At 37.1% G+C, this 288358-nt stretch overlaps 9 protein-coding genes, 1 long non-coding RNA gene and 2 pseudogenes across 13 annotated transcripts; 7 read left to right on the forward strand and 5 right to left on the reverse strand.

Annotated features, from left to right (window-relative positions):
• The first annotated feature begins 4610 nt into the window (after positions 1–4610).
• Positions 4611–6136, forward strand: LOC131425717 (pterin-4-alpha-carbinolamine dehydratase). 2 transcript variants are annotated; one of them, XM_058587815.1, is made up of 3 exons: positions 4611–4751; positions 4916–5276; positions 5759–6136. In XM_058587815.1, the coding sequence occupies exons 2-3, from the start codon at positions 4947–4949 to the stop codon at positions 6056–6058; spliced, it is 630 nt and encodes a 209-aa protein (XP_058443798.1). In that variant the 5' UTR covers positions 4611–4751; positions 4916–4946; the 3' UTR covers positions 6059–6136. The 2 variants fall into 2 exon arrangements, with proteins under 2 accessions (XP_058443798.1, XP_058443797.1); XM_058587814.1 differs by having other exon boundaries at positions 4611–4688.
• LOC131425718 (N-alpha-acetyltransferase 40) lies at positions 6074–7015 on the reverse strand. Its single transcript, XM_058587816.1, has 2 exons — positions 6267–7015; positions 6074–6206 (listed from the first exon to the last, which is right to left on the reverse strand). The coding sequence occupies exons 1-2, from the start codon at positions 6821–6823 to the stop codon at positions 6131–6133; spliced, it is 633 nt and encodes a 210-aa protein (XP_058443799.1). The 5' UTR covers positions 6824–7015; the 3' UTR covers positions 6074–6130.
• Positions 7016–11430: 4415 nt separating this feature from the next.
• On the forward strand, positions 11431–39707 carry LOC131425719 (ATP-binding cassette sub-family D member 3). Of its 2 annotated transcripts, XM_058587817.1 has the most exons (10): positions 11431–12086; positions 12420–12532; positions 30381–30571; positions 30638–30735; positions 30804–31054; positions 31124–31203; positions 38132–38264; positions 38329–38426; positions 38486–38971; positions 39042–39707. In XM_058587817.1, the coding sequence occupies exons 1-10, from the start codon at positions 11974–11976 to the stop codon at positions 39453–39455; spliced, it is 1977 nt and encodes a 658-aa protein (XP_058443800.1). In that variant the 5' UTR covers positions 11431–11973; the 3' UTR covers positions 39456–39707. The 2 variants fall into 2 exon arrangements, with proteins under 2 accessions (XP_058443800.1, XP_058443802.1); XM_058587819.1 differs by lacking the exons at positions 11431–12086; positions 12420–12532 and adding an exon at positions 29986–30126.
• On the reverse strand, positions 39617–40341 carry LOC131425720 (uncharacterized). Its single transcript, XR_009229023.1, has 2 exons — positions 40009–40341; positions 39617–39851 (listed from the first exon to the last, which is right to left on the reverse strand). It is a non-coding gene; the product is annotated as an uncharacterized LOC131425720 (long non-coding RNA).
• A 2096-nt stretch (positions 40342–42437) lies between these two features.
• Positions 42438–52438, forward strand: LOC131425721 (proteasome subunit beta type-7-like; annotated as a pseudogene).
• Positions 52439–82517: 30079 nt separating this feature from the next.
• Positions 82518–84152, forward strand: LOC131425722 (uncharacterized). The gene is made up of 3 exons (XM_058587820.1): positions 82518–82536; positions 82882–82953; positions 83007–84152. The coding sequence occupies exons 2-3, from the start codon at positions 82889–82891 to the stop codon at positions 83995–83997; spliced, it is 1056 nt and encodes a 351-aa protein (XP_058443803.1). The 5' UTR covers positions 82518–82536; positions 82882–82888; the 3' UTR covers positions 83998–84152.
• Positions 84134–85435, reverse strand: LOC131425724 (probable cytosolic iron-sulfur protein assembly protein Ciao1). The gene is made up of 2 exons (XM_058587821.1): positions 85036–85435; positions 84134–84972 (listed from the first exon to the last, which is right to left on the reverse strand). The coding sequence occupies exons 1-2, from the start codon at positions 85313–85315 to the stop codon at positions 84233–84235; spliced, it is 1020 nt and encodes a 339-aa protein (XP_058443804.1). The 5' UTR covers positions 85316–85435; the 3' UTR covers positions 84134–84232.
• Positions 85436–95902: 10467 nt separating this feature from the next.
• Positions 95903–218591, reverse strand: LOC131425725 (uncharacterized). 2 transcript variants are annotated; one of them, XM_058587823.1, is made up of 5 exons: positions 217660–218591; positions 142247–143251; positions 124055–124263; positions 123466–123991; positions 95903–97107 (listed from the first exon to the last, which is right to left on the reverse strand). In XM_058587823.1, the coding sequence occupies exons 2-5, from the start codon at positions 142704–142706 to the stop codon at positions 96032–96034; spliced, it is 2271 nt and encodes a 756-aa protein (XP_058443806.1). In that variant the 5' UTR covers positions 142707–143251; positions 217660–218591; the 3' UTR covers positions 95903–96031. The 2 variants fall into 2 exon arrangements, with proteins under 2 accessions (XP_058443806.1, XP_058443805.1); XM_058587822.1 differs by having other exon boundaries at positions 217494–218591.
• Positions 185060–185688, forward strand: LOC131425727 (uncharacterized). The gene is made up of 3 exons (XM_058587825.1): positions 185060–185280; positions 185342–185452; positions 185507–185688. Exons 1-3 carry the CDS (start codon positions 185128–185130, stop codon positions 185666–185668), a joined length of 426 nt encoding a protein of 141 aa, XP_058443808.1. The 5' UTR covers positions 185060–185127; the 3' UTR covers positions 185669–185688.
• On the forward strand, positions 185864–186709 carry LOC131425726 (uncharacterized; annotated as a pseudogene).
• Positions 188930–189772, reverse strand: LOC131428089 (uncharacterized). Its single transcript, XM_058591753.1, has one exon. It carries the CDS (start codon positions 189770–189772, stop codon positions 188930–188932), a length of 843 nt encoding a protein of 280 aa, XP_058447736.1.
• On the forward strand, positions 193069–194127 carry LOC131428098 (uncharacterized). Its single transcript, XM_058591764.1, has one exon. It carries the CDS (start codon positions 193069–193071, stop codon positions 193909–193911), a length of 843 nt encoding a protein of 280 aa, XP_058447747.1. The 3' UTR covers positions 193912–194127.
• Positions 218592–288358: the final 69767 nt, after the last annotated feature.

Raw genomic sequence — 288358 nt, forward strand, 5'->3', positions numbered from 1 at the left:
AAATTAATACATTACAGGTAATTCTGTATGAATGGCAACTCTGTTGGTAAATGAAAAAAATAAACACAGTCTAGATGACAGACAGCATGTTTTTGATAGGGTAACGTGGCGCCATCATGACACATGTGAGTACTGTCCCAAATAAAGGAATATTCGAAATGACCGTTAGAATGATTGAAGAATATAATTTGAGTTTCCTGTCTGTTAGTCTGTGAGCCAATTCCTATTGAATATTTAGGAGATTCGTTGGTTTGTGCAAAAGCACATATTCTTTTTCTTCGGCTCGTCAGTGCTAATTTTGCGGTTTAAATTGAACTACTATTACTATTACCACGGGACCAGGGACGGACAGAACGGAAGCACCAGGCTTGCGCATGTATTGGTATGACGGGGAAAAATTCGTACTCGACAATCTCGCGTCGTTGAAATTCGTACTCGACAATCTCGCGTCGTCCCACAGGCGCACTGAGAGAGAGTGCAATGAGTGTGAAGTATTGAAATGTTTGAATACTCTGAGAGTATGGCCTTTATGTGCCTGTATTGTTGATGGTTTTCGCTCATTTCACTTTCTTTCAGTGCACTTGTGGGACGAAGCGAGATTGTCGAGAACAAATTTCAACAACGGCCAGTCCACGTCATACCAATCCATGTACGAGCCTGGCGCTTCGTCAAATCCGAAGAAAAAAAAAAGTTCAATTGGGGACGGGTATAGCGGGATGGGTTAGTCGATGCCTTTCACGCAGCCCACCTGGGTTCGATTCCCAACCCTGAACATAGTCTTAGAAAGTTTTTCTGGCCCGAAGAGGCGAATTACCTTAAGGTTAAAGCCTCTGTAATTGAAACAAAAAACTTTCCGTCGTAATGGGAATTGACTTTAATCCGTTGCGATACTGTAAGTATCGAGACCAAAAGTATCGATACTAACAGTATCGCTCTGATGCTATATCGACACCAAAAATACCCGATTCTTGAAAAAAAGTATCGATACCTCAAAGTATCGACTGGGTATCGGACATCCCTATTGCACAGATCCTAAAGGCTGAAGAAAGTTCGTAGTTTCTGTATGCATCCTACTAAAGTAACTGTAACTAGTTCAAATATGATTTACTTATAACAATTACACGAATAAAATGCATCTGGGAATGAACTAACATCAAATTTTTTGATTCCAAATTTAATCTTTCCAAATTTGCCATGAACAAGCCTTAGAGACTAGTTTTTTCCTTAAATTTCAACGTGAACGGTTCGAGCTTGTTGAAAACCAACAAAAACCCGCTTGTGAGAAATCCTGGGAACCGTCAGAAGGCTGGCTGCTGTCAAAATTGCCCAGGTACGTGTCTTGTTTATTTCTCTCTTCCTTCTTTTCATATTTTTATTCGACTTCATTTGATATTCGTCAATCCCACAGGTACATACAAAATCGAATCTTGAGACGAGGTTATCGAGATTGAAATATGGGTATGTTTGATAGTGAGAAAGCAATGTTATTGGCAAGACCATTTTCCATAATTAGTACATATGAAGGGCAATAACTTATATGTACTCTTTAATGAAAAAATAAGACCAAGACGCTAAAAATGTAGAACCGATTCAAAACTGTTGTGCCAATCTTGTAGGGCAAGAATCCGACAGAAACAGAACCGATAACAATGTTGCAACAATGCAACAACCGTTTCCGACAGAGAATTTCGCCTAGAGGTTATAAACGGTTCTTCTTGCCATACAAAATTGGCAGAACCGTTTTGAATCGGTTCTACATTTTAAGTGTCTTAGTTTTATTTTTTCAATAAGAGATACATATGAAAGGCAATAAGTTATTGCCCGACATATATACTAATCATGGAAAATGTTATTGTCAATAACATTGCTTTCTCACTACCAAACATACCCATATTTCAATCTCATTTACCTCGTCTCAAGATTCGTTTTTTGTACGTACATGCGGGATTGACGAATATCAAATGAAGTCGAATAAAAAAAAAAGAAAAAGGAGGGAAATGAACAAGACACGGTGGAATAATGACGCAGTTTCGCCTGGACAATTTTGACAGCAGCCGGAATGCAGCCAGCCTTTTGACGGTTGCCAGAATTCCTCACAAGCGGGTGGGAAGGCTTACTTTGGTTGATATCAAAATGAATCCCGAACCAAATCCGAGTGAGCGAAAAAAATTCATTCAGAATTCTTAATATAATACGAACATAAGCTGGTGAAATATACTGGAATTTAAAAAAAAAAAGGCTTACCTTACTTAGCATCGTTCATTCCTCTAGCTGTAGCAAATTCCAGATCGCGAGCGATGGATCTCCTATTTTCCTATTATTCGTCATAAGTTTTATGTCCCAGAAAAGGTTAGAATGCAAGAAACGTCAAAGACTACCCAAAAATACATGATTTGGTAAGCACTTTGCTCATGTGGAAAGCGGAGTACTTCATTTGTAACAAACCAGGACGATATATAAGGGAATACCTCCAAAAGAGTCCACTTCCATTTCTGTTGTCACAAAATGGTCCGACGCCTTTGTTGCCGAATTTAGCCTCGTGCCATTAATAGAAAGATGTTTAGGAGTAACACAAGGCCAATTTGGTGAACCTTGTGCCGAAGGACCTCAATCCACCCCGAGAGCACCGGAACTATGGCCAATTGAGAAGTACAGAACGATCAAGAAGCAAACGAAATAGTACTGGGAAACGGAACGTCTCAACAGCATGATAGCCACCATTGCCGGCCGCCCATCTCCATCGTTCACAGGGAAGAAAAAGAAGCAGAGGAAATGTTGCTGCATAATCTACTTTCCAGAAGGACGACGATTCATCATTCTCTACCATAACAGATCGGCTGAAAAGTTCGTATCGTTTCTATGAGAGGGCGCCACTAGAATTAAATCCATACCATTTTCAGTTAGTACCAACCTTCAAAAGGTACTTGTATAAATTTGACAGCTGTCTGATTATTAGTTTGTGAGATATTGCATTTTGAGTGAAGCTACTTTTGTTATTGTGAAAAAATGGAAAAAAAGGAATTTCGTGTGTTGATGAAACACTACTTTTTGAAGGAAAAAAGTGCCGCCGATACCAAAAAATGGCTTGATGAGTGTTATCCATACTCTGCACCGGGCGAAGCAACAATTCGTAAGTGGTTTGAAAAATTTCGTACTGGTCATATGAGCACCGAAGACGATGAACGCAGTGGACGTCCAAAAGAGGCTGTTACCGATGAAAACGTGAAAAAAATCCACAAAATGATTTTCAATGACCGTAAAGTGAAGTTGATCGAGATAGCTGACACCCTAAAGATATCAAAGCAACGTGTTGGACATATTATTCACGAATATTTGGATATGAGAAAGCTTTGTGCAAAATGGGTGCCGCGTGAGCTCACAATCGATCAAAAACAACAACGAATTGATGATTCTGAGCAGTGTGAAATTGAACGAATTGGGCTTCGAATTGCTCCCTCATCCACCGTATTTTCCAGATTTGGCCCCCAGTGACTTTTTCCTGTTCTCAGACCTCAAGAGAATGCTCGCTGGTAAAAAATTTAGAAGCAATGAAGAGGTAATCGCTGAAACTGAGGCCTATTTTGAGGCAAAGGACAAATCGTACTACAAAAATGGTATCGAAAAGTTGGAAGTTGGAATGTCTATAATCGCTGTATCGCCTCTGATGGCAATTATGTTGAATAATAAAAACGAATTTGGCAAAAAAATGTGTGTTTCTATTAAACGATACGAACTTTTCAGCCGAACTGTTAAGTGTCACGGAGTAAGAGTTTTCGGTAGGCATGAGGTCTAGGATTCGCTCTACGCTAGCGAAACGACTATGGTATAAGATGAAAACAAGAATGTAAAGAATGAAAAATAAGCAATCTTACCGTTTAGTCCAGTCACATCGGGAGTCCAATTTCCATGATCACTAGTTCCATGTATTCACTTCATGAGTCAGTCTATACGAATCCAACATAGGTTTCGTAACTTTTCGTTCGAATCACGTGTCTCCACACGAAAAATACCACTTAGCATAAAATCACAATCAAAAAGACTTCATCGATCGTTTTCCATTTTTTTTAAATAATCGAAAAGTCTGCGTCCGTGGCCGAACATGATTTGCCGCCCATCGTTGGTTTATTGGTGATAAAAAAATGGTGGTTTGCCGCCGCTTAACACAAACGGTTTTGTGCCTGTCAAAACCGAAATGATAAACTGTACTCTTGTTTGTGTCACCTTTGCAGTTATTGTGCTTTAGAATGGGAACGAATGTGATCAAGTCTGTCAATTATGAGGAATAAGGGTCTGATTGGTGCCTGAGCGTAACTAACATGTGATTGACACACTGCTCTAAGCGTCGGACCATACATTAAGCCAGAATTATTAAGAACCATTTCTAATCGGCATTGAATCGACACGAATTCATTTTCGATCTCAACTGTTGTAGAATTCATACATTTGATAGCAGTAGAGATCGAAACTGGATTGATCTTAACATAATTTCAATATTAAATGAAAATTCCATTTTTAATTTATTTTTCGCAAAGAGTAATAATAAACTCCTATTTCAGTATAATAGAGTGTGAGTGTAACGATTTGTCTATAGTTTATAGTCAACTGTGGCATCTAACTGACAATTCATGAGTTGATATTTGAGTAATTATTATGATTGCCGAAAAGTGTCTGAAAATTACTTTTCTTAGGTGTGTTATATTTTGCAGTTCTAATAGAAAATTTACTATATAAAAATGTTAAAAAACAGCCCAGTAAGAAGTTCAACAGAAATGTTCAATGTTGTTCCTGCACAGGTCCCTCGGATGGTTCAGTCCATTAATCCCCCAAACACGGGTCCTGTATGGAACCAACATTGAACGATTTTTATACACGTCTTGTGCTTGAACGTCTTACTGGAAAGCAAGAACTTTTCTAGTCAACTATGGCAAACCGGTTCAAAGAGGGTGATGGGGGAAAGGTTACAACTTCAACGATCGGAGCTTTTGCCATCGATGGGGCAACGGTGGAGTAGTTGGAGACAAAAGAAAAACACAAAACTCACACTACCGTACCGGGCACAACTAAAAGGGACTACCACAGCCAATACAAACAATCATTATCTGTTACTGCTCTCGGTTGGTTGCAACTCATTTGCTAAAAATTTGAGTTTATCACCTTCACTGGGAAGATCGTTTCCGATCGAGACACGTCGTCAGTACAGTAGCAGCAATAGTGGCATTGGGTCACCAGAAGTAACTGTTTCCAAAAACTCACAAACACGCCAGAAGCGAAAAATGGTAAGCAACAAGTGGTTCGAGTTATTGATTTTTAATTGAGCTGTTTCTGCTTTTGATACGATGAAGTAAATGGCGATTTTAAATGCTGTTTCGTTATGCGACCTTGAAAAATTTCTTAAAAACAAGATTTCTGCTATCAATTGCAAAGCGTTATTCGTGTTTCATAACTTTAAAATAAGAGCGAAATCTATGCCGTTTTTTATATGTTTTTTTTTGCTGAAACAGACTATTCGACCGAAACAACCGTACTTTTGACAGGTGTTGGATCTCAAACTGGGTTAATTTTCCGCGATGAGTATATAGGATTTTTGTTGCATTCATTTGCAATAAGTATAAATCGGTCGTTTTCGCTTTTGTATTTCGCCGGTATAAAAAAACTTGATTTATTTTCGTTCTTATTTTAAATAGTCATGTTATCTATTTATTTTGTATAAAGTGCAAGATTCAGGTTTTCATTGAATGTTATCTGTATGTCTGTTTAGGTTGTAAAATTGACAGAGGACCAACGAAAAGAGTTGCTGCAGCCGTTGTTGAATGACGGATGGACTATGGTAGAAGGACGCGACGCCATTTACAAAGAGTTTTTGTTCAAGGACTTCAATGAAGCGTTCGGTTTTATGACTCGCGTGGCGTTGAAAGCCGATAAGATGGATCATCATCCGGAATGGTTTAATGTGTACAACAAAGTGCAGGTCACCCTGGCCACACACGATTGTAGTGGTCTGAGCGAACGGGATGTGCAATTGGCCAAATTCATGGAGAAAGCTGTTAAAAACATTTGAAAAATACTCGTTTTACCTGTATAATATTCAGTCAAGCTTAAAATTGAATAAAATTCACAACTTTGGTTAAATTTATAACATGGATTTACTCAATATCTCATAAGCAGCATTGTCTGATTTATCAGGTGAAGTTTCATCAACATCATAGCTAAAACGAAGAAAAATCACAAATGTATCATTTCGCATATACATTCTATAAAATGCTTACCCTAACTTCTGATAAAACCTAACACCGTCGTCGTTGTTTTTCAGTACTGTCAGAACTAACCGTTCCATTCCGTAGTGCTGGGCCATCTTTTCCAGTGCTCGCATCATGAAACCTCCGAGCCCCTTTCTCTGGTACTCTGATTCAACCTGCATTTCGTAGCAATATAAAACACACCGCCCGTAGTCCAAATCAAATCGAAACATCGAATAGGCCGCTGGTTTTCTGGTCTTCCGATCAACAGCGACCAGGTATCGAGCCCAGGCTTTATTTAGATCCGATTGTTTCACTTTCGGCTGCCATCCAAGGCTGCAGCTTTTGTACTGAGGACCGACATTCTTCTCTGCCAGTTTAAAAGCCCATTTGAGCGTTTTGGGCTCCATGTCGGCTTTGCGACGGCAGTATAAATCGAACTCACATCCGGTCACATCGTACTTACAGAACTCCGAGTGTTCGGCCATCGGATTAAGCTGCCGATTAGCTTTTTCGATAGCCTTCTGCTGAGCGGTAGCAGACATTCCGGAATCATTACAGTTGGTGATTTCCTCCAAAGCAGACATTTCGATACTATTTGTTTCCTGCTAATTGTTTACTTATTTTACTAATTATAATTTTGTGATCCTGTGTGACGCTTTGACGTGAAAATGATCCTGGCGCGAAATGATTACTATGTATGTGTATACGATATGTACACATTAAAAGATTGTTTAGGTTTGTTATGCTCATGCAGATGTCGTTCTATGCTAAAAGTACAGGCTGAACATCAAGCATAACTTCAGAACGTAGAGAGCAAGATAATGTAATGGGCGGGTGACGGGGGATTTTTTCAATTATGCCGAGAAATTAACCGTCCGAATTTTTATTCACATTTTAAAATTTCATTCCATGTTATGTCACTGCAACGTGTAATTCTTTTGTTCGAAAATGCCCTATCGATTAACTATTTTTTCCGATGCAAATGTTAGAAATTGGGTTTTACATCTTTGACTCTTTGACTTCTTGACTCTTTGACTTTGATTTCAAAAAAAAAAAAAAGATGAAAAATGAACAACCACACGCAAGATGAAAATCATATACAAGCTCTGATTGAGATTAGTTTTGCGTATATGTAATGTTGAATTTTTGCATGCTAAATGTTAATGTTCTTATATCTGTTCATTTCATATAATTGTTTTTCGAAAAATAAAGAAAACATCACACACTGACTTAGAGATTTATGAGGCGGTCAAAATTATGTAGACTCAGCAAAAAATATATTTTTAAAGCAAGGTTCTCAACCCGGCTTATAATTTTTTACCTTGCGGAGACCAACATTTGCCCCTTCTCCTTCCTCAAGAGTTTTTTCACCGTTTCGGGATATATTGTGTCCAATCCAATTGTAACAGCCATTTGGAATTTTTTTGATAAGTTGCACAATTATTATAGTTACGTTTCCATTTACATGACGATGGGAAATGTTTTGCAGAAGTTATATAACTGCTAGTGCAATGTAAGAAAGTTGGTGATGTGTTGCACAATTGTTTTAGATGTGCTCAAAGTTGTTCTACAGTGATTTTTTAAAGAGTTCTGTGAAACTTAACAGTGATAAGTTGCACCACATATTTTACTACGTTTAAAATCTTTCTAAACATATCCAACAGAAATAACAGTTCTAAAACAACTATGGAACATCTTGAAATATGTTATGCTATGAATACAAATAAAACTGAGATGCTTCTTTCACACTTCCGAATATAGATAATCGTTCGTATTAGTCGATTGACTGTGGGTATATTGCAATTTTTACTATCTCGCTCCCAGAATTGTAATGGTGCAATGTGTAGAGTTCAGATTTGAATAATAATATCAAGTTATGTAACAAAAGCAAAAATAATATTAAATAAAATACCATTGAACAAAAATATAGGCACACGCGTTCCTTACTGAAAAAGAAAAGAAACCTTTCTTTTTCGTCTCCAGCGGCAGTACTGCCCTATATAGTAAACAAAGTAGTATTACCCAACGTCGCTATAAAAGTCTTGAACGCTCAGGCTATTAGTTCATTCGATATTCGGACGTGGTGGTGAGTAGTTCTCTCCCAGCAACAGCAGCGAGCTTTCTATCGCTCTATATCTATTAATCGATTCGATATTCGGACGTGGTGTTGAGCAGTTCCCTCTCTCAGCAACAGCACTAAGCGTTCTACGTGATTATAAAGTCTCAAACGCTCAGGCTGTTATTCCATTTCGATATTCGGACGTTGCGATTAAATCAGTACCATGGAGTCTCTTGGAGCGACATCGCGTGAAAATCATGACACAATGGTCATTCAGTTCCAATATCTAGTTCCAGAATCGGAGATCTGAGTTTAGTTCCAGCATGATTTTGGGAATAAAATTATGGAATTTGATTTAAGACATTGAGTTTAGTACACAAATCCTAGTTCAGCTGTCAGATTCAAAATTCAGGTTTAAAGTACAACTCTACATTACAAGCAAGCAAGATGAGTTCTCCTCATTGTTTCTAATAATTTGAGAAAAATTAATTTCTATAACAAAACAACAACAGATATACAGGCTCGTGTACGAGGGATGTTACCCAAGTAACCACGACGCACTATAACTTTACATTAATTCAGCTTCAAAAATTCGCGTAAAATTTGATTAAATGCAGCGGAGTTACACATGTTTTTACAATGCTATTATGAAGCTGAAAAGGGCAATTATTAGACTCTTATAGGATTATTACTCTTATAGTTATTATTAAAGTTTCGCTGCTTCAAAATATAGCATTGAATGTCGATATATAGCACGGCGGTAGGTTGTTAATTTAATGCACATTGCTTTAAAGTATGTAGGATTAGTGTAATTATACATTAACAATGTATAAATAGAGCTGTAAATGGGCAATGATATAATTCATATGGTTACTTGTATAATATGCTCGGAAATACAAAATAGGAAACAATATATCACATGAAGAAAATACTGTTAAATACATACACCGCGGAATGGATGCACTTACATGTCATTTATAGTAGGAACACAATTCGATTTTTCGCATAAAATCATATTTTGCCTACAACGAAAGTAATGGCTCAATAAAACATTGAATATTTTAAGAAATATATCACGCGATTTTTGGTAACGGCCAAAAAGCCACTTTTTAACTTACACTTTCGAAAAAATTGCAGGTGAGAAATTTAACACCAGACGAAAGAAAAAACTTTTCTCTACCGTTTACTATTATAACTTACTCTCAGCGAGTGCCGAGTCATTCGAAATTACTTTTCAAAGTAAATGTTATAATGGCTTATTCGCCGTTAGAAAAAAAAACGCGGGATATCATACCGGAATCCAATTAATTTCGTACAGTAGATGAATTTGATGAATAACCGAATTTCGGTTGTTTCCAAGCTGTTTACCAAGATTCCAGTTAGTCGATGTCATTTATTTGCTGATTCTGGCAAAATGACCAACTGCTGGTAAACACGGTAATTTACAAAACCGAATATCAGTATAACATTTTGAATTGAGCTTGAGCTTGAGCGGGCCACCCCTGGTTGCTACTCCGTTACTACAAAAACTTCCTTATTTTTTCTAAAAGGAATGACCTACTACAAAATAAACGAATGAATAAGATCCAGACAAAATAGTCGATTCACTGTAGTGACATATTCTAAAAATTAGATCGAATCATCTTAAATCACCAAACAAAGGTCTACAGATTTCACGCGCGTCTTGATTGTTTATTATTTTAATTATTTATTAAATTTAATAACAGGGATTGGCAACCGGCTGTTATTAACCGTGTAATATTAAAGGATTTGCGCAATAGTTGATTTTTATGATTCAATTAAAAGGAAAACTAAAAACTCCTGCAATTGTCGGCTTTTACGACATGGAAGCAGAAACCCAGTGGATCTATTCTTGGTTTATTTTTTCAGCCGGATTCCACACGGCATCTAGGCTGGTTCTGTCCGGAGAAAGCTAATAGGTACTATCAATCTCCTAGTGGATCCCAGCCCCCAAATATCAGTATAACATTTTGAATTGCCGAGAAATCGGAAATACTAAACCGAGAGTTTTAGACAAATCTATCTTAGCCGAATTTTTAGTAAAATATGGCTTTGCCGTTCGTTTTTTGCATCTTTTATAGCCGAGATCAAAATGAAATTTTATATTGTTGGCGAAATGTAGAAAGAATTATGTCGATGCGTTAAATACAACCCCAGATATTCACGATTAAGTTCTTCCCATTCTTCCATATGGTGAATTCTTGAAAAGCGTCCCTTAGTGAAGTAAGACATTTTCACTTCAAAAAGAAGTCAAATTTAATAAATGAAGAAATGACGTTGAAGAGTGGAATAATCTTCGAAACTCGACATGATGTACTTTATTTCGATTACATCCGAAATATGGCCAAAATACCTCCGTTGCTACTCTAGATCCCACATTATCGAAATGACGGAATGCGTAATGAATTCTTACTCGATTGCATGATTTTTCAGTGCTCGATCGGTTCAGTGCTAGAATTTTCGCTTGAGTTGGCTGCTCGATCAACTCGATTGACAGTGACATTATGAATGTCATTGAATATTCGCTCATTTTATGTTAGTGTTAGTGTGAGATTTAGGCACCTTAAGCCTTTTCACTACACTCCAGCTAGAGGAATGGATGATGCTGACTAAGGTAGGCCGTTTTGTTAATTTCCAGCAAATTTCAACAGTTTATATTGGAATTTTAAGAAGAACTGGCTATTTATTAGTTCTGTATATCCGAAAAACATGAAGATTTTAATTTGTATATTCAGTTTTGTAATGTTTTCATTTAAAATTAACTGAAAATCAGCACGAAAACGTGCAAAATCGGAAAAGAAGAAGAAGAAGACGAATTGACAATTCAGTCCGCATCTTCTCACTCAATTCCGATAGATTTCCGAATCAACCGGTTATAGGCGAAATTCATTCGGAATCGGTTGTTGCACTGGAGTTGGAATTGATTCGGAATTCCACATCATTTCCACATGGAATTTCGAATGAAAATTTCTCGCCGATTCGGAATCCATTCGGATTTGATAATGCAAATTATTCTGTTTGCTAAAAAAATATCAGCAACACTGTTTTATGCTGCAGACGCCAGTGTTTTCAAATATTACTGTCATTGGTACGTCAACAAGATCGATTCAGTGTGTGGTTGTGGGTCGTATCGGTCGTATCGTGTGGCGATTGATTTGTGCGTCGTGGTCCTCGTCGATTCGAGTATATAGTGGCCATTAAACTGAGGAAGTTTTTTTTCTTCAACCTATGAACCATTCCCGTACGGTGTTAATGGATAGTGAAAACCATCGATACTGACAAGTATATCTTCAGAACGGTATGCGTTAAGTCAGTTTTTGCAATTTTAATTACCACGGATCACTTAATAACTTGCTGCAGCTCGGGTGACCAAAGGTTGAAATATTCTGTGATTTTTCTGTTGGTCTCAGCGAATAGATTGATACCAACTAATCACCTGCTAAGCTGAGCAAGCAATAAAGTGCGATCGGCGTGGAGAAGAAAACGGAGAAGCATACCGAAGTTCGATTATACAAGTGCTGTGTCACCCTTCCGGTAGGGAACTGTGGCGGATACGGTTTGTTCAATTTTTTTGTCCGTAATAAATTTGAATTTGAGCCGTAGAAGGCTAAGGATTTGAAGGTTCAACAGTTGCATTAGAAGTGGTAGCAAAAGATGGCACCAAGTCTGAGCAAGATTGCTTCTAATCAGAACTTGGCAATAGCAATAGCAGGTTGTTCCGCCGCTACGTGGATTATCTTGTACGGCAAACAAATTCACAAGGCACGGTAAGTTTCCAGTTTTATCTGCTTTCGTTTGTCTATCGCAAGATGGGTGTGTATTGTGCAATTCTTAGACAGCTGCTGCTGCTGCTACGCGGAAAGAAGGCTGGGTGGGAAAAATCCAAGTGCTTAACATGTGTTGGCTAGTTTGTAGTCCATTCCATAGTCAATCTTATCTTCTGTTGGTATCGTTAAAAAGTCGAATTGACCGATCCATCTGGGAGAGGCACCTGCCAACAGTAACCGTGGCCCTTCATAGCTTGCTGCCATTAATACGACTAGTGATTCGTTTGCTCTTTATAATCATTTCGATTGTTTCGTTTTTTCCTTGTTTCACAGCAAGCAGCGACCCGAGGATGAAATTCAGTACTTTATCAGTGACAAGAAGGAAAAGCGAACAACCAAAGCGCACGTGAACTCACTGTTTTTTAAGCAGTTGCGCGCACTACTAAGTAAGTATATCATTATTATTATTATTATTTTATTTCGATTCTTTCTCTGGTTCAAAAGGTGATGTAGAATCGTTTAAGCTAGTTGCGTAGTAGCTGCGATTCGAGTTGTTTTGAGGTATATTTTGCATAGATATTAGTTTCAGGTTGGTAGTTTTTGGTTGACATTCATTTCTCACAATCTTTACCTGTTAGCTGCGCTGCGGTCTTGTATTCGCCATCGTTAATCGAACGGCTTGAATTTTCCACTAGTTGATTCGCAGTTTGTACGACGTTATCCTACATTCAGGTTCCCTGATTTTGTATTGCATCCTTCAGAACTTTTTAATATTTTTGTGATATTGCCATGCTGTCATCTGGAAAGTTGTCTTATGGCGTTTTCGTTTTTGATTTGCACTACACCGGTGCAGTGCTACACTGAGGCATGAATAAACGAACAAAAATGACGAAAACATAAACAGTAACCATTGACTACAATGAACGATTCCATTGCACAGAGCTACACCAAACTTTTGATGAGTGCTACACCAGTGGTATCGGGGCAGAAAAAGTGTAGCACTGGTGTAGTGCAATTGGCAAAAACGGACGGTTTCAGTGCAGCTTTCGCTACACCGGTGTAGTGCAATTTAAAAACGAAAACGACATTACTTTCACGGCTAATTTTGAAGCGCCGTAATGATTCGTTTTGTTTACTTGGTTTTTGCAACTAACACCCATATAATCAGCTGTTTGCAGTAGTCTTTTGAACAACATGAATATAATAAAAATGATAATGGACGGTGCATCAACGACCGCGTATTGCAACGTATATCAGCCGGTGCTCAAGGGCATTATAATTCAATCTTGTATTCCTCTTCAAACTAGCCCTGCACTTAGCAGCTGCTTTGAAGAAAAAAAAGTCATCGCTCACTGTAGCAGGTTCCGACAGCAATACAGGCGGAATGGAATCGCGAAATCGAGAAAAGATTGCATCAGAGAAAAGTTCCGGTTCGTTAGAAAAGTATGGTCACTCTAGCGCGAATACGACACCAACTGGTTTTGTGCAATAAGCGCTCATTAGTACCTATTTATTGACTTCCCTGTATGGAAAATTTGACGATGTAAAAATTGCGTGTGCATCAGAGTTGCTGATTTTTTGCAGTAATCCTATATCGATTTTTATTAATATATTTTTTTAAATAACTATTTATTGGAATATGAGTTAAAATTTAATTATTAAGTACTTAAGTTTACGTTTCGTCTTCGACTCATCAGTGCGTCAGAAGATTATGTTGAACTTTTGACGCAAACCCCCGAATCAACATAATCCGCTGAGCAAGCCACTTTTTTGTACACAAGAATTGTAACGTCTAAACTGACGGTACTGGCCGTACAGATTGTGGTAATTTGAAATGGAAAACAGTTTGCCTTTACCCATAAATTTAAATTGGGTGTTCAGCCACAAGTGGTGACTTTTCAGCCCTATTATAAAGGGTGATTTTTTAAGAGCTTGAGAACTTTTTTAAACAATAAAACGCATAAAATTTGCAAAATCTCATCGGTTCTTTATTTTAAACGTTAGATTGGTACATGACATTTACTTTTTGAAGATAATTTCATTTAAATGTTGACCGCGGCTGCGTCTTAGGTGGTCCATTCGGAAAGTCCAATTTTGGGCAACTTTGTCGAGCATTTCGGCCGGAATAGCCCGAATTTCTTCGGAAATGTTGTCTTCCAAAGCTGGAATAGTTACTGGCTTATTTCTGTAGACTTTAGACTTGACGTAGCCCCACAAAAAATAGTCTAAAGGCGTCAAATCGCATGATCTTGGTGGCCAACTTACCGGTCCATTTCTTGAGATGAATTGTTCTCCGAAGTTTTCCCTCAAAATGGCCATAGAATCGCGAGCTGTGTGGCATGTAGCGCCATCTTGTTGAAACCACATGTCTACCAAGTTCAGTTCTTCCATTTTTGGCAACAAAAAGTTTGTTAGCATCGAACGATAGCGATCGCCATTCACTGTAACGTTGCGTCCAACAGCATCTTTGAAAAAATACGGTCCAATGATTCCACCAGTGTACAAACCACACCAAACAGTGCAGTTTTCGGGATGCATGGGCAGTTCTTGAACGGCTTCTGGTTGCTCTTCACTCCAAATGCGGCAATTTTGCTTATTTACGTAGCCATTCAACCAGAAATGAGCCTCATCGCTGAACAAAATTTGTCGATAAAAAAGCGGATTTTCCGAATGGACCACCTAAAACGCAGCCGCGGTCAACATTTAAATGAAATTATCTTCAAAAAGTAAATGTCATGTACCAATCTAACGTTTAAAATAAAGAACCGATGAGATTTTGCAAATTTTATGCGTTTTATTGTTTAAAAAAGTTCTCAAGCTCTTAAAAAATCACCCTGTAAATATGATTTGGCTATTATCATGAGGACATCATTTGCTTCCGCAATTCTGAGATTTTTGTGTAGGGAAAATACTAAACCTACTTGTATTGTGTAATGGGGAAAAGGAACTTATATACTAACTTACTAACTAATACAGAGAACGAATCGATTCAATTGAAGATTGCATCGATTTTTGTCGGAATTTGCTTATAATATAATGTGACATTACATCTAATGGTTCCATATTTGTGAGTCTGTGTAACTCATTTGTACTAAACCAGGGAGGACGCTTCAAAATCATTTTCAGAATATTATTCTGAATCCTTTGAAGCGTTTTCTTCCTGGTGGAACAACAACTTGACCAAATTGGTACTGCATAAAGCATTGCTGATCTGAAATTTTTTTTTATAAATTAACAATTTGTTTTTTAGACAGAGCTTAGAATTTCTGTATATAAGAGGATATAAACATTTAATATATTTATTACACTTTGCCTGGATTCCTTCAATGTGATCCTTGAAAGTGAGTTTTTTGTCATACGTTAAACCTAAGTATTTAGCTTGGTCAGACCATGTCAATTCCAAACCATTCAATTTGAGAGTGTGATTATTGTTTGGTTTAAGAAAAGAAGCTCTTGGCTTGTGAGGAAAGATAATTAATTGCGTTTTTACTGCATTTGGTTTAATTTTCCATTTTGACAGATAATCACTAACAATATTTAAACTTCTTAGTAGGCGACTGCAGATCACTCTTCAATTTCTACCTGTGGCTAACAGACTTGTGTCGTCACAGAATAGCGATTTCTGACAACCAACGGGTAGATTTGGAAGATCAGAAGTGAAAATATTACACAAGATTGGAGCTACGCTCGAACCCTGCGGAACACCGGCTCGTGCGGGTTCAAGATTTAGATTTACATTTCTGATAGCTAACCTGAAGAGTACGATCAATTAAATAATTTTGAATCATTTTGATCAAATAAATAGGAAACTGGACATTTTTGCTATTAAACCTTTGTGCCAAACAATGTCGAATGCTTTTTCTATGTCTAGAAGAGCAACTCCAGTGGATAACCCAGAAGATTTATTTGCTCGTTTCTCTGACAAGTTGATGAGTAGTTGAATGTTCATGACGAAATCCAAACTGCTCTGGTAAAAAAATTGAATTCTCATTTATATGAGACATCATTCTCAACAAGATATTTTTCATTCCTTTCGTGACCGTCGTATCGATCGGATGGTAGTTTGCATTAGAGCAGCTGTGCGTTAATCCATTCTAATCCGTTTCAAGGTCATTTAATATCAGATCTTTTGTTCGTGAGCTTGTGCAGTAGATCAATACAGTATAAACAATAAATACCGTTAGACAGTGCCGGGTGCTATTGTGTTAAAACAATAAGAACAGTGAACCGACGTTTAGTGTGGTGCCGTGAACCGGTGCTGTGTGCATATTTATTCTCGGAGGTCGTTGTAACTAACGCTTGGCCTCAGCGGCCGAGTTGCTACGGATCATTAGCTAAGTATAATATTTTTTCCCTTCGTGTCCCTTTATCGTCTTATATTTTGACTCCCCCTATAATTTGCGCGGAACCTCAACCGCGCTATGGCAAGTCCATTAAATTCTCCCCTGCCCCCCGAAGATAAAATGGAAACAGATTTTAAATCTGCCCCAAATAGTAAGACTCACCGGGTTAAACAGTATCCCGAAGAGCCTTCACCCTCGGCCGGCCTTTATGTGGTTTATTTTCGGACCAAAGAGAAGAATAAACCGCTTAATATTTTGAAAATATCTAAAGACTTGGAGTCGAAATATACAACATTGAAATTTATTTCAAAAATTCGTCCCGATAAGCTCAGGGTCTCGTTGACCAGTCTGAAACATGCTAATGAGATCGCTCGAAACGATCACTTTACGCGGGACTACCGCGTTTATATACCAGCTCGCGAAGTCGAGATAGACGGAGTGATCACGGATCCAAGTCTGACATGCGAGGACATTCTCAAACATGGGGTCGGATGTTTTAAAGATCCCTTGCTTAAGAATGTCAAGATACTGGACTGCAAACGTTTGCATTCAGTATCGATCGCCGCGGATGGGACAAAGTCTTATCCCCACTCGGACTCGTATCGGGTGACCTTCTCCGGCTCGGCTTTGCCGAAATTCGTTCTCCTGGCCAGGGTTCGTCTACTTGTACGACTTTTCGTACCACGGGTAATGAATTGCACTAGTTGTCAACAACTAGGACACACAGCTTCCCATTGTGGAAATCGGCCCCGCTGCTCGAAGTGTGGAGAGAGTCATGCGGATGGCGTTTGCGACAGAGACATTGAAAAGTGTCTTTACTGTGGGGCGGCCCCGCATGACCTCACAGCATGTTCTGCGTATAAATTGCGTGGAGATCATTTGAAACGATCTCTCAAGCAACGATCAAACCGCTCGTTCGCAGAAATGCTGAAAATCGCCACACCACCTGAACAGAACCCCTACACCTGTTTGTCTGCGGACGATTGCGACTCTGACGATCCTCAAGAAGGTACATCTTCAACTGTCCCTCGTAGTTTTAGGAAGAGGAAAAATATATCATCTCCTAAACTCCCTAGAAAGGGTTCGAAGATATCTCTTGAAGGCCCTCCAAAAGTAACAGCAGAAGGAAGTGTTGGTAAAAAAAACGAAAAGAAGAAGCCAAAAGCTCCTAGTTCCGGAGACTTGAAATCGGAGAAAGAATATCCAACACTTCCGGGGACACCCAAAACCCCGAAAGTCCCCAAGGAACCAGAAAACACATCAAGTGCTGGACTTGTAAAATTCAGTGACATTGTGAACTTTATATTTTCCGTCTTCAACATTTCTGACCCCCTAAAAGGTATTTTGATGACTTTCCTGCCAAAAGTTAAAATGTTTTTGATGCAGCTGACTGCAAAATGGCCCCTCCTCTCAGCAATCGTTTCCTTCGATGGCTAATTTTTCGAACGAGGTCAAGGATTCGATCACTGTTTTACAGTGGAACTGTAGAAGTATCATTCCGAAAATAGATCCTTTTAAATACTTAGTAAATAATCTGAAATGTGACGCATTTGCATTGTGCGAAACTTGGTTAACTTCTGATGTATCACTAAACTTCCACGATTTTAACATTATTCGCCTGGATCGACATAATCCCTACGGAGGAGTACTTTTGGGGATCAAAAAGTGCTATTCCTTCTTTCGAATTAACCTCCCCTCGATATCAGGTATTGAAGTTGTCGCATGTCATGTCACAATTAAAGGCAAGGACCTTTGTATTGCTTCCATCTATATTCCCCCTAGAGCCTCAGTTGGGTACCACTGGCTCAGCAGTATCATGCAACTTCTTCCCGCACCGACGTTAGTTTTAGGAGACTTTAACTCTCACGGTGCGGGATGGGGTTGTCTTCATGATGATAACAGATCAGCTATGATCCATGATATTTGCGACAACTTCAATATGACAATCTTGAATACGGGAGAAATGACACGAATTCCCGCACCACCAGCAAGACCAAGTGCGCTGGACTTATCCCTCTGCTCGACATCGCTACGGTTGGATTGCACGTGGAAGGTAATCCCTGATCCCCACGGTAGCGATCATCTGCCTATCGTAATTTCAATCGCCAGCGGATTAAGACCATCGGAAACAATCAATGTTTTGTATGACCTCACACGAAATATTGATTGGAAATACTACGCAATATCGATATCTGAGAAACTAGAAACAACACAAGAACTTCCTCCGGAGGAAGAGTATACGTTTATGGCTGGCTTGATTCTCGACACTGCGATTCAAGCTCAGACGAAACGTATACCCGGCGCGAATACTAACATTCGTCCTCCCAACCCGTGGTGGGACAAAGAGTGCTCATCACTGAACGCGGAAAGATCTTTAGCATTCAAAAAGTTCAGAAAATATGGAACACCTGATAATTATAGAAATTACGCAGCGCTAGATAAGCAAATGAAGAACTTAGTTAAAGCAAAGAAACTAGGTTACTGGCGACGGTTTGTTGACGGATTAACAAAAGAAACATCGATGAGCACTCTTTGGAACACAGCCCGACGAATGCGCAACCAAAACACAACGAACGAAAGCGAGGAATATTCTAACCGCTGGATATTCGATTTCGCTAAAAAAGTATGTCCTGATTCTGTTCCGGAACAGAAGATATCCCGCGCCGCGACTTCGAATACAAACGAAACACCGTTTTCGATGGTAGAGTTCTCACTTGCGCTCTTGTCGTGTAACAATAAGGCCCCGGGGTTAGACAGAATTAAATTCAACTTGTTGAAAAAGCTTCCTGACTCTGCCAAAAGGCGCTTGCTGAATTTGTTTAACAAGTTCCTCGAGGGTAATATTGTTCCACACGACTGGAGACAAGTGAGAGTTATCGCCATTCAAAAACCTGGGAAACCAGCCTCCGATCACAATTCGTATCGGCCGATTGCTATGCTTTCCTGTATCCGGAAGTTGTTCGAAAAAATGATTCTCTTCCGTCTAGACAATTGGGTCGAGACTAATGGTTTACTTTCAGATACACAATTCGGCTTCCGCAGGGGTAAAGGAACGAACGATTGTCTTGCGTTGCTCTCAACCGAAATTCAAATGGCATTTGCTCGTAAAGAACAAATGGCATCAGTATTTCTAGATATCAAGGGGGCTTTTGATTCAGTTTCTATAAATATCCTATCTAAGAAGCTGCACCAGCATGGTCTTTCGCCGGTTTTGAATACCTTTTTACATAATCTATTGTCCGAGAAACACATGTATTTTGCACATGGTGATTTGTCGACAATACGATTCAGTTACATGGGTCTTCCTCAGGGCTCATGCTTAAGCCCCCTTTTATACAACTTTTACGTAAACAACATTGATGAATGTATCAACACATCTTGCACGCTAAGACAACTTGCCGACGACAGAGTTGTGTCCATTATAGGACCCAAAGCTGCCGATCTCCAAGGACCATTACAAGATACCCTCGACAACTTGTCGACATGGGCTCTTCAAATGGGTATCGAGTTCTCTACGGAAAAAACTGAGCTGGTCGTATTTTCAAGAAAGCGAGAACCAGCACAACTACAGCTTCAACTAGGGGGTGGAACCATAGCTCAGGTCTTCACATTTAAATATCTCGGGGTCTGGTTCGACTCCAAAGGCACCTGGGGATGTCACATTAGATATCTGAAACAAAAATGCCAGCAGAGAATCAATTTTCTTCGCACAATAACCGGAACTTGGTGGGGTGCAAACCCAGGAGACCTGATCAGGCTGTACCAAACAACGATATTGTCCGTAATGGAATATGGATGCTTCTGCTTCCGATCTGCCGCGAACACCCATTTCATTAAACTGGAAAGAATTCAGTATCGTTGTTTGCGTATTGCCTTAGGTTGCATGCAGTCGACTCATACGATGAGTCTCGAAGTGCTCGCGGGCGTCTTACCGTTGAAAAACCGATTCTGGGATCTCTCATATCGATTGCTAATCCGATGCGATATCTTAAATCCGATGGTGATTGAAAACTTCGAAAGGCTTGTCGAGCTCAATTCTCAGACCCGTTTTATGTCCTTGTATTTTGATTACATGGCTCAGAATATTAATCCTTCTTCGTTTGTTTCCAACCGTGCTCATTTCTTGGATACTACTAATTCTACTGTGTTTTTCGACACATCCATGAGAGAAGAAATTCGTGGAATTCCGGACCACGTGCGCCCTCAAGTGGCCCCAAATATTTTTTATAATAAATTTAGAACAGTCAACTGTGAAAAGATGTTTTACACTGACGGATCAAACATCAACAGGTCCACAGGCTTCGGAATCTTCAATCAGAACATCACCGCTTCGTACAAACTCAGTGATCCGGCTTCAGTCTACGTCGCAGAATTAGCTGCTATTCAGTACACCCTCGAGATCATTGAAACCTTGCCCAAAGACCATTACTTCATTGTCACGGACAGTCTAAGCTCAATAGAAGCTCTCCGGGCAATGAAGTCAGGAAAGTATCCCCCATATTTCCTGGGGAAAATACGGGAACATTTGAGAACTTTATCTGAACGGTCTTATTTAATATCGTTAGTCTGGGTCCCTTCGCATTGTTCCATTCCGGGCAATGAAAAGGCAGACTCATTGGCTAAGGTGGGCGCATTAGAAGGTGATATTTATGAAAGACCAATCTGCTTCAATGAATTTTTCAGTATCTCTCGTCAGAAAACTCTCGAAAGTTGGCAAACTTCATGGAGCAATGGCGAACTGGGACGATGGCTGCATTCCATTATCCCTAGGGTATCGACGAAACCTTGGTTCAGGGGGATGAACGTGAGTCGTGACTTCATTCGTGTGATGTCTCGGCTCATGTCAAACCATTACACCTTCAACGCGCACCTCCGGCGTATTGGAATCGTGGAGAGCGGTCTCTGCGCTTGTGGTGACGGTTATCAGGACATCGAGCATGTCGTATGGACGTGTACGGAGTATCGTGACGCCAGGTCTTTATTAAAGGACTCCCTAAGGGCCCGAGGTAGACCACCTGAAGTTCCGGTCCGAGATGTGTTGGCTAGTCGGGATATCTCTTATATGCTTCTTATATACCAGTACCTCAAACACATTAATATCCAAGTGTAATCTGTTATACCTCGCTCAGAAAGTATAATCTCCACCTACAGGTTCGACACTAACATCCGCTCGATTCTCTCGATCACCGTCCCTGTCCACCATCTTCATTGGAACTAACAAGATCTTTTTTTGTCACTAACTTTTCGTTCCCCCCTTCCATGTCTCTTCACCATCTCGATGGCAACTAATTAGATCTCTGTAGTTTTCAGACATTTTGTTTCCATACCCCCTATTTACCTCGGTTTTCACAATATTTACTTTTTTTATTTTCTCATCTCTTCGTAACATCACCATCACCGCCTACGGTCCTACGCTCCAGACGATGACCAGCATGCGGGCCACCCGCCGGGCCTTCGTAGCCTGGGGGTGTTTCCCGCGGACCCACACGAACCGAAAGGAAGCGGCCATATATAGCACCATTTGGAATTCATGCAATATTCAATTCACCGACACCTGCCGAATACCAGCTAAAAGCTTTTTTCAAAAATTCTAGACGACATAATCTAATAATACTATTCTAGTTTTAAGTTATTCGTTAATTAAGATTAGGAAATACCCTTGGCATCTTAGAGCTTAAGCAGTGTGCCTGAAAATATATATTATACTATTGAAAAAAAAAAACAAGATATTTTTTTCAAATAGTTTACTGATAGAAGAAAGTAAGCTAATTGGTCGATAACTTAATGTTTCTGCTGGGTTTTTATCAGGTTTGAGGATAGGAATTACTTTAGCGTTTTTCCATCTTTTTGGGAAGTAAGCTAATGAAAAACACTTGTTGAAAATTTTAACCAGAAGTCTCAAGGCAACATCGGGAAGATTTTTAATAAGAATATTAAAAATTCCATCATTACCAGGAGCCTTCATGTTTTTGAGTTTCCTAATAATTGTTTTAATTTCATCAAAATTCGTCTCAATAATGTCATCGTGTGATAACACTTGGGTTGAAATATGATCATATTTCAGTGAGACTTCATTTTCAATAGGACTCACAACGTTCAAATTAAAATTGTGTGCACTCTCGAACTGCTGAGCAAGTTTTTGAGCTTTTTCGCCATTCGTAAGAAGTATTTGATTTCCTTCCTTGAGAGCAGGAATTGGATTCTGAGGTTTCTTAAGAACCTTAGAAAGTTTCCAGAAAGGTTTAGAATATGGTTTAATTTGTTCTACTTCTATAGCGAAATTTTCATTTCGCAAAAGAGTAAATCTATGTTTAATTTCTTTTTGTAAATCCTTAACTATGTTTTTCATAGCAGGATCACGAGAACGTTGATATTGTCGTCGACGAACATTCTTCAACCGAATGAGCAGTTGAAGATTGTCATCGATGATAGGAGAATTTATTTTAGTTTGAGCTTTGGGAACTGAAAGATTTCTAGCTTCGATAATGAAATGATTCAAATTATCAATTGCTGTGTCGATGTCCGCAGAATTTTCTAAAATAGTTTCATGATCCACATGATTTTCAATGTGAGATCTGTAATCCAACCAATTAGCTCTATGATAGTTGAATATAGAACTAATAGGATTGATTATAGCTTCGTTGAAAAGTCTGAATGCTACAGGAAGATGATCTGAGTCAAAGTCAGCATGTGTAATCGGTTCACTACAAATGTGACTTTGATCTGTTAGAACCAGATCAATTGTAGACGGGTTTTTCACGGAAGCCAGCTGAGAGTTGATTATGAAGTATTTTACCATTACTGTTATTTTGCCTACAATTCCACTGGACATGCTTAGCATTTAAGTCCCCTATTACGAAAAATTTCGGTCGATATCTTGTGAGTTTGGAGAAGGAGAAGGTATCAAGTTCGAGCTCCGTATCAGGGGTTATTTCATAACTTTTCAAATGATATGTCGATTACTCATTTAAATCCATCTTGTCCGTTAGGGAAAGCCCGTATAGCGTCTCAGATTGAAAGCAGACAAAATAAGGCACTGCTCAGTATCAATTAACATTTAATGGTACCATAATTGAAGATACTTGTTATTCTTTTAAATTGATGGGTAGAAATGTTTCCAAACATATCAGTTGCAACAAAATTACCAACCGACACAAACTCCACTGAACTGTAAGTGTTCAAAACCTTATCACTTTGGCATATGAGTCATTCCAGCAATTGCCGACACCCCGATCGCAAATTGGATGCAAACATTTTATGATATACATATTCCTATGTACAAAAATTTCAGCCTTTCGATTAAAACATTTTAAAATTTAAATAAATTATAAGGTGCGAAAAACAACATTTTTTGCCTTTCTCACATAGAAAGGCTATGCAATCACCGACTTTTAAATGGAGGGCCGAGTGCCATATACCATTCGACTCAGTTCGTCGAGATCACAAAATGTCTGTGTGTGCATAAGACGAATGTCACTCGATTTTCTCAAATATGGCTGAACCGAGTTTCACAAACTTTATTCTACCTGATCGTCACAGTGCGTAATAATGGTCTTCGAATATGCCTATGAATTAGATTCTGTGTGATTTGTAACTAAACCTGTATCCCAGGAGCGAATATCAATCCAGCAAAAAATAAAGAATATTCATAGCAAGGGGCGAAAATCATCGACTGTGGAGAAGCCGGAGAAGCGGACCAACTGATCAAAGTCAACTCCGGCTATCTGAGTTGCTACCAGTAACCGGGGCCGAATGGTTACGAATAAAATCATGACATGCTGTTTTTTATTCGGAACACTTCTTTCTTATCAAAAATTACAATTCGCAGCGGAGAGTCATTGCACCGACGGTTACCTCCGCCAGTTGATGATGAGTCAGCATTTATTTGTCGAATTCGTGTTGATTTGCGATCGTCTATTTTGCTTGTGGTCTAAAGATCAGGCCGGCTTTGGTTCGAAATTTGCACTTTTACTTAGCGAAATTGAACGGGAACGGTTGCTTTCCAAAAAAAAAAAATACTGGCGAAAACTAATGGATGGATCGATGACGTGTGCTTCATTTTTACCTATACAGCGTCGTGCACTGGGTAATTGGGGTAAATATAATAATTGATAAGAGAACTTGCGATGGCATGCTTCGATGGAGTGGGTGTCGACAGATAGCAAAAAAAAAAATTAAATAAATGAAGAGCCATTTGATTGATACATGCAAGAGTACACGGTATTTCTACCACACTGGCTAATTTGTTGTACAGTCATGTTAGAGGGATATTGAATGTAAACTTGTTTGAGTAGTTTGGTTTGTTTGCCTGCATGGAATGGGGGGGATAAAAAATGTAGTTTTTTTGCTGATACCGAATTGACGTCACAGTTGACTTTGCCGTCACAGTAGCTGACCGGAGTGAGATTTTTACGCACTAACCGTTTTAATTCATTTATATCATGAATAATACTGTATTATACAATATACTTCGACTAACAGAACCTACCAACTAAAATCGTTTTCAGTCAAAATTAGGTTTTTTTAAAGTCATCTCTGATAATACTAAGGCTGTGAACCAATTCGCGGTTAATTTTAACTTTTGGTTAAAATCTGACTCTGGAGTGGTTAATTTGATGTTGTCAAAAATAACCCTGCTCGAGAGCATGGTTATTTTTTGACAGATCGATAGTTATTTTCCAACACTGAAAAAAAATTCGCAATGAAAATTCTAATACTAATTCTTTAGTTGAAATCATTTCCAGTGGAAAATAAACCCAAATAACTTTCCGTCCGTCAAATTTTGAAATGGGCCACAGTTTTAGTCAAATTCAACTACTCGACACCAAATAACCACTCAAGTGTCAGATTTTAACCAAAAGTTAAAATTAACCGTGAAATGGTTCACAGTCTAAGTGAGTTCCGTTCAGGAATTTTTGACATCAAATTTCGGTACTTCGGGCTTCAGAATCTGTGGCCGTTATAACCGGTATAACACGACCTACAAATTGGAAATTTTTTCATTTCGATTTTTCATTCTCATAACGAATTGGTAACTACTCGGTATGCAGTGCGTAAGTTTGACGGATGGGAAGTTATTTGGGTTTATTTTGCACTGGAAATTATTTTAACTAAAGAATTGATATTAGAATTATCTTTGCATGATTTTTTTCAGTGTCGGAAAATAAGCATCGATCTGTCAAAAATAATCATGCTTTCGAGCAGGGTTATTTTTGACAATATCAAAATAACCGCTCGAGTGTCAGAGTTCAACCAAAAGTTAAATTCACGCTTTTTTTTGAGAACGGCCAATAAGCCATCCATCAACATTCACTTTGAAGAGTAATTTCGAAAGACTCAGCACTCGCTGAGAGTAAATCATAATAGTAAACGGCAGAGAAAAGTGTTCTCTTTCGTCTGGTGTTAAATTTAATACTCTATCTTTCATAGCTAGCTTGCAATAACTTTTGAAAGTGGAAGTTGACAGGTGGTTTATTGGCCGTTCTCAAAAAAAAAAACGCGTAAATTTAACCGCGAAATGGTTCACAGCCTAAGAATCCTTCCAGGTTGGTTGGTTCGAACATAAGGCAAGTGACTCGTAAGACCAGAGCCCCACTGCGTTAGCGATTTTGATCAATTTCGGTTCACCGGTGAACGTCCGGGTTGCTTACAATGTTGTACTAACAGAGTTGTTTTGATCACCATGCCTGAACGCTTGTAACTCGACGATTTGTGGATGAATTCATATTTATTTTTAACACGGAGAGGCCGAAATCAACACTGTTACATAAAAATTATTTGATTTTCTGAGATGTAGTAAGTTATTTTGTCGTGAATACGACTTACTTTACTATGGGGCGCCTTTTCAAAATTAGCCGTATGAAAAGATTGGGCAGAACTTAATCGTGAATATCTCGACTTGTATTAATGGCAGCAACATAATTCTTTCACTATTTCATCAAAAATGTGATCAGGAATTTAGGCTAATATTTTGAACAGTGTGAGATAACCACAAAGAACACAAAAATTAAGATTTCTCAAAATTTGAAAACAACGCGGAAAACTCTTTACTTTCGCTTGGTTTTTTTTTGTGCAAGGATGACGATTTTTAAGTAGTCAGGCACATATCTTCAACTAAACGTTATAAAAGGGGAACCGCGGTCGAAAATCGATCATTTCTTTTTGTGCGTTGGATGGAAGCAGACGTCGGAATGAGAACACGACCTTCTGCGTGGTTAAAAACCTCAAACGCTCAGGTCGTAGTTCTCATTTGCCTTCCGGTCGTCAAGCCGAGAAGACGCAGAAATGCATCGAAAAAAATTTTCGATACCGAATGTTTTAGAATCCCATGATTTTTTTTCAAGTTTGCATCAGATCTCGACGTTTTATTCAATTCTTAAACATTTTGCATCAAACCATTTTTTTGATTTTCAGGAATCGTAAAATTTGCCGGAGTCAATGCCATATTGAATACTAATGAATTAACCATTGTGACAAATCTGGTAGCACTGGTTTCATTCCGCTATATGTCAACATAACGCTGTTAAGTGTGTGTGCTTCATCGGCTGTGCACAAAGATGCCAAATATTATCATAGAAAATATGTATCTGCTCCATCTGTTTTCACTAATAAAATGAATTCGTTCAAATTGGTTTGAAATTTTAATATAAATGTTTATTAGTGTTTATCATCAAATATTTGCACAAAAGATGTCCATGGGATTTGTCCAGTGATTAATAAACTTTTAAAGAGAAAAAAGTCTAACTTTTTACTTCTCACTTTTTATGAACATTTACAAATCTGTATAAAATTTAGAAAATCTGTATAAAATTTACAATCTGATTTAAATCAGTATGCGAACGCAAAAATCTATACAATTCTGATAAATCTGTATAAATGGCAGCTCTGGTTCTGTATTTTGTTTTTAGAAGGGCTAATGTCTAAATAGTAAAAATTCTTTTTTTTTGCTTTTTTTTAAGTTCTCCAAATTAACTGCGCAGTAAAATTTTAAATTTAAAACGAAAGGTAAGAAAAACGATCCAACAAATTTTAAACGTCGAAATGATTCCAAACTGTTTCCAAAAATATCATGTGTTGTCTCATAGTTGACATTAGGCCCTTTTTAAGAAGAATTCTGACATTTTGAACCTGAGAGAGTAGTAGTGCAATGTTTTGGTTTTAATTCATGGGGTGAGTAAAGGACCAACGAGAGGATGAACAAAAAACCTTTGAGATGAAATTAAGTGGACAGTAGTGAACATATCAGAAGTGTTTTTAGCTGATTTTTGACCTGATTCAGATTTTTTTTCAATTCCAGAAGCCAGAATTCTAAAATTCAGTTCTTCGTCCAGATTCCAAGGCCAGAATCGAATACTAAAATTCTGGAACAGAAACTGAATTTCAGAACTTAATTTTAAGCCGGAATTTCGGAACCGAATTCTGGATCTGAGATTAAGATATTGATTCGAGATCTGAACATTGGATCTGAATTTTGAAACTGAATTCTGAAACGGAAATAGAGGTTGAGACCAGAATTCAGTTCCGAAAATCCTGTCCGGAATTCAGATTTAGAATACAATTTCTGAATTCAGACCGAAATCCAGGAACTAAACTCAGATCCAAAACTAAGTTGTTTTTCATTCATTCAGTTCTAAACTGCATTCCAGAGTTCAGGTTCAGAGTTCTAGACCAGAATGCAAGTCTAGAATTCAGTTTCAAAATTTAGTTCTACAATTTAGAAACTAGATTCGAAACTGTTACTAAACTTCAGCTGCGGGTCAGAATCCAAGTCCAGAGTTCAGTGCTTGGATTCAGGCTCTGAATTCAGAGCCGAACAAGAATCCTGGTCTCAAAATTCAATTCCACAACACAGGTTCAGTGATCAGTTTAACAATCCAGAACTTAACAATTCAGAATTCAATTCTCGAATCTAGCATCAAAATACAGTTTCAGAATTCAGTTATAGCATTCGTCTCAAACATTCGGTTCCAGAATTTCTGTTTCGGAATTCAGATTCTTTATCATCAAAGAACTGAACGATCCAGTTATATCTCTGACATTACTCTGACATTCTCAAATATAAAAGTTTTCGGTTGTTCTTGTTCGTTCCTTGAAAGTATTTAACACTTTTTTCCAGCTAACGTTTAGTACCTGTTAATAAGTCTTAATAATTTTCAACCCGGAGCATGTCCACGTAAAATTTCGGATACTGAAATAATAAAAACCACAAAAATTTACGCCTAAACAATTGGTTGTTTATTTTAGAACTGAAGAGTTATGTCTACGTTAGAAGCAGTTGATGCAGATGTCAAACTTTTGAACTTTCTAGTGTAAATCTCGTGCGCTATCCGTCAAAAAACGCCCGGCGGTGACGATTCTCCGTCATCTCTTGGGCTCATCGTTACCATTTGCTGTTTTCTTAGTTTCTAAAAATTTCCCAGTCAATTACTTCTCTATTGGGCGAAGTTCTGGGCAGTTTTTGTGGATTGACTGTCTATAACTACAAATAGCCTGCCGAATCAAATACTTCTTTGGGAACTTGGACACTTTCTTTATTCGGAAAATACTTGGCAACGACGTTTCTTCGCATCGTAGCTCGGGAGCTGTGCAAAGTCTTACTGCGTAAAAATCAATCTAAATCCGATTTTGTTTTAATACTCTCAAGCACGACCAATTTTCATCTTTCACTAGTGCGCTAACTGGATGTTCCGCCTCATTTAAATCGATCCTACCCTTATTACGACATAAATCGCACCAACAGACCGTCGTGGGACCAGTTTTTCTTTTTAGTTCTTCGTTCACTAATGAAACAGCCATTACGCACCACAGAGATCGCTTGCCCTTGGTGGTGATCGTTGTTGCTGATCATCGAGGAAACCGACAAATAAATCGTGCACTTTTTTCGTTATCGAATTTTGATTTCTGACAGCTTATGAACAATCACAAATGAAAAATGTGTTCAAAAGCTCGAGTTGTTTTCATCACGAAATTTTCATTGAAAAACACTGGTGGCATGGATTGCTCTGGTTTTGTACTCTCGAACAGAAATGACAACAAAACACATTCAAAAAATTGCATTTCTGCTCGAAAGTGCAAAACCGGAGCAGTCCATGTCACCAGTGCTTTTCAATGAAAAATGGAATTAGTCAAGTCTAAAAAGTGTTGTTTTGATTGCGAAAAACTCGGTACTCTTCTTTTACCAATGGTTAGATCTACCACCGGTCATCGTCCGTTAGTCTATGGCTTGTTTTGCGATTCGAGTATCTGCCAGAGCTGCCAAATCAAAATCTGTGTCTCCAGATGAAAAATCTGTTTACCATCTATGATCCATAAAGTACATGAAAATATGTAAAAATCTTATGAAAAAATCTTTCAGTTTTACGAAAAAATAATGAAAATCTGTAAAAATCTGTGAATTTTTCTAAAATGTGAAAAAATCTGTGATCTGTGACACTGAAACTGTGTAGCAAATAGGATGAAAAATCTGTGAATATGGTAACCCTGGTATCTGCTTCAGTCAAAATTAAAAAAAAAAAAAAGATAGCAGATCTCTTCGGCTGGCTGAAAAAAATGCACTCTAAAGTTGTCATTTTTCTTTAGTGGTCAACGACCTATTATGAGTTAGCTGTATTTATTTATCAGCGGAATAATTAAGCGTGACCTCCATCGTGACGGTTGGAACATCGCCGAAACGAAACACACATACATTCATAACCACGGTAAGTGGTCGCCGTCGAAAGTTACTGCGGAACGAATCCCATAACACGAAGCGGTGGTAAACCAGTTTTGAAACTGTTGCATTGGATCAAGGTCATTGCGCAACGATCGACGATCTGCTGCACTGATACTGGCGGGATACCTGTTTCGGTTGGAATATTGCATTGCATGTTCGTCTCGATATTTGCTAGATTTATAAATAGATAAAATAAATGCATTGAAAGTAGACTAAGGAAGCTTCATCCTTTTGTTTCAGAAATCGTTATTCCTAAAAAATGGAGCGCAGAAAATGGACTGCTGTTGGTGATTGCCGCCGCTCTCATTGCACGATCAGTCAGCGATATTTGGATGATCCAGAATGCGACGGCTATCGAAAGTACCATCATTACGATGAACAAAGCACAATTCCGTTCCTCACTGGTCAAGTACCTGTCCGCTTTGCCGGCTGTAAGTGATCGCAAGCATAGAGTTTAGCTTTTTGTCAAGTAGCTAATTTTTTTCGTCCCGTTTCAGATCGCAGTGGTTAACAACGTACTGAAGTGGAGTATTGGTGAACTAAAACTTAGATTTAGAACGAATCTATCACAATATTTATACTCAGAGTACCTGAAGTAAGTATTTCGGGGCCCGGTTAAGCGCATCGTAACTCACGGATTCTTATACTTTTTTTTCCCTACAGAGGGTTCACCTATTACAAAATGTCCAACCTGGACAACCGAATAGCTAACGCTGACCAGCTGCTGACGACCGACATCGACAAGTTCTGCGATAGCGTTACCGATTTGTACTCCAACATTTGCAAACCACTGCTGGACATTGTGATATACGTGTACAGATTGACGGCCAACCTGGGCGGAACGACGCCCGGTATCTTACTTTTGTATCTATTTTTCTCCGGGGTGTTCCTGACCAATTTGCGCAAACCGACTGGTATAGTAGAACCGTTTTCCCCCGCTCGCAAACAAAGCCGTTGAATTGGGGTTCACGTTTTTCTTTCAGGTCGGTTGACGGTAATGGAACAGAAACTGGAGGGAGAATTCCGGTTCGTTAACAGTAGGCTTATTACCAACTCCGAAGAAGTGAGTATTCAATACTGAAATCAACTTCTATTAAAAATAATCAATTTTACTTTCCAAGCGGGCTAGATTCTAAGTCGGGGTGCTTCTGGAGCCGAAATAAGTCTGTTAGAAACAAAATATCTCGAGAATTGTTCTTGTTCTGCTAAGTGAAACTTCCAAACTTGTGGGATCTGAATATCCCAAATACACTTTTCCTGGATCCCTATAGAGGTTGGGGAGCCAATCTATTTGGCGTCTTCTAGTTGTATAAGTGCCGAATATGAATATATCTGCAGCAAGAAAAAGCTTCTACAGCTATGGTTCAAGATCCATAGCTTCTTTTCCCCCGGCCGGCGAAGGACCTTATAGATTATAACCGGGCTTAAAAAAAGGCGGGTGGGTAATGTCAGAGACATAACTGGAGGACGTGATACGGCCAAAACTGGCATGCTTTTTTCACACCTCCGAATATCAATAATCTTTCGTATCAGTTGATTGATTGTGTGAATTGTACAGTTTTCCATGCTGCTTCGCTTCTAGAATTGTAACGGAGTATCTATATCAGTGATTCCCAAACTGGTCCCTAGTTCATTTTCAGTGGGTAATAAACTCAAAATTGTTAACAGGTGGGCTTTATACTTTAAAAAGTACGGGTGTGTAATGTCAGACATAACTGGATGTCGTGAATACGAATATAACTGAAACATTTTCCCCTTCTCCACTACTGAAATTTGAAACGATACACCTAAACTGAGTCGGTGCTATGCATTTTAGCAGAAAGTTTCTACAACTCGCATAGTTCTTTGGGAATATGTTATTTGTTCTAAAAAGAACTGATTCGTAGAATTCTGAAATAACTGGACTGGACCTGAGTTCAAGAACTAAATTCACTTGCACTAGAAGAAATGGACGATTTTCAATCAAAGTTTATCTTTCATACTCGTCCTGTAGATAATCGGAACTGACATGTGCCTGACTACCTCAAAACCGTCGTTCGGGTGCAAAAAGGCAAGCAAGCGTGATGAGCTTTCCTTATTATTTCCAAAAGTTTTAGAAAACTCTGTTTTTCAGTTATTTATGGTTCTCTTTCATTATTGAAAATTTAATCACAAATTCCTGAACATATTTTCCCCTAGGCTTTGAATGATGAGCTACAGGGCGCGTACTTCCCTTTGGTGGATGGGGGTGGGAGTCAATTTATACTTCGTATTGACAAAGTCGGACCATACCGAGATCGATCGATCGTTCGCTTACAAAAGTAAAAAGATGAAAATTGTTATGTTATCTGGATCGATCTCGGAGTGGACAGGACTAATACTGCTTGAAATTGACAATAGGTCATTAGGTGGTTTCGAGCATTCTTATGCCTGGAATTGGTCACCAATTTGAATTATCTTGAACTAGTTGGGATGAATATTAATATATAATAATCGTCCTGGACTGGTGAATTTAATTCAAAAAGGAGGACTATTGTTATCAGGAATAGGAGTAAATTGATATCTTATGAACCGTTGAGGAACTTTCAAGCCTTTCCGATCCGGTTCGGTGTCGGTAATGTTCACAAGTTACAATGACAGCGAGGCTGATTGATCGGGTGTAAATACACTCTCAAATCGAGAAAGGTTTGAATGTTCTTAGATTTCTCCAACTTGGACACAGATGTCACCTTCTAACTAAGAGTGTGAGATGTGTGTTTCTGGAAGAGAACGGTTGACGTGGACCATTTCATCCAATCACACCTAGTATTTCTTCACGAAATACATGTAGTTCTTGTTTCCTGGATGCGTGCTCAACACTAAAAGGCCCAAAACTTAGTTTAGACCTAAATTGTTCTAAAGAAGTCAAAATGATTGGAAGAGAGAAAGTCAATAATAAAACCTGTGACAGAATAAATAAAAGCTAGAGCAGTGTGCCTTAGTGCATATATCGTTAAATAAAGAATTAAAAAAGTTCATAGAATTTTAAGCAATCCTTCCACTGTTTACATATTGTGACTCCTGGGCAATCTAGTGTTAAATGCACATCCTTACGTCATATAATTTAACAAGCTTACTAACACCTGATTTTATTTGATTTTATGTTCTTAACGAAAACCGAGTCTGCTGAAACAAAGGATTATCATCGAAGATTTAAGACCAAGAAACAGACCCTGGAATGTTCTCAAGAAAATGAAGAATAATAGGTATTTTATAAAATTACCTAGCTTTTGGTAAGTAAAATGCCTTACGATTTTTACTATCACTTTTATTATTATTAATATTATTATTATTATTGTAATTATTATTATTATCAATCTTATTATTATTCCTTTATTCTTGATAATCTACTAGCTTGTGATATTAACAGGTGTAAGCGGTATAGTAAAAAGCAATGCAATGGGGCAAAAGGAAACGTAACGTAACATCGACAAAGATAGAAACAATTAGAATAGATTAGATTGGATAGTGGAAGTAGACCAAACATATCTACATTGTTTAGGGAACTTTAAAGTAATAATCGTAAGTACCGCTTCAGACATAAAAGACTATATAGGAAAGCAGGGCCAAGACCGAAGCGGATACAATGCGAAATTTTCTAAAGTTTCATCGGCGAGGACATTTAAGACACAGAAGCAGCTGGTAGGATGACAAAATACCAATACGATACAGACGCACGACTCAATGATTGACTGGTTACAGGGTGAAGCACACACTTCCTGCCCAAGTGACAAACTCTCTGGTGAACTTGCAATAGAAGATATTCGTATCTTTAGTTGCAAATTGATAACCGTAAAGGAATATGTCGCTTGGGTTACATGCTGGAGGGTTTCCTCCTTCGTTACTAGTGTTCATTTGGGCACCATAGCCTAGTTCGTCTGGTATGGAAAGTGCGGATCGTTGTAACCACCCCCCTCGGCCAGAGCAGCCCATAAAGGAAAAAAAATCCTGATCATATTTTCGATAGCTTGTAAAATGAATTGTGTTGTTGGATTAATTAAGTTTTGCAGGAACTTGACATAACCTCACAAAAATGAACAGAATTAACTTTTTTTGACAGTCGACGTGTACTTGTTTACAGTTTAAAAGTTCATCAGAAGTTCATCGTTTGAATGTAAAAATTGCAAGTCGCCTCACACTCAACAGATTCATACATATATCGCTCCTTGATGGTGGAAACACATACATGGCAATCTTTTTAGTTATTTTCACTGTGGAATACGTTTTTAACAGGCACTTTTTCGTCATTTTTTCGATTTTCAACTTGCAGTCGCAAAACAAAACAAGTACACGGCAACTGTCAAAGATGAACTTGATTCATCGGCAGTTCATTTGTGTCGTCATCGTGCAAAACCTAATTACATCAAGAGATATTCCTGATAAAATTCAGCCCATTCTTGTACAGGGTAAATTTTGACAAGGCGCCCTCATTCTGTCGGAAATTCTGACCCAGACTCTAGGCCTGGGATCAGTACTCATGTCCAAACCACCGGAAACCTATATATTCCTGCCAGGAATTCAGGTGTATAACCCAGGTCAAGATTCAGCCCCGCCCTGGAACGATTCATAGTGTCAGTAGGATCGTAGTACTAGCCATGCAATGATTCTTTACGCTAAGAATTGTCAGGAGCTTATCCGGAGTCAGAATTCTGACCCAGAACTAAAGTTCAAGTGCAGGTTGAAAATTAAATTCCAGAATCCAGATGCAGAATTCAGGTCCAGGTAAAAAATCTCTGTCAATAATTTTGGTCTAGAATTTGAGTTCAATTTCAGGTTTCAGAATTCAGATACAGACTAAGAATGCCGGTTCAAAATCGAAGTCCCAATTTAAGGTTCAGAATTCAGATTCTGCACTCAGATCACAAATTCATGTTCAGAGGTTAGGTCAAGTTACTCAATTCAGGTCCAGGTTCTGAGTTCCAATTATAGTACGGAATCCTGGTTTGAAAATCAGATCTTGGCCTAGAATCCATGTACAGAATCCAGGTCCAGATTCAGAATCCAAATAAAGAAATCTTTATCAGGGTCAGAATACAAAACCAGGATCCAGGGTCAGAATGCAGGTCCCGAACTTAGATACAGATACCAGATCATGCTTCAATATTTTGACCCAGAATCCAAGTCCAGAGTTATGTTTCGGAATCCAGCTTCAGGTTCAGAATCTAAAATCAGGATCAAGCTCCACGTTCACGATTCTGGTACATTTTCAGTATCTCTATCAATTTTTTTGAGTAAAAATCTTGTTTGGAATCCTGAATCCAGCTCCAGATTTAGACCCGGAACCTTCATCGAGAGTTCAAGCCAAGAAATCAGGCCTAGGTCTCTGTCAGGAGTTCAAATTCACAATCTAACTTCAGGTCTAGAATCCAGATCCATGTTCCGAATATAAGTGCTGAATTCTGCTTTAAACTCAGAATCCACATTCGGATAAAGAATCTCTTTCAAGAATCCAGGCTCGGATTCAGTATTCTGATACAGAAACTTTGTTCGATAGTTCAATATTCTAATCCTGTGATCAGGATCAGAATCCATCGCTTAGTTATTACTCGGTGAGAGGATTTGGGTGTTTTTCTAACAATCATCATTAAAAATAATCATAGTGTTGTCCACAAGAACACACACCTAATGCAGAACTTTTTTCTGTTACCCAACGAAAAGATGGTCTGAAATTGTGACTGATAAATTATTTTTTGTATCATTTATATCTATTTCATATCTGAATCTCAAGTTTACTGCAAAAATGTTGATTATCGCAGAATTTTAATAATTTTTTTTTCTACTTAGTGGACAGTAGAACGAATAATACATTTAAAATGGGCATTCGACCAAGAAAGTTTGGGAACCACTGATCTATATTGAAATACGACTGACTCCGAATTCAGTTGCAAAATTCAGTTTCGGAATCCAGATCAATGATTCAGCTCATTAAGTTATTTTTAGAATTCAGGATACGAATTTCATTCTAAAACAGAATACTGGACTTGAATTCCGAACCTGATTCCGAACACTGAATTCAGTTCCAGAACCAAAGTTCCGAATTCAAATTCAGCATGCTTAATCTGAATTATGGAAATGAATCCGTAAACTGAAAAGGAATTAAAATCGGGGTCAGAAGTCAGTGTCAAAATTCTGCTCGAAAATTTTATTCCAAAATCCAGATCTAGAATTCATATCTTGAGATTTGTTTGGAATTCAGAATATTTGTTCCAGAATGAGAATTTAATATACGAATGCCGAACTCAAGACACTAATTTCAGTTCCAAAATCTAATCAAGAAACCAGTTCCAAGAATCTAGCTCCAGAATCTAGAAATAATCAAGTTTCTGAGTTCAAGAATCCAAGTTCAAAATTCAACTCCATAATTCTGTTTCAGAATTTAGTTCCGGAATCTAAATATAAATCCAGAATTTAGTGCCAGAACTCAGGTTCGGAATTCGTACCAGAATTCAGACTTCAATTCCAGAACTCAGTTCCGGAATCCTCGTTTAGAATTAAGTTCCGGAATCCTCAACTAATAACTTAATTTCGGAATATCATTCAAGGTCCAGAATTTTGATTCCGATTCCAAATACAGAATACAGTTTCAGAATTCTGATCCAGAATTCAGATTCAAAATTAGGTCCAGAATTCAGATTCAGAATCCAGCTTTATAAGTCAGTTCCAGAATTCAGTTCAGGATCTCGATCCAGAACTCAGTTTCAGGTTCCAGGTTAAAAATTTAACTCCCAAAGCCCAGGTTCAGAATTTAGTTCCAGAATCCAGGTTCAGAATTCATTTGCAGGATACAGTATGAGACTTCAGTTTTTAGAATTCAACTCTAGAATCCAAGTCTAGAATTCAGTTTCGAAATCAGAGTTTAGAATCCAATGTCCAAAATCCAAGTTCAAAATTCTGTTTTAGAATTCAGTTCCGGAATCCAAATCCCATATTCAGAATTTAGTGCCACAATCTAGGTTTTGGGTTCGGGCCCAGAATTCAGACTTCAATTCCAGAATTCAGTTCCAGAATCTAAATCTTGACTCAGAACTTTGTTTCGGAATACCATTCAAGGTGCAGCATTTCGATCCCGATTCCAAATACAAAATACACAGTTTCAAAACTCTGATCCAGAATCCAGGTTCAGAATTTAGCTTCAGAATTCAGCTCCAGAATGCAACTCAAGTTTCTGAATTCAGTTCAAGACTCCAAGCTCAGGATCTTGATCTAGAACGCATTTTCAAGTTCCAGGTTTAAAATTTAATTCGAAATTCCAGGTTCAGAACTCATTTTCAAAATATAGTATGAGATTTCAGTTTCATAATTCAACTCCAGAATTAAGTTCCGAAATCAGGATTCAGAATCCAGGTCCAGAGCCCAAGTTCAAAATTTAACTCCATAGTTCTGTTTCAAAATTAAGTTTCGGAATCCAAATTCAGATTCAGAATTTAGTACCAAAATTCAGGTTCGGAATTCGGACCAGAATTCAGACTTCAATTCCAGAACTTAGTTCCGGAATCCTTGACCAGAATTCAATTTCAGAATCTAAACTTCAGGTCTAGAATCCTAATCTCGACTCCAAATATAGAATCTAGATCTACAATTCACTTGCAGAATCCTGTTTGTTTCCAGAATCCAGCTCCCGGATTCAGGTTTAGAATTTAACTCAAGAATTTAAGAGACCAAGTTCAAAATCTTGTTTCAGAATTCAGTTTTACGATCCTGATTCCAAATTCAGTTTCAGGATACAATTTCCGAATGCAATTCCAGAAACTATGTTCAGAATTCAGTGCTAGAAATTTGCACTAGATTTCGTTCTGGCGATCTGAAACAGTGTTAATCTTCGAAGAACTTGATCAATCGTTTTGTTATTTGTATTCACGACATCCAGTTATGTCTCTGACATTACCCACCAGTTTTTTTCTCACTACAGGGCATTGTAATTCACAATAAATAATCGTGATATAATTAATGTTTTCCAATCTCACTCATTCCAGATCGCTTTCTACAAGGGAAACAATCGAGAAAAACTCACGATTCTGGCTAGTTTCAACAAACTGATGGCCCATTTGAGAAAATTCCTGGAGTTCCGCGTCGGCATGGGAATTGTCGATAATTTGGTTGCCAAGTGTAAGTAGGATGTAAGAGCGAGGAAGGATTATGATTTATCTTGTTAACGCGACATTAATTGCAGATATTGCAACGGTAGTCGGATTCTATGCCGTCTCGTTGCCGTTCTTCGAACCCAATCACCCGCTGCTGACTGGTCCCAACGCTGGGGACCGTTTAAGCGTAAGATAGTGCTTTATTTTTTAACTAATGAAATGCATTGAAAAAATAAATCTTTATAGAAATACTACACATTCGGAAGAATGTTGGTCAAACTGGCGGAAGCCATTGGGCGATTGGTTTTGGCTGGTCGTGAAATGTCCCGACTGGCTGGTTTCACGGCCCGCATGACCGAACTGACGGTGGTACTGAAGGATTTAAATGCCGGTCGTTACGAACGAACTATGGTAACTAATTCTAGCGTGGCGGATGCCGAAATCGGTGTAGGCAAGGGGTTGCTCAAGTTCCAGGATAACATTATCAAGTTTGAGCACGTACCACTGGTGACACCGAACGGTGATGTGCTGGTGAAGGATTTGAACTTTGAGGTGAAATCTGGCATGAATGTGCTGGTCTGTGGACCGAACGGGTGTGGCAAAAGCAGTTTATTCCGTATTCTCGGCGAGCTGTGGCCAACGTGGGGTGGAAAAGTGACAAAACCACCGGCTGGAAAACTTTTCTACATACCGCAAAGACCGTATATGACGTTAGGAACGTTGAGGGATCAGGTAGGAAGCTGTTTTCTTTTTTGTTAAAATACCGAAGCCCGAGTTTTTTACACTGCCAAAAACCTTTTAGATAATCTACCCCCACACGCATCAGGAAATGAAACGACGAAGCAAGACAGATGCCGATCTGCTGGATTACCTGGAGCTGGTGCAGCTGACCTACCTGCAGGTGCGCGAGAAAGGTTTAGACGCCATTGAGGATTGGATCGATGTTCTCTCCGGTGGCGAAAAACAGCGCATAGCGATGGCCCGTCTTTTCTATCACAATCCACAATTCGCCATTTTGGACGAATGTACCTCAGCCGTTTCGATGGACGTCGAAGGAAGCATGTACGAGTACTGTCGGAAGGTTGGCATCACTCTGTTCACCGTGTCGCATAGGAAGTCATTGTGGAAACACCACGATTACTATCTGCAATTCGATGGCCACGGTGCGTACGATTTTGCCAAGATAGACGGTACCGAGCAGCAGTTCGGCTCGTAATCGCACAACCGGCCGACAAGAGTGAACCAGTTCAGGAGAGGGTGGAATGTACAGTTAGGGAGATACAAGAAAGAGGTGCCGGAAACCAACTTGGGTGTATTAAAATGGAAGAACGAAAGTTTAGGCTATTTCATGGTGTTTCTTTCCAATATGTAAAAGAATTTTGCAGCAAAATGACTTGTTTTTATTTTGTATAGTGGAAACTGACTATGTTTATAATAAAATGATTACCATAACGGAAGAATACAAAATTTATTATCCGAATCTGCTGACACACAAATTATTGACGTATTGTATTTATGGTTTACTCGTTTATCTCCACTGGATCTTAAAATAGTAATACAAAAAATAGGCTTCCTCAATAGTTTGATTCGTCATGGCGTAGCTTCATTTTGTCTGAAAATATAGCATGCAAATTATTAGAACCAGGATACAGGACGCATCATCCACATTTAATTGGAATACAGAATCAGGGTGAACAATACTCAAAATGCGTTGTCGAATTACTTTTCCAACAATGGCGCCTGTCAAACTTACAACAGAATGAACTTACCTGCATTGCAAAGCCGAACGAGATTCACCCTGCGCCTTAATCGTACAGCAAATTGTTTTCGAAACGTGATATTGCCTCTGCGAAATTTTCCTCTAACTATCCGTTAGCCAACGGCATCGTTTGGAAATTCGCTAGGCAAATCACGTTTGGAAGCAGCCATATTTTTTTTAACAAGACTTCTATCGTAATCGATCACAAAATAGGCCCCAACCGAACACTGCAGAACACAGAACGAAAATGAATAATTTTCGGGCGATTGACTAATTTATGTGTTTCTCTTTTACTTTCATATGCTCTAGGTACGATAGAACGAGACGAAAGATAACGGTTATGTCATCCCACCTTTGGTTTATCAATCGTACACGGTACCGTAAAAGTACTCAAATTTGGATGTTTCCAGCAGGGCTGCCATACTTATTTGCGGCGGCAATCACCCAGAGATGCCAGGTAAAAATTTCAAATATCTGCAGACAGGGTCTGTAAATCTGAAAAAAATCTGCAGTCAGCAAGGATGTCTTGCTCGCAGCAATTTCTCTATAAAGTGTGACACGCAAAACTGACTTGGCGAGCAAAAAAAAAAAAGGTCGCGGAAATTTCAAAAGTATGTAAATATAGAAGAAAGTCTGCGAGAATTTCAAAAGTCTGCAAAAGTCTGCACAACAAAAAATGTCTGCAGCACTATACCCCAAATCTGCAGATTTACAGACAAATCTGCAGACCTGGCATCTCTGCAATCACCCTCATTTGCACGATTGGCAAACGTTGCAAAACTCAACTGTAGAGGCACTGCTTGTTAAGAGATGATACTTAGAGATGATACTTTCAGCTGTCAAATCGGTAGAAAAATTTCTAACTACTCCACCTTTTCAACGATTTCTTATGAAAACGGGCAAATTCATTTGTAACATCATAGTAGAAGTTGAAGAAAAAGTTTTTACTCTGAAGTGGTAATGTTGATCTTAGTTCATTGTGTCAAATCTACCGTTTATTTAGAATAGAGCATTAAACTTGGTTTGATACCATTTTTCAAATGCGTGGAAATAACAAATAAAGTATCCAAAAATAATAGTACTCGATCGCTATACATTCTAGTACTCGAGAAATTAACATTACACTGGTTTCTGTTTAAAAAAAATGTTGATCCGAAAAAATCTAACCTTACCCAATTTCACACATTTCTGAAGATTTTCCTTTTTTAATCGTAATTTACACTAAAAAAGTAGTAGTAATCACTTTGAAATCGATTTTCTTCTACTCCGAGTGTATTTTTATTGCTGATATCTATTTGTACTCTTGAATAAACGATAAAAATGTTGCACATCACTACTGCCGATATAAAATTTCCGAAAGACTCCTCCTTTTCTTGGTTCCATTTTTCATTGGCAGGTGTCGCTACCAGTAAATCAGCTTTTCGACAATGTGCCAATCGATTCATACGTAAATAGCACTTCAATTAAATATGCTTTTTTATTTCAATACATAACCAAAGTCATTTGTTTTAAGATTGCATGTGCAAATTCACTAAGATGCAAGATTAGATTATTTTTCACTTGGCTTTGATGTGTTTTTCCTCTACTTTTTACTCTATCAACTACATATTTTAAACACATCATTTTCTAATGGCTCAATAAAACATTGAATATTCAAGTAAATATATCATACCGGATTCCAATCAATTTCACGCAGTAGATGAGCGTTGCGATGATCTGTATACCGTAAGAATGCTTTGGGGGATTTCTTGTCACGAATAATCGTCGAACATTGAACAATTTTTTTCTTAATATCACGAAACATATCCCTATGTTCGGATTCAGTTTTTAGTTGCAACTGATTTCACATATGAACACATGCACTTATTTACATCGCTTAGTTTTGCACTGAAGAAAAAAGGTTACTTTGAAGAATCACCGAATTTCGGTTGTCTCAAAGCTGTTTGCTGAGATTCCGGTAAATTGATATCATTAATTGGCTGGTTTCGATAAAACGACCAAATGCTGGTAAACACGGTAGTTTACAAAACCGAATATCAGTATAACATTTTGATTTTCCGAGAAATCGGAACTAAAAACAAATACAAATTATAATACGGAATACTTCGACAAATTTTCAAGGACACATTTTGCATCGTGCGGTACACTGTCATGATACACTGTCAGAGTGACGGTGTACCTTATTGAATTTTATATAAAACTGGCAACTCTGATGACTGGAAAATGATTCACCATAGTGACTGTTTATTATGCTCATAAACAAGAAAGAATTTGAATGTAATTGAAGCTGCTTTTTGTGATTACCATTGTTTGACTCAGAACTGATATGACTATCGACATCTGGAAGCACCCGGATTCAGTTTTGAAAACTGTCGCAGGTTAGTGTCGTCAGAGGAAACGCAAGACTTGAATTTCTAACCTTGATGTTTTATAGAAATGCTCAACAATGCACCAACGATTTGTTCCGCCGAAAGCTATTAAAACTCGTGCTACTGAGAGACCAATCGTGGAGGATAAAAAGGCGGGTGGGTAATGTCAGAGACATAACTGGATGTCGTGAATACGAAAACAACTGACATGTTCCTTAACACTTCCGAATATCAATTGTATGAATTATGTACGCATTCCCCTTTTTCACATTTTTCGCAAAAACAAAGAACGCTTCACTTGATCTCGATTACTGTGAATTTCACACAGCGAAAAGTGCACAAATCTAAGCAAACTGTTCTTGATTTGCAGTAAACTGAGGATATTTCCCTACGATTTGCAAACAACAAATCCTAATAGTTCTTTAGAAAACTTTTAGAGCCATTAGAACAGCTGATATTGTGCAATGCTCTCCACCGTTGTTTTTTCCCAATGCTAATGACTGGCAGCTGTGACGTAATCGCTCTTGTCGAAAGCGTGCAGACGACACAAAACACATCTGCTCGCAGTGGCGATTGAATCCAAACTGATTGAATTTTTGTTAAGAGATTTCCTTTTATGTGATTTCGTTTGTAGCTTTTTCACTAATGGGCGGTCCTAACGGCTATAAAAATAGCCGCATATAGAATTTCAATGTCGATTATTTCATTTCGGATTTGCATAATTTATTGAAAGAGACTATCAATATGCTGTAGGGATTCGTTTCTAGCATTCAGAAGGACCAAATTGAGGAACTCACTACGATATTTACCACTTTTCGGAACATTTTTCTTGAACGATTTGTTGTACAGCAGCAGATATTTTGTTCTCTTCCTTAGAACGCGTTCTGATTGGCTGGTGTTGACATGGAGCAAATGAGACAGGTTTTTCAATAGTGTACTATTGAAATACTTCATTGCTTTTGCTATACACGTTTAAATTGAAAAATTTCGATTCTATTGGTAGTCAGATTATATAAATCCTTTCACAGATCACTGAGCTATGAGCTTTAAAAATACGAGAAAGGCAAACGCGCCTTATGAATTATCCTCTTTGATACTCGTTTATACCAAACATTTCAGAAAAGTTTAATTTTGAATTATTTGAGACTATGTCTCAAAACTGAAAATTTTATCATAAAATTGTGATCATATTTCCATGTCGGCATGTCGCAAGTATTATGTTGATTCATTAGATACAACGATAGATATTCACGATCAGAAACATATCACTCTCTCAGAGGGTAAATTTTGAAAAGGTACCCCATAGTAAAGTAAGTCGTATTCACGACAAAAATGGGTTGTATAGAGGTACAGTAAAGTAAATTCCGCATAATTCTTTAGGAGTATTATTATGGTTTTAAGAAGAACCGAATAGAAGTCTGGAATAGAGAACTGGACCCTGAGTTCAAGACCTGAATTTAGATCCAATAACAGACTCAGAATCCAGTTTCAGTCGCTGCTGGTTCTCGCCTTGATGGCGAGCAAGCGAATGAGAGATGCGACCTGAGCGTTTGAGGTTTTTAACCACGCAGAAGGTGCATTCTCCGTCGCTGCTGGTTAACTCTCGCTGCTGCTGCTGGCTGGTCCTCGCGCCTCGATGGTCAGCAAGCGAATGAGAGATGCGACCTGAGCGTTTGAGGTTTTTAACCACGCAGAAGGTGCATTCTCTCTCGCTGCTGGTGGAAAGTTTAACTCCCGCTGCTGCTGCTGGCTGGTCCTCGCGCCTCGATGGCCAGCAAGCGAATGAGAGATGCGACCTGAGCGTTTGAGGTTTTTATTAACCACGCAGAAGGTGCATTCTCTCTCGCTGCTGGTGGAAAGTTTAACTCCCGCTGCTGCTGGTGGCTGGTCCTCTCGCCTCGATGGCCAGCAAGCGAATGAGAGATGCGACCTGAGCGTTTGAGGTTTTTATTAACCACGCAGAAGGTGCATTCTCTCTCGCTGCTGGTGGAAAGTTTAACTCCCGCTGCTGCTGCTGGCTGGTCCTCTCGCCTCGATGGCCAGCAAGCGAATGAGAGATGCGACCTGAGCGTTTGAGGTTTTTATTAACCACGCAGAAGGTGCATTCTCTCTCGCTGCTGGTGGAAAGTTTAACTCCCGCTGCGGTTGCTGGCTGGTCCTCGCGCCTCGATGGCCAGCAAGCGAATGAGAGATGCAACCTGAGCGTTTGAGGTTTTTTGTCGTGAATACGACTTACTTTACTATGGGGTGCCTTTTCAAAATTTACCCTCTGAGAGAGTGATAAGTTTTTGATCGTGAATATCTCTTGTTGTATCTAACGAATCAACATAATTTTTGCTACATGCCATCGGAAATATGATCACAATTTTATGATAAAATTTTCAGTTGTGTGACATAATCTCAAATAGTTCAAAATTAAACTTTTCTGAAATGTTTGGTATAAACGAGTATCAAAGAGGATAATTCATATGGCGCGTTTGCCTTTCTCGTATTTTGAAAGCTCATAGCTCAGTGATCTGTGGAAGGATTTATATAATCTAACTACCAATAGAATCGAAATTTTTCAACTTAAACGTGTATAGCAAGAGCATTGAAGTATTTCAATAGTACACTATTGAAAAACCTATCTCATTTGACCCATGTCAACACCAGCCAATCAGAACGCGTTCTGAGGAAGAGAAGAAAATAGCTGCTGCTGTACAACAAATCGTTCAAGAAAAATGTTTCCAAAAGTGGTGAATATCGTAGTGAGTTCCTCAATTTGGTCCTTCTGAATGCTAGAAACGAATCCCTACAGCATATTGATAGTCTCTTTCAATAAATTATGCAAATCCGAAATGAAATAATCGACATTGAAATTCTATATGCGGCTATTTTTATAGCCGTTAGGACCGCCCATTAGTGAAAAAGCTACAAACGAAATCACATAAAAGGAAATCTCTTAACAAAAATTGAATCAGTTTGGATTCTATCGCCACTGCGAGCAGATGTGTTTTGTGTCGTCTGCACAGCTAGTTTCGCTTTCGACAAGAGCGATTACGTCACAGCTGCCAGTCATTTCGATGGATGAAAAAGCAACGTTGGAGAGCATTATAAAAAATCAGCCGTTCTAATGGCTCTAAAATTTTTCTAAAGAACTATTAGGATTTGTTTTTCGCAAATCGCAGGTAATTATCCTCAGTTTAGTGCAAATCAAGAACAATTTGGTTAGATTTGTGCACTTTTCGCTGTGTGAAATTCACAGTAATCGAGATCAAGTGAAGCTTTTTTTTGCGAAAAATGTTCCGAGTTTAATATCGTAGAGAATTACGCAATTTGACCCTTCTGAATGCTGGAAATGAATCCCTACAGCATATTGATAGTTTTTTTTCAATAAATTATGCAAATCCGAAATGAAATAATCGACATAAAAATTCTGTATGCGGCTATTTTTATAGCCGTTAGGACCGCCCATTAGTGAAAAAGCTACAAACGAAATCACATAAAGGAAACTCTTAACAAAAATTGAATCAGTTTGGATTCTATCGCCACTGCGAGCAGATGTGTTTTGTGTCGTCTGCACAGCTAGTTTCGCTTTCGACAAGAGCGATTACGTCACAGCTGCCAGTCATTTCGATGGATGAAAAAGCAACGTTGGAGAGCATTATAAAAAATCAGCCGTTCTAATGGCTCTAAAATTTTTCTAAAGAACTATTAGGATTTGTTTTTCGCAAACCGCAGGTAATTATCCTCAGTTTAGTGCAAATCAAGAACAATTTGGTTAGATTTGTGCACTTTTCGCTGTGTGAAATTCACAGTAATCGAGATCAAGTGAAGCTTTTTTTTGCGAAAAATGTTCCGAGTTTAATATCGTAGAGAATTACGCAATTTGTCCCTTCTGAATGCTGGAAATGAATCCCTACAGCATATTGATAGTTTTTTTTTTTCAATAAATTTGCAAATGCGAAATAAAATAATCGACATTAATATTCTGTATGCGACTATTTTTATAGCCGTTAGGACCGCCCATTAGTGAAAATGCTACAAACGAAATCACGTAAAAGAAAGCTCCTAACAAAAATCTAATCAGTTTGGATTCTATCGCCAATGCGAGCAGATGTATTTTGTGCCGTTTGCAAAGCTAGTTTCGCTTCCGATAAGAGTGATTACGTCACAGCTGCCAGTCATTTCGATGGATGAATAAGCATCGTTGGAAAGCATTATAAAAAATCAGCCGTTCTAATGGCTCTAAAAGTTTTCTGAAGAACTATTAGGATGTGTTGTTCGCAAATCGAAAGAAAATATCCTCAGTTTAGTGCAAATGTAGAACAGTTTGGTTAGATTCTTGCACTTTTCGCTGTGTGAAATTCACAGTAATCGAGATCAAGTGAAGCCTTCTTTGTTTTTGCGAAAAATGTGGAAAAGGGGAATGCTTGCATAATTCATACAATTGATCAACTATTTGATATTCGGAAGTGTTAAGGAACATGTCATTTGTTTTCGTATTCACGACATCCAGTTATGTCTCTGACATTACCCACCCGCCTTTTTATTAACCACGCAGAAGGTGCATTCTCTCTCGCTGCTGGTGGAAAGTTTAACTCCCGCTGCTGCTGCTGGCTGGTCCTCTCGCCTCGATGGCCAGCAAGCGAATGAGAGATGCGACCTGAGCGTTTGAGGTTTTTATTAACCACGCAGAAGGTGCATTCTCTCTCGCTGCTGGTGGAAAGTTTAACTCCCGCTGCGGTTGCTGGCTGGTCCTCGCGCCTCGATGGCCAGCAAGCGAATGAGAGATGCAACCTGAGCGTTTGAGGTTTTTATTAACCACGCAGAAGGTGCATTCTCTGTCGCTGCTGGTTGATGATTCCACTCCCACGACGTCTGCTTCCATCGAACGCACAAGAAGAAATGATCGATTTTCATATTTTTTTTTTGCATAAATATCTGTTTATTAATCTTATTTTTGTGTATTACATCAACATTTTACAGTACAAGTGTTTTGACCCTTTGGCCTTTCATCTTTGTTGTTCATACGATTCGTTATTAATATTAGGTGTTTTAGTTACTCTTGTTTTACATACTGATGTTTAATCATAATATTTATTTTAATTATTTATAAAATGTCTACCTACTTATAACTATCCCTAACCTAATACGTACAAATTTTGAATTATTTGTATTTCAGAGATTGAGCACCTCTCTTCAAATTTCGTGCAGTATTGTTCGAATTTTTGTTCTAGTATATCCAGTGAGGCCATCTCATGTACTTCACTAGTTCTTGTCCAAGGGGGTAGATTTAGAATCATCTTTAGGATCTTACTTTGAATGCGTTGAAGCCTAAGTTTGTGTGTTCGTGCACAACCCCGCCAAACAGGGACTGCGTATTCAATTGCGGGGTAGATGATTTGTTTATAGACAGCCATCTGATTCTTCAGGCATAGTTTAGATGTTCTACAAATCAGCGGATACAGAGACCTGATGAGTATGCTACATTTTTGAACGATTTTGTCAACATGTGACCTGAATATCAGATGTCTGTCAAAGGTGAGTCCTAGATAGATAACTTCATCGGACCATTGAATGACCTCATCACCGAATCGTATTCTGCATTCGTCTGATGGAACAAGTTTTGGAGATCTTGAATGTGGAAACAAGATGACCTGAGTTTTTGCTGCATTGATCACAATTTTCCAGCTTGTAAAATATTCCGTTAAAGCGTCCAGACTTGTCTGTAGTTTATTTTTCAGAGCATTAATGACACGACCTTTGTAAAGAATGGCAGTATCATCAGCAAATTGTGACAGAATACCACCACCTGGAAGAGGTGGGATGTCTGATGTAAAAATGTTGTATAGAATGGGACCTAGGATACTTCCCTGGGGTACACCAGCAGGAATAGTAAATCTTTCTGAAAGTGCATTATTCAGAGAAACCTGGAATGCTCTATCTGCAAGATAATTTTTGATAATTTTAATAAGATACATGGGAAAATTATACCGATGCAGTTTGAACACCAGTCCATCGTGCCACACATTATCGAATGCCTTTTCAATATCCAATATTGCCATGGCAGTCGTTTTGGACACTGATTTGTTTTGCTGGATGACGTTGTTAACCCTTGTGAGCTGGTGGATGGTGGATCTTCCTTTCCGGAACCCAAACTGTTCTTCCAGAATTATATCCTGTTCATCTGCAAAAGCAAGAATTCGCCTTTGTATTGACTTTTCAAACAGCTTGGATAGGGCAGAGAGTAAGCTGATGGGCCGATAGCTCTTGGAAAAGGAAGGATCTTTCCCCGGTTTCAAAACTGGGATAACTTTAGCTAACTTCCACATTGAAGGGAAGTAACCAAGCTCCCAGCACCTGTTAAAAAGTTTAGCTAAGAAGACAAATGAGCGAATACTCAAATGTTTCAGCTCAATGTTGAATGTGTTGTCGAAACCGGGGGCCTTCATATTTTTGGATTTTTTCACAAAAGCCATCAGCTCATTCGCAGTGACTCTACTTTCCTCAGGAACCAAGCTGTCTGATTGGTCAACCTCAGCTACGCTATCAGCAACGGCTCTTTCATATGGACTAACAATGTTGAGTCCTAAATTGTGAGAACACACAAACTGCTGGCCTAGCGCATTTGCCTTCTCTACTGGTGTGATTAAAGGTATTCCTTCAGCTGCGTCCTGGGGTGACATCAGAGGAGGAATAGGCTTCGGTTTTTTCTTAAGCACCTTCGTTAAGGACCAGAAGGGCTTTGAATGTGGGAGAATTTCTCGAAGCTTTTGATGGAAGTTCCTGTTGCGAAGCTCAGATATCCTTTCCTGGATTATCCTAGTTAAGTTGTTATAAGTAGTCTTCCTATCTAGAATGCCAGCTCGTTGATACTGCCTCCGGTAGATATTCCGAAGTCGGATGAGTTTCTTGGTGACACTGTCGATTTGAAGAGAGGAACTCGGCATATGTTGTACTGGAACCGTCCTATCACGAGCGACTGTGATTGAATGCTGGAAGGAAGATAGGGCTGCATCGATTTCCATCGGGGAATCAAGTGGTAAATCGATATTAATAAGTTGGTCGGCGATATGTTGAAATTGGACCCAATCGGTGCGATAATAGTTCCTCCGTGGTTGAATAGGCACTGTTTCTGGTGAAGATCCCAACGTCAATATTACTGGAAAGTGGTCAGAAGAGAGCTCGTAGAAGACAACCGGAGAGCTGTCTATGGCGATGTTGCTGATGAATATATCCAAAATGGAATGAACTCCCGATCTGGAAAGTCGCGTTGGTTGATCCGGAGCGAAGATGTTGTATTGTCCAGCTTCGTAATCTTCGGCAAGTACGAATCCGTTTCGATTCTGTCTTCTGTTTCCCCACAGCTCATGCCGTGCGTTCAGGTCCCCAGCAATGATGAATTTGTTTTGTCGTCGAGTGAGCATAGCCAGATCTCGCTTCAATGATGCACACGTACCATCTCGAAGATTGGTTTGTTTGGGGCAGTACGCTGCAATGATGATGATGGGTCCCATCGTCGTTGTAATCTCAATTCCGATGGCTTCTATGAGTTGCAATTTAAAGGCTGACAGAAGCCTGTGCTGAATGGATCGTTTAATGGCAATGGCAACTCCCCCTCCTCTGGTAGTTGCCCTGTCGAGTCTGTGAATCCTGTAATTGGAAATAAAAATAGAAATTTCAGGTTTAAGATGAGTTTCAGTTAAAATAGCAATATCGGCATTCTTCTCTTGAAGAAAGTCGTACAATTCAGCAGTTTTGCTCCTGAGTGAGCAAGCATTCCAATTTACTATAACCAACTCATTATATTGCATATTCGATGATGAATTTGCCTAAGGCGTTGATTTGATCTAACCGCGTTCTGCAGTTTCGTAGTTTTGTTGTCATTGTTTCAAAAATGACGATCAGTTGTTCAGCAGAAAATAAATCACCAGAGTCATCCTTTGCTTGTGGTTGATTATTGCCCCATCCAGGAGGGATTTTTGAGGAAGATTCTTTTTGTGATCCAGCGGCTGAATCTTTTGGATTGCTGCGAGGAAGTGGCGGCAAATTCGGAATATCCCTCTTCGGTGGGAGCCGTGGGAAATTAACTTCATCCTTCTGTGGAACATTCTTGCGCGTTGATTGTTTGCGGGACGCCTGTTGTCGAATTTTTGTGAACTCAGCACGTTTGGGACACGATTTGCTAGTAGATGGATGGTCGCCATCACAGTTCACACATTTTACAGCGATGTCATCTAGTAGGCAATCGTTGGTATTGTGTGGTTCGGCACATTTCCCGCACCGACTTTTCATGTGGCAATTCCTCGCTCCATGGCCGTAGTTCAAACAGTTCGTGCACTGTGTGACATCCCGATGTACCGGTTTATACTTTTGCCATTCGATGATTATGTGAAATAACGATTTAATCGTTTTCAGTTGACTCATGGTGATGGAACCCTTCTCCAGATGAATCAGGTACAGTTGATCTCTAAACTTTTTGTCCGTATTATGGCGCTTCATTTTAAATACCATCAAAGGCTTTAGTCCAGCCTCCGACAGTGCCTGCTTTAGTTCGGCTTCCATCATGTCGGGTAGTCCTCGAAGTACAACCTTCATAGGTTTGTTGGCGGCAATATCGTGTGTGAAGTATTCCGCTTTTGTCTGCTTCAGGTAGCATTCCACTCCTTTGTAGTGGTTCAAAGCCGGAACAGTTATTTTGTAGCCTTCAGTACATAAACGGATTGTTGCCTGTAGTCCTTTGCTGATCAGTGTGTTGAAATCCGAGCGTAGAGTTGGTGGGAAGCCCTTCAGGTAGAAAGGCGGCATTTTTTCCTTCTTCTGCAGTTCCTCTTCGACATCTACTGGCAGATCAGCATATTGGTTTTTACTCAGCAAACGGTCGTTTACCTGTACATCACTTGGCTTCAGACGCTTAGCATCCTTTGGATCCTTCTCGGATCTATGGCGGTTTTTACCCATAGCTTGGGTAGGTAGACAACTGCGAATAAAAAATAAAACAAAATCGAAATTAGTCGTAGTAGGTTATTCGTCTATCCACATCGAGTGTTAGATGACGAATGAGATCGATTTTCGACCACGGTTCCCCTTTTATACGCATTCAGTTGAAGATATGTGCCTGACTATCTCAAAATCGTCGTCCTTGCGCGAAAAACCCAAGCGAAAGTAAAAAGTTTTCCGCGTTGTTTTCAAATTTTAAGAAAACTTAATTTTTGAGTTGTTTGTGGTTATCGCACACTGTTCAAAATATTATCCTGAATTCCTGATCATATTTTTGATGAAATGGTGAAAGAATTATGTTGCTACCATTAATACAAGTCGAGATATTCGCGATTAAGTTCTGCCCATTCTTCCATATGGCTAATTTTGAAAAGGCGCCCCATAGTAAAGTAAGTCGTATTCACGACAAAACTGCGAAAATATTCACTACTTGACTAAAAACATGAACTACTGTGGTGCCGGAACAGCTGCTGACACGGAAATAACCACTCATATGATATCGTCAAATTTAGAATTACACCGGTTAAATACTGGATGAACAGTCCCGGTAGTTATTGCTAATACGATGTTGAAACAGTTTTTGTTTCGCTATCAAGGTCATATTAGCGCTGCTTTGATTTTAGGGGGTGTAGATCATACGGGATCGTATATTTATTGTATTTATCCTCACGGATCGACAAATACGCTGCCTTATGCTGCAATGGGATCGGGCAGACTTGCAGCTATGTCCGTGTTCGAGTCTCGCTGGAAACCAGATATGGATGAAGAGGAGAGCAAAAAGTTGGTTCGTGAGGCAATTACTGCCGGAGTTTTCAACGATTTAGAATCCGGTTCTAACATTGATCTATGTGTGATTCGAAAGAATGATGCACAATATTTGAGGACGTTCGAGGAAGCTACTAAAAAAGGTAGCCGTTCCTTCGCATATGACTACAACAACGGCAGTTCAACAGAGCAAGTGTTTCAACATTGATATTACCGAGGAATGCGAGCGCACTCTGATCTCTGATTCAATCGTTTATTATTTAACATATTAAAACGTCAATAAATACACAATTCCAGATATGCTACAACAACTTGTTGGATATTTGTCGATCACTTGTGGTCCAGAAGAAGAAACACTGGCGTCAGTTATGAATATGGTTCTTCCATAAAAAAAACAATATGAAACTTGGTAATGGAATAAATAAAATACCTCAAATCACCGAAGTTTTCGTTTTGAAATATAAGTCATTTCATTCATAAATGTTTTCATCCGCTATTCGATAGCGACGCATTGTTTTCATGATAATTACGAGCATGCTTTGATGTCGTAGTGTTGCCAGAGATTTTCTTTTTCAACTTTTCTAAGCTGTCATGACGAAAAAATAAAACATGCTAGGCTAAATTGATCATTCTGTGAACCAAACATTAGCGCTCCGAATGTATGGGACTTAGGGGTATTATTATTTGTATTTGATGATACTTTCAGCAAGAGCTGTCAAATCGGTAGGAAAATTTCTATTTACTCCACCTTTTCAACGATTTCTTATGAAAACGGGCAAATTCATTTGTAAAATCATAGTAGAAGTTGAAGAAAAAGTTTTTACTCTGAGGTGGTAATGTTGATCTCAGTTCATTGTGTCAAATCTACCGTTTATTCAGAATAGAGCATTAAACTTGGTTTGATACCATTTTTCAAATGCGTGGAAATGACAAATAAAGTATCCAAAACTAACAGTACTCGATCGCTATTCATTCTAGTACTCGAGAAATTAACATTACACTGGTTTCTTTTAAATGTTGATCCGAAAAAAAGGCGGGTGGGTAATGTCAGAGACATAACTGGATGTCGTGAATACGAAAACAAATGACATGTTCCTTAACACTTCCGAATATCAAATAGTTGATCAATTGTATGAATTATGCAAGCATTCCCCTTTTCCACATTTTTCGCAAAAACAAAGAAGGCTTCACTTGATCTCGATTACTGTGAATTTCACACAGCGAAAAGTGCAAGAATCTAACCAAACTGTTCTACATTTGCACTAAACTGAGGATATTTTCTTTCGATTTGCGAACAACACATCCTAATAGTTCTTCAGAAAACTTTTAGAGCCATTAGAACGGCTGATTTTTTATAATGCTTTCCAACGATGCTTATTCATCCATCGAAATGACTGGCAGCTGTGACGTAATCACTCTTATCGGAAGCGAAACTAGCTTTGCAAACGGCACAAAATACATCTGCTCGCATTGGCGATAGAATCCAAACTGATTAGATTTTTGTTAGGAGCTTTCTTTTACGTGATTTCGTTTGTAGCATTTTCACTAATGGGCGGTCCTAACGGCTATAAAAATAGTCGCATACAGAATATTAATGTCGATTATTTTATTTCGCATTTGCAAATTTATTGAAAAAAAACTATCAATATGCTGTAGCGATTCATTTCCAGCATTCAGAAGGGACAAATTGCGTAATTCTCTACGATATTAAACTCGGAACATTTTTCGCAAAAAAAAGCTTCACTTGATCTCGATTACTGTGAATTTCACACAGCGAAAAGTGCACAAATCTAACCAAATTGTTCTTGATTTGCACTAAACTGAGGATAATTACCTGCGGTTTGCGAAAAACAAATCCTAATAGTTCTTTAGAAAATTTTTAGAGCCATTAGAACGGCTGATTTTTTATAATGCTCTCCAACGTTGCTTTTTCATCCATCGAAATGACTGGCAGCTGTGACGTAATCGCTCTTGTCGAAAGCGAAACTAGCTGTGCAGACGACACAAAACACATCTGCTCGCAGTGGCGATAGAATCCAAACTGATTCAATTTTTGTTAAGAGTTTCCTTTATGTGATTTCGTTTGTAGCTTTTTCACTAATGGGCGGTCCTAACGGCTATAAAAATAGCCGCATACAGAATTTTTATGTCGATTATTTCATTTCGGATTTGCAAAATTTTTTGAAAAAAACTATCAATATGCTGTAGGGATTAATTTCCAGCATTCAGAAGGGTCAAATTGCGGAATTCTCTACGATATTAAACTCGGAACATTTTTCTCAAAAAAAGGCTTCACTTGATCTCGATTACTGTGAATTTCACACAGCGAAAAGTGCACAAATCTAACCAAATTGTTCTTGATTTGCACTAAACTGAGGATAATTACCTGCGATTTGCGAAAAACAAATCCTAATAGTTCTTTAGAAAAATTTTAGAGCCATTAGAACGGCTGATTTTTTATAATGCTCTCCAACGTTGCTTTTTCATCCATCGAAATGACTGGCAGCTGTGACGTAATCGCTCTTGTCGAAAGCGAAACTAGCTGTGCAGACGACACAAAACACATCTGCTCGCAGTGGCGATAGAATCCAAACTGATTCAATTTTTGTTAAGAGATTTCCTTTTATTTGATTTCGTTTGTAGCTTTTCCACTAATGGGCTTTTTTTTTTTTGACTAAATTGTATGTTTATTGATCATGAATTTGCGTTTTACATCAATGGTTTACATTACAAGTGTTTCGGTTCATAGTCCTTTCATCTTTGTTTCCCTATCTTAAGTTTTTAATGTTGTTATTCAGTTTATCTTGGATTGGTTTACATTTCAAAATTTTGATTTTGTTTGTTTGAATTATTAAAATACTCCTACCTACTTAATCTATCTTAACCTAAAACATTCAAATTTTGAATTATTGCTATTTCTGAGGCAGAGCACCTCTCTCCAAATTTTATATTTTGTTGTTCGAATCGTTGTTCTAGGGTATCAAGGAAAGCTAGCTCATGCACTTCACTGGTTCTCGTCCAAGGGGGCAGATTCAGGATCATTTTAAGGATTTTGTTTTGAACTCTCTGGAGCCGCAGTCTGTGTGTCCGTGCACAACCCCGCCAAACGGGGACTGCATATTCGATTGCGGGGTAGATGATTTGTTTGTAGACAGCCATCTGGTTCTTCAGGCACAGTTTAGATGTTCTACATATCAACGGGTACAGAGACCTGATGAGTATGTTACATTTGGTGATTATTTTTTCAACATGTGACCTGAAGATCAGATGTCTGTCATACGTTAGTCCTAGATAGACCACTTCGTCGGACCACTGCACGTCAGCGCCACCGAACCGAATTCTGCATTCGTCAGACGGAACAAGTCTAGTCGATCTCGAATGCGGAAACAGGATGACCTGAGTTTTCGCCGCATTGATTACAATTTTCCAGTTGGTGAAATATTCATTTAGAGCATCCAGACCCCTCTGCAATTTGTTCTTCAGAATACTGACTACTCGTCCATCATAAAGGATGGCCGTATCGTCAGCAAACTGTGACAAGACACCACCCCCCGGAAGAGGTGGGATGTCTGATGTGAAAATGTTATACAGGATGGGACCCAGGATACTTCCTTGGGGCACACCTGCAGGGATGGAAAATTTGTTCGATTGAACATTTTGCAGAGAAACCTGAAATGCTCTATTTGAGAGATAACTTTTGATGATCTTAATCAGATACATCGGAAAATTGTATCGATGAAGCTTGAACAACAGGCCATCGTGCCACACATTGTCGAACGCTTTCTCGATATCCAAAATCGCCATTGCTGTCGATTTGGATACTGACTTGTTCCGTCGAATGATGTTGGTAACTCTTGTGAGTTGATGAATGGTAGATCTTCCTTTCCTGAACCCAAACTGTTCCTCCAGGAAGACACCATGTTGATCGGCGAATGCGAGAATTCGGCTTTGGATGGATTTTTCGAACAGCTTAGACAGGGCAGAGAGTAAGCTGATGGGTCGATAGCTCTTGGAAAAAGAAGGATCTTTTCCCGGTTTCAGTACTGGGATAACTTTAGCTAACTTCCACATTGAAGGGAAGTAGCCAAGCTCCCAGCACCGGTTAAATATTTTAGCTAGAAAAGCAAATGAGCGAGTGCTCAGATGCTTCAGCTCGATGTTAAAGGTATTGTCGAAACCGGGGGCCTTCATATTTTTTGATTTCTTCATAAAAGCTATCAGCTCATCGGCAGTAACTCTCATATCCTCAGGTACTAAACTGTCCGATCCATCAATTTCGGCTACGCTGTCGGCTACGGCCCGTTCATGTGGACTAACTATGTTAAGTCCCAAATTGTGGGAACACACGAACTGCCGCCCCAGTTCATTCACTTTCTCTAAAGGTGTTATAAGTATCCCTTCATCTGCGCCCTCAGGCGGAACCAGTGGAGGGATAGGTCGTTTTTTATTCTTAAGCACCTTCGTCATTGACCAGAAGGGCTTAGAATGAGGCGGAATTTGCCTTAGCTTTTGCTGGAATACTTTATTCCGTAAATCAGTCAATCTTTCCTTGATAACCCTAGTCAGATTTTGGTAAGCTATTTTCTTGGCACGATCGCCAGTTCGTTGAAATTGTCTCCGGAAGATATTCCGGAGACGGATGATATATTTGGTATTATTATCTATTTGGAGAGAGGTACTCACCTGATGATGTTCCGCCGAAACCGTCCTGTCCCGAGCGACCACGATAGCTTGATGGATGTTTGATAGTGCTGCGTCGATTTCCACCGGGGTACCAAGTGGAAGATCGACGTCGATGAGTTGGTCGGTGATTTGTTGATATCGTGGCCAGTCGACACGATGGTAGTTCCGGCGATGTTGTATCGGCACTGTCGATGCTGGAGAGTCCAGAGTCAGTACCACCGGATAGTGGTCGGATGAGAGGTCATTGATGGTGACCGGAGGGCTGTCGATGACGATGTTACTGAGGAATATGTCCAAAACGGAATGGACTCCCGATTTGGACAATCTCGTTGGGCAGTCCGGGGCAAGGATGTTGTACTGCCCAGCTTCTTGATGGTCAGCGAGGACGAGCCCGTTCCGGTTCCGCCTTCCATTTCCCCATCTTTCGTGCCTAGCGTTGAAATCTCCGCCGATGATAAATTTGCCATTCCGTCGGGTGACCAATGACAAATCGTTTTTCAGCATTGCAGCCGTACCATTCCGTGAGCTGGATTGCATCGGACAGTAGACTGCAATGATGACAATGGGTCCTCTCGTTGTTTCCATTTCGATCCCGATGGTTTCCAGCAAACGTAGTTTGAAAGCAGGCAGTAGCTTGTACCGAATTCCTCTTTTGATGAGTATGGCCACACCCCCTCCCCCAGAAGAGGTGCGATCCATACGTACGATGACATGATCCGGAAGACTAAAGCTGGTGTTTGGCTTCAGGTGTGTTTCGGTGACTACTGCAACATCGATGTTTTCGGTATTGAGGAATTCGGCGAATTCCAGTTTCTTGGGACCCAACGATTGGGCGTTCCAATTAAGGAGTCTTATTGACGAGCTGCCCGTGACGGTAATAAAAAAGCATCATTACTGATACTTGTTCCTGCGCAGTACGACAGGCACGAGTTTGCTTGTCCAACTCCGTAAATAGGAAGGCGAGCTGTTCCATTGAGTAGAGCTGATTACCAGTGGGGGGCTGGTTTACTGCATCAGCATAGCTACGGAATCCTGGAGGAACCTGTTGTTGTCCACCTAGGGGAGGCGGTGGAGGAGTGGAAAGAGGTGGTATCGGGTTCAACGGTGGGAAGAACATATCCAGTACTTTCGGTGGCATCTGTTTCTGCTTCTGCTTTGGTTGCTTTTTCTCCATCGCTGCTTTTCTGACTTTGATGAATTCAGCTCGCTGTGGACACGCTTTGTTGGTCGCGTGATGTTCGCCTCCGCAGTTGGCACATTTGATGGCCGGTTCTCCCATCGGCTCGCATTCCTCAGTTCGATGTTTTCCGGCACAGGTTGAGCAACGGCTTTGGATGTGGCAGTTTCGTGCGCCGTGACCATATTTAAGGCAATTGGTGCACTGTGTTACCTCACGGTGGACGGGTTTGTATCGTTCCCACTCTACCATGATGTGGAATAGAGCTTTGATGTTCTTCAAATCGCTAATCGTTGTAGAACCTCGTTCAAAATGTACCAGGTAGAGCTGATCCCGGTATTTGACATTTTGGTTATGCCGTTTGATTTTATATACTGCCACTGGCTTCAGTTTGTTATCTGCCAGTTCCTTCTGGAGCTCTTCCAATAACATATCTGGTAGACCACGAAGAACTACCTTGAAAGGTTTACTGGAAGCGATGTCGTGGGTGAAATACTCCAGCTTCATCATCTTCACGTAGTTCTCTACTGAGTTGTAATGTAGTCGAGATGGCACGATGATTTTGTATCCGTTTGAACACATACGGATTGTTGCTTGTAAACCGTGGCTGATCAAACTGTTGAGATCCGTACGAAGGGTAGCAGGAAATCCCTGTATGTAGAAAGGTGGTAGTTTCTCCTTCTTTTCAATTTCCTGAACTTCAAGTCCAGCGAACTTATTTTTGCCTAACAGGCGTTTGGTTGCAGCCGCCTCGTCTCCGCCGACATCTGGATCATGCTGACGTTTGCCAGCACCTGAGCTGGATTGCCCTTTACTAGAGCCCGCTTTTCCCATTACTTGGGATACTGACGAACTAGCGAACAACGCGTGAAAACTTTCAAATACTTAACACTTTCAAAAATGCGTCTTTACTCGGAGAGAGCTAAACACAGAATGATCCACTAATGGGCGGTCCTAACGGCTATAAAAATAGCCGCATACAGAATTTTTATGTCGATTATTTCATTTCGGATTTGCAAAATTTTTTGAAAAAAACTATCAATATGCTGTAGGGATTAATTTCCAGCATTCAGAAGGGTCAAATTGCGGAATTCTCTACGATATTAAACTCGGAACATTTTTCTCAAAAAAAGGCTTCACTTGATCTCGATTACTGTGAATTTCACACAGCGAAAAGTGCACAAATCTAACCAAATTGTTCTTGATTTGCACTAAACTGAGGATAATTACCTGCGATTTGCGAAAAACAAATCCTAATAGTTCTTTAGAAAAATTTTAGATCCATTAGAACGGCTGATTTTTTATAATGCTCTCCAACGTTGCTTTTTCATCCATCGAAATGACTGGCAGCTGTGACGTAATCGCTCTTGTCGAAAGCGAAACTAGCTGTGCAGACGACACAAAACACATCTGCTCGCAGTGGCGATAGAATCCAAACTGATTCAATTTTTGTTAAGAGATTTCCTTTTATTTGATTTCGTTTGTAGCTTTTCCACTAATGGGCGGTCCTAACGGCTATAAAAATAGCCGCATACAGAATTTTTATGTCGATTATTTCATTTCGGATTTGCAAAATTTTTTGAAAAAAACTATCAATATGCTGTAGGGATTAATTTCCAGCATTCAGAAGGGTCAAATTGCGGAATTCTCTACGATATTAAACTCGGAACATTTTTCTCAAAAAAAGGCTTCACTTGATCTCGATTACTGTGAATTTCACACAGCGAAAAGTGCACAAATCTAACCAAATTGTTCTTGATTTGCACTAAACTGAGGATAATTACCTGCGATTTGCGAAAAACAAATCCTAATAGTTCTTTAGAAAAATTTTAGAGCCATTAGAACGGCTGATTTTTTATAATGCTCTCCAACGTTGCTTTTTCATCCATCGAAATGACTGGCAGCTGTGACGTAATCGCTCTTGTCGAAAGCGAAACTAGCTGTGCAGACGACACAAAACACATCTGCTCGCAGTGGCGATAGAATCCAAACTGATTCAATTTTTGTTAAGAGATTTCCTTTTGTGTGATTTCGTTTGTAGCTTTTTCACTAATGGGCGGTCCTAACGGCTATAAAAATAGCCGCATATAGAATTTCAATGTCGATTATTTCATTTCGGATTTGCATAATTTATTGAAAAAAAACTATCAATATGCTGTAGGGATTCATTTCCAACATTCAGAAGGGTCAAATTGCGTAATTCTCTACGATATTAAACTCGGAACATTTTTCGCAAAAAAAGGCTTCACTTGATCTCGATTACTGTGAATTTCACACAGCGAAAAGTGCACAAATCTAACCAAATTGTTCTTGATTTGCACTAAACTGAGGATAATTACCTGCGATTTGCGAAAAACAAATCCTAATAGTTCTTTAGAAAAATTTTAGAGCCATTAGAACGGCTGATTTTTTATAATGCTCTCCAACGTTGCTTTTTCATCCATCGAAATGACTGGCAGCTGTGACGTAATCGCTCTTGTCGAAAGCGAAACTAGCTGTGCAGACGACACAAAACACATCTGCTCGCAGTGGCGATAGAATCCAAACTGATTCAATTTTTGTTAAGAGATTTCCTTTTATGTGATTTCGTTTGTAGCTTTTTCACTAATGGGCGGTCCTAACGGCTATAAAAATAGCCGCATATAGAATTTCAATGTCGATTATTTCATTTCGGATTTGCATAATTTATTGAAAGAGACTATCAATATGCTGTAGGGATTCGTTTCTAGCATTCAGAAGGACCAAATTGAGGAACTCACTACGATATTCACCACTTTTGGAAACATTTTTCTTGAACGATTTGTTGTACAGCAGCAGCTATTTTCTTCTCTTCCTCAGAACGCGTTCTGATTGGCTGGTGTTGACATGGGTCAAATGAGATAGGTTTTTCAATAGTGTACTATTGAAATACTTCAATGCTCTTGCTATACACGTTTAAGTTGAAAAATTTCGATTCTATTGGTAGTTAGATTATATAAATCCTTCCACAGATCACTGAGCTATGAGCTTTCAAAATACGAGAAAGGCAAACGCGCCATATGAATTATCCTCTTTGATACTCGTTTATACCAAACATTTCAGAAAAGTTTAATTTTGAACTATTTGAGATTATGTCACACAACTGAAAATTTTATCATAAAATTGTGATCATATTTCCGATGGCATGTAGCAAAAATTATGTTGATTCGTTAGATACAACAAGAGATATTCACGATCAAAAACTTATCACTCTCTCAGAGGGTAAATTTTGAAAAGGCACCCCATAGTAAAGTAAGTCGTATTCACGACAAAACAAAGAAGGCTTCACTTGATCTCGATTACTGTGAATTTCACACAGCGAAAAGTGCAAGAATCTAACCAAACTGTTCTACATTTGCACTAAACTGAGGATATTTTCTTTCGATTTGCGAACAACACATCCTAATAGTTCTTCAGAAAACTTTTAGAGCCATTAGAACGGCTGATTTTTTATAATGCTTTCCAACGATGCTTATTCATCCATCGAAATGACTGGCAGCTGTGACGTAATCACTCTTATCGGAAGCGAAACTAGCTTTGCAAACGGCACAAAATACATCTGCTCGCATTGGCGATAGAATCCAAACTGATTAGATTTTTGTTAGGAGCTTTCTTTTACGTGATTTCGTTTGTAGCATTTTCACTAATGGGCGGTCCTAACGGCTATAAAAATAGTCGCATACAGAATATTAATGTCGATTATTTTATTTCGCATTTGCAAATTTATTGAAAAAAAACTATCAATATGCTGTAGCGATTCATTTCCAGCATTCAGAAGGGACAAATTGCGTAATTCTCTACGATATTAAACTCGGAACATTTTTCGCAAAAAAAAGCTTCACTTGATCTCGATTACTGTGAATTTCACACAGCGAAAAGTGCACAAATCTAACCAAATTGTTCTTGATTTGCACTAAACTGAGGATAATTACCTGCGGTTTGCGAAAAACAAATCCTAATAGTTCTTTAGAAAATTTTTAGAGCCATTAGAACGGCTGATTTTTTATAATGCTCTCCAACGTTGCTTTTTCATCCATCGAAATGACTGGCAGCTGTGACGTAATCGCTCTTGTCGAAAGCGAAACTAGCTGTGCAGACGACACAAAACACATCTGCTCGCAGTGGCGATAGAATCCAAACTGATTCAATTTTTGTTAAGAGATTTCCTTTTATTTGATTTCGTTTGTAGCTTTTCCACTAATGGGCGGTCCTAACGGCTATAAAAATAGCCGCATACAGAATTTTTATGTCGATTATTTCATTTCGGATTTGCAAAATTTTTTGAAAAAAACTATCAATATGCTGTAGGGATTAATTTCCAGCATTCAGAAGGGTCAAATTGCGGAATTCTCTACGATATTAAACTCGGAACATTTTTCTCAAAAAAAGGCTTCACTTGATCTCGATTACTGTGAATTTCACACAGCGAAAAGTGCACAAATCTAACCAAATTGTTCTTGATTTGCACTAAACTGAGGATAATTACCTGCGATTTGCGAAAAACAAATCCTAATAGTTCTTTAGAAAAATTTTAGAGCCATTAGAACGGCTGATTTTTTATAATGCTCTCCAACGTTGCTTTTTCATCCATCGAAATGACTGGCAGCTGTGACGTAATCGCTCTTGTCGAAAGCGAAACTAGCTGTGCAGACGACACAAAACACATCTGCTCGCAGTGGCGATAGAATCCAAACTGATTCAATTTTTGTTAAGAGATTTCCTTTTGTGTGATTTCGTTTGTAGCTTTTTCACTAATGGGCGGTCCTAACGGCTATAAAAATAGCCGCATATAGAATTTCAATGTCGATTATTTCATTTCGGATTTGCATAATTTATTGAAAAAAAACTATCAATATGCTGTAGGGATTCATTTCCAACATTCAGAAGGGTCAAATTGCGTAATTCTCTACGATATTAAACTCGGAACATTTTTCGCAAAAAAAGGCTTCACTTGATCTCGATTACTGTGAATTTCACACAGCGAAAAGTGCACAAATCTAACCAAATTGTTCTTGATTTGCACTAAACTGAGGATAATTACCTGCGATTTGCGAAAAACAAATCCTAATAGTTCTTTAGAAAAATTTTAGAGCCATTAGAACGGCTGATTTTTTATAATGCTCTCCAACGTTGCTTTTTCATCCATCGAAATGACTGGCAGCTGTGACGTAATCGCTCTTGTCGAAAGCGAAACTAGCTGTGCAGACGACACAAAACACATCTGCTCGCAGTGGCGATAGAATCCAAACTGATTCAATTTTTGTTAAGAGATTTCCTTTTATGTGATTTCGTTTGTAGCTTTTTCACTAATGGGCGGTCCTAACGGCTATAAAAATAGCCGCATATAGAATTTCAATGTCGATTATTTCATTTCGGATTTGCATAATTTATTGAAAGAGACTATCAATATGCTGTAGGGATTCGTTTCTAGCATTCAGAAGGACCAAATTGAGGAACTCACTACGATATTCACCACTTTTGGAAACATTTTTCTTGAACGATTTGTTGTACAGCAGCAGCTATTTTCTTCTCTTCCTCAGAACGCGTTCTGATTGGCTGGTGTTGACATGGGTCAAATGAGATAGGTTTTTCAATAGTGTACTATTGAAATACTTCAATGCTCTTGCTATACACGTTTAAGTTGAAAAATTTCGATTCTATTGGTAGTTAGATTATATAAATCCTTCCACAGATCACTGAGCTATGAGCTTTCAAAATACGAGAAAGGCAAACGCGCCATATGAATTATCCTCTTTGATACTCGTTTATACCAAACATTTCAGAAAAGTTTAATTTTGAACTATTTGAGATTATGTCACACAACTGAAAATTTTATCATAAAATTGTGATCATATTTCCGATGGCATGTAGCAAAAATTATGTTGATTCGTTAGATACAACAAGAGATATTCACGATCAAAAACTTATCACTCTCTCAGAGGGTAAATTTTGAAAAGGCACCCCATAGTAAAGTAAGTCGTATTCACGACAAAACAAAGAAGGCTTCACTTGATCTCGATTACTGTGAATTTCACACAGCGAAAAGTGCAAGAATCTAACCAAACTGTTCTACATTTGCACTAAACTGAGGATATTTTCTTTCGATTTGCGAACAACACATCCTAATAGTTCTTCAGAAAACTTTTAGAGCCATTAGAACGGCTGATTTTTTATAATGCTTTCCAACGATGCTTATTCATCCATCGAAATGACTGGCAGCTGTGACGTAATCACTCTTATCGGAAGCGAAACTAGCTTTGCAAACGGCACAAAATACATCTGCTCGCATTGGCGATAGAATCCAAACTGATTAGATTTTTGTTAGGAGCTTTCTTTTACGTGATTTCGTTTGTAGCATTTTCACTAATGGGCGGTCCTAACGGCTATAAAAATAGTCGCATACAGAATATTAATGTCGATTATTTTATTTCGCATTTGCAAATTTATTGAAAAAAAACTATCAATATGCTGTAGCGATTCATTTCCAGCATTCAGAAGGGACAAATTGCGTAATTCTCTACGATATTAAACTCGGAACATTTTTCGCAAAAAAAAGCTTCACTTGATCTCGATTACTGTGAATTTCACACAGCGAAAAGTGCACAAATCTAACCAAATTGTTCTTGATTTGCACTAAACTGAGGATAATTACCTGCGGTTTGCGAAAAACAAATCCTAATAGTTCTTTAGAAAATTTTTAGAGCCATTAGAACGGCTGATTTTTTATAATGCTCTCCAACGTTGCTTTTTCATCCATCGAAATGACTGGCAGCTGTGACGTAATCGCTCTTGTCGAAAGCGAAACTAGCTGTGCAGACGACACAAAACACATCTGCTCGCAGTGGCGATAGAATCCAAACTGATTCAATTTTTGTTAAGAGATTTCCTTTTATTTGATTTCGTTTGTAGCTTTTCCACTAATGGGCGGTCCTAACGGCTATAAAAATAGCCGCATACAGAATTTTTATGTCGATTATTTCATTTCGGATTTGCAAAATTTTTTGAAAAAAACTATCAATATGCTGTAGGGATTAATTTCCAGCATTCAGAAGGGTCAAATTGCGGAATTCTCTACGATATTAAACTCGGAACATTTTTCTCAAAAAAAGGCTTCACTTGATCTCGATTACTGTGAATTTCACACAGCGAAAAGTGCACAAATCTAACCAAATTGTTCTTGATTTGCACTAAACTGAGGATAATTACCTGCGATTTGCGAAAAACAAATCCTAATAGTTCTTTAGAAAAATTTTAGAGCCATTAGAACGGCTGATTTTTTATAATGCTCTCCAACGTTGCTTTTTCATCCATCGAAATGACTGGCAGCTGTGACGTAATCGCTCTTGTCGAAAGCGAAACTAGCTGTGCAGACGACACAAAACACATCTGCTCGCAGTGGCGATAGAATCCAAACTGATTCAATTTTTGTTAAGAGTTTCCTTTATGTGATTTCGTTTGTAGCTTTTTCACTAATGGGCGGTCCTAACGGCTATAAAAATAGCCGCATACAGAATTTTTATGTCGATTATTTCATTTCGGATTTGCATAATTTATTGAAAAAAAACTATCAATATGCTGTAGGGATTCATTTCCAGCATTCAGAAGGGTCAAATTGCGTAATTCTCTACGATATTAAACTCGGAACATTTTTCGCAAAAAAAGGCTTCACTTGATCTCGATTACTGTGAATTTCACACAGCGAAAAGTGCACAAATCTAACCAAATTGTTCTTGATTTGCACTAAACTGAGGATAATTACCTGCGATTTGCGAAAAACAAATCCTAATAGTTCTTTAGAAAAATTTTAGAGCCATTAGAACGGCTGATTTTTTATAATGCTCTCCAACGTTGCTTTTTCATCCATCGAAATGACTGGCAGCTGTGACGTAATCGCTCTTGTCGAAAGCGAAACTAGCTGTGCAGACGACACAAAACACATCTGCTCGCAGTGGCGATAGAATCCAAACTGATTCAATTTTTGTTAAGAGATTTCCTTTTATTTGATTTCGTTTGTAGCTTTTCCACTAATGGGCGGTCCTAACGGCTATAAAAATAGCCGCATACAGAATTTTTATGTCGATTATTTCATTTCGGATTTGCAAAATTTTTTGAAAAAAACTATCAATATGCTGTAGGGATTAATTTCCAGCATTCAGAAGGGTCAAATTGCGGAATTCTCTACGATATTAAACTCGGAACATTTTTCTCAAAAAAAGGCTTCACTTGATCTCGATTACTGTGAATTTCACACAGCGAAAAGTGCACAAATCTAACCAAATTGTTCTTGATTTGCACTAAACTGAGGATAATTACCTGCGATTTGCGAAAAACAAATCCTAATAGTTCTTTAGAAAAATTTTAGATCCATTAGAACGGCTGATTTTTTATAATGCTCTCCAACGTTGCTTTTTCATCCATCCAAATGACTGGCAGCTGTGACGTAATCGCTCTTGTCGAAAGCGAAACTAGCTGTGCAGACGACACAAAACACATCTGCTCGCAGTGGCGATAGAATCCAAACTGATTCAATTTTTGTTAAGAGATTTCCTTTTGTGTGATTTCGTTTGTAGCTTTTTCACTAATGGGCGGTCCTAACGGCTATAAAAATAGCCGCATATAGAATTTCAATGTCGATTATTTCATTTCGGATTTGCATAATTTATTGAAAGAGACTATCAATATGCTGTAGGGATTCGTTTCTAGCATTCAGAAGGACCAAATTGAGGAACTCACTACGATATTCACCACTTTTGGAAACATTTTTCTTGAACGATTTGTTGTACAGCAGCAGCTATTTTCTTCTCTTCCTCAGAACGCGTTCTGATTGGCTGGTGTTGACATGGGTCAAATGAGATAGGTTTTTCAATAGTGTACTATTGAAATACTTCAATGCTCTTGCTATACACGTTTAAGTTGAAAAATTTCGATTCTATTGGTAGTTAGATTATATAAATCCTTCCACAGATCACTGAGCTATGAGCTTTCAAAATACGAGAAAGGCAAACGCGCCATATGAATTATCCTCTTTGATACTCGTTTATACCAAACATTTCAGAAAAGTTTAATTTTGAACTATTTGAGATTATGTCACACAACTGAAAATTTTATCATAAAATTGTGATCATATTTCCGATGGCATGTAGCAAAAATTATGTTGATTCGTTAGATACAACAAGAGATATTCACGATCAAAAACTTATCACTCTCTCAGAGGGTAAATTTTGAAAAGGCACCCCATAGTAAAGTAAGTCGTATTCACGACAAAACAAAGAAGGCTTCACTTGATCTCGATTACTGTGAATTTCACACAGCGAAAAGTGCAAGAATCTAACCAAACTGTTCTACATTTGCACTAAACTGAGGATATTTTCTTTCGATTTGCGAACAACACATCCTAATAGTTCTTCAGAAAACTTTTAGAGCCATTAGAACGGCTGATTTTTTATAATGCTTTCCAACGATGCTTATTCATCCATCGAAATGACTGGCAGCTGTGACGTAATCACTCTTATCGGAAGCGAAACTAGCTTTGCAAACGGCACAAAATACATCTGCTCGCATTGGCGATAGAATCCAAACTGATTAGATTTTTGTTAGGAGCTTTCTTTTACGTGATTTCGTTTGTAGCATTTTCACTAATGGGCGGTCCTAACGGCTATAAAAATAGTCGCATACAGAATATTAATGTCGATTATTTTATTTCGCATTTGCAAATTTATTGAAAAAAAACTATCAATATGCTGTAGCGATTCATTTCCAGCATTCAGAAGGGACAAATTGCGTAATTCTCTACGATATTAAACTCGGAACATTTTTCGCAAAAAAAAGCTTCACTTGATCTCGATTACTGTGAATTTCACACAGCGAAAAGTGCACAAATCTAACCAAATTGTTCTTGATTTGCACTAAACTGAGGATAATTACCTGCGGTTTGCGAAAAACAAATCCTAATAGTTCTTTAGAAAATTTTTAGAGCCATTAGAACGGCTGATTTTTTATAATGCTCTCCAACGTTGCTTTTTCATCCATCGAAATGACTGGCAGCTGTGACGTAATCGCTCTTGTCGAAAGCGAAACTAGCTGTGCAGACGACACAAAACACATCTGCTCGCAGTGGCGATAGAATCCAAACTGATTCAATTTTTGTTAAGAGATTTCCTTTTATTTGATTTCGTTTGTAGCTTTTCCACTAATGGGCGGTCCTAACGGCTATAAAAATAGCCGCATACAGAATTTTTATGTCGATTATTTCATTTCGGATTTGCAAAATTTTTTGAAAAAAACTATCAATATGCTGTAGGGATTAATTTCCAGCATTCAGAAGGGTCAAATTGCGGAATTCTCTACGATATTAAACTCGGAACATTTTTCTCAAAAAAAGGCTTCACTTGATCTCGATTACTGTGAATTTCACACAGCGAAAAGTGCACAAATCTAACCAAATTGTTCTTGATTTGCACTAAACTGAGGATAATTACCTGCGATTTGCGAAAAACAAATCCTAATAGTTCTTTAGAAAAATTTTAGAGCCATTAGAACGGCTGATTTTTTATAATGCTCTCCAACGTTGCTTTTTCATCCATCGAAATGACTGGCAGCTGTGACGTAATCGCTCTTGTCGAAAGCGAAACTAGCTGTGCAGACGACACAAAACACATCTGCTCGCAGTGGCGATAGAATCCAAACTGATTCAATTTTTGTTAAGAGTTTCCTTTATGTGATTTCGTTTGTAGCTTTTTCACTAATGGGCGGTCCTAACGGCTATAAAAATAGCCGCATACAGAATTTTTATGTCGATTATTTCATTTCGGATTTGCATAATTTATTGAAAAAAAACTATCAATATGCTGTAGGGATTCATTTCCAGCATTCAGAAGGGTCAAATTGCGTAATTCTCTACGATATTAAACTCGGAACATTTTTCGCAAAAAAAGGCTTCACTTGATCTCGATTACTGTGAATTTCACACAGCGAAAAGTGCACAAATCTAACCAAATTGTTCTTGATTTGCACTAAACTGAGGATAATTACCTGCGATTTGCGAAAAACAAATCCTAATAGTTCTTTAGAAAAATTTTAGAGCCATTAGAACGGCTGATTTTTTATAATGCTCTCCAACGTTGCTTTTTCATCCATCGAAATGACTGGCAGCTGTGACGTAATCGCTCTTGTCGAAAGCGAAACTAGCTGTGCAGACGACACAAAACACATCTGCTCGCAGTGGCGATAGAATCCAAACTGATTCAATTTTTGTTAAGAGATTTCCTTTTATTTGATTTCGTTTGTAGCTTTTCCACTAATGGGCGGTCCTAACGGCTATAAAAATAGCCGCATACAGAATTTTTATGTCGATTATTTCATTTCGGATTTGCAAAATTTTTTGAAAAAAACTATCAATATGCTGTAGGGATTAATTTCCAGCATTCAGAAGGGTCAAATTGCGGAATTCTCTACGATATTAAACTCGGAACATTTTTCTCAAAAAAAGGCTTCACTTGATCTCGATTACTGTGAATTTCACACAGCGAAAAGTGCACAAATCTAACCAAATTGTTCTTGATTTGCACTAAACTGAGGATAATTACCTGCGATTTGCGAAAAACAAATCCTAATAGTTCTTTAGAAAAATTTTAGATCCATTAGAACGGCTGATTTTTTATAATGCTCTCCAACGTTGCTTTTTCATCCATCGAAATGACTGGCAGCTGTGACGTAATCGCTCTTGTCGAAAGCGAAACTAGCTGTGCAGACGACACAAAACACATCTGCTCGCAGTGGCGATAGAATCCAAACTGATTCAATTTTTGTTAAGAGATTTCCTTTTATTTGATTTCGTTTGTAGCTTTTCCACTAATGGGCGGTCCTAACGGCTATAAAAATAGCCGCATACAGAATTTTTATGTCGATTATTTCATTTCGGATTTGCAAAATTTTTTGAAAAAAACTATCAATATGCTGTTGGGATTAATTTCCAGCATTCAGAAGGGTCAAATTGCGGAATTCTCTACGATATTAAACTCGGAACATTTTTCTCAAAAAAAGGCTTCACTTGATCTCGATTACTGTGAATTTCACACAGCGAAAAGTGCACAAATCTAACCAAATTGTTCTTGATTTGCACTAAACTGAGGATAATTACCTGCGATTTGCGAAAAACAAATCCTAATAGTTCTTTAGAAAAATTTTAGAGCCATTAGAACGGCTGATTTTTTATAATGCTCTCCAACGTTGCTTTTTCATCCATCGAAATGACTGGCAGCTGTGACGTAATCGCTCTTGTCGAAAGCGAAACTAGCTGTGCAGACGACACAAAACACATCTGCTCGCAGTGGCGATAGAATCCAAACTGATTCAATTTTTGTTAAGAGATTTCCTTTTGTGTGATTTCGTTTGTAGCTTTTTCACTAATGGGCGGTCCTAACGGCTATAAAAATAGCCGCATATAGAATTTCAATGTCGATTATTTCATTTCGGATTTGCATAATTTATTGAAAGAGACTATCAATATGCTGTAGGGATTCGTTTCTAGCATTCAGAAGGACCAAATTGAGGAACTCACTACGATATTCACCACTTTTGGAAACATTTTTCTTGAACGATTTGTTGTACAGCAGCAGCTATTTTCTTCTCTTCCTCAGAACGCGTTCTGATTGGCTGGTGTTGACATGGGTCAAATGAGATAGGTTTTTCAATAGTGTACTATTGAAATACTTCAATGCTCTTGCTATACACGTTTAAGTTGAAAAATTTCGATTCTATTGGTAGTTAGATTATATAAATCCTTCCACAGATCACTGAGCTATGAGCTTTCAAAATACGAGAAAGGCAAACGCGCCATATGAATTATCCTCTTTGATACTCGTTTATACCAAACATTTCAGAAAAGTTTAATTTTGAACTATTTGAGATTATGTCACACAACTGAAAATTTTATCATAAAATTGTGATCATATTTCCGATGGCATGTAGCAAAAATTATGTTGATTCGTTAGATACAACAAGAGATATTCACGATCAAAAACTTATCACTCTCTCAGAGGGTAAATTTTGAAAAGGCACCCCATAGTAAAGTAAGTCGTATTCACGACAAAAAAAGGCTTCACTTGATCTCGATTACTGTGAATTTCACACAGCGAAAAGTGCACAAATCTAACCAAATTGTTCTTGATTTGCACTAAACTGAGGATAATTACCTGCGATTTGCGAAAAACAAATCCTAATAGTTCTTTAGAAAAATTTTAGAGCCATTAGAACGGCTGATTTTTTATAATGCTCTCCAACGTTGCTTTTTCATCCATCGAAATGACTGGCAGCTGTGACGTAATCGCTCTTGTCGAAAGCGAAACTAGCTGTGCAGACGACACAAAACACATCTGCTCGCAGTGGCGATAGAATCCAAACTGATTCAATTTTTGTTAAGAGTTTCCTTTATGTGATTTCGTTTGTAGCTTTTTCACTAATGGGCGGTCCTAACGGCTATAAAAATAGCCGCATACAGAATTTTTATGTCGATTATTTAATTTCGGATTTGCATAATTTATTGAAAAAAAACTATCAATATGCTGTAGGGATTCATTTCCAGCATTCAGAAGGGTCAAATTGCGTAATTCTCTACGATATTAAACTCGGAACATTTTTCGCAAAAAAAGGCTTCACTTGATCTCGATTACTGTGAATTTCACACAGCGAAAAGTGCACAAATCTAACCAAATTGTTCTTGATTTGCACTAAACTGAGGATAATTACCTGCGATTTGCGAAAAACAAATCCTAATAGTTCTTTAGAAAAATTTTAGAGCCATTAGAACGGCTGATTTTTTATAATGCTCTCCAACGTTGCTTTTTCATCCATCGAAATGACTGGCAGCTGTGACGTAATCGCTCTTGTCGAAAGCGAAACTAGCTGTGCAGACGACACAAAACACATCTGCTCGCAGTGGCGATAGAATCCAAACTGATTCAATTTTTGTTAAGAGATTTCCTTTTATTTGATTTCGTTTGTAGCTTTTCCACTAATGGGCGGTCCTAACGGCTATAAAAATAGCCGCATACAGAATTTTTATGTCGATTATTTCATTTCGGATTTGCAAAATTTTTTGAAAAAAACTATCAATATGCTGTAGGGATTAATTTCCAGCATTCAGAAGGGTCAAATTGCGGAATTCTCTACGATATTAAACTCGGAACATTTTTCTCAAAAAAAGGCTTCACTTGATCTCGATTACTGTGAATTTCACACAGCGAAAAGTGCACAAATCTAACCAAATTGTTCTTGATTTGCACTAAACTGAGGATAATTACCTGCGATTTGCGAAAAACAAATCCTAATAGTTCTTTAGAAAAATTTTAGAGCCATTAGAACGGCTGATTTTTTATAATGCTCTCCAACGTTGCTTTTTCATCCATCGAAATGACTGGCAGCTGTGACGTAATCGCTCTTGTCGAAAGCGAAACTAGCTGTGCAGACGACACAAAACACATCTGCTCGCAGTGGCGATAGAATCCAAACTGATTCAATTTTTGTTAAGAGATTTCCTTTTGTGTGATTTCGTTTGTAGCTTTTTCACTAATGGGCGGTCCTAACGGCTATAAAAATAGCCGCATATAGAATTTCAATGTCGATTATTTCATTTCGGATTTGCATAATTTATTGAAAAAAAACTATCAATATGCTGTAGGGATTCATTTCCAACATTCAGAAGGGTCAAATTGCGTAATTCTCTACGATATTAAACTCGGAACATTTTTCGCAAAAAAAGGCTTCACTTGATCTCGATTACTGTGAATTTCACACAGCGAAAAGTGCACAAATCTAACCAAATTGTTCTTGATTTGCACTAAACTGAGGATAATTACCTGCGATTTGCGAAAAACAAATCCTAATAGTTCTTTAGAAAAATTTTAGAGCCATTAGAACGGCTGATTTTTTATAATGCTCTCCAACGTTGCTTTTTCATCCATCGAAATGACTGGCAGCTGTGACGTAATCGCTCTTGTCGAAAGCGAAACTAGCTGTGCAGACGACACAAAACACATCTGCTCGCAGTGGCGATAGAATCCAAACTGATTCAATTTTTGTTAAGAGATTTCCTTTTATGTGATTTCGTTTGTAGCTTTTTCACTAATGGGCGGTCCTAACGGCTATAAAAATAGCCGCATATAGAATTTCAATGTCGATTATTTCATTTCGGATTTGCATAATTTATTGAAAGAGACTATCAATATGCTGTAGGGATTCGTTTCTAGCATTCAGAAGGACCAAATTGAGGAACTCACTACGATATTCACCACTTTTGGAAACATTTTTCTTGAACGATTTGTTGTACAGCAGCAGCTATTTTCTTCTCTTCCTCAGAACGCGTTCTGATTGGCTGGTGTTGACATGGGTCAAATGAGATAGGTTTTTCAATAGTGTACTATTGAAATACTTCAATGCTCTTGCTATACACGTTTAAGTTGAAAAATTTCGATTCTATTGGTAGTTAGATTATATAAATCCTTCCACAGATCACTGAGCTATGAGCTTTCAAAATACGAGAAAGGCAAACGCGCCATATGAATTATCCTCTTTGATACTCGTTTATACCAAACATTTCAGAAAAGTTTAATTTTGAACTATTTGAGATTATGTCACACAACTGAAAATTTTATCATAAAATTGTGATCATATTTCCGATGGCATGTAGCAAAAATTATGTTGATTCGTTAGATACAACAAGAGATATTCACGATCAAAAACTTATCACTCTCTCAGAGGGTAAATTTTGAAAAGGCACCCCATAGTAAAGTAAGTCGTATTCACGACAAAAAACTAACCTTACCGAATTTCACACATTTCTGAAGATTTTCCATGTTTAATCGTAATTTACACTAAAAAAGTAGTAGTAATCACTTTGGAATCGATTTTCTTCTACTCCGAGTGTACTTTAATTGCAGATATCTATTTGTACTATCGAATTAACGATAAAAATGTTGCAAATCACTACTGCCGATATAAAATTTCCGAAAGAATCCTCCTTTTCTTGGTTTCATTTTTCATTGGCAGGTATCGCAACCGATAAATCAGCTTTGCGACAATGTGCCAATCGATTCATACATAAATAGCACTATGCTTTTTCATTTCAATACATAACCAAAGCTATTTGTTTTAAGATTTCATGTGCAAATTCACTAAGATGCAAGATTAGATTATTTTTCACTAGGCTTTGATGTGTTTTTCCTCTACTTTTCACTCTATCAACTACATATTTTAAACACATCATTTTCTAATGGCTCAATAAAACATTGAATATTCAAGTGAATATATCATACCGGATTCCAATCAATTTCACGCAGTAGATTAGCGTTGCGATGATCTGTATACCGTAAGAATGCTTTGGGGGATTTCTTGTCACGAATAATCGTCGAACATTGAACAATTTTTTTCTTAATATCACGAAACATATCCCTATGTTCGGATTCAGTTTTTAGTTGCAACTGATTTCACATATGAACACATGCACTTATTTACATCGCTTAGTTTTGCACTGAAGAAAAAAGGTTACTTTGAAGAATCACCGAATTTCGGTTGTCTCAAAGCTGTTTGCTGAGATTCCGGTAAATTGATATCATTAATTGGCTGATTTCGGTAAAACGACCAAATGCTGGTAAACACGGTAGTTTACAAAACCGAATATCAGTATAACAATTTGATTTTCCGAGAAATCGGAACTAATATACCGCAAATTTGGGAAAAATCTATCTTAGCCGAAATTTCAGTAAAATATCGCTACGCCGTTCGTGTTTGGCATCTTTTATCGCCGAGATAAAAATTAACTTTTAAGAGTGTAGGAATGGCGAATAGTGATTGTGAGATCTTTGTTTCGCTCACTAAAATCACCTCAGGTTACCGTTTTGCCTTTCTCATATAGAAAGGTTATGCAATCACTGTAAAAACCGACTTTTGAACCGAGGCCCGGAGGGCCGAGTGTCATATACCATTCGACTCAGTTCGTCGAGTACGCAAAATGTCTGTGTGTGTATGTGTGTGTGTGTGTATGTGTGTGTGTGTGTATGTGTGTGTGTATGTGCGTATGTGTGTATGTAACGTTTTTTTGCACTAACTTTTCTCGGAGATGGCTGAACCGATTTTCACAAACTTAGATTCAAATGAAAGGTCTTGTGGTCCCATACAAAATTCCTGAATATTATTTGGATCCGACTTCCGGTTCCGGAAATATGGGGTAAAATGTGCAAAAAATAGTGGAAATAAGTGCACTAACTTTTCTCAGAGATGACTGAACCGATTTTCACAAACTTAGGTTCAAATGAAAGGTCTTGAAGTCCCATATAAAATTCCTGAATATTATTTGGATCCGATTTCCGGTTCGGGAGTTATGGGGTAAAATGTTCAAAAAAAAGAAAATATGTGTTCTAACTTTTCTCATAGATGGCTGAACCGATTTTTACAAACTTAGATTCAAATGAAAGGTCTTGTGGTCCCATACCAAATTCCTGAATATTATTTGGATCCGACTTCCGGTTCCGGAATGATGGGGTAAAATGTGCAAAAAATAGTGAAAATAAGTGCACTAACTTTTCTCAGAGATGGCTGATGAAACCGATTTTCACAAACTTAGGTTCAAATGAAAGGTCTTGAAGTCCCATACAAAATTCCTGAATATTATTTGGATTCGACTTCCGGTTCGGGAGTTATGGGGTAAAATGTGCAAAAAAAAGAAAATATGTGCACTAACTTTTCTCAGAGATGGCTGAACCGATTTTCACAAACTTAGGTTCAAATGAAAGGTCTTGAAGTCCCATATAAAATTCCTGAATATTATTTGGATCCGATTTCCGGTTCGGGAGTTATGGGGTAAAATGTTCAAAAAAAAGAAAATATGTGTTCTAACTTTTCTCATAGATGGCTGAACCGATTTTTACAAACTTAGATTCAAATGAAAGGTCTTGTGGTCCCATACCAAATTCCTGAATATTATTTGGATCCGACTTCCGGTTCCGGAATGATGGGGTAAAATGTGCAAAAAATAGTGAAAATAAGTGCACTAACTTTTCTCAGAGATGGCTGATGAAACCGATTTTCACAAACTTAGGTTCAAATGAAAGGTCTTGAAGTCCCATACAAAATTCCTGAATATTATTTGGATTCGACTTCCGGTTCGGGAGTTATGGGGTAAAATGTGCAAAAAAAAGAAAATATGTGCACTAACTTTTCTCAGAGATGGCTGAACCGATTTTCACAAACTTAGGTTCAAATGAAAGGTCTTGAAGTCCCATACAAAACTCCTGAATATTATTTGGATCCTGTAGGTAATGAACGGGTAAGCAAACAAATAAAAGCATTCTAATGAAAAAAAGTATTTTGAGTATAATTAAAAGAATCCGCCTTCTAGAGGAAAACTTGTTTCTTTCTCATCTGTAATTGCATGTCGACACTAGTGAGTATTCTACTCTTGTGTGTCTAATTTTGAATCTTTTGATATAATTCGAATGTTCTTACTTCAATGTGTTTGCAAAAATCTGTCATTTAGTAACAATAGCAACAACAAAAGCTTTATTAGTACTAATGTCGATGCAAACGGATCGTCAGTTCCAAGAGCCGCGAAAACGATAACAGCAGCTGGATATAAACAGTAGTGGTGCTCCAGCCGGAACGAAGATTCCTGGTTCTAACGTTGAAGCGAACGGATCTCCTACTCAACAGCAGCAGCAGCAGCAGCAGCAACAACAACAACAACAACAACTGGTTGCCCTACTATAAATAGCAGTGGTACTCCAGCCGGGGCTTCATTCCTGGTTCAGACGTTGAAGCGATAGGTTCTTCTACTCAACAGCAGCAGAAGCAACTACAACAACGGATAAACGAACAAGAACTATTTAGAAATACTTCGATATTTTCTGCTTTTTGCTCAAAGAGTTAAAATTTCTATACATCCGGTTGTTTTCTCATCATGGCAAATCACAGATTTGTTAGAGTGTCTGTAGAAACACCCGAAAATCACGACAGATCCGACTTCAGGTTCGGGAGTTATGGGGTAAAATGTGCAAAAAAAAAAGAAAATATGTGTTCTAACTTTTCTCATAGATGGCGCGACCGATTTTCACAAACTTAGATTCAAATGAACGGTCTTGTGGTCCCATATAAAATTCCTGAATATTATTTGGATCCGATTTCCGGTTCCGGAATTATGGGGTAAAATGTGCAAAAAATAGTGGAAATAAGTGCACTAACTTTTCTCAGAGATGGCTGATGAAACCGATTTTCACAAACTTAGATTCAAATGAAAGGTCCTGTGGTCCCATACGTAATTACTGAATTTCATGCGGATCCGACTTCCGGAAGTGGGTTAAAAATTGTATACCATCACTGAAAATGGGGAAAAACCTTAAAAAATTCTCTAAATCGACCTCAAATCTTTTCCAATTGATAGTTTTTATCAGTAGACGGTCAATCAAACCGATTTCGGTTATTCTTTCAAGAATCGCAGTATTATATATGATAGTATGATTGATATGAGAAAGGCATCATTACACCACTAGGTGGATTAAAACAGGTTTTTTTTAAACAAATGTTGTATAGATTCAAACACAGATGGGATAGGCAGCCCTTAAGCGGCCCATACACCTTCAGTTTTCCGGACAGTCCATATGAACCATGGAAGGAATAAAAAACTGAACGATTTACTGAACTGAGCGTGTGTGGTGACCTTTCAATTTTTTCGTTTTGCCTTCATGTCAGTTTCATTAGGCACATTATCCTTTTCAGTTAATCCACAGACTAACAGACAGGACACTCAAATTAGAGTCTTCAATCATTTTCACGGTCATTACGAAAATTTCTTTAGTTGGGACAGTACTCGCATATGCCATGATGGCGCCACGTTTCCCTATCGAAAACATCCTGTCTGTCATCTAATCTGTGTTTATTTTTTTCATTTACCAACAGAGTTGCCAGTCATATAGAATTACCTGTAATGTATTGATTTGTATACGTCCATGCGAATTTCATGCAGGATACAGATTTAATACATATTGCCAAAACTATATACATAATTGTGCCTACTTTTCATTCTCCAACGCAATACAAAATCGAACCCGTTTTGTTACAATATTTACTTGCTTCTGGTCTGCCGCCACTTAATTTCTGGTGAAAATTACCAACACAATAAAAAATAGTCTAAAATAATGGTGGCTCTGAAAAGAACTTTTTATGAAAGCGTTCGTGATGGAGAGTGACGATTTGAGTTAGTTCAGCACGCAGGCTCTGAATTCTAAACCTATATTGCGGAACTAAAATCTGAACTTGAACCAAATACAAACAATAATACCCCTAGGTCCCATACATTCGCAGCCTCAATGTTTGGTTCACAGAATGATCAATTTAGCCTAGCCTGTTTTACTGTTTCGTCATGACAGCTTAGAAAAGTTGAAAAAGAAAATCTCTGGCAACGCTGCGACATCGAAGCATGCTAGTAATTATTATGAAAACAATGCGTCGCTATCGAATAGCGGATAAAAATATTTATGTATGAAATGATTTGTATTTCAAAACGAAAACTTCCGTGATTTGAGGTATTTTATTTCTTTTATTACTAATTTTCATATTGTTTTTTTTTCATGGAAGAACCATATTCATACCTAACGCCTGTGTGACATTCTTGTGGACCACAAGTGATCGACAAATATTATACAAGTCGGTTTAGTATATCTGCAAATGTGTATTTATTGACATTTCAATATGTTAAATAAAAAACGATTGAATTCTAAGCGATATCCATGCTGTCCACCCGCCAAAAGGGATCAGAGTGCACACGCATTGCTCGGTAATATCAATGTTTAAACACTTGCTATGTAGAACTGCCGTTGTTTCTGGTTTGTAGTCATATGCGAGGGGACGGGTACCTTTTTTATTAGCTTCCTCGAACGTCCTCAAATATTGTGCATCATTCTTTCGAATCGAACATAGATCAATATTAGAGCCGGATCCTAAATCGATCCTAATTCGTTCCGACACCACAGCAGTACATGTATTAGCCAAGTAGTGAATTTTTTCGCAATTTTGCATCCGCCACGATTGGTCCTTCAGTAGCACGAGTATTGGCTCCCAAAATGACACCATCTTTGCAAATAATCCCAACAATTGTACCAGTTTTAATAGTTTCCGGTGGAACAAATCCTTGCTTCAATAGTTGAGCATTTCTAAAGAGCATCATGGTTAGAAATTCAAGTCTTGCGTTTTATCTGACGACACTAACCTGCGACAGTTTTCAAAACTGAATCCGGGTACTTCCAAATCGCGAGCGATGTCGGTAGTCATATAGGTTCTGAGTCGAATAATCATAATCACAAAAAATAGCTTCAATTACAATCAAATTCTTTCGGATATTCCACGATCTCGAAAAATTAAAAATCTTTGTTTATGAGCATAATAAACAGTCTCTATGGTGAATCATTTTTCAGTCATCAGAGTTGCTAGTTTTATAGAAAACTCGTTAAAGTACATTGTCACTCTGACAGTGTATCATGACAGTGTACCGCACGATGCAAAATGTGTCCTTGAAAATTTGTCGAAGTATTCCGTATCATAATTTGTATTTGCTTGAACTTCCCCGTTACGACTACCGAAAAGCAAATAAGTGTTGCGACCTGAGCGTTTGAGGTTTCAACCACGCAGAAGGTGCTCTCTCCGTCGCTGCTGGTTGAAGGTTTAACTCCCACGACGTCTGCTTCCATCGAACGCACGAAAAGAAATGATCGATTTTCATGCATTTTTTTTTTTGCATAAATATCTGTTTATTAATCTTATTTTTGTGTATTACATCAACATTTTACAGTACAAGTGTTTTGACTCTTTGGCCTTTCATCTTTGTTGTTCATACGATTCGTTATTAATATTAGGTGTTTTAGTTACTCTTGTTTTACATACTAATGTTTAATCATAATATTTATATGATCGATTTTCACCACGGTTCCCCTTTTATACGCATTCAGTTGAAGATATGTGCCTGACTACCTCAAAATCGTCGTCCTTGCGCGAAAAACCCAAGCGAAAGTAAAGAGTTTTCCGCATTGTTTTCAAATTTTGAGAAAACCTAATTTTTGAGTTGTTTGTGGTTATCTCACACTGTTTAAAATATTATCCTAAATTCCTGATCATATTTTTGATGAAATGGTGAAAGAGATTTGCTGCTACCATTAATACAAGTCGAGATATTCGCGATTAAGTTCTGCCCATTCTTCCATATGGCTAATTTTGAAAAGGAACCCCATAGTAAAGTAAGTCGTATTCACGACAAAACTTTTACATAACACAAGGGTTAGTTCGCGCAGTACTATATAGGTGTAACTAATGCATCACGAAAAATTGTTTTATAAGAATTTACTCATACTGTCATGTCTGTTAGTCTGGAGTATAGAGATGGTCGGGTCTCGGGTATTTTACCCGAAACCCGACCCGTACCCGTCGGGTTTTTAGTCGGGTACGGGTAAATATTTTTATTTTCAATCGGTTACGGGTAAAAAATTTTACTGCTCACTCGGGTACGGGTTATTTTTTTCTGATCGATTACCCGATCATCTGTACTTCACATAAATATGTTTACACGTTGACGAGAATTTTTTATTGCAAAACAGTTCTTCCGAAAAATAAACAATTTGATTCAAGGGGTTTCGACATTCGTGCCTAGGACCAGACCTGACAACTGGCATCTTTTTCCAGAAAAAAACCTTTCTTTTCTTCATAAAAAAAACTATCACATTAAAGTTATGTGAATATTGTCCACCCTACTTTTTTGTAATATATTTAATAAGACACACTGCCTTAGCCTACCCAAAATTGAATACAACGGGTATTACGACATTTTCGGTGAATATGCTTCTCGAAAAATTTGAGTAGATATTACTTCCTTTTGTTGACATTTGTAAATGAGTATAAAGTACCAAAAACATTGGAAATCTATTCATGCTTCACAGTGTATTTATATGTTTAAATGTAAACAAGCATTTTAATGTATTTTACTTACCAACTAGAGCCTGATACGGCTCGCTATCTAAAACACTTCATTTTTTCCATCCTGAATTTTGGTAAAATTTTTACTACTCATTCGGGTCGGGTACGGGTACAGGTAATTTTTAACCGGGTACGAGTAAATTTTTTTATTGTTTATCGGGTACGGGTCGGGTACGGGTAATTTTTTAAAATTTTAATCGGGTACGGGTAAATTTTTTTGCTGATCACTCGGGTACGGGTCGGGTTCGGGTATAAGAATTTCTATTGGCAAATTGTCGCAAAGCTGATTTACCGGTAGCGACACCTGCCAATGAAAAATGGAACCAAGAAAAGGAGGATTCTTTCGGAAATTTTCATATCGGCAGTAGTGATTTGCAACATTTTTATCGTTTATTCAAGAGTACAAATAGATATTAAGAATAAAAGTACACTCGGAGTAGAAGAAAATCGATTTCAAAGTGATTACTACTACTTTTTTTTAGTGTAAACTACGATTAAACATGGAAAATCTGCAGAAATGTGTGAAATTGGGTAAGGTTAGGTTTTTTCGGATCAACATTTTTTTAAAAGAGAAACCAGTGTAGCGTTGATTTCTCGAGTACTAGATCGTAAAGCGATCGAGTTCTATTTATATCGGATACTTTATTTTTTATTTCCAGACATTTGAAAAATGTTATCAAACCAAGTTTAATGCTCTATTCTGAATAAACGGTAGATTTCGCATAATGAATTAAGATCAACATTACCGCCTCAGAGTAAAAACTTTTTCTTCAACTTCTACTATGATTTTACAAATGAATTTGCCCGTTTTCATAAGAAATCGTTGAAAAGGTGGAGTAATTAGAAATTTTCCTACCGATTTGACAGCTCTTACCGAAAGTATCATCTCTAAACAAGCAGCGCCTCTACATTTCAGTTTTGCGACAATATGCCAATACCCGACCATCTCTAGTCTGGAGGGATGCCAGGTTCACAGATTAATCTGTGTTTCACAGATTTTTAAAATGGCACAGATTTTCACAGATTTCAGATAATGATCACAGATTTCCACAGATTCTGGAATAAATCACAGATTTTTGAAATCGAGCACAGTTTAGCACCAAAAAGTACAGAGTGGTTGAGGAAAAAGGTACAGAGCGTGTTGGTAGTGAGACCTTTTTTTTGCCCACCAAATTGACTTCGATCTGCTATTATGGTACGGGTAACGGGCACAGATTTTCACAGACTGGTTTTTGGCTTAATCACAGATTTTTGAAAAAATGACCTGGCATCCCTGAGTCTGTGGTTAATCGTTCAGTTCACGAGAAACCGTGTTTGATGAAACTACCCTGTGTCAGTTTCAGTTTTCTCAAGCGAAAACGACATTAGTTTGCTTTGGGTAGGTTTTTACCCAAAACCAGGCAGCGGCTGGTAAGAGTGTCGATATGGAATAATCAAATCAATAATGAAATGAGTCCGTAAAAAAAAAACAAATAGAATTTTGCTGCTGATTGGTTTTGTAACTTACAACAAGCACTTCCGGTGAAACTCTCAACGGGTGAGCACGTTGCATCGTGTTAGTCCGGGGAAAATTCGAGTATTTCGCAAGAAAGAAAGGATTTTCAGCCGTACTTTGACGATTCGACGCAGCCACACAGCGAGATTTTCGCTTGTAGTCAAGTGAAAAGAAAGTCCACTGGACTATAAACGAAAATTAACTGGCAATATAGCCTTAGTTGCTGTGCCATCAATTCGGCGTCATCTCAAGTGAGGTGACGCCAACCAGAAAGGAAGAAGAAGAAGAAGAACTTACAACAAGCACTGACTCACCGACATATTCATATTCGATTGAAGTGAGTCAGTGGCGATAAGATAATACATTAATAATTGTTTGATATTTTAGCATCATAATGAATATCCTAAAAATAGTGATTCTGTGCCTTGGATGTTTTGGCAGTTTGGATTTTGCTAACAGGTATGTATGACAACTAAACTTTAGGATTTATTTGAACTTTTGGTTTTTTTCAGTAAGGTTATCATAGAATGTAACAATATAACAAGGTTTGTAAGAGAGTACACGGAATTTCTTAAAATAATTCCACAGAAGATGCTTCCGGTTGCAAGGTTCTGCTCGAATAACACTTCTATTGACTATTACATGGAAGCAACGAAGGCCTTTGAAAAGGCCGTGCACGACAGAACATGTCATTTCCACATCAACCGTTTGAATATTATTCAAAAATTGTATGATCAAATGAACTCAATTTGGCAAGAGGCGCATTGTCAGAATTGTGTCGATAACCTGAATCGGACGAATGAGTTTCACTTTTTAACAGACCAGTTGAATGCTTGTATTGCCACTTACCCGTTGAACCCGTGCGATCCTTGTGCATCCAATTATAGTTCGGTACAAAATCTTTACGCAGGGTTAAAAAAATACAGCGGAGACCAGCTCTGTTTTGATATCGAAGACCAAATGAATCTAACTCGCCATGACTGGAGTGCCAAATACAACTGTTGCAAGGACAAGAAACACTCGCAGCAATACTTCATCGTGTTTGCTTCCGTATTTTCCTGTTTACCGGTTCTGTTTTATGTGGCAATGTACTGGATCACGCTGCGCAAGGAAGCGCGCGAAGAAGTTGCCAGGGTGCCGTTGCTTGACGATAGTCTTGGCAGTAACGTAACTGCAAATGCGACAATGCGAAATTCTACCAACATCGACGAACTAATCGTCGACAACGGCGAAATCTGCCACGAACGTGCGGGTCCTAGTTCGAAGCATTCGACACACTCGGAAGATAGTGAATTCCATGACAAATGCGAAACGAAATTGAACAATTTGGATTCAACGAAATTGCGCGAGGGGAATCTGATTGATGTTGATAGTAAAGAAGGTGGTCTAGAATCAAGCTTTGAGTATAACATTGACAAAAAACGATCATCGCCTGCTTTGGATGATGATGTGAGTTTATTAGGGGCATCCAGTGATAATAAAATAGGGGATTTGTTGAACTAAAAACATTTGATATTTGCTTTAGAATTAAATCGAATTGCCATGAAAAGGTATAGTTGTTGTCAAGGACAGTAAATACAAATCAGAACTGAATGTAAACTGAAAGTACGGAGCGTTAACAAAAACGAAATAATAAAAATAATTTTACTCAAAACCAATATATTTATAACGGAATCTGTTCTTTAGCTAAATACATATTTTCTGTGCATCTTTCGCAAAAACAGTGCACCAGCGTCTTCTACTCGTCTGCCTCAAATTTCCACAGCTTAACATCACCATCGTCGCTGGTTGTAACCAACAATCCGGGGACCAGCGGGTTCCATTCAACCGTGTTGACATCTTGCGTATGTGCATGTTTGGAAGCCACCAGCTCAAAGTTGGGTTCATTTGGGTTGGCATCGGTGACCTCTTTGAATACACGTATCATATCATCTCCGCAGGCGGTCACTAGCAAACCAGTCTGTTTGCACCAGCTGATGTCGTACACAGTTCGGTTGTGAAATCCGGACAGGGTGCAAACACATTTCCACACCGGTGCATTGTCCGGGCAGGTTATCCCAAATTCGTTTCCTGGTTTATACTCGTGCCAAATTTTCACTGTTTGATCGTCACTGCAGCTAGCCAATCGCTTTCCGGTTGCATTGAAGGACACACTCCAGACGGTGGATTCGTGCGAGTCGAGTGTATCGAAACAACTCCAGTCACTGTCCGCCAAATCGTCCTTGTACAGTTGGATCGTGTTGTCATAGCTAGCCGAAGCCAGAATGTCTTCGTGTGGATGCCATTCTACTTTCTTCACATCCTGGGTGTGCGAATTTAGCACCGCAGCACATTCGTATTCATCTTCTTGAGCGACTTCCCAAATCCAAACGGATTTGTCTCGACTACAGGTTGCCAACAATGCACCGGATTTGGACCACGCTACGCTCTTTACTTCGTTTTCGTGACCTTCCAAAGTTGCATTACATTCAAATTCTCCTGTCAAAAAGTAAAAAGGGCAATGATGATGATGCCGCAAATCTTTGATTTACTCGCGCTTACCCGATTTTTTATCCCAAATAGCTACCGTAGCATCGAAACTAGCCGATGCAAGATACTGTCCGCATGGAGACCAGGCAACGTTGCGAATCGTTCTGTTGTGACCATCGGCAAGCACTGCCTTAGCAGCCCACCGTTGGTTTTCATCGTCACCCTCTGCCCATATCCGAATCGTTTTGTCTTCACCGCATGTGGCCAGTATGTTCCCTTTCGGATGCCATCCCGCACCCCAAACGCGTCCTTTGTGACCGGTCAAACACTGCAGCAAGACCAGTTTGCCCATGTTACTAGGAAATGTTGAATGAATCAGTAAAGTTACAGAAAAATGCTTGAACGAAAAAACTTGCACATAAAGATCACCAAAGACTAGCTCGATTATTTGTTTTTATGTTATGTCAATGTCACTTGATGGTTGTTAAACGTGAAGGGGGTCTCACAATTCCCGACCATTACGTTTCCTGCAGACCGGTGGCAAGAAAAAGGCGCCGACGACACGACCTGCCACTCGCTTTTAAACTGTATCGTAAAGATCGAATATAAACTCAATTGATACTATCGAATATAAACTCAAATATCAATAAAAACTCATACAGGGAAAATATGACGAAAAATTTAAACGATTAAGACGACTTAGACCCGTATTCAAACACTTATGAAGAAACAATTAAATGGTAACTTCGTCAAATTTTCGAATATATTGATAGTGAAGTTCGCAGTCGAAGTTCATGTAGAGCTCCACAGCGAAATCTGGTATATACACAGCTAGATTTCGTATATTTTCTGGAGATTCATATTTGAAAGCTCACTAAATTAAAAAGCTTGTAGGCTCTTCCAAAACACCACCATCTGGTCAAACTGAAATTATAAATCTGTTATAAGACATATTTTAAATAATCTTCAAAACTTCCCAGAAGCAATCTTGCGATATTCGAATTCAGACGAACTTTCTAAATTTATTTGTTTATTTTTATTTCTAGGGTACCTTGGTAACTATGTTGTAGCAACCAGAACAGTGTTGCTTGAGAATTTCATTTTTATCATTAACAAGGGGTCACTATATTTGCGGTAACTGGCGGTAAATCGCTCACGAACACATTTTATTCCGATTTTCCTTCGGAGTGCCTGGTCGTGTCCAGGTAAAAATTTCAAATATCTTCTTGAAAAGTTGAAAAAGTCTGTAAACTCAAAAAAGTCTGTGAACTCGAGTTTTTTTTTATAAAGATTGAGTACGAGCATAAAAACAATCCGCGAAATTCTAAAAGTCTGTGAATTTTGACGAATATATACAAAAATCGCGACTTTCAAAAGTCTATATTCTTTCAAAGCGTGTTAAGTAATAACTCACCACATTTGTCAGAATCATACTTGAATAGTCTACCGTTCTATAATGTGAATCTACCCGCTGCTGTTTTCACCCAAGACGAGGTGCATAATAATCTACGATTAGTTGATGGATCAAAGGGACCGGGCTCGGACGGCCTTCCGCCATCTTTTGTAAAGCAATGCTCATCTGCTTTGGCCTTGCCGGCATCTCTTATTTTTAATCGTTCTCTCGCTGAAGGCTATTTTCCTGCGAAATGGAAAGAAGCTGTAATAGTACCAGTTCACAAATCCGGAAACGTACATGACGTCACGAACTGCAGAGACATTTCTATCCTTAGTTGTCTCCCAAAAGTTTTCGAGCGTATGCTTTTGGATATTATTTACCCGTCAGTAAAGCATATCCTCACAACCGATCAGCACGGCTTTGTCAAAAAACGATCAACTACTACGAATCTAATGAGCTACGTTTCTACTCTGATTGACAAGCTTGAAAAACGACAACAAGTTGATGCGGTGTATTTCGATTTTTCTAAAGCTTTCGATTGTGTTCCTCATGAACTCGCTGTTGAAAAATTGAGACGAAATGGATTTCCTGACTGGATTCTTTCGTACCTTACAGATCGTAGTGCTTCAGTTCGAGTTGGAACTGTACATTCTGATTCTTTTGATATTACATCAGGTGTTCCACAAGGAAGTCATCTCGGACCACTTCTGTTTGTGAATGATTTTTGCAATGTACTGTCGTCGTTTAAAGTAATGTATGCCGATGATTAAAAAATTTACCGAATCTTCACAAGCCTTGTAGATTGTTGTGCGCTACAAATGGACATTGCATGTGTCATAGATTGGTGTAATAGAAACGGCATGAGTGTTAATGTTAATAAATGTAATACCATAACGTTTTCACGAGTTCAGTCTCCAATTTTATTTGAATACTCAATGATGGCGAATCCAGTCAAAAGAGTTTCTTCTGTAAAAGATTTAGGCGTAGTTCTCGACCGTAAGTTACGCTTCACCGAACAGCTTTCGATGGTTATTGCTAAAGCTTTTGCCGTCCTGGGACTTATCAAACGCAACACTAAAGACTTTAACGACGTTTATTGTCTCAAGGCTGTTTACATTGCTCTAGTGCGCAGTATTCTAGAATACGGAGTTGTAATCTGGACTCCATACCACAACGTTCACATCGACCGGATCGAACGAGTGCAGAAATGTTTTGTCCGATTCGCGCTTCGAAGACTTCCTTGGCTTAATCGGCTTCAGCTACCACGTTACGAAGATCGCTGTGTTCTCATCAACTTACCCACGCTGCAAAACCGGCGGATATTTCATCAACGACTTTTCGTTTTTGATTTGCTTAATAATAACACACTTCTGGCAAGGATTCATATCAATGTTCCGGGAAGATCTTTGCGAAGAATGGACTTCATACGACGATCAGCTCATCGCACACAGTATGGACAAAATAATCCAATGGATGTTTGCTGTAATCAATTCAATAGAGTTTATCATCTGTTTGATTTTACTATGAACAAAGACACATTTAAATCGAAAATATTGTTAAGTTAATGTTTTTAGACTAGATAGGTAATAATAAGTCTGTGCAATAGTTTTTACTCTAATCGAAGACAAAATAAATAATAATAATATATTAAAAACTTGTCTGCAGTTTGTTTCAGAAATTTGAAGATATGAAGACAAATCTGCCTACCTCCCGCATACGCATGGCTGCTAGACGGCTGACAAAACGCTACCAGCGGTCAAAATATGGCTGGCAGCCATTCTGGTAACCGACTCCCTCGCCGCTGACAGACGTACACCTATAACATTTTCAGCGAAGGTGAATAAATGAAAACGCTCGACTAACTAAGATACAGGCGACCATGTTTTGCCAAATTGGATTTGACAGCCGTCACTGAATCAATTTTGGTAGCCGTCTGGTGACCATGGCTGCTCAGGTAGCCAAAAGGCCGTGCGGGCTGGAGTCTATGGCGCTCTACACTGATAAAAATCCACACTTTTTGCATTTCTCTATAGAAAGGTATTAAGAATTGCTGGAAAATCAGACTTTTGAACGAAGCCTCGGAGACCCATACCATTCGATTCTGTTCGACGAGATCGGAAAATGTCTGTGTGTGTCTGTGTCTGTGTGTGTCTGTGTCTGTGTGCACTTTTCGAAGATATTTATACGGGCTCAATTTTCTCAGAGATGGTTGAACCGATTTTAACAAACTTAGACTCGTTTGAAAGCTATTATCGGACCATTGATCAAGTACAAAGACCAAATGGCTGTGCATTTTGGTTCCGGAGATATAATGGTATAAGTGACGTAACCGACAAAACACGTTGTGTTTTACCGCTCTAATGTATGTAAGGGCACAGACTAACAGACAGGACACTCAAATTAGATTCTTCAATCATTTTAACGGTCATTTCGAATATTCCTTTATTTGGGACAGTACTCACATGTGTCATGATGGCGCCACGTTAACCTATCAAAAACATCCTGTCTGTCATCTAGACTGTGTTTATTTTTTTCATTTACCAACAGAGTTGCCATTCATGCAGAATTACCTGTAATGTATTGATTTGTATACGTCCATGCGAATTTCATGCAGGATACAGATTTAATACATATTCACTTGCTTCTGGTCTGCCGCCACTTAATTTCGGGTGAAAACTACCAACACAATAAAAAATAGTCTAGATGAACAACGTTGAGTCAAATAAATGGTTACCTTCCAACATCGCGAAAAAGTTAAATATATTATCAACGTAATCCAATAATTTATTGTGACGATTCATTTTCAAAAATTTTGATGAAATCAGGCATCCCTGCAAGCAGCTCATCGGTGCTGACAAACGAGGGGAAACCAACTAGTAAAAAAACTTTTACGTAACACAAGGGGTGTACCGATAGTAAATAGTTCGCGCAGTACAATATAGGTGGAACTAGTGCATCACGAAAAATTATTTTTATAAGAATTTACTCATACTGTCATGTCTGTTAGTCTGTGGTAAGGGTGCCAATATTTTGGAATCACCTCTAATTTTGTAAAGCGCTATTGTTCAGAAGTTTAAGCATCTCGAAAAAAGTCCTCATGCAATATTTGAGCTAAATCGGACATGGGAAGGGGTGCTGCCCATCAGTTTTAGTTCGAAAATTTTCGATCTTGAAAAAGCACCATAGGGGAAAGTACATGAAATTTCCGAAATCGAAATTTTTTTTCAATGCAAAAAATCTTAAAATTGCATGAAACGTCGAGATTTAGTGTTACATAAAAAATTTTTTTTTTGAATAAAATCGACTTTCTGGGACTTTCATATTTTGATTTTTTACTAACTCCCAGAAAGTCGATATTTTCAAAAAAAAAATTTTTTTCGAGGTGACACTAAATCTCGACGTTTTATGCAATTCTAAGATTTTTGGCATCAACATTTTTTTTTCGATTTCGAAAATTTCATGTACACTCCCCCCTATGGGGGCTATGGTGATTTTTCAAGATATATGAAAATTCCAAGGGTTTTTTTAGATTAGCATCACTCTTCTCATACAAATAGGCAACGCAAATGTCAAGCACTATGATGCTGACTGTGCGACATAAACACTGAAGCATGCTTTTGTGAACTACTCGAATCAATTTGAATCAATCGGTGTCAAAATTTGTATCTGAATTTATTTAATGAAAGTATGAAATATATTTTCATGAGACTGTTATGAAAGAAGAGAAAGGCATTATCACACCACTAGGTGGATTAAGAAGGGTTTTTATAAAGTGTTTCGCTTTGAACATAAGACAAAAGTGTGTTACTTTATGACATAAATTGATGTCAATATTCGACTAGAAAAATTATTAAATTAATCTTGACGTCGACCGAAGCCGATTGATCGACTGAATCGAGTTCAATGCAGGCTTGTTCTGATGAAAACAAATCAATCTCATTTCTTTTTGCATTTGTGGTTATTACCACGAAATAAATGATAAATATTTGTGATTGCATTATAACAGACGCAAAGGGGAATAAACTTGCTTCCTAATGAAGTTCTTGTTATTTGTTGGTATTTTTCAGGTAAAGGAAATGTGGATCGTCATACAACATTATTCATTTCATGTATGATAAGCATGACACAAACGAAAAATGATATACTTACATTAAATGTACGAAATATATATCTTATAGAATAAAACATAATTGCTTAATATATAAATGATGACATTGCAATTACATTTGTGATAAAAATCGCATTCTTGAAGAAAAATTTACACGATAGGCTTACGAAGCGAAGTTGGAGAAGAAAAGAAACGAAGAAGAAATAGTTAAAACGTTCATCTAGTGCTGGATCCGACGGAATTCCATCTGTGGTGATAAGAAATTTTTCTAATAGTTTGTTAGTTCCACTATCCAACAATTACCATTCTTTGGGCTCTGGATTTTTTTTGGACGAAATCTTATGTGAACATAATATAGGCAAAGATAAACTCAAGATAGAGTAGTTTGCGATTTCTTATGTATCATTTGAATAGGACCCCTCGATGAGGTCGGTTCACTGTCAGTTTCGGTCTTCTGAAGCAAAACAACAAGCGTTTGATTGGCACATTGTCGTAAAACTGAAATGTAGAGGCGCTGCTTTTTTAGAGATGATACTTTCTGCAAGAGCTGTCAAATCGGTAGGAAAATTTTTAATTACTCCACCTTTTCAACGATTTCTCATAAAAACGGATAAATTCATTGAAAAAATTATAGTATATGTTAAAGAAAAAGTTTTTACTCTGCGGTGGTAATGTTGATCCTAATTCATTGTGCGAAATCTACCGTTTATTCAGAAAACAGCATTAAACTTGGTTTGATACCATTTTTCAAATGCCTGGAAATAAGTATCCAAAATAAATAGTACTTGATCGCTATACATTCTAGTACTCGAGAAATCAACATAACACTGGTTTCTGTTTAAAAAAATGTTGATCCGAAAAAACCTAACCTTACCCAATTTCACACAATTCTGAAGATTTTCCTTGTTTAATCGTAGCTTACACTAAAAAAAGTAGTAGTAATCACTTCAAAATCGAGTGTACTTTTATTGCTGATATCCTTTTGTACTATTGAATGAACGATAAAAATGTTGCAAATCACTACTTCCGATATGAAAATTTTCGAAAGAATCCTCCTTTTCTTGGTTCCATTTTCCATTGGCAGGTGTCGCTGCCGGTAAATGCGTCGTAACCATGACAATGATTGTTTATGTTTGAAAAAATATCAAGTTACAGTATGAACGATATTAAGCAATTTTGCTTCATATCCTGTGATTCTTACAATAAGAAAGTAAAAACTAATTAAAACCATTGCCTAGAATTTATTTAGTTTGTTATTTCCTCATCCCATAAGCATTAAAATCAGTTGAGGCAAGAAATCATTATGGGCTGAATATAAACATATGTTTGCTTCTTTCCTAACTTGTACTGTTTCCGTACGAAGGGTCAATAAAATTATATTATTACTGAACCAACTGGTTCACGATTACTGACCCAACATTTTTCAATGTATCGTATGGGACATTGTAATATTGAGTTTATCTTTGGTTTGACTTTAAAATATTCCATATAATTCAGTCTTCAGCTTTCTCAGAGTTCCTACAAGAACAGTTCGGTAAGTTAACTAATGGGTGCAACATCAACAAAATGGTTTTAAATGCCACTAAATGCTTCGTTATCTTTTTTAGTCGCTCAAAGTCTGTTTTCAAGTTCGACTATAATATTTCACAAATTGTTCTCGAACGCGCATCGTCTGTTAAGGACCTGGGTGTTCTTCTGGATTCCAAGTTAAATTTTAAGGAGCACATAGAGTTTACTATCTCCAAATTATCTATTGGGATTTATAACAACAAGAGAAGGCTCTGTCTCAGAAAACAAAAGCTAATCAGAAGGCGGTAAATAATTGAAACTGAAATTAAAAAGAGTAAATCACCTACCTTAATATTCTTCTTACCGAGGCTTGTTGTTGAATGTTGAAGCAAAAAAAAAGGCGGATGGGTAATGTCAGAGACATAACTGGATGTCGTGAATACGAAAACAACCGACATGTTCCTTAACACTTCCGAATATCAATTAGTTGATCAATTGTATGAATTAAGCAAGCATTCCCCTTTTCCACATTTTTCGCAAAAACAAAGAAGGCTTCACTTGATCTCGATTACTGTGAATTTCACACAGCGAAAAGAGCAAAAATCTAACCAAACTGTTCTAGATTTGCACTAAACTGAGGATATTTACCTTCGATTTGCGAACAACAAATCCTAATAGTTCTTTAGAAATTTTTTAGAGCCATTAGAACGGCTGATTTTGTGTGATGCTCCCCACCGTTGTCCTCTTTTCGTTGTTTTTTCACCACTGCAAACGACTAGCAGCTGTGACGTAATCGCTCTTGTCGGAAGCGAAACTAGCTTTTTATACGACACACGATACATCTGCTCGCAGTGACGATAGAATCCAAACTGATCCAATTTTTGTTAAGAGGTTTCTTTTTACGTGATTGCGTTTGTAGCTTTTTCACTAATGGGCGGTCCTAACGGCTATAAAAATAGCAGCATGTAGAATTTTATTGTCGATTATTTCATTTTGGATTTGTATTTCATTGAAAGAAACTCTCAGGATGCTGTAGGGAATTCATTCCTGCCTTTCATAAGTACCAAATTGTGGAACTTACTAAGATATTAAGAACTGTTCGGAACATTTTACTCGATCGATTTGTTGTACAGCAGCAGATATTTTGTTATCTTCCTCAGAACACGTTCTAATTGGCTGGTGTTGACATGGGTCAAATGAGACAGGTTTTTCAATAGTGTGCTATTGAAATACTTCAATTCTGTTGCTTATACACGTTTAAGTTGAAAAATTTCTATTCTATTGGTAGTTAGATTATATAAATCCTTTTACAGATCACTGAGCTATGAGGTTTCAAAATTCGGGAAAGGCAAACGCGCCTTATGAATTATCTTCTTTGATACTCGTTTATACCAAACATTTCAGAACAGTTTAATTTAGAATTATTTGAGATTATGTCACACAACTGATAATTTTATCATAAAATTGTGATCATATTTCCGATGACGTGTAGCAAAAATTATGTTGATTCGTTAGATACAACAACAGATATTCACGATCAAAAACTTATCACTCTCTCAGAGGGAAAATTTTGAAAAAGCGCCCCAAAGTAAAGTAAGTCGTATTCACGACAAAAATGGTCTTGGCTGAATCTGTATAAATTCTTTTAAAATCACAATTGTAAGCAATTTTATTTTGACTTTAACATTTTCCGTACGTCAGAGAGTATAAATTTACTAAGAACATCGAAAAAGATGGGGAATAAAAATGAAATCGTTTTCAAGGGGTTTCTCAAAGTGACATGTGTGATTCGGCAGATATCCACTTATCTTCAACACACCCGTTTGCGGCCTTTCACTACAGTGTTCACCCGTCCTCCAGCAGCTCTGACAACTCACTGCACGCTAACCCAATCATACTTAAACTATTTGTGGATATCACCATAATTGTGGTGTGAGGTGCAGAACAGGCTAAAAAATGTTTACCCAACAAATAAGGAAAACCTCAAAACGGCAATTCAAAATATTTGGGAAAACATTCCACTAACCGTGACCAAAAACCTGGTGGAATCGATGCCGCATCGCTTACAAGCCGTGATACATGCCAAAGGAGGACACACCAAATACTGAATAAAGTGACAAGCGACTTTCAAACTTGTTTTTATTAACTGTGCACTCAATTTTGCAAGATCGAAGGTTTTGCTTTTGTATAACGAATTTCCAATAAATTCAATTGCTTTTGTATAACGAATTTTCAATAAATTCAATCTTGTTTTGATCGCCATTCATATGAAAAAGAAATAGTCCCTTTAAAAATGAAAATTACTAAATGAACTATATGCGTGCACTCAATTTTGCGACTGACTGTAGAAAGCCTGTGGTATCACAGTGAAAATCCCGAGACCCGGAGGGCTGACCAAAGCAAAATCTTGACATTACATTCCTTTTGTGGAATTTAGTCTTTCGGTTTCAACAGACTTCGTAGCCGATTCATAGCGTACAGAATCATTTCATGAAGAGTACTAGCAAATACAAATTATAATACGGAATACTTTGACAAATTTTCAAGGACACATTTTGCGTCGTGCGGTACACTGTCATGATATTGTCGCTGCAGCACTAATCTGCAATTCTCTGGACAGTCCAGCGCAGCGACGTTGCCGAGCGACGTCAGTTGAACTGCCGTTTCCTATACATCAACTGATAGAATCATGTTACTTTATACATATTTTGTTGTCTTGTTTATGAACCACGTGCTGCAACATAAATGAATACATTGTCTTGCCTCCACTATCGAAGCACATAACGATGGAATATTACTTTCTGAATGCGCTTAAAGTTGATAATGTATGTTTGGGAATCAATGGGTTTGAAACTGAACGTTACAAGGGAGTGGTTTTTCGAATAATTATGAATGATTAATATATCGCATGACAGTCTACATACCATTGGTGCACAGTGAACTTCGCTGGAGCAACATAATCAGGCGAGAGAGACGTCGCTTCCGATTTTCATCTGCATGCACAATACACTGTCAGAGTGACAATGTACTTTAACGAGTTTTCTATAAAACTAGCAACACTGAAGGGTAAGAACAAGTTCACCATAGTAACTGTTTATTATAGTGAAAAATAAATAAACAAACAGTTTTTATCTGATAATCAAGATCACAAGCGAAATGTAACTTAAACAATAATCTAGAATGGTTAAGCCACCATGAATATACTACTAGATGTATTGATATTTGTAGATTCGTGGGTGTTTGTGTTCATTTTTCATCTTTTGTGCTAGTGCCGGTGATATTTAGACTGATTGTTCTTCTTCTTCTTCCTTTCTGGTTGGCGTCACCTCACTTGAGATGACGCCGAATTGATGGCACAGCAACTAAGGCTATATTGCCAGTTAATTTTCGTTTATAGTCCAGTGGACTTTCTTTTCACTTGACTACAAGCGAAAATCTCGCTGTGTGGCTGCGTCGAATCGTCAAAGTACGGCTGAAAATCCTTTCTTTCTTGCGAAATACTCGAATTTTCCCCGGACTAACACGATGCAACGTGCTCACCCGTTGAGAGTTTCACCGGAAGTGAGACTGATTGTTGCAGTTTAATACAGCAACGATAAACATAAACAAACAAGTTTGTTTTGCACCGTAGCAACTAGCATAAAGCGTTGCCAGAAACGATCTCCTTCCACATTTTCAAACTATCGCAATGAAAGGGAGTAATTTGCTAGGCTTACTTGTTCAGGCTGTGAACCAAACATTGGCGGTTCGTTTGTATGGGACTTAGGGGTATTATTATTTGTATTTGGTACTAGTACTGGCGATCTTACTGACACTAAGAATCCTTCCAGGTCGGGGCTCAAAGGAAACATTCTAAATTTGGTTCAAAATTGTTTCAATTTGTAGGTTGTGTTTATTCCGACTACTCTGTGGACATGTAATAAAGTAATAAGACACATGATGCTTCGTCGTCAAAAGGAATGCCTAATACTTTATTTACTATATGATAAATATACCTAAAGAATCTCCATTAATTCGAAGTAGTACGAACAACAACAGGCCATTACATTTGCCATTCACTTATCATTCGACAACGATCGTTTGTTATACTTAAAGCTATGCACTCGCTGTTTCATCCCGCTGCCGGAACTGTACAGCGTAAAAAGGCTGGAATGTGACGTTTCGACACTGTCCATGGTCGCCGAGGGACAGCTTGGCGACAAGGACGTGTGGTTCGGACTCTGATTCTGGTGCGTAGTACTGTTGAACAGCGAGAACGATTTACTAATGGGCCGAACCCTATCGGTCTCACGGGACGAAGGAAAATTTGGACTAGAAGCATGCTTGCCACAGTTGTCACTGTCATTGTCATTGTCATTGTTGCTGTTGTTGTTATTGTTATAATTATCGACTAGGTTGAGACTACTGGCACACTCGTCGTCGTAGATGGCACCGTTGTTGTTGGTTCCGGCCAGCGACACATGGTTGGCGAGTATTCGATGCGGTGAATTGTTTTCTATCAGAAATACGGAATCTGTCGGCGGTGGAATGGCGTCCCGTTCCTGTAGGATACAACATGTACTTTGGCTTCGTCTCTGCGAGAGGACTATACTGTAGAGTGAACTATGGTTACGGTCTTCTTCGGTAATATTTAAATTAAATGCTGGTATCTCATTGAGATTGTCTTCAAACCCTGCCGTCCGCGAGTCTTTCTCGATGTCCTCACGACCCACCTCCGGCGAGGGTCTATCCGAACGACGTTCCTCGTTTTGTCTTGTATGCCCGTCCGTGTCCGTGTAAACCAGAATGTAACCATTTCGATCGTCCTCCTCGATTGACTTCCGATGGCCGCTGTCCTCGTTGGCACTGGACACCTCGGCAATGCCCCACATTTCATAGTTGGGCCGTTCGAACAGTTCCGGTTCGTATCGTTGCGGTGAGGAACAGTTGGAATCGGCCGGGCTGGCACTGATGGCGGATGTGCTGATCATTACGTTGGCAGAACCGGGATCGGAACGGGTGCTGGTGATAAGTCGTTTTTTGTTAATACTGTAGAACGAGCCAACTGTGCTCGAACGGTCCAGGGAACGTTGCTGCAGCAGAAACGACTGCTGCTGGCGTTGTTGCTGGGCTCGCAGGTAAACGGGAGAATCTACGGAAAACACAGATACGCTTTAGAGTGGGTTCGAAAGTGTGAGGAAAAGTTTTAGTTTTGGGTGCTTTGGGTTATTTGCAAAAAAATATAGCAATAAATGTTTAACATGGAATATAAAATTTTAAGAAATTTAAAATGAGTCAAATCAAAGACAAAGATTCTTAAATTTTAACTAAATGTACTCGATCAACTCCAAGAAGTGTTTTGCTGAGTTCATGTTTATTTTAAAAACCATTATATTATGCGTAACAAATGAAATATAAAGAAATATAACAGAATTTTGTTGTTGATTTCTTCGAAAATATTTTTATGGTTCTAAAAATAATCGATTTGTGAAATTTATACGCGTTTACTACTGTACGTAAGCTCATCATTTATTTATCCACACGAGAACATGACTTCTGAGCAAGGATTTAGAAATTGAAAATTAATTCAAGAACTACATTCGGAACCTGGAACATGCTCAGGGTTCAGTTGCAAAATTCGGGTTAGGAATTCAGATCAAGAATGCACTTAATGAATTTATTTCTAGATTGCTGGAACTGAACTCATTTTCCTAATCCGAGTTCCGAATATTGTTCTAGAACGAAATTCTGAGCATGAATTCAGAACCTGAATTAAGGAACTGAATACAGTTCTGAAATCTAGTTCGAGAATTCAAGTTCCGAATTTTGTTCCAACATGCTGGCTCTAAGTTCTGAATTCTGAACTCAGAAAGTAATTACTAAACAGAATTCAGAAATTAATTTCTGGCTCAGATGTTAGTTCCAAAATTCAGGTTCGGAGTTTAGATCTAAAATTTAGTTCCAGGATTCAGATCTTAAAGTCATAACATGAATCTTATTCCAGAACGCTGAAATTGAATTTCTGAATCTGAATTCTGGATTCGAATTACAAACATAAAGAAACCAAATTTAGTTGGTAATTTGAAGGGGAAAAAGTTTGCTTTTACCCCCAAATTTATGCTAGGTGCACGTAACAATTTTTACTTAAGTTTAAGTTTCGTCTTCGACTCATCAGTGCGTCAGCAGATTATGTTGAACTGCTGACGCAAACCCCCGGATCAACATAATTCGCTGAGCAGACGTAAAGTTAATGCTATTTGCAAGACACTTTTTTATTACAGTAACGTTTAAGTGTAACGTCTAAACTGACGTCTCGAACGAAACAAGTTTCGGCTTACTGGCCGTACAGATTGTGGTAATTTGATGAGGAAAAAGGGGAAATTTAGTTCCCAAATCTAGTCAAGAAACCAAAGAATTAGTTCCAGAGATTATCTTTTTAATTCTGAACTGGTATTTTGAAACTATATTCTGAAATTGAATTCTTAAGCTAATTTCTAAATCTGAAATTAAGTTCAGAATTCAAGTTTAAAATTTAGTTCCAGAGACCAATCCAAAACTCAGTGCCACATCAAATACATTATATATCAATATGGATAACTCTTGCGATTTGCGAGGGGCATCACAGTAACACTGTGGTGGCAAAAAAGGCTACTAATATACTACAATTTTTTTTATAAATTTATGACAACTTTTCCAATCAGTACACTGAATCGAACAACCCCAAAAAAATAAAACATTGCTGCATATGCACTGTGCGTAAAAAATATACTGCGAATACTTTGAGCTGTATCTTTTAACACATGGATCAATAAGTCCCGAGAATAAAGCAGAGATGGCGCTCGTAGTAAACCAGTAACCACGTCTTTCTAGAGTACTAACTTTTGCTTGAAACGGGTCAAAATTTTAAGTCGATCCGACCAGAAACAGCTGAGTTATCGAGGTTGGAGTAAAGCCGTTTTGTAGTTTGTTTAAAGAATGGAAAAAAAAACCGAGTTTCGTGTTTTGATAAAACATTGTTTTTTAATGGGTAAAAACACCGTGCAAGCGAAACAATGGATTGAAAAATGTTATCCGGACTCTTGTCCATCAAAAGCAACGATTTGTCGGTGGTTCGCCGAGTTTAAACATGGTCGTACCGACACAAATGACGCGGAACGCTCGGGTAGACCTGTGGAAGCCGTTACACCGGAAAATGTGAGTGAAGTGACAAAAATTATAATGAAAGATCGTAAAGTGAAGCTCCGTGAGATTGCTGAGATGACACACAGATATCATATGGAAGTGTATTTACTATCCTTCATGAAAAATTGAGCATGAAAAAGGATTTTTCCAAGTGGGTGCCGCGATTGCTTTCGATGGAACAAAAACAGCAACGAGTCGATGATTCAGAAAGCAGTTTATCGCTATTTACTCGCAACAAAAAAGATTTCTTGCGTCGTTACGTAACCATGGACGAAACATGGATACATCACTACACTCTAGAGTCGAAGCGGCGGTCATCTGAGTGGCGCACAGATGGCGAAAGCCGTCCGAAGCATCCGAAAACACAGCAGTCAGCTGGCAAAGTCATGGCGTCAGTTTTTTGGGATACGCATGGCGTGATTTTCATTAACTACCTCGAAAAAGGTAAATCGATCAACAGTGATTATTATATTGACTTACTGGTGCGTTTGAAGGAGGAAATCGCAAAAAAAACGACCGCACATGCAGAGAAAAACATCCTTTTTTATCAAGACAATGCACCCTGCCACAAGTCGATGAAAACAATGGCGAAATTGAACGAATTGGGCTTTGATCTGCTTCCCCTCATCCCATACTCGCCAGATTTAGCCCCCAGTGACTACTGGCTCTTTGCTGATCTTAAAAAAATGCTCCAGGGAAAAAGATTTGGCTCAAATGAGGAGGTCATTGCTGAAACTGAAGCTTATTTTGAAGCGGTAGATAAATTTTGTTATAAACATGGTATTGAAAAAATGGAAAAGCGTTGGAACCATTGTATCACCCTAAAAGGTGATTATGTTGATGAAAAAAAATTTTTCAAAAAAAATGTTGTTCCATTGTTAGTCTCGGGACTTATTGATCCATGTGTTACTAATTCGTAAGAGAATACGATATAATTGTATGTAAAGCTTATTTTCATTCTTTGTAAAACGCTAAATGTAAACACAAAAAGAAACGAATTCATCTTAATGCTAATTCTAGATTTTCGCCAAGATTTCCGAACTAGGTATTACAATATTTTGATTTTACGAATCAATCCAGTTGTATTCAGGTTTACTACGATAATGATATCCGATTCCAATGGTATACTTGAACACCACTTTATAACTGTTGCAAGTGAAGACGAAAAGTTTAATTCTAACTCTGCACATAACTCTAAACGGTTTGTTATTTTCAGTGTCGTATTGTTTACTGACAATATTTTTTTCATCAGAAAAGCAACACTTCAAATATAGGAAAGTTCCCACCTCAAACTGGACATCATGTTCGATTAATTTTGACATTTTAGATTCAGGTGCCTGCTAAACGCAAACTATTAAACAACATTGAATTAGTAACCTTTTCCGTCACGAGATGATGTAACTGTGATCCTTTTTGTCGTGAATATGACTTACTTTACTATGGGGAAGCAGATCAAAGCCCAATTCGTTCAATTTCGCCATTGTTTTCATCGACTTGTGGCAGGGTGCATTGTCTTGATGAAAAATGATGTTTTTCTCTGCATGTGCGGTCGTTTTTATTGCCTTTTCAAAATTTACCCTCTTGTTGTATCTAACGAATTGACATAATTTTTGCTACATGCATCGAAAATATGATCACAATTTTATGATAAAATATTCAGTTGTGTGAAATAATCTCAAATAATTCAAAATTAAACTTTTCCGAAATGTTTGGTATAAACGAGTATCAAAGAGAATAATTCATAAGGCGCGTTTGCCTTTCTCGTATTTTTAAAGCTCATAGCTCAGTGATCTGTGAAAGGATTTATATAATCTAACTACCAATAGAATCGAAATTTTTCAACTTAAGCGTGTATAGAAAAAGCATTGAAGTATTTCAATAGTACACTATTGAAAAACCTGTCTCATTTGACCCATGTCAACACCAGCGAATCAGAACGCGTTCTGAGGAAGAGAACAAAATATCTGCTGCTGTACAACAAATCGTTCGAAATAAATGTTCCGAACAGTGTTTAATATCGTAGTGAGTTCCACAATTTGGTCCTTCTGAAAGGCAGGCATGAATCCCGTACAGCATCCGGATAGTTTCTTTCAATGAAATGCAAATCCGAAATGAAATAATCGAAATTAAAAATCTATATGCTGCTATTTTTATAGCCGTTAGTGAAACAGCTACAAACGAAATCAGGTAAAACAAACCTCTCAATAAAAAATGGATCAGTTTGGATTCTATCGCTCTTGCGAGCAGATGTATTGTGTGTCGTATAAAAAGCTAGTTTCGCTTCCGACAAGAGCGATTACGTCACAGCTGCTAGTCGTTTGCAGTGGTGAAAAAACAACGAAAAGAGGACAACGGTGAGGAGCATCACACAAAATCAGCCGTTCTAATGGCTCTAAAAAATTTCTAAAGAACTATTAGGATTTGTTGTTCGCAAATCGAAGGTAAATATCCTCAGTTTAGTGCAAATCTAGAACAGTTTGGTTAGATTTTTGCTCTTTTCGCTGTGTGAAATTCACAGTAATCGAGATCAAGTGAAGCCTTCTTTGTTTTTGCGAAAAATGTGGAAAAGGGGAATGCTTGCTTAATTCATACAATTGATCAACTAATTGATATTCGGAAGTGTTAAGGAACATGTCAGTTGATTCCGTATTCACGACATCCAGTTATGTCTCTGACATTACCCACCCGCCTTTTTGTTCAATTTGTATTGGATTCCATGAAGTGATCAATATTGATATATACAGGGTCCGCCATGTAACCTTTTTTTTAAACATGCAATAAAACACGAACGGTTCATCCAAAATTTATTTTTTCATATTAAGGTACAATCATTCCGGTCAATTGTGGAATATAATTTCATTCGAAACGTGAAAGGTCTATTTTTGCAGCTGTTGGTGGATGAACCTCGATACGACATCCAGTTCCATCTATTGCACAAGAAAAAATGACATTTTCGACCTAAATGAAGGTAAAACACCTTTTATACTTGTCCAGTTGAACATCGGGACTGATATCGTGTCTTAATACCTAAGAACCATCGTCGCAAGTTAGAGAAAAGCGAGTGTGCGAGAATAGTTTTCCTCATTGTTTCCAAAAGTTTGAGAAACTTAATTTTTGAGTTTATTAAGGATATCTCACACTAATGGAAATTCAATCATAAATTGTTGATTATATTTCTGATGACATTCACGGTTAAGTTCTACCCATTCTTCCATAGGGCGAATTTCGATAAGGCGCCCCTTAGTAAAATGAGACGTATTCACGTCAAAAGTTTTCGACTGTGACCTTATTCACTGTTCGCAGTGAGTATTTGATTTCCTTCTTTGAGTTCTGAAACTGGTGTCTGAATATTTGTGAAGAACCCGAGAAAGGTTTAGAATATGGTTTGATTCGTACAGGGAATCTATGTTTAATTTTAAATTGACATTGATCTGTTAGAATCAGATCAATTCGATAGTCCCACGACAATAGGGTATGAATTGTGCAAGGTTCATTCTAACATATTAATTAATGAGACAGGACAAAAGAGAGTAAAAAAAAATGCTTACCGCAGAAGTACACAAAGCAAAGTCTTGGCATTACATTCCTTCCGTGGAATTTGGCCTTTCTGTTTCAACAGACTTCGCAGCCGATTCTTAGCGTACAGAATCATTGCATGGCTAGTACTATGGATCCTACTGATACTAAGAATCCTTCCAGGTCGGGGCTCGAACATACACACTTAAATTTTTTAGCTGAGTCTCGGCAAAAAAATGCCGAGATTCGCACAGCCGAGTAATCAGCAATTATCTCGGCAAAAATAAAATAACTGAGCGCCCTCAAATTTGACAAACGTCAAATATTGCCGAAATCGCCAGCATAAGATTTACTGTTTGCTCAGTGAAACGTTCGCTGAATATTCGGCAATCCAATAAAACGAAAAAATGAAAAAAAAAACAAATTACCGAATCGAAAATTTAGTCAATTAATTTTGTTTGTAATTTCTAAACATTATAAACACACCATTCAGGATCAAAAATTCATTTTATTAACACTTAAAGGAGGCTTACAAATTTGTTGCCAGTAGTGCTTAAAGCCTCTACCTTAAAACGTGTAGCATAATAAAAAGCGGCGTTTCCGGATGCGGCCACCTTGAGTCGAGCTGGAAATATGAAAATAAAAATAAATATACAAAAATTTTCAATATTTAATGATGCATATACGGTATTGTTCAAAAAATAAACTTACTTTGATCTATTGAATTTGTCTCCCAAAGTTTTGTCTCGAGGACTTTTTGAGCCCCGTGTTGGGTGTTTTTCCCTTATAATGTGATCTGATAAAGTCGCTTTTTATAAAGCGAAACATGTCACTATATTTATTCAATACTTTTACTTGCAAGTGGTTCCACGTTTCTTCGAAGATTATCCATTTTTTCACTCGAGAATTTCATCAGAAAATAATCGCGCAATGCGAAGCGAAAATGTAACGCAGCAATAAATGACAGCTGTCGTGCTGAATCTCGGCAACAGCTAGCGCATATTCCGAAATCTCGGCAAACGTCTCTGCTGATGTCGGCATATCTGTTGTTTACTGATAAATTCAGCAAGCAATTATGCCAAATTTAGGCAAAGTGAAGCATTTTACCGAAATATCAGTGAATGCATTTAACGAAGTTCAGAAACATGCGTATTGATTACTGAGCAATCAGCAAATTTAGGTGTTGCTGATCAGTTTCGGCATTTTATTATGCCGAGCTCAAGAAATGGTTTTAAGTGTGTACGACAGCTGGCTTGTAAGACCAGCGTCCTATGCATTGAACCGTCAACCCGGGACGCTGAAGTACACACGGTACGAATTACAATAATTGTAATGATAGAAAACATCAAAAAGTTTTTTAATCATTAATTCACTGATACTTCAAATACCAGTAGGTAAAGCAAGAATGCAATGTCACTCATTGCATTAAAACCGTCGTCCGAGCACGAGAAAGACAAGCAAAAGTCATGAGTTTTTTCTCTTTGATACCAAACCTTTTAGAAAACTATAATTTTAAGTTATTCGTGTTTATTCTGTAAAGCTAAAAATCTTATTGAAAATTGCTGATCATATTTCCAGCAGCATGGAGAAAAAATTATATTGTTGGGATATTCACGATTAAGTTCTACCTATCCTCCCAAAGAGTAAATTTTGAAAAGACGCCCCATAGTAAAGTAAGTCGTATTCAAAACAAAATAGATCGTAATTTTGTTTATTTTTGCAAATCGCATTCGAAGAGATTTATTTGCTCATCAGCCGCAGCAGCACATTTTAAAATTGAGATCATATTATGGATGCACCTGACGTTTGTCAATTAACAGGTAGAATATTAGAAAATATCGATAACCTAGAAGAGCCTAAGGATTTTTGATTGGATTTGATTCGATGACAATCGAAAATGTTTGGTCTGGCAGAACATTGTTTATGGTAGGATTGATTGTGGAATACAAACTATATTGGTTTAGTTGTTTTATTCGAGAAAAAAAAGTGTAACATGATGGTAACAATCAAGTGCAACGCAATCATTCCAGTGTCGCTCTAACATTTCAATACCACTTTTATAGAACGATTTATTTTTTGTCTCAAAATAGGCCTCAGTTTCAGCGATAACCTCTTCATTCGTGTGAAATTTCTTACCGGCGAGTCACTGGGAGGCAAATCTGGCGAATACGGTGGATATGGGAAGAGTTCGAAGTTCAGTTCATATAGTTCTGTCATTGTTTTGATAGACTTATGACACGGTGCGTTGTCTTGATAAAACTAAATTTCAGCCTTCAAACGTTCCAATAACGCTATATAATATTTACTGTTAATGGTATTCTTTTTCTCAAGGTAGTCGATAAATATTACACCACGCACATCCCAAAATATCGAGGCCTTAACCTTTCCAGCCGATTGTTTTGCTTTCAGTCGCTTTGGACGAGGTTGACCAACTGCTGTTGTTCACTCAGATGATGATCGTTCTGACTCCGGAGTGAAGTGATGAATCCATGGTTCATCCATTGTGATATGTGACAAAAAGACGTAAAAAATTTCGGTTTGTTACGATTAAACATGGCCAAACACTGCTCAGAATCATCAACACGTTCTCGTTTTTGGTCAACAGTGAGCAAACGCTTTGGACAGAGCCTTCTCGTAGTCAAATGCTCATACAATATAAAGCCAATACATTCACTTTTCGATCATTCAAAACGATTTTGTGGATTTTGTCGTGAATACGACTTACTTTACTATGGGGCGCCTTTTCAAAATTTACCCTCTGAGAGAGTGATAAGTTTTTGATCGTGAATATCTCCTGTTGTATCTAATGAATCAACATAATTCTTGCAACATGCCATCGGAAATATGATCACAATTTTATGATAAAATTTTCAGTTGTGTGACATAATCTCAAATAGTTCAAAATTAAACTTTTCTGAAATGTTTGGTATAAACGAGTATCAAAGAGGATAATTCATAAGGCGCGTTTGCCTTTCTCGTATTTTGGAAGCTCATAGCTCACTGATCTGTAGAAGGATTTATATAATCTAACTACCAATAGAATCGAAAATTTTCAACTTGAACGTGTATTGCAACAACATTGAAGTTTTTTAATAGTACACTATTGAAAAACCTGTTTGATTTAACCCATGACAGCACCAGCCAATCAGAACGCGAGATGTCTGCATCTATACAAGAGCATCCATATAAAAGTTGAGTGCTTCATTTTTCCTACCAATATTCGTCATCTAACACTCGATGTGGATAGACGAATAACCTACTACGACTAATTTCGATTTTGTTTTATTTTCTATTCGCAGTTGTCTACCTACCCAAGCCATGGGTAAAAACCACCATAGATCCGAGAAGGATCCAAAGGATGCTAAGCGTCTGAAGCCAAGTGATGTACAGGTAAACGACCGTTTGCTGAGTAAAAACCAATATGCTGATCTGCCAGTTGATGTCGAAGAGGAACTGCAGAAGCAGGAAAAAATGCCGCCTTTCTACCTGAAGGGCTTCCCACCAACTCTACGCTCGGATTTCAACACACTGATCAGCAAAGGACTACAGGCAACAATCCGTTTATGTACTGAAGGCTACAAAATAACTGTTCCGGCTTTGAACCACTACAAAGGAGTGGAATGTTATCTGAAGCAGACAAAAGCGGAATACTTCACACACGATATTGCCGCCAACAAACCTATGAAGGTTGTACTTCGAGGACTACCCGACATGATGGAAGCCGAACTAAAGCAGGCACTGTCGGAGGCTGGACTAAAGCCTATGATGGTGTTTAAAATGAAACGACATAATACGGACAAAAAGTTTAGAGATCAACTGTACCTGATTCATCTGGAGAAGGGCTCCATCACCATGAGTCAACTGAAAACGATTAAATCGTTATTTCACATAATCATCGAATGGCAAAAGTATAAACCGGTACATCGGGATGTCACACAGTGCACGAACTGTTTGAACTACGGCCATGGAGCGAGGAATTGCCACATGAAAAGTCGGTGCGGGAAATGTGCCGAACCACACAATACCAACGATTGCCTACTAGATGACATCGCTGTAAAATGTGTGAACTGTGATGGCGACCATCCATCTACTAGCAAATCGTGTCCCAAACGTGCTGAGTTCACAAAAATTCGACAACAGGCGTCCCGCAAACAATCAACGCGCAAGAATGTTCCACAGAAGGATGAAGTTAATTTCCCACGGCTCCCACCGAAGAGGGATATTCCGAATTTGCCGCCACTTCCTCGCAGCAATCCAAAGACTTCAGCCGCTGGATCTCAAAAAGAATCTTCCTCAAGAATCCCTCCTGGATGGGGCAATAATCAACCACAAGCAAAGGATGACTCTGGTGATTTATTCTCTGCTGAACAACTGATCGTCATTTTTGAAACAATGACAACAAAACTACGAAACTGCAGAACGCGGTTAGAGCAAATCAACGCCTTAGGCAAATTCATCATCGAATATGCAATATAATGAGTTGGTTATAGTAAATTGGAATGCTTGCTCACTCAGGAGCAAAACTGCTGAATTGTCCGACTTTCTTCAAGAGAAGAATGCCGATATTGCTATTTTAACTGAAACTCATCTTAAACCTGAAATTTCTATTTTTATTTCCAATTACAGGATTCACAGGCTCGACAGGACAACTACCAGAGGAGGAGGAGTTGCCATTGCCGTTAAACGATCCATTCAGCACAGGCTTCTGTCAGCCTTTAAATTGCAACTCATAGAAGCCATCGGAATTGAGATTACAACGACGATGGGACCCATCATCATCATTGCAGCGTACTGCCCCAAACAAACCAATCTTCGAGATGGTACGTGTGCATCATTGAAGCGAGATCTGGCTATGCTCACTCGACGACAGAACAAATTCATCATTGCTGGGGACCTGAACGCACGGCATGAGCTGTGGGGAAACAGAAGACAGAATCGAAACGGATTCGTACTTGCCGAAGATTACGAAGCTGGACAATACAACATCTTCGCTCCGGATCAACCAACGCGACTTTCCAGATCGGGAGTTCATTCCATTTTGGATATATTCATCAGCAACATCGCCATAGACAGCTCTCCGGTTGTCTTCTACGAGCTCTCTTCTGACCACTTTCCAGTAATATTGACGTTGGGATCTTCACCAGAAACAGTGCCTATTCAACCTCGGAGGAACTATTATCGCACCGATTGGGTCCAATTTCAACATATCGCCGACCAACTTATTAATATCGATTTACCACTTGATTCCCCGATGGAAATCGATGCAGCCCTATCTTCCTTCCAGCATTCAATCACAGTCGCTCGTGATAGGACGGTTCCAGTACAACATATGCCGAGTTCCTCTCTTCAAATCGACAGTGTCACCAAGAAACTCATCCGACTTCGGAATATCTACCGGAGGCAGTATCAACGAGCTGGCATTCTAGATAGGAAGACTACTTATAACAACTTAACTAGGATAATCCAGGAAAGGATATCTGAGCTTCGCAACAGGAACTTCCAGCAAAAGCTTCGAGAAATTCTCCCACATTCAAAGCCCTTCTGGTCCTTAACGAAGGTGCTTAAGAAAAAACCGAAGCCTATTCCTCCTCTGATGTCACCCCAGGACGCAGCTGAAGGAATACCTTTAATCACACCAGTAGAGAAGGCAAATGCGCTAGGCCAGCAGTTTGTGTGTTCTCACAATTTAGGACTTAACATTGTTAGTCCATATGAAAGAGCCGTTGCTGATAGCGTAGCTGAGGTTGACCAATCAGACAGCTTGGTTCCTGAGGAAAGTAGAGTCACTGCGAATGAGCTGATGGCTTTTGTGAAAAAATCCAAAAATATGAAGGCCCCCGGTTTCGACAACACATTCAACATTGAGCTGAAACATTTGAGTATTCGCTCATTTGTCTTCTTAGCTAAACTTTTTAACAGGTGCTGGGAGCTTGGTTACTTCCCTTCAATGTGGAAGTTAGCTAAAGTTATCCCAGTTTTGAAACCGGGGAAAGATCCTTCCTTTTCCAAGAGCTATCGGCCCATCAGCTTACTCTCTGCCCTATCCAAGCTGTTTGAAAAGTCAATACAAAGGCGAATTCTTGCTTTCGCAGATGAACAGGACATATTTCTGGAAGAACAGTTTGGGTTCCGGAAAGGAAGATCCACCATCCATCAACTCACAAGGGTTAACAACGTCATCCAGCAAAACAAATCAGTGTCCAAAACGACTGCCATGGCAATATTGGATATTGAAAAGGCATTCGATAATGTGTGGCACGATGGACTGGTGTTCAAACTGCATCGGTATAATTTTCCCATGTATCTTATTAAAATTATCAAAAATTATCTTGCAGATAGAGCATTCCAGGTTTCTCTGAATAATGCACTTTCAGAAAGATTTACTATTCCTGCTGGTGTACCCCAGGGAAGTATCCTAGGTCCCATTCTATACAACATTTTTACATCAGACATCCCACCTCTTCCAGGTGGTGGTATTCTGTCACAATTTGCTGATGATACTGCCATTCTTTACAAAGGTCGTGTCATTAATGCTCTGAAAAATAAACTACAGACAGGTCTGGACGCTTTAACGGAATATTTTACAAGCTGGAAAATTGTGATCAATGCAGCAAAAACTCAGGTCATCTTGTTTCCACACTCAAGATCTCCAAAACTTGTTCCATCAGACGAATGCAGAATACGATTCGGTGATGAGGTCATTCAATGGTCCGATGAAGTTATCTATCTAGGACTCACCTTTGACAGACATCTGATATTCAGGTCACATGTTGACAAAATCGTTCAAAAATGTAGCATACTCATCAGGTCTCTGTATCCGCTGATTTGTGTAACATCTAAACTATGCCTGAAGAATCAGATGGCTGTCTATAAACAAATCATCTACCCCGCAATTGAATACGCAGTCCCTGTTTGGCGGGGTTGTGCACGAACACACAAACTTAGGCTTCAACGCATTCAAAGTAAGATCTTAAAGATGATTCTAAATCTACCCCCTTGGACAAGGACTAGTGAAGTACATGAGATGGCCTCCCTGGATATACTAGAACAAAAATTCGAACAATTCTGCACGAAATTTGAAGAGAGGTGCTCAATCTCTGAAATACAAATAATTCAAAATTTGTACGTATTAGGTTAGGGATAGTTATAAGTAGGTAGACATTTTATAAATAATTAAAATAAATATTATGATTAAACATTAGTATGTAAAACAAGAGTAACTAAAACACCTAATATTAATAACGAATCGTATGAACAACAAAGATGAAAGGCCAAAGGGTCAAAACACTTGTACTGTAAAATGTTGATGAAATACACAAAAATAAGATTAATAAACAGATATTTATGCAAATGCATTTTTCCTACCATTTGCTGAGCATCTGTTCCCGAAACAAGACACACGAGAGCAACATCGTGGACCTGTCGTCTCACTGTTTCCCGTTCTGCGTACAGGAAAGGAATTCTAACAAAGGTGATGTGAAAAATAGCATTTATGTTAAAGCAGCTACTCTGAACGTACGAGACGCCGCCAGCACGCTGAAAGCGAAAACCCGTAGAAAGGCAGCCAAGAAATCCAGCAAGCAGGCCCATTCAAATAGCACTTTTCAGTGCTAAAAATAATCATAAAGAACTAGGGTAAGGGCTCCCTATTTCATCTCATTTGTAAGGACGTCGCCTTCAAACCCCGATTTAGCCACTAAAATCACTGTAACTATTTCATATTACTACTTCATTCGCCTTGCTCCACATTGAAAATTGATTCACATTTCTTGAAAATTCAACTAATATTTATAAAACAGCTAAAAACACTAATGATGTTTTCACTACTCTGCTCCTAATTTCATCTCAATGGATTTTTATCCATCCTATCGTTGATCTTTTATTCATCCTATAAATTTGCAATGGCGACAGCAATCAAAACAAAATATTCCACTATTACACTCTCACCCGCATTCGCATGGCTGCCAGATGGCTGACTAAACGCTGCCAGCTGGAAAAATATGGCTTGCAGACATTCTGGTGACCGACTGCCTTACCGCTGCCAGATATACAACTCAAACGATACAACCGTACCCACCAGGATTTTTCCACATTATTATTATTGGTAAAAAATTTACTAGTAGAATTATCTAATTAATGGGGCAATGGCTTACGGAGATCTAAAGAACTATCTTTTAACATCATTTTATTAGTGAAAACAGATAGAACAGATATAGACTTTCTATGCAAAGTAATACATATTTTCTATGAAAATACCTGGCATCTCTGTGCACAGCCGCAGAAACACACGCACACTTCACAGCGTTATGTTGGCGTATAGAGGAATGAAACCAGTGCTACTAGATTTGCCACAATGGTTATTTCATTAGTATTTAACACGTTCTTTCTAGTAATATTCGAAGCAGAAACAGTTTTATTGAAATATTAATATCAATAATATAATTAAACTAATGTCACGGATACCAAAAACATACTTTTTGATGATAATTTGAAGAAGATAAACAATTTTTGTTTTGTAACATTATGAAATAACTTGGCAACTTTGCAAAACCAAATGAGATGAAAACAAAGCGCAATCAAGTGAACGAAGTGAAAAACTTTCATCTCATATTTTTGAGGACTTTTATTGCTTGTCGGGTAAATTTTGAAGTTTTTAATCGTTAACTAAACAAGTGGCAAGTGAACATAACTAATTATGAAGTCATCCAGCATTCAATGGTAGTGTAATTGTGCTAAATAGTGATCATGTTCTGAGACGAATCGATTAGTAGATATTCAGAAACATGACGAACTGTAAATCTTGAGACGAAAATGTGTCCTAAATTGAAAAGTGAGTTTATTTTATATGAAAAAAAAAACGATCACCGAAGAATTTAAAACCATTTCTTTCAATAGGAAAGTGTGACAATAGCTTTTCAAATCATTTTAAAACATTTCACAGTTTGCTTCCGGTAGGTTGTAAAATATTATTCATGTTCAAAGTTATGAGGTGAAGGGATGAGATGGATATAGGAGCTCAGATGAAATAGGGAGCCGTTGCCCTAGTTGAATTTTGTCGCTTTCCTACCATTTTCCGAGCAACTGTTGCCGAAACAAGGCACACACGAGAAGTTAGATTAATTTGCACCGTCACTAACACATTCAATTACGAACGGCAATGCGAAAGTAGAAGTGATGATGTTGAATACATCTTTATACTAGTATACAAATATGCCGTGGGAAAGAGTTGCCACGTACAGATCAATATGTATTTTTTTTGTCGTGAATTCTTTAGTTTGGGGCGCTTTTTGATCGTGATATCTAACACATTCAATTACGATAGTAACGCTGTCTCGCAATACGAAAAAGAAAATTTTGATTTAGAAACATCTTTATACTAGTATACTTTATACAAATTATTAGAACAAATGTTTCCACTTGATTTGCGCACTCTACTTTCCAGGCGTATCAGAACTGGCTAAATTTAAAGCAATCCTAAATATTTCTTTATCAGTGATGTGGTCGTCCTGAAAAGGACGCGGTTTTCAACTCCTCGACGTTACGGATGGCCAGCTGCAGATGGCGAGGGATGATTTTCGTTTTCTTGTTGTCACGGGCAGCGTTACCGGCAAATTCCAACACTTCCGCAGCCAAGAACTCCATCACTGCCGCCAGATAGACCGATGCACCGGTACCGACACGTTCGGCGTAGTTCCCCTTCCGAGGCAAACGATGGATTCTGCCGCCAACTGGGAACTGCAGACCAGCACGGTTTGAGCTTTGCCTTGCCCTTAACCGTTCCTCCTGTATGCGTGTTTCTGCGTCGAAATCCCACAAGATGCTGTTAAGAGTAGAGATGGGCAATTCGCTCCTGAGCTGTTCCAGTGAATCGAATCTTTAAAGTGAGCTGACAGCTCACAACTCTTTTTAAAAGAACCGCAGCTCACCAGTTCACCGCACTGGTAAGGTGGAAACAAGCTATGAGCTGAACGGATCTTCGGCTCTTGAATAGCGAGTTCTAAATGAGAAGAAATGTGTGCTTTCATTTGTTCTACCAAATGTGCATCTATCCTTTAACAGATTGAATGTGCCATTGTCAATAAGAAATCTTACCTCTCACTCAGTAGGCTAAGGTACATTTAGGGATGCCAACAAATGTGACATAATAATGATTCGCACACAAATTAGTTCGCATAGCATTGTTCTTTGTGCATTGATGATTTCGATCATGCATATGAAAGAAAAACGGAGTAAGAGAAACGGCACAAGAAAAACGGTGCGCTCAAAACGAACCTTCAGTTTAATCTAAATGAGCTGATGAGCTGATGCATTGAATCGATTCACTTTAGTGAGCTGATCGGATCGGAGCTGCTCACCGGTATGAGCGCTCTTTTTTTTTTTGACTAAATTGTATGTTTATTTATTATGAATTTGCGTTTTACATCAATGGTTTACATTACAAGTGTTTCGGTTCATAGTCCTTTCATCTTTGTTTCTCTATCTTAAGTTTTGTCGTGAATACGACTTACTTTACTATGGGGTGCCTTTTCAAAATTTACCCTCTGAGAGAGTGATAAGTTTTTGATCGTGAATATCTCTTGTTGTATCTAACGAATCAACATAATTTTTGCTACATGCCATCGGAAATATGATCACAATTTTATGATAAAATTTTCAGTTGTGTGACATAATCTCAAATAGTTCAAAATTAAACTTTTCTGAAATGTTTGGTATAAACGAGTATCAAAGAGGATAATTCATATGGCGCGTTTGCCTTTCTCGTATTTTGAAAGCTCATAGCTCAGTGATCTGTGGAAGGATTTATATAATCTAACTACCAATAGAATCGAAATTTTTCAACTTAAACGTGTATAGCAAGAGCATTGAAGTATTTCAATAGTACACTATTGAAAAACCTATCTCATTTGACCCATGTCAACACCAGCCAATCAGAACGCGTTCTGAGGAAGAGAAGAAAATAGCTGCTGCTGTACAACAAATCGTTCAAGAAAAATGTTTCCAAAAGTGGTGAATATCGTAGTGAGTTCCTCAATTTGGTCCTTCTGAATGCTAGAAACGAATCCCTACAGCATATTGATAGTCTCTTTCAATAAATTATGCAAATCCGAAATGAAATAATCGACATTGAAATTCTATATGCGGCTATTTTTATAGCCGTTAGGACCGCCCATTAGTGAAAAAGCTACAAACGAAATCACATAAAAGGAAATCTCTTAACAAAAATTGAATCAGTTTGGATTCTATCGCCACTGCGAGCAGATGTGTTTTGTGTCGTCTGCACAGCTAGTTTCGCTTTCGACAAGAGCGATTACGTCACAGCTGCCAGTCATTTCGATGGATGAAAAAGCAACGTTGGAGAGCATTATAAAAAATCAGCCGTTCTAATGGCTCTAAAATTTTTCTAAAGAACTATTAGGATTTGTTTTTCGCAAATCGCAGGTAATTATCCTCAGTTTAGTGCAAATCAAGAACAATTTGGTTAGATTTGTGCACTTTTCGCTGTGTGAAATTCACAGTAATCGAGATCAAGTGAAGCCTTTTTTTGAGAAAAATGTTCCGAGTTTAATATCGTAGAGAATTCCGCAATTTGACCCTTCTGAATGCTGGAAATTAATCCCTACAGCATATTGATAGTTTTTTTCAAAAAATTTTGCAAATCCGAAATGAAATAATCAACATTAAAATTCTGAATGCGGCTATTTTTATAGCCGTTAGGACCGCCCATTAGTGAAAAAGCTACAAACGAAATCAGGTAGAAACAAGACTCTCAACAAAACTTGAATCAGTTTGGATTGTATCGCCACTGCGAGCAGATGTGTTTTGTGTCGTCTGCACGCTTTCGACAAGAGCGATTACGTCACAGCTGCCAGTCATTAGCATTGGGAAAAAAACAACGATGGAGAGCATTGCACAGTATCAGCCGTTCTAATGGCTCTAAAAGTTTTCTAAAGAACTATTAGGATTTGTTGTTCGCAAATCGTAGGGAAATATCCTCAGTTTACGGCAAATCAAGAACAGTTTGCTTAGATTTGTGCACTTTTCGCTGTGTGAAATTCACAGTAATCGAGATCAAGTGAAGCTTTTTTTTGCGAAAAATGTTCCGAGTTTAATATCGTAGAGAATTACGCAATTTGTCCCTTCTGAATGCTGGAAATGAATCCCTACAGCATATTGATAGTTTTTTTTTTCAATAAATTTGCAAATGCGAAATAAAATAATCGACATTAATATTCTGTATGCGACTATTTTTATAGCCGTTAGGACCGCCCATTAGTGAAAATGCTACAAACGAAATCACGTAAAAGAAAGCTCCTAACAAAAATCTAATCAGTTTGGATTCTATCGCCAATGCGAGCAGATGTATTTTGTGCCGTTTGCAAAGCTAGTTTCGCTTCCGATAAGAGTGATTACGTCACAGCTGCCAGTCATTTCGATGGATGAATAAGCATCGTTGGAAAGCATTATAAAAAATCAGCCGTTCTAATGGCTCTAAATGTTTTCTGAAGAACTATTAGGATGTGTTGTTCGCAAATCGAAAGAAAATATCCTCAGTTTAGTGCAAATGTAGAACAGTTTGGTTAGATTCTTGCACTTTTCGCTGTGTGAAATTCACAGTAATCGAGATCAAGTGAAGCCTTCTTTGTTTTTGCGAAAAATGTGGAAAAGGGGAATGCTTGCATAATTCATACAATTGATCAACTATTTGATATTCGGAAGTGTTAAGGAACATGTCATTTGTTTTCGTATTCACGACATCCAGTTATGTCTCTGACATTACCCACCCGCCTTTTTTAATGTTGTTATTCAGTTTATCTTGGATTAGTTTACATTTCAAAATTTTGATTTTGTTTGTTTGAATTATTAAAATACTCCTACCTACTTAATCTATCTTAACCTAAAACATTCAAATTTTGAATTATTGCTATTGCCGAGGCTGAGCACCTCTCTCCAAATTTTATATTTTGTTGTTCGAATCGTTGTTCTAGGGTATCAAGGAAAGCTAGCTCATGCACTTCACTGGTTCTCGTCCAAGGGGGCAGATTCAGGATCATTTTAAGGATTTTGTTTTGAACTCTCTGGAGCCTCAGTCTGTGTGTCCGTGCACAACCCCGCCAAACGGGGACTGCATATTCGATTGCGGGGTAGATGATTTGTTTGTAGACAGCCATCCGATTCTTCAGGCACAGTTTTGATGTTCTACATATCAACGGGTACAGAGACCTGATGAGTATGTTACATTTGGTGATTATTTTTTCAACATGTGACCTGAAGATCAGATGTCTGTCATACGTTAATCCTAGATAGACCACTTCATCGGACCACCGCACGTCAGCGCCACCGAACCGAATTCTGCATTCGTCAGACGGAACAAGTCTAGTCGATCTCGAATGCGGAAACAGGATGACCTGAGTTTTCGCCGCATTGATTACAATTTTCCAGTTCGTGACATATTCATTTAGAGCATCCAGACCCCTCTGCAATTTGTTCTTCAGAATACTGACGACTCGTCCATCATAAAGGATGGCCGTATCGTCAGCAAACTGTGACAAGACACCACCCCCCGGAAGAGGTGGGATGTCTGATGTGAAAATGTTATACAGGATGGGACCCAGGATACTTCCTTGGGGCACACCTGCAGGGATGGAAAATTTGTTCGATTGAACATTTTGCAGAGAAACCTGAAATGCTCTATTTGAGAGATAACTTTTGATGATCTTAATCAGATACATCGGAAAATTGTATCGATGAAGCTTGAACAACAGGCCATCGTGCCACACATTGTCGAACGCTTTCTCGATATCCAAAATCGCCATTGCTGTCGATTTGGATACTGACTTGTTCCGTCGAATGATGTTGGTAACTCTTGTGAGTTGATGAATGGTAGATCTTCCTTTCCGGAACCCAAACTGTTCCTCCAGGAAGACACCATGTTGATCGGCGAATGCGAGAATTCGGCTTTGGATGGATTTTTCGAACAGCTTAGACAGGGCAGAGAGTAAGCTGATGGGTCGATAGCTCTTGGAAAAAGAAGGATCTTTTCCCGGTTTCAGTACTGGGATAACTTTAGCTAACTTCCACATTGAAGGGAAGAAGCCAAGCTCCCAGCACCGGTTAAATATTTTAGCTAGAAAAGCAAATGAGCGAGTGCTCAAATGCTTTAGCTCGATGTTAAAAGTATTGTCGAAACCGGCGGCCTTCATGTTTTTTGATTTTTTCATAAAAGCTATCAGCTCATCGGCAGTAACTCTCATATCCTCAGGTACTAAACTGTCCGATCCATCAATTTCGGCTACGCTGTCGGCTACGGCCCGTTGATGTGGACTAACTATGTTAAGTCCCAAATTGTGGGAACACACAAACTGCCGCCCCAGTTCATTCACTTTCTCTAAAGGTGTTATAAGTATCCCTTCATCTGCGCCCTCAGGCGAAACCAGTGGAGGGATAGGTAGTTTTTTATTTTTAAGCACCTTCGTCATTGACCAGAAGGGCTTAGAATGAGGCGGAATTTGCCTTAGCTTTTGCTGGAATACTTTATTCCGCAAATCAGATAATCTTTCCTTGATAACCCTAGTCAGATTTTGGTAAGCTATTTTCTTGGCACGATCGCCAGTTCGTTGAAATTGTCTCCGGAAGATATTCCGGAGACGGATGATATATTTGGTGGTATTATCTATTTGGAGAGAGGTACTCACCTGATGATGTTCCGCCGAAACCGTCCTGTCCCGAGCGACCACGATAGCTTGATGGATGTTTGATAGTGCTGCGTCGATTTCCACCGGGGTACCAAGTGGCAGATCGACGTCGATGAGTTGGTCGGTGATTTGTTGATATCGTGGCCAGTCGACACGATGGTAGTTCCGGCGATGTTGTATCGGCACTGTCGATGCTGGAGAGTCCAGAGTCAGTACCACCGGATAGTGGTCGGATGAGAGGTCATTGATGGTGACCGGAGGGCTGTCGATGACGATGTTACTGAGGAATATGTCCAAAACGGAATGGACTCCCGATTTGGACAATCTCGTTGGGCAGTCCGGGGCAAGGATGTTGTACTGCCCAGCTTCTTGATGGTCAGCGAGGACGAGCCCGTTCCGGTTCCGCCTTCCATTTCCCCATCTTTCGTGCCTAGCGTTGAAATCTCCGCCGATGATAAATTTGCCATTCCGTCGGGTGACCAATGACAAGTCGTTTTTCAGCATTGCAGCCGTACCATTCCGTGTGCTGGATTGCTTCGAACAGTAGGCTGCAATGATGACAATGGGCCCTCTCGTTGTTTCCATTTCGATCCCGATGGTTTCCAGCAAGCGAAGTTTGAAGGCAGGCAGTATCTTGTACCGAATGCCTCTTTTGATGAGTATGGCCACACCACCTCCCCCAGAAGAGGTGCGATCCATACGTACGATGACATGATCCGGAAGACTAAAGCTGATGTTTGGCTTCAGGTGTGTTTCGGTGACTACTGCAACATCGATGTTTTCGGTATTAAGGAATTCGGCGAATTCCAGTTTCTTGGGACCCAAAGATTGGGCGTTCCAATTAAGGAGCCTTATTGACGAGCTGCCCGTGACGGTAATAAAAAAGCATCATTACTGATACCTGTTCCTGCGCAGTACGACAGGCACGAGTTTGCTTGTCCAATTCCGTAAATAGGAAGGCGAGCTGTTCCATAGAGTAAAGCTGATTACCAGTGGGGGGCTGGTTAACTACTTCAGCATAACTACGGAATCCTGGAGGAACCTGTTGTTGTCCACCAAGGGGAGGAGGTGGAGGAGTGGAAAGAGGTGGTATCGGGTTCAACGGTGGGAAGAACATATCCAGTACTTTCGGTGGCATCTGTTTCTGCTTCTGCTTTGGTTGCTTTTTCTCCATCGCTGCTTTTCTGACTTTTAAGAATTCAGCTCGCTGTGGACACGCTTTGTTGGTCGCGTGATGTTCGCCTCCGCAGTTGGCACATTTGATGGCCGGTTCTCCCATCGGCTCGCATTCCTCGGTTCGGTGTTTTCCGGCACAGGTAGAGCAACGGCTTTGGATGTGGCAGTTTCGTGCGCCGTGACCATATTTAAGGCAATTGGTGCACTGTGTTACCTCACGGTGGACGGGTTTGTATCGTTCCCACTCTACCATGATGTGGAATAGAGCTTTGATGTTCTTCAAATCGCTAATCGTTGTAGAACCTCGTTCAAAATGTACCAGGTAGAGCTGATCCCGGTATTTGACATTTTGGTTATGCCGTTTGATTTTATATACTGCCACTGGCTTCAGTTTGTTATCTGCCAGTTCCTTCTGGAGCTCTTCCAATAACATATCCGGTAGACCACGAAGAACTACCTTGAAAGGTTTACTGGAAGCGATGTCGTGGGTGAAATACTCCAGCTTCATCATCTTCACGTAGTTCTCTACTGAGTTGTAATGCAGTCGAGATGGCACGATGATTTTGTATCCGTTTGAACACATACGGATTGTTGCTTGTAAACCGTTGCTGATCAAACTGTTGAGATCCGTACGAAGGGTAGCAGGAAATCCCTGTATGTAGAAAGGTGGTAGTTTCTCCTTCTTTTCAATTTCCTGAACTTCAAGTCCAGCGAACTTATTTTTGCCTAACAGGCGTTTGGTTGCAGCCGCCTCGTCTCCGCCGGCATCTGGATCATGCTGACGTTTGCCAGCACCTGAGCTGGATTGCCCTTTACTAGAGCCCGCTTTTCCCATTACTTGGGATACCGACGAACTAGCGAACAACGCGTGAAAACTTTCCAAATACTTAACACTTTCAAAAAATGCGTCTTTACTCGGAGAGAGCTAAACACAGAATCGGTATGAGCGCTCTGCTAACTCTCTCTTTTATATCGTCTCACTGTTTCCCGTTCTGCGTAAAGGAAAGGAATTCTTACATATGGGTGGTCCTTACACCATTACCAATAGCAGGTATAAAATAAAATGTGATGTGAGAAATAGCATCATTTAAGTTAAAGCAGCTACTCTGAACGTACGAGACGCCGCCAGCACGCTGAAAGCGAAAACCCGTAGAAAGGCAGCCAAGAAATCCAGCAAGCAGGCCCATTCAAATAGCACTTTTCAGTGCTAAAAATAATCATAAAGAACTAGTTGAATTTTGTCGCTTTCCTACCATTTTCCGAGCAACTGTTGCCGAAACAAGGCACACACGAGAAGTTAGATTAATTTGCACCGTCACTAACACATTCAATTACGAACGGCAATGCGAAAGTAGAAGTGATGATGTTGAATACATCTTTATACTAGTATACAAATATGCCGTGCGAAAGAGTTGCCACGTACAGATCAATATGTATTTTTTGTCGTGAATTCTTTAGGATGGGGCGCTTTTTGGTCGTGATATCTAACACATTCAATTACGACAGTAACGCTGTTTCGCAATACGAAAAAGAAAATTTTGTGTTAGAAACATCTTTATACAAGTATAGTCCAATCAACGTGCGAATGTGTTGGTGTGGCTATTCTCAGCAGTTGAAAGGTTAATGCTAGTGTGAGTATGTCGAAATAACCCAGTGAATTTTGTCGAGCCGCATCGTGTCAATTATTGAAGACATATATGCAATAAAAAACACTGCAATGCCAAGAGAACAGTTGAGAAAGACATAAAATCGTTCATGAAACTGTATATCATGTAATGAAACTGTCTTCTACTTGGTTCATTAGTTCATAGCTTACAAAATTCTATATGCATTTTTCGCAGTGTATGATTATGAGTCTAAAATGTTTTACCTCAGTGTAAAATTGAACCCACAACAAACTTTGACTTCGGTTCGCACACATTCATAATTTCGTATATGAATAGATCTGCGCACTCTGCAGTGGTGTGAGTAACTGAGACGTCAAATTGCTCAATGGGTGTCTCGAAATATGCCGTGCGAAATAAGGTTGCCACATATACAGATTAATCTGTATTTTACTTCTCCTGAACAATACAGACTTAAATGTTGCGAAAAGAAAGTAAATCTTAACACCGTACTCTCTAAGAGAGAAAGAAAGATAAGTTTTTAACTTGAGTAATTAATACATAGTGCTGAACTCCAGCGTTGCCAGGTTGCCAGATTTATCTGGCAAATGCCAGATTTTTCTCGCTTCGCCACACACTCAAACTCACCAGATCTTTTACCAGATTTTCCAAATTTTCCCAGATTTTCCAAATTTTCCTAGATTTTTTCCTAGAGCTCGTAGCTCAGTGGTCTGTGAAAGGATTTATATAATCTAACTACCAATAGAATCGAATTTTTTCAACTTAAACGTGTATAGCAAAATCATTGAAGTATTTCAATAGTACACTATTGAAAAACCTGTCTTATTTGACCCATGTCAACACCAGCCAATCAGAACGCGTTCTGGTTCTGACGAGAAGAACAAAATATCTGCTTTGTTCGACAAAAATGTTCCGAAAAGTGTTGAATATCGCAGTGAGTTCCTCAATTTGGTCCTTCTGAATGCTAGAAACAAATCCCTACAGTATATTAATAGTTTCTTTCAATAAATTATGCAAATCCGAAATGAAATAATCGACATTAAATACAAAATTAAATCAACAAAAATTGGATCAGTTTGGATTCTATCGCCACTGCGAGCAGATGTATTTTGTGTCGTTTGCAAAGCTAGTTTCGCTTCCGACAAGAGCGATTACGTCACAGCTGCGTCATTTGCATTGGTGAAAAAGCATCGGTGGAGAGCATTTCACAAAATCAGCCGTTCTAATGGCTCTAAAAGTTTTCTAAAGAACTAGTAGGATTTCTTGCTCGCAAATCGAAGGGAAATATCCTCAGTTTAGTGCAAATATAGAACTGTTTGATTTGATTTGTGCACTTTTCGCTGTGTGAAATTCACAGTAATCGAGATCAAGTGAAGCCTTCTTTGTTTTTGAGAAAAATGTGGAAAAGAGGAATGCTTGCATAATTCATACAAATGATCAACTAATTGATGTTGGGAAGTGTTTAGGCACATGGCAGTTGTTTTCGTATTCACGACATCCAGTTATGTCTCTGACATTACCCACCCGCCTTTTTTTAAATGTTTTCTGGTGTTGCCGCCTCATCTGGACGTACACTGCGTTCTGTATCATCGGTGTCTCTACGACCACGTTTGAAGTCAGCAAACCAACGTTTTATTGTTGTTTTTGATGGATCGGAGTTTTCCTAACACTTTTCAAGCTATTGCTTCGTTTGAACGGTATTTTTTCCCATCAAGAGTAAGCAGTGTAAAATTAAAACACGAAATTGTTTTTGATCCATTATTCTGAAAATAACAAAAGTAGTGTCACTTTTAGCCCAATAACTCACAAAACTAATGAATAGAATGTCATGAAATTTTAACAGTTGTCTTTTGAAGACGCTAGCGCCATCTATGTGTTAGACCCGGGACTTTTCAGCCCATGTGTTAATTGACACTCTTTTTCTTTGCTGGTTTATGATATGCAGAATTTCGTTGTGTCTTTATCACTTCTCTATTTATTTTTTCAACCTAATGTTGAGATCTTGTATAACAGGGAATAAATCTATTCTCATTCTTTTACATTTGAATGGCTGAAACTTAGTTCGGAAACTCCGTTTAAGTATTTTTGAATGCAAAAAAAGGAGAAAAAAAATATTGATTCGTTTAGAAAAATCTTATTTTTTGCAAAAAAAACGGACAAAAACTCAATCGCTTCTTCCGAAACAAAAGTTTTTATCCGGGTTTGGCATCAAAGTTTTTACCGGCTGCCGACAGATGTTTCCAAACGATTCTTGGCATTCGAAATCGAATTAAGGGTTTTGCTTTCAATGTTTTCATCCGGTTTTTCCCTACAAAAATACTTAAACGGTTTTTCCAAATTAAGTTACACTTATTTCGATCGAATGTGAAATATACATCTTGCATTTTGACCGACTGGAGTTTTTGTATGGAATACTTTGAATATACGAGTTTCACAGAGAATCGAAAGCGACTGTAAGAGAAAATGAAAGCAAGAACATAATTTTGAAACGTCTATTCCGCTTTTGTCGTTGACTGGACTTCAATCTCATTCTCAAAATTTGCAAACAGCGCTGAGAGTGTCATTTATTTTTCGTCATTTTCATATATTTTGAGTCAATGAAACTGACTTTTATTAGCTTTGCAGCAAACTATCGAATAAGGATAACTGAACTCGAAAATGATGATATTTTATCAATTCAAATGGGATTTAGAAGTAATACTACCGATTTCGAAATTCAAAAAAAAAAATTCAATTGTTTTTAAACAATGAAACGATAAGTTGTCTATCAAACCAACAAAATAGTTTTTTTCAAATCGATCATCCAATTACATTATTGTTGTTTCAAACAAATGTTGCTTGTCCGTAAAATTCCGCAGCTTGCAGAAACGCACAAAACTCGTGCCATACAAGTCGTTGATGCTTGATGTGATTGAATCCTGTCTGACGAATGGAACATCCATCTCGGATATCCATATGGAAATAAGAACAAATATTTTTATAACAAAATATTCAAGACGAAAAATCTTCCCCTGTAAATAATAACAAAAACATCCTCTTGTTAAGAGAGGAGAAACATCCCATCACCTCAGTTGTTAGTAACCGTGCAGGTTTTTCAGTAAGGTACGTAACACAGTTGTTACCTTCCACGTGTTTTGTTCCACATCAAATGATAAGTGTTTCAGTTTTCGTATCGTCTGAACGAAAGATGAAAATACCGAAATATGGAAATGAATCATTAAAACATACAAACAATTGACTCAGATTGACAGTCGTAACAGCATGGATCCATCGGCTGTTACGTCTGCTTCCCTGTGCTACACATTTACAATATCTCACCGATATAAATTTTTGGCTGCGGGGACAGTCTTCTATCTACTATGGAATGTCTTTGTGCGAACTGTTGCTGACTGGCGAGAGAGGCCCGGTAGTTGAGTTCCTGGTTGGGCACATCGTGCCCGAGTATGCTGAGGATGAGATTTCGCATTGCCGCCCGGAAATCCTTGAGATGGTAGGCGTACAGTAGCGGGTTGACGGCCGAGTTCAGATGGGACAGGATGATACAGAACAGCATCAGGGTCGGAGGGATTTTGCAATCACGGCAGAACGCCACGATGCAGTTGATGGTGTACAGAGGAATCCAGCAGATCATGAAAAACAGTACGATGATGGACAGGTTCTGGGTGGCTTTGACTTCACGTTTCTGGGCTGCACCCAGCACGCGAAGCATCGTTCCACCGTGGCCGTGACCTGATTTACACCGGTGCGACTTCATGGTTGATATCCGGATGCGACTACTTTCCGACGATCGTCGACTTTCGGAAGAGAACATTCCCGTTGGATTCATCGTAACGATTTGGCGTAACTGAAAGCAGACAAAAGAAAGCTTTGAATTGGACCGACAAAAAACGGCATCACAGATACTTACCTGCTTCACAATGACCCGGTAGATGTGTGCGTAGAAGGCCAACATGATCAGTGCCGGAGTGATGATCGTTGCAAAGTACAAAAACACCAGATAGTCGTAATCCATGACTTTGAGGAAGAGGCAGGTGTCGACTTGGGGCGTTTCGTGCCAGCCAAACAGCGGCAGAAATCCGATGATGGATCCTGCCAACCAGCATAGACTGATAATGACTGTGGAGAAATAGGAAAAGGAGAACCATGAGAATGTAGTTTCTGATATTGTTTATTTCTTCTTGTTCGGAGACAAAATTCTCAACTGTCCAACCGATGAAAGTAATTTATTTAATCTAGTAGGTTAGACACAATTGTACAAAGGCCGTTCCAGAGTACCTAGATTTATGGTACCCGTAAAATCTAGGGCAACGGCTCCCTATTTCATCTGAGCTCCTATTTCCATCTCATCCCTTCACCTCATAACTTTGAATATGAATAATATTTTACAACCAACCGGAAGCAAACTGTGAAAGGTTTTAAAATGATTTGAAAAGCTATTGTCACACTTTCCTATTGAAAGAAATGGTTTTAAATTCTTCGGTGATCGCTTTTTTCATATAAAATAAACTCACTTTTCAATTTAGGACACATTTTCGTCTCAAGATTTACAGTTCGTCATGTTTCTGAATATCTACTAATCGATTCGTCTCAAAACATGATCACTATTTCGCACAATTACACTACCATTGAACGCTGGATGACTTCATAATAAGTTATGTTCACTTGCCACTTGTTTAGTTAACGATTAAAAACTTCAAAAATTACCCGACAAGCAATAAAAGTCCTCAAAAATATGAGATGAAAGTTTTTCACTTCGTTCACTTGATTGCGCTTTGTTTTCATCTCATTTGGTTTTGCAAAGTTGCCAAGTTATTTCATAATGTTACAAAACAAAAATTGTTTATCTTCTTCAAATTATCATCAAAAAGTATGTTTTTGGTATCCGTGACATTAGTTTAATTATATTATTGATATTAATATTTCAATAAAACTGATTCAGCTTCGAATATTACCAGAAAGAGCGTGTTAAATACTAATGAAATAACCATTGTGGCAAATCTAGTAGCACTGGTGTTATTCCGCTATACGCCAACATAACGCTGTGTGTTTCATCGGCTGTGCACAGAAATGCCAGATATTTTCATAGAAAATATGTATTACTTTGCATAGAAAGTCTATATCTGTTCTATCTGTTTTCACTAATAAAATGATGTTAAAAGATAGTTCTTTAGATCTCCGTAAGCCATTGCCCCATTAATTAGATAATTCTACTAGTAAATTTTTTACCAATAATAATAATGTGGAAAAATCCTGGTGGGTACGGTTGTATCGTTTGAGTTGTATATCTGGCAGCGGTGAGGCAGTCGGTCACCAGAATGTCTGCCAGCCATATTTTTCCAGCTGGCAGCGTTTAGTCAGCCATCTGGCAGCCATGCGTATGTGATTGAGAATGTAATAGTGGAATATTTTGTTTTGATTGCTGTCGCCATTGCTAATTTATAGGATGAATAAAAGATCAACGATAGGATGGATAAAAATCCATTGAGATGAAATTAGGAGCAGAGTAGTGAAAACATCATTAGTGTTTTTAGCTGTTTTATAAATATCAGTTCAATTTTCAAGAAATGTGAATCAATTTTCAACGTGGATCAAGGCGAATGAAGCAGTAATATGAAATAGTTACAGTGATTTTAGTGGCTAATTCGGGGTTTGAAGGCGACGTCCTTACAAATGAGAAGAAATAGGGAGCCCTTACCCTACGTGAAACTGAACTGAAAGACAGCACTAGACCGATTAACTTGACATCGGAAATGATTTGGGGTAAAACAGCATAATATGAGTCGTGCGGTCATTGATTCTATTTATAATCTGTTTTTTAACGATTTCTACGTTATATGAATCGATCCAGGATTTTGTTCCGGGAGGGCCCCACAGAGAGGAAGTGGATCTTCCTCCAACTTTGTCAGCGCTCATTCATGATTCAATTATAGACCAAATTGAACAAGTTTGAAAATGATACAAGGCACGATTCACGCGTGATCTGTCAAAAACAGTGTTGCCAAAAAGATAACAGCAAAAAAGTTACCCTTCAGTTTGGAAATTTGGTTGATTATTCGTCGAACAAATGAACAAAATGTAGAACCCAAAGATTTCGAACGAAATTCCTTTACGTTTTCGATCGAATCGTTCGTCGTCAAAGGTTTAGGAGCAAAATTATCCGATAGCGCCCAATCATCAACAAGAAAAATGGGTTAAATTCGGCATGAAAAGCCCAATCCGCAAAGCCCCTCTATTTTAGTAACAATCCGAAACTAGTTTTGATACGACTAAGTTCAAACTACGTTACAACAACAGCACGGACATGTTTTGTATGTTACACTGGTTGAAACAAAGTGACAACAATGTTTCTTTATAACACAATCAGTTTTCAAATGATTATTAAAGTTTCCAAGAACAACATCGTCATTTTAAATACATATTTGATCATAGATATGCATTTATCCAACAAACTAAAAGTTTGGATAAAAAGGACTGATTTGGCATAAGCAGCTTACGTAGTTTACAAATAAAAGCAGTCCGTTTTGCCTTTCTCTATAGAAAGGTATTAGAATTTCTGAATAAACTGACTTTCGGACGGAGCCTCGAAGATCCATAGTGTTATAAGGAGTGTATCGAAAATAAGCTATCCACATACATTTGGGTTGTACGCATGTATTTGTGATGGTTTTTCATGCTCAGATCACAGCATGCTGTGCACTTGGCTGTCATCTTACTTTTGTTTACTTGTTTGTGCGGTTGAAATTCTGCGTTTTCAAAATGTCGCGTATTGAAAAGAAAGTGGAAATTAAAGTACTGGACACATGGCTAAGTGAGAAGGGTATTACTGTGCGAAAATTGGCGAAGCGGTTTGGAATTCATCATGCCAGTGTAAAAACCATCATTAATAAGTTTGGGGAACACTATTCTTTGAATGAGCTACCAGGAAGAGGCAGAAAACCCGGTTCTTCCAACCCGAAACTGGACCAGAAAGTGGTATCTCTAATCATGAAGAACAAATCAGGGTCAATACGTGATTTGGCAAAAGAAGCAGGAACGAGTGTTGGAATGATCTAGCATATAAAGAGGCGAAATCACCTGAAAACCTACAAGTAGCAGACAACCACGAAACAAAGTGTAGAACAGAAGAAGCGAGCAGCATCAAGGGCCCGGGAATTATATTCGCGTTTTTTGCAGTGTCCGGATGCATGCGTTTTGATGGACGATGAGACTTATGTAAAGGAGGACTCAAAAACCCTTCCAGGTCCACAATACTTTACTGTCGTCGTTGAGGAGGATGTGAGCGATGCGGACAGGTAGATTCAAGTGGAGAAATTCGGTCGAAAGGTACTGGTATGGTAAGCAATATGTTCCTGTGGTTTGAAGTCAACCATTTTTTTACACTACCGGAACTATAAATGCACAAATCTATCGATCTGAGTGTCTCCAGAAGAGATTGCTGCCTTTATATAAGAAGCATAGTACACCTCCACTGTTTTGGCCGGATTTAGCATCGGCTAATTGTGCTAAAACCACTCTCAATTGGCTTGTGGAACAGGGTATAAATTTCGTTGAGAAAACTGTCAATCCACCAAATTGCTCTCAGCTTCGACCCATCGAACGTTACTGGGAAATCGTGAAGAGGGTCTTCAAGGCAGCTGGGAACATGCAGGAGTAGAAAAAAATTTGGGCTCGAGTGTCCAAAAAATGCGATGCAACACTTGATCCGGAACTTGATGAAGAGCGTTCCATCAAAAGTTCAAAAATTCGTGAAGGAATAATTTAAATTTCATCCGGTTTTCATTATGCTCAAGTTTATCCTCGTACAATAAAGGATCAATTTTTAGTTTGATCAAAATATCGTTTTTTATCATAATTTGAAAGAAAAATTTGTGGATAGCTTATTTTCGATGCACTCCTTATACTATTTGAATTAGCTCGACGAGATCGGAAAATGTCTGTGTGTGCACTTTTCAGGGTTTTTTTTATCGTTCAATTTTCTCGGAGATGCCTGAGCCGATTTCAACAAGCTTAGCTTTTGTTTGAAAGCCACTATTATACTATTGATCAAGTTCGAAAATCACATGGCTGGCACTTTCGGTTGCGGATAGATAATGGTATAAGTGACATAAGCGACAAAACGAGTTGTTTTTTGTCTTCCTCAATTTTCTTAGAGATGACTTAGCCGATTTTTAATAGTCTATGCTCATTTGGAAGCTACTATTCAATTATGGTCCGAGTTTGACGATCAAATGCTGTCACTTTTGGTTCCGGAAATATATACATAATTGTATGTATAATGGTATAAGTGACGTAAACGACTAACTGCTCATTTTTCATCGGCTGAATTTTCTCGAAGATGACTCAACCAATTGCGATAAACTTATGATTATTTGAAAGTTAACAATGTCGATCAAATTTGGAAGGGATATGGCGAACATTTCCGTTTCAAAAGATGTAATGTTATATGTGACGTAACCGGCAAATCACAGTGTTTTTCAATGCAACATAATTTTTTGGATTCACAACCGAACGAACTTCTAGGCTGCTTCTAGAATACATTGTTTAGCTTCTATACAGCGAGAAAGTTTACGAGGAACCTGTTCTGTATTTTCAAGTTCTCAAAAGTTCCGTATTAAACTTATTTCTTAGTACAGATATTTCATAGTAGTTTATGTTACCAAATATAACAAGTTTGTGAAAAGTTTCCGATGCTTAATTCAAACGTATATTCGATGACAGCTATGTTTTTCACTACTAGTTAAAAAAGGGTTTATTTTACGTTGCGATACCATTATGAACACGTAGGTTTATGTGCAAATCGTTACTGTGAATTGAGGTTGCGGTAACATGAATATAACTAATTGTAACATACAATTTAAGTGCTAATTCAGATGGCTATTGATTGCTTATCGCAACGTGAAGATGACGAAATTGAATTACAAGGTAATAAGTGCAAATTTACGAGAAAATGCGAGCCCGATTTTCTCGAAAATGTTTTAACCGATTTTCACAAACTAAGATGCAAATGAAAGGTCTTGAAATTATTCAAAGAGACCCTGAAAAAATGATCCAGATCTGACTTCCGGTTCCGGTATTACAGCACCATAATTGACAATTTTTCTATTTCAAAAGTATTTTTTCAAAAGTGATGGCAAAACGAGGCGAAAATTTTCATGAAACTTGCTGGTAAATTCATCTAGTTAGTAGATCTTATCAGTTGGTGAATATGAAAACCTACTTTTGGACTACTAGTCCACGGTTTCCGGTTTCGAAAGCAGCGATATTAGTGAAGAAAAATTATACAAAGCGGAAATCACTTTGATTTTTCAGCAGCAGGTTGAACCGACTTTTACAAAACTTCCATTGTCTTAAAAAATGGTGAGAAATTTGATCCAGATCCTACATCTGGTTCCGATATTACGACGATGTAGAACCGGTACCTGCAGATACGGAAAAAAGAAAATACCACCGTGTTTTGCTCGATTTTTACGCGAGAACAAAAAGAGAGCGCAAGCTTACAACGTTTTCAAAACACAACCAAACTCATCGGCTGTGATTACATTGATAATAATAACAAAAATAAAAATCCAATTACAATGCATGTTTCATTATACTGCTTGAAAAGTATTATTAGAGGCAACAGGAGCACAGCTTTTCGTTTGGTTTCATTTTCGTTTAAATGACTCAATACATGTTGGTAAAAATTACGAAACAGATAAGTACGAAATTTTCACAGCAGATTTCACCCTAATTATGAATAACAACGTAGGTAAGCTTAATAACGCTACCAAAATCAAAGGTAGTTATTTAGAATGAGGATGTTTTCAACTATTTGAACTTGTAAGCCTAGTTATTTGATGACCGCAGCAACTTTTGACAACTGGGACGATCTCCAAGGTTCGGCTCTGGAAATAGATTGTCAAAAACCTTATCGGAACTTGCATCGGTTTCTAATGGAACGTTAACGAGAAAGGCATCATTACACCACTAGGTGGAATAAAATAGGTTTTATTTAATTGTTGATGGAGAGAAGTTGTAGCAACTGGCTTAAAGGTCACTCATTCCAGTATGTTCTAGCAACGAAACCACAACTAGGTTTTAGCTTATTTTTAACTTATTTACAATATGTCACTAATAACTTGTCACACATTTTTCTATTGTTGCCAACTGATCACAAATAAGCTACCGTAACAAAAATTGTTTTTCAACCCCATCGAGAATCTGTGGGACACATTGGTTTTTTAGCTTTAATTAATCTTTGGTCGATTCTGTCAAATAAATGTAGAAAAAGCCAAAAATTAGTTGACACTTTCAAACAATTTTTTCGATTAGTAGAAAATTTCTATTTTGAAAACGTGAAAAGGTCGTTCTAGTTTACTGATACTACAATAACTTAAGTTTTTTGATACTTGAATTATCGTTTGCTACAATGTGATGAATCCATTTTAGACGACTGATTGTAATAACTTTCTATACATTGAAGCAACATGTCCGTGTATAATCGGTTTAACTTTGAAGACAGACTTATTTTACGAGCGCATCATTGCTAGCTGCTTCATCGTACTCGACGTGATTTGTAATCTATTACTCTCTAGTTAAGCTTGTTACGACTTCCAATTGACACTTGGTAATTGGTTTCATCAACTGTAATCACTTATTTGCATTGCTTTTTGGCAGATTTTATAATCGTTCAATCAATACTTCCTGTTTAAACTCGTTGCGAAGAAACGTTTCCGAACAAAAAAAAATCTGTTAATTGATCCGACTGCATATCGTGTAAAAACTGTTTGCTCATTCACGTACCGAATGGGTCTGTCTCTCAGGCAGATAAACAAATCCTCCAGTTGGACAAATCGATTAATTATACCTGGCCCGAGGCAGCCGTTTTCCATGCTTGATTCAGTGCCATATGATGTGATGTGATGCGATGCGATGAGTGTAAGCAATAAAATAGCGCGACGCTTACGGAACGTGTTGACGGTAATGATTTGGTTTTATGAATGAATCAGTCGGGTTTATTTAGGTTTGCTGCGGTATTAAGTTGGTCGTAAAATTTATGGTATACTTTATCGGGCAATCGGGTTGGAACGATAAGCTACGGTGTGCGGCAATCCATTGCCACTTCATTTTCATGCCGTAAGTACTGGAGTACTTCAGATTGTAGGTGTTTATTTTTATTCAAATGCAAATATGTTTCAAATTCAATTGGGAATCAATAGGTTTTATTCAAACAGTAAATATACAAAAGAATATAATTCTAATTAAGATAACAGTTGATAACTAGAAATCTGTTATAATTAAACTAGCCATTCACATATTACTCAAATTAATTTGTAAACAATAGAGCAAAAATTAGAAGATTCACACTATCTTCACTCTTCAATATCGATTTGAAAGTTTAAGTCCTCATCATCTTGTAATTATGGAACCGAAAATCGGATCCGTACAAAATTCACGAGTTTTTTATATGACCATATTACCTTTCATTTGAATCTAAGTGAAAAATGAAAATCGCATCAGCAATGTATGAGAAATCTTAGTGAGATTCGTTTGAGAATTTTGGACTTACTTACTTCCTTACTTCCAATTCCAGTTGATAGTAAGTTCGAGTGACCATAAAATATCGAGTTCCACACACTGGAATAGGCTTTAGTACTGTCCCGAAGACTTTTCCATTATTTGCATCGTCACTTTCAATCACGGTATGAAATCTCTTACATTCACCATGATAAGATAAGGAGATACGATTGAAGATGAGATTGTGAAAATCGGCCATTTTCAAAAGTTTCAAAAGATGAGGATGACTCATGTACGAAATTGTCGAGTAGTGGTGGTTTCTGGATGGAACTTTAAACAAGAAATACATCGAAGTAATGAAGAAACAGAATAAAGGATAAAAAAGGAGAAAAAAAAAACAAAAAAAAACTATTCTAAATCCCCCTAGTGATTATACCTTTCTCTTGTCATTCAAACAGTTTCATTGGAATATTTTTTTTTCATTAAAATTGGAGAAATAACGAAAAAGAACAATAACAAATGAAAATGAGAATACGAAAGAAAAACTAAAGAGTAAAAAATAAGGAAATAATAAAAAAGGAAGAAAAACGGTAAATTAAAACGAAAATGAAGGATGAAAGATAGGGGAAAAAGAATACCTAGGCGAGAAATTTAAATCTTCTTCACTTAAATTTCTCGCCTAGTTATTCTTTCTTCCCTGTCTTTCATCTTTCATTTTCGTTTTAGTTAAGAGAATAAGAGAACGAATGAACATGAAAGAAAGAACAAAATTTAAACAAAAACCTGTTTTCATCCATCTAGTGGTGTAATGATGCTTTTCTCATATCAATCATTCTATCATACATAATACTGTGGTAATCTTCAAAATAATTTTCATCGATTCTTGAAGAAATAACCGGAATCGCGGATTATGACTACCGATTTAAGCAGTTTTGATGTCGATTTAGATTTTTTTAAGTCATTTGTTTCGCCCCGTTTAAGTGATGGTATAAAACTTTTAACTCACTTTACCTTATAATTTCGAAACCGAAAGTCGGATCCAGATAAAATTCAGTAAAATTTTGAAAATCGGTCACGCCATCTTCGAGAAAAATTAGTACGCTTATTTCCATTGTTGGAACATTTTAGCCCATAGGTCTGGAACCTGAAGTTCAATCCAAACAAAATTCAGGAATTTTTTATGGGATCACAATACCGAAGCGTCAAGGCGAGAAGACTCATTAAACCTGTTTCGCATCATTTGGCACTGCGAACGGAGGGGTCGATTTAGTCGCAAAGCTAGTATCATTTCAAGCAAGAACGATCAGCTGCTGATGGTTTGCATTGGAGAGAAAGAAAACAAGAAACGAAAAGTGAACAACATTATATAAAATCGTTCTTGTTAACTAAATAACTATTAAGATTACTTTTTTGCAAATCGAAGGTAGAAATCATCAGTTTAGTGAAAATCCAAAATAATTTGATTTGCTTCGTGCACTTTTCGCACCCGGGTTGGTGGTTCAATGCATACGGCACTGGTCTTACAAGCCAGTTGGCGTATGTTCGAGTCCCGGCCTGAAAGGATTCATAGTGTGAGTAGGATCGTAGTACTAGCCATGCATTGATTCTGTACGCCAAATTTCACAAAAGGCATGTAATGCCAAGACTTTGCTTTACTTTTCGCTATGCAAAAATCGTTCGAGGTAATTGTTTCGAACTGTGCTAAATATCGTAGAGAATTCCACAATTTGGTCCTTCGAAAAGGCAGAAATGAATCCTGTACAGCATCTTGATAGTTTCTATCAATGAAATATGCAAATCCGAAATGAGATAATCTACGTCAAAAATCATTTAAAATTTTAGTAGTGAAAAGGGGGAAAGTTTCGCAATTCACACAATCGATCAACTATCAATTCGAATTCGAAAGTGTGAAGAAATCGTGTCAGATTTATTAGTATTCACGACATCCAGTTATGTCTCTGACATTACACACCCGTACTTTTTGAATACAAGACCTTTCATTTGAACTTACGCTAGTGCAAATTGAATGAGTGGTCTCTGAACAAATCTATGAAACGTTTTTAGTTCACATTTTATTATGTAACTTCTCAGCCGGAATGAAATTCCAGATGAAATTCAATAGCAACCTATGAGACCATAAGACCTTTAATTTGAATCTTTGTTGAAGAGAATCGGTTGAGCGGTCTCTGAGGAACTCGAGTGCACTTTTTATTGTGAAACACATTTTTGTTTTCTATATAGGGGTGCAAATTAGAAACTCTAGAAAAATACACGTAGAAATGTGGTCAGGTTTTGAACAATTACAGCTCAGTCAATTTTGTATCAATTATTAATATTATGTCACCATTTGATTGGAAATATTTCTACGTATTAGTTTGAATGTTCATAGCGATGTATTTTTAATTGTATATAATTGATATGTTGATTAATAGCTAGCAGTGTCCTATTTTATCTGCAAAAAATCTCCGCGTACCGGATTTCCCTGCTATAGTTGACGGTTTTGAAGGAGTAAGCGATATTTCAAAGGGAAGCTGTTGAAAGCACGCGAAGCTATAAATATAAGCAAAATTATAGCTAACGTTTCAATCCTACGAGTAGCATGCTAGGGGTAGGTTGTTTTTTTATTCAATATTATAATATAATTTTAAGGCACACTGCTTAAGCTCTAAGATGCCAAGGATATTTACTAATCTTAATTACGACTATATTAAAACTAGAATAGTATCATTATGTAATGCCGGTGAATTGGATATTGCATGAGGGTCTTCCATATAGGGGTAGGTTGTTGTTAGACATCAAGACAAAAAGTGCCATAAAACGAATTGAAGCTTTAATTTGTATGCTCTGATCTTGCGTCAAGCAAGATCGAATGAAATTCCATGTTATGTCGTTTTGCCTGTGAAATTGACAACCCCAGAGGAAATTCTGAGTGCATAAGATTTATTTCTAATTTATATAAGATGAGCTCGATTGATAATGAGAAAAAGTTTATCGCTTCAACCGAAATCGCAGAATGGTAGTAATGGTAGAGAAACGCTATAGAAATAATTGCTTGCATACAAAACTTGAAAACAAGCTTGGCGAAGAAAAGCATCCGATATCCGAATCGCAAGCATGTACAAACATATAATTGCATACATTTGGGCTATTGATGTAATTTCGTCGGCAAACCAATTCAAATCACGACAAATAGTCTATATTCTGTGTTCGCGTATTCGGTGTTGGTTCCTGATAAAGATTAATCTAAGCAGATTCTCGTGCATTTGCGGATTCAAAAGTGTGACTACTAATTGAAAATGTCGATCATTAGAAATTTTGGTTGCCTTGTTCGACATCAATGGCTCGAATAACCCCATGGGGCTGATCCTAGTAGTTTTCTTCATTTTACCCTGTTATTTCCGAACATTTTACCCTGTTATTCCCGAACAGGAAGTCCGGTCCGGGTAAAACTCAATAGCACCCTATGGGACCACGAGACCTTTCATTTGAGTCTAAGTTTGTGAAAATCGGTCCAGCCATCTCCGAAAAAATTGAGTGCACATTTCTGTTATAAAAACACACATACATAAATTTGCTCAGTTTGTCGAGCTAAGTCGAGTGGTCGTGGTCGTGGTTAAAACCTCAAACGCTCAGGTTGCAACTCTCATGTGCTTTTCGGTAGTCGTAACGAGGTTTAGAATTCAGAGCCTGTTCTAGTTCTTGAACTCAGGATCCAGTTCTTTATTCCAGACTTCTTCTATTCGGTTCATTTTAAAACCATAATAATACTCCTAAAGAATTATGCGGAAATTTACTTTACTGTACTCTATACAATCCATTCTGGTAGTCATGGCGAAAAATCGTCTTCAAGTTTCAGAGCTTAGTGGTGGAATATGGGTTTAGAATTCAGAGTATGCGTGCTGAACTAACTCAAATCGTCACTCTTCATCACGAACGCTTTAATAAAAATTTCTTTTCAGAGCCATAATTTTTTTATTTTAAAGAACTATACTGCTTATTTCATAATATTTAATTGCGTTTCAGAATGTTTAATGTAACTAATTTGTAATTTAGTCTAGGCGCATCGTTTAAATTTCTAGTAATGAAAGAGGGGAAAGTTGCTCAATTCAAACAATCGATCAACTACCAATTCGAATTCGGAAGCATAAATAAAGCGTGTCATATTCGTATTCACGACTTCCAATTATGTCTCTGACATTACACACCCGTACTTTTTCGGTACTTCCGTAGCCAGATTCCAAAGACCGATATATCCGAAGAAGGTTCGTATGGTCAGCAACATACATGACCTACAAAGTTTTTTTTTCAGAAATTCGGTAAGTCGCTATCTTTGATTTCAGAACCACCTCAAACATCGTTTTCCGACATCTACTACTACAAATACCGAAATTGTAGGGGATTTCAAGGACTATCAGTAAACCGAAAGTCGCCATTTTGGATTTTGAAACGACCGTTTTCTTGCACCTACTTTTCACATCCGTTCCGAAAGTAGTCATATGCAATGTTGCGAAAATATCAAATTATCAAATATCACCGCTGAAAAAAATCATGTCCGATTCTAGGCATCGATTGGCACTATCCGCAAAATCAACGATGATTATCATCACTCGAAGAGAGAACTTACACGCGATAGTGAAATGATAATCATTCGAAATCATTTTCATGATTATCAGCTCTACTGCGACTAGAAATGGTGATGAGTTCCAAAAATAGTAACACTATTTACTTGAATTTTATATAGAGAAGTAACAGGAGCGCAGGAGCGAACGCAAACAAGTGTTCAAACCAGCCCGGTGGATGGGCGCTCTACCAAGCGCTATCGTTGCCAACATAGCTTCACAGCAGAGGGCTGATTTAAACGCTGCATAAAACCCTGCAATCATGTTACTTCTTTAACTCATGCTAAATAGCGTTCAAGTGGGTTTTATCTAAATAGACCATGACAATAAATCAATTTTGAAATTAAAACAAAGTCTTTTGTCTCTATAATCAATATTCAGAATGAATTTTTGTCGCTGTACTTGCATTGAACATTGCTTAATGCTAGTGAAAAATTGCTGCATTGCTGATAATCGTGAGAGTAATCATTCATAATCATATGTGAACTTAAGGTATATGACTGTAGTGATATTGATAGGAATGAAATTATACTCAGTTGGCGATATTTGACTAGGTGATTATTGTGCGACACTGATCAGAACAGATAATGCTACCCCAACATCAATCTCACTCATGATCGATGATGATTTTGTAAACGATAATCACCGACGTTTTTTGAGAATGATAATGCCAGCACCCTTCTAAAATCCTTTCTCGATGTTAAAAGAAAGAAAATTGAAATGTTGATTAAGATAGATGGTAAACCCTCCGAAACGGGTAATGGTGGTTTTTGGATTGACTAGTTCGTGTTCAGAATCGTGCACACATCTACCTGAGTTATCTGACAATAAATCTCTTAATTATTTGACACGATTTGTGTATATTTTTCTTTTCATTTTAACCGAGCTAAATCCAACTTTTTGAATATTACTAGAAATTAAAATTAGAAACATACTGAGCCTGCTGATTTGCAAGTAACGAACAAACAAATAAAATCTCACGCACAAAAAATCATGGGTCGACTCTGGCACAAAACCTACACATCGGAAGAGGGCAAAAAAACATCATATATAAACTGTTTTCTCACCCGCCATACCCCACAGACTTGGCCCTTTCCGACTATCATTTGTTTTCATCGATGGCTCACATACTTTTAGATAAAAAAGGGGTAAAATGTTTTCACTACTGGATAACATCAAAAGATGAACAGTTCTTTCGACGTGGTATTCGTGAAATGGTCGAAAGATAGATCGAATGCATGTTTCCATTTAAAGACCGCATTATTTACTCGAACAGCAGGCAAAAGGCAAAAAAAAATTAATTGAAATGATGATTATGATAGATCATATTTTATATGCAAAAATAGTCAAATGTTCTCAACATAGCTATCTGTTTTTTTCTGAGAATAAATATCGAAGTTACTTGACACGATTTGTGTATATTTTTCTTTCAGTTTCAAGCGGTTCTTGAAAACCAAAACCGGTCGGATGATGGCCAGGATGTAGACCATGTTCGATGTACGTTCTACTGTGTCTGACTGGCGTTTTAGAGTGACTAAAACAAGATTCAGAGTGGCGAAATGGTAGCGCGTATGCACGGAATGCATAAGAACGCAGGTTCGAGTCCTGTCTCTGAGCGTATCTTTTTCCAATAAATCAACTTTTCTGTTAGTTTTTCATTCATTTGGCTTAGTTATGGCGGCTTTAAGTCAAACCAACTAAAAATTAATAAATCGGCAAATTTTTTTTTGCTATTTTCCCGTTTCAAATAAGATTTTCTTGGAAACGGTGCAGAATATAGAAAATCCCACCTGACAATGTATTCGAAATTTAGTTGAGAATATTCTGTGAAATTTTCAGAATGATTCATTGAGTTTAGCGGTCGTGTTGTATTTTTTTCTGACTGAAGAACTGCTGAAAATTTAAACGCTCGGAAATGCATACCTCTACATGTTCATCGAATATTTCGGCTTTGAAGGCTTGTATCATAAATCTACCGTGACAAAGTCTAGATAAGTTAGTTTAGATGCGCTTAACAGATCGGCTGAAAAGTTCGTATCGTTTCTATGAGAGGGCGCCAATAGAATTAAATCCATACCATTTTCAGTTAGTACCAACCTTCAAAAGATACGTGTATAAATTTGACAGCTGTCTGATTATTAGTTTGTGAGATATTGCATTTTGAGTGAAGCTACTTTTGTTATTGTGAAAAAAATGGAAAAAAAGGAATTTCGTGTGTTGATGAAACACTACTTTTTGATGAAAAAAAGTGCCGCCGATACCAAAAAATGGCTTGATGAGTGTTATCCAGACTCTGCACCGGGCGAAGCAACAATTCGTAAGTGGTTTGCAAAATTTCGTACTGGTCATATGAGCACCGAAGACGATGAACGCAGTGGACGTCCAAAAGAGGCTGTTATCGATGAAAACGTGAAAAAAATCCACAAAATGATTTTCAATGACCGTAAAATGAAGTTGATCGAGATAGCTGACACCCTAAAGATATCAAAGGAACGTGTTGGACATATTATTCACGAATATTTGGATATGAGAAAGCTTTGTGCAAAATGGGGGTCGTCAAATGGTTAGATAACTAAGTCCTCACAAGTCCCTATCTCATGCCTCCCCGAGCGTCTATGATGACATTTGGTCAATAGAACGGCGTCGACTGGGTGCTATCGCCTTCTGCGTTAGTAGCAGAATGAGAGGGTGCGAAATGGCTTGTAGGTTGAAGCCCATCATAAAGTGCAGTGTTTATCATAGTATATTACAACATATAATTCTGTTGTTTATCACATCATGTATTATTATTATTATTATTATTATTATTATTATTATTATTACTATTATTATTATTATTATTACTATTATTACTATTATTGTTATTATTATTATTATTATTATTATTATTATTATTATTATTATTATTATTATTATTATTATAATTATATTATTATTAGAGCGTAACTTACACTGCGACATTAACTGTTATATTGTATCATAGCATATTATTTCACATATTATCGTCTTACACTATTTTATGTTATTATATACTATGTTGTATGGTATTATACTGCATTGCATTATATCATATTATATTGTATTATATTATATTATATTATATTTTATTATATTATATTGTATTCTATTATATTATGTTATATTGTATTCATTATGTTGTATTATATTACATTATAGGCTTTATTATGAGTAGTACTACGTACCTCTGCGCATAATATAAATTTGTTTTCCTTATAAGTTATCATTTTTAAAGTAAATTTTAACTAAATATCAAGGTCGTCACAAGGTGAGCTTGGTCCTCACTGGTTCTTGTTTCATGCCTACACGTGTGTCTGTGGTGACAATTGGTCGATGGAATGCGTTGATGGCAGAATGAGAGGATGAGAAATGACATATAAATTGAAGTAATATAATATCATAGCATATCGCAACATATCATTTTATTCATTCTATTATTCATTATATAATTCATTGTACTATATTATGTTGTTTATTATTATTATTTCCATTATTATATTTATTGTTATTATTATTAATTCGTCATCAATAATAATAACATATATTTTTTTATAGATGTGGATATTATTATTGTTATTAGAAGAGAATATTCTACTTCCTGCAGTATTGCGAAGATAGAAGAGCATAACTGACACTCTACATTAACTGTTTTTTTATATATTGATTCATAATATATTATATTGTATGAGATTGTATTATATTATATTAAATTAAAATAAATTATACTATATTATGTTATATTATATAATTTTGTAGTATTTAAGTATTAATATTATTATTATTATTATTATTAGTATTTCTATTAGTATTATTTTTATGATTAATATTATTATTATTATTACTATCGTTACCGTTATTATAATCTTTATCATTATCAGCTACATTTTCATTTCCATACTACACATTTCACTTTACACATATATTATTAAATTGTATCATATTATATTACGTCATATTTTGTGGTATTATATTATATTACATTGTACTATATTATGCTATATTATGGTACAATGTTTGGTATTGTTTTATATAGTATTGTAATGCAAATTTTAAAATACACAATTATAAGTGTATTATATTGCATTGTGATGTATTACAATTTTATATTTTATGCATAATAATATTTTATTATATTCAGTGTCGTATAGTGACCAAACTATATTATAATATATTATGGTATATTTTACTATATTATGTCACATAACATTATGATACTATTATATTCATCATAAAATATTATAGTAGACTATAATACACTGTACCATACGATTTTGCATCGTTTTAAACTATATTATGTTTTATTGTATTATACTGCCGGAAATTATATTAAAGTGTATTATGTTACATTATATAATACTATGCTCAAGTACATTGTAAGGAAAGAGGGATGGGAGTGCATCAGGGTATCTTACAAGTGAATGACTGGATGAAGGAGTGAAATGTCAACCCGATTCACAGGGGAAAGCTGTGTGTTTTCCCCAGAAGGTCTGAAATGAGTAAGACGCACCCTTCTAACAAACAAACCATCAGGCAGGTTTAAACTGGTACAGCGAATTCTTTTGTTATGGCCGGATGTTATTGCTGGAAGGCGCCGGGTCCTCAAAGCCCATTTTGGGCTTCTTAACAGCAGTAATATGAAAGTTATCTGATAATCAAATTCGGATCTACTGTAAGTCTACCTGCATCCACTGGTAATGCCTTGAACTGATGGTGGCTTCACACATACATACATACATACATACATGAGAGAGCTGAGCAGTGTTTGGAGCTGTTATATCGAAATAAAACTGATTTTTTTCGTCGATATATAACAATGGACGAAACATGGCTCCATCACTTCACTCCGGAGTCCAATCGACAGTCAGCTGAGTGGACTGCACGCGATGAACCGAACCCAAAGCGTGGAAAGACTCAACTATCGGTCGGTAAGCTTATGGCGTCTGTATTTTGGGATTCGCATGGTATAATTTTCATCGACTACCTTGAAAAGGGAAAAACCATCAACAGTGACTATTATATAGCGTTATTAGAGTGTTTGAAAGACGAAATTTAAAAAAAACGGCCTCATTTGAAGAAGAAAAAAGTTTTGTTTTATCAAGCCAATGCACCGTGTCACAAGTCGATGAAAACCATGCTGAAATTGAACGAATTGGGCTTCGAATTGCTCCCTCATCCACCGTATTCTCCAGATTTGGGCCCGAGTGACTTTTTCCTGTTCTCAGACCTCAAGAGAATGCTCGCTGGTAAAAAATTTAGAAGCAATGAAGAGGTAATCGCTGAAACTGAGGCCTATTTTGAGGCAAAAGACAAATCGTACTACAAAAATGGTATCGAAAAGTTGGAAGATCGCTATAATCGCTGTATCGCCTCTGATGGCAATTATGTTGAATAATAAAAACGAATTTTGGCAAAAAAATGTGTGTTTCTATTAAACGATACGAACTTTTCAGACGAACTGTTAGTACATAGAAAAATATATGTTATCGCGATAAAAATAAAGTCTTGTATTTTCTGTGAAACAAAGTCAGTTTCAATGCATCCACCATTTTTTTCGCTTTGGTTTCCTGATAACATTCTGAAAAAGGAGAGAGAAATAAAATTGGCTCGACAAGGCTGCCAAACACACAGACATTCAATCATTGTGAAAGTTGAATATTTTTTCATTGTTCATTGGAATCATGTAATGTCCAACCCATACGATAGATTAATGTGATAAAACTTCTCATCAAAATAATAAAATGTATGCTGGCAACCCGGTACAGTTTGCTCATATACGAGAGAGTACAAGAGAAATACGATGCGCAAAGGGAATTGAGCGAGCCAAGTGGTCGATTTAAAACTCAACACGTGACCCTCTGTCCTCAGACCTTAAAAGAACGATCGGTTTACATAACAAAATTAAGGGGTGACAAACTCGAGAACGGATTTTGACGAGATAAATTATAAACCATCGCTCATCGACTTACCTATCGCGGTTTTGGTCCGCACATTACGCGAATACGCCATTGGATGCAGGATGGCCCAGTACCGGTCGACGGAGACGGCCACCAAACAGAAAATCGAGATCGTGCACAGAACTATCAACAGCGAGATGGTGAACAGGCAGGCGTACAGATTCCGTGGCAATCCAACCGACGAAAGGACGGCGAACGGTACCCCGAGAAGTCCGACCAGAAAATCGGCCGTCGCCAACGATACTATGTAGAAGTTAGTCCGTCTCCGAAGGCGCCGTTCCCGTTTGAACACCACAATCACCATGGCGTTGCCAATGACGGCCATCAGCGCGACGAGGCCCTCGAATACCGCATATGTCACGTCCAGTTCGGCATCCTCGGGGATGAAGCGAGTCGTCCCGTTCCAACCGACCACATCCGTGTCGTTATATTGATAATATCCAATAATTCCGGGGGGATCGATTTCGGTCATTGAACTTCTTCAGTTTCTCAGCCAAGCGGCTTGGTTTTTCTTCCTCTTGATCGCAAGCACTTATTTTTCGGAGCGACAAAACAAAAAAAAAAAAACAACGCACACACGATATTTTATTTCAATTCAACAGCACAAAACTCGCCGGTCGCCGAATTAATTATCCTGCATTGATAATGTTATTTATAGACCGTTCGGTTTGGTTTTTTTCTCCGGTCTTCTTCTTTTTCGTCCGACCCCGAACCCCTCACCGCGTCAGTTAGTTTGCTGTTGCTGCTGTTGCTGCACTCAGTAATGGCTGTATGTTTGTTGTTTTCGAGTTTTTCCGCCTTTCCCGGAGCACGCGTGCCACTGCCGATGCCGCAGGGGAATATCTGGAGTGCAGTAAACTGGAAAATTTCATTGGTTCGGATCTCAACCGGAGTGTCCGGTAATGACCCATCCGGGGGCTGCGGGGAAAGTGAATCCTCCCGAAATGGATGATGATGTTTTTTGTTTTGTTTTGTTTTGGATTGACTAGTTCAGGCGTTCAGCAGGACCGTGGGCAGCTGCAAATGGGAACGGGAGAAGAAAAAAAAAGGAAAATATTAGATTATTAGTTTTGAGATACTTCAGGACATCCGGTGGGGTGCGCGTGTGTGTGTGAATGTCCTGCTGCGGAACGATTTTTCTTAATTTGCTATGGACCATGACTTCGACTGAAACTTGGTCGTTTTCCGAACGTAACTTTCCAGTGTGGAAGAATATTTGTAACTTACATAATACATTGATAAGTGGAATAAACCCGTTTCCTACAGGGTTGCATGCTTCGGCACGGGTTCTTTGGACCCGCTGCGATTACGCACTGGACACTGATATATTCGATGCGGCTCGAGCGGAACGGGATTGGCGAGAAAGATTAATGAAATGCTCGGACGATAAAATCCGCCGAATGAATCGGAGGAATCCGGCCCAGTTCCCGGCGCATTAAGCTGCCATGTGTGCATGGATCGAAAGTGATGTTGATTAATGGCACACCCACGAAATGGTGTCATATTTCACATTCGGGTTATTGAAAAATTGGGGAGATGTTTGCTTTATGATGTGATGGTGATGAAGATTTGCAGTTTTTTTTTGTTATTTGAACGAAGTAATTCGCGTAATGAAAATAACTCTCGCAATGTTCCACATGCTCAACAAATGAGCAGCGGTTTTACGAGTTTGCATAATCACTAACACAATGATTCAAAATGGCAGCAACTGCGCTCCAAAATTTACCTTCTCAGAGACTGATAAGTTTTTGATCGTAAATTTTTCTAATCTATCTACATATTTTATGCTCCATGCCATCGAAAATATGATCATCAATTCTTGATAACATTTTTAGTTGCATGACATAATCACAAATAATTAAAAATTAAAGTTTTGCTGGAATGTTTGGTCGAAGTTATCAGTTGCTTCATGGGAGCGCTGTGTTTCAAAACACCGCTGCTCAGTTAAGTTGTCCGGAGTTTGAGTCGGAATTCATTGTAGTCACCTACTGATTCCGCCTGGAATCGATCGTTTCATCTTATGCGGATTCCAATGACTTCCGAGTCAATTTCCGGACGTGATTTCCCGAGAGTACACGCCAAGAGCCATCTCAGCTCTGCCTAAATGCAGATCCCATAGGTCATGGCAATTCAAGGCGCTTCTGAGTCCCACAGATCACCATAAAGAATTATACGAATTTACTTCAAGTTGAGAAATGTTTGCGCCGCCACTAACACATCCAATTACGACGGGCAACGTCCACACGCAATGCGAAAATGAAAGTATTAATGTGGACCACATCTTCATAGAGCAATTCCACAGCAAATGACAGATTTTTTTTGAAATTTTATTTTTGAATTTTTTGGTTTGGCTCAAATTTTGCATCATCAATTTTCCCTTTTCACTATAGCCTTACTTTTGAGAAGGGACTAAACAAAAACCCAATGAAAATTTTCAATAATATATGTTTCAGAAACGTTCGATCGATTTAGTGTCTTCTGCAATGTTTTAGGTAACTATAAGAACTATGTAAAAAATTTAGTACTTCTGAAAAAATAATATATTTTATTATCGATTTTTTAAAATTTTTTTCGATATGTTGTAGCTGATAGTAAAATACTGTCAAATTTTTGAATGGAGAAACAGTTTTTTATAAAATTTTCTGAAAGAACGCTCCTATGAAAAAGATTTTAATCAAAATTTCGCTCTATGCCACGGTTTATTTGTTAATTTGTTTATTTGGAGCAGGAAAAAGCCCGGTGGAGATAGTTTCTGTCAAACTTGCTCTCCAACAGGCATAAAACCTCTTCTTCTAGTGCATCGTTATACCCATAATTAGTTCTAGCATAGGGGATCCTAAGAAAAGAATAGTTTCGAAGATTACGGCGAGATATCTATCTATATTTCTAAAAGCTGTAAGAGCTCGGAGCAGTCTATTCTTGATTGAAGGAGATCAGCCACAAAAGTAGCCTTGCTGACATCGCGACGGACAGATAACAAATCGAGATCAACCAGTTTTGCATTTGGCATGGTAACTTGGAAGGTTCCAAGGGTTTCTCCAAGGAAGCCGACGCAGAGCGAATCGAGCAAATTTTCGTCGGATTGCCGGTGACCAGACAACTGAGGCGTATTCGAGCGTAGAGTGAACTAAGGTACAATATAATGCTTTCAAGCAATGTACATCATCAAATTCTTTAGTAACGCGGAAAATGAAACCTAGCAGCTTGGAGGCTTTGGAGATAGTAAACTCAATGTGCTCTTGGAAATTTAACTTAGAGTCCAGGAGGACATCAAGGTCCTCCACAGACGATGTACGTTCTAGAACAATTTGTGAAATAGTCGCAACTGACTACAGACTGTTTGCAACTAAAAGAAATCCAATTGGAGAACGAAGAGGGACATTATTCGCGGCAAGAGACATTCCTTGATCAGTTAGATGTTCATCAGAGAAAACACTACTAAAATAATGGCGAAACAAATCGCAAATTTCAAGCGTGGTAGATGCTTCAATGCCATCGAGTCTCATTGAGGTCGGTAATCCTGATTCTTACCTCTGTTCATTCACGTAGTTCCAAAAGTGTTTAGGGTTGACTTTTAGATTTTTTTTGGATGTGATCTAGGAAGTAAAGAAGGTCGTTTAGCGAATTTTTTTAGCGCTGATCGTTTGGCAGAGTTTGGCGGTTCTCGAGATACAGCGGTTTAAAACAAAAAACGGACATTTTTTTGTAACGATTTTGGATGATCTTTGAATCTTCCCGCATGTAGAAGTATCATCATAACAACCTAATCAATGTATCATTAAAACTATACTCTTTAAAGTTTGACGATATCTGGTATAGTTGGTTTATGGGCGATTTCAGTATGAGCATGACATCCGGTTCGCTGGCGGCTCGACGACCCAGGGCTGGTCTACGTCACGAAATACTCGGCTAATCCCCGACGTTGGATCAAACCTACATCGACGGAAAAGTTCCCCGACGATGGAAGTTTCCCCGGAACCAACGCTTCCGAAATCCGTAATCGGTTCGAACGGTAGGGTCGCTGCAGTGATTCCGGTTGGAGGATGACTTCCGGTTCCCTGGCGCCCCGACGATCCATACCGGAGCAACGTCGCAATCTACTCGTCTAATCCCCGGCGAAGAATCTAGACTGTTTCGCCACACGATTCCGGTTTGAGTGTGACTTCCGATTCACTGGCGCCCCGATGGGTTCACTGGCGCCCCTACCGGGGCTACGTCGCAATCTACGCGTCTTATTCCCGGCGAAGGATTTAGACTACACCGACTGAGAGTTTCCCGACAACAGAAAAACTCCCGAACCGACGCTTGTTCGCTGATCCCTCTTCTAATTCCACAACAAGATGCCCGCGATCTGGGAGGTCGCGGTTGACCCTGCGTTCCAGTTCTCCTCACTGTGGCAGCTCCTTTGGACTAGGTTCTCTGGTGTAGTTTCTCTGCCACATACATCCAGTAGTCTTTTGTGTCGCAAAGCGAGGGCAAGCAAACAGGACTTGTTCTGCCGTCTCAAGCTCATTTCTGCAGCCAGGATAAGCAGGAGATGCCGCGTGGCCGGACCTGTGTACCACCTGAAACAACCGTGGCCTGTGAGGAACTGCGTCAGACCAAAGTATACTTCGCCGTGGGATCTGTGGATCCATCCGAAGACTCTTAGATTGAGCCGATGTATTCACCTGCCCTTGGATGAGCTGTCCCATTTCCTTTGCCAGTCGCATAGGGAGGCTGCATTGGCGTAGCACTCCGCGTCCTCCAGACTGCGTTTCCAGATACCGTACGGTACGCACTGATCACGCGAAGACACATCAGTCTGTGCGTGCTCACCAGCAATTGTGCGTTGTGTTTCACACGGAATGCAGACGCCCATACCGGGCTGCCGAACCTGAGAATCGACACTGCCATTCCTGCCAGTAAACTGCGTTTACTGGAATGCACCAGCTAGCTGTACTTGTACTTGTCAAGACTGAGCTTGTCGTCAAGCATCACAGCCAATTGCTTCAATGATTTCTTGGAGGGGATCATGCAATCACCAGCATGTGCCGACGCCTCTTGCTCTAATTTTCTGTTGTTTACCCCCATCATCTCTGTTTTATGATGCGTTAGTTGCAGTTTCCTGCAACTGATGAAGTGTGATGCGCTCAGTTCGACCTCTTGGATGGATTCTCCGTTAACTGCTAGCGTGATGTCGTCCGCGAACCTGACTATCTTGACTATCGGGGGTAGCCTCCACCTTAGTACTCCATCGTACATTATACTCCACAGGAGCGGCCCCAGGATGGATCCCTGTGGTACTCCGGCCGTGATAGGAGTACTGCATAAGCCTTCTTCTCGTGGTCTCGTAGAGCAATACCCGGTTCTGAAAGTAGCTTCCCAGAATCTTGTCTAGCCCTTCTGGTACTATTGGACGCGTTTTTGACGTCATGCGTGACTACCGCGCAGTAACGAATTCCACACCGCTTGGGTTGAATAGCGACCTCTGCGGTGGCTACCACAGATTTTGTGGCACTCGCCTCCTCTATGAACGGGGCTAGCCTGTTCAGGATGATACTCTCCAGGAGCTTCCCTGTGGTGTCGATCAGGTCTATATGCCGACGGGTCCCCAGGAGGTTTCCCAGATTTCAGTAACAGTACCAATCTCTGCCTTTTCCAAATGTTCGGGTGCGTGCGCTCGTCCAGACATCTCTGCATGAACTCCCTGAACATGCCCGGTTTGGAGGTTATAGCTACCTTTAGAGCCGCGTTCGGGATACCATCTGGCCCGGGGGCTTCCTGAGTGTCGAGCGATCTCGCCGCTGACTCTTCTTTCGTCATTCTGCCAACATCGTTTGTTGGTAGCGGTGCTGACGGCCACGGGGACATGCCTTGGTGAGGGAAGAGGGCTCTTATGATCTCCTTCAGCTTCGCCGGACTACGTTCAGGGGGTGCTAGTGCCCTTCTCGTTTTGGCCATAATAATCATGTAGGCATCACCCCATGGGTTGAAGTTGGCATACTGACACAGGTTATCGAAGCAGGCTTTTTTGCTTACGCTTTGAACGCTTCGTTCTTTACTGCTCTTGTCTCCGGTGAACTAGCTTTTTGCATCCTTCTCCTGGCCCTTAAGCAGGTCGCTCGAAGGTTTGCAATTTGCTCGTTCCACCAGTAGACCGGTCGTCTGTTGTTCCACGGTCGCGTCTTCCTCGGCATTGTCGCGTCGCACGCCCATGTCTGGACGGCTACCAACTCTTCCCCATCTAAGTTTGCTGAGTGGTTCTCCAGTGCGAGAGCTGCACTAAACGTTTCACGGTTGAAGTTTGCAACCTTCCACGCTCGGGTTCCGGGGACATTTCCCCTAGTGCTGTACCTCGCTAGGCTACCTATCGTATGGCTAGGTGGTCGCTATGGGTATAGCCATCTTCCACTCGCCAGTTTAAGTCCCCGGCCAGGCCAGGACTGCAAAAAGTTACGTCGATAAACGACATTATCAATATCGTTTTGATTAGAAATTTGGCGTTCTTTCGAAAAAAATTGTTTAAAAATAAATAAAATTTAATTTTTCATTAATATGTAGCTTGATCAAATATTATTTTTTCCATTCTAGAAATTTAACAGTATTTTACTTTGGACTTCAGCTACAATATAAGGAGTGTATCGAAAATAAGCTATCCACATACATTTGTGTTGTACGCATGTATTTGTGATGTTTTTTTATGCTCAGATCACAGCATGCTGTGCGTTTGGCTGTCAGCTTCGTTTGTTTACTTGTTGATGCGGTTGAAATTCTGTGTTTTTAAAATGGCGCGTATTGAAAAGGAAGTGAAAATGAAGGTTTTGGACACATGGCTAAGGGAGAAGGGTATTACTGTGCGAAAATTGGCGAAGCGGTTTGGAATTCATCATGCCAGTGTTAAAACCATCATTAATAAGATTGGGGAACACTATTCTTTAGATGAGCTACCAGGAAGAGACAGAAAACCCGGTTATTTCAACCCGAAACTGGACCAGAAAGTGGTATCTCCTCCAAGCATGAAGAACAAATCAATGTCAATTCAAGAGATTTTCGAAAGTCCCTTTTGTTAAGTAAGGCTAGAGTAAAAATGGTAAACTTATGATGCAAATTGTCTCTTTTGATCATAAAGAATGCTTACTACGGCTCTGCAGTTCATATACCAGATATGCAATGTTAAATTGAAGTAATGATTGGTAGATTGAAAACCAGTAAAATCTACATATTGCATTTGATGTTTCAATTCATATCGGAACTTTTTTTCCCTCAATTTTCAATTAAGTGCAGTTCAATGAACATCCTGAATATAATAATTATACACACCTACATGGTTTACAGTATGGGGTCCGGTTTTCATTAACTTTACTCGTACGGTTTGCATTGTGTTTGGTACAAACAAAAGAAGCAAATGAGCTCCAATATTACAGTCAACCGTAATTGAGTTGAGACCTTGTTTCGTGAGGCTTGGATGGTGGACAATCAGCAAACAAACGAATTTGATGAACTCTGAATCTGTGTGATTGTCGATATTGTCAGTGCCTGACATTCACCGTGCAATCATCGGTGAACTGTCAACAGGTCAATTTCATGAATGGCTTTTGAATCGATTGCATGGAATTTTAATCTCAGTCGGCTTTGCTTTGGTTTACTCTTTTCATTAGAAGAAGTGCTAGTAAGTTAATGAAAATGTTCAACAAGTTTTTGTATTCTGTTTTTTTTTCTCAAACTTCAACCCAGTGAGGAATATGCCGCATGTCGGCTGCAACTGGGCCACACTTTAGACAGTCGGATGTAGTGAGGACTGATATGAAATAATTAATGGCCGTCAGCGGAGGAGTTAAGTATGCAGTAAATCTGTCTGAGGAAGCAACTAATCATGGTTTCCATAATTTAAAACAATTTCATCTGTTGATGGTCTCAATAACAAAAAAATGCGAAATGTCGCTACGGTATCCGATATTCGCACCATTTATTCCGGTGGTTTTTCGGGATGGATGCGATTAATAGCGGATTATGAAACCGAATCGACGCTGTTCAATGAAAGGGTTTGCTGAAAGACTGTTTTTTTCGAGTGAGAGAGATGAGTGAAAATTTATAGCCGAAAATGATTTATCAACATTAAGCGTACGAGTAGGGAAAAGTCTATACTAGCATCGTACATCATTTTTTCTCAGCACAGTAATTTCGCGAAGTGTGATGAAATGACATGATTTAATCCACCTATTGGTGTAATGAAGCCTTGCTCATATATTTGTTAAATTATCACGCTAAAAGTTTATATTCATTCATTTTTCAACTCGATGAACAAATGGAAAGCTAAACTCAGTTAACCAGTCGACTAGACATAACCTACGGTAGTGCAATAAATTTTACCGCAGGGACAAATATTGTGTGAGATGCGTCCTCTAGCGACACAAGTCGAGTCGCGACGCCATCTTGATGAGATCAAAATCGGAACTTCAAATTCCGCTGGTTGCAATGTAAATAAACAGTCAGTAGTGCAGTCGTTTTACGGTTTTCCTTGATTATTGTGTTTTGGGACATCAAGTGGAAGTAATTTTCAGAAGTTGAGAGCCACAATGAGTATCAAAATATCGCAGTGTTTGGGACTCAAAACGCGAGGGTCAGTCTGTTACAGAAGAGCGAGGTCACTGTTGTGAGAAAATGAAAAGATTCAACATGAAAATACTTTTGAATATTGTTTTTCTAGATCAAAAAGGCGGGTGGGTAATGTCAGAGACATAACTGGATGTCGTGAATACGAAAACAACTGACATGTTCCGAATATCAATTATTAGATTACTGTGAATTTCACACAGCGAAAAGTGCAAAAATCAAATCAAACAGTTCTAGATTTGCACTAAACTGAGGATATTTTGCTTCGATTTGCGAGCAAGAAATCCTAATAGTTGTTTAGAAAACTTTTAGAGCCATTAGAACGGCTGATTTTGTGTAATGCTCTCCACCGTTGCTTTTTCACCAATGCAAATGACTGGCAGCTGTGACGTAATCGCTCTTGTCGGAAGTGAAACTAGCTTTGCAAGCGACACAAAATACATCTGCTCGCAGCGGCGATAGAATCCAAATTGATCCATTTTTTGTTAGGAGCTTTCTTTTTACGTGATTTCGTTTGTAGCTTTTTCACTAATGGGCGGTCCTAACGGCTATAAAAATAGCCGCATACAGAATTTTAATGTCGATTATTTCATTTCGGATTTGCATTTCATTGAAAGAAACTATCCGGATGCTGTACGGAATTCATTCCTGCCTTTCAGAAGGACCAAATTGTGGAATTCACTACAATATTAAACATTGTTCGGAACATTTTCTCGAACGATTTGTTGTACAGCAGCAGATATTTTGTTCTCTTCCTCAGAACGCATTCTGATTGGCATGGGTCAAATGAGGCAGGTTTTTCAATAGTGTACTATTGAAATACTTCAATGCTTTTTCTTTACACGCTTAAGTTGAAAAAGGTCACAGATCACTGAGCTATGAGCTTTAAAAAAACGAGAAAGGCAAACGCGCCTTATGAATTATCCTCTTTGATACTCGTTTATACCAAACATTTCAGAAAAGTTCAATTTTGAAATATTTGAGATTATTACACACAACTGAATATTTTATCATAAAATTGTGATTATATTTCCGATGGCATGTAGCAAAAATTATGTTGATTCGTTAGATACATCAAGAGATATTCACGATCAAAAACTTATCACTCTCTCAGAGGGTAAATTTTGAAAAGGCACCCCATAGTAAAGTAAGTCGTATTCACGACAAAACTTACATGCAAATACATGAATAGCAAGTCCAATCTCCTTCAGCGTTAATAATGGCTTGGCACCTTCGAGGCATACTTTGAGCGAGATTTTGCGAGTATTCTTCTGAAAACGACCACCAAATTTTGTTAGTTCGACGAACAAGCTGCTTCAAACTGTGTGGTCGTTTCTTCCCAAGCTTCATCTTCATTTGAGCCCAAACGTTCCCAACTGGATTGACATCGAGCTACTGAGCGACGTTTTTGCACATGTTTTTCACTCAACATCGGTTTTCGCAAAGTACTTCGAAACTTCAAATTGCTGGCGATCAAATGTCGGCGAACAATTCCGTACGATATATTTAAACCGGTTTTGGTCAATGTTGAAGCATCTTTGCGCAAAGTTGATGTCGGATTATTCAAAAATACATCACAAATCACATTTTCGTCTTTTTTCGACAATACACCGACAGAACCGCGATTTGCAAAGGCGTCGACATTTTTCACCTCTTTAAAACTATTCACCTACTTACTCACAAACTGTTTCGACTTTTGCATGTATTTCGCCGCGGTAGCTGGGGTTATTTTGGGACCTTTTGGACTGGCGCGAAACGTACGCGGTACTCATTTTGGTAAAATGCTGAGATCGAATTCTAAACAATAGTCAGCTGATTTATTCTCGCATTGCATGAAGGACACTACTGCCCTCTGTGTTAAAAAAATAATCACACCATTTCACTTTACCGATTGAATCATGACCACGCTCTTAAGTAACAGACTGTAAATGGCTGGTGCTAACAAACTGGTGTCAGTACCAGAATTATTTTTGCCTTCCTCTAAAGAAAGGTCATAAAGGGTGATTCTTAGAGAGGTATATGGGTTTGATTTTCAAAAATAACACAAATTTTTTTAGAAAATTGATGAAATCGTTATTGGAATCGATAGAACGATCAACATAATTCAATGTTTGAAGATGATTCCATACAAAAGTTGGCCGCAACTCCGCTTTAGATGGCCCATGCGCAAGGTCCACACTCTCTCCAACATATCGGTCGGTATTTAACGAATAAATGCTTCAGTATTGGGTTCCAGTGCGTCAATCGTTGCTGGTTTTTCCTTGTAGACATGAGCCTCAACATAGCCGAACAAGAAAAAGTCCAAAGGCGTTAAATCACACGATCTAGGCGACCAATTGAAGGGCCCAAAACGTGAGATAAACTGTACGCGGAAGGCAGCTCTCAATTTGGTAATTGTTTCGCGTGCCATGTGTCCCGGGTTGGCGGTTCAATGCATAGGACGCTGGTCTTACAAGCCAGCTGTCGTATGTTCGAGCCTCGACCTGGAAGGATTCTTAGTGTCAGTAGGATCCATAGTACTAGCCATGCAATGATTCTGTACGCTAAGAATAGGCTGCGAAGTCTGTTGAAACGGAAAGGCCAAATTCCACGAAAGGAATGTAATGTAATGCCAAGACTTTGCGTGCCATGTGGGATGTGGCACCGTCCATTTTGGGCAAAAAAGTCGTTAATCACACGGAAATGTTCCGCCCATCGTCGCCTTTGAGGAAATGCGGCTCGATGATGCCACCGACCCATAATCCACACCAACCAGTGACTTTTTTGGGATGCATTTGTAGCTCTTGCAATGCTTCTGGCTGGTCTTCTCTTCAGATGCGGAAATTTTGCTTGTTGACATTCATTCCATTCAACCAGAAATGAATTTCGTCGCTGAACACAATTTTTCGATGAAAAAGTGGATCTTCCTCCAACTCGACGATCCGTGATTAAATTATGGACCAAACTGAACAAGTTTGAAAATGATACAAGACACGATTCATGCATGATCTGTCAAAAACAGTGTTGCCAAAAAGATACCAGCAAAAAATCACCCTTTAGAAATTCCGAAAAAAAAACCGACGCTCGACAAGATCGGAAAATGTCTGTGTGAGTGCAACTTTTAAAGATTTTCTTTAACGTTCAATGTTCCTCGAAGATGGCTGATCCGATTTCAACAAGCTTTGGCTTGTTTGAAAGCTACTATTCGAAGATCATATGGCTGTCACTTCCGGTTCCGAAGATATAATCGTATAAGTGACGTAACTGACAAAACGCACTTTATTTCTTAACGCTCGATTTTCTCGGAGATGCTTGAACCGATTGCAACATATCTAGGTTTGTTTTAATGTTACTATTGATAAACATCGAAGATCAAATGACTGTTACTCTTGGTTCCGGAGATAAGATGGAATAAGTGACGTAAGCAACAAAACGCGCTGATTTTTTACAGTTCAATTTTTGTCAGCTGAGCCAATTTTAACAAGTCTAGGTTCGTTTAAAAGCTACTATTAAACTATGGATCAAGATCGAAAATCACATGGCAGTCTCTTTCGGTTCCGGAGATAGTATAAGTATAAGTGACGTAAACGACTAACCATAGATGACACATCTTTTCAATTTAGGGTTTATTTGAAAGCTAACAATGTCAATCAAATATGGAAGGGTTATGGCGAACATTTCCGGTTCGAGATATGTAATGTTGGATAAATTCCAGTGTTTTTCAATGGAACGAAATTTCTCGGAAATGAAAGAACCGATTTGGAAATATTGAGACTCGTTTGGAAGTTACTATTAGATTATTTATCAACGTGTTTTGTCACTTACGTCACTTATTCCGTCTTATTTCCGGAACCAACAGTAACAGTTATTTGATCTTCAAACTTGATCAATGACCTAATGGCAACTTTAAAACGAACCTAGATAGAATCGGTATCAAGTATCTCTGAGAAAATAGAGCGTTAGGAAATAAAGCACGTTTTGTCGGTTACGTCACTTCGACCATTATGTCTCCGGAAGTGAAAGTAACAGCCATTTGATCTTCGAACTTTTTGTATGGCCCAACAGTAGCTTTCAAACAAGCCTAAGCTTGTTGAAATCGGTTCAGCCATCTTCGATTTGAGCATGAAAAAAATCTTTAAAGGTTGCACAAACACACACACACACGCACACAATTCTATTAGTTTATAGAAAAAGGCAAAAACAATCTGGTATTGAATGCTGGACCGGAATTATGATTCTGAATACTGAATTCCGGACTAAGATTTTGGTTTAAACATAAATTTTAGTCTCGATTTCTTCGCGTTTCGCTTTCGGCTCATCAGTGCTTAAGGCAGTTCATATTGAACCGCCACCTCCGCCTAACAGTTCAATTTGAACCGCTAAGCAGACGCAAAGTTCACACAATTTATGTGACTGCTTTAAGCACTGATGAGCCGAAGGCGAAATCTGTCATCACTAAGTGCCATATCCTATCTGACGTCTCGGACGAAAACGAGTGACGACCGACTACTGGCCGCCGTAGAATTTGAACATTTAGGGATTTTTGGTTTGTACAAAAAGTACATATTGAGTTTCGATTTCTTCGCGTTTCGCCTTCGGCTCATCAGTGCTTAAAGCAGTCACATAAATTGTGTGAACTTTGCGTCTGCTTAGCGGTTCAAATCCAGTACCCAAGACCAACACTCAGTTCCATAATTTCGTTGCAGAATCCAAACCCGGAACTCAGTAGGGCTTAGTACCTTATGATAAAAAAAGAACCGGAATTTTATTAAAAAACGCAAAATTTCAATTTTTAATAAATTTCTTTATTATCGCCTTCAAAGTACTCTCCTCCTGCGGCAATACATGCATGCCAACGCTTGATCCAATTTTCCATACAAGTTTTATAGGTCGTCGAAGGTATGGCCCTTAGTTCACGCAGCGAATTCTCTTTTATGGTCTCTATGGTCTCAAAACGCATTCCTCGCAATGGCAATTTGAGTCTGGGGAAGAGGAAAAAGTCACACGGGGCCATATCTGGAGAGTACGGTGCTTGATTGATGACGCTGTTTTTGAATGAAATTCAGCTTTTTTGGCACCAGTCGAGAAGCGACGCGTTTCAAACCCAAAACATCAGTTAAAATGTGTTCGGCTGATCCATAAGAGATGCCCAGCAACACAGCAAACTCTCTAAACGGTACAGAACGATTTTGCAATACGATTTGCTTCGCCGATTCAATGTTTCCTTCAGTAACAGATGTTGTTGGGCGGCCAGGGATCTCTGCTTGTACCTTTGAAGCGTTTATACCACTCGTATGCCTGTGTTTTTCCTAGACACGATTTACCAAAGGCCTTTTCTAACATATTCAACGTTTCGGAGCACATAAATCCATTTGCAACACAAAATTTGATGGACGCACGTTGTTCTAAATTTTCATCCATTATAAAAATCGCCACACGAAAACTATTCAACTTCTTTGTATAGACGTCAAACAAAAACTAATCGTACGATATGCGTCAAAATTTGACAGAATGTGTATAAAAGTGTTGCGTTGAGAGAATAAAAGTTTACCGATTGGACAAGCGCGGGAATTTTAAAATGAAAGTTCCGAATCTTTTTTGATCATAAGGTATTGTGACCTATTCTCGAGTGGTCGAGTTATCCCAGGTCTTTTATACCGAATGAACCCAACTGATTTATTTTGAACAAACTTCAAATGAAAAACTACCAGAACATGATTAAAGCCACGAATCCGTCATTTTTCATTACATGCTGCGTTTCCGCTCAATTATGCCTCACCCGCCATATACCTCAGACTTAGTGTCATCCGACTACTTCGTAATCCGATCAATGCGTAATGGTTTCCTGCGGTAGTATTTATCGCACTACTTAAATGTTTGCTTTTAGCTTTTCAGCTTCTTAAAACAAACTTGCCATTTAACTTGTTAAGGCCAAGTTTCTCCAAACGATTTTCAAAAAATCGAAATTTTTTATGTAAATTGTTAGAAAATACCCTTAGAAATGATATAGAATTAGCCCTGAGGGTTTTAAGGAGACTATTTAAATGGAAAGAGAAAGGCATGATCAAACCACTAGGTGGATTAAAAAGGGGTTTTATAACTCGTAATCCAAGTCCGGAATTCTTCAACTGAAATCGAACTTCTGAATATGATTCCGAGCCCGGATTTTTTAACTGTATTTTCGAACTGAGTTCTGGATCTGAAATTCAAACGTGAATTCTGCACCCGAAATTCAGGTTCAGATCCAGAATTCAGTTCCCAAATTCCGGTACATTCAGACTTAGAATTCAGTTCTAGAATACTTCCAGATCCAGTATTTAGGTTCACAATTCTGTTCCAGTTGCGAAACTCAGGAGTCTAGGTCCAGAATGATTTGACTAACCCTGAAATCGGGAGCTAAATCTGAAACTAAAATTTAGTTCTTAGGTGCAGAGTTCAGGTGCAACATTTAGGTTCAAAATTCAATTTCCGAATGTACTTTCAAAATTTTGTTCTAAAATTTAGTTCATGAATTCAGGTCCAGAATTCAGTTTCAGAATCCAGGCCTAGAACGCAGACTCGGAGTTCAGAATCTACTATCAGACAAAAGAACTCTATCATTTTCCATTTCTTGCACAAAATCTAACAAAGATCGAAGAGAACATAAAGATCGATAGATAACACTATTATGTGAAGAAAACAGGGTAATAGTTTTTAAAGCTGTGTCAAGCATTCCATACAAATTAATAAAGAAAGTAAAAATATGAACGGGTCAAAACTGGCACGGTTTTCACCCGGAAGTTGGCACTGAAAACCATTGCACAGTGGTCCAAAACGGGAAATTAGCGTGACAAAAATATTTTCACTATTAAATAATTATATTTTGTTGTTGATGTCTTCACAAAAGTTGTTTGTAATTAAATGGCGCTCTTTTTGATGAAAAAAGTTACTAGGGTGGTCCTTATTTAGATTGACATCTGAAATCTAACTTTCTTAATTGAATTCAAAAATAATTTTGTTGTGCAATAAAGGTGTAGGAAATTTTATTTTGAGCAACTTTGCTGAAAAAGCACCTCTCTAGCTCTTCATTTCGATCATCAATTTTCCCGAGTAAAAGTAGGGTGGCTCCTGAAAAATCACTTTTTTTATTCTAACTTTTTTGTGAAACGTTCTACGGAAAAGTTGTCTTCAAAAGAATTGTTTAACTAATCATTGCGCAAAAGTATGTTGATACATTAAGGCGTTTAATAGTTAAGCAATATTTTTGAGATTTTTAAAGGCACTTTTAAGACTAATTTAAATAAGTTAAAAAATAACACATTTCCAGTTTTCTCTTAAATTTTTACTTATATTATGACCTTTCAGGAACCGCATAGGATACATTTTTATCGATCTGGCATCTAATAAATATTGATATTTGAAGCTTGACTAGTTTTTGATGAAAAAACAATCATAACTTTTTACTGGTAGCTCATATGAAACAGCTTGGTGGAGCAAAATTGTGCGCAATGATTAGTTCAACAACTCTTCTGAAGTTAACTTTTCCGTAGAACGTTTCACAAAAAAGTTAGAGCAAAAAAAGTGATTTTTTAGGAGCCACTCTACTTTTACTCGGGAAAATTAATGTAACTCGATCGAATGAAGAGCTAGAGAGGTGCTTTTCTCAACAAAGTTGCTCAAAATAATATTTCCTGCAACTTTATTGTACAACAAAATCATTTTTGAGTTCAATCAAGAAAGTTAGATTTCAAATTTCAATTTAAATGAGAACCACCCTAGTAAATTTTTCCACCAAAAGGAGCGCCATTTAATTACAAACAATTTTTGTGAAGACATCAACTACAAAATATAATTATTTAATAGTGAACATATTTTTGTCACGTTAATTTCCCGTTTCGGACCATCGTGCATTGGTAGCAATTTTTTACACGTGACAAATCTCAATTCGAGTTTTGAACTTGAAGGTTTTATCCGACTTTTGCACCGAAAAAAAATTTACCGGCTTTCCAAAAGAAGATACTTTTCGATTTGCACATTCAACAGTTCTTTTTTGTGAAAGCTTGATTACTGTACCTTAAAATTGAGCAACTTTATTCAACGAAGGACAATTCGTTCATTGACACACTTGAAGCAAGTTTTTTTGGTAGCTCATAATGGGGATCTGCAGAACGCAATTGCTATTTTCATCGCGTACGAAACATTTGTTTCGATCTTTGCTGGGACTATAGCAATTTGTCCTACATGTTTCGCAACCTTTCGGATCTTTCGGTAAGAAAGGTGTGTGCGTGTATTATTTTCCGTAAATACGTGCTCACGGCGTTCGAATGGTAGTCAGCCCTATCAAAACTCGGAATCCCCGTGACAGTGGAAATTATGATTTATATGAAGAATGTTGATACGAATAAAATTTGTTCGTTTTGTTTCTTGCACGTTTGCCAAGTTGTACCGGTGCTCGCGTGACCGGACTTCATGCCGAAAAAAAAGGACGATTTCGATTAGAAAAGCACCGCATATGCGGCTATGCAGGATTCAGTCGTTCGTTGAGAAGAAAACAAAAAAAAAACAAGGTGCGGGCGGACTCGAATGAGGTCAAACCATGCGCGGAACTCACTCAAGGTCAATTGTTATCACTTTCTGCGATGCTGGTGAAAATGACACAATTTGACATAATCATCCTGCAATTACTCAATTAGTAGACCTGGGCCGGTGGTTCAAGCGGTGAAAGTGCTATGTTTTTTCACACCGCGCGGTTATCAAGACCGTTAATTGAGTATAATCAAGCAGAGAGCTCGCTTTGTACAGTACGGATCATCGGTTTAAAGCGAAATTTGGTCTACTTTCAACACACATACAAAAACTCTTAAAATTAATCAACTCACAAACGTATGAAAAATGTTGTTGTCAGGCAAAGTTTGACGAAGAGCATTCCAACCGACTGAGCCTAATTATGTCAGTTTGAATTTCTGTTCTAGTGGAGCTTTTTTTTCTGCCCCACACTGTAGATCCGTTTCAATGACATGAAAGCGTACGGATGGAAAATTTCATAATTGTTTAATAAGGTTCAAGTGTCTCTTTTTTCCCTCAAACTCCGCGGTAGAATGATATCGAAATGACGTTCTGTTTACTTTCCTATATTCCGGTAGAGCAAGGATCTGAGATCTAATTAGCTTCGTTTAACATTGTTCTTTCCTCCTTCCTCCTGGCTGCTTTGGTGAGACTTTTCTTAAATGAGCATAATGGAACGCATTGTTGTCTGCTTTTAACCAACATTGTTCCTTTTAAATGTGAGCGCTCTTGAAGTGTCGAGTAATTTGATTACTGGAGTGAATCGACCTTTTCTGTGTGCTTTGATTAAGGGTTTGTTTCGGGCTTTTAGGCATTCGTTGAGCATTTATTTTGGTTCTTTTTAGAATAAGTAACCCATTGAAGAAATATTTTAATTCTTTATAAATTGTGATACCTGGCTAACTTCGATTTTGAAGACTTTTTGGTTAATTTTACGGCGCATTGTGAGGCTGCAATCGATTTCAGAAATCGGTGAAAATCTGTTTCATTTATTTAATCTGTGCAGCATATTGAAAATCTGTGAAACACAGATTAATCTGTAAATCTGGCATCTCAGATTCAATGTATTGTTATAACATCGCATTGACATTGACAGGGTTGCTTTGATCAAATGCAAGTAGCTCGCACGCGGCGCGTCTTGATGGTTCGCATAGCACTTGACAGCAAACTTATATAGAGTCAGAGAATTTTCTGCCCACTTAGAAAAAAACGTTCAACGGTGGTCCTTCATTGGTCCAATACGTTGAATCATTGGTCCAATGAAAGTCCAATCAATCGTTCAACGGGAGGCCAACACGAGTCCTTCGTTTGCCGATTTTGAAACAGACCGTTGAACCGAATGCCATTTTTTTCGTTCAACAAACCCGGCAGACAGAGGTCCATTGTTGAGCCATTTTTAGCATGAGGAGTTGGAGCCCCGTTGGACTAGTTTTACTGCAGAATTTCTGAAGTTTTCTCCACTTATTTGTTTAAACTAACAATACATACCTGCACAATACTTCTACTTCACGTAGAATAACAACAAATTTTCTTTCTATGTAAAGGTAACACTTAATTTTCACACTATTTTTGCAAGAGAAAAAACAACAACAAACCGTTCCAACAAATTGAACGAATATTTCGTGCAATATGTCGTTCAACAAGCGCTCAAAAATCAACAAAATTGAACGGCCTGCTGAGAGGGTGATCAGAGAGACGAAAGATCAGTAGGTTGAAACCTCTCTTCAAAATATTAAAAAATTAAAAAAACTTAATAGATGAAAGTGTTATAAAGCATCCCTTCTGGTCAAAACGCCCCCTTAGTATTCAAGACTTTTCTACACAAAAGTTTTAGCACTAGATAGTGTTAGTGCGTTTAGAACGTTTCGTGAGATCTTTCTGCTATACAAGTTTGGCAGTTGTCGTTTGCTGGAAAATATAAAAAAACTGAAAATATCATTAGGCAGCTTTTTGATGTAAGGTTTTGCTTCGACTAAATTAGCATTTTTACCGTATAAAACGTCTAATGGTCAGTTGCTACTTAGTAATTAACTTTTAGCAGTGCTAATGCTTCTACAGTATAAAAATCCAGGGAAACAAAGCCATTTCTTTGATATACCAATTTTCTCATAACAGTCACCCTACGGACATAATGTCCCACCTTCGAATCAACAGTATGCTTCAAGTTAAAATATTGTTTTAAAGATTTATAACGATTATTAAAACAAAATGTAGCGTTGGGTGCATCAAATATGTTGGTTTACAATTGCTATTAAACGATTATGCAATTGATTTCTAATGCAACGAATATCTTCTTTATCGGCTTTTCTTCTATATCGACATTTCAAGGGGCATATTGAATCATTGTTGTGGGGCATACCACTGATTTGTTGTGAGGCATATTATACGGTTGCTGGGGCATAATGCCTACGGCAAGCGAAAAAACTGAGAATGTGATCGTTTTGGAAAATGTGTCTGTATCTATCAATTCTCATCACTTCTACCGAAATCGTTGAAAATTATGTTCCTCAGGCGTATTGCGAAGAAATACCTACATTCTCGAAGAAAATATATCAGTACACTTAGAAATATCTCAATGTTTTCTTAAGGGGGGCATATTATAACACTTTACCCTACATGGGATGAGAAGTTCCGGGCCTAACAAAGAAAAAGTCCATTTTTTACCGTGAAAACTTTTATTCTTCACTTGACCCATCGGTCCTCCAAAATTTTGATGCCCTTTGAAAAAAAAAAAAAAGATTTGTCAAGGCCTTTAATATAGGCTTCCGTTTTTGCAATGATCTGAGCATTCGACGAAAATCTCGTTCACTGGAGGTTTGGAAAATGGATAATAGTCGCTGGGGGCCAGGTCTGGAGAATACGGGGGATGGTGAACCAATCCGTACCGCAAATCATTCAATTTATTACTACTTGAATACGAAACTTGTCTTCTTCCATAGCTTGATGAAAATTAGAACTCATCTGACACGATCAGCTGTTATTCAAACACTAGTGAATAGATTGTCATGAAATTTGGTATTGGGCTGAAGGCTTGTTCTCAACAAAAATATACACGGTTCTAAACCATTCACGTCTTTTTTGTGAGAGGCCTCGAACTTTTCATTCCATATAGTAACTGAAAGATGTGAATTCGATTAAAATTGACACGCTTCGATCACACTTCCAAATATCGAGTTTAGTTCTATTAGTTAGTTGATTGTTGAATAGTTGAATTGTGCAAACTTTAACTTTTTTGTTTCAAATGAGACATTTTGTTTCAAATGAGTTTTTATGACGAGAAAGTTACTTTGAATATCTTATCTATCCAAAATTGATCTGGACAGTCATTTGAAATAGGGTAATAGTAAAGGGTAAATTTATTCAAATTGATATCATCGAAAAATGACAAATTCTATAAAAAAAAGTTGCATCAGTGAATTTCACAAAATAAGTCAAATTTTCGAATAAAAATATTGTTAAAAAATCTAAACTTAGTTCTACATCGAACATAAAAATCATTCAAAAAATTTTAAGTCTGTGAATGACTGATATTGTTTTGACTCTTTAATATATTTTGACATTTTGAAGCAGGGAAATTCAATTTTACGATATTGTTTAAATATTTGTTTAACTGCCCAGTTATGTAGATCTGGTGGGGTTGTTATAGCATTTCCATAATTGCGACCAAGACTAGATCTCTTTGCCGTTCGATTGAAAGTTGCACCAACAGCTAACATTTGGAAGTTCATTGTCTGTCTTAATTAGTAAACTGCGATTGAACATCAGAGTTTTTCTAATAATATCCTGGAAAAGCGATTCGAATAAAAAATGAGTCATTTTCGTCTAACTGGGAGACGTGCAAAGCGTGAAGAGTAAGACCATCGTCTTACTCGCAAGCCTTCCTTGGTTCATTGATTCGATTTGAATCAATAATGACGCTAGCTGAGAGAAAAAGTGCTTTAAATATTCTCGTCAACACACGTTTTAAGTCCGCGAGGCGGGGATAACGAGAACATAAAAAAAACAAACCAAATTTCTTCATTGAATATTGATCCCCTATTTAAAGGAAATAAAATACTTAGAAATAGCGTTTTGGGATGTACTTTTGGTTTCTAAATGAACCTCCTTCATAATAAACTAAGTCGACTGATTTTTCATAAAACTGAAGCTTAATGAAAGCTGTTGCTGAATACTGTTGAACCAGTTGTCGTATGTTCGAGCCCCGACCCGGATGGATTCGTAGTGTCAGTAGAATCGTAGCACCAGTCATGCACTGGTTCTGGTTGAAACAGAAGGTCAAATTCCACTACAGGAATGTAATACCAAGGCTTTGCTTTGAATACTGTTGAAAGTAACTGCCACTTTTGTGGGGCTTTTGAATTTTCCTTTTCCGGATAGTTTTCTATTTCTTGAGAAACCATTCAGTTTTTCGATCGCCGTACCATCTTTTTATAGACACTATTTTTCGTACAATCCCAATAGTTTCCGAAACAAAGATAGAACAGAACAGAAAAAAACATAATAATCGGCGTAAACAGAATACTCAGAATAAATAGAATAAAGAGAATAAATAGAACAAATAGAAAAAATGGAATAAATAGAATAAATAGAATAAATAGAATAAATAGAATAAATAGAATAAATAGAATAAATAGAATAAACAGAATAAATAGAATAAATAGAATAAATAGAATAAATAGAATAAATAGAATAAATAGAATAAATAGAATAAATAGAATAAATAGAATAAATAGAATAAACAGAATAAATAGAATATATAGAATAAATAGAATAAATAGAATAAATGGAATAAATAGAATAAATAGAATAAATAGAATAAATTGAATAAATTGAATAAATTGAATAAATTGAATAAATTGAATAAATTGAATAAATTGAATAAATAGAATAAATAGAATTAACAGAATTAATAGAATCAATAGAATTAATAGAATAAATAGAATAAATATAATAAATAGAATAAATAGAATAAATAGCATAAATAGCATAAATAGAATAAATAAAATGAATAGAATAAGTAGAATAAATAGAATAAATAGAATAAATAGAATAAACATAGTAAACAGTCTGAACAGAATAAACATAGTAAACAGTCTGAACGGAATAAACATAGTAAACAGTCTGAACGGAATAAGCAGAGTAAACAAAGTAAACAAAGTAAACAAAGTAAACAAAGTAAACAAAGTAAACAAAGTAAACAAAGTAAACAAAGTAAACAAAGTAAACAGAGTAAACAGAGTAAACAGAGTAAACAGAGTAAACAGAGTAAACAGAGTAAACAGAGTAAACAGAGTAAACAGAGTAAACAGAGTAAACAGAGTAAACAGAGTAAACAGAGTAAACAGAGTAAACAGAGTAAACAGAGTAAACAGAGTAAACAGAGTAAACAGAGTAAACAGAGTAAACAGAGTAAACAGAGTAAACAGAGTAAACAGAGTAAACAGAGTAAACAGAGTAAACAGAGTAAACAGAGTAAACAGAGTAAACAGAGTAAACAGAGTAAACAGAGTAAACAGAGTAAACAGAGTAAACAGAGTAAACAGAGTAAACAGAGTAAACAGAGTAAACAGAGTAAACAGAGTAAACAGAGTAAACAGAGTAAACAGAGTAAACAGAGTAAACAGAGTAAACAGAGTAAACAGAGTAAACAGAGTAAACAGAGTAAACAGAGTAAACAGAGTAAACAGAGTAAACAGAGTAAACAGAGTAAACAGAGTAAACAGAGTAAACAGAGTAAACAGAGTAAACAGAGTAAACAGAGTAAACAGAGTAAACAGAGTAAACAGAGTAAACAGAGTAAACAGAGTAAACAGAGTAAACAGAGTAAACAGAGTAAACAGAGTAAACAGAGTAAACAGAGTAAACAGAGTAAACAGAGTAAACAGAGTAAACAGAGTAAACAGAGTAAACAGAGTAAACAGAGTAAACAGAGTAAACAGAGTAAACAGAGTAAACAGAGTAAACAGAGTAAACAGAGTAAACAGAGTAAACAGAGTAAACAGAGTAAACAGAGTAAACAGAGTAAACAGAGTAAACAGAGTAAACAGAGTAAACAGAGTAAACAGAGTAAACAGAGTAAACAGAGTAAACAGAGTAAACAGAGTAAACAGAGTAAACAGAGTAAACAGAGTAAACAGAGTAAACAGAGTAAACAGAGTAAACAGAGTAAACAGAGTAAACAGAGTAAACAGAGTAAACAGAGTAAACAGAGTAAACAGAGTAAACAGAGTAAACAGAGTAAACAGAGTAAACAGAGTAAACAGAGTAAACAGAGTAAACAGAGTAAACTGAGTAAACTGAGTAAACAGAGTAAACAGAGTAAACAGAGTAAACAGAGTAAACAGAGTAAACAGAGTAAACAGAGTAAACAGAATAAACAGAATAAACAGAATAAACAGAATAAACAGAATAAGCAGAATAAACAGAATAAGCAGAATAAACAGAATATACAGAATAACCAGAATACACAGAATAAACAAAATATGCAAAATCAACATAATAAATTAACAGGACAGAAATTTAGAAGTTCCTTCTCAGTGTTTCGTTCATATCCGGTGAATTGAGTAGTTGTGTAATTTGTTGCAGCCAAGATGGAAGTGAGTCAAGTAGAGGCGCGTTCATTAACATTGACGTTAATTGAGAGAAATGCTGCAAATTGTCATTTCAACAATTTTAACATTGCACTGAGGTCTTATTTTACGCGGATTTCCGAAATTAAGGGTTTTTTATGCAAATTTCCGAAGTTACGCGGTTTTCTAAGCGAATTTTCAAAGAGTCAAAGCTTTTGTCTTGTCTTAGAAATGCGTGAAACTTCGAGATCTGATGTTATCCCGAAAAATATTTTTAGGTCGCTTAAAAAATTTTCGATTTCATTGAAATTTTTTTTAGAGTGCACCAGATCTCAACGTTTCATGCATTTCTAAGACATTCGGCATTAAAAAAAATTTCAACTTCGGAAATCTCAAAGTCAACCAAATTTGGGTAGGATTTAGCTTTAAGCCACTTTTCTAAAAGTACGCTTAAATGACTTTATTCGGTAAATTATAAATTCACCGGAAATACGAAATACGTTCAGTTGAAAGTTTTTAGGTCGCTGGTGGAAACACAGAAAGACCAAGAAGAATGTTAAGGATGCAATTAAAATATTTAGGAAGAGAAAAAAAGAATGATAAAAATGTACCGGATAGGACCGCAAAAACTCTTGATGGCGTGACGTGAAAGTATCCGGACTTTTAACAAACAATTTCCAATGATTGATCCGATGTAGGCAAATTGAGCTTAATACACGTATAAAATTGCCTTAAAATTTTAGTTTGAACCGATAAATACATGAGAAAACGACAATCACTGTACCAAATTTTACATTTTACTGTTCGTTTAATTAAAAATGGGGCGGCTTGCTGAAGGCGGTTTCATTTCTATAAGTTCATCTTCCCTAAAACTCCAGAGAAAATTTAAAAATCTGAAACGAATTTAACTGAACTGAACTGAACGTTCGTGAAGTTCACGAACGCTTCGATTCCATCAAAGTCTCGTGTTAAAATCTGCCAACTCACGTTCAATTGTGTGACATCGACCATCCATCAACAGTTCCAACGAAAACAAAGCAGGACTGACCGGGGAAACAAATTAACCATTGGTGTAGTTCAAATATTGATTGTCCGTCAAATTTCGAACGTTAATTTGATGTAATTGCTGCTGATATGACAGAACATTTTTTTCCGCTTCGAACCAGAATTTCTGGGAAAAAGTGCCGGTGCTGCCCTGGAAGACGCCATCGGTAGGATGGTGAAAATTGAAGAAATGAAGTCCATTCCACTTCCCAACCTTCCCCTTGTTCGTGGTGGACGGAGTAGACTGCGATGAGTAATAAATCTTCGCGCTAGTTTGGAAAATATATCATTTTCGGACAGGATCAACAGCCGCCGAAGCCATATGGAACGATTACTAGAAGCGATTGTTTGGAATCGGTTTAATTAATTTTATATGCGATGTCGGTGGTAATAAAGTGGATTTTTTGTTTCAAAATAAATAATTACGTTGCACTTCAGCAGCAAGTCCGGTAATTATGGCACAGGAGGGGATGCGAAATCGACAGCCGTGTGATTTTCATTGTTGTTTGACGTTTGATGGCGCAATAGGGGGCGTTCGGGAACGAAATGGTAGAAATTCATCGTTGAACTCGAATTAAAATGCATTTAAGGCCGGCAGAATCAACCAAATTAATTAACTACAAATTTGATTCATTATCCTGATGGCATGGTTCTGTCAGCGATTCACACCTTCATTAATTCGATTTGCATTATTCTACCACGTATTCGTTCTTATCTGTCGGAAATACACCGAAATGAATCGCATCCTCGGTTCGGCTTTCGGTGGATTCGGATTTCCCGGAATGCGGAATGAGCTGGAAAATATATTCATCATTTTCGCTAACCACACTAAAGTGTCGACGTGTTTTTTTCAGCTTTCGGTGAGATGCAACAAATGTTTTTAAACAACTTTATTTTCGTTTTCAGAGCGGTGCGGTTTCGGAAGCATAGACGGAGTAATTGCAAATTAAGCTGTTTATTGTGCTTCAGTAAAAGTTTGCTTTTCAACTTTAACAGCGAGGATAATTAAGCTAAATAAGACAATAGTGCTAACTATATGGCTTCAATTCAGCCACTTTTGACGGTAAGTTGCCTATGGCAAACTTGTTGAAGTTGGTTGGATACAAATGAGATGGGATGAATTTCCAATGAATACGGTTGCTGTGATAAATACACCCTAAACCTTTGGTAAGATCTGGTTTCTACAATTACTAGAAGCTGAAGAAGAAGAAGTGTATTGAATTGTATTTACATTACACAGAAACAATTTATCAATTAAAAAAAAACTTTGATTCATTGGCTTCTAAATTGTATCAGAAAACCTCGCAAGAAAAGGGGCATGCAACGCCCCGTGCTTTTATTACCAGATTATGATTTATTTTATATCGAAAGACGAAACTTCCTTCGTGAGATCCTCTTCATTAGGCGAAGAGTAAAGTGAAGATGGAGGGTAGAACTGCACACGTTTGTTCAGCAATACACAGAAAGAAATTATGCATTTCTATAAACGATACAATTCCTAAATACTTAACTTATCAAATGATACAATATTCTATTCTTACCAAATTTTACAGGCTCCTAGTGTAATTTGCACTTGGCTACCAAGTGCCGCTGTTTGGATTTATATGTACCATTATACATTTAACAGATATGTGTTTCTGTGGTTCAGTCGATCAACTGAAGTGCTTAGCGATTTAATATTTATCGGTTCAAGTCACGCTGTTGCTATCGATCTTGTGGTTTTTCTCATTCGATTTCAAACCATGTAATTTTCAAATCACACAATTTTACCTGTTCTTGAATATACATTTGTGTGAAATATGACGTTCCACTCATATGCATCTTATAATATGTTAAATCCCAAGAATTTTTCGAACTGTGTACTATTTAAATTACTAGTTACTAGGTTAGTTTTAATGCTCTGAATTCATTACTGGTTTTCAAATAAATTTCGCAGTGTTCAATTTTTAACTAAGGCTTGTTCGTGACAATGTACGGACAGATTTAGTTTGGAGTAAAACAAATTTTCTGTTAGTTCAATCCACGATGCAATTTTTATTCATTTAATTGTGCATTATTAGTCGTCACCTTGAAACTAATCATAGTTACTTCATTAGGCTCCGTGAAGAAACTACGAACTTTTGAGTTCACTCCAGCCGTTAGAGTCCACGCAAACTTCGCTGTAACCGATTTAGCCGCTTTTGCAAGAAATTTTCAATATTTTTGTATTCCTGTAGCTTGTTGTTTATATTGAACGCGGTGGATTCACCTCTTTCGGTACAACGTGAACTCCATGCACTTTATATCATCCCAAACCATCTTCGGCGTAGTGACAAGATGCCAAATCAGACCAGAAATGCGAGGCAGCGTCATGGCTGCGTAGGAATGGTAATGAATGAGATTTCGAAGATCGATTTTTTTATGCCAAATGTCCTAAGAATGCATGAAACATCGAGATCTGGTGCAATCTCAACATTTTGTGTCAAAGTGTCAAGGAGTTCACTCAAAACAATTTCGGGATAGCACCAGATCTCGACGTTTCATGAATTTCTAGTACAAAACAAGAAAACCGCGTAACTTCGGAAAGAAAAAGAAACAATAAAAAAAAACCTACAAAAAAGACCTAATTGTATTTTTTTGTTTACCGTTCCGGTAGTGATGAAACTTTGCCTTGCACGATGCATATTGCTTGCCAAACCAAATATTTTTTGTGTTATTTTCTTCGTCCTGAAATGCTCTTCTACGCCGTTTTGATGCATGATAGCATGAAAAGGCATTCCGGGAAGCGGCTTAAATTCTTCCAGCACATAAGCCTCATCGTCATTTCTCATAATCACGCAGAAAAACTTCGTCAAATAATTGCGATACAACTTGTGAGCAGAGTTGCCATTCTAAAATCTGTGTTTCAACTTGAAAAATCTGTGTACCATCTGTGTTGCATATTTTCGATCAAAATCTGTAAAAAACATTTTGAAAATCTGCAATTTTTAGGAAATATTTTTAAAAATCTGTGAATTTTGATAAAATCTATGTTCAGAATCAGTGTGGCCAAATAGGCAGAAAAATCTGTGAATATGGTAACTCTGCTTGTGAGCCCGGGTTTTAGCCGTCACATTCAGTTTATCATTATGTTTAGGGACAGTTTGCGCATTTATTTCTTACCACAGTACCTACCGAAAGATGTGGTCTCTTCTGAAATATTTGCTTCACCTTCGCGTCCTTCTGGTGGTTCCTGGAATCCGTTTTTGTCCCGCTTCCAGTCTTTCTGGCTGTTTTCAAACGTGCATTGAACGAGTTTAGACTGGTGAGGACAGTGTTTGCAGGAAAACCAAGCTGTTTTGTAAGTTTTCTTACTGACAGATCCGGATTTTCATTGCGACCGAACTCAATTGCTTTTCGCATTCGTTCTTCTTTCGACGCCATCTTCGATCTCGAAGTTTTTAGTATTACCAAAAATTGATTTTACATAATATTTCACGCTTTGATGAAGTATTTCCAGAGATGTGCGTATTTAGGGCTTGTTTACGACAAAATCTGGATGGAAACAACTTAATGCCTTTCCAAAAGATAGACTACTACCGAAAAATTTTTCAGTCGCGGTTTTTTTTTTCCATAAATACGTTTATTTCTTAAGGCAGTTTACATAAGTTTTTCTTCGCCGTAGCATCACTTTTACATAAAATTCTTATCCTAATTTAATTCTAACATAGTCACAACGATTTGAATTTATTAAAACATATTCCTCTTATTACTTAAACATCATCTTAGGTAACTCGTCATTAATTATGAAATCTGCTCGGAAATATTATTTGAACCAAACGATTAACTTCTATAAATTATAAAATAAGCTGATATTTTCAGACATTTTGTTGATAATTTCATAAACTGTTTCGAGTTTGTTTGTATCATTACATAATTTTTATTCTAATTTAGCTATTGGTTGAACTCATGGACACAGCTGGAATCAGAACTAAGTCTTAAAAGGGGCCTTTATTAAATTGAAACTCCAATTTTCTTTATGAAATGATAAATAAGTTTCATGTATGAAAGGTCACGACAAGCAAGAATGTCTCGAACTGGGACATTGGATAGTCTACCTTGGGTACGCAAAGAATTTATTAGTTGAGATCTGACATCACGATACTCCACGCATGTCCAAACGACATGATCAATATCCCGATAACCTTCTCCGCAAGCACAATGATTAGTCTCGGAGAGCCCAATTCGAAGGAGATGTGCATCTAACGTGTAGTGATTGGACATGAGTCTGGACATCACACGAATGAAATCCCTACTCACATCCAGTCCCCTGAACCATGCCTTTGTCGATATTTTCGGAATAATTGAGTGCATCCACCGACCCAGATCATCTTTATCCCAAGAAGCTTGCCAGCTGGCAAGTGTTCTTTGGCGAGCCGAGCTATAGAATTCGTTAAAAGCAATCGGTCTCTTATAAATTTCACCCTCAATAGCACCACGTTTGGCTAAAATATCGGCTCTTTCATTGCCAGGAATGGAGCAATGAACCGGGACCCAGACTATAGTGATTAGATAATTATTGTTCAATATGTCGTTCAGGCACTGTTTTATTTTGCCCAGGAAAAACGGTTCAGTCTTGCCAGTCATGTTTGAGCGAATTGCTTCAATTGCACTCAGACTATCTGTGAAGAGGAAATAATATTTTGGAGATAATGTGACGATTACACTCAAACTATAATGAACTGCTGCTAGCTCTGCTATATAAACAGATGCAGGTTCTTGAAGCCTAAATGAGGCCGAAACATTATTGTTGAACATACCAAACCCTGTCGCTTCTTCAATTCGCGATCCGTCCGTGTAAAACATTTTCTCAGAGTCAATATGCCTGAACTTACTTGAAAATATTTTTGGGATTTCCGCCGAGCGTAGATGATCCGGGATTCCACGCACTTCGCGCTGCATGGATGTATCGAAAAATAAAGTTGAGTCAGGGGCACTTAGGATGCTGACACGGATAGGAATATATCTTGATGGGTTGATTTCCTGTGACATATGGTTAAAATATACTGTCATGAATTTTGTTTGAGATCGAAGCTCGACTAGTCGTTCGAAATTATTAATTACCATGGGATTCAGCACCTCACATCTTATTAGCAGGCGTGATGAAAGCTCCCAAAATCGATCTTTTAATGGAAGAACTCCCGCCAGAACTTCAAGACTCATTGTATGTGTCGAATGCATGCACCCTAAAGCAATTCGCAAACAACGATACTGAATTCGTTCCAGTTTGATAATATGAGAGTTTGCAGCGGAACGAAAACAAACGCATCCATATTCCATCACTGAAAGTATCGTTGTTTGATACGATTTTATTAGATCTTGCGGATGAGCACCCCACCAAGATCCTGTTATTGTTCGAAGAAAATTTACTCTTTGTTGGCATTTCGTTATCAGATACCTAATGTGTCCTCCCCACTTGCATTTGGAATCGAACCACACCCCGAGGTATTTAAAAGTTAAAACCTGTTGGATCATTCTTCCCATCATATGGAGCTGAAGCTGCGCGGGATCATGCTTTCTTGAAAAGACGACTAACTCTGTTTTCTCCGCAGAGAATTCGATACCAAGATGAACAGCCCAATCGGACAAGTTATCTAAGGTATCTTGCAATGGTTTATGCAGATCAATAGCTTTGGGTCCAGTAACTGAAACCACGCCATCATCTGCCAATTGTCTTAGTGTACATGGGGTTACTAGACAGCTGTCAATGTCATTTACGTAAAAATTATAGAGGAGCGGACTGAGGCATGAGCCTTGCGGGAGACCCATGTAGCTAATTCTGAATGTTGTCAAATCGCCATATGAAAAATGCATGCGTTTCTCTGACAAAAGGTTGTGCAAATAATTATTTATAACCGCTGGGAGTCCATGTTGGTGGAGCTTGTCTGAAAGAACATCAATGGAAACTGAATCAAATGCTCCTTTAATGTCTAAAAATACAGATGCCATTTGTTGCTTTTGAGCGAAGGCAATTTGGATGTCAGACGAAAGTAATGCAAGGCAATCATTCGTCCCTTTATTTCTACGGAAGCCAAACTGAGTATCTGGCAACAAACCGTTCGTCTCGACCCAAGTGTCGAGACGTCGCAGAATAATTTTTTCGAACAATTTTCTGATGCAGGACAACATCGCAATGGGTCTATATGAGTTGTGATTGGAAGCTGGTTTCCCCGGCTTTTGAATGGCGATAACTTTCACTTGTCTCCAGTCAGGTGGAACAATATTTTGCTCAAGAAACTTGTTGAACAATTCCAACAAACGTCTTTTTGCGAGGTCTGGCAGATTCTTCACCAAGTTGAATTTAATTCTGTCCAACCCAGGAGCGTTATTGTTACAAGACAAGAGTGCTATAGAAAATTCCATAATTGAAAATGGGTTATTAATAAAACCATTATTTGGAGGAGATTCCCGTATAATGCTCTGCGTAGGAACAGAATCTGGGCAAACTCTCCTAGCAAAGTCAAATATCCATCGGTTCGAGTATTCATCACTCTTTAATTGCCCACGTTACGATTCCTCATTCGTCTGGCCGTGTTCCAAAGAGTGCTCATTGAGGTTTCTCTTGACAAACCTTCGACAAAATGTCTCCAATAGCTACATTTTTTGGCTCGAAGTATGCTCTTGTACTTGGTTTCTAACACCATAAGTTTTTCAAAATTCTGAGGAGTTCCTCCTCCCCGTTTTAGAAACGTCTTGCAAGCATTTTGTTTTGCGAGTTTAGCATCTGAGCACTCTTTGTCCCATCAGGGGTTGGGAGGCCTTCTGTTAGTCGTTGGCCCAGGAAAGTGTTTAGTTTGGGATTGTTCTGCGGCCTCCAGAATCGAACAAACGAGGAAGTTATATTCTTCAAGTGGAGGGAGCTCTTCCATTGAATTCAAAATACTAGAGATACTACTTTGGTATTTAATCCAGTGGATATTTTTTGTCAAATCATATGGAATACTAGCTGAATTAGCAATGCAATTGCTACTGCTAATTGAGATGATGATTGGTAAATGATCGCTACCGTGTAAATCAGGCAATATTTTCCAGGTACAATCTAGTCGAATTGATGTTGAGCAAAGAGATAGATCTAATGCACTTGGGCGTGCAGGAGGTCTTGGGATCCGTGTCATGCTACCCATATTTAATACCGTCATGTTAAAATTGTCACAAATGTTTTGTATTAAAGATGATCTGCTATCATTGTAAACGGAACCCCACATAATACCGTGCGAATTTAAATCCCCCAGAATCAATCGTGGAGCAGGAAGGGCTTCAACCATTTCATTAAGCTGTCGCTGTCCAACTTGTGCTTTTGGAGGAATATAAACTGAAACTATGCAAATATCTTTGCCTTTAATGTTTATTTGGCAAGCAACAACTTCTATACTAGAAGTTGAAGGGATGTTCAATTTATAAAAGGAATAGCATTTCTTAATTCCCAAAAGCACTCCACCATACGGAGAGTCTCTATCGAGACGTATAATGTTAAAGTCATTAAAATTTAAGGCTATGTTTGATGTAAGCCATGTTTCACACAAAGCAAATACATCACATTTTTGACTATGCAACAAAACCTTAAATGAATCAAGTTTTGGCATGATGCTTCGACAATTCCACTGCAGGACAGTGATTGTATCATTTGTGGCGGGTGATAAATTATCCATCAAAAGATACAAAACCTGAGACAATTGGCCATTGAGCTGATAACTGCTTCAAAAAGGTTCTAGCTATTGGAAGGAATGCCATTATGAGGGTCTTTAAGGGTTCAGATATATTGAATGCTGAGAAAATCCATTCAACAATTTCCGAAAACTTCAGTAATCCTGTTGGTGGCTGTGAAATGGAGCCCACTGGATTATTATCTTTTTCTGTGCTAGATCCTGGATTGGTTTGTGAATTTGACAAACCAGGAGGCACAGTCTTTGGTTTTGACTTTTTTTGTTTAACACGGGGATCTTTTTTTGAAGATGAAATTTTAGGTGTCTTTTTTGGTAATTTGGAGGAAGACTTCTTTCTCTTAACTGACCCTTGGGTAGTGATAAACGAATTACCTTCACTATTTTCGTCAGAGTCAGAGTCCTCTGGTTCCTCTAGATTTGAAAACCCGTTTTCGGTTTCCAAAGGAGGGACATCAATGACTGTTTTAAGCATTTCTGCATATGTGCGCTTAGACCGTGCTTTTAAAGAAAGCTTAATTTTGTCTTTGTGCACTTTAAATGCAGTACATACTGAAATATCATCATGAGGGCTATCCCAACAATAAATACATTTTTCAATTTCCTTGTTGCAATCATTATCTTTATGAGGCCCTTCACACTTAATACATTTTGGTTTATTACTACAGTAAGTAGCTGTGTGGCCGAATTTTTTGCAGTTCGTACAATTCATTACATTTGGAACAAAAAGCCGAACAGGGAGGCGAATTTTATCGACATAGACATGGGACGGCAACGCAGACCCGGCAAATGTCACTCGAAACGAGTCTGATGGGCGATAAACTTTTTTTTCCTCTTCATGAACTACTGAGTACAGTTGTTTGCACTCCAGTATTTTCACACCCTCAAGCATAGAGTTCTTGAAACGACCAACACCATGCTTGAGTAAATCATCTAACGAAAGACTCGCTTCGGTAACAACACCGTCAATTTCGACATTTTTGGAGGGTATGTAAACTTTATACTCTTTAATGAAATGTTCCGAAGAGACAATATCATTCGCGTGCTTCAAATTATTTACCACAACACGAATTTTATCGTTATTCACTTTTATGATCTCTTTGATTGAGGAGAATCGTGATGTCAAATCTTTAGAAATTTGTAAAATGTTTAGTGGCTTTGATATACGTCTAAAAAAGACTATCCAAGGCCCAGAAGAGCTCTCCTGATATTTTTTCGTTCGTGGGGGTATCGGATTCATGCTAGGATTTACGTCCATGGATTCATCCATCACATTAAAATTTTTAATCAAACTTTAATATAAAAAATGAAACCAAAACTACACAGTACTCAATCAAAATGAAAAAAATAAACTTCTACCTTGAAATTGTTGTCTATCTCTGTTGCACTGCCGTGTAGATTCTCGTTGCTCTAGATGTTCTTGTTGGATGCTGATTGTTGGATGTGATGCTACTGCTACCTGACATCAAGCACCACTCGATTTCCAATTTACTTTTGTCTTCGCCAGCTGTAACCAGTGCAGGTCACCGGTGTATACCTGCGTGTTGTATGGCAGTGGAAAGACCGAGTTGTCTTGTCTCCTTCTTCCTTGTGCTCCCCACCGATATGCTTCTGCACCGATATGCTTCTGCACCGAAGTGCCTTCGCACCGGTGTGCCTTTGCACTCTCCTGCTTCTATGTGCCTTTGCACTCTCCTTCTTCGATGTGCCTTTGCACTCTCTTGCTCAGCACTTGTGGCTGTGTATTGTGGCCTGAGTAGAGCTTGGGAAACGCCCTTTGTTGTTTCCTTCACCAGCTTGGCCCAGCACTAGGGCTCTCTTATGCAGCACGACTATACGTTTTAACGGCTGCTGCCAACAGGTCTCTACCTGTAGTTCAACCGTTGTCGTATTTAACGCGTGTAAACCAACAAGCGTTTTTAAACTGTACGCTTCTATACACAACCTTCTCGGTTGAACGGCTATTACTGAATGATTTCAGTCGCGGTTGTCTTGTCTATATTGGCAGGTATAAATACGATGTTGTATTGGACAAAAAGCAATAAGCGAAACATAAACTTCTTTTTGACATTTTTTCTTCTAAATCGCTGTTTTCTTCATTCAACTTCGCGAAATCAACTCTCTCACTGAAAACTTTGAGCACTCAAAAAACAAAAACCGAATTCAAGAGTACACCGGACGGCGTTGCTCGGAAGGTTGGAAGATACAAAAAACATCATTTGACATGTACAATTAGAGTGCAACATTCGAAACTCACTTCACTGTTCCGCGTAAAAACATTATTACGCACAATCGCTTCAAATGCGCACAAATTCTGAATAAATACACTTTCCACTAAGAGTTTACGTCATTTTTAGATATCGGTTTAGAAATTTATATATGGATATATCGTAAAACATGTGAATAACATCAAAACAATTTGCAAGCAGTTTCAACAAGGCTGTCCTTTTTAGCTTTTTAATGGATTGTTTTGCTTTGACACTTCTCATGAGTTTTTGTTAATAAAACCAATTTCATTTTTGTTTTCTTTGTATTGCCCTTCAGCAATGATGGTGATAGATAAATAGAAACAAATTTTCTGATTTTAATAACAAAATGAGTTGCCAATGAGAATTTCGTGCTTGATTGAAATATTACTGGTTTGTGTCCAGGATATTCGCCAACTAAACACATTCTCTGGAAATAAGTGTTTTTTTCAGCAAAGTAAATTCTCAATTTTAACTTATTTCATAGTTATTTTGTGAATTTTGTTGTTAAAATGAACTAATTCGAAAACAGCAATACGATTTAGGCGCAGAGCTGATTTCGGTCGTTCCGTGGATGAACAACTTCAAACATCGCTATTTGACTCTTTTGGTTCGTATTAATTTTTAACGAACCCATTTTGCATAGATTTTGAAGAATTTCGATGAGTCAAAAGCTGCCATCTTCTGTAACTTGTGTCTTATTTAGTTTTCGGTACTTTGGTTAGCTTTCTAACGCTAAATTGATTGAATTGATCAAAGGGGTCTCCGAAAAAAGTCAGCAATGTTATATGCTTTCTAGAGAAAGACAAAGCAGAGACGACGAAAGAAATGTTGCGATCAGTGAACCAATTGTCCCCTGTCTTCGGTGTGTGGAGCCATGTAACATGGAGATAGCAGCATGTGGCAGATTTTTGATTAGCATATTGTTTATTTAAAATTTCACCTTTTTCCGTGAATTTGAATAAAATATAATTAAAAAGAAATTTTAAATTTTCAAACATCCGCAAACTTTTTTCTCCATCTTGACCTGGAGCCAATAAACTTCTTCTACTAGTAGCTACAATATATAAAACGTTTTTTTCCTTCAAATGTCGAATGTTCACAATTTTCACCTATTCTACAGTCTAAATCCTTCAAAATTTCTTTCCATTATGTTGTGGCCTTCCAGGGTAACGTTGGAGTCTTTCATACGAGAAGAAGTGCGAACCCTAATCATAAGCGTTATAAGGGCATGTTCAGGAGTATTCCAGTTCTAGACGCATAATTTATGTCAGTTTTAAAATTTAAAACTGGAAATTATAACAAGAAAAACTTGCAGCCCAGGTAGCGTGTAACTCTTGTTTCAAAAATACAAAAAAATAGAACGGCAGCGTATACCAATTTTTAAATTTGACCGTAGAACTGTTCGAATAAATAAAACTAAAACGGTTTGCTGGTGATACGTTTGTTCCAGTTTTAGTTCTATTATAGATCGCCCATATAAAACTTCCAGTTGCTGAATTTGCTCTAACAGACATGTTTTCGTTTCAACCGGAAGTGCGTACCGAATCAATTGAAACCAAGCGATCAAAGTCACCCACGAGTTATCTGTTGCCGTACCTTCGGTATTCAAAGCTACATTAGAACCGCAAGAAAACAACAACAACATAGTTACCGTGTGCCAAATTTCTCATCGTCAGTTTTGACGTTTAAACAAACCCACCGAAGATGGATTGTTGTTGACACGGAAATTATTAATCGCCAATGTTTGGGCCAGTAATAATGGCTTCGCAAATGCTGATCCCTTATCGGCAGCTAATTCGATGGCTGGGCCTTATTTTTCAACCAATCATACTCACCGGCAGACGTCTCGAAAAGCTTTTGCAATAATTACATGCACTAGCAACATCATCAATAACAACTGCCCCTTTCGCGATAACAGATCAAGCAGAATCGCACCGATGATGTCGCGTAAACAATGTTCTTCTACATCGGCCCATTTTCATCAATGACTCAACAGGTAAATTATCTGCGGTAATATCGTTGTATCATGTGACAGGCGGATGTCCAAAGTCAGGTTTCAGGGTTAGGCTCCATAAGTGTTGGTTGTGCTGAATAATGTCGTTTTCGTTTTTAAATTGCGCTACACCGGTGTAAATAAGGTTGCACTGAAACCGTTCGTTTTTACCAATTGCTACACTTTTTCTGCACCGATACCACTGGTGTAGCACTCATCAAAAGTTTGGTGTAGCTCTGTGCAATGGAATCGTTTATGGTAGTCAATGGTTACTGTTTATGTTTTCGTCATTTTTGTTCGTTTATTCATGCATCAGTGTATTACTGCACCGGTGTAGTGCAAATTTAAAACGAAAACGCCATAAGATGCACTAATGACAATTTTGATACTTTTAAAATTGATATTTTAAAAGAGGCGGGTGGTAACGGATTGACGTGATTTGAAGAAAAAATCGCGGCTTTTACCTACATCTTAACAGATAGCGGCCCTTACACGAGCATTAAAAATGTCATTTTAAATGATGACTAAGTAATGATGTATTTCAAATTTGTTAGAAATCTCGTCATTACTGCACCATTACACGTTCATTAAAATGATATTATTTTTTAGTAATGACATTTTTAATGACTCGTGTAAGGGCCGCTGATGAATTTTCTAAACTTATTTGTTTTTCAGAAAATAAGATTTTTAAATTCTAGGACATTTGGGATCATACAGCAACCATTCAAATCAAAACGTATAAATATTTCTAATCAGTTGGTGAAATAATATTACAAATCAAAATAAAACTGACTGAGTTGTAAGTGTTCAAAACCTGACCGCTTTTCTGTACGTTTACTTCCTTGAGGCTCTAACTTGCACCCCTATATTGAAAACAAAAATGTTTTACACATCAAATTCCGACCCAAACAGTCACTGCTACACTCGAAAAAAATCAAGCCACACTGAAACAAAAGATCACATCACAGTTACGTGACAAGTTATGTGAATATTTTCTACCCTACTTTTTACGTAGGTTTTAATGGACTGGCATTCAGAAGATGTTTAATGCATAATCCAGCGAAAGTAACGTGATTCGTAAATAAAATGTAGTGTAGTACTCATATCAAATTTAGTTATCAGAGAACTGTCATACTGTCATACTGGTTGAAGTTACTTGGAGATGTTTTCAAATTTTCATATAAATCATTAGAACATTGCATAGCAGTTTAATGGCTGTGAAAACCACCAGCAGTCGATAACATTGTGAGTGTTGGCTGACAAAACGGGCCTAGTTGACAGATTAATTTAAATCAAAATCACAATTCATTTTGCTTTGTAGTAAAACATTGTAAACAAAAAAAATTTGTCTGTTTCACTTATTATATTGCTCCCATCTTTTATTGTATCAGTCATTTGTTTATGGATTATTATAATTTAACTTCCAATCGAGTCGGAAACATTTAACTTCAAAATGTGCTGCAACGTCGTTTAAGTATTTTCATAGTTCAGCCAATCACAGCTGGCCATAATGATGTCATCCTCCTGATTCCTCTAACACGGCCTACGGTTTTGATCGTTGCTCACACCACCGTTCGGCACAGTATTAACTTTCGCACAAAACAGAATCTATAAATATGTGCTGTGTCAAATGTTTTCCCACTCTGTCAACGTCTGTCTTCATAAAGAGCGGATGGGCGAAATATTCGCTTTGTCATTCGTTCAATGAATAGTCAACTGTTTGGTTTACAGTGTGGCAGCGATATCGAATTTACCGAAATCAGATCTACGGAAGAATGAAGAAAGAATTTTTTTCTCGTTCAGGAATTTTAGGAACTGTTTTTTCGGATTTTAGGACCGATTTTTCAAATCACAGTAAACTGAGGACTCTCAAGAATCCGAGGAGTATGAATTATGTTGAAACGTTTGGATTTTTTCAGAATTAAATTGAACCTAACCGATACATTTTATACGTGAATTTTCTTTTACTTTCAATAATGCAAACTTTATAAACTTTCGGCATTTCGAAAACATTAAACTAAAATTCGTGGTATTTTTTCAAGAATTTTAAGAATTTTAACACATGGATCAATAAGTCCCGAGACTAACAATGGAAACAACATTTTTTATGCAAATTTTTTTTTATTCATCAACATAATAACCTTTTAGGGTGATACAATGGTTCCAACGTTTTTCCAATTGTTCAATACCATGTTTAAAAAAAAAATCTTTCGCTTCAAAATAAGCTTCAGTTTCAGCGATGACCTCCTCATTTGAGCCAAATCATTTTTTAAGATCAGCAAAGAGCCAGTAGTCCCTGGGGGCTAAATCTGGCGAGTATGGGGGTGGGGAAGCAGATCAAAGCCCAATTCGTTCAATTTCGCTATTGTTTTCATCGACTTGTGGCAGAGTGCATTGTCTTGATGAAAAAGGATTTTTTTTCTCTGCATGCCCGATCAGATGCACATAACATAATCATAACACAGGTATATCAACAGTTGATATGTATAACAATATGTGTTATTTTGAGATAATTAATAAATGAGAAGAGTTGAAAGTTAAAACTTATGATACCAATATAATAACAAAATCAGTTATAATGTTTTATTTTTATTTGCAAGTATCATAATAATGTTCATTAATTGAAAAAAAAATGAATTCTTCCGTTGCTTTATATCGAGATATAGTGCTCAAAATTTCAAAAAACTATAAGAAGAAACCAAAGCACTAAACAAATTATTCATTTATTAGAAAAAAATCATTCAACAATTTTTGGTTAAAACAATGCTAAAAGGTGGCTGTGACATAGTTTTCTAAAACCTATTTCTAATTTATACATTAATTAACAATATCAATCATAGCAATGACATTATTCGGGACTATTCGGTTTTGATTTTTCAAGATATTCAGTTGCCCTTGGCATCTTGGAGCTTACGCTTACTGCCTTAATAAATATATTGTTGAAAAGATATTCAGTCGACTTGTGTTCTAGGTTTACAAATTGAAATAAAGTTTTTTGTCAGGGAAATTTGATCTTTCAATTTCTTTATAACACTTTATAACACTGACACCAAATATTCTTTGAAACCCGAAAAAGTACCATCCTTTCAGAATATGCGTAGCTGAACATATTACTGTATATTGTTGTAGTATTCAGTATCTGTCCCAAAATATATATATATATATATATATATATATATATATATATATATATATATATATATATATATATATATATATATATATATATATATATATATATATATATATATATATATATATATATATATATATATATATATATATATTATTTTCATGAATAATCAGAATTCGTATAATGCGAATAAAATTGTTATTAATATTCATAAATGAGTCATCATATGCATATTTTGTGCATTTTAATTTCGTGCATATTTTAATTCCTTTGAAATAATATTTCTCTACGTCGTTGAATTCTATTCCACTTAAGTCTTCTAAGAACTCAGCATCATTCGGGAGAATGCTCCTGCACTCACTTTTATATTTAGGATTCCCTCATTGTGTACTTTTTAATATAAGTATTAGTTGTGATATTCGTTTGATGGCAAATTCGATAAAAATTAATTTGGAAGCAACTTGTATAACTGGATGATTTTTCGATGTATGGAAATCAATCAACATGCCATTTCCGTTTTCATATGGAAAGAGAGAGGAGTTCCAAAGAGCTCCTAAGTTCCTTACTGATTCGACCAAATGCGTCGGGAGATGAATATTGTAAACAACAAAAGAGTTCGCATGCTCGGCTGGAAAGTGCGAGCTTACAGATTCCAATAAACCAGGTAAGAGATGTGAATTAACCTCTACAGATATTTCTCTCGCTGTTAGATTATCATTTTCATTTGTTGTGTCTGAATCAATTCCTCCTCTTCGAGTGGCATCAGCAAAAGTAAAATGTTTTGGCTGTGTAGGAAAGAAATAATCATTAGAAATAAGCAGCATAGCTGTTTTCGTATAATTTACCTTTCTAATATATTTACAGTTATACCACGGTTTTAATAAATGGTAATGTCGCGGCCTACGACTCATTATTACTTAAAATAATACGCGAAATAAGCTGCGAGAAAAAAATTACGAAAATCAGAAAATACGTAGACAGCAGAGTTGCCAGTTGTGTTTGAAACATAAAAAACATCAAATTGTTGGCCGATTATTAATAGAACTAACAGTAAATGACAGTTTATTTGTATCTACTTTCATCTGCCAAAAAACGCAGTGTTTTGCTAATCGAAATTTCAATTCAAAGTCCTTGAATATCGCATGGATGTTTTTGAACAGGGAAGTGAAAAAAATCACGAATGTATCGATAGATCTGGCATTTCTGTTAATTGAACATTCCTTCAATCATTCCAGAATGAAGTAGTGAAATATGTCAGATACAACAAACGCAGACCCGGGTTGGTGGTTCAATGCATAGGGCGCTGGTCTTACAAGCCAGTTGTCGTATGTTCGAGCCCCGACCTGGAAGGATTCTTAGTGTCAGTAGGATCCATAGTACTCGCCATGCAATGATTCTGTACACTATGAATCGGCTGCGAAGTCTGTTGAAACAGAAAGGCCAAATTCCACAAAAGGAATGTAATGCCAGGACTTTTTTTTACAACAAACGAGAAAAGAAAGCAAAAATTTTCGTTTCAGAATGACTGTAAAAATACTAACACGCTACTGAAGAAAACACAATTTTACATCAAGGTCATAAACTAAAGGTGATCGTTCGTTCAGCATACGGCTTGTAAGCGACTAGTTCTTTAATATGGTTTCTTTTATTCCATACAAGTTACTTGGTTGAACTTTATGCTTCAAATACAACATGGTATAAGGTTCAGCATTTCCATCGGAAATCATATAGTTTCCATTAGATTTTTTATCGCGACATCACAAATGATCAAAGATTCATGGTTAACAGTTCAGCGGTACTGTTTACAAACAAGCTTAAACAAAAATCGAAGCACACATGTTAAACAATCATTTTTACACTTTGCAACTAGTTACTTTTATTTAATAAATCTCAATAACAATTCGTATCCAATCGTGAATAAATGTTTTAAAACTCTATTTAGACGATATGAACTTTAAATGGTCTCAACCAATTTGACAACAGACAAACAAAAAAAAATCTCCGTTTACAAACAGTACTACTGAACTATCCAAATGTGTTCATCCGATTGAGGTTAGCAGTGACGGTAAATAACCTAATTGCATTGTGAGCGAAAAATTTCACCGCTCACAAAGAGGACGCCTTGCCAGCCAAAAAGAACCACAAAAACAAAACGCTAGTGGAACCAGTTTAATTTTTTTCATTGAATTTTCATTGCGTATTGCTATGGTTTGTTAAGAGCTGTGAAAAACACATGTCCTCATTACATCAATTATTCTAATAAACCGCTAGCGGTAGCAATGCACACAACATAAATTCTATATAAACAAATGTGAAGCGCGTTCGAACCCGAAAAAATATTCGACAGATAAAAGCCAGTCATTAGTATATTAGTGAAAATTGAATATTTGAAGACGAACACGAGAAAAGGTCCTAAGTGCAAATGAGTTTCTCTTTGCTTACTTTCTCTTTCGATTATTACGGTCCGATGGGCCATCCCTCTCTCTAACTCTTAACATAACATAACGACTGAACTCATCGACTTTCGACTAGTTAAGAAATTGTTGGAAAATAAAGGAATATGTCGTAATAATTAAAAGAGTAAGTAAACAAAGAGAAACTGTCACTTGCACTTGGGACCTTTTCTAATGTTCATCGAGATTTATCTATGAATTATGAGGTTAGACATTCTCTCTTACCGAGAGAATTAGAAACAGTAGTGGGAGTGAATATTGTTCGCTCTCTTTTTTTTGTGCATGGACAACCATTCCAATAAAACAACAAGGCTCACGCTTCCTCAAAAGCGACATGGTTCATTAAGCAGGTATATTCATGAATATCATACTCCGTGAAGCATGTATACTCATCTTCATCACAGTTTCATTACCAAAAAGCACAAACGTCTTTTTATTCATACAAATTCTTGGTAAATTTTTCCAAATGCAGTTTTAGTAAGACACAGCTGTTTACATTCATTGCCATAATTCAGTTTTAGTACTGATAGCTTACTTTTTGACACATTCAGTATATCTTTAGTTAACAGTTATACAATAATATCCTCACTATTTTCTATTACCTTGAACAAAAACGCGTGCACTAGAAATTTACAGTGTAGCTGGATGAGGAAATATGTGCCACGTTTTTTTCAACAAACAACGCAAACGAAGTGCAAAATTTGTGCGACTTTATAAAATGGTTAGAAAATATACTTCTTCGGCAACAAAAAAGCTGCGAGCGGCAGCAAATAAGAAAAATTTGAAATTTCTAAATAATATTGATCGGGTAAGTGCATAATGAATTGATTAACATTGATGTTCTAATCGATGCATTCTTCCCTTTTCAGGAGAAAGAAAATAAAAACGTGGATGTTATCGCAAAGACCAGCACGGACACGAGTCGTTGTCCTCGTCAGTCCACCAGGAACAGTATTCCTGTTGCTGTCCGTTCTAAACCGGTAATATGCACGAATATAAAATATAACCTCACTTTTACAAAACTTCATTTTTAGGTTGTAAATCATACCGGAAGTAAGGAATCTAGCAGAAAAATATCAGAATGTACCAGGAAGCAGTTGGAGTCTACCAGGAAGCGATCAGTGGATACTCGCTGGTCTAAAAACACGAACGGGTCATATTTTTCGGTTTCCGATGAGGTAAGTAAACTATGTTGAAAACAAATATAAAAGAACAAAACTTGTTTAGTTTTACTGAATTTGTTTTTAGAGCACCATCTAATTAAACTCTTACTGGTTTTTAGACTGCTGAAAACCGAATAGAAATAAAAACTGCTTTGAGAAAAAAAATGCGAAAAAAATTGAGCTAGAAGAATCAGAAGAGGAGGCTGACTCTGACACAGACAAGGATGATTCAGGAAAGGATGATTCAGAAACGAATGATTCCGGAAAGAATGTTCCAGGAAAGGATTACTATTCAGATTCAGAGGAAGGTATCAATAGTAAGTACGAACTATATGAAATGCAAATTATATATATGTGTATATATATTCCAGAATGTCTTTGTGGTCAACAGAAAATAATTGACAAATTAATGTTGGAGAACGCTTCGATGAAACGACAGATAACACGATTGAAGAAAACCAGTCGTGAAGCGACAAATCGTTGTTTAAAGCTAACTGACACTTTAAATGAGAAGATTTTTGGAGACCCGCAGAAGGCTGTTTTACCGAAATTGACGGTTACCCTAACCGGGAACAACTCATATGCTTTTCGGATAGAGCAATAAATAGCGACTACACTTTTGTCCGACTGCTAATGAAGGAATTGTGGCCTTATGGATTTGTGAACCGATCGGTAAGCGGCAGATCATCTAATAACCCATTCGGAAGACCTCGAAAATCGGGACATCACGATGCACCACGTCAGTTGCCTGTTATTGCAGTGGAAAAAGTTCCGCTTGAACCAGAAAAGGTTCAATTCGTACGAGGTGATTACCTTCTTTATTGAATTTTAATTGATTATTTATTCAACTTGTTTTTACAGACCGTATGCTTGAACACAGAATATATAGAGGGGATTCTCCGGCTGCTGCCAGAACATGGGCCAACGAAACAAATAGAATCATGAAACGTGTTTTGGCCTACTACGGCAAAAACGATCCTGCAAGTTAAACAGAATTGATCTGGCACCTAAGCATATAATTTTGATTTTGTTTGTTGGATTTTTATTGCACTGATTAGCCTGCGTGAACTCAATTTAAACTATAAAGGCTTTCGATACTTTAAGTAAATGAAGAGAAATTGAAAATGCAAATGAATTTTTTTTTATGTTTTAGTACTTCAAAAGAAAGAAATTATATATATATATATATATATATATATATATATATATATATATATATATATCTAATTTTTTACAACTATTGTTATAAATTTCTGCTTTCGGACTTTTGTATTTCTATCAAATTCAAAAATAATTGTGATACAAACGTTTCAAAATCTGTTTCAATTTTGTTACAGCTAAAGTCTTTTTTGTTATGATTTTTGTTATTTTAACAGCTTACCAGCCAAAAATATTTCAAAATTTGTTACAAAACATTTTTGAAATAAATTACTCCAGTTGTTATAATTCTGTTATTACCATCTGATCGGGTTTCTTTCACGATTTACCGGATTGATTTTATATTAGACGCCTTACTCTTCGCAAAACTTTCAAGTTAAAACTACAAGCTTTCGATTTACATAGGAAACTTTCAAGAAGTTCCAGTAACGGCACCGTAATAATCAAAAAAGAAAGTAAACAAAGAGAGGCTCTCATTTGCAGTTAGGTCCTTTTGTCGTGGGACTATCAAATAGAGAACAATCATTTTGAGTTAGGTGTTGAATACTAAAACAAACCCGTTTTTCGCAGCGCGAATCGGTTTCGGTTACCTCTGCCATCAGCTGTTTCAGCTCGCGACAAAGCTTCAACGTTGCGACGGTGTGAAATCATCGAAATTGATACCGCACAATGTTTGATTGCTAAATAAATTTGCAACGTATGCGATAACACAAAACACAGAAGATAGTAATATTGACATTGGCCGATGTCAATATTTGGATCCGTGGTGTGTTTATCTAGTTCTTGGTTTTTGGTCGTTGGCTCCGCGGAAAGAGTATTTTGCTGTCGAGATTTGGCATTCATTGAACTGTAGCACCTGAAATCGGAAATATTTCCCAAACAAAGATTGAAGCATGGCGAATATCTCTAGGTCGGGTGGCAGATGGGAGTGGATATCAATTTTGTTCCAGATCAATTGCAAATTTGTTTTTAGCTTGGAGACTCTTGAAATAGACAACTGAAGAACTGATTAAGTTCGTTCGAAAAGGAGTCCTATGAGTTGTAAAGCAATTTTCAAACTTTTCGGAGCTATCCCAAGTTCATCAATCTCAGTCCGAATCTGCGTTTGTAGTTTACTGTATATGTGTATAGATTTGAAGGTAATTCATCTCAAGGATGAGGTAGTAGTTCAAGAGTTCAAGAGCACACGTTCACTTTGAAACCCGTGCGAGTATAGACCAGTGGTGCAGATCTCAAGAATGTATTGGGAGTACAAATTAATTCGGTTCTTTTTTGCATATATTCCAAAATAGAAAGAATTTAAAGATTAATCAAAGCATCGTCCATCGCTAGTTACTACTTTTTCCCATCTCTCGACAAAATGATTCATCTTTTGAGCTGATCCAAGTTTAAAGCCAATTTTCGATTTCTGCGAAAGAAGTAAACCGTGCTGCATCCGTCGGAACAACCAGTAATCAGAAAGAGCAATGTCAGGCGAATACGACGAGTGCGGCAAAATGTCCCACTTGAGTATTTCCAAATATTTTTTTGCGACATGAAACCGAACGTTGTCATGCAAACGAATAACTTTGTCATATCAGCCATAATTTGAGGTTATACTTGATTTCGACTGGGGTGATAATCGTGGAAACTGTGAAACGGCTGTCTCAGTCTTATAATACAAACGAATGTTGTTTACTGTCCGACGTTTCGGCCTTTGATGTAGGCCTTTTTCAAGGAAAACTGGAAAATTTATTGTGTTACATTGACAAAAACATAGAGCGTTGAACAAATAATACAATGTAAAAACTTACTAAAGTCTATCGTTTATAGTCAAAATTTGTCGATGTCTGACGCTACGTTGTCTGGTCAATTTTAGAACATGCTTTAAAATACTACGAGAAAATGGTCATTTACTTAAAAACTGAATCAAAAGTTATTTAAAAACAATTCTTACTATTGACTGCATAACAAATATTTTGCTTGCATAAATCACGTACAGTGTCACAACTACTTAGTTTAACGACTATTCTGAAGCTTTCATCATGGTGATCAAAAACAATGAGCTTATCAACGTTATTAGGTAACGTTGTCGTTGAAAAAGCTCAGCAAAGTGCTGTGTAGAGTACGGTAGTATTGGTGTTTATCGGAGAGTTTTCATTTCTTATCGTATTTGATGAATTTGATAGAATGTAGAATACCAGCGTAAGTGGTGTTGAGGCCTTGTACATCGGTGCGATGATTAACTGTTTTGGTAGTATTGGAAATATGACACATTTCCAACAGAGGTAAAGCTGTAGATCGCAATGATCGATCTATAATCTTTGTTTTCTCCAATGCAAAATTGTGTCCTTCATTGATGGTGTGATGAATGAGTGCTGTTTTTTCTTTTAGCCTTGATATTTCTACATCTGCGTGTGGTGGTGGATTTTCAGTTAATTTTAAAAATTGATTAATGTTGGATCGATGACCACTGAGTCTGGTTTTCAGTTGATTGGTTGTCATTCCAATGTATGCATTTTCACAGTCATTACAGGGAATGCTATAGATGACGTTTGATTGTTTAAATGGATCAACAGGATCTTTAATCGGTCGGAGTAGAGATCGTGTTGTTTTAATCGGTCTATGGCTCAGTTTTGTTGTTGGGAAGTCCGGCTTTAGTGCTTTTATAATTTGTTTGCTGAGAATGGGTATGAATGGTATGGATCTATAGTGAATTTGTTGTTGCATATCGTTGGTTTGCAAAGCGGGTTTATCGGTGATTTCAGTTTCTGTCTCCTGGGTTATATCGGTCTGTGCTATAGCAACTAAATTTGATGGTTGTGTGTTATTGTGAGGCTGCTTTGTGTGAAAATGGTTGATAAGCCTGTTTATGAGTGATGATGGATAATCATTTTGCTTCAGATGTTGGTATATGATATGTTTTTGTTGATCTGCTGATTTGTTCGTAGTTAAAGCGGTAACTCGTTTTATGAGATTTAGGGCTACATTAATTTTCATTGTCATTGGATGAAACGAGTGATAGTTCAACAATCTTCCAGATGCAATAGGTTTTGAATACCACTGTGTGCTTATGGTTTGATCTTCATATCGTATTAGTAAAGTGTCCAGAAAGGGTAGTTTTTTTTCTGATTCTACTTCTACGGTAAATTGGATGTGTTCATTATAGCTGTTGAATTTTTGTAATGTGTATTGGACTTGATCGTGAGGTAACGATAGAATTAAATCGTCCACATATTTGCGGAGCACCGGTATTTTAAACGGTACATTTTTAATTACTGTTTCGATGAGGGTTTCCATGACAATGTCAGCTAATATTGGTGATAGCGGACTACCCATGGCGGTTCCAAACGTCTGTAGATAAAATTTGTCTCGAAAGCGGAAATAACTATTGTTAAGACAGAATTCAACCATCTCTATGAATAAATCCAAGTTAATATTTGTTGCTGTTTTGATGTTAGGCCAGTTCATGATTATGTTGTTGATGACTAAGTTCTTTGGAATGTTCGTGAAAAGCGATACTACGTCGAACGAAACCAAAATATAGTCTTTTGGTATTGTTATCATGTTTATATACTTCGAAAATTCAAAACTATCGGCAATGTTATATTTACTGTTGAAGCTCTGTTTCAAAATCACTGCTATGTACTTCGCTAAGTTGTATGTTGGGGCGGTTATGTTAGGCACAACAGGACGTAGAGGCAGATTGGGTTTGTGTGCTAAAAGAAAAAACAGCACTCATTCATCACACCATCAATGAAGGACACAATTTTGCATTGGAGAAAACAAAGATTATAGATCGATCATTGCGATCTACAGCTTTACCTCTGTTGGAAATGTGTCATATTTCCAATACTACCAAAACAGTTAATCATCGCACCGATGTACAAGGCCTCAACACCACTTACGCTGGTATTCTACATTCTATCAAATCCATCAAATACGATAAGAAATGAAAACTCTCCGATAAACACCAATACTACCGTACTCTACACAGCACTTTGCTGAGCTTTTTCAACGACAACGTTACCTAATAACGTTGATAAGCTCATTGTTTTTGATCACCATGATGAAAGCTTCAGAATAGTCGTTAAACTAAGTAGTTGTGACACTGTACGTGATTTATGCAAGCAAAATATTTGTTATGCAGTCAATAGTAAGAATTGTTTTTAAATAACTTTTGATTCAGTTTTTAAGTAAATGACCATTTTCTCGTAGTATTTTAAAGCATGTTCTAAAATTGACCAGACAACGTAGCGTCAGACATCGACAAATTTTGACTATAAACGATAGACTTTAGTAAGTTTTTACATTGTATTATTTGTTCAACGCTCTATGTTTTTGTCAATGTAACACAATAAATTTTCCAGTTTTCCTTGAAAAAGGCCTACATCAAAGGCCGAAACGTCGGACAGTAAACAACATTCGTTTGTATTATAAGACTGAGACAGCCGTTTCACAGTTTCCACGATTATCACCCCAGTCGAAATCAAGTATAACCTCAAATTATGGCTCATATACATTCCGGTTTTTACATGCAAATATACAAAAATTACGGACAGACAGCTGCAAAAGTGTACAAAACATACGCGTTGAACAATACTAAATTGTGCAATATGATGGTAAGGAAAGAGTTCCTCATTGAATGTCGAAAAAGAGGGATTTTTCCATCACACATTGTGAATACAATGAAATGCATTTACCCATTACTCGAAGAACGTAGCCCGTATACTCATAAACTACAAAAGCTGGTTGAACGTTTTAAAAAAGGACTTCTGAACATAGAAATACAACATACGTACTACAAACTAAAACAACTAAAACTCAATCTCCAGGTGAGTCAACAACAAATGCAGAACGTTACTACAACAGAGCTCACCTCCAAATTCATAATCACCCAAAACCAGTCATTCGATAACAAAAGACGTGCACAGAAAAAGAAAGCAGATTTTAAAATAACCAGACTATTACTAAATGCTACACATCCAGCAAACAGTATACCAAACTTAAATGAAAAATCTGTACTCAACGCCACTAATATATATATTCCCCCTGCAATGGAAACACTGCTTAGTTTGGGACCAAAGTTTTCATTACCTGTTGATCTTAGATGCGTTCCAATCTACCACCTCATTGCCGACATCGAATCTATTCTCACAACAACATCAGACAAGCATATTCAGGATAAAAATAGATGCAACATAGTGACACAAATCCAAAACTACATAACAAGAACCAGAACAACTCGAGATAATAATCCTCTATACAATTTTTGTCAAACGGCATCAATAGCAACTAAAAGATTTTTTAGAGAAAACCAAGATGTATGTATCCTAGAATCAGACAAAGGTAAAAAGATGGTCATTATGTATCAACATGATTACGAATGCAAGATGTCTGAATTACTGAACAGTACAACATACAAAGTTCTCCCTAGGGATCCAACATCGACCATCCAACGAAAAAATAACGACATTATCTCTCGCATGTATAACTTAAAGCTCATAGATCAAATAACGTTACGAAAATTAAAAACCAGTACTGCACTTTGTCCTTCCATTTACGGTCAACCCAAGGCACACAAACCCAATCTGCCTCTACGTCCTGTTGTGCCTAACATAACCGCCCCAACATACAACTTAGCGAAGTACATAGCAGTGATTTTGAAACAGAGCTTCAACAGTAAATATAACATTGCCGATAGTTTTGAATTTTCGAAGTATATAAACATGATAACAATACCAAAAGACTATATTTTGGTTTCGTTCGACGTAGTATCGCTTTTCACGAACATTCCAAAGAACTTAGTCATCAACAACATAATCATGAACTGGCCTAACATCAAAACAGCAACAAATATTAACTTGGATTTATTCATAGAGATGGTTGAATTCTGTCTTAACAATAGTTATTTCCGCTTTCGAGACAAATTTTATCTACAGACGTTTGGAACCGCCATGGGTAGTCCGCTATCACCAATATTAGCTGACATTGTCATGGAAACCCTCATCGAAACAGTAATTAAAAATGTACCGTTTAAAATACCGGTGCTCCGCAAATATGTGGACGATTTAATTCTATCGTTACCTCACGATCAAGTCCAATACACATTACAAAAATTCAACAGCTATAATGAACACATCCAATTTACCGTAGAAGTAGAATCGGAAAAAAAACTACCCTTTCTGGACACTTTACTAATACGATATGAAGATCAAACCATAAGCACACAGTGGTATTCAAAACCTATTGCATCTGGAAGATTGTTGAACTATCACTCGTTTCATCCAATGACAATGAAAATTAATGTAGCCCTAAATCTCATAAAACGAGTTACCGCTTTAACTACGAACAAATCAGCAGATCAACAAAAACATATCATATACCAACATCTGAAGCAAAATGATTATCCATCATCACTCATAAACAGGCTTATCAACCATTTTCACACAAAGCAGCCTCACAATAACACACAACCATCAAATTTAGTTGCTATAGCACAGACCGATAAAACCCAGGAGACAGAAACTGAAATCACCGATAAACCCGCTTTGCAAACCAACGATATGCAACAACAAATTCACTATAGATCCATACCATTCATACCCATTCTCAGCAAACAAATTATAAAAGCACTAAAGCCGGACTTCCCAACAACAAAACTGAGCCATAGACCGATTAAAACAACACGATCTCTACTCCGACCGATTAAAGATCCTGTTGATCCATTTAAACAATCAAACGTCATCTATAGCATTCCCTGTAATGACTGTGAAAATGCATACATTGGAATGACAACCAATCAACTGAAAACCAGACTCAGTGGTCATCGATCCAACATTAATCAATTTTTAAAATTAACTGAAAATCCACCACCACACGCAGATGTAGAAATATCAAGGCTAAAAGAAAAAACAGCACTCATTCATCACACCATCAATGAAGGACACAATTTTGCATTGGAGAAAACAAAGATTATAGATCGATCATTGCGATCTACAGCTTTACCTCTGTTGGAAATGTGTCATATTTCCAATACTACCAAAACAGTTAATCATCGCACCGATGTACAAGGCCTCAACACCACTTACGCTGGTATTCTACATTCTATCAAATCCATCAAATACGATAAGAAATGAAAACTCTCCGATAAACACCAATACTACCGTACTCTACACAGCACTTTGCTGAGCTTTTTCAACGACAACGTTACCTAATAACGTTGATAAGCTCATTGTTTTTGATCACCATGATGAAAGCTTCAGAATAGTCGTTAAACTAAGTAGTTGTGACACTGTACGTGATTTATGCAAGCAAAATATTTGTTATGCAGTCAATAGTAAGAATTGTTTTTAAATAACTTTTGATTCAGTTTTTAAGTAAATGACCATTTTCTCGTAGTATTTTAAAGCATGTTCTAAAATTGACCAGACAACGTAGCGTCAGACATCGACAAATTTTGACTATAAACGATAGACTTTAGTAAGTTTTTACATTGTATTATTTGTTCAACGCTCTATGTTTTTGTCAATGTAACACAATAAATTTTCCAGTTTTCCTTGAAAAAGGCCTACATCAAAGGCCGAAACGTCGGACAGTAAACAACATTCGTTTGTATTATAAGACTGAGACAGCCGTTTCACAGTTTCCACGTTTGTCATATCGTTCTCTCGTAATGCACGGCTCGAACGCATCAATTTTAGCCTATACCGATCGCCAGCTAGCAGCTCATTGTACACAATCCACTTTTGGTCCCACTAGATGCACAACATGACCTTTGAACCAGGAATATTCGGCTTTGGTGTTGTTGTTGAGGTCGATGGCAACTATTGGTCGTAGTATTTTTTCGTCTTGGGTTTATCATAGAATCATAGCTTAAAATTGTTACGCATTCTCATTGAAAGAAACCATTCCAACAACCTCATTTTCAATATTTTACTGTCTCATTCGTATATGACCGACACCAGAACAAACGAAAAGAGACGAAGCATTTTCGTTTCTCATTGAAAAAATGAGAGAGTATAATTGTCAACGTCACTCCTTCCTCTATGACGATACGAAATCAAACAAGCGTCTGCAGGGGGCATCAGCAGAATTACAATTCTCATCTTTCATCGATGTATTGAAAATCTGTGACGCTTGGCTATAAAGAGTGACTAAAATATGACAAATCGAAGTAATTACATCCCAAAACCTCTTTGGAAACTAAAACTACTACACACTTTTGAGTACCAACAGGTAAAAGTAATTGTGAAAGCTTTTTCTGTCATTTTTGATTCTCAAAGCTTCGGTTGAATACCGACAGAGCATACTATGGGATTTTCACTGAAATCAGCAAATGACTGAATGAGCAAATAAAATAAAGAACACAATTTTGAAAGTACTGTTCCGCTTATGTCATTGACTGGACATGGATCTCGTTCTCATAGTTTGCAAGCGAAGCTGAGAGTGACATTAATTTCTCGTCATTTTGAGTCAATGAAAATGACTTTTATTAGCTCTGCATAGAATATCCATTTTTCATTCTCAGTTATAATTCGATTTAAAATATCCTTTCTTTGTGGCCTTTGAGTCAATTGATCGCAAGTGGAAAATCACCTTTCAACATCTCTCGGTTTCAGTTCATAAATTGCTTTTGAAAATCATTCACATGGAATTTAATCGTACAGAAACAGCTTGTTGAGTCACTTTCAATGATTCGGAAAAATTCCTTTTGCGCTTGACTCGGATCTTCATCGAGTAATGCATCCAACTGTTTGTCTTCGATTTTTTTTGATTGTCCAAAGCGAGGCCTGCTTTCAACGATGAAATCTTCAGTCTTGAAACGCCGAAACCATTCCCTACATAATTTGGTGCATTATCACCAGAAACATCCACAAGCATTTAATGCACTTCAGCTGAATTATTCTTCCAATTAAAACAGAAAACTAAAACTTCCCGCAAATACTGCTTAGTTAATACAAAATTACTCATAATCAACACAATGAAAAACATGTTTTTTTTTAAATAACTCAAAGCAATATGAAATGAATATTATTGATAGATGTCTAACTTCTTGAAACTATCGACATCAGCTGTTACTGTTCAATATTCATAACAGTCACAGCCATCTTTCGATAACGGACCGAACTAATTTGTACTCCCAATGGTAGCATCCGAGATCATTTGAAAACATTAGCCGCTCGTCATAGAATAAACTCAAATTTTCTCTATGATAAATACAATATTAAATTTTTAACTCAAGAAATCTCGCTCACCATCACTTAATAAATATTAATTTATACAAACGCGAATCGGACTTCTATTGAAAGAAAAGAAGAAATAGGTTAATAAGTTAGATTAGTGATGGTAGAGAAATACCAGTCCTCAGGAAAAAAATTCACCGCGTTGAGCTTGTGTGCAATTTTACATGCGCTAATTCATTTCAAACTTGTACACCGGCTTGTATCCAGGTTTACTACCAACATGAACATCGTGCACCGGAGTTGTACATAAGAGCGTGAGCTCAAGTTTGAACATATGTTTGTGTTTCGTCTTTAGACGTCTAAATCAGCTATAATATGACAAAATGTGCAATAGTTTTGACATACAATCTTATTATCAAAATAAATGATTATAAAAAAATGAAATTCCGTATTGATTGTATAGTACAAGTTTCCAAGCGTTCTTCATTAAGTAGAAATTGTCTAACAGATTCGAGTCCATTGGTAATAATATGTGTACATTCATTAAAAATGTTTGTTCGATGTTCTTTTCAGATATAACGGATAGATAGAAATATTTCTTTATTTATCTCAAAAACTGTTGCGCAATTGTGCTGAAAAAATTGTTGAACTTCTTTTAAAAAACTCAACAAATGATGAAATTTGAGACTTACCCCTACACCGGCACGAAGTGATAAAACAATAAGGGAATAGCCATTCAAAAAATTTAGCTTCAGAAACAATTTAGAAAATATATTTCTTAGTTTCTTAGATTTACTCCTAAAATATGTTCTGCACTTTTAATTGAAATAGTTTTATAAAGAGCCCGTCTTCATCACGCTAAGGTACAAACGTGATACTTGCACAAGAGTTCAAAACACAATGTTCAAACTTAAACATCGGATGCGGTGTTCAAATGAGTGCGAAAACTTTCGTGAGCATACGTGAGTATACATGCTGAACCTTGAAGACTGAGAAATGCTATAGCTTACTGTGATTTTCTCCCTGAGATGAATTGGAGTTTATCGGATATAATCACTATTGGTGTTTTATTCAATTAACAGTATGATGATTGAAAGATCAACTTTGGTCGAAGCCACGAATCCTTCTCATGTGGAGAACTTATTCTAAAGACTGTCCCAGAAAGTATGGACGCACTTTGATTTCACTGTAAATAATTCACAAGTGTTAGATTTTCAAATTTTATTCGATATACTGATAATATTAAAGAATATTATTCTCAACATTTGCTACTTAGCCATTGTAGACTAGCTGGCGCACCTTCTTGCGAACGTTCCTCATTAAATTCCGTACAAACTTCTTGGCGACAAGTTTGGACACTTTTTTCCAATCTTTTTCGAACTGTTGAATGGTTTCGGCTGCCGAGACATGTTTCCTAAGATGCGCCTTCGTTAATGCCCAAAATTCCTCAATTGGTCGAAGTGGTGGGCAATTTGGTGGATTCATGTCTTTTGGGACTAAAGTGGCATTTTTGGTAGTATACCATTCTACCGTTGATTTCGAGTAGTGGCAAGAAGCAAGATCTTGCCAGAAGACAACAGGATCCTTGTGGCTTCGAATCATGGGTAGAAGTCGTTTTTGTAAATATTCCTTGATGTATATTTCGCTGTTCATTGAAGCAGCGGTGATGAAGGGTTACGAAATCTTATCGCAGCTACAAATTGCTTGCCAGACCATAGCTTTCTTACCACATTTTTCGACTTCAACCGATGTTTCGGACTGGCTTAACACTTGCCCTTCTCGCACAGTATGATATTGTGGTCCCGGCAAGGATTTGTAATCGAGTTTCACGTAGGTTTCGTCGTCCATGATTTTGCAGTTCGAATTTCCAGCAAGAATCGTATTGTACATCTTTCGAACCCTCGGCCTGATCGATGCTTCTTGTTTCGTAGTACGTTTTGGTTGTTTCTGCTTCTTATAGGTTCGAAGATTCAAACGTTCTTTAGCCCGAAGAACATTTGACTTCGAATTGCCCATTTTTTTGGTCACATCCCGAACTGAAACTTCCTTCTTTTGCTCGAACGCCTTCAGCATACGTTTATTCAACTGAGTGTTCGACTCTTTCTCGGTTTATCCTCACCGAACTTCCTGATTGCATTTAGCACGGCTTTTTCATTACTCCTTCCTTTTTTGCTATCTTTCTCAGTGACAGTCCGCGTTCTGTGCACCATTTGTACACAATTTTTCGACGTTTTTCTGCTGAAAGTAAACACATTTCGAAACAAACTAATGAAAACGAATAAACAACTGCACAAGTGGTTAGAGAAGAGTGTAAACAACAGGACGCAGCCAGCCATATTAGATTCGAATATATTGAGATATGGAATCAAATTTCTAAATTCTATTGAAACAAATCGAAAGTTTATTTGATTCAAATGCTTGTTACAGTACATTGAATTAATCAAATATGTTGTTGGATAGATTCAAATAAAAAAATAATTCATGGGTGTTGATTAAAATTTTTCGTCCCTGAATCAAATGCCAGAGATTATTGATTCTGAAACATTTTCATTGAATCAAACATTTGTATTAGTTGATTTAGCGAGATTGAACACAACTTTTGCTGAGATTTCATTTTGTTACATCATTTAAATGGAAAATGTACGGAAATAAGTTTCGAAGCAGTTTTTAACTATACGCACTATTGAAATCGTTTGAGTTGTGCGATACTATAGTGAGTGCTTTCATAAGATAGGTAGGTCATGAATTATGTATGTAAAGCGAAATTACATTTGTATTCATTCCAGGGAACGGTTTCTCAGTAGAGTTTTTGGAATTTATTGAACGAAAGGAAGTAGAGGAGTCAAAAACGCAACCGTACTCAGCTGAGAGCACAAAATGCATTCAACAATAAATAAAAATTTAATTTACCATAATTAGTCATAAATTCTTTTCAAATAACAATTTATAGAATTTAAAAAAAATCCATCATTGAATCTACAGTCGCACGAAACCCTGATTTTAGAAACAAAACTGATTTGCTTTGAATCAAATAAAAATTGTATTTGATTCCAAGTGAAATGAAATTCGGATGGAAATGAAATATATTTGAATTCAAAGCACAATATATTTGAATGAAATGCTTCTTTTATTTATTCCCAATAATAATTTGCTTTGATGTAAATATCAAATGTATTTGAATTAAAGAAAAATGAAAATAAGCGCTGATTCAAAATAAAATATCTTTGAATTCAAAGTGTATTACATTAAAATTTAAAATAAATTTTTTTGCGTGTATATTTTTCGAAAGAACCAAAATAATGATGGAATGAAAAGCGATCCCTATAAGCATATGTTTCATTGATTCGCTTTGAAGAGCAGCGATCAATCGAAGTTCACCTTTTTGATTCATTTGAAATAAACTTAAACAACGCTTTTCCAAGCCTACTTGTCCCTGATAAATACTGATTCTGACGCGAAAGTGATTCTAGGTTTCAAAATGTTATCCGAACTGCGAAAACGGGGTGAGGCTTTTTAAGGTCAACATAATACATTTTCATTAACACCATCGCTCTACGAGTTATGGTTCATCCTGGGAAACACACAAAAGCGAAACTAGCGGCATTGAACTTGATACTCTCTAACCGAGTAGCTCATCAATCAACTCGTACTCGCGTCGGTCCAGGACCAGGAGCAAACCAGGTATCGTTTAATTTAACTAATGCAGCATTACTATGCTGATACTTTGCGCTGTCCTTGACAGGGACAAGCAATTGTTGAAGTTTTTATTTGCATATTGCATTAAGTACGCTGGTAGATAAAGTAAATGTTGCTCTAATGGACGGAACACGCCTTAACTTCAATGGAAAAAAAATCTATTTTTTTTAAATTTTCCTCGAAAAAGGTTATCTGTCGTATGAATTAACCCAATGAGATCCAATCCAGTCGCACTCGATTCGGAAGGCGTTGATGACGTCGTTTTCAACCATAATGGTATAATAATCTTCCTATCGAATATTGTCATTGAAACATTCTATTGATGGGTGGATAAAGTCAAGATTCAATATCGTAGCAAGACATGATGACATATAACGACCCCTTTTTCCAGTCGTTGATCTTTCTTCCTCGGTACGGTCGGTCTTCTTCGGTTCGCAATGAAAGCATCATCCTACACACGATTACCGTTATTATCTGCTGGGTGGAAAATGAGACGAGTTCAGGCTCATGAAGGCCCATGAGCCAATAAATTTCCCGCCGGCCCTCCGGTCTCCAATAACGCATTACGTTACTACCGAGCGTAACGAACTTACATTCTTCCGCGTTCAATAACTCTCAAATTTACGACCGGGTGCCACTTAGACGATCGTATTTCTTGACCAGATTTATCTCATTTCAATATCCTAACAAGCTGCGGTCAATCTTTCCTCCGTTTTTCGTTTTTTTTTAACCCGTGGCAATTAAACCGAGATGAAGGCAATGTGCTCTCCCTCGTTAAATCAACGATGGAAACGCGTGGTCCATTGCGGCGTTTGTTGTAAGTAGCTTCTGCGAATGCCGGTAATTCTCGATTCATGTACCGCTAGAGACGATAATCACATTTCCAAAACCAGTGACTACGTTTTCATTAACTACACTAGATATTTTATTGCAGGACTTGAGTGAGTGCTAATCCGGGATTGAATCCAGAGCTCAATTGAAAAGTGGTTATTTAAGAAACAGTCAGCTGTAAATTAACTTTCCAAATCTCGCAAATTTCCTCCCGGATTTTCCTTTCCTCTGGAAATTAAATAGGGTTATGTTTCTTGAATTCCCCTCTCTAAGTTTTGCTTTAACCCATGGCAGTCTTGCGGAACGGGACTTTGCTTAGCGGAGACGACGGAGACGTCGTATACAGAAGTCGTTAATTATCTTTGATATGCGGCGTTCATTTCTTTTCACTTTCCATCGGTTCTGTTTTTAGCTCAGCTCTTTTGCAGATTTTTGTCTCTACGGACATTGAGAATACTCGAGTATAAATGTGCTTTTCGGTAATCTCCCCTGCTCTCGGGATAAGAAAAGAACGGCAGTCGAAATTAATTAGCACCATCGGTAGAATACCGCATTTTTATCACTCAACTTTGTCAAGGTCATTGACGTTGTTTAGAAAATCGGAGAAGATATTTGACTTGTCAGCTCCCGAGCTAGACGGATTGTGACAAACCTTGCTGAGGTCGCACAATTTGTACATTTCAGAACTGGACGCGTTAGTTATTCGAATATCGAAAATGATAAAACAAACCGCATGCCTTTTAGTAAACATTCAATCTATTTTTCTGTCACCATTCGCCTTCGACTCACTAGTGCATAGCAGTTAAAAGCAGTTAAATTGCTAGTCATTGAAGAGTTGAAGACAAGATATATTAATTTTCCACAGCTATCACCATGAAAATCATTTGATCGGTGTTGCAAAAATTATCACACGATCACCGCTGAGTGTGGATAGAATCTCATCCCGTTCAATAACACTATGGAGCAAATCTACGCCAAATCGTCCAGAAATGGCAAAATTCTGGCACGACCTCCTTCGATTTGCTTGAAACTTTTCGTGTGTGATAGTTAAGGCAAATAATACAATTGATCAAAAAGTTCTTGGAATCACCACCGTGTGGCGTTCTCAGTCACCCGATTAGATTTTTTTTAGGTTGCTACATCTGTCATTGATATTCTATCAAATATTTAGCTTGATACCTGGACATTTGTAATAGTTACGCTGTACTGAGTACATCTGCGACTGTGCGTGTTCTCGATTTTGTGCAATTTTCATAATGGAATTGAATTTGCAACAACGAGTTTGCATTGAATTTTGCGTTAAAAACGGTATTATTTGGCCTTTGGGCGTTATGAGACGTTTGCGTGAAGTAATTCGCCAAAAAAGACCAGATTTGTGGGAAAACAACTCGTTGATCTTGCACCACGTTAACGCACCGTCACACAGTGCCATCAATTTCCGTGAACCTTTTGGCTAAAAACGACGTCATTGAGCAACCACCGAATGCACCTGATTTGGCTCTCAGCGACTTTTTTCTATTCGTTTCAGCATCCGAGATCAGAGTATTTTTTAATTTTCTGAATAAGCTCCGGGAGCTTTTTGAAAAAGGTAGTGAACAATTTTGCACTGGTTTAGACTATTTTTTAAAAAAGGCGTATGTGTTTTAAGCCACATTATTTTTAAACACTACAGGTTTGTACAAAAATTGTATCTAAGAAGAAGTTGTAGGTAATCAATATTAATATTAATATTAATATCCAAACTACGCTCAATGAAAAAACCCATAGAGAGATGTTTTCCCAAATGCAATCATTTTCGAGATATATGAGAAACAAAAACGATAAAATGGGTATTTCATGAGTGTACGCCTTTTTGCCTTTCTCATACAGGACGGCTATGAAATCGCTGTGAAAACCGACTTTTGAACGGAACGGAACGGAGTGTCATATACCATTCGACTCAGCTCGTCGAGATCCCAAAATGTCTGTGTATCTGAAAAATAATGTCACTCGATGTTCTCAGCGATGGCTGAGCCAATTTTCACAAACTTAGATTCGAATGAAATGTCTTATAGGTCATATGCCGGTTCCGAAAGTACAAGGCAATATGTGCAAATCTATGAGAAAATGCGCACTCGATTTTCTCGGAAAGTTCTATACCGATTTTTACAAACCAAGATGTAATTAAAAGATCTTGCAAAAGTCCCCGAAAAGTTGATCCAGATCAGACTTTCGGTTCCAGTATTACAGTGCGATTAGTGAAAATTTTCAAATTCATTAGTATTTTTTCACAAGCGATGGCGAAACGAGGTGCACATTTTTATAAAACTTACCGCTAAATTCCTCTAGTTGGCAGACCTTGTTAATTAGTGAATATATAAAACTCATTTGGGACTACTAGTCCTCGATTTCCGCTTCCGAAAGCATCGATAATAGTGAAGAAAAGCTCCAAAAACGGAACTCACTTCGATTTCTCAGCAACGGTTAAAAGGAATTTCACAAATCGTCGATTCAAATAAAAGCTCTTATTGTCTTAAAAAATACAGTGCAATGTCATCCAGATCCGACTTCCGGTTCCGAAATTATAGGGCGATGAGTGTCAAAACATTCAAATCGTTATTCAAAATGACAATGCAAAACCGGTACGCGTCGGTACGTGCGGCTTTGCTCCGTTCGGAGCGTGCTTTGTTCAATTTCGTATAGCGTGCAGGGTTGCCACATTTAAATCTATATTTTTAGATGAAGAATATTCATGATAGCGATATTTTTCTATAAAAATACACTTATTACCTTTCTCATATAGAAAGTGTATGCAATCACTTGAAAAATTGACTAGTGAAAATAAGTGCTCTATGTCTTTCGATACAGTTCATCGAGCTGAGCAATGTCTCTGTGTGTCAAATAATGTCACTCATAAAATAAAAAAATCTCGTAGTCCTATAGGTTGCTATTGAATTTCATCATGTTTTCATAGGGTAAAGTGTGTTTAAAATGGCAAACCGTCATTTAGAGCGACGATGCGGTAAAATTCTTCTAGATTTATCTCAAAACAGATTTAATTTGTAGGCCATTGTTTTATTAGTTACTTACTAAACGAACCGACTTCCGCTATACTGGTTCCAAGTAACAGAAATAGTGGTCAAAAACTCTAAAACGAAACTGACTTAATTTTCTCAGAGATGATTTGATCGATTTCCACAAACTTAGGCTCAAATAAAAGTTCCTACAGTTACATAGGCTGCTGTTTAATTTCATCCGGGTTCGACTTCCGGTTCCTGAACTATAGGGTAAAGTGTGTTTGATCATTTAGTGCGACGATGCAAAATAAAGAAAAATTCGTATTAACTTGAAATAACTGTTTGAAAAAAAATTCTTGACAGAATCTTCTAGTGATGTTTTTGGAAATATAAGAAATATGAGAGAGACACTAGGTGGATCAAAAAAGAATTTGATTATACATTTAGAAATCCATATTCCTGTTTGTCACGATCATCTGAGTTTTATCCGTAGTTACCAATACCTTGCCATATCATAAGTTTTCTTGCGAAATCATCAGCAAAAATGCATTTAAACTTGCTAGAGACCAGAGGCAATAAAAGTCATTTTCTTTCATTCGAAATAGACGAAAATAGCGATAATGAGATCCAAGTTGAATTCACGAAAAAAGCGGAAGAGTAGTTTCAAAATTGTGTTCTTTCTTTCATTTAACCTTTTATTCATTTTGTGGATTTCAGTGAAAATCGTATACTATGCAGTATCGGCAGTGGCGTCTCGCGACAAAATATACGGATACAATAAAATAATGCTATACTTTTGGATGGGATTTTTTTATTAAACTTATTTCGGTGCTCTGCACGTCGATAAAATCTGTCAATAACTTCATCAATAAAACCGGGTCATCAAATGGTGAGATAACTAAGTCCTCACAAGTTCCCATCTCATGCCTCCCCGTGTGCCTATGATGACATTTGGTCAATAGAACGGCGTCGACTGGGTGCTATCGCCTTCTGCGTTAGTAGCAGAATGAGAGGGTGCGAATTGACTCATAAGTTAAAGCCCATCCTAAAGTGCAATGTTTATCATAGTATATTACAACATATGATTCTGTTGTTTATTACATCATGTATTATTATTATTATTATTATTATTATTATTATTATTATTATTATTATTATTATTATTATTATTATTATTATTATTATTATTATTATTATTATTATTATTATTATTATTATTATTATTATTATTATTATTATTATTAGAAGAGCGTAACTTACACTGCCACATTAACTGTTATATTGTATCATAGCATATTATTTCATACATTATCGTCTTACATGTTTTTTTGTCTTTTATGTTATTATATAATATGTTGTATGGTATTATACTGCATTGCATTATATCATATTATGTTGTATTATATTATATTATAGGGTTTACATATTATGAGTAGTACTACGTACCTCTGCGCAAAATATAAATTTGTTTTCCTTATAAGTTATCATTTTTAGAGTAACTTTTAACTAAATATCAAGGTTGTCACAAGGTGAGCTTGGTCCTCACTGGTTCCTGTTTCATGCCTACACGTGTGTCTGTGGTGACAATTGGTCGATGGAATGCGTTGATGGCAGAATGAGAGGATGAGAAATGACATATAAATTCGAGTAATATAATATCATAGAATATCGCAACATATCATTTTATTCATTCTATTAATTATTATATATCTCATTGTACTATATAATATTGTTTTTTATTATTATTTTCATTATTATATTTATTGTTATTATTATTAATTTGTCATCAATAATAAAAACATATATTATTTTTATAGATGTGGATATTATCATTGTTATTAGAAGAGAAATATTCTACTTCCTGCAGTATTACGAAGATAGAAGAGCATAACTGACACTCTACATTAACTGTTATTTTATATCATGTTTTATAATATATTATATTATATTGTATGACATTGTATTATATTATATTAAAATAAAATATATTATATTATATTATGTTATATTATACTATTTTGTAATCTATCATCTATCATTTTATGTTATATTCATTCCATTACACTAACATATGTTTCATTGTATTTATCAATATAAAACATTTATCACGGGGACGTAAAGGGGAGGGAGCATCAGGGCATCGGACGAATTGATGACTGGACGAGGGATTGTGGATAGCCAGCCCAAGTCACTTGAAGGAAACTTGTTGCCTTCTGAAGGTTTGAAATGAGTCTGACGCGCCCTTCTCAAACAAACCATCAGGCGGGTTCAAGCATGTATAGCGATATGCTTCATCCATGCACTGAATATTATGGTTGGAAGAGCATCTTTTATTCCCGCGGAATACGAGTAAGTGACTCTACTTACGTATCCGCCCAACCCTTTTTGTTCGCTTTTCGGTAACAGCTATAGTGAGAAGGTGAATGGATGAGTCATATCGGAGCTACTGTAAGTCTACCCGCATCCACTGGCAAGTCCTTGAACTGATGGTGGCTTCACTTCACATCACATCACATCACAATAACTTCATCAATAAAACCGCTTCGACGTTGCAACTAAGACAGCAACTTGTTTTCAACTGCCATAAGCATAAGCTACTGAAGCCTCTTCTGTAGTTCTCGAATAGAGAGAACAACATATCTCAGTACTGAGCTGAGAAATTCATTTTCTTTTTTGAATTTGTGCAGTAACTCATGGGCACAGACAAGATACTAGCTCTATGACCAGTGATACTTTAAATGAACAAAATCGCTCATTATTTTATATTCGGTACCATCCGACATGCTTTCATCGAATAAATAGAGAATATAAAGAAATAATTGAATGTCGATGGGGATGCAATTAATTCCTTCAATTTGACCGGTTGTGCAGTGCACGAGGTGCACATGCGGACGGGACGCCACTGAGTATCGATATTCAACCGAAACTTCGAGAAACGATAATGACAGAAATCATATTTTGAACTCGAATAATAAAAATTCACGGATCTTCAATATATTGAAGGATGAATGAGAATTGAAACTCGACTAAATTTTCAAAAAACCAGTGACGTTGACATTGATACTCGCTTTTGTTGAAGTAAAAGACGAAAATGTTTGGTCTCTCTTCGTTTGTTTTGAATGCGACAGTAAACAAATATGGAAAATGAGGCTGTAGGATTGTATGCTTTCATTGAAAATACGTGATAATCTCCGCCTACTCGGATACAATCCATTTTAACCTACGTGTCGTCGTCCATAAGAATACTTTGGAATAGAATTGGATGCTTTCAGGTCATAAATTGTTTGAAACCAATCGTGACGAAATTTTTAGCACTGAAAGATGAAACTTTTCAAAACAAACAGCTGTCACAACGTTCGAGTTTCGACAACTAGGAGTGTTGCGCAGTGTGTCCATTGTTAAGTGATTCAAGCTTCAAGGGTGTTTCTGGTCAAATTCCAAGGCCTGCCGGGTATTTTCATTTCATCATTTCGCAGTATCCAGTTCCAGTGTTTTGCAACCATATGTCGGACTAACATGGTTTTATTTTTTTCATCTAGTTACGTTTGAATCTGACAGAGACAGTGAGTAGCGAGGCAAGTTGGTCGTTGATCCTATTCTTGTTATCATGAGTGGATTAACAAAAATACCATAAAACATATATTTTGCTTGTTGTTGCAATTGAAAAATTCATGTAATTGAGTTTTTCGTTTCGTGAGTCCAAGACACAGAAGTTTGACGTAGATTGCTCTCACCCGGAGTGAAAAAGCAAAAAAAAATTGTTGGGATTCTGATACGTGACTGAAACACTAGTAGCGCGCCTGAAAAGCTAGTAAAGGACGGCTGGGAGTCGAAAAATAAAAAGAACAGGCACCGAACTGTCTTTGGCAAACATATCGAGATGGGTGGTGTTGTGTGCTGGAGATACTTGATATCAGTCAGTCAGTTTGTCATCGCCTGGGGAGTTGTATCTGAGTGATTTGATGATAATAACACTGTCGGTCACAGTGTCACATGCCTGTCGGTTGAAGACGTTTGATGCTGTGCCAGCAGAGACGAGGCTTGCTTCGATTATAACAATGATGATGAAAGAAAAATAGTACCATATGTGTGATAACGGGGCTGTTTTGACAACCAAGCAGACGTCATATTTGTAAGGACCCGGTACCCGACCATATGAAAATGATATTCTCTATAGTTCAGTTAATTTGACCCGTTCGACCCATTTCGAGCGCCATTCAACAGTGAAAAGGATCGTGTGGGAATAGGCGGCGCGTGAACCACAAAAAAGCACATCACCACCGAGCGCTTTCAAAGTATGCGTGTGTGAGAATACGCAATGAGCGTGTTGTTATGGCAATTTACTGCGGGTTTGCCCGCGACTCAATTGTCGGGCTCGGTTGGATGCCGAACCAGCTATCAGGTCACCGAGGGATCGAACAACGAAAAGGACATGCTGCTGTAAAATGAGTTCATGTTGAATGGGACTGTTATTCGAATGTGTGAGTGTGTGTTTGTACCCCGCCTTTGGGTTAATCTGGGATATAAAATTCAATCTCAGTTTTATGTTGACTTTTTTTTTCGCAGCATTTGGCCGCTTATGCAAAAATGAATGTAAACATGAACTGGGAATAATCGTGAAACATTGCAATAATGCGACCGGGCAGGACCAGGCAATTGAACCGGATCGCCGATCGAACTGGCCGAATGTGTGTGTGTGTGTGCGGCTGACCTCGGCCGTAGATCTCCCTCAAACCAATAAATTGTTGAAATTCGTTTGCTTGTAATACGAATATGGCAATGGAAAAGTTGGGCAGAAGTGATGCGATCAGGTGTCTGGTTTTTACATTAAATGAATTATTTTATATGAAAATGAGAGAAGAGAATCAAACACAAAACTGAACTGTGGTGGTTTCCTTTGATGTTAGGAACGGAATCGAACGCGCCTCGCTCGTTGTAAGTAGCAATTAATCACTGGGATGAATTTGAAATTCGATTTCAATCGACCCACTATACATTCACACTGGCCAATCTAATTGGGACATTGAGTGTTCTTGTTTCTAAAGATGAATTCAGGTAATACGATTACACTTAATTATTGCTGTGCTTTGACAGTAATGAAATCAAAGTAGGCAATGGTGTTTTTTTTTCAAAACATTTTCCAACGGGAAGCGTTTTAGTTATACGAAGCTCAAATTTCCTGGAGATGCGATTCGTCAATGCGTCAATTGGACATATTTATTTTAGAAATGTCATCTGGCTGTATAAATCAAATGAGCAATTCCATACGAAATCGCATTGTTTCTTTATGACGCATGCATTTTTTGTGATCAAAAGAGACAATTTGCATCATAAGTCTGTCATTTTTACTCTAGCCTAACTTTTGATTAGTCTCTTCTCAGAAATCGCTTGAGAATTTTTAATAACATATGTTTCAGAAATGATGGGACCGATCGATTTGATGTCTTCTGCATTGTTTTAGATACACAGTTCGAAAATTTTTTGTGATTTTACATCTTATCAGATGCACATAAATGGAGTGTCATATTCCACACAAATTTATATTCAAGAACATGTAAAATTGTGTGATTTGAAAATTACATGGCTTCAAAACGAATGGAATAACAGTTCGGCTGAAAAGTTCGTATCGTTTAATAGAAACACACATTTTTTTGCCAAAATTCGTTTTTATTATTCAACATAATTGCCATCAGAGGCGATACAGCGATTATAGCGATCTTCCAACTTTTCGATACCATTTTTGTAGTACGATTTGTCCTTTGCCTCAAAATAGGCCTCAGTTTCAGCAATTACCTCTTCATTGCTTCTAATTTTTTTTACCAGCGAGCATTCTCTTGAGGTCTGAGAACAGGAAAAAGTCACTGGGGGCCAAATTTGGAGAATACGGTGGATGAGGGAGTAATTCGAAGCCCAATTCGTTCAATTTCAGCATGGTTTTCATCGACTTGTGACACGGTGCATTGTCTTGATGAAACAAAACTTTTTTCTTCTTCAAATGAGGCCGTTTTTTTTAAATTTCGTCCCTCAAACGCTCTAATAACGCTATATAATAGTCACTGTTGATGGTTTTTCCCTTTTTAAGGTAGTCGATGAAAATTATACCATGCGAATCCCAAAATACAGACGCCATAACCTTACCGGCCGCTTGTTGAGTCTTTCCACGCTTTGGGTTCGGTTCATCGCGTGCAGTCCACTCAGCTGACTGGTGATTGGACTCCGGAGTGAAGTGATGGAGCCATGTTTCGTCCATTGTTATATATCGACGAAAAAAATCAGTTTTATTTCGATATAACAGCTCCAAACACTGCTCAGAATCATCAATTCGTTGTTGTTTTTGATCGATTGTGAGCTCACGCGGCACCCATTTTGCACAAAGCTTTCTCATATCCAAATATTCGTGAATAATATGTCCAACACGTTCCTTTGATATCTTTAGGGTGTCAGCTATCTCGATCAACTTCACTTTACGGTCATTGAAAATCATTTTGTGGATTTTTTTCACGTTTTCATCGGTAACAGCCTCTTTTGGACGTTCATTGCGTTGATCGTCTTCGGTGCTCATATGACCAGTACGAAATTTGGCAAACTACTTACGAATTGTTGCTTCGCCCGGTGCAGAGTCTGGATAACACTCATCAAGCCATTTTTTTGGTATCGGCGGCACTTTTTTTTCATCAAAAAGTAGTGTTTCATCAACACACGAAATTCCTTTTTTTCCATTTTTTTCACAATAACAAATGTAGCTTCACTCAAAATGCAATATCTCACAAACTAATAATCAGACAGCTGTCAAATTTATACACGTATCTTTTGAAGGTTGGTACTAACTGAAAATGGTATGGATTTAATTCTAGTGGCGCCCTCTCATAGAAACGATACGAACTTTTCAGCCGATCTGTTAAAACTCAAAAGATCAACAGCAACAACGCGACTTGAACTGAAAAACATTAGATCACGAAGTACACCAGTTATGTATGTTATGTAGTAGTTATGAATTCTATTGTTTGTAGAATTATGTCACCTGTAAAATTCATTATTTTTCTTCTGTGTAGTTATTAGAACTATGTAAAAAATTTAGTGACAACAATTTTTTGTTAGATTTTATTTTAAAAAGAACGCTTAAATTTCAAATATTAAAAAAAAGTGTTTTTGATTATTTTTTATGTATTGTTGCTAAAGTTCAAAGTAAAATAATGTTAAATTTCAAGAATTTATAAAAAAATCGTATGGTAAAATATTTTTTTTTTCGAATTCACGAAAAGTCGAAAGATTTTTTTTCAGTGTGTATTTTTTTTATAAAGTTCAATTGATTACCTACAACTTCTTCTTAGACAAATTTTTTGTAGAAGCTATATATTTCTAGCAATAATTGTTTAAAAATAATGTGACTAAAAACACATGTGCGCCCTTTTCAAAAATTAATCTTGTGTGAGAAAAATCTCTAGACCAGTGAAAAATACTTCATTTGCTATACCGATCACACATGTAACGTCTCATGCATATCCAAGGGGGTCGTGCCAAAATTTTGTCATTCCTGGACGATTTGGCGTGGAATTGCTTTTCTTAAAACTAAGCCTGGAATAAAAGGGGTAAATTGATGATGCAAATTGTTTTGTTTGGCCGTGAATAACGCTTATGCAAAATTTAAGCCAAATAAAAAAAAATACAAAAAAAATTTCAAAACAAACTCTGTCATTTGCGGTGGAATTGATCAGGTAACTTACGTTTGCTTACGATTAATTTTTCAAATTAAATTTTCGTATATTTTTCTTGGCCTCAAATGTTGCCTAAGCATTCTCCATGTTCAATATAGACTATTTTCATCATCGGGTAATGCCATTTTGACTCTAGCCGTCCGACTCTCAGTCCAAAGCAAAACTATTTGTTGAAAATTGTCTTAGAAACGATTAGACTGGTCGACTTGATGTCTATTTGTAGAGATACTAGCAACACGGATTCTCGTTTCTACAGTAAATGTTTGATACTCGATATAACAGTGTATTTCGTTTTTTTTGGCAAATGTCTGCCCCTCAATTATCTTCCATTGTCCAAGCATTATTTTTAGCTTGCTAGGTATAAAATTACTTGTAAATCTATCACGTGGAATAAAACGTCTGAATCCGTTAGTCCGTACGTGTCTGTTTGGTAAATTTCCCATACCAAAAACCCTGGCTTTATTCGCATTCGCTTGGTGCGAATTTAGCACTGCGGAAAGTGCACAAAGCTTATCAAATCATTCTAGAGTTGTACTAAATTGTTGATTTTAATCTCCGATTTTCAAAGACGCAATCTTTGAATTTTCTTTAGATAATATTTATAGCCATTTTTCGTTGTATTTTGCTTTAATGCAAACGACCAGCAGCAGGATGACGCAATCGATCTTCTTTGAAGAGTAATTGACTCTGTGAACATCCCGTAATTGATTCATTCTATTGAATGACTGAATGTTAGATTAGCACGAATTTTACTGGTTTCAACTGTAACATGCATTCTGCTGCCAGCCAGGAAGATGTGTTCTTCTGTGGCTCAGCCGATTAACAGGCGTACTTTGTGATCCATTGATGTTCGGTTCAAGTCGCGACGGTCGCTATCAGTATTCATTGTTTTATTTCAATGAATTTCATGTCATGGAATTTTAGACACAATATTGAATGCTCTTCCACGTAAATTTGCGTCAACTGCGATGCTCAATTTAATAAGATGTACAATCACAGGGTTTCTTAGTAGTGTGTAAGGAGTGTATCGAAAATATGCTATCCACAATATTTTTTTTCAAATTATGATAAAAAACGAACATTTCAAACTAAAAATTGATCCTTTATTTTACGAGGTTCAACTTGATCATAATGAAAACCTTTTGATCGAACGCTCTTCATCAAGTTCCCGGCAAGTGTTGCATCGCATTTTTGGACGCTTTAGCCCATTTTTTTTATTCCTGCATGTTCCCAGCCGCCTTACCAGTCTTCTTGAAGACCCTCTTCACGATTGCCCAGTAACGTTCGATGGGTCGAAGCTGAAGGCAATTTGGTGGATTGATATTTTGCTCAAAGAAATTTATACCCTTTCCCGCAAGCCAATTGAGAGTGGTTTTGGCATAGTGAGCCGACGCTAAATCCGGCCAAAACAGTGGAGGTGTACTATGCTTCTTATATAAAGGCAGCAATCTCTTCTGGGGACACTCAGATCGATAGATTTCTGCATTTATAGTTCCGGTAGTGTAAAAAATGGTTGACTACAAACCACAGGAACATATTGCTTACCATACCAGTACCTTTCGACCGAATTTCTCCACTTGAATCGACCTGTCCGCATCGCTCACATCCTCCCCAACGACGACAGTAAATTATTGTGGGCATGGGTTTTTGAGTCCTCGCCAATTTTCGCACAGCAATACCCTCTTCGCTTAGCCATGTATCCAGAACCTTGATTTTCACTTCCTTTTCAATACGCAATATTTTGAAAACGCACAATTTCAACCGCAAAACAAGTAAACAAACGAAAGCTGACAGCCAAACGCACAGCATGCTGTGATCTGAGCGTAAAAAACCATCACATATACATGCGTACAACACATATGTGTATAGCTTATTTTCGGCACACCCCTTATCTACCAGGCAAAAATGTGCAAAAAATGAAAATATGTGTTCTAACTTTTCTCATAGATGGCGCGACCGATTTTCACAAGCTTAGGTTCAAACGAACGGTCCTGTGGTCCGATACGGAACTCCGACTTCCTGATCCGAAAATAATGGGTAAAGTGTGTTTAAAATCTTTACCATCACTGAAAAGGACGAAAAACCGTAAAAAAATGTTCTAAATTCATCTCGAATCTTCTCCAATCGATAGTTTTTTTGATGTCGCATGTTTTAGAAATGGATGAAACGTTGAGATATGGTATAATCTAAAAAACGATAGTGGGAAAAACGAATTTGGGACTTAGAGAATTTAAGACCGCGTAGCTTAGAAAATCCGCGTAGAAAAATAAACGCAAAACTGAAGAAGTTTTTTGTATGCCAATTTTTTTTATGCCAAATGTAAAACGACTTTCGGCGAAATGACCTGCTCCTACTATAAGTTGCTGTAGATTTTTACTCGAATCCTGCTTTTGGTTCCGGAATTACAGGGTGAAACGTGTTTGAGCTTTCAATCCGTCATTTTGAGCGACGATGATTCCATCAGACCATGGATCGGAAATTCTCGAACAGCGTGTGGATGATCATAGCTCCAAATACTACAATTTTTCTTCTTGACGTTTCCATTCAACCGAAAATGCTCCTTATCAGTGAAGAGAATTTTGCGTTATAACCAGTTTTAATTGATCACTGATTTTGAAAATAAATTCTCACGATTTGGAAACGTTGTTCTGGAGTTAACCTACTCATGATGATTTGCCAAACAGCGCTGAGTAAAGACGTCACTTTACACTGTCAAAACAACTTTCAGATAATAGAGTAATCCCTATTGTAAAAAACAAACTTTCTTAGGTTGTGAACCATTTCGCGGTTAATTTTAACTTTTGGTCGAAATCTGATACTTGAGCGGTTATTTTGTGTCGAGTAATTAAATTTGACTAAAACTTCTGCTCATATCAAAAAATTGACGGACGGAATTTCATTTGGGTTAAATTTTTTACTGGAAATAATTTCAACTAAAGAATTATTATTAGAATTTTCAATGCAAGATTTTTTTCAGTGTCGGAAAATAACCATCGATCTGTCAAAAATACCATGCTCTCGAGCAGGACTATTTTTGACAACATCAAATTAACCACTCGAGTGTCAGATTTTAACCAAAAGTTAAAATTAACCGCGAAATGGTTCACAGCCTTAGAAAACATTACTAACTAATTTCCGATTACCGAATTGCGGAGTGAAGTGTGTTAGAAGTTCAAACACTTCATTTGGATGGACGATGCAAAAAAGGTAAATATTCACGCACCCGTAGATTTATTGTTCTAAAGAAATGTTGGTTGAAAAAAAACAGACAATTTATTGTCACCATACAAACAAAAAACCTAGTAATTATCTCCACCTAGTAATGTTGAGTCGTTTTCCACAACTACGAGTCGCTTGTGGAATCAAACATTTTCCAGCGAGCGGATTTCGATTGGAGTCATCTGCTTGAACACTGATGACAACCAAAAAAATCTCTTGATGAATCGTGGGGCAACATTAATTGGTGAATTGAAAGAGAAGTCCGAAACAATCTGCTGTCAAAACACTTCCATTATCGACCAGCTTTGGAAACAATAAGAAGTACATCCAAATAAAGGGTGTTTTGTTATTTTAAAACGCACAAATATACCTTTAACCAGAATGGCAGTTATCCTTATTGAAAGATATGTCACATAAAAAAACACCCTCCATTCTTTATTCTGACTGAGTATGTGCAATTAACAAAAGTCATTAGCTGTCTATGAGACCATGAAAATGAAGAGAGTTGAGAGAGAGCCATATCCGGAACCGGGAGCTGAGAACCGGCATAACTGAAATCGGTTCGTTCGCAACTAACACAACCTACAAGAAGTTTTTTTTGCATAATCTCTCTAATGGGTGTCAATTTCATATACACTAAACCCTATAACTCCGGAACTGAAAGTCGGATCCGTACAAAACTTTATACTTGCTTATGGGAACATAATAACTTTCATTCGAATCTAAGGTTGTGAAAACTTAAGAAATTAGAGTGATTTCCAGCTTAGAGTATACGGTGATCCAGTATAGCCAAAATTATGCATGTGGTCTTCAACTAACCCAATCTATTCAATTGAAGAATATGGTTAGTTGAACATATTTTGCTAATTTTTTTTTGCCATGTATTAAAACATGCTCCTGAAAATGAAAGTTTTATACTAATCACCCTGTAATTCGGGAATCAGATCAAGGTGAAATTCAGGAATTTTTCATGAGATCTAGAGACCTTCCATTTGAATCTAATTTTGTGAAAATTGAATGAACTGTATCTAAGAAAATCGAGTGCGCTTTTTTAATTTGCTTTTCAAATATTTCCTCGTAGCTCCGGAACCGGAAGTCGAATTCAGATGTAATTCAATAGCAGATTATGGGTTTTTTACGCGGTTTTTATGCGGTTAAAATAAATGCAGCCACTTTTCTCAGAGATTACTGAACTGATTTTCACGATCTTAGATTTAAATCAAAGGTCTTGTGATCCCATACAAAATTGCTGAATTTTTTTTGGATAGTACTTCCGGTTCCGGAGTTATGGGGTAAAATATACAAAACATGGTAATAAGCGTACTAATTTTTCTCTAAGATGGCGTGCCCGTTTTTTACAAACTAAAGAATTTCATCTGGATCCGACTTCCGGTTTCGGAATTATATTTTATACCATCACTTAAACGGGTGAAACAAATTACTTAAAAAAAATTTAAATTGATATCAAAACCGCTCCAATCGGTAGTCTTTATCAATAGACGGTCAAACAAAGCGATTCCGGTTATTCCTTCAATTTTTACCTACCAGAGAACAGTAAGCCATGAGAATGATTTTGATAGTTACATGGTAAACTTCTCATAGAAACACATACTACTGTAGCACTCAGAAAGTTAGAAAAATATGCGGTTTTTTAAGCGGCTTTTTTACGCGGATTTCCGAAGTTACGCGGTTTTCTTATCTTATCTGAGAAATGAATGAAACGTCGAGATCTAGTGTTATCCTGAATTTTTTTTAAGTAAACTCTCTGGCACTTAGAAAATTTTCGATTCAAAATTTTTTTTTCTAGATTACTCCAGATCTGAACTTTTCATGAATTTCTAAGACATTTTTCGAATTTTTTCAAAAAAAAATTTTTTTGTGGTTGTACCAAATCTAGACGATTCATGCATTTGTAAGACATCTAGCACCAACCAATTTTTTTTTCTACTACGACTTCCAAAGATACGCGGCCTCAAAGTCGGTTTGAATTTTTTTTTGAGATTACGCCAGAGGTTTCATGCATTTCTAAGATGTTTGCTATAGAAAATTCTTTAATTTTGCGTGTTTGCAAGCGGATTTACGAAGTTACGCGGTTTTTTTTTTTACACTGTTCGTATCCCCTGTGGTAAAAGAGTCCTCAATGTACAAGGCATTCAGTTTGAATCTAAGTTGAAGAAAATCGATTGCATTTTTTGTCTATTTTTTGCACATTTTACCCCGTTACTCCCGAGATGGAAGTCGGCCCCAAAAACAATTCAGGATTTCTGTATGGGGCCACAGTAACTTTAATTTGAATCTATGTTTGTGAAAATCTACTCCGAGAAAAGTTAGTGAACAAAAGGGATAAATACACACAGACATTTTACGTACTCGACGAACTGAGTCGAATGGTATATGACACTCGGCCTTCCGGGCCCCGGGTCAAAAGTCTCTTTTCACAGTGATTGCATAGCTTTTCTATATGAGAAAGGCAAAAATCACTCACCGAGATTTGAACAGCTGAGATCGGTAATCAAATTTAAGTGCGTACACGGTAAACAGGCTGCAGCTACAAACGAACACTTCCGTCGTACTTAAAAAGTTTGTAGGAAAATAGTCTAGAATTTGACGAACTCTGAGTTAAGGTAAATTTTTTATATTGATTCGAAACATTTACGGACAAATGACATTAACCTCATGGTAATTTGTTCTTATTTTCCAGAGATTTTCTCCAAATTCTAGATTATTTTTCTAACTTTTTACAGTACTACAGTAGGATTTGTTTCTATGAGAGGTTTACCATCTAGCTATCGAAATTATTCTCATTGCTGTTCTTTGGAAGGTAAACATAATGTTGAGTGCAGTTTGTCCATTGAAATGAAAGTATTAGATTATTCTACCGGTGAAAATTGTAAATTTTAGACATTTCATTCCAAACACCTCGCGTCCCCATTGGTATGGAGAATATATGGCCATTCTGAAGGTCACATTTTGCATCGATGAACTTTGGTGTTAAAAATAGGATCCGAAAATGATTTCGAACGAATAAATCTTCTCGTTCACCCAGAAAAACTTAAACCGCAAACATCCCATTACTTACCTTTGCTGACATCGGATGAAGCAAGAGAAATGTACGGTTATTTCTGATCCAATCAAAAAACGGTGGCAAATTAAAAAACTGTCGTTGGCAAAAGGTTTTTTTAGTACTTCCTGACGGCTCTCAGACGAACGAGCATTTTGCTTAATTCAGTATCGTTTTCACTCACCTCCAGCAAATACATTTTTTTCCATTAATTACCATTAAATTTGATTCACTTTTCCCGATTGGATTCAGTCGCATTCACTTGCTCACACATAGGTTTAAATTTTCATTCCATTATAATCGTTTTAATTTCCATTTGTATCAGCATCCATCGCCGTTGCTTCCTAATTGACTTTCGTGCTCGGTTGGCACGTTTTCCGTGCACCGTCCGTTTATTCGCGGACACACTTTAATTAACTGCTCGATTGAATCGGTTCGGGCGGTTTTTTTTATAGCGATACGCAAATCCGAAAATCGAATCACAACGGGTATTGATTTCTTTTGGCGGAAAAATGTTTCCCCAAATCGCACCGGGCTAAGTTCTCTTATCACCTAGGTTTGTAACACTGTATCAAACACACACACCTTTCCGTTCCGCTTAACTTCTATCTTCCGGTGCTAATTTGTTTCCTCTGTCACGAACTCGAACTAACTCATTCGATTGTTACGCTTGTTCATCACTAATCAATTGACACTGGCGTTGTTTGATTTTTTATTTGTTTGCATAGATATATGAAGTGGCGGCCGTCGTCTGCAAAATATGCCGTAGCATCATTAGACATTAATTTCCGTGCCATTACCATTCACTAGATGTCTTATAATATTTTTCACTATTGGCCTCCTAGACTGGACTGACCAGAACTTCTATTTCCCTCCTAAACAAGTTCGACCGAGGCGGGATTCACGCGAGGACTGAAAGTATCTTGGCACTTGAATTTGAACAGTACCGCCGATGGAGACCGGTTTGCGCTGTTGCTCGTAACGGACAAAAAAACTGTACACCGTCAGGACAGAGAAAGGCACGCCGTGAGACTTTCCACCGTTTCCTCCCACAACAAACACTCTGACTACTGACAGCTGCCGGACGACGGTGACGGTGGGTTTACTAAACACTGCCGCAGCTGCCGGTTTGCGTTTGTTTTGGAAACGTCAAGAGAGTAGGAAATCGCCACATGCTGTATAGAAATGTGGCTACTAGATTGCGAATGCGGATGATCACTGTTTGAGACTGTGGGCGTGTGTGTGTATTTGAAGTGCGTTGTTTCAAGTGTATATCGGAAAGCTTACGGTTCGTTATTAGAGAGTTCTCTGAAGAGCGGAGAATATATTGAGTGGGGTTACACCATTTGAAGATTACACCGATATTTGAAAGAGAAGCGTTGGTTTAAGACAGCATAGAAATACCTGCTGGTGTGAATTTGTTTTAATTATAAAATATGCCGATTATTGCTTCGATTCCGCACATAAATTACTCATTTTAATTAGGTATGTCAGAATGCGACAGATTTTGCAAATATTGCGCGATAGCAGAATGAAAGGATGACTTATACTGATGTCGTTTTTCATTGATTCCACTCGCTCGGTGCCAGTGTTTTGCTCTGACAGTTGGTTTTGTAAAGTTTAGTTTGCACGCTTGCTGCTCGGAAATGCCCCGTTCACACTTCTGCTGGCTGCCAGCATGCTGGTGTCAGTGTACTACCCTCTTAGGAAAAAACGTTCAACTATGGTCCAATGATTCAAACTATTAGACCAACGGAGGACCACCGTTGAACGTTTTTTTCCTCAGAGGGAAGTACACTGACACCAGCATGCTGGCAGCCAGCAGAAGTGTAAACGGGGCAAAAAGAAAACGGGTGCAAAATAGTTGCCCGTGAATTGCCCCGAAAGTGCATTTTTTTCGTGCGGTGCAAATCAATGAAACACAGTGCACCCGTTTTGATTGCCCAACTGAACGAAAAGTGCACGAATCGAGCAAAACACTCCACGAGTGTTCTCAATGAAAAACGACATGAGATCTGTGCGATCTAAATCAGTGGCGCAAAATCATATTTTTAAATAGCGGTGGCGGTTAATCGGTGTAACACCGTTTGTATAAATAATCGGCAACGAAAGTGTCATTTGACTTAGATTATTATTTCCGTGTAAAGTTTACAACGAATACTTTAAAATCTCGGTTGATTTTTTCAGAAGGCTGTAAAAGCAAGGGACAGTTTCTCCTTGTTCATTCTTTCGATTATTGTGCTGTGAATATAGGCTATCTGCGCAACTCCGGAAGCGCCACCATGTGGCGCATAGCGTCTCCAGCGTGGTGCGCTGCATCGAGCGCATGAAATGTCAAACAAAGTGTGATGGCTAACAAAGTTTACAATGGCCTCTATTTTCTTCATTCACATTAACACAACTGGAATTTTGAACACTTCTGTCCGCATTATCTGCAAAAACCAGATTTTTTTGGTGAGTTTTCACAATATTTTTGTAAATATAAAAAATTAGGTATAGGATTCGCTCGAATTTTGGGAAAAATTAACCGATGCCCGGAAGGCCAACCGATTCAGCTCGACGAACTGTTGTGTATTATGTGTTGTTCACAAAGAGGTCAAAGGAAAGGTCTTCTCGTCAGCCAGTACGCAACTGATTGGTTTTGCGATTTGATGTTTACTTTTTAAGTTATACATAGTTAGATTTCAGAATTTTCAGTTTCTGTCTTTCTGTTATAGAAATGTTATGCAATCACTGTGAAAACCGACTTTTGAACCGAGGCCCGGAAGGCCGAGTGTCATATACCATTCGACTCAGTTCGTCGAGTACGCAAAATGTCTGTGCGTATGTGTGTATGTAACGTTTTTTTGCTCTAACTTTTCTCAGAGATGGCTCAACCGATTCTCACAAACTTAGATTCAAATGAAAAGTCTTGTGGTACCATACAAAATTCTTGAATATTATTTGGATCGGACTTTAGGTTCCGGAGTTATGGGGTAAAATGCGCAAAAAAAATTAAAATATGTGTTCTAACTTTTCTCATAAATGGCGCGACCGATTTTCACAAACAAATGAAAGGTCCTGTGGTCCCATACGTAATTCATGAAAATTTCATCCGGATTCGGCTTCCAAATCCGGAAATATAGAGTGAAGTTTGTTAAAAATTTTATACCATCACTGAAAATGGCGAAAAACCGAAAAAGTTTTCTAAATCGACCTCGAATTTTCTCCAATTGATAGTTTTTATCAGTAGACGGTCAAACAAACCGATTTCGGTTATTCTTTTAAGAATTGAAGAAAATTATTTTGAAGAATACCACAGTATTATATATGATAGTATGATTGATATGAGAAAGGCATCATTACACCACTAGGTGGATTAAAACAGGCTTTTGTAATTGCAATAATTGGATTGCATAGTTTCAAGCCATAGATTGTAAAAATCCATTCACTTTTAACAAAGTGCTCAGTGGTCCCAACCACATCAAAATACGTTTTCTGTTTGAGTTTCAGAGGTCGATTTTGGGGCTTCATTGCATTCAGAAAAACTTTTGTTTGGAACTGTCTTCTTCTTTGAATAAAATCAAAGTTGTCATTAATCCACTTAGAAGTTGTTACATGTTACTACAAAAAAATTTGCCGAACACATGAGCCCTTTAAAATGCATTGGTGTCGATATAAGAAGCATAATTGATATGAGGCTCCCAAAATCTAGTTTTTTCATCATAACTTTCTTAAACACACAGACGAAAAAGGGAGTTGAGGGAATAACGTTGTGGATTCACAATTTATACGTGACTCACTGTGCTCAGGCCTTAAATAAATATGAAAATACACTTTTTGAAATGAGTGTCTTAAGATTCGTTACTAAACGTAGCACTCTTATATGCGTTAGTTATTCCTTAGTTGTTCCCAAAACCTGTTGGGAAGTGTGAAAATGTTCCTTCATTATTTCTATCTGAAACAATTGATAACGAACGAGTCTAAAATAAAACAATTACTGGTTGATAGAAACTGACTTGTCGTTTACGTCATTTATATCGTCATATCTCTGGAACTGGTAAGGATAGCCACTTGATCTTCAAACTTCACCAATAACTTAATAGTAGCTTTCAAACGAATCTAAGATTGTTTTAATTGGTTCAGCCTTCAACACACACACAAACACACATACACACACACATACACACACAGAGAAACATTTTCCGATCTCGTCGAACTGGTCGTCTGATCGAGCTCGTTTTTTTTCCTGTAATTCTATTACCCTTTATAGAAAAAGGCAGATTAGGTGTGGTTAATCGTTTTTGTACGCGAGTTTCCTTAATCGACAAGAAGTAAAGATACCTAAAAAACGGGATAATACAAATTTTCGCGTTTTAGCGAGCTATTGGTGCGCAAAACAGTTTCCTGGAGAAACCCATTGTCATTTCGCTCTTCCTTATTTTATTCTCAACCTCTACGATTTACTAAGGAATTTTACGGTTTGAAAGAAATTTTCAATAACCGTGCTCATACTTCATCTGATTATGCAAATAATATTAATTAAAATAGTCGAGTTTAGCTTGGAAAACCATGGTTAAGGATATTACAGAGTACCGCGCTGACGACGCCAGCCCTCACAAGGTGTCGTTTTAATCGCTATTTCGAGATATGCAGTTAGCCTATAGAGATTTGCGTGGATTTTACAGTTCTCGGTTGATTTTTCATTAGGGCGTATAAGCAAGTGACAGTTTCTCTTTGTTTACTTTCTCTTATATTAATTACCAAGCGGTTTCCACGTTTAACACTCAACTCTTTGCATGAAATGATACCCGAAACTTTTGACTTTCAAACAGAATAGTGATATTAAAGAAAATCTTTTTAATCACATCACAATAACCGAAAGAGTGATTAAAGAGAAACTGTCACTTGCTTATACGCCCTAATGAAAAATCAACCGAGAACTGAAAAATCCACGCAAATCTGTATAGGCTTACTGCATATGAAAAATCAACCGAGAGTTCTGTTTGAAAGTCGAAAGTTTCTGGTATCATTTTATGCAAATAGTTGAGTGATAAACGTGAAAACCTCTCGGTTACCGATAAAAGAGAAAGTAAACGAAGAGAAACAGTCACTTGCTCTTACGGTCTTCTGAAAAAATCTACCGATAAATGTTGTCTAACATTAGCAGATAAAAATTCATTTATAATATCCATAAAAAAACAGTGCTATCATCCCTACTAAAATTGGTATATGTTTTAAAGACTATAACAAAGTTATATATTTTTCGTTGCCTTCAGAGTCGAGCTCTTTGCTTAACAATTGCATTGATAGATACTCATGAGCCAAAGGGGCTGTCCATAAAAGACGTCACGCCGCAAGGGGGAGGGGGGTGTTTCATAAAACGTGACCTTTTGTGACAGGGGGAAGGGGGGGGGGGAGGTTTTTGGAAGGCGACGTCCAATATATTCATTGAGCGCATTTTTGAAATACCTAATTATATTACTGCTTTGCCCTATTTCCTGAAAAAATCTCCACAATAAACGTTCACATTCCTCCTATAGATTCTGTTCTTCTTGTAAATTCGGAAAGGAAATGAATGATGCAGGAAATCATTTCTGTTGTGATCAGTAAAAGTGCACGGGGGAGCGAGTAAATTAGCGAAATTAATAAATTTTGCCTAATATGAGTAAAAAAGAAAAAGATGCCTTCAAACGGTTTAACTTAAGTTATGCACTGACATTTTTTTCAGTAATTTGATTTTCTAGCATTGATAACAGTATATCATAAGAATTTCTCTTATCTGATTCTGATGCAGTTTATTCAATTGTACTCCATTTTAAAAAGGGCGGGAGATCAACGATTTCAGATGTAGATCATGTCATGTCTTATATTGATCAAATGTGATTTTCCTCTACCAACATCAAAGCTTATCGAATCATCCAATGATTGAACTTACATAAATCAAGAATCATTTTAGCTCAAAATCACTACCCATTGTGTGACGGAAGATCAGTATCGATATTGATCGATGTGATTTAAAATTCACTGATCAACTGATCATGAAAAGATTCTCCGGCAGTGATCTCGTTTTGATGAGGTTTTGGTCTTTATTTTCTCAGCCCTGTATGCTACACTAAGGAAATATTATTCTTTACCTAAAACAATAATATATCTGTGTACTCCTAGTAGGAATAAAACAGATAATTTAAATGTTTCATCAATTCCAACCAAATACTTTTGTTAATTTATATAATTGATATTAATAAAATAATTCCGATGATTTTGTAGTTTTAGGGATATTTTTTAATCTAGTGACAGCGTGTAATAAATCGATTTTTCCCTCATATTTGTATGGTTTGTCATACATATTGAGAATGTATTGGGATGAATTTTATTTATTTTGAATTCGTGACATGTGACATAGGGGGGTGGGGGGTCTTTGCTTCTGTGACAATTTGTGACAAAGGGGGGATGGGGAGTCAAAAATCGTCAAAAAAAAGCGTGACGTCTTTTATGGACAGCCCCAAAGGACAGTTTTGAACTAACGAAAAATTAGTAAAGTGTTCAAGATTAGAATATACACACTGATAAAAATTCCTTTGGTATCATGATAAGAAATTATGAAAATTGTGGAACATGTTTTCTAATGGGATCATACCTATTATTAATGATATTGTGAGCAAAATGATTTAAATCATGACCGTTTTTATGGATTTTCCATGCACTGTAGGTAATTTTATTTCCCGTGTAACTGACAATAATAGACAGAAATGTCGAAATAAATTAATTAGAAGAACTACACAGAAACTTTTTTTGAAATTTACAGGCGACATAATTCTACAAACGATACAATTCATAACTACTTAACTTCTCAAATGACGCAATATTCCATTCGTACAGAAATTTACTGACTCCGAGTGTAATTTGCACTCGGTTAGCAAGTGAGACTGTATGAATTTATATGCACGATTTACCAGCCAAGCAGATATGTGCTTCTGTGGCTCAGTCGAGTAACTGGTGTACTTCGTGATCTAATGTTTATCGGTTCAAGTAGCGTTGTAGCTGTCGGTCTTTTGATTTCTATTCCATTCGTTTTAAAGACATGTAATTATCAAATAACACAATTTTACATATTCTTGAATATAAATTTGTGTGAAATATGACGCTCCATTTATGTGCAGGGGCTGGGGTCCACTAGGAGATTGATAGTACCTATTAGCTCTCTCCGGACTGTACCAGCCTAGATGCCGTGTGGAATCTGGCGGAAAAAAATGAACCAAGAATAGATCCACTGGGTTCCTGCTTCCATGTCGTAAAAGGCGACAATTGCAGGAGTTTCTTTTTCCTTTCAGTTATCAGATATTTTCAATGTTTTACTTCTGATTACTCTATTTTACTAAATCATCTCTTTATTCAACCTATCAATTTCCGTCTAGCTTCGGAGAAAAGTTTTATTAGGAATGATTTCTTCTTCCATGTTATTGATTGGCTTTCAGGATTATAAATTGAATGATAAAAATCAACCATTGCGCAAATCCGTTTATATTACAAAGTTAATAACAGAGATAACATATATCGGTATATTGAATACATAGTAAAAAACGTGCTTAATCCACCTATCAGTGAGATGATACCTTTTTTTATCAATCCGCATGTGTTTTTTTCATGAATATTCTTCGGTTTTCATGACATTATTTTAATGACCGTCGTTTTAAGCTGCAATTTGACATTTTAATCACTCATTACTCTATCTAAAAAGGTTACAATCGATTAAACTTTTCATGATATGTCGAAGTGAGTTCCACTTTAGAATTTACGGTAATTTAAGGTACTTCCAGAGCCGGTATTCAGGAACCAGCATAAACCAAACCGATTCGTATGGCCATATGACGAATTAATTGCAATAGTTTTGAGTCCAACTTTCAAGCTTTTCGGGATTATCAACTTCTATATCGGTTTGAATTTTAAAAAGGCGGGTGGGTAATGTCAGAGACATAACTGGATGTCGTGAATACGAAAACAAATGACATGTTCCTTAACACTTCCGAATATCAAATAGTTGATCAATTGTATGAATTATGCAAGCATTCCCCTTTTCCACATTTTTCGCAAAAACAAAGAAGGCTTCACTTGATCTCGATTACTGTGAATTTCACACAGCGAAAAGTGCAAGAATCTAACCAAACTGTTCTACATTTGCACTAAACTGAGGATATTTTCTTTCGATTTGCGAACAACACATCCTAATAGTTCTTCAGAAAACTTTTAGAGCCATTAGAACGGCTGATTTTTTATAATGCTTTCCAACGATGCTTATTCATCCATCGAAATGACTGGCAGCTGTGACGTAATCACTCTTATCGGAAGCGAAACTAGCTTTGCAAACGGCACAAAATACATCTGCTCGCATTGGCGATAGAATCCAAACTGATTAGATTTTTGTTAGGAGCTTTCTTTTACGTGATTTCGTTTGTAGCATTTTCACTAATGGGCGGTCCTAACGGCTATAAAAATAGTCGCATACAGAATATTAATGTCGATTATTTTATTTCGCATTTGCAAATTTATTGAAAAAAAAAACTATCAATATGCTGTAGGGATTCATTTCCAGCATTCAGAAGGGACAAATTGCGTAATTCTCTACGATATTAAACTCGGAACATTTTCGCAAAAAAAAGCTTCACTTGATCTCGATTACTGTGAATTTCACACAGCGAAAAGTGCACAAATCTAACCAAATTGTTCTTGATTTGCACTAAACTGAGGATAATTACCTGCGGTTTGCGAAAAACAAATCCTAATAGTTCTTTAGAAAAATTTTAGAGCCATTAGAACGGCTGATTTTTTATAATGCTCTCCAACGTTGCTTTTTCATCCATCGAAATGACTGGCAGCTGTGACGTAATCGCTCTTGTCGAAAGCGAAACTAGCTGTGCAGACGACACAAAACACATCTGCTCGCAGTGGCGATAGAATCCAAACTGATTCAATTTTTGTTAAGAGTTTCCTTTATGTGATTTCGTTTGTAGCTTTTTCACTAATGGGCGGTCCTAACGGCTATAAAAATAGCCGCATACAGAATTTTTATGTCGATTATTTCATTTCGGATTTGCATAATTTATTGAAAAAAACTATCAATATGCTGTAGGGATTCATTTCCAGCATTCAGAAGGGTCAAATTGCGTAATTCTCTACGATATTAAACTCGGAACATTTTTCGCAAAAAAAGGCTTCACTTGATCTCGATTACTGTGAATTTCACACAGCGAAAAGTGCACAAATCTAACCAAATTGTTCTTGATTTGCACTAAACTGAGGATAATTACCTGCGATTTGCGAAAAACAAATCCTAATAGTTCTTTAGAAAAATTTTAGAGCCATTAGAACGGCTGATTTTTTATAATGCTCTCCAACGTTGCTTTTTCATCCATCGAAATGACTGGCAGCTGTGACGTAATCGCTCTTGTCGAAAGCGAAACTAGCTGTGCAGACGACACAAAACACATCTGCTCGCAGTGGCGATAGAATCCAAACTGATTCAATTTTTGTTAAGAGATTTCCTTTTATTTGATTTCGTTTGTAGCTTTTCCACTAATGGGCGGTCCTAACGGCTATAAAAATAGCCGCATACAGAATTTTTATGTCGATTATTTCATTTCGGATTTGCAAAATTTTTTGAAAAAAACTATCAATATGCTGTAGGGATTACTTTCCAGCATTCAGAAGGGTCAAATTGCGGAATTCTCTACGATATTAAACTCGGAACATTTTCGCAAAAAAAAGCTTCACTTGATCTCGATTACTGTGAATTTCACACAGCGAAAAGTGCACAAATCTAACCAAATTGTTCTTGATTTGCACTAAACTGAGGATAATTACCTGCGGTTTGCGAAAAACAAATCCTAATAGTTCTTTAGAAAAATTTTAGAGCCATTAGAACGGCTGATTTTTTATAATGCTCTCCAACGTTGCTTTTTCATCCATCGAAATGACTGGCAGCTGTGACGTAATCGCTCTTGTCGAAAGCGAAACTAGCTGTGCAGACGACACAAAACACATCTGCTCGCAGTGGCGATAGAATCCAAACTGATTAAATTTTTGTTAAGAGTTTCCTTTATGTGATTTCGTTTGTAGCTTTTTCACTAATGGGCGGTCCTAACGGCTATAAAAATAGCCGCATACAGAATTTTTATGTCGATTATTTCATTTCGGATTTGCATAATTTATTGAAAAAAAACTATCAATATGCTGTAGGGATTCATTTCCAGCATTCAGAAGGGTCAAATTGCGTAATTCTCTACGATATTAAACTCGGAACATTTTTCGCAAAAAAAGGCTTCACTTGATCTCGATTACTGTGAATTTCACACAGCGAAAAGTGCACAAATCTAACCAAATTGTTCTTGATTTGCACTAAACTGAGGATAATTACCTGCGATTTGCGAAAAACAAATCCTAATAGTTCTTTAGAAAAATTTTAGAGCCATTAGAACGGCTGATTTTTTATAATGCTCTCCAACGTTGCTTTTTCATCCATCGAAATGACTGGCAGCTGTGACGTAATCGCTCTTGTCGAAAGCGAAACTAGCTGTGCAGACGACACAAAACACATCTGCTCGCAGTGGCGATAGAATCCAAACTGATTCAATTTTTGTTAAGAGATTTCCTTTTATTTGATTTCGTTTGTAGCTTTTCCACTAATGGGCGGTCCTAACGGCTATAAAAATAGCCGCATACAGAATTTTTATGTCGATTATTTCATTTCGGATTTGCAAAATTTTTTGAAAAAAACTATCAATATGCTGTAGGGATTACTTTCCAGCATTCAGAAGGGTCAAATTGCGGAATTCTCTACGATATTAAACTCGGAACATTTTTCTCAAAAAAAGGCTTCACTTGATCTCGATTACTGTGAATTTCACACAGCGAAAAGTGCACAAATCTAACCAAATTGTTCTTGATTTGCACTAAACTGAGGATAATTACCTGCGATTTGCGAAAAACAAATCCTAATAGTTCTTTAGAAAAATTTTAGAGCCATTAGAACGGCTGATTTTTTATAATGCTCTCCAACGTTGCTTTTTCATCCATCGAAATGACTGGCAGCTGTGACGTAATCGCTCTTGTCGAAAGCGAAACTAGCTGTGCAGACGACACAAAACACATCTGCTCTGCTGGCGATAGAATCCAAACTAATTCAATTTTTGTTAAGAGATTTCCTTTTATGAGATTTCGTTTGTAGCTTTTTCACTAATGGGCGGTCCTAACGGCTATAAAAATAGCCGCATATAGAATTTCAATGTCGATTATTTCATTTCGGATTTGCATAATTTATTGAAAGAGACTATCAATATGCTGTAGGGATTCGTTTCTAGCATTCAGAAGGACCAAATTGAGGAACTCACTACGATATTCACCACTTTTGGAAACATTTTTCTTGAACGATTTGTTGTACAGCAGCAGCTATTTTCTTCTCTTCCTCAGAACGCGTTCTGATTGGCTGGTGTTGACATGGGTCAAATGAGATAGGTTTTTCAATAGTGTACTATTGAAATACTTCAATGCTCTTGCTATACACGTTTAAGTTGAAAAATTTCGATTCTATTGGTAGTTAGATTATATAAATCCTTCCACAGATCACTGAGCTATGAGCTTTCAAAATACGAGAAAGGCAAACGCGCCATATGAATTATCCTCTTTGATACTCGTTTATACCAAACATTTCAGAAAAGTTTAATTTTGAACTATTTGAGATTATGTCACACAACTGAAAATTTTATCATAAAATTGTGATCATATTTCCGATGGCATGTAGCAAAAATTATGTTGATTCGTTAGATACAACAAGAGATATTCACGATCAAAAACTTATCACTCTCTCAGAGGGTAAATTTTGAAAAGGCACCCCATAGTAAAGTAAGTCGTATTCACGACAAAAACTATCAATATGCTGTAGGGATTCATTTCCAGCATTCAGAAGGGTCAAATTGCGTAATTCTCTACGATATTAAACTCGGAACATTTTTCGCAAAAAAAGGCTTCACTTGATCTCGATTACTGTGAATTTCACACAGCGAAAAGTGCACAAATCTAACCAAATTGTTCTTGATTTGCACTAAACTGAGGATAATTACCTGCGATTTGCGAAAAACAAATCCTAATAGTTCTTTAGAAAAATTTTAGAGCCATTAGAACGGCTGATTTTTTATAATGCTCTCCAACGTTGCTTTTTCATCCATCGAAATGACTGGCAGCTGTGACGTAATCGCTCTTGTCGAAAGCGAAACTAGCTGTGCAGACGACACAAAACACATCTGCTCGCAGTGGCGATAGAATCCAAACTGATTCAATTTTTGTTAAGAGATTTCCTTTTATGTGATTTCGTTTGTAGCTTTTTCACTAATGGGCGGTCCTAACGGCTATAAAAATAGCCGCATATAGAATTTCAATGTCGATTATTTCATTTCGGATTTGCATAATTTATTGAAAGAGACTATCAATATGCTGTAGGGATTCGTTTCTAGCATTCAGAAGGACCAAATTGAGGAACTCACTACGATATTCACCACTTTTGGAAACATTTTTCTTGAACGATTTGTTGTACAGCAGCAGCTATTTTCTTCTCTTCCTCAGAACGCGTTCTGATTGGCTGGTGTTGACATGGGTCAAATGAGATAGGTTTTTCAATAGTGTACTATTGAAATACTTCAATGCTCTTGCTATACACGTTTAAGTTGAAAAATTTCGATTCTATTGGTAGTTAGATTATATAAATCCTTCCACAGATCACTGAGCTATGAGCTTTCAAAATACGAGAAAGGCAAACGCGCCATATGAATTATCCTCTTTGATACTCGTTTATACCAAACATTTCAGAAAAGTTTAATTTTGAACTATTTGAGATTATGTCACACAACTGAAAATTTTATCATAAAATTGTGATCATATTTCCGATGGCATGTAGCAAAAATTATGTTGATTCGTTAGATACAACAAGAGATATTCACGATCAAAAACTTATCACTCTCTCAGAGGGTAAATTTTGAAAAGGCACCCCATAGTAAAGTAAGTCGTATTCACGACAAAAACTATCAATATGCTGTAGGGATTCATTTCCAGCATTCAGAAGGGTCAAATTGCGTAATTCTCTACGATATTAAACTCGGAACATTTTTCGCAAAAAAAGGCTTCACTTGATCTCGATTACTGTGAATTTCACACAGCGAAAAGTGCACAAATCTAACCAAATTGTTCTTGATTTGCACTAAACTGAGGATAATTACCTGCGATTTGCGAAAAACAAATCCTAATAGTTCTTTAGAAAAATTTTAGAGCCATTAGAACGGCTGATTTTTTATAATGCTCTCCAACGTTGCTTTTTCATCCATCGAAATGACTGGCAGCTGTGACGTAATCGCTCTTGTCGAAAGCGAAACTAGCTGTGCAGACGACACAAAACACATCTGCTCGCAGTGGCGATAGAATCCAAACTGATTCAATTTTTGTTAAGAGATTTCCTTTTATTTGATTTCGTTTGTAGCTTTTCCACTAATGGGCGGTCCTAACGGCTATAAAAATAGCCGCATACAGAATTTTTATGTCGATTATTTCATTTCGGATTTGCAAAATTTTTTGAAAAAAACTATCAATATGCTGTAGGGATTACTTTCCAGCATTCAGAAGGGTCAAATTGCGGAATTCTCTACGATATTAAACTCGGAACATTTTTCTCAAAAAAAGGCTTCACTTGATCTCGATTACTGTGAATTTCACACAGCGAAAAGTGCACAAATCTAACCAAATTGTTCTTGATTTGCACTAAACTGAGGATAATTACCTGCGATTTGCGAAAAACAAATCCTAATAGTTCTTTAGAAAAATTTTAGAGCCATTAGAACGGCTGATTTTTTATAATGCTCTCCAACGTTGCTTTTTCATCCATCGAAATGACTGGCAGCTGTGACGTAATCGCTCTTGTCGAAAGCGAAACTAGCTGTGCAGACGACACAAAACACATCTGCTCGCAGTGGCGATAGAATCCAAACTGATTCAATTTTTGTTAAGAGATTTCCTTTTATGTGATTTCGTTTGTAGCTTTTTCACTAATGGGCGGTCCTAACGGCTATAAAAATAGCCGCATATAGAATTTCAATGTCGATTATTTCATTTCGGATTTGCATAATTTATTGAAAGAGACTATCAATATGCTGTAGGGATTCGTTTCTAGCATTCAGAAGGACCAAATTGAGGAACTCACTACGATATTCACCACTTTTGGAAACATTTTTCTTGAACGATTTGTTGTACAGCAGCAGCTATTTTCTTCTCTTCCTCAGAACGCGTTCTGATTGGCTGGTGTTGACATGGGTCAAATGAGATAGGTTTTTCAATAGTGTACTATTGAAATACTTCAATGCTCTTGCTATACACGTTTAAGTTGAAAAATTTCGATTCTATTGGTAGTTAGATTATATAAATCCTTCCACAGATCACTGAGCTATGAGCTTTCAAAATACGAGAAAGGCAAACGCGCCATATGAATTATCCTCTTTGATACTCGTTTATACCAAACATTTCAGAAAAGTTTAATTTTGAACTATTTGAGATTATGTCACACAACTGAAAATTTTATCATAAAATTGTGATCATATTTCCGATGGCATGTAGCAAAAATTATGTTGATTCGTTAGATACAACAAGAGATATTCACGATCAAAAACTTATCACTCTCTCAGAGGGTAAATTTTGAAAAGGCACCCCATAGTAAAGTAAGTCGTATTCACGACAAAATTCATCCTCCTGTAATTTCAGAATCGGAAGTCAGCATTGAATAAAATTAATTAATTTTGTGTGGGACTATAAGTTTATTTTAATTTGAATTTTTTTCTGAAATTCGATTTGGCTTTAATTGAGAAAACGATTGAGCTTTGAGAAACGATTCGATACTGGAGCCGGAATTCGAAAATCGGTGTAGCCGAAGTCAGACAAATTCACCTGATTAGTTTACATTTGTTTCAATATGTTTAAAAATCAGTATAGACATCTTTGAGAAATCGTAGTACGAGTTAAATTGTTGGGTGCCTTCCGAATCGAAAACTGAATACCACTAAAACTGAAATAAGTTTATTTGGTTGTCGACTATTCAAATCAGCAAATCTTAGATGATTCTTAGATATCATTTGAATCTTAGATCGGTTCAGCCATCTACGAGGAAAATGAGTTACACAATTTTAATTTCGTTTCACATATCATCATGTAGTTCCGGAACCAGAAGTCGGATCCAAACATAATTCAGAAACCTTGTTTAGGAGCATACGAATTTTCATATGAATCTGAGTTTGTAGAAAACGGTTGAGTCATCTTCGAAAATAAGGTAAAAAATTGAGTGAAATTAATTGTCACATACGCATTTGCTGATCTCGACGAACAGATTCAAATGGTATATGGGTGTTTTGTTCTTCCAGCATTTATTGCTGTAAGCAGTTTAAATCAATATAATTATGAAATTGTTCAGAATTCGGAAGTACTGCCATCTTTCTAATATGTCATATTCGAACGATTATGTTTCCAAAAACGAACCGTGCTAAAATTGGTCCGAGGCAAAATGTCATGAAAAATAATGCTGTTCACAGTCTTTTTGGTACTTAGAAACTATTGTATGTAACAGTTTAAAAAGTCGTGTTTTACGTTGCTCCCAAGCCTTTCTTTGCCATACAGCGCTCAGAACTTCTACTGCTGGAATATGGGGGAAAAGTCGCTTACACAAAAAATTCGATATCTCCGTTAAAAATGGACGGATTTTAACAATCTATGGCTTGTTGGATAGCTATTACCGTGCGGAATCTAAGTCTAAAAACATATTCTGTTTTCAAGGTCAATTGTGACAGATACTGTCAAAAAACTGAAAAATTTGACATAAAACTTCGTATAACTCAAAAAGTAAACATCCGATCTCAAAACCATTCAATAGCGTTCTGGGTGACGGGGAGACCTTTCATTTGCGACTAGTTTGATCAAAATCGGTCCAGCCATCTCTGAGATCTCGACCTCTTAGTTGACAACACACATACAGACACACACACACAGACATTTGCTCAGTTCATCGAGCTGAATCGATTGGTATATGACATTCGGCCCTCCGGGCCTCGGAAAATTTTTCGAAAATTTGAGCGAATTCTATACCTATTTTCATTTATATAAAAAAAGGTAAAACACTTGATAATCATATTTCAAACAGTAAATTAATATTTTTCTCGGTAGCCGGCTGCCCAGATCAACTAATATAACCAATTAATAATTTCAATAAATAATGAAAATAATAAAGCGGAAATAATAAAGAATCAAGACGCGCGTGAAATCTGTTGACCTTTGTTTGGTGATTTAAAATGATTTTATAATAACTGTTTAGAATATTTCAATGCAATGAATCAACTTTTTTGTCTAAATCCTATTCGCTCGTTTATTTTGTATCACGTAGTTTCATTTATAAAAACGTGCTTAATCCACCTAGCAGTGAGATGATACCTTTTTTTTATCAATCCGCATGTGTTTTTTTGCATGACTAAAAAAAAAAACGCGAAAGGTAGATGCAAAAACGAGTGACTGCATACTCGACAGCCGGCTGTCCGGAGTTTTGTCAATTTCGGAGATTGACTGTTTCGTGCATTATATTGCCAGCACAAAGTAACACATAAAACGATAATACTTAAAAACATTCTTGGTAGCCGGCTACCCAGAGCAATAAACACATGATAACATTATTAAAACATTTACTAACAAAGTATCCTCTCCTGTGATGCATGTGGGAATGCAGAGGATTCCTCGGTTCCTAGTAGCAACATGCATCGAACTAACAATCCTTTCCCTCCCAAGTAGATCTGCATTCGGACGTGGCCGGCGTCGGTATTGATCAGCATGCATGGTTCAATACAGTTTGCACAGTGTGAAACAATGTGTTATTCCCAAACATGTTACTTCAAAAAATCATTTTGCAATCTCAATTGGTCCAGATCAATAACGGAGTAGCAACACACGGGCGGTCTCTAATGCTAATAATGCTAATGCTAATGCTAATATGACGCTCCATTTATGTGCATCTGATAATATGCAAAATCACAAGAATTTTTCGAACTGTGTACAATGATCCCGGATGGGCGAACAAGAAGACACAAATGAACTGCCAGCTGTCGCAAATTGAAAATTGAAAAATGAAAAAGTGCCTGGTAAAAACGTGTTCCACAGTGAAGAGAACTAAAAAATTGCCCAGTATGCGTTTCCAGCAACAAGGAGCGATATTTGTATAAATATGTTTAGTGTGAAGCGACCTTTAAACAGAATAAAAAAAATAAATCTGATAATAATAATAATAATAATCTCTGATGTACTTTTAAACTGTAAACAAACCACCGGCGGCTGCCAAAAAGAGTTCATTCTGTTTTAAAAATTACGAATAGTACAAAAAATACGGAAAAGAAAATTAATCGAAAGAAACGATAAAAAAAATTTGAAGTTAAATTACAAAAAAACCTTTTTCAAACCTTAACCGCCGGGTAGAACCCCTTACCTATGTCCGATTTGGCTCAAATTTTGCAAGGAGCCATTTTTCGAGGTGCTTAAACTTTTGAACAACATCGCTTAACAAAATTAGAGGTGATCCCAAAATATTGGCATCCTTATATACATTAGAGCGATAAAAAACAACGTGTTTTGTCGGTTACGTCACTCATACCATTATATCTTCGGAACCAAAAGTCACAGCCATTTGATCTTCGAACTTGATTAATGGCCCAATAGTAGCTTTCAAACTAGTCTAAGCTTGTTAAAATCGGTTCAGCCATCTTCGAGAACTTTGCGCGGTAAAAAATCAACGCGTTTTGTCGGTTACGCCACTTATGCCAACATATCTCCGAAACCAGAAGTCGCATCCATTTGATCATTGAACTTGATCAATGGTCCAATAGTAGCTTTCAAACGAGCTTTAGTTTGTTAAAATCGGTTCAGCCATCTATGAGAAAATTGAGCAGTAAAAATATATTCGAAAAGTGCACACTCACACACATACATACATACACACATACATACACACAAACATTTTACGATCTTGACGAACTCAGTCGAATGGTATATAACACTATGGGTCTCCGAGGCTCCGTTTGAAAGTCGGTGTTTCCAGCAATTCTAGTACCTTCCTATAGAGAAAGGCATAAAACACTGATCTTTATTTGAATGAAATTGTCCCAACATAGATAATTACGTTCCCTGTCAACCTTCCATATCTAGTAAAATGGCCATTTTAAGGTAAAAAAGTTTTTCGCACAAAAACTTTGTAAGATTTGTCAATAACTTGTTGAAAAAAAATTGGTTAAAAAAGTTTGGTCTTTTTCAAAATATATAATAGATCAATTTTAGAAAAAAAAAAAGTACGCCAAGTTGCTTTTTGTGACAAAGTCTACATGTCCAGAATGTTTCATTCAAATCTAAGAGAATGTTGCCAACTGTGAATACGATTTGGCGCGAAATTCGTCATATGATGAAAAATCCTTTTTGGGATCTTTTGCCGATGAAAATTTCATTCGAGTATTTTTGGACAGTTACGTAGAGTGCTAATAGAATCATTGGAGAATTGGAGACCAGTATACCATAAGTGAGTTTGCTTGGTCATCAACTAACAAGATCTGAATTCTGAAAGAATTTACTGACTCGGTTCAAAGAATTTACTTGTTTCGCCTTTCTCATATAGAAAGGTTTGGAATCACTGTGTCATATACTATTCGACTCAGTTCATCGAGTACGCAATGTATGTATGTATGTAACAGTTACTTGCACTTATTTTTTTCAGACCCGACAGAACCGATTCTCAAAAACTAAGCTTCAAATGAAAGGTATTATTGTCTCATACAAATGTCTTGAATTTTATTCCGATCCGACTTCCGGCTCTGGAACTACAAGGTATTATGCACTAATTTAGGAGAAAATGCGCACTGGGACCACTAGTTCCCGGTTTCCGGTTCCGAAAGCATCGATAATAGTGAATAAAAGCTTAAAAAAATGGATCTTACTTCGATTTCTCAGCAAAGGTTAAACCGATTTTCACAAATCTTGATTCAAATTAAAGCTTCCAGATCCGAATTCAGCTTCCGAAATTATAGGGCGACGAGTTCAAACTAAAGTACAAAATGACGATGCAAAACCGATACGCACCGGTACGTGCTGGTACGGAAGATGAAAATACCACTACCCTTGCTCCGTTTGCAGCGTTTTTTTTTTTTTTTTTTTTTATTTTTTTTTTTTTTTTTTTTTTTTTTAAATTTTTTTTTTTAAAATAACTATTTATTGGAATATGAGTTAAAATTAAATTATTAAGATTTAAATTGGGTGTTCAGCCACAAGTGGTGACTTTTCAGCCCTGTTATATATATATGATTTGGTTATTACCATGAAGACATTATTTGCTTCCGCAATTCTGAGATTTTTGTGTAGGGAAAATTCTAAACCTACTTGTATTGTGTAATGGGGAAAAGGAACTTATATACTAACTTACTAACTAATACAGAGAGCGAATCGATTCAATTGAAGATTGCATCGATTTTTGTCGGAATTTGCTTATAATATTATGTGACATTACATCTAATGGTTCTATATTTGTGAGTCTGTGTAACTCATTTGTACTAAACCAGGGAGGACGCTTCAGAATCATTTTCAGAATTTTATTCTGAATCCTTTGAAGCGTTTTCTTCCTGGTGGAACAACAGCTTGACCAAATTGGTACCGCATAAAGCATGGCTGGTCTGAAAATTTGTTTATAAATTAACAATTTGTTTTTTAGACAGAGCTTAGAATTTCTGTTTATAAGAGGATATAAACATTTAATATATTTATTACACTTTGCCTGGATTCCTTCAATGTGATCCTTGAAAGTGAGTTTTTTGTCATACGTTAAACCTAAGTATTTAGCTTGATCAGACCATGTCAATTCCAAGCCATTCAATTTGAGAATGTGATTATTGTTTGGTTTAAGAAAAGAAGCTCTTGGCTTGTGAGGAAAGATAATTAATTGCGTTTTTGCTGCATTTGGTTTAATTTTCCATTTTGACAGATAATCACTGAAAATATTTAAACTTCTTTGTAGGCGACTGCAGATCACTCTTAGATTTCTACCTGTGGCTAACAGACTTGTGTCGTCACAGAATAGCGATTTCTGACAACCAACGGGTAGATTTGGAAGATCAGAAGTGAAAATATTATACAAGATTGGAGCTACACTCGAACCCTGCGGAACACCGGCTCGTACGGGTAGCAATTCAGATTTACAATTCTGATAGCTAACCTGAAGAGTACGATCAGTTAAATAATTTTGAATCATTTTGATCAAATAAATAGGAAACTGGAAATCAGACATTTTTGCTATTAAACCTTTGTGCCAAACACTGTCGAATGCTTTTTCTATGTCTAGAAGAGCAACTCCAGTGGATAACCCAGAAGAATTATTTGATTTTATCATGTTCGTTACTCTGACAAGTTGATGAGTAGTTGAATGTTCATGACGAAATCCAAACTGCTCTGGTAAAAAAATTGAATTCTCATTTATATGAGTCATCATTCTTAACAAGATAATTTTTTCAAAAAGTTTACTGATAGAAGAAAGTAAGCTAATTGGGCGATAACTTGATGTTTCTGCTGGGTTTTTATCAGGTTTTAGGATAGGAATTACTTTAGCGTTTTTCCATCTTTTTGGGAAGTAAGCTAATGAAAAACACTTGTTGAAAATTTTAACCAGGAGTCTCAAGGCAACATCGGGAAGATTTTTAATAAGAATATTAAAAATTCCATCATTACCAGGAGCCTTCATGTTTTTAAGTTTTCTAATAATTGATTTAATTTCATCAAAATTCGTCTCAATAATGTCATCGTGTGATAACACTTGGGTTGAAATATGATCATATTTCAGTGAGACTTCATTTTCAATAGGACTCACAACGTTCAAATTAAAATTGTGGACACTCTCGAACTGCTGAGCAAGTTTTTGAGCTTTTTCGCCATTTGTAAGAAGTATTTGATTTCCTTCCTTGAGAGCAGGAATAGGTTTCTGAGGTTTCTTAAGAACCTTAGAAAGTTTCCAGAAAGGTTTAGAATATGGTTTAATTTGTTCAACTTCTTTAGCGAAATTTTCATTTCGCAAAAGAGTAAATCTATGTTTAATTTCTTTTTGTAAATCCTTAACTATGTTTTTCATAGCAGGATCACGAGAACGTTGATATTGTCGTCGACGAACATTCTTCAACCGAATGAGCAGTTGAAGATTGTCATCGATGATAGGAGAATTTAATTTAGTTTGAGCTTTGGGAACTGAAAGATTTCTAGCTTCGATAATATAATGATTCAAATTATCAATTGCTGTGTCGATATCCGCAGAATTTTCTAAAATAGTTTCATGATCCACATGATTTTCAATGTGAGATCTGTAATCCAACCAATTTGCTCTATGATAGTTGAAAATAGAACTAATTGGATTAATTATAGCTTCGTTGGAAAGTCTGAATGTTACAGGAAGATGATCTGAGTCAAAATCAGCATGAGTAATCGGTTCACTACAAATGTGACTTTGATCTGTTAGAACCAGATCAATTGTAGACGGGTTTTTCACGGAAGAGAAACAAGTAGGATTACTGGGATGAAGAACTGTAAAGTAACCAGCTGAGAGTTGATTATGAAGTATTTTACCATTACTGTTATTTTGCCTACAATTCCACTGGACATGCTTAGCATTTAAGTCCCCTATTACGAAAAATTTCGATCGATATCTTGTAAGTTTTTGCAAATCGCCTTTAAAGAAATTTAATTGTTCGCCGGTGCATTGGAATGGCAAATATGCTCCAGCGATGAAATAAATTCCATGAATGGTTTCAACTTCGATTCCCAAGCTTTCAATAACTTTAGTATTGAAAGAAGGTAAAATTCGATGTTTAATTTGCCGTTGGACAAAAATGGCAACTCCACCACCAATTCCAGTAAACCTGTCAAATCGATGAACCACATAATGTGGATTACTTTTCAATTTTACATTTGGTTTAAGAAAAGTTTCTGTCACAATGGCAATATGAATTTTGTGAACTTTGAGAAAATTATAAAATTCATCTTCACTCGATTTCAAAGATCGAGCATTCCAATTTAAAATATTCAAATAATTATTTAACATCACTGTTAAATTTTAAATTCATTATAATATTATTTGCAAATTTCCATCCGATTTGAAATGCTTCAAAAAGTGATGAAGTCGAATTCATTTGGATGATCATTTGAAAAAGTTGATCTTGTAGGTAGATCATTTTATTTTCAGTTATATCGCCTAAATCGACTTCATTTAAAGAAGCGAATGGCATTGAAGGAATATTTGTAGGTAGACTGCCATTAGAAGAAGATGATTTGGCCGGTCTACCTATTAATAAATTGTTTTCGTTAGAAGAAGAACTGCAAGGCGGTCCTGTGTTTTGATTATTTACATTAGAAGAAATAGGAGATAGATTTCTACCTAATATACCAGCATAACTGACATTAGAAGAAGATGATGACGAGATCGATCTACCTGTCAATAAATTGTTTTCGTTAGAAGACGAATTGGCAGGTGCCTTAGAAGAATTTTCAGGTATGTTCTGTAAATTTAAGGTCGTTGATTTGACTTGTTGTCTAAGCGAACGAGCGTTTAAATTTTTTTCCCTGACAGGACATTTCAAATAATTGGATTTATGATTTCCATTGCAATTTGAACATGAAAATTTATCAGTGGTTTCATTCATTGGACAAGCGTCTTTCGAATGCGATTTACCACAATTCAAACACCGTATATCCATATGACAATTTTTGGTTCCATGACCGAAGCCTTGGCAACGACGACATTGCGTTAAGTTTGCAATACGATTATGCCGTTTATAATGTTCCCAATGAATTTTAATGTGGGAAATGAAACGTACTTTTTCTGAAGTTTTCAAATTGTTTACATCACTTCGATTGAAGTGTATTAGGTAAAGTTCATGGGAAATTCCAGAGCGTGGTTTAGAAGTACCATTCGCTCTTTTTTTCATAAGTATTACTTGGGAAGGGGCAAAACCAAGCAATTCTTTTAGTTCATTTTTAATTTCATCAATACTTTGATCATTTGATAATCCTTTCAAGACAGCCTTGAAGGGTCTGTCTGATTTTATATCATATGAATAAAATTTATGAAGTTTTTCGGACAAATATCGAATAAGACTTTCGTAATCTTCCAATCCATCCACCAAGACTCGACATTCTCCTCTTCGTCCGATTTGAAATGAGACTTTTACTTCCGGGAGAAAAGTAGAAAGCTCAGTACGGAATGCTTTGAAGTCGGAAATCATCACCGTCACTGGTGGCATAGATTGATGTTTCTTCCCAGAACGACAAGCGTCCATTTTGGGAATTTTTGAAGAATTTTCTTCTATGTCGCTACAATCGGATTCAGGAAGAATCTCGTAAATATTGTTAGACGGCATAGGATCAACGGAAGGGAAATCCGTCCGTTGTCTTTTATTTTTACATTCAGATTCTATAAGATCGTGAATGTTATTAGAAAAATGTTGAATAACGGATTGTGATTTATTCCGTATTGAATTATTTTTAGCCTTAGGCTTGTTGCCTTTCCGGTTGGACGCAGGCATTTTTGAAATTTTAAATTAAATTAACTAGGCTAAATTAGTCTTCGATTAGACTCCTAGCTAGCCTTAGAAAAGGCTGATTAATTTCTTAGTCACTCTAATATCACTCTTTGTATCACTTAGTCACTCTAATATCACTCTTTGTATCACTTAGTCTCTTAGTTAGTGATTCAGGTAGCCTTGAAAAAGACTGAAGCCTTGAATCAATGAAACTCTAGGTAGCCAGAAAAAAAATTCCAGGAGCCAAGAGCTATACGCGTGCGGTGCGAACGACTGTTCAACACCGACTGATAATGATTGTTTTGGCGTTTGCAGCGTTCTTTGTTTAATTTCGTATAGCGTGCAAGGTTGCCACATTTAGATCTATATTTTAGGGTAAGTTATATAAATTTAGATTTATGCTTTAGTGGCAAGAAAAGTCAATATAGATAAACCGTCATTAGCAGATGGTATTATTTGTTCACCATCATTGATATTTTCTGTTGTTCAATTTGTACCCACTTATTAGTATTATCACAAAATTACGATAACGATTCTATTCCATAAAAGTATACTACATCTTTCATTTAGGAGGGTTATGCAATTACTTGAAAAATTGACTAATGAAAAGTGTCCTATATATGTCCTATACCATTCGACACAGTTCATCGAGCTGAGCAATGTCTGTGTGTGTATTTTGTGTGGAAAACTTTCTTCTTAGTTTTGAGTTGTTTTAAATTTTTTCATTCGTTCACTTTTTGCATTGTGGTCAAAATACAATTAAAACGAATCCACCCAACAGCTTTGTTTCCGTTTTATAATCTAAAATTAAGTGAACCATACTCAACCTGAGATTGAGTGAACGAAATTCAACAATTGAGTAAATGTGACTTTCCATTCTCTACACAGATAAAAATATTGTGTGAATTTACATTTATTTTCATGCACATATTTGAAGCAGGCAATCAAACATAAAATTACTTCACAGTTCTGTACGTTTCAATACAATTTAATCACAAAACTAAGCGTTAATTGAAAGATACAGTTCTGTTTATTTAAAATTCAATACAATCCAATTTATTTTTGCATCGATGATGGGTTCCAATGAAATATTTGATTCAACCCATGTTAATTCCATGCTAAAACTGATTTACATGTCGTGTAAATTTCATTATTTCTTTCTGTGTAGCAATAACTCACCTTTCAGTATACACTGAGGTCTTTTTTTATGCAGCCTTTTTTATGCGGTTTTTTTTTACGCGACTTTTTTTATGCGAATTTTCAGAGTTATGCGGTTTTTTTTATGCGAAGTTTCAGAGTTATGCGGTTTTTTTTTATGCGAATTTTCAGAGTTATGCGGTTTGCCCTTCTGCGGTCTTTTTTTATGCGAAGTTTCAGAGTTATGCGGTTTTTTTTATGCGAATTTTCAGAGTTATGCGGTTTTTTTTTTTGCGAATTTTCAGAGTTATGCGGTTTTTTTTATGCGGTTTTTTTTATGCGGTACGTAAATTCGCATTAAAAAAGACTTCAGTGTATTCCAGCGTAATGTTCACTACTTAAAGCAACTTTACCTAAAATTAGGTACGGAATCCCACAGTTAGATGCAGAGTTTTCAAAATTAGGTTTTTTCCCGGTTCCGTGTAAACTAAAGTTAGATGAAATTCGATAGTCCCACAATAAAAGGGCCTAAGTGCAAAAGACAGTTTCTCCTTATTTACTTTCTCTTCTGTTAAATACCAAGCGGTTTTCACGTTTATCACTCAACCCTTTGTATTAAATGATACTCGAAGCATCCGTCATTTAAACAGGATTGTAAAATCCTAGAAAAAACTTTGTAATCTCGTCACAATAATCGAAAGAGAAAATGAACAAAGAGAAACTCTTACGGCCTTTTGAAAAATAAACCGAAATTAAGTAATTTCTTTCTTTTATGCAAACAATCATTGACCCTTAGAACTAAAACTTAGTTTCTTGCATGAGATTTTGAGTATTGAGTCGAAATGTTTGGTGATCCTCAAAACGTATCAACAACAATAACACAGCTGTTTTTTCAAAGAAGGGCGAATCTTACAAAAGTAAACAAATCGAGTTTCTGTTTCCTACGAATAAATGCTTCAAAATTCTACAATTTTTCCTAAAAATTCGGATTCTGCTCAAAATCTCAATTTTAGTAATACAAAGAACTATAAAGGGCGAAACTGTCATTTCATTTGTTTACGTAAGTTTCGCCGTCTGTGTTTCCGATCATGTTACTACACACTCAGGCAAAAAATATATGGAATTTCATAATGATATTACGTATGTTTTTTTTGCTACAAGAATATCGTATGCAAATCATAAGACCGCCTTATGAAGTCACGAAAATTGGAATTTCAATGGAAAGCCCTATGAAATTTATACGAAATTATTAGGAACATTATGCGAAATTTCTATGACAAACATAACTTCTCCCATATCCTGTGAAATTCATAAGTTGTTGGTATAAAAACTATAATAGTGATAGATGAGATGTGTATTGCAGAGGTATATTGTTCATATTAATCTTATGAAATTGTGATTTTGGTGATTTTTGATGTATCATAAGATTTGCCTTATGCTTTACTCAATTTGCTGATTTCAGGAAATAGTAAATGAGACGATTCACACAGGGAGCATAGAAGTAAACAAATCGGAAAAGGGCCAAACTCTTTTATGTTGGTTTATTAAGTGGATATAGAGAGAAAGTGGAAAAATGCTTACGTTTTAAAGATAAACTAACAGTACATCGACTTATCAAAACTTTATCTTAGGATTCGATAATTTTTGAATAGGAGTTGAAACCATTAATCATAATTCGATATTTTTGCCTTTCATATACAAAGGTTATGCAATCACCCACTTTTAAATCGAGACCACACGAACTGATTTTCTCAACGATGGCTAAACCGATTTTCACAAACTCATATTCAAATGAAAGGTCTTACGGTCCCATAGATCGCTATGGAATTTTATCTTAATCAAACTTCCGGTTCCGGAATTACAAGGCAATATGTGCGAATCTATGAAAAAATGCGCACTCAATTTTCTCGGAAATTTTCTCAACCACACAAACTGTTTTTTTGATGTGGAATACATCTTTATTTTCTATATAGGGGTGCAAATCAGAAACTCAAGGAAAAATACACGTAGAAATGTGGTCAGATTTTAAACACTTACTGCTCAGTCTATTTTGTATCAATTATTAATATTATTTCATCATTTGATTGGAAGTATCTAAGTTACTATTTGAATGTATCAAGCAACGTATTTTCAATTATAAATGATTGAAATTTTGATTAGTAGCGAGCAGTGCCCTATTTCGTCTGCTAAAAGTCTCCGGCATATCGATAAATATATATTATATATTATCGAAATAAGATGAACTCGATTGATAGAGAGAAAAAGTATATTTCTTCAAACGAAATCGCAGAATGGTAGTGAAACTTAACGCTATAGAAATAACTGCTTGCATACAAAAATTGAACACAAGCTTGGCGAAGAGAAGCTTACACGGAACCGCAAAATAACCAAATTTTAAGTACATTCCACCCAATTTGGGAGTTCCGTTCAATAACCTAATTTTAGGCAAAGTGGCTCTAGATGGTTTCCGTAAGGCACTCAAATATGAGCTTTATTTACTCTACAGTTGAGTCTTATTGACTCAATTTCATGTTTATACGGTTTACTTAATTTTAGCTTATTGAACGAAACTCTCGCTGTTGGGTAGTTTTGCTCTTCGTATTTTGATAACAATGGATGGAGCGAATGGAAGAAAAGATTCAAAAGAACTCAAAATTAAGTAAAAAGAAGACAAATAATAGGTAGTTTTTATTTTCCGGGTAAATATCGAAATCCGTATCGCAAGTATGTACAAAGATATAATTGCATATATTTGGGACAAATAATGCTTCCTAATCAAGATCAACTTAAGCAGACTCTCGTGCAATTGCGGATTCAAAAGTGTGTTGATTGATTGAACTGTTTGATTGTAGGTCATTAGAAATTTTAGTTGCCTTGATCCTATGCTATGCCTATGGGGCTGATCCTTGTAGTTTTTTCACAAACTGAGATGCAAATAAAAGGTCTTGAAATTCCTTAAAAAGTCCCCGAAAAGTTGACCCAGATCCGACTTCCGGTTCCGGTATTACAGAGCGATTGGTGAAAATTTTCAATTTCGTGAGTATTTTTTCACAAGCGATGGCGAATCGAGGTGAACATTATCATAAAACCTGCTTATAAATCTACTTTGGGTCTACTAGTCCTCGGTTTCCGCTTCCGGAAGCACCGACAATTGTGGAGAAAAACTTCAAAACCGGAACTCACTTCGATTTCTCAGCAACGGTTAAACCGATTTTCACAAATCATGATTCAAATTAAAGCTCTCAGTTTCTTAGAGGTTACTGTGCAATTTCATCCAGTTCCGCTTTCCGGTTCCGTAATTATAGGGCAATGAGTATCAAAACTTTCAAACTGTCATACAAAATCGGTACGCATCGGTACGTGCTGGTAAGGAAAAAGAAAACGCCACCGCCTAGCACCCAGCTTGCTTAGTTTAATTTTGTATAACGTGCAGGGTTGCCACATTTGAATCTATATTACCTTGACATAACTGTTTCCAAATTGGAAATGTGATGGTAGTTTATACCAAAGAAAGTTTTTGATTTTATTCAAGTTTGAAAAAAAAATCTTGACAGAATTGATGTTTCCGAAAATATAGGTAATATGAGAAATGCATCATTACACCACTAGGTGGATTAAAAAAAGGTTTTTTTTTCATTTGCTCTCAATGTTAGATTCACCCTTCTTTTAAAAACTGCTGAATTGTCAGATAAATCCGTATCAAGATTAATTTCCTGTTAAGTTCTTTTAACAAAATCTAGCTAATTCCTGACAAGACAAAACTGTTTACAGCTTAATAAATTCAGAGGGACACAGAGAGGCAAAGACAAAAAAGAGAATGATGACCCCGAAGCTTACGAAGGAACAACAGCATAGAATCAAATTAACTTTTCAGGGCCAGCATAAATAACTCCTCCGCTGTCTGTGAGTGGTCAGCTCGGAGTTGGCGGCGAAACGCCATACCTTTTCATTATGTGTTAATTCACGACTTCCGGAATCTCTCTATTGTCTTGTTTATTCCAGCAGCTGCTGGGTGACCTTGCTCTTGATGGAAAAAAAACATCGTTTCGGTTATGTGGGTCAGGAAAGCGAACACAGCTTGCTTGGACTCTTTTCTGTTTTTTTTTCTCCTGGTGATAAGGGTTATGATTTTTTTTTCTAGCAGGATGCTAAAATCACAACAAAATTTTACGAGGGTTTAGGTTATTCGGTTTGGCGCGCTTACTATGATTTAGCATTATGCTCCAGCATTTTGGTGTGAGGGTGCATGTTTGCGTTTCAATCGTAGCATTCGTTTTACATTGGAACGGTAAATGTATCAAGGATTTTTGAGAGTGGCGAATGGTGTCTTGAATTGTCAGTTTAAACACGTTTCGATCCTTTCTCGTAGAAGTAAGCTCTGACAAATACATGTTTATACACACTATATAAACGTGCTTAGAAGTATCGAGAGTAAGGATGCTGTATGTTCAAATTTCCTTGTACGAAAAGAAGATGAACCAGAGTTTTGATTCTTAGTGAAGAGTGTCGAAAGTATTTTGGGCGGAAAACAGTGGTCCTTGTTAACAATAAAATTTCACTATAATTTAAACTGAAACTGTAGACAGCACCTCTCGGAACAAAATGTACATTTCATCTTTTCAACGGAAAAGCATTTCACAAAATTTCAAGAACGAACAATAATAAACCAATTTCCTTAGGCAACCGGTTACCCTGAATGATGATTATAACCAAAAACTACACCAACAGCAACGGATCGTTCGGATATTCCACAAACGCCGTCATCGTCATGCTTCAGTTCTCGCTGGCGAAACACGCTTCCATCGGTTGGCAAGACTAATCGCGATGTTTCATTCCTTTTTTTTATAGCAAATTTGAATTTTAGCTACCGAAATATTAACGATGCTCTTCGCAGCCGAAGAAAATCGAACGGATGAGGAGGTAGTCCTGAGACATGACCCGGCGTGAAAGTCACGTGAAGGTGACTGTCGGGGCTTGATGGTGTTTAAAAATCGAGACGAACTTGACTGTGACTCGATATTTGCTCGACGGATTCGGCTCCTCCGGTATCGAATTTCCGGACAGTCAACCTTTCCTTGTACCGGAGATTTTTTTCCCTGAAATGTAGGTCGGAGTTCGAAGTACTTACGGTTGTTGGTTTTTCTCGGTTTGCAGCACTTGTCGGGTGCGTATAGAAAAGAAAAGTTTTCATATATCAATTTTGCTGGAAATGGAAATGACAGCAGAAAAGATTCACGATCACAAAAAAGGTAGCCTACGGATTGTGTTAGGAAGCAAGCAGAAATCACATCATTTTTCATCAATCGTGTAAGTGAACCTTTTACAAACCAAAAATATTTTATAGGTGACAGGTATTTCAAGGTCCAAATCCGGAATCATCAGAGTTTTTGCTAATCACTGAGACAAAAAGTTGTTCTACTTTTTGTTATATTTCACACGCAGTTTAGATTGATGTTCTGGATAAGTTACGAAGCGTTACATGTGTTTTTTTGTAAGTTTTAGACGTCACAAAGCGTTACGTGTGTTACTTGTTTTGTAAGTTAAAGACGTTACCAAGCGTAACACGCGTTACTTTTTTGTAAGTCGTAGGTGGTAAGAAGTGTTACATACGCTACAATTTTGTAAGTAGTAGGCGTTACGAAGCGATACATGCTTTACTTTTTTGTAAGTTATAGACGTTACGAAGCGTTACATATGTTACATTTTTATATGCGTTATTTTTGTTTAAGTTATGGACGTTACGAAGCGTTACATGTGATGATTTTTTGTAAGTTATAGGCGTTACAAAGAATTACATGCGTTACTTTTTTGTGAGTTATTTCGTTACGAAACGTTACATGCGTTACTTTTTAAGGAGTTATAGGCGTTACGGAATGTTACGGAACGCGTTACTTTTTTGAAAGCTATATGCGTTACGAAGTGTTACATTCATTACTTTTTTGTATGTTATAGGCGTTGCGAAGCGTTAAATGCGTTACTTTTTCGTGAATAATAAGCGTGACGAATCGTTACATGCGTCACTGTTGAGTAATTATAGGCGCTACGGAGCGTTACAAGCGTTACTTTTTTGTAAGTTATAAACTTTACGGAACGTTACTTTTTTGAAAGTTATAGTCGAAATGAAGTGTTACATTTTTGTAAGTTACAGGGGTTACGAAGCGTTACTTTTTTGTGAATAATAGGTGTTACGTAGCTTTAAATACGTTACTTTTTAGAGATTATAGTCGTTATAAAGCGTTATATGCGTTACTTTTTTGTAATTTATAGCGTTACATGCGTTACTTTTTTGAAAGTTGTAGGCGTTACGAAGCGTTAAGTTTTTGTAAGTGATGGGCGTTACGAAGTGTTACATGCATTACTTTTTTTTTGTTCGCTACAGGCGTTACTTTTTTTAGTTATTTGTGTTACGAAGCTTAACATACGTTATTTTTTTGTAAGTTATAGACATTACGAAGCGTTACATAAGCAATCTTTTTGTTAGTTATAGGCATTACGGAGCGTTACATGCGTTACTTTATTGTGAGTTATAGGCGTTACGAAGCGTTACAATTTCGTAAGTTATAGAGATTACGATGCATTACATGCGTTACTTTTTTGTGAATAATAGGCGTTACGAAGAGTTACATGCGTTACTTTTTAGTATGTGAAGTCGTTATGGAGCGTTGAATGAGTTACTTTTTAATAAGTTATAAACGTTACGAAGCGTTACATTTGTTACTTTTTTGTAAGTTAAAGACGTTGTAGATGCTAGGAAGTGTTACATGCGTTACATTTTTATAAGTAGTAGGCATTACGAAGTGTTACATGCATTACAGTTTTTTAATTTATGGGAGGGCGTTACGAAGCGTTACATGCGTTACTTTTTTGTAAGCTATAGGTGTTACATGCGTTACATTTTTGTAAGTTGTAGGTGTAATGAAGTGTTACTTTTTTGTGAATCATAGGCGCTAACGCTACTTTTTTGTAAGTTATGTCGTTACGAAACGTTACGTGCGTTACTTTTGAATGAGTTAAAGGCGTTACGGAACGCGTTACTTTTTTGTCAGTTGTATGCGTTACAAAGTGTTACATTAATTACTTTTTTGTATGTTATAGGCGTAACGAAGCGTAACATGCGTTGCTTTTTTACGTTATAATCGTTACATGCGTTACTTTCATGTACGTTATAGGCATTAAAAATTGTAAATTATAGGTGTTACGGAGCGTTACATGCGTTACATTTTAAGAGCTATAAACGTTACAAAGCGTTACGAGCGTTACTCGCTTGTAAGTTACTAAAGTTACGATGCGTTACTTCTTAGTAAATTTTAGGCGTTATGAAGCGTAACCTTTAGCGGGTTACTGACGTTACATGCGTTACTTTTGGTAAGTTGTAGTCGTTACGAAACGTGACAGGTGTTACTCTGTATAACGAATGTACTTTTTTGTGAGTTAGAGGCGTTACGAAGCGTTACATGCGTAACTTTTTTGTATGTTTTATGTGTTTCAAACCGTTATGTATGTTACATTTTTCAAATGTAAAAGCGTTACATCCGTTACTCTTTCATAAGATATGTGTTACTTTTTGTAAGTTTTAGATGTTAAAAAGCGTAATAAGAGTTTTGTCTTCCCAATTCTAACATATTGAAGAGTTTGCAAAATCTACTGGAAATGTCAACATGATGAAATGATTAGAAATGATCCTACAGTGACATGGAATACACTGATCAAAATTAGCACGATGACATATCTCATCGAAACGAAAACTAGTATCTAGTTTTGGAGGAAAATGAGCATAAATTTGATTCAAGTGAATTAATTGTTTTATTCTATCCATAGAGGAATCATTAGTTCTTTCCTTGATATAAGAGTATCCAGTAAATTTAAATGTTATTTCCCTTGATTCAACGGTTTCAATGTTTTAAATGTTACCGACAGCCGCGTACCCTAAGAGGGGCGAGTGGGGAGGATTCTGCGCATCCTAGATCACACGAATCTAACAAGCATCTTTCTCATGAAATATCAAAACTCATATAGGGTAGCAGAGGTGTTTTGACTTCTCTAATATATTTTTGTTAGGTGTGCATATTTCTGGATGTAATTGAAATGAAGTACATCGTTTCTTAAAACTTTGACGATTATTCCATTCTTCATCATATTAGGTATGGAAATGTACTTCATTTTGATTATAACCTAAGAAAAGAGCGGCCGGCCAAAATACGTCCGATACTCTTAGTATTCGAGCCTGTCGTCTATAAATTGCTGCCGCTTATTTCATCAGGATCCTGTTCGTTTTCGTGTCTCGTTCGATATAGTTCGAAACTGCTTACGATCAAGTGCTCCAAAACCGATAGTAGCTCAGTAGTGTGAATAAAAGACGGGTTAAAACATGAACTAAAATCAATTATTACAGAAATTTCTCAGCCGATTTTGAACGATGGCCGCCGGGAACACAAACAATCTAATATCTCTAATCAGCTGAATCAAAAGCTGCCCTTTCTGCCAGCTCTTCAAGTTCAAAAACTGCGTCTTGCTGTGTTTTGTAGTTACCTCCCGGGTAGTGACAGTGACGGGCAACGGCGGAATAAATTCGCATTTGAATTCTTGATAAGATGATTGGGCCCTGCCTCCGCATTTGCACCGCATAATTTTGTCATCTGTTCCGTACTGATGGGCGATTGGCTATAATATGTAAATTCCCGAACGTACGTACATACGTAGTAGCATTCACATACTCGGGCCGTCCCGGCTACATGGTGGTTGTTTCAAGGCGAAAAGTCACCCGGTCATCTTGATTCCGGGAGGATTTAACGAGCAGATTATGCAATTGAATGCTGACACCGAGGGCGTTCCGTGATTCGGATCTGCTTTCTGTTTCGGCCAAATTAAATTTGATGACCCTGACAGACGACAGTGAGTGAGAATTAGACGGAAAGTTGCTTTCAATTCCATTGGGCAGAAGAACGATGAGACTCGATGGATGCCCCAGAACCGATACAAGCTAATTTAAATTGCAGTTGGGAACTGCGGACAAAGCTTATCGACAGTCGGTGACGCGTAATTTATCACGAGGTCCACGATAGGGCCAGTGATGAGATCGGCTCCGGATATGCAGGACTCTCACCAGTTGCTGGATGATGAAGATTTACGGCCCACGGTGGTTGGCCCTGTCATTCTGCTGATTTATCGATAGAATTTAAAAAACAATTAGCACGATTGTGCAGGGAATTACCTTCGATTGCTGCGTCTTCGGTTTGAAACGTTGAGCAGATGCATTATGGTAACGAACGGCATAGGAGTGTTGCAACGCCGCGGGAAAAAGTTTCTACAATCGAGGGTGGGTGTTGTTTCTTAGTTGTTGATCTATTGTTTCCGTACTTTCCTAACATTCTTGCTCAACAGGAAAAGACGAACAATAGGGAATTCTTATAAATCATTTTCAAGATGTGAAACGAATAAGTATTGATACGAATTTTAGCCTAAATTGGGTGATTACCCTACGCACTGAGCACTTTTAATTCGAGCTTCTTACAGTTCAAAGCTCAAACGTTGAAACTCGTTTTCTCGCGCATTAGAATTTAGATGCCATTAGAAGAGCTTTCGATGATGTTAGGCTTCACACGAAGATGGCACTGGTATGAAGGTTTTGCATACGCGTTGTACAAGATGTCACTAGTATGAGGCACTTCTACTTTTCCTATAACTGCTTGGTAGAACTAGTTCTTAGTGGACAATATTTACACTTAGGGTAACAGAGGTATTTTGGCCACTTCATATATTTTGGCCCACCTACCAAACTATATGGATTCAATCGATCTTAGGTAACCCATGTTGCATCAGTTTGAAGCTAATCACATTAAATTACCTATTGCGGAAGGATTTTTCAAAGATATTAAAACATTTGGTGGATATTTTTACACAGTGGGCCAGAATAAAATCGATCCTAAAGCGGGCCAAAATACCTCTGTTACCCTACTACTAACAATTTCAAAATATCTACAATCTTTCAAAACCAGAACACGATTCAATGATAGTATTCTAATACAGTACAACAAGAAGACAGGGATGTTTGTTTCTGTTAATTCTTTCTGTCATTATATTGAAGATCTGGTCAAGTGGTGGTACGAGTTTAGGTTTATAAACAAAGTAGGCTAACGTATCCAGTAGTCATCTCATATACGAAAACCATTAGCTAGAGTGAGATCTGCTGTCTGCTTGTTCGATAGATTGGCCGTAATGGTATGATGAAAATAGGTGCATTCGCTTTGAGTTTTCGCGTCGCTATAACAACAGTATTGAACAATTATTTTATAACAATTCGTTGATTGAAAGTCGAATAGTCGGCATAATATTATGGCGACTCAACTAATGAGATGATTATTGATACAATAGGCCTACTTTCTTTAAACGTCCAATTGAAAATATTTTAATGCGAATGGCGAATATCGCACCAACTCGAACGGTACCCTAATGACCCTAGAATAGAGATAATACTTTCAGCAAGAGCTGTCAAATCGATAGGAACATTAATTACTTCACTTTTTTTAACGATATCTTATAATAACGGGCAAATTCATTTGAAAAATCATAGTAGAAGTGGAAGAAAAAGGTGGGTGGGTAATGTCAGAGATATAACTGGATGTCGTGAATACGAAAACAACTGACATGTTCCTTAACACTTCCGAATATCAATTAGTTGATCAATTGTATGAATTATGCAAGCATTTCCCTTTTCCACATTTTTCGTAAAAACAAAGAAGGCTTCACTTGATCTAGATTACTGTGAATTTCACACAGCGAAAAGTGCACAAATCTAACCAAAATGTTCTAGATTCGCGCTAAACTGAGGATATTTCCTTTCGATTTGTGAACAACAAATCCTAATAGTTCTTTAGAAAACTTTCAGAGCCATTAGAACGGCTGATTTTGTGTAATGCTCTCCACCGTTGCTTTTTCACCAATGCAAATGACTGGCAGCTGTGACGTAATCGCTCTTGTCGGAGGCGAAACTAGCTTTGCAAACGGCACAAAATACATCTGCTCGCATTGGCGATAGAATCCAAACTGATCCTATTTTTGTTAGGAGTATTCTTTTTACGTGATTTCGTTTGTAGCTTTTTTACTAATGGGCGGTTCTAACGGTTATAAAAATAGCCGCATACAGAATTTTATTGTCGATTATTTCATTTCGGATTTGCATAATTTATTGAAAGAAACTATCAGGATACTCTACATTCCTGCCTTTCAGAAGGACCAAATTGTGGAACCCACTACGATATTCAACACTTTTCGGAACATTTTTCTCGAACGAATTTGTTGTACAGCAGCAGATATTTTGTTCTCTTCCTCAGAACGCGTTCTGATTGGCTGATGTTGACATGGGTCAAATGAGACAGGTTTTTGAATAGTGTACTATTGAAATACTTTAAGGCTTTTGCTATACACGTTTAAGTTGAAATATTTCGATTCTATTGGTAGTTAGATTATATAAATCCTTTCACAGATCACTGAGCTATGAGCTTTAAAAATACGTCCCGTCCCGGTATAGTGTGAACAGGCTAGTAATCGGCTAAATATTTTGGCGACTCAAATAATTAGAAGATTGTTGGTACAAAAAGCTTAACTTCTTCAAATTTCCTGGACCGAATTCATTCGATTGAAATTTTTTTATGCGAAGGGAGAATGTCGCGCCAGCCAACTCGAACAAATGTTTGCAACACCTTCAGAGATTTCAAAACAATCTTCTGAGTTTGTAGGTTTTTTCACAGTAAAGTTATTTTACGTACTTTTCTAAAATAAACCTAGACTGTCGTTTGAAAAATGAATAAAAAACTACAAGGATCAGCCCCATGGGGTTGTTCGAGCCATTGATGTGGAACAAGGCAACTAAAATTTGTAATGATCTACAATCAAACCGTTCAATCAATCGTCTCACTTTTGAATCCGCCATTGCACAAGAGTCTGCCTAGATTTATCTCGATTAGTAACAACATCGAACATTGTTTGTTTTATAGCCGACGAAATTACACCAATGTAACTTCCCCGAAATTATCCCAAATGTATGCAATTATATGTTTGTACATACTTGCGATACGGATTTTGATATTAAAGCTTCTCTTCGTCAAGCTCATGTTCAAGTTTTGTATGCAAGCAGTGATTTTTATAGCGTTGTTTCTCTACCATTTTGCGAGTTCGGCTGAAGCGATAAACTTTTTCTCATTATTAATCGAGTACATCTTAAATAAATTAGAAATTAATCTTAAGCACTCAAAATTTACCCTGGGGTAGTTGTCAATTTCTCACAAGATCAGATCAGAGCATACCAAATTAAGCTTCAAATCGTTTTATAGCACTTTTTGTCTTGCTGTCTAGCAACAGCCTACCTCTAGCATGCTACGCGTAGGACTGAAATGTTAGAAGAGCGATGCTTTCCCTTTGATATATCGCTTACTCCTTGAAAACCGTCGAGTATGGCAGGGAAATCAGGTATGCCGGAGATTTTTAGCAGATAAGATGGGACACTGCTCGCTACTAATCAAAATTTCAATCATTTATAATTGAAAATACGTGGCTTGATACATTCAAATCGAATCTTAGAAATATTTCCAATCAAATAATGAAACAATATTAATAATTGATACAAAATATACTGAGCTGTAAGTGTTTCAAACCTGACCACATTTCTACGTGTATTTTTCCTTGAGTTTCTAATTTGCACCCCTATATAGACAACAAAGATGTGTTCCATATCAAAATAGCAAGATTTATAATTTTATTGTTTTAAACTACTGTTCAAAACTGTTCCAATTTTTAGGTCATATTGGTTGCTGGTAAACAAACCAACTTTGGCTATTTCGGTTATCTGAATCCGGTTTTGGAAGAATTGGAAATGGTGATTAAAAACTGCAAAAGGCTCTCACTCGCTTTCCTTCAAGATGGCCACATCGATTTTCACAAACTATAGGTTCGAAGGAAAAGTCTTACAGTTTCATACGGAATTCCTAAATTTGTTGTAGATACTACTTCCGGTTCAGGAACTAAAAAAGGATTTGGGTACAAAGGATTTGTAGAGTTTGTTAGATTAAGTCCGAACAAACTTTCCTATTTCTATTCAATGAACAGTTGTTTTTCCGAATTCAACAGTAATATTTTATATGTTATGAGTAATATGAGAAAGGCATCATTACACCACTAGGTGAATTAAAACAGGTTTTTCATCCGTCTTCCACCATCTTTTTCGACCATTAATCAGATCCACATGCCGGACCTAACCTCGTTTCGTTCGCCAACTCTCATTCACCACTCCCTCCTTCTAGCTCCCCTTTTAAAGCATATTTCTTCTCTTCTCTAGTTTTAATGCAAAATCACTATCGTTTACCCGATGGGTTTAGTGTCATCTAATTACTATAGAGTTAGTTAGCTAGGGTTAGTTTTAATTGATAGAATTAAGCACATACGCGTATCTGTTGGATTGTTGTAATCTGTTGATATAAACGATGAGGAGGTTTTATGCCTGCTGGAGCGGGAGATTGTGATATTTCAGCTCCATCGGGCTTTTTCCTGATCCAAATAAATAAATAATATCTGGACTGATTACAACACACTCCGTTGATCGTAAGTCGAGTAATAAGTAAAATAATATGATAATTCTAATAATAAAATGACTCTGCACTCAATACGACTTACTTTACTATAGGGCGCCTTTTCAAAATTAGCCTTATGGAAGAATGGGCAGAACTTAATCGTGAATATCTCGACTTTCAACATAATTCTTTCACTATTTCATCAAAAATATGATCAGGAATTTAGGAAAAAATTGTGAACGGTGAGAGATAACCACAAACAACTCAAAAATTAAGTTTTCTGACAATTTTAAAACAACGCGGAAAACTCTTTACTTTTGCTTGGGTTTTTCGCGCAAGGACGACGATTTTGAGGTAGTCAGGCACATATCTTCAACTGAACGTTATAAAAGGGGAATCGTGGTCGAAATTCGATCATTTCTTTTTGTGCGTTGGATGAAAGTAGACGTCGGGGCGAGTAGACGCATTCAAACAGCGGCATCGGAGAGGTTGCGTGGTTGAAATCCTCAAACGATCAGGTCGTAGTTCTCATTTTCCTTTCGGTCGTCAAGGCGAGAAGACGCTTGAAACCAGTTTCGCATCATTTGGCACTGCGAGCGGATGTGTCGATTTGTACGCAAAGCTAGTTTCAATTCAAGCAAGAACGATTGAATCAGCTGCTGGTCGTTTGCATTGGAGAGAAAGAAAACAAGAAACGAAAAGTGGACAACATTATATACAATCAGCCTTTCTAATGGCTCTAAATGTTATCTAAAGAACTATTAAGATTACTTCTTTGCAAATCGAAGGTAGAAATCATCAGTTTAGTGAAAATCCAAAATAATTTGATTTGCTTCGAGCACTTTCCGCTGTGCGAAAATCGTTCGAGATAAATGTTCCGAACTGTGCTAAATATCGTAGAGAATTCCACAATTTGTGCATTTTAAAACGCAGAAATAAATCCTGTACAGCATCTTGATAATTGCTTTAAATGAAATATGCAACTCCGAAATAAGATAATCGACGTCAAAAATCGTTGAAAATTTTAGTAATGAAATGAGGGAAAGTTTCGCAATTCACACAATCGATCAACTATCAATTCGAATTCGAAAGAAAGAAATCGTGTCAGTTTTATTCGTATTCACGACATCCAGTTATGTCTCTGACATTACACACTTGTACTTTTTTTATATGAAAAACAATTTATTTTCTATATAGGGGTGCAAATTAGAAACTCAAGGAAAAATACACGTAGAAATGTGGTCAGGTTTGAAACACTTACAGCTCAGTATATTTTGTATCAATTATTAATATTGTTTCATTATTTGATTGGAAATATTTCTAAGATTCGATTTGAATGTATCAAGCCACGTATTTTCAATTATAAATGATTGAAATTTTGATTAGTAGCGAGCAGTGTCCCATCTTATCTGCTAAAAATTTCCGGCATACCTGATTTCCCTGCCATACTCGACGGTTTTCAAGGAGTAAGCGATATATCAAAGGGAAAGCATCGCTCTTCTAACATTTCAGTCCTACGCGTAGCATGCTAGAGGTAGGTTGTTGCTAGACAGCAAGACAAAAAGTGCCATAAAACGATTTGAAGCTTTATTTGGTATGCTCTGATCTTGTGTCATGCAAGCTCGGATGAAATTCCATGTAATATCGTTTCGCCTGAGAAATTGACATCTACCCCAGGGTAAATTTTGAGTGCGTAAGAATAATTTCCAATTTATATAAGATGAACGATTGATAATGAGTAATAGTTTATCGCTTAAACCGAAATCGCAGAATGGTAGAGAAACTTAACGCTATAAAAATCACTGCATGCATACAAAACTTGAACGCAAGCTTGACGAAGAGAAGCTTTAATATCAAAATCCGATTCGCAAGTATGTACAAACATATAATTGCATACATTTGGGATAATTTCGGGGAAGTTACATTGGTGTAATTTCGTCGGCTATAAAACAAACAATGTTCGGTGTTGGTTCCTAATCAAGATCAATATAAGCAGACTCTCGTGCAATAGCGGATTCAAAAGGGTGACGATTGATTGAACTGTTTGATTGTAGATCATAAGAAATTTTGGTTGCCTTGTTCCACATCAATGGCCCAAACCCAGGCGGCCTTTCAGACGTCGGCGTCCCGAGCGACCACCACACGGCCACAACCACAGCCTCTGGAACCATAACAGTACTTTATTATTTTTTATTTTTAAGTTTTAAAGTGGTTTGAAATTGAAGTTTAAATAAAAGATGTTGAACTATTCTGCGATGAAATGTAGTGGAATGCGAAAATCGCGTTTTTGATGAATTATTCAAAAACTAGACCGATTTTCGAAAAACCAAAAACACTTAAGTTTTCGAAATCAAGTTTATCATAACTAAGTATTCTTAGAATTTTGAAAATTTGTTTTGTCGAGCCGTAATTGGTTTTTGAAATGTAAAAACGGTCACTGTTCCGTTCCACGGGGATGATTTTAGAACTGAAAAGTAGTGTTTGTAGCAGAATTTTACAAAGAATCTGAAAATGCAACTCAAAATTATAAAATTTTAGCTAAAACAACCGAAATTTGAAAAAGTTTACATAAACTTTTCCGCATTTTATTCATTGCTTGCGCGCTGCTGTTTCGTATTGAGGTAGTGTGAGAAATGCACGGTGGGTACGGTGGCATTATATCGTGAGCAAAAATTACATATAAAATAATGACGCGAATTTATGCAGCATTGGGTTTTGTGTTGAAATAAAAACGAGTTGAATACAATAAAATGGGTATTGTAAGAAATTGTTTATTTTCTAAGTAACTGTCATTTATAATGCTAATAATGTCCAATTTTGTTGAGTTCAATTCATTGATGTTGCTGAAGCAATAAAGCTTGGCTGTGTAATATTGTATAACATGTATTATTTTAGATTGTAGCAATTTTTTAGCAAAACTATAACTTCATCATTGACAAGCTACTGAATGAAATACAAACCAAGTATTATCGTGATACAAACAATGTGATAAACATTGAAAAACAACAGGCATATACAAGGTTAGCAAGTTGGTCAATACATACCTATACATATAACCTCATCACTAACATTCATAATTACTCATGATTTATAGCGCTAGTGTAATAGTAATCACTAACAATAACGATTGAATTGGCATACATTCAAAGTGTGAAGGATTCAAAAATCCATTACGGCCAGTCTTTTTTACAAGCCAATATAACGAGAGCTAAGCCCACTGCGCTCAATCATTGAAAAAAGTTCTTGTTTCTATGTGTCCGTTTTTCTTGGTATGCTTTGTGCGACGGTTCAACTGAAGCGGATAAAATTTTGCGCGCATTTTATGACGCTACATTTCACCTTAAGGTAGCGCTTCGCCGTGGTCAGGTCGAAGCGAGACAACTCACTGCTTTCTCTTGCTTTGTCGCCGAAATTTCACCCTAAATTGCGAATTTCTCCAATACTATCCCGATTCACGAAAAATCAAAAACATACGATTGTAGGTAAACGATTTTACTATGCATTTGGCGAAAAATATCAGTTAGAAAGCTTTTCTTTCGCGAGATTTCGTGCGAGTTTTGTAATACGTTTTGTTTTCTTTTTTCCTTTTCTCGCTATAAGCAACTCGCATAAGTAGGGATGTGCTACGTTTTCAACAAAGCGTCAAAGCTAGTAGCGATGAAAATCATTACTGATTTCTGGTTCTACTGGAACATGAATAGAAATTATTTTACAAAGTAGTAACACTTACTTACATTTTCTACTCATCTATGTTCAACGTTTACGCAGAGAGAACGGACAACGAAAACAAAAGAAATGTTGTTAGCGTCTACCGCATGTGGCATTTTGCACACCCCAATGCATGCGTTGACATTGTGTGCGTGCGAAAGAATAAGGAAAAACTCATTTATTTTTATAACTCGCACGAAATCTTTCGATAAAAAAGTTTATCAGGCACAATTTATATACGAATCGATAGAAAAATTAATTATCTAGAATCGTATGTTCTTGGAATTTCCGTTTTCTTCCCCGTTTTCTCACAATTTTGGGTGAATTGCGTGAAACCCCGGGATAGGCAGCGAACTCCCGTGACCACGGCGAAGCGCTACCTTAAGTCCAGTATTCAACCTGTTGGAGAAAAATCTTCGCCAGGCCGTCTAGTTCTATCCGAAGCACAAGAAAACCACGGTTCACGATTTTTACACATTCAGTTCAAAATCGGAGCTGAAATGTGCCTGACTACCTTAAAACCGTCGTCCGTGCCTGAAAAAGGCAAGCGTCAAGGGGTTTCTGCATTGTTTTCAAAGTTTGAGAAAATTTTATTTTAGAGTTTTTCGTGGTTATCTCACACTGTTGAAAATGTAATCTTCCTGATCATGGTGAAAAATTTATGTTGCTGCATTGAGTACAAGTCGAGATATTCACGATTAACTTCTGCCCATTCTTCCACATAACGAATTTTGAAAAGGCGCCCCATGGTAAAGTAAGTCGTATTCACGACAAAATGAATGAAATTTAACTTTAATTTATGATCATTTAACCTTAACTGGTAATGGCCATCGCGAAATCAAAGTGACCAATGACATTTTGGTTAGTCGTCAACGAAACGAGTACAGTACAGATTGTTAAGGTGGGCTCCTTTTGCGTTATGCCTAGCTTTGAATTTTGTGTTAGATCCAAATAAAACTCATTAGCAGTAATGATTAATGTTGATTGATAATGATGATGATTGTGCTTACACACTAAGATTTCATTCCGTTGTTCGGTAATTTTTTTGACGAAAACTTTCGGTAATCAATAGAAACTACCGATATTTCGGTACATGAGCGTTATTTTACAAAAATTATGCAAATTTTTACCGGACGATTAGTTTTACGCAAGTTTTCATTAACGAACTCTGTAAATAGATATACAATTCATACGGTAAATCTGAATAGTCGCCGAGTACGGTAAAACCCTACCGTCCGTATGGTAAAATAATCTTCCAGTAACCGAACTTCTGTAAATACTGATTATCGTGAAAACTAACTGCAAACAGTTAATAAAATGTTCAGTAAGTGTCGAAAAAAATCTTGAAGAGTTCATCGAATGGATTGAGGTACAGGTGCTAAAGTTTTTGAAACATTAGAACCACTAAAAGCTTTTTGTTTACTTATAGGCATGAAATAATTTTCTATCATTTGACCACTTGCGGCCTACACAATTCTAGTGGACTCGACGGATTGTGCAGTGTTTTGGAAGGTGGAATGAAACCATAGCCACAACAGGTTGGAATTAAATTAAAAATTCAATTTTCTTCATTCATTTTTGTGAACATGTGTTGTTTTTGAAAAATCCGAAAATAAAAGAATTTTAACCAAAGGAAAACAAACAACCAATTACCGAACAATCAGTTAGATCCATTTGGTTTACAGTTTACGGTAGTTGTTTGACAGTTCAGCAATTACCGAACGATCGGTAATCAATTTAATTACCGAACTGATTACAGAACGTTCTGCTGTTGAAAATTCGGTAAAAAATTACCGAATTCTGCGAAATTTTCTAAGTGTGTATCATTGTATAAGCTAATGATACAAAAATTTTGGTATTTTTTTTTCAAAAACTTTCGGTCTTTGGTAAAGGTTGTTTTTTTTAAGGAAAACTGAAAACAAAACTCATCCATCATATCTTCAACGGACACAGTTGTACATTAAAAAGAACAAAGACCATTGATCGATCTCTACACACTTAAATTTCATTGTTGAATCTAAAGAAAAACAGATGCCGAGATTTGCACAGTCGAGAGCTCGGTTATCGTCTCTGCAAAATAATAATTACTGAGAATCACGGCAATCCTACTGTCAATTATTGCCATACTTGTCAGCAGAAATTTTGCTATTAGCTTGACAAAATCATAGCTAGCAACAGATCACGATTTGCTGAGTCATCAGTAATCGAACGTAAAAAGAATTTTTCTTTATTATTCTGTGAAAGTTTTTAATTATTGTTCATTTTAATTCAGTATTCAAAAAGAAAAGCAAACCCTAAAAGAAAACATCACGACTAAAGTCAATTTTTTCTAGTGCTCATCAACGTTTCTATCTGGAAATATGCAGATTTTTGTAAGTACTTTCTGATCAAAATTTCTAGCAAACTCGTTGTTCAATATTTTATTTCATAGTTGAAATAACCAGACAAATTTTTCATTGTCTGCTGATATGCCGATTTTACCATCACGCAGAATCTCGTGAATATCCGCTTAGAATACAGTACAGTATTCACCTAGTGAATTAGACTGTTCCAATCTCATTTTACGACAGTAGACACTAGCACCAGTACGATCATCAAACAGAGAACTGTCTGTAAAACAAACTATGTGTTCGTCAGGATCAGTGTCGTTCCAAATGTACCGTCAATAGCGATATCAAAGGTAGGACCAAGTAAATTTGACCAATTTTGACGACAATAGAATGACTTTTCCAGTAGATCAACTGTTGTCCACAACTGGTATGACAAAAAAAAAAAACATTACCCAGCTTGTAAAACATCCTCATTCAGTCCAAATTCCATTCACAGTCCCACCTTTCTTTTCCCGAACACAATAATCGTAATTTGAAATGCTTGTATTTTCGCTCGGCAGCAAATTCATTGAAACTTCGATGCCTTCTCCTCCTCGTCCTACGAGCCTGTTGTTCAACGACAGAACAAACAATAACACTTTTTTCCCCGACTTCGTCCGCCCGTCCGAAGCAAGTCATTTGCAGTCGAATGGGCCGATAAAACCCTCCATAAGAACACTCCTTTTTTCCGCCGAAACCAGGCTACGAAACAATGACCGAGAAGGGCACGTCTCCGAAATAACGCTAATTTTATCGCAAATTATTTGTCTGTCTGTTCTGTGTTCGTATGAAGTTTTCCCGACCGCCAACGCCTGCTACGGTCATTCACTTTCGCCCGGTGAATGCGATATTGGTACTATCATCCCAATAGGAGTGGCTTTGCATATTCATAACGGCCCGGTTTCGCGCTGTTCCACCCCCCGGGTTGCTTTGTTGGATGTTTTCTGTTTTGTTCGACTGAGAAAACTTTTTCTGGTCCTACTTTTCCCGTTATTGACTTGTTTCATTTCCTCACCGAAAAAAAAGAAAATAAAACAAAAACATTCACCCAGCAAAACGTTTAGATGAGAAGGTGCTCGTACTGCCAAAACCGTCGGCATACGAAGCTCACACGAGCGAAAAACGCGCTTTAAAAAACAAACCGACTTACTAACATCACTTTTCGGGGTTATCCTCAAACCCCAAAACCACCTCTGTGAAATTGTACACCGACATATTTACGTACGTACGTACGTACGTACTTGAGAAGTGAATACTGCCCTGCCAAGCAACAATGGCAATGACAACGTAGACGGCAGACAGCCTGCGTCCTAGAAAAAAAGGAAAAGAAAAAAAAATACAAACCCAACAACCCTGAATAGCCCAAACCGAGCAGAGCAGGAGCAGTGGGGCGCGAAAATATTTATTCAAATTTTATTTAAACATTTTCAACCGGTAATGATGATGCTCCTGCCGCATAAAACTGTTTTGCTTATCCTGCGCGCCCTTGTCGGCTCGAAAGAGACTGAAGGATACTGCCATCATTCGCCGCTTCAGACTCTCACAAAAATGGCTACTGAAATGACACCTGGTGGGTTGGTTGGTTTGTTCGTTGGCTGGTGGGTGGTTGGCACTCTCGTGAAAAACTTTTCCAATGTGTTTTACCGGCGGAGTTTCCTTAGTACGGTAGAGATCGAATCATCGGCCAATGTGTCTGCAGGCTCACGTTACGATTTAAGTTCTTTTTATACAAAACAAGAGAGAACTTAGAGATTGAGGAATTTTGTAATTTTGTACTTTTGGTACTTTAAGTACTTTTGGTACTTTTGGTACTTTCGGTACTTTTGTACCATTGTACTTTTCTACTTCTCTACTATTCAACTTTTCTACTTTTCTATTTTTCTACTTCTCTTATTCTCTACTTTATTACTTTCCTACTTTTCTACTTCTCAACTTTTCTACTTTTCTACTTCTTTCCTTTTTATTTCTCTACTTTTCTACTTTTCTATTCTTATACTTTTTTACTTTTCTACTTTTATGCTTTTCTACTTTTCTACTTTTTTACTTATCTACTTATCTACTTTTCTACTTTTCTACTTTTCTACTCTTCTACTTTTCTACTTTTCTACTTTTCTACTTTCTATTTTTATACTATTACACTTTTCTATTTTTCTACTTCTCTCATTCTTTACTTTTCTACTTTCCTACTTTTCTACTTCTCAACTTTTCTACTTCTTTCCTTTTCTACTTTTCTATTCTACTTTTCTACTTTTCTATTCTTATACTTTTTTACTTTTTTAATTTTCTACTTTTCGAAGAAAAGCATAAATTTCTACTTTTCTACTTTTCTACTTTTTTACTTATCTACTTTTCTACTTTTCTACTTTTCTACTCTTCTACTTTTCTATTTTTCTACTTTTATACTTTTATATTTTTCTACTTCTCTCATTCTCTACTTTTCTACTTTCCTACTTTTCTACTTCTCAACTTTTCTACTGTTCTATTTCTCTACTTTTCTACTTTTATGCTTTTCTACTTTTCTACTTTTCTACTTTTCTACTTTTTTACTTATCTACTTTTCTACTCTTCTACTCTTCTACTTTTCTACGTTTCTACGTTTATACGTTTCCACTTTTCTACTTTTCTACTTTTCCACTTTTCTACTTTTCTACTTTTCTACTTTTCTACTTTTCTACTTTTCTACTTTTCTACTTTTCTACTTTTCTACTTTTCTACTTTTCTACTTTTCTACTTTTCTACTTTTCTACTTTTCTACTTTTCTACTTTTCTACTTTTCTACTTTTCTACTTTTCTACTTTTCTACTTTTCTACTTTTCTACTTTTCTACTTTTCTCTTTATCTACTCTTCTACTTTTCTACTTTTATATTTTTCTACTTCTCTCATTCTCTACTTTTCTAATTTTCTACTTCTCAACTTTTCTACTTTTCTACTTTTCTACTGTTCTACTGTTCTACTTCTTTACTTTTCTGCTTTTCTACTTTTCCACTTTCTACTTTTCTACTCTTTACTTTTCTACTTTTCTACTGTTCTACTTTTCTACTTTTCTATTTTTCTACTTCTCCCATTCTCTACTTTTCTACTTTCCTTCTTTTCTACTGTTCTACTTTTCTACTTTTCTGCTTTTCTACTTTTCTATTTTTATACTTGTTTACTTTTCTACATATATGCGTTTCTACTTTTCCACTTTCTATTTTTCTACCTTTTACTTTTCTACTTTTCTACTTTTCATCTTTTCTACGTTTCTACTTTTCTACTTTTCTACTTTTCTACTTTTTCACTTTTCCACTTTTCTCTTTTTGTACTTTTCTACTTTTCTACTTTTCTACGTTTCTACTTTTCTACTTTTATACTTTTCTACTTTTCTACTTTTCTACTCTTCTTCTTTTCTTCTTTTCTACTTTTTACTTTTCCACTTTTCTACTTTTTTACTTTTCTACTTTTCTACTTTCCTACTTTTTACTTTTCCACTTTTCTACTTTTTAATTTTCTACTTTTCTGCTTTTCTACTTTTCCACTTTTCTACTTTTCTACTTTTCTACTTTTCTACTTTTCTACTTTTCTACTTTTCTACTATTCAACTTTTCTACTTTTCTACTTTTCTACTTTTTTACTTTTTCACTTTTCTACTTTTTATCTTTTCTACTTTTCTACTTTTCTACTTTTCTACTTTTCTTCTTTTTTACTTTTTACTTTTCCACTTTTCTACTTTTCTACTTTTCTACTGTTCTACTTTTCTACTTTTCTACTTTTCTACTTTTCTACTTTCAACTTTTCTACTTTTCTACTTTTCTACTTTTTCACTTTTCCACTTTTCTCTTTTTGTACTTTTCTACTTTTCTACTTTTCTACGTTTCTACTTTTCTACTTTTATACTTTTCTACTTTTCTACTTTTCTACTTTTCTACTCTTCTTCTTTTCTTCTTTTCTACTTTTTACTTTTCCACTTTTCTACTTTTCTACTTTTCTACTTTTCTACTTTTCTACTCTTCTACTTTTCTACTTTTCTACTTTTCTACTTTTCTACTTTTCTACTTTCAACTTTTCTACTTTTCTACTTTTTCACTTTTCTACTTTTCTACTTTTCTACTTTTCTACTTTTCTACTTTTTTACTTTTCTACTTTTCTACTTTCCTACTTTTTACTTTTCCACTTTTCTACTTTTCTACTTTTCTACTTTTCTACTTTTCTACTTTTCTACGTTTCTACTTTTCTACTTTTCTACTTTTATACTTTTCTACTTTTCTACTTTTCTACTTTTCTACTTTTCTACTTTTCTAATTTTTAATTTTCTACTTTTCTACTTTTCTACTTTTCTACTTTTCTACTTCTCAACTTTTCTACTTTTCTACTTTTCTACTTTTCTACTTTTCTACTTTTCTACTTTTCTACTTTTCAACTTTTCTACTTTTCTACTTTTCTACTTTTTAACTTTTTAACTTTTTAACTTTTCTACTTTTCTACTTTTCTACTTTTCTACTTTTCTATTTTTCTACTTTTCTACTTTTGTACAGAAAATTAGGAACTTATGTGTTTGGAAATTTTTCAATTTTTGACTTTCAGAATTCAGGAATTCCAGAAGTTATAAAATTTAAAATTTTGAAAAATTTGAGATCTTCGTTACCTAGAAATTCACTGTTTAGGAATTTACCAGTTTATGAATTCGAAAACTGTTAAAATTTATGATGAAACAGATTAAAAAATCAGAATTTGGGGAATTTTGAAAATTTGGTCGGTAATATCTGAAAAGATTTAGTTTTAAACTGTGGAAATTTTTTAAGCCTAGAATTCATGGATAATCAGTTTTTAATTTAAAACTTGTCATGAATTTGTCAAATTATTGGGAGTACAAATTCATTTTGTCTCTGTTTTGAGGTCACAAATGCATTTATTTCAAAATAAAAAGAATTGAAACATCTTTTTTTTTTTTTTTTTCAAATAAAATTTTTATTAGGCTCATTTGCTTTAGCTTAACGTGGCCGATTGTCTTGTTGTTAGGGAGAGAGAAAGGGATGCCGTATTACGGGGCGGCATACTCCCCAGTTAGTAAGGGGACATAGGGAGGGTGGGACCTACACAGTATTGAATTGAAATTTGAATACATCATTGGTTTGTGGCATACATCTTTTAGACACATTTTGCGTTCGATGAATCTTCATGTTTTTCAGCTTGTAGCAATGAAGAGATTATTCTGGATTGGGATGCTTCGTTGGTGTGTTCTGACGTTGATGTGACGTTTTTGGATAGCTTCCAGCAACTCAGTCAGTTCAAGGCAGGTGCATGCTCCGAAGCATCGTTTACACAGGCCATACTTCCAGCAACGTAAAGAAGAGTGCGGTAGAGCTGTAGACGAGAAAGAGATAGGGAGAGCACTAAATTTGAGCATTGATAGTTTTCAAGAAGTTATAGATGAGAGTCATATAAGGAAGATTTCGAGTTGCCAAGACGTCGCGGACTGGTACGAAGGGTGGTATACCTCGGGCCCGAAGGGAACCTATGAGTTGGGACCTGGCATCACAATACTCGACACATGTCCAAACAACATGTTCGATGTCATGATAACCCTCACCGCAAACGCAGACACCACTCTCAGCGAGCCCCACACGACGGAGATGCGCGCTGAACATATAATGATTAGACATGAGCCTTGACATTACACGAATAAAGTCTCGGCTCACGTCCAACCCCCGGAACCAAGCTTTCGTCGATACCTGTGGGATTATTGAGTGTAACCATCGTCCCAGAGTTCCACTATTCCATGTATTCTGCCAGCTAGCTAGAGTTTTCTGACGACAGCAACTGAAAAATTCATTGAAGCAGATTGGTCTTTCATAGATATCACCTTCTAGTGCGCCCACCTTGGCTAACGAGTCCGCCCTCTCATTGCCCCGTATGGAACAATGTGAGGGGACCCAAACCAAGGTAATCTGGTATGATTTTGCAGATAAAGCACTCAATTGTTCCCGTATTTTCCCCAGGAAATACGGTGAGTGCTTTCCAGGCTTCACTGAACGGAGAGCCTCAATGGAACTGAGACTGTCCGATACAATGAAGTAGTGATCTGCGGGCAGAGTGTCAATGATCTCAAGGGTATACTGAATTGCAGCTAGTTCTGCGACGTAAACTGAAGCTGGATCACTGAGTTTATAGGAAGCGGTGAAATTTACATTGAATATACCGAAGCCAGTGGACCCGTCTAGATATGATCCGTCAGTGTAAAACATTTTATTACAGTCGACTTCTTTAAATTTATTATTAAAAATTTTTGGGATCTCTTGAGGGCGTACAGGATCCGGGATTCCACGAATTTCTTCTTTCATGGATGTGTCGAAGAACACAGTAGAATTAGAAGTATCCACAAAATGAACACGATTGGGAACAAACGAAGAAGGATTTATATTCTGAGCCATGTAGTCAAAATACAAGGACATAAAACGGGTTTGTGAATTAAGCTCGACGAGCTTTTCAAAGTTTTCTATCACCATCGGATTCAAAATGTCGCATCGGATTAGCAGTCGATATGAGAGATCCCAGAACCTGTTTTTCAATGGTAAGACGCCCGCCAGCACTTCAAGACTCATCGTATGGGTTGATTGCATGCAACCCAAGGCAATACGTAAACAACGATACTGAATTCTTTCCAGTTTAATGAAATGAATATTCGTAGCGGAGCGGAAACAGAAACATCCATATTCCATTACTGACAATATCGTCGTTTTGTACAACCTGATCAGGTCTCCTGGGTGAGAGCCCCACCAAGTTCCGGTTATTGTACGAAGGAAATTGATTCTCTGTAGGCATTTTCGTTTCAAATACCTAATGTGACATCCCCAGGTACCTTTGGAATCGAACCAGACCCCGAGATATTTAAATGTGAAAACCTGAGCTATGGTTTCACCCCCTAGTTGAAGCTGTAATTGCGCAGGTTCTCGCTTCCTTGAAAATACAACCAGCTCAGTTTTCTCCGTAGAGAACTCGATACCCATTTGAAAAGCCCATGTCGACAAGTTGTCGAGGGTATCTTGCAATGGTCCTTGGAGATCGGCAGCTTTGGGTCCTATAATAGACACAACACTGTCGTCGGCAAGTTGTCTTAGCGTGCAAGATGTGTTGATACATTCATCAATGTTATTTACGTAAAAGTTGTATAAAAGGGGGCTTAAGCATGAGCCCTGAGGAAGACCCATGTAACTGAATCGCTTTGTCGTCAAATCACCATGCTCAAAATGCATGTGTTTCTCGGACAATAGATTATATAAAAAGTTGTTCAAAACTGGTGAAAGACCATGCTGATGCAACTTCTCAGATAGAACGTTAATGGAAACTGAATCGAATGCCCCCTTGATGTCGAGGAAAACTGATGCCATTTGTTCTTTACGAGCAAATGCCATTTGAATTTCTGTTGAGAGCAACGCTAGACAATCGTTCGTTCCTTTGCCCCTGCGGAACCCAAATTGTGTACCTGAAAGCAATCCATTTGTTTCGACCCAATTGTCTAGACGGAAGAGAATCATTTTCTCCAACAATTTCCGAATACAGGAAAGCATAGCAATCGGCCGATACGAATTGTGATCGGAGGCTGGTTTTCCAGGTTTTTGAATAGTAATAACTCTCACTTCTCTCCATTCGTGTGGGACAATATTACCCTCGAGGAACTTGTTGAATAAATTCAACAAGCGCCTTTTGGCAGAGTCGGGCAGATTTTTCAACAAGTTGAATTTAATTCTGTCTAACCCCGGGGCTCTATTGTTACACGACAAGAGCGCAAGTGAGAACTCTACCATCGAAAACGGTGTTTCGTTTGTATTCAATGTCGCGACGCGGGATATCTTCTGTTCCGGAACAGAATCAGGACATACTTTCTTAGCGAAATCAAATATCCAGCGGTTAGAATATTCCTCGCTTTCGTTCGCGTGATTTCGATTGCGCATGCGACGGGCCGTATTCCAAAGAGTGCTCATTGCTGTTTCTCTCGTTAATCCGTCAACAAACCTTCGCCAGTAACCGCGTTTCTTAGCTTTAATCAGACTTTTCATTTGAAATTCTAACGCCGCGTATTTCCGATAATTATCTGGAGTTCCGTTCCTTCTAAACGAGATGAAGGCTGAAGCTTTTTTCGTTTTCAGCTCGAATTGAAACATCTATCGAAGTATCAAAGTCTGGTTACTTACTACTTTTTCCACCTCTCAGGTAATTTTCGAAACTCTTTTCTTGAGAGGTGATCCAAGTTTGAGAACCAATTTTCGATTTCTGCGAAAGAAGTAAATCGATCATCTGCCAGATCGTGCTGCATCCATCGTAACAACCAGTAATCAGAAAGAGCAATGTCAGGAGGTGTACGGCAGGTGCGACAAAATGTCTCACTTCAGTGTTTCCAAACATTTATATACAACTTTCGCGACATGAGGCCGAGCGTTGTCATGCAGGGGAATAACTTTTTCATGTCTTTGCTGGTATTCCTTGTATGTGTTAAAATGTTCAATAATTTATGAATTTAGAATTTCGATCATATGAAAGAATAATATGTATAGTTAACGGTATGGGAAATATGAAAACTTCAGATTTCATACATTTGAAAATTTACAAAGTTACTAATTTTGGAATTAAGAAACCCATAAATTCGAGAATTTCAACGATCTCAGAAGTACCACATTAAACAATTCCGCAAATTTGGAATTTTGAAATTAAAAAATCTGAAATTCAAGTAGTCTGAAATTTATTAAAAAAACATAGTTTCTGCAGAATTCACTAAGGTCAGAAACTAAGCATTTAAACACTTGGAAGTTAATGATTTTTTCAATTTTAAAATTTTAGGTTTTGTGAATTCGCGGACAGTAAAAAATCTAGGAAATAATGAGAATTATTGAAAAATATGATATCAGAACAAAGGAATTTAGGAATTTTGTAATTTTGGTGAGAACCAGGAATTAAGCAATTAAAGAATTGAAAAATCTAGTGTTCCGTAGAACAAGAACGCGGGGCACGTGGGTATTCGGAAATTCTTTAGCAAATCGAACCACCGTTTTAGTGTAGTTCAATTTTAGCTTGAAGCTGTATTTTATTTTTAGTTTAGATTAAGATTTAGTAATAATTTTAATTTTACTCACACAAATCGGTATGTCTTTATAATTTTACGCAGTCTCCCGCACCTAGTGTAAACTTCTAGCTCTATGCTAAGGAAATGTAGGTTAAAATTGAAATTGAATTGTTTCAATTACTTGCAATAATCTTTCTTCGTAGATTTAAGCTATCGATAAGTTTTAACTAGGTTCCAAGTTTATACAAAATTTAAAAGTTGGTAACTTTTAATATTAGGTTTAAGTTTCAATTACTCACAAAGATAGCTATTTAATACTCGTGCTCGGTTTTAGATTAAACAATTTCTGACAGTTCTTTTCGACAGGAATGCAAGGTCATTTTTTCAAAAATCTGTGATCAAGCCAAGTGAGCAAAAAAAATATAAGGTCTCACTATCAACACGCTCTGTACCTTTTTCCTCAACCGCTCTGTACTTTTTGGTGATAAACTGTGCTAGATTTGAAAAATCGGTAATTTTTTCCAGAATCTGTGAAAATCTGTGATCAAATTCAGAAATCTGTGAAACACACACGCTGCCAAAAAATTACCTAATTTTAAGTACTTTTCACTCAATAGAGGGGTTGTGTGCAGGAAGCCAATTTTGGGTAAAATGGGTTTTACTTATTTTTGAGTAAAAGCATCAATAGTACTGATTAGGTAGAAACTACGCAAGCGATATAAAAATCAACTTGGGTAATTTGATTTCAGTTTTCGTTCGATGGTTTGAAAAATAAAACGCAAACAATAAAGTCAACTATGATTACTTTTTTTTAATATTAATCTTTTTACATATTTCAACAATGTAACTATATCATTGAACTACCAAGGCTGTTCTATTCAGCTGCTGGAACTGCACCGTTGAGCGATCGAACGCATCTCAATATCTTCCATCGCCTGAAATAATATTGCGGTGTAATTATTATTTTAAAAAGCAATTATACAAAGCTACTGACACTGCGATTGATGACAATCATTGAATTATTCTCCCAAAACCGGCAATTTTACAAAATAATTTCACTCACTTCAAATCTGACCGATAGTTTCTGCAATGCAACACACAAAATTTTTTCACCCAACAGCAACTTATTGAAGTAAACCACACTGTTGAGTGAAAACTACTCAACCGATACAGTACTTTTCACCCAACAATTAAATACATGCTTGATTACTTCATGTTAGGTGAATTTAAGTCAACCGTTGGGTTTTTTTTTGGCAGCGTGCAGATTAATCTGTTAACCTGGCATACCTGCTTTTCGCTACACGCTTAATAACTTCCTGCCGCTCGCTTCGTTAATTGTTTCATCGATAACAGTGCTGCCAGTTTCAACATCTAGATATCTGGAAGTACCTGAATCATTGGAATTAGGGATTAAGGTTTTCAGAAATTTTGGAATCATATATGTTAATCAAGCAGTAAGGAAATTTGAGGATTAAAGTTAAGGAGTTTTTGATTTGGCTTTTGTAGTTCTGGGATTACGCAACTTCTAAAAGAATGGGGTTCAAATTTCCAGAATTAAATAATTTGAAGCTGACCATGTAGGAATTTGACCGTTTGGAAATGTATCAATCTATCAAATTGATTACTTAGAAATAAGGCAATTTAAGAAAAAAATTTTTGTTATGAATTATGAACTTAAGAAACCAGTAATTATGTCTTTCACGCAGCCCTCCTGGGTTCAATTTCATATCCCGTACATGGAGTCAGAAAGTTTTTCTAACCCAAAGAGACGAATGACCTTAAGGTTAAATCCTGTATAATCAAAACAAAAGTCAACTAATTTGTTTCTATATTGTATTTTGGAATTTTTTGCTGTTTCCGCCATTTGTGCGGATTTTGCTTCTCTTATACTTTTGCTATGTTTACTATTTATCGTTTTATTACTATTTTTGTGTTAATTATAAAATTATTATTATTAAAGTTTTCGTTTTTACATTCAACTGTCGCTATTTTTAAAACACTCAAAATCCAAGTAGTCCAGTGCTGCACCGTTCCTCACTGTCACTCCCGGCAATAAGCGTGCAAACAATTGCCGCCGTGCCATACCGGTGGGTGACACAATTGAAAAGTTAGCGCTCGACGGCGGCCATATTTGAAATTCAAAACATGCCGCAACCGAGCGGTAATCAGCCACTAAATTGCAAGTATGGCGATAGGACCAGACTCAGACTGCAGCAATTCCCTCCACACTTGGGTAAAATAAAAGGCTCAATGGGCTTTGCTTCCGGGTTTTGCAGGGTTCCTTTCTTTCTTTCGTTTCGTTTTTGGAAAGGTTGTTGGTGAAACATGTTATCACGATGTGTATGACAGGGGGTGGGGAGCATTCATCTGGGGCCATAATAGGAGATACCTGTTTGGTTAATGTTTTTCGTTTTCTTTTCAATTTAGCAACAGAAAAATGTAGTGATTTGAAGAGATAACTTCCACTTTCCGGTGGAATTCGTTTCCATTTCCGTTTGTTTAGAGTTTGCCATTGGGTTTATTTTCTAATTATAATTTTCGGATTTGAATCAGTTGACGTTTTTAATGGAATATTTTTAAAATGAAATGCCACGATTTTGCAGTTAGAGTTATGAAACAAAAATTACAAAATTGTTTTCCTTAAATTTCTTCTGTAGTAACGCCTTGTGCCACATCAAACAAATTTATGATTGTTAAAATTGAATCTTGTCGTTCGTAAATTCGTTGCAGAGCTCGGAACAATAAAATTTCCGGTATCCGGGCTACCCCCCTCCGAAACTACATCCATCACCGGTGGACGGACTCCCGGCCGGCTGAGGTCCGTCCGGTAAGTTTGCCTTCTTATGCAGTCAGCGGCCGAATAAATCTCGAAAATTTTCTCTTCATCGTCGCACTCCACCACGGCAATCAGGAGTTCGGCCACTCGAAAGAAAAAGAAAACGACTCAAAAAAGGCGGGTGGGTAATGTCAGAGACATAACTGGATGTCGTGAATACGAAAACAAATGACATGTTCCTTAACACTTCCGAATATCAAATAGTTGATCAATTGTATGAATTATGCAAGCATTCCCCTTTTCCACATTTTTCGCAAAAACAAAGAAGGCTTCACTTGATCTAGATTACTGTGAATTTCACACAGCGAAAAGTGCACAAATCAAATCAAACAGTTCTATATTTGCACTAAACTGAGGATATTTCCCTTCGATTTGCGAACAACACATCCTAATAGTTCTTCAGAAAACTTTTAGAGCCATTAGAACGGCTGATTTTTTATAATGCTTTCCAACGATGCTTATTCATCCATCGAAATGACTGGCAGCTGTGACGTAATCACTCTTATCGGAAGCGAAACTAGCTTTGCAAACGGCACAAAATACATCTGCTCGCATTGGCGATAGAATCCAAACTGATTAGATTTTTGTTAGGAGCTTTCTTTTACGTGATTTCGTTTGTAGCATTTTCACTAATGGGCGGTCCTAACGGCTATAAAAATAGTCGCATACAGAATATTAATGTCGATTATTTCATTTCGGATTTGCAAAATTTATTGAAAAAAAACTATCAATATGCTGTAGCGATTCATTTCCAGCATTCAGAAGGGACAAATTGCGTAATTCTCTACGATATTAAACTCGGAACATTTTTCGCAAAAAAAAGCTTCACTTGATCTCGATTACTGTGAATTTCACACAGCGAAAAGTGCACAAATCTAACCAAATTGTTCTTGATTTGCACTAAACTGAGGATAATTACCTGCGGTTTGCGAAAAACAAATCCTAATAGTTCTTTAGAAAAATTTTAGAGCCATTAGAACGGCTGATTTTTTATAATGCTCTCCAACGTTGCTTTTTCATCCATCGAAATGACTGGCAGCTGTGACGTAATCGCTCTTGTCGAAAGCGAAACTAGCTGTGCAGACGACACAAAACACATCTGCTCGCAGTGGCGATAGAATCCAAACTGATTCAATTTTTGTTAAGAGATTTCCTTTTATTTGATTTCGTTTGTAGCTTTTCCACTAATGGGCGGTCCTAACGGCTATAAAAATAGCCGCATACAGAATTTTTATGTCGATTATTTCATTTCGGATTTGCAAAATTTTTTGAAAAAAACTATCAATATGCTGTAGGGATTAATTTCCAGCATTCAGAAGGGTCAAATTGCGGAATTCTCTACGATATTAAACTCGGAACATTTTTCTCAAAAAAAGGCTTCACTTGATCTCGATTACTGTGAATTTCACACAGCGAAAAGTGCACAAATCTAACCAAATTGTTCTTGATTTGCACTAAACTGAGGATAATTACCTGCGATTTGCGAAAAACAAATCCTAATAGTTCTTTAGAAAAATTTTAGAGCCATTAGAACGGCTGATTTTTTATAATGCTCTCCAACGTTGCTTTTTCATCCATCGAAATGACTGGCAGCTGTGACGTAATCGCTCTTGTCGAAAGCGAAACTAGCTGTGCAGACGACACAAAACACATCTGCTCGCAGTGGCGATAGAATCCAAACTGATTCAATTTTTGTTAAGAGATTTCCTTTTATTTGATTTCGTTTGTAGCTTTTCCACTAATGGGCGGTCCTAACGGCTATAAAAATAGCCGCATACAGAATTTTTATGTCGATTATTTCATTTCGGATTTGCAAAATTTTTTGAAAAAAACTATCAATATGCTGTAGGGATTAATTTCCAGCATTCAGAAGGGTCAAATTGCGGAATTCTCTACGATATTAAACTCGGAACATTTTTCTCAAAAAAAGGCTTCACTTGATCTCGATTACTGTGAATTTCACACAGCGAAAAGTGCACAAATCTAACCAAATTGTTCTTGATTTGCACTAAACTGAGGATAATTACCTGCGATTTGCGAAAAACAAATCCTAATAGTTCTTTAGAAAAATTTTAGAGCCATTAGAACGGCTGATTTTTTATAATGCTCTCCAACGTTGCTTTTTCATCCATCGAAATGACTGGCAGCTGTGACGTAATCGCTCTTGTCGAAAGCGAAACTAGCTGTGCAGACGACACAAAACACATCTGCTCGCAGTGGCGATAGAATCCAAACTGATTCAATTTTTGTTAAGAGATTTCCTTTTGTGTGATTTCGTTTGTAGCTTTTTCACTAATGGGCGGTCCTAACGGCTATAAAAATAGCCGCATACAGAATTTTTATGTCGATTATTTCATTTCGGATTTGCAAAATTTTTTGAAAAAAACTATCAATATGCTGTAGGGATTAATTTCCAGCATTCAGAAGGGTCAAATTGCGGAATTCTCTACGATATTAAACTCGGAACATTTTTCTCAAAAAAAGGCTTCACTTGATCTCGATTACTGTGAATTTCACACAGCGAAAAGTGCACAAATCTAACCAAATTGTTCTTGATTTGCACTAAACTGAGGATAATTACCTGCGATTTGCGAAAAACAAATCCTAATAGTTCTTTAGAAAAATTTTAGAGCCATTAGAACGGCTGATTTTTTATAATGCTCTCCAACGTTGCTTTTTCATCCATCGAAATGACTGGCAGCTGTGACGTAATCGCTCTTGTCGAAAGCGAAACTAGCTGTGCAGACGACACAAAACACATCTGCTCGCAGTGGCGATAGAATCCAAACTGATTCAATTTTTGTTAAGAGATTTCCTTTTATGTGATTTCGTTTGTAGCTTTTTCACTAATGGGCGGTCCTAACGGCTATAAAAATAGCCGCATATAGAATTTCAATGTCGATTATTTCATTTCGGATTTGCATAATTTATTGAAAGAGACTATCAATATGCTGTAGGGATTCGTTTCTAGCATTCAGAAGGACCAAATTGAGGAACTCACTACGATATTCACCACTTTTGGAAACATTTTTCTTGAACGATTTGTTGTACAGCAGCAGCTATTTTCTTCTCTTCCTCAGAACGCGTTCTGATTGGCTGGTGTTGACATGGGTCAAATGAGATAGGTTTTTCAATAGTGTACTATTGAAATACTTCAATGCTCTTGCTATACACGTTTAAGTTGAAAAATTTCGATTCTATTGGTAGTTAGATTATATAAATCCTTCCACAGATCACTGAGCTATGAGCTTTCAAAATACGAGAAAGGCAAACGCGCCATATGAATTATCCTCTTTGATACTCGTTTATACCAAACATTTCAGAAAAGTTCAATTTTGAACTATTTGAGATTATGTCACACAACTGAAAATTTTATCATAAAATTGTGATCATATTTCCGATGGCATGTAGCAAAAATTATGTTGATTCGTTAGATACAACAAGAGATATTCACGATCAAAAACTTATCACTCTCTCAGAGGGTAAATTTTGAAAAGGCACCCCATAGTAAAGTAAGTCGTATTCACGACAAAAAAAAAAAGAAAAGATACGCAGACGTTGTGTTTGAGTGTTACGAGTGAGTGCCGTTGTTTAGGTTGTTGTCGGCCCCAAAAAACCCGGACCCGGTGTGGTTATCCTCTAAGCTGCAGCAGCTGCAACATAAATAAGTCGAGTAGAACATGCCTTCCATACATTCAAGTTCTAGACCTACCACTACCGCACTTCGGAACATACAAAGAGTCCCGGCAACAAGGCAACACGGCGGCATTAGGAACCAGCAAACCTCGTTAAAGTGATTTGTGTAGCCCCGATGGCCATCGTTCTTGCACTCGTTGTAACAATTTAACGTCGTAAATTTGTCCCGGCAATGGGCCAGACACCGGGAACGGGAGCCCGTGGAAATAGTTATGGAAGGTTGAAAGATGAAGGACTTGGTTTATTGCGAAATTCCTGCTTCGATGGAGTTCCTTAGCACGGTTCTGGGCATCGATGACACTTTCGGGGCCCGTCAGTGTTCCGACGACACGTCCTTGAGTGACTCTTTGTTAAACCGTTGAACTGTTTCACTTCGCAACGTACCGATCGAAGAGCAGTGATGCCATTTTGGTCGGTGATAAATTCCACGTTGATTGAAGCACACGTAGAAGAGTCATGAAAAATCAAGCTGTTCGGTAACGTTGTGAGATTCCAGAGTCAGTGCCCCAAAACTTCATTCAATTCAATTGAAATCGAATGTGACACACACCGACGATCACTCTACTGCAGTAAATTTCACAGTCCTACACACAACCTTCGCTGAAGCTCACACTGCTAAAAATCTACACTTTTTCTGAAGAATTTCTCTAAATAAAAATCATGTTTTTAGTCGCACTAAGAAATCAAGTGCTGTCCACATTAAAAGTTTAGAGCGTAAACATAAAGTTTGGCGTCATATCGACAGTCCCACGACAAAAGGGCCTAACTGCAAATAACAGTTTCTCTTTGTTTACTTTTTCTTCCACGATTTGTCGGATTGATTTAATATTTGACGCCTTACTCTTCGCAAAACTTTCAAGTTAAAACTACAAGTTTTCGATTTATATCGGAAACTTTCAAGAAGTTTGGCTCCGTAATATTTGAAAGAGAAAGTAAACAAAGAGAGGCTCTCATTTGCAGTTAGGCCCTTTTGTCGTGGGACTGTCGATATGACATGTGCGAGTGTCATTGATTCGTAAGTGTGGTTATGTTGATGTCTAATGCTTTGAAAATAAAACCAAAGTAAGTAACCTTATGACATAGATCAATGCCATAACATGTCAGTTGCAAATGTCGCCATATTGATGTATATGTGTTTTCTAGGTAATCTTTATGTTTCGTGACTATTGCGGTAATTCTAAGTGTCAGGAACTGATTTACTTTTATTTGTATGATTTACTCTCATTCGTTGATTCCATGCAGACAGGTTGCATCAGTCAACAGGAAAGATCAGGATTTTACATTGCATTTATATGATCAATTAGATAGCCATTATTAATTAAACTGTATTTAGCAAATTATTCCGATCTTAACATCTAAATGATGACCTTTCTAGAACAAAGGCTATAGCAGGATAAGCAGGTGAAATCTGCCCCGAAGGGAATTCATATTGTTATACCAAATTCGAAAGGTCACAGACTGGAAACAATTTTCTCAAAGTTTTAACCCTTTAACTGCCATATTGACGGAGCTAGGGTGGTTCTATTGATTTTTATTTTATTTGATTTTTGAAGAAACCGTTCCTCCGAAAAATTTGAAAATATCAGGTTTATTTAAGGCATTATGGGGAAGGTTTAAATTTTTTTTCAAAATTTTTGAACCAAATAGGCGTTCCTCTGAGAGTGAATAATCACTTACTGAGTTGACTGGTACGTGAGACGTCATTATGTATTCTCAAATATTTTCTGGAAAGTACGGATCATTCTACACAATATAGGGTAAAGGCTCCCTATTTCATCTCAGCTCCAATTTCCATCCCATTCCTTCACCTCATAACATTGAACATTAATCATATCTTTAAACGTACCTGAGTAAAACTGTGGAATGTTTTAAAACATTTATTCTAGGTTTTGCCACACTTTCCAATTGAAAAAAATAGTTAAAAAACCTTCAACGATCGCTTTTCATTTAAGATAAACTCACTTTTTTATTTAGGAACCTTTTTCGTCTGAAGTTTTACAATTCATCATGTTTCTGAATATTTACTAATTGATTCGTCTCAAAACATGATCACTATTTCACATAATTACTCCACTATTCAATGTTGGATGACTTTATAGTTATTAATGTTCACTTTTCACTTGTTTATTCAACGATTAAAGACTTCTGAAATTACCTGATAAGCAATAAAAGCAATGAAAAATATGAGATGAAAATTTGCACTTAATTCACTTGATTGCGCTTTGTTTTCATCTCATTTCGTATCGCAAGGTTGCCAAGTTTTCTCATAATGTTAAATAAAAAAAAAATTTATTTTCTTTAAATTATCATCAACAAGTATTTTTTGGTATCCGTGACATTAGTTTAATTATATCATTGATATTTATGTAAAGGGTGATTTTTTAAGAGCTTGAGAACTTTTTTAAACAATAAAACGCATAAAATTTGCAAAATCTCATCGGTTCTTTATTTTAAACGTTAGATTGGTACATGACATTTACTTTTTGAAGAAAATTTCATTTAAATGTTGACCGCGGCTGCGTCTTAGGTGGTCCATTCGGAAAGTCCAATTTTGGGCAACTTTTTCGAGCATTTCGGCCGGAATAGCCCGAATTTCTTCGGAAATGTTGTCTTCCAAAGCTGGAATAGTTACTGGCTTATTTCTGTAGACTTTAGACTTGACGTAGCCCCACAAAAAATAGTCTAAAGGCGTCAAATCGCATGATCTTGGTGGTAAACTTACCGGTCCATTTCTTGAGATGAATTGTTCTCCGAAGTTTTCCCTCAAAATGGCCATAGAATCGCGAGCTGTGTGGCATGTAGCGCCATCTTGTTGAAACCACATGTCTACCAAGTTCAGTTCTTCCATTTTTGGCAACAAAAAGTTTGTTAGCATCGAACGATAGCGATCGCCATTCACTGTAACGTTGCGTCCAACAGCATCTTTGAAAAAATACGGTCCAATGATTCCACCAGCGTACAAACCACACCAAACAGTGCATTTTTCGGGATGCATGGGCAGTTCTTGAACGGCTTCTGGTTGCTCTTCACTCCAAATGCGGCAATTTTGCTTATTTACGTAGCCATTCAACCAGAAATGAGCCTCATCGCTGAACAAAATTTGTCGATAAAAAAGAGGATTTTCCGAATGGACCACCTAAGACGCAGCCGCGGTCAACATTTAAATGAAATTATCTTCAAAAAGTAAATGTCATGTACCAATCTAACGTTTAAAATAAAGAACCGATGAGATTTTGCAAATTTTATGCGTTTTATTGTTTAAAAAAGTTCTCAAGCTCTTAAAAAATCACCCTTTATAAATAAAACTGTTTCGGATTCTAATATTACCAAATAGAGCGTGTTAAATACTAATCAAATAACCATTGGGGCAAATCTAGTAGCACTGGTTTCTTTTCGCTATACGTCACCATAACACTGTTAAGTGTGTGTGTTTCATCGGCTGTGCACAGAGATGCCAGATATTTTCATAGAAAATATGTATCTGCTCTATCAGTTTTCACTAATAAAATGAATCAAATTCAAATCAAATTCAAATTGGTTTTAAATTTTAATATAAATGTTTATCAGCGTCCATCATCAAACATTTGCACAAAATATTTCCATTTTAACATGTGATTTGTCCGTTGGTTAATATACTTTTAAAGAAGTACTGCAGATACTCAGAGAGAAAAGTCTAACATTTTACTTCTCACTTTTTATGAACCTTTACAAATCTGTATTAAATTTAGAAAATCTGTAATCTGATTTAACGAACGCGAACGCAAAAATCTATACAATAGAGATAAATCTGTATGAATGGCATCTCTGATTCTGCATTTTGTTTTAAGAAGGGCTAATGCCTAAATAGTAACAATTCTTTTTTTTGTTTATTTTTAAGTTCTCCAAATTAACTGCAGAGTAAAATTTTAATTTTGAAACGAGAGGTAATAAAAACGATCCAAAAAAATTTGAACGTCGACATGATTCCTAACTGTTTTATAAAATATCGTGTGTTGTGTCATAGTTGGCATTAGGCCCTTTTCAACGAAAATTCTGACATTTTGAACCTGAGAGTGTAATAGTGCAATTTTTTGGTTTTGATTGCTGTCGCCATTGCTAATTTATGGGATGAATTAAGGACCAACGATAGGATGAATATAAAACCTTTGAGATGAAATTAGGAGCACGGTAGTGAACATATCAGAAGTGTTTTTAGATGATTTTTTAATTATTATATTAATTTCCAAGAAATGGGAATCAATTCCCAATGTGGAGCAAGGCGAATTAAGCAGAAATATGCAAAAATCGTAGTGATATTGGTGGCTAAATCAGGTTTTTGAGGTAACGTCCTTACAAATGAGATGAAATAGGGAGGCCTTACCCTACCCAAAAATTAAAGAAATATAAAATGAAGTGCGATGTGAGAAATAGCGTAATTTAAGTTAAAGCAGCTACTCTGAACGCACGAGACACTGTCAGCACGATGACACCGAAAACCGGTAGAAAGGAAGCCAAAAAGTCCAGCAAGGCACATTCAAAGCACTTTTCAGTGCTGAAGAACTAGGGCAAGGGCTTCCTATTTCATCTCATTTGTAAGGACGTCGCCTTCTAACCCCGATTTAGCCACTAAAATCACTATAACTATTTCATATTACTGCTTCATTCACCTTGCTCCACATAGAGAATTGATTCACATTTCTTGAAAATTTAACAAATATTCATAAAACAGCTACAAACACTTATGATGTGTTCACTACTCTGCTCCTAATTCCAACTCAATGGATTTTTATCCATCCTATCGTTGATCCTTTATTCATCCTATAAATTAGCAATGGCGACAACATTCAAAACAAAATACTCCACTGTTACACTCTCAGGTTCAAAATGTCAGAATTCTTCTTAAAAACGGCCTAATGCAAACTATGAGACAACACACGATATTTTTAAAACCAGTTTGAAATCATTTTAACGTTTAAAAATTTTTCGATCGTTTCCGTTACCTTTCGCTTTGAATTTAAAACTTTACTGTAAAGTTAATTTGGTGAACTTTAAATAAAAACCAAAATGTAATTGTTTTACTATTTATTCATTAGCCCTTCTTAAAACAAAGTGTAAAGCCAGAGATGCCATTTATACAGATTTATTTGTATTGTATAGATTTTTGCGTTCGCATACTGATTTAAATCAAAGTGCAGATTACATACAGATTTCCTGAATTTAATACCGATTTGTACAGGTTCATAGAAAGTGAGAAGTTAAAATTAAACTTTTCTCTTCGACTATCTATTAGTATTTGATTGCAGTGATTCTTTTAAAGTTTATTAATCAACGGACAAATCACATGTTAAAGTGGAAATCTTTTATGCAGATAACTGATTATGATTAACATCATTTTATTAGTGAAAACAGATAGAGCAGATATAGACTTTCTATGCAACGTAATACATATTTTCTATGAAAATATCTGGCATCTCTGTGCACAGCCGATGAAACACACATACTTCACAGCGTTATGTAGACGTATAGCGCTAGGACAGGACCAGACAACTGGCTTCTTTTTCCAGAAAAATATTTCTCTTCTTATTCCGGTTGCTCCCTGCTGTAAATAATAAATGCCTCGCGATCACTGTTGCCAGTAGAGATAATTATTCATTCTGAAAACTTTCTCCCCTTATAACATGCAATTATTTATCATTTGAAAACACTTAGACAAATGTTATATCGGTCAAAAATATAGCTCTGGATTCATTTTGATCAGATGTTTGTTTTGAAGAAAACGTTTAGTTGAAACAGCTTAGTAAAATTTTTCTAAAATACTCAATTTTGGGTAATTAACTCTTGCAGCTTTATTACCTAAAGTATTCAACATATTCTATTTGAGAAAAATAATAAAATAATATTATGTATTCCCATTTTCTGAATAAAAATAATAAAAAATAATAAACATGCAGAAGTATCCAAAGATTCGGTGCTATTCTCAACCAACATAATCAATATTCTCGTCCATATCACACTTCGTGATTTCAGGCTTTCTCTTTGTATCATCCAGTGATTGTTAAATGTACTCGTATACTTTCCGCATTGACAGAACTTAAAAACAAATTGAACTTAAATCCCTTTGAAATTAATTATTTTAAAAAGATGATCCGAAAAATAAAATATCCAATATCAAGCTACATTGTTACCGACGATACTGACAACACTTTTTCTACCACCCTGCAGTAATATTGATTTCAACAACTTGTACTTGCTAATGTCAATTTCAACCAATCACGAGCTGGTCCGAAATTGGTCCTAAAAGTGGATTAACAATTGTCAGGTCCTGTCCTAGGTATAGCGGAATGAAACCAGTGCTACTAGATTTGCCACAATGGTTATTTCATTAGTATTTAACACGCTCTTTCTGGTAATATTCGAAGCCAAAACAGTTTTATTTAAATATTAATATCAATAATATAATTAAACTAATGTCACGGACACCAAAAACATACTTTTCGATAATAATTTGAAGAAGAAAAACAATTTATTTTTTGTAACAATATGAGATAACTTGGCAACTTTGCGAAAACAAATGAGATGAAAACAAAGCGCAATCAAGTGAACTAAGTGAAAAACTTTCATCTCATATTTTTAAAGACTTTTATTGTTTGTCGGGTAATTTTTGAAGTTTTACATCGTTAATTAAACAAGTGGCAAGTGAACATTACTAATTATGAAGTCATCCAGCATTCAATGGTAGTGTAATTGTGCGAAAAAGTGATCATGTTTTGAGACGAATCGATTAGTAGATATTCCGAAACATGACGAACTGTAAATCTTGAGACTAAAGTGTATCCTAAATTGAAAAGTGAGTTTATTTTAAATGAAAAAAAACGATAATCGAAGAACTTAAAACCATTTCTTTCAATAGGAAAGTGTGACAATAGCTTTTATAATCATTTTAAAACATTTCACAGTATGGTTCAGGTAGGTTGTAAAATATTATTCATGTTCAAAGTTATGAGGTGAAGCGATGAGATGGAAATAGGAGCTCAGATGAAATAGGGAGCCGTTACCCTAGTTGAATTTTGTCGCTTTCCTAGGATTTTCTGAGAAACTGTTACCGAAACAAGACACACACGAGAACCATTTCAGATCTCTATATTTCCTACCAAAAGATTCATCAAGATGGAACTTAAAATGATTTGCACCGCCACTAAAACATTCAATTATAAATGGCAATGCGAAAGTGATGATGTTGAACACATACGAAACAGGGTTGTCATATATACAGGTTAATCAGGTATATCAGGTATTTTTTTAATACATTTATACATATATATATATATATATATATATATATATATATATATATATATATATATATATATATATATATATATATATATATATATATATATATATATATATATATATATATATATATATATATATATATATATATATATATATATATATATATACATATACAGATTAATCTGTATTATTAATTGTCTCGTACTGAAATTACGAGAAAAATCTGATATCTTCGAACTTCATAGCTTCAATAAAAATAAACTACAGCAAATTACAAAGGAATTGTTTCAAGTAGCTGCTTAATGTAACTAATCTGTACTTTAATGTAGTGATGGGAGCGTGTCAGTTTTTTCGTATCCACGACATCCCGTTATGTCTCTGACATTACCCACCCGCCTTTTTTTACACTGATTAATTGATCAGCGGGACTCCTTAACAAGAACTTTTCTTCTTCACTGTGATTGTATAACATGATTTTTTTTTATCTACGGTGTCTTTGAAATGAAACACAATTTTTTGCACCACATATATTGAAAAGAACGCATCGCATCTACATATAATGGAAGAGAGAATACGACGGTGCAATCAAGAACAATAGGGCTTCCTCCAAAGACAATAGTATAGCAAGATTCCTTTCGTATAGAATTTTACTGATTCCGAGTGTAATTTGCATTCGGCTACCAAGCGCCACTGTATGGACTTATATGTATCAATTATTCATAAAGCAGATATGTGTTTTTGTGGTTTAGTTGATTGGCGGCGTTCTTTGTGATCCAATGTTTCTCGGTTCAAGCCGCACTAGTGCTATCGATCATCTGTTGTTTTTTTTTTATTTTATTCGATTACAAACCATGTAATTTTCAAGTCACACAATTTTACATATTCTTAAAAATAAGTTTCTGTGAAATATGACGCTCCATTTATGTGCATCTTATAAGATGAAAAATCACAAGATTTTCTCGAACTATTGGTGAACTGTAGTGAAAACTACAGCTTCCGATCACAAAGTTAGTATCAAGGAAAAAATATTTCCCGACTCAAAACAATATGGATGCTATTTCTATCTTACAAAAAGTTGGTGGAAAAAAGTTCAGAAAATGAGAATACATAATAATTATGCAAATGGCGTACACATGCAGTTAGCATTTCAACCAATCCAGGCCTTGGCCTTCTTGGAACCCCAAGATATTCTTGAAGATATAGATATTGTTAGAGAATCAGCGTCAGCACCAATGAACCCCCGTTTTATGTTTCGGGAAAGCAAAAAGTATCGAACCATTCTTCCCGACCACGTTTTTCTTCGGAGTTCTGGACAACACGGTTCAATACCCTTAACGATATACCGATAACATCGAATTTCTCTCGAAGCCTATCATAATAAATTCATTGCACTTTTGAAATAGATCTTGGATTTTATGCGGTGTTAAAAACCTTAAAAGAATAAGGAAAGAATATATGAGATATCTTCAAGGAGATACAACGCGTAGAGGACGTGGGAAAACTAATTCCAAAATGATACAAAACTTATAGAAGTTCTGATACCACAAATAAATGTTTTTTTTTATCAATAGTACTTATTCTACATAATTAAAAGTTGTTCGATGGAATTCGCAATAAAGTTCTGATAATTTTAATCACAATATATCTTTCTGTATTATTTTCTATCTGAGGAAACAGTTTCTAGGTGTTTGATTCTCCTGGACTAATTAGTACTAGTATTAGTAATTCTTTCTACTAATTAGTATCTTTGTGAATGTGGTTTTATGAAGAACGGTACATTCTGGGGAGAATCTTTCGTTATTTTATTTCCTGGGAAATAGTTATCGGGAGAAAGTCGTATAACCGGTCGGTTTGAGACTGTGCAATCAGAAACTTAGGGCGGAACTAATTTCTGTCAAAGTCGCCATCTGTCAAGCCGATTTGCAATAGAAGATGCTCTTGGTCATCGTTGTAAACCTGTCTTGAAATTAGATTTCAGACTCATCATTTTAATATCCAGAACGTTCTATTGAAACGGTAGCAAGCAAGAAGGTTTTGATTATAGTCTGACATTGGCCATGCTTTGGTTGGAAAAAAACTCGTCTGACATCGCTGCTTCCATCTGGAAAGGCACACTTCGAAATCCAATATCAACTGTCATAATTTTCCAATTCATTCGACTGAATTCGGCTGATGAAAGGAAGGGAGCAGAGTAGTGAATTCAAATTGAATTTCAACCTCACGGGTTTTTGGCATCTCATAGCCTACTGTGCCCCCGGAATGACAACATTCATGTACTTCTCGGCCCTTCGGTCGAAGTACGGTGAGTGTTGGTTTTTGGTTCCACCGCACCACCGCGGGGAGGCTTGAGGTCGGGTACGTTTCTCCGATTTCATGCAACTGTGCGCTCAATTTGGTCCCAAGCTCCGTTGGTTTATCGACTTCAGACCCCCGACCGTGTTGTTCCGTACCGTGACGATTCGACAAGGGATTGAAGCTCGCTTCCCACGTGCGCAAGATATGACCGCAATAAAAACGGCAGCCACCTAAAAATTCTTGCTCCGGGTTGTTGGTCCCATTAGTATTAATAGCGTTACACAGAGCAGACGACCGCACGTTTGGACTCTGGCGGACTTGGTGGTCTTGGTACTTGAGGAAGCGGAAATATGGCATAGGCTTAGGGAACGGCCGGCCAACAGACCAGCGAGGTCGAGGACGATGCTGCTGATGCAGTGCATTGTACAACAATCGAAACCTCGGTGCGTCTTTTCATATTTCATCCGACCAGAATTGGACGGCTCGCATCAGCCCCCAACCGGTGTGGGGTCGTTCACGATCCAATGCGGTTGATTTTCCAGATGTAGGTACGAGGTGTCATCTCGTGTGGAGTAAAGCAACCGAGGTGGGATTGGGAACGACTGAAATTTTGCAGCTTCCACATTCTCCACATTGAAATTCTGTTCCGGCGCACTTCGAATGGTGGTGGTGTTGGTGGTGATGTTACGCAGTTCCCGCAGAAGGACTAAATTCCGTCGGAACGATGCGTACCGTAGCTGAACTGATGAGAAAGATATCGGACGAGAAGGACCAACATCAAACGAATGATTGCGGACGTTTCCTCGATGCCAGGTATGAGACGATAGCAACATACTCGGTAATTAAAAGATACAAATTGTACCGGTGATTGCTTAGTTAAACCAGCATTCATTTCTGAACTCAATGGTACTAAAGTCGATTTAGTGTTGGCTACATATTCCTTGTGCGATCTTGATTGGATTTGAACTCTGATGTTCTTTGAAAATTCACATAGATAGTACGTAATGAAGAGTAATAGTTTACGGTCATTCGTATCTCGGTGCAAAGCTGAAAAATTAACCTGATAATCTTTTATAATTCATGTGCAAGATCCACAATAACATAAAACATATGAGAATCAATCTTTCATCTCGTAAGCAGGGTTGCTTCATTAAAGTCTCTTTTTTACAGATGAAAAAGCTTCAAATCTTTATCGGGGCATCAAAAACCTGTATTGAAAATCTGTACATGGAAGTAATAAGAAATCGAAGCACAACGAAATGAAAAAAAAACTTGAACCCAAATTTAAAAAAACCAAAAATTTTCTTGGTCTGAATTTTATGATGTTGTAGTTGCAG

Source organism: Malaya genurostris, chromosome 1, assembly GCF_030247185.1.
Source record: "Malaya genurostris strain Urasoe2022 chromosome 1, Malgen_1.1, whole genome shotgun sequence".
Classification (NCBI taxonomy): Eukaryota; Metazoa; Arthropoda; class Insecta; order Diptera; family Culicidae; genus Malaya; species Malaya genurostris.

Excerpts from the sequence above, each read along its gene's own strand:
- LOC131425719 (XM_058587817.1), top strand. The coding sequence starts at position 11,974 with ATGGCACCAAGTCTGAGCAAGATTGCTTCTAATCAGAACTTGGCAATA. Across the intron at positions 30,736-30,803 it reads TTATACTCAGAGTACCTGAA|AGGGTTCACCTATTACAAAA; the intron begins GTAAGTATTTCG and ends TTTTCCCTACAG. Across the intron at positions 38,427-38,485 it reads ACGCTGGGGACCGTTTAAGC|AAATACTACACATTCGGAAG; the intron begins GTAAGATAGTGC and ends AAATCTTTATAG.
- LOC131428098 (XM_058591764.1), top strand. The coding sequence starts at position 193,069 with ATGAAAATTAATGTAGCCCTAAATCTCATAAAACGAGTTACCGCTTTA.
- LOC131425724 (XM_058587821.1), bottom strand. The coding sequence starts at position 85,315 with ATGGGCAAACTGGTCTTGCTGCAGTGTTTGACCGGTCACAAAGGACGC. Across the intron at positions 84,973-85,035 it reads TATTTGGGATAAAAAATCGG|GAGAATTTGAATGTAATGCA; the intron begins GTAAGCGCGAGT and ends ACTTTTTGACAG.
- LOC131425718 (XM_058587816.1), bottom strand. The coding sequence starts at position 6,823 with ATGTCTGCTTTGGAGGAAATCACCAACTGTAATGATTCCGGAATGTCT. Across the intron at positions 6,207-6,266 it reads AGGTTTTATCAGAAGTTAGG|CTATGATGTTGATGAAACTT; the intron begins GTAAGCATTTTA and ends TCTTCGTTTTAG.
- LOC131425727 (XM_058587825.1), top strand. The coding sequence starts at position 185,128 with ATGTGCCACGTTTTTTTCAACAAACAACGCAAACGAAGTGCAAAATTT. Across the intron at positions 185,281-185,341 it reads TTCTAAATAATATTGATCGG|GAGAAAGAAAATAAAAACGT; the intron begins GTAAGTGCATAA and ends TTCCCTTTTCAG. Across the intron at positions 185,453-185,506 it reads TTGCTGTCCGTTCTAAACCG|GTTGTAAATCATACCGGAAG; the intron begins GTAATATGCACG and ends CTTCATTTTTAG.
- LOC131425725 (XM_058587823.1), bottom strand. The coding sequence starts at position 142,706 with ATGACCGAAATCGATCCCCCCGGAATTATTGGATATTATCAATATAAC. Across the intron at positions 123,992-124,054 it reads ACCGGGTCATTGTGAAGCAG|TTACGCCAAATCGTTACGAT; the intron begins GTAAGTATCTGT and ends GTCTGCTTTCAG. Across the intron at positions 97,108-123,465 it reads GCAGCCAAAAATTTATATCG|ATTCTCCCGTTTACCTGCGA; the intron begins GTGAGATATTGT and ends TGTTTTCCGTAG.
- LOC131428089 (XM_058591753.1), bottom strand. The coding sequence starts at position 189,772 with ATGAAAATTAATGTAGCCCTAAATCTCATAAAACGAGTTACCGCTTTA.
- LOC131425717 (XM_058587814.1), top strand. The coding sequence starts at position 4,651 with ATGATTGCCGAAAAGTGTCTGAAAATTACTTTTCTTAG. Across the intron at positions 4,689-4,915 it reads CTGAAAATTACTTTTCTTAG|TCAACTATGGCAAACCGGTT; the intron begins GTGTGTTATATT and ends GAACTTTTCTAG. Across the intron at positions 5,277-5,758 it reads CACGCCAGAAGCGAAAAATG|GTTGTAAAATTGACAGAGGA; the intron begins GTAAGCAACAAG and ends ATGTCTGTTTAG.
- LOC131425722 (XM_058587820.1), top strand. The coding sequence starts at position 82,889 with ATGAATATCCTAAAAATAGTGATTCTGTGCCTTGGATGTTTTGGCAGT. Across the intron at positions 82,954-83,006 it reads AGTTTGGATTTTGCTAACAG|TAAGGTTATCATAGAATGTA; the intron begins GTATGTATGACA and ends GGTTTTTTTCAG.